The sequence below is a fragment of the Plecotus auritus genome, assembly GCF_963455305.1.
Source record: "Plecotus auritus genome assembly, chromosome: 9".
In the NCBI taxonomy this organism is placed as follows: domain Eukaryota; kingdom Metazoa; phylum Chordata; class Mammalia; order Chiroptera; family Vespertilionidae; genus Plecotus; species Plecotus auritus.
Window position 1 is genome coordinate 56,470,549 of NC_137783.1, and position 236,242 is coordinate 56,706,790.

General features: G+C 50.1%; 3 protein-coding genes across 11 annotated transcripts; 2 read left to right on the forward strand and 1 right to left on the reverse strand.

Moving 5' to 3' along the window:
- Nucleotides 1-3,903: 3,903 nt before the first annotated feature.
- On the forward strand, nt 3,904-57,595 carry RET (ret proto-oncogene). The gene is given in 21 exon segments (XM_080688728.1): nt 3,904-4,116; nt 28,262-28,525; nt 30,089-30,376; nt 32,603-32,844; nt 33,993-34,188; nt 35,645-35,844; nt 37,523-37,781; nt 38,499-38,624; nt 39,509-39,619; nt 40,166-40,285; nt 41,088-41,344; nt 43,831-43,978; nt 46,095-46,202; nt 47,187-47,401; nt 47,482-47,604; nt 51,622-51,692; nt 53,297-53,434; nt 54,551-54,650; nt 55,875-56,022; nt 57,314-57,427; nt 57,430-57,595. Coding segments are annotated over 21 exon segments (3,336 nt in total). The 5' UTR covers nt 3,904-4,046; the 3' UTR covers nt 57,468-57,595.
- A 20,454-nt stretch (nt 57,596-78,049) lies between these two features.
- CSGALNACT2 (chondroitin sulfate N-acetylgalactosaminyltransferase 2) lies at nt 78,050-122,577 on the forward strand. 4 transcript variants are annotated; one of them, XM_080641078.1, is made up of 8 exons: nt 78,050-78,216; nt 94,979-95,914; nt 98,239-98,455; nt 99,789-99,890; nt 103,299-103,477; nt 105,083-105,177; nt 108,658-108,739; nt 114,234-116,471. In XM_080641078.1, the coding sequence occupies exons 2-8, from the start codon at nt 95,254-95,256 to the stop codon at nt 114,524-114,526; spliced, it is 1,629 nt and encodes a 542-aa protein (XP_080497204.1). In that variant the 5' UTR covers nt 78,050-78,216; nt 94,979-95,253; the 3' UTR covers nt 114,527-116,471. The 4 variants fall into 4 exon arrangements, 3 of the variants coding, with proteins under 3 accessions (XP_080497204.1, XP_080497202.1, XP_080497203.1); XM_080641076.1 differs by lacking the exon at nt 114,234-116,471 and adding an exon at nt 122,408-122,577 and having other exon boundaries at nt 78,053-78,216; XM_080641077.1 differs by lacking the exon at nt 114,234-116,471 and adding an exon at nt 121,062-121,210 and having other exon boundaries at nt 78,053-78,216.
- A 4,178-nt stretch (nt 122,578-126,755) lies between these two features.
- RASGEF1A (RasGEF domain family member 1A) lies at nt 126,756-221,617 on the reverse strand. Of its 6 annotated transcripts, none has more exons than XM_080641071.1 (13): nt 221,336-221,617; nt 137,193-137,393; nt 135,399-135,521; nt 133,686-133,823; nt 133,094-133,315; nt 132,387-132,461; nt 131,915-132,007; nt 131,336-131,438; nt 131,176-131,255; nt 130,006-130,197; nt 129,071-129,194; nt 128,535-128,607; nt 126,756-128,290 (listed from the first exon to the last, which is right to left on the reverse strand). In XM_080641071.1, exons 2-13 carry the CDS (start codon nt 137,385-137,387, stop codon nt 128,266-128,268), a joined length of 1,443 nt encoding a protein of 480 aa, XP_080497197.1. In that variant the 5' UTR covers nt 137,388-137,393; nt 221,336-221,617; the 3' UTR covers nt 126,756-128,265. The 6 variants fall into 6 exon arrangements, with proteins under 6 accessions (XP_080497197.1, XP_080497199.1, XP_080497201.1 ...); XM_080641073.1 differs by lacking the exon at nt 221,336-221,617 and adding an exon at nt 221,019-221,196; XM_080641075.1 differs by lacking the exon at nt 221,336-221,617 and adding an exon at nt 220,755-220,772.
- Between the last annotated feature and the right edge of the window lie 14,625 nt (nt 221,618-236,242).

Sequence of the window (236,242 nt, forward strand, 5' to 3'; positions counted from 1 at the left end):
GGAAGGCACTAAGAACGGCCTGCACCTCAACACCCACTGGGTAGCAATGCAGTGGTAAGTCCTATCATTACTTCTGCTTGCAGAGGGGAAACTGAGGTACCCAGCAGTTGGCTACAGCACTCACAGTCATCCTCAGAGTCCATGCTGCCAGCCTCTACATCACAGTGCCTGCCAGAGGGACCGGGACCCCCTCCCACACCCACTCTGACCACATCTGGCCCCAGTGGGGCCTGAGACCTCGGTCAGCAGTCCCTGGAATTCTGTCTGGCCTCCAGTGCTCCTGGGACTGGGCTGTGCTCCTGCCTTTGTTTCCCCACCCTTGTAAAGCCCTCAGGACCAGGGCTTCCTGTCCCTGTACTCAGCCTCCACTCCTAAGAGTAGTCCTTCCCCTGAGTTCCCACAGCCACATGGATCCACAGTCCCAAAGCATCCTGCCCTGCCTCCTACCCCCACCAAAGCCTGCACCAGATGGGATGCCTGTCCACTGCCCTTGACCTCCACCCTCCCTTCCCTGAGCTGTGTTTTGGAGCCAGACCCAAGGAGGCTCCAGGTAGGCCTCATCTGCAGGAGTCATGTGTGAGCCACCCACCCACAGAGTGCCTTATCCTGTGTTGGGGGCAGGACCTCATAAACACTATTTGAGTCACTCCTCCCAGCCACCCTGAGCTGGGCACACTATTTCAGCCCCCATTTTAAAGATGGCAAAACCGAGGCACAGAGAAATAAAGTGACTTGAGCAATGACACGTGACTGTAAGTAGCAAAATTCAAACTCAGGTCTGACTCACTCCAAAGCAGAATCCTGTATCAGAACCTCTTGTGGAACTATTTTTTGGGGATATGGATTTTTATGGAGGTAGGGCCCAGGAATCTGTAGATAAAAGCTGCCCTGGGGGGCTGTGAGCAGGGGTGGGGAGCACTGATGACACTGATTCCCCCTCCGAGAGCGCTTCAATACCTGTGGGAGCCCATGCCCTTCAATAGTGTGGCCAGGGCAAGGAGGCTAGAGCCAAGTTCTAAGCCTGGGCAAGATGATGGTGTGATTTATTGGGCACTTACTGTGTGCCCAACCCTGAGCTCCATGCTCACACATGCTCCCTCTTTTTATCCTCACGCCTTCTAAGAGGGGGGTGTTTACAGTTGGAAACTGAGACACAGGGGACATGACTGGGGGAAGCCAGGACAGGGAACAGGAACCTCCTGGAGACTCTCCGGGGGCCCTGGGACAAAGTGGGGAAAGGGAGAGATTTCTTGGGGAATCAGACTAGCATCTTTGGATTCTGCCCCTGCTGGACTTCTGGCCTTGCCCTGTGGGACCTCAGGCAGGCAGCACTCCCTCCCTCTGCTGGGGAGGAAGCGCCTCCCTGCTGCTCTGAAGTTCTGGTCCTGAGCCAATGCACAGTCCCCGGTGGCACTGAGTCACTCCCCACCTGCAGTGTGAGGCCAGCAAGCTCAGGGATTCACCCCTGCCCTCTACTGGGTGCCCCTCCAGTCAGGTCCCTGGGCATGCTTGAGGGGGAAGGTATGCAACCATGTTCATGTGTGTGGCACACATGAGGCCCCACCAGACACTGATTTATGAAGGCAATGCCCTCACCATAGCGTCAGGTGTCGTCCACTCAAGACCCCCAAGGGTGGAGGTACAGAGAGGGTGGAAGAGGGGAGGGGGCCCAGGCAAGAGCATGGCCTCAGATGGGACACACAGAGCCAAGCAGATACCCAGCCTGTCCAGGGTCAGGCAAGCCCGGCCAAGGTGCTCCGTAGAAGGTTTGGGGGGAGGGGCTGGCTGGAAGAATAGGCCAAGCCACGCCTCTTCCCTCTGCATTCTCCTGCCACAGGAGCCTGTTTGTAGCAAAGAAGTCCCCTTCAGTCCCTCCTTTCCCACTCAGGTCCCGTCCCTGGACATAGCACTGAGTGCGCAGCCTTGGTAGCCATTAGCACCAGAGGTAGGGCCTGTCTACACCCAAGGGAGCCCCTGTGGCCAATTTCAGCCCCATAAACCTGAGTGTCTGGGGCCCTGGGCATGTGTGGCAGGCAACACAAGTTCTGATGGCTGCAGGGTAGCTCTCCTGAGCTGGCAACACTGCGCACTGGCCTCCTGCCAGCAGGCCCACTCCGGACATCCTGGCTGGCAGAGCCCCCGGCCAGCCTGCCTTGGCAGCTCCTCCTCCCGCCTGGGAGGGTGACTTCACTTTGACTTCATATCTGCAGAGTGATGTGCAGATCTCTTATTTGTAGAGCGCCTGGGAAGGCACATGGGCATTTCTTTAAATTGTCAGCTGAACCCAAGGCGACAGGCAAAGCCACACCGTGGGAACACGCTTTGCCAAAAAGGCAAGGGTGTTATCAGCTTGACCTTCATTTCAGCCCAGGTGTTGGGTAGTGAGTTTTGATATGTAAATCCAGTCAAGCACCAGGAATGCTCCGGCCTACTCAAGAACGCAAATAATCTCCTTTGTCTTAACTTTTGGTGTAACTTCCTGGTATTTGGGGGTATAAAATAAACACGCTGTATCGGCTCTGGGTCACTGTCTCTCCAACAGAAGAGGGCAGCGGTCCACCTGGCCCCAGCTTTTCTTTCTGTCTCTGTGTCTTGTTTCTTTCTCTTATTTCTCAATCCCAGCTCCTCTACTCAGGAACTGGACCCGCTCTCTAGCCGCGCTGGATGCGGAAAAGAGAGAAAATAGTTACACTTATTCAGCCCTGAGCTCAGCCAGGCGAGAGGGTGGGGCTCTGTGCACAGCGGAGAGAAAAGACACTGAAGTAGGGCCGCCCAAACTTAAGTACCTTGGACCCACCCACCCCAAGGCTCCCATTCCTCTGGCCCAGATGGAGGCCAGACCACAAAGGCAGCTGGGGTGGAGGAAAACAGTGGGCTTTTCCCACAGAGGCACAGAACTCACCTCCAACCTCACCCCAGGAGCCCCATCCATGTTAAGGGCCCCAAATGTTCCCTTTAGGATTATATGTCTTTGTGGGCATCATTTCTTTGGGCGAACTAAATTATTTGGGGCCCCAGTTCCTCCCAGCTACTCACTCTCCTACCCAGTCAGTCCCACATACAGAGTTCTGTTGAGGGGCGGGTCTAGCCTCCAAGCACCCCACTAGGCCACTAGCACCAGGTGTCTTTGAAAGGTGTGCCCAGGGCCAGTTCCTGCTCCCTTTGGTAGGACCAGTCCTGAAGAGGGGGTATCACAAACTGTCCCTAGGACACCCCTACCCTCTCCTTCACCAAAAACGTGGGTATTATAAGCTATACTCCAGGCTGGCTCCTGGAGAGCTCAGAAGGTGCAAAAAGCGCTCCGGCTCCCCTACCCTTGCCCTGGCCCTTCCCCTCAGCCCCTCAGCTCGCCTGGTGCTCCCAAGGAGGCCGAGTTCCTCCTTCCCCGCTCGCCCCCCCCCCCCCCCACACACACACGCCCCCGTCTCAACAGAAATGGCGGAGGATGCGCTCCGCGCCAAGAGCCTGGAGGCGGGGCACCCGCGTAGTCCCCGCGTCCGCTCTGGCGCATCTCAGCAGGCCTCCCAGACCCCACATCCCGGCGCAGCTTCCCTGCCCTGTGTGGTTGCTGGGGGAGGGCGAAGCGCTGGGACCCTGAGCTGGGGCACGGGCTGTGCTTGCAGAGGGGCGCGGGCTGGGCTGCAGGTGGCAGACCCGCACTCCGCGCCCCGCACCTCGCTCCTGCTCCTGGCCAGCCCAACCCACGCCTGCACCCGGCGTCCAGCGCTGGACCCCTACTGGCTCCTCGCCTGGTTCGCACTAGGCGTAGTCCACCCGGTACTCCCGAGTCCCACCCCTCCCCGCACCCGGCAGGCCTTGGCCCCGCCCCGCCCCGCCCCTGCCGGCACCTCCTTCGTAGCCCGCGCTAGCTTCGCCTGAGTCCGGCGACCAGAGCCCCGCGCACAGCACGGGAGATCGCCCCGAGTCGCTCCCGACTCTCCGTGTCCAGGAGGAATGGGACGGCCCGGCTGAGCGCCGCCCCTTGCCCCCGACACCCCCTGGCCGAGCCACCGACCCTCTTGCCGTGGTCCCAGCGCTCACGGGCGATGGCGAAAGCAACAGCCGGCACCGCGGGGCTGCGATGGCTGCTGCTGCTGCTGCCGCTGCTCAGCGAAGGTGAGTCCTGCAGGCGGCCGATGGCCGCGGCGGCAGGGGCGAAGTTGACGCCGCGCGGAACGGCGGAGTGGACGCGTTCAAAAGCGCCCTTCTGCGTGCGGCGCGCATTTTCGGGCCGGAGGAGCCCGGCGGGGAGCGAGGTGGTGCAGTGGGCAGGGCCCCTCGGCCCGGAGCTGGGCGGGTCTCGGGGGAGTGGGACGCGGGCCAAGCCGGGCGGCCGGGGTTGGTGCCCCGGGTCCGTGCCGCAGCCGCGCGTCTCAGCCTGGTGATGCTCGGAGCGAAGCGGACGGATCTAGTTGCAGTTTCGGCTCAGGTCGGGGAGGACGGGAGGGGTAGCCCCAGAAAGCCAGCCACCTGCTCACGGAGTTCAGTTTCTGCAGAAGATCGCGTCCTGGTGCGCATTCCGAGCTCCCCGGGTACATTCCGCCTCCCACTCTGATCCCTGGCCCGCCCCGGGGTGCGGAGAACGTCTGCTCTTTGACAAGAGGTTGCTTTTCCCTCGTGCGTTTTTTGCCTCCCAAGTCTTTAAAAACCTAAAAGCCTGGCGTTTCTTGGCAGGCTGCCCTCGATGGCCGGCTCAGACCGGCCCAGCGCAGGGGGCAGAGGCCTGCCATGGTGTCGAGCCCCACAGGGGCACCTGAAGGTACTGCCTGTGGGTCCATATGACGGCTCTGGGCCAGCCTTTTCCAAGGGCTTTTGACCATCTTAGAGTGGGCAAAAAGGCTGGCCACTGCCCCCACCCCACACCCTAACAGGATAAACCCCAAGGCTGTAGAATCTTACCCTCCTTGGCCACCATGTATTTTACTTTCCCTCAGCAGTGCCTGACTGATCTGCTCCGGCAGTACCCCTGTATGCACGCCGTTTCCCTCTGAGAGGGAAGGCGCTCTGGCCACCTTCCCCGCTACTTACAAGAGCTTTCTCTGTGGTCTTTGGAAACAGAAGAGGGGGTGGCACCCTAATGCTAGGCCCGGGTCCACACAAACTCTGGGTTCACAGGCTTGCTCAAGGCTTAGTTTGTGTGACTGGGTCCCAGTCTCAAGGAGCAGATATGAAGCCAGAAGGATACCTGGAGTGAGACTCCCTTTCTTTGCCCTGGGAAAGTGGGGCAAATCCTGTTTCCAGTATAGGGCCCCTGGGGTCCCAGGTCACAGAGAAAGACAGGCAGGAGGCTGTAAACACAGGCAGTGCAGAAGTGAAGGGGAAGAGTGTAGGAAAGACCTCTCCTAACTCTTAGGCTGCAACTTTGTGATTGTGGGCTGTGGTCTAAAGCAGTGCGCAGGGCAGCCTCAGCGGCCAGCAAAGGGTTGCCTGCCGGAGGCTTCCCCAGTGCCCTTCCACTGCCTTTTGCTTAACCAGCGCGTCCAGGGAGGCTGCAGGTGGCTGAACTGTGGGGTCCGGGCTGCGAGGGTTGGCCTGTGGCACTTGGCAGGAACAGGTAGCTTGTCTACACCCCTGGGCCATGGAGTTGGGTGGCCAAGACAGGCTCTCCAATCCAGGGAAAGTGAGCCGCCCACCCTTCCCTTGGGATGACCAAGAAACCACGATTGGTGGCACTATGAGTGGAGAAGTGGCCCCGCAGCACCCTGGAGAAGACATCTGGGGCCTCTGGAGAGGCCTGTGGGTGCCCTTTGGAGCGGTAGAGCCTGACTCTCAGCGAGCTGCTCCCAGCTGCCACTCCTGTGCCTGCCGCCGCAGAGACCCACCCAGGCTGGGAGCAGCTGAGCCTCGCGCGCCCTCTTGTGGGTGCGGTGCTCCAGTGGCCTGGACTGTTGCCGGGAGGATGAGCTGCGTAGCAGATGAAGCCCATCCCCCTGCTGGCCAGACACTCCCAGAGACTGAGACTGGAAGCGCCCTCTGTGCTGGGGGACTGGCAGGAGTGGCTTTCGAAGGCGATCCAGATAAAGAGGCAGTGGCTAAGACCAGAGCACAGGAAACGGAGCAGTGTTGCCTCAGGCTGGCAGGGGTGGGCTGGAGGACCCAGAGGGCCCAGAGCAAGGTCATGGAACACAGGACAACCCCCCTGTTCACCACTTCCCCACCCCCCACCCCCGACCCTTGCCTCCACGCCACATGTGCACACTTTCATCATTTGTAACCACACACACATTCAGAAAAAGGTGCCCACCCACACAGAGCAGGGCAGACTCCCTACTCACACCCTTGCACCCATGCTCACACTCACACTCAGTCATCACCAAGATACACTCCTGCCCCTTCTCAAGGATGTGTGTTTGACCCCTGTGGACACACACTCCCACAGCATGGCCTGGCCTTTCACACTCCACCCTCACCCAGGGAACCCAGACCCTCTCCCTGCCACTCGCACACACTGGGGTTCTGCATGTGCACACAGGGACATACCCTTCACCCCCACACCCATCTGCCCCCAGTATCCTGGAACCAGAGCTAAGGAACCTCCATCCAAAAGTTGTTCTTAGAAGAGTTTCTGGCCTTTTGCTGCTCAGCGCAGGTGCAGCCACCCTGTTACGTAGCTGAGGAATCAGAATCCCAGCTTCTGGGGCTCCCCCTACATGTCTCAGGCTGACCCCATATCCAGCACCATCTTCCTGACCTGCAGCTCCTCCTGGGACTTACATCTCTCATCTTCCTGCCTGGCTTCTTGGGTCCCGTCACCTCTTGCTACAAGGAAGGACCTCCCCTCTCTGCCTGGGGACCTCCAGACCTTTGACTCCCAGGCACCAAAGGGAAGACTTTCCATGACTCGGCAGGCCCCTCTCCAGGCTGCTGGGCCTGCCCCTCTGCAGTGGGGCCTGGGCAGGCGCTCCTGCCTGGACCAGCAGGTACCAGAGCAGCCCCTTGGCCAGAAAGGCTGCTCCATCTCATCTTCATTTCTCTTATCGGCCCCGCTCCCCTCTGTGGCCAGGGACTAGTGGAAAATGGCTCCTGCTCTGCCAGGCTCACCTGTCCTCTTCCTCCTCCACCCTGCTAAGGCTCTCTGGTCTCTTGGAGCTGCCTGTGCCCCACACTGGCTGCCCTAGTCCCAGCTTACCCAAGGACAAGGGGTGGAGCCAGCTGGTGGGCTCCTAAGGGTGGGGCCTGAGCACAGCACAGACAGGGACGTGTATTGAGCCTGTTGCTAAATTGCCTTTATTCTGCAGAATTGCTGTAGCGATGGCTAAGGAAATCACTGTTTTTCTGGTGATGTGAAGAAAATGGGATGCATCACCTAATGGGAAGCTAATGGCCTTTTAGCCAGGGAAGGAGAGAACTAATTAAAATTTGTGGTATCTGTTAAAACAGAGCCTGAGGTGCCAAGGTGAAGGGAGGGCTCTGACGCTGCCACCTCCCCTGAGGCCTTCCCCCTCTGCAAGCTGAGAGGACCCCCTGGTCTTCTGGCCTTACCTGAATAAGGCCGGTGCCAGCAGCAGCCACACCCCGCAGGGGCTCACAGCCTGTTGGTCTATGCTGAGTACTGCTTGTCTGTCTGCTAGCTCACTGTATCCTCCCCAAACCCTGAGGGAGGTGCCTTGTTTTCCCATTGCACAGGTGAGGAAACTGAGGCGCCCAGAGCCTGTGAACTTGAGCCCAAGGAGAGGACTTACTGACTCCCCAGCCCCGGTCCTCTGGCTTTCAGCAAGCCCCTTCTCTAGGCCAGCGGTGGTGGGGACCAGAGGTAGGGCCGAGGAGGTGTTCTGGGAGGGAAGGTGGCCCTGCGCCTGCTCCCCCACCAGTGACTCACCTGTCGGGCCTCCGGGGCTCCGGGGACAGTCTGGCCCAGGTATGGGAGTGAAGGGTAGCCCTGTGTGAAGTTGCCTGAAACGGGCCCCTCTGGGTCTTGGCTGGTTTCTCAGGTGGGACTGCTGCCGTAGTTGATGCCTGGGAGTCCGGCGGGCCTGGGGACTGCCACCAGGTATGGTTCTGTAATCGCGGCCCCAGGGGAGGGGACGAATGTGCTCTGGTGCGGCAGGAAGAGGTCTCTGTGCTGGTGGCACCAGCCTGGAGTGTGTCCCCTGCACACACCCTCTGCCTGAGGACCCCGCACCTGGCAGAAGCTGCTGTGCTGAGGAGAGAGGGTGGGGGCGGTGCTGGGCTTGGGGGGGCCTGGGTGCAGCCGGGCACTCTTCCCCAGGGCCCTTCTCCCCGGGGCGCCAGGCCAGGCTGGGAGAAGAAAGTGCCCGACCTGCACCCAGAAAAAATGGCAGAGTTGGAGAAGTGCCCCCCAAAGTAGCACTTCTGTCCTGTGGAAGTGGCTCCATTTTTACTGGGGAGCACCTTCGCCCTCCCCCTGGGTTTGGAGGACACTTCCTGGGGTGGGGTCTGTGCAGGTTCCTGACCTTGGCTGCCACTCATCTCAGCCCCCACCCCATGCTGTCATCATCATTTTCCTGAGTGACTCGGTTGTAACAATTACAGTAACAGGTCACACGCACTCCTCGGGGGACACTTCCCAAGGGATACACAGCGGGGGATATCAGAGGGCCCTTTCACCTCATAGCTGTTACCTGCAGGGAGAGACGGGCAGTAAAGGAAGGTGTGTGTGTGTGTGTGTGTGTGTGTGTGTGTGTGTGTGTGTGTGTGTGATTTCAGATAGAGGTGAGGCAGGAGGCTGGCTGAGGGGGAGGAGGAGAGGTCAGTTACACTCAGAGAGGTCAGGCCCAGGGTGTCCCTCTGTGGGCCTGGGGAGAGTGCTCCTGGGGGACTTCAGGAGTGAGAAGGCTTAGGCCTCCCCAGCCCACCTGCCTCTCCCTTCCCTGCCCAAGTGGCAGAGAGTGGCAGCCTAGGACCGTGCTGGGGGTTTAGGGGAGGCTGTGACTAGAGGACCTGCAGCTCCAGGACACTTGGGAACCCCTGTGGACTGAGCCCTCCTCCTGCCCTCCTTCCCCACCTGGTTCTCCTACCATCCGCCGTCCCTGAGCTCTGGGGCCAGACAAGACCTTGGCTTCCATAGAGCTCTGGCCTCACAGCTGTGTATTAGAGGGAGCCTCTAGGACCCCTCTCTGCCCCCCGGCTGGAGGCTGTGAAGCCAGTGGACCTCTGAGCATCCACCATGAGAACACTGGCAAGGCAGAAGGGGGCCAGAGGCAGCAGCAAGGTGCCACTGCTCCCTTAGCCCCTGCCCTGCGGGAGCCGATGCCCCTAGAAAATGTGGCTAAGGAGTAGATGATGCCAGTGGGACGTTGAGGGGGGCAGTCCAGGCACACCTGGGCCCTCAAGGAAAGCAGGTGGCCAGGCTCGAGCAAACACCTCTGTTTGCTTTTGCCTTGTGGGTGGCTCCACCAAGTACAGCAGACAGGGCCCCGCCACAGCCAGGTGCCCTGACGGGCCGGCCGATGCCTGCTCTCCCTAACATCAGCAGTGTTCGCTCCACACCTGCTTAGGGAAGGCGCCTGTGTCCCTGCAGGCCCCTGTCCTGGGGGCCCCAGTCTCCCTCCCAGATTCAGGTGCTGGCAGCTGCATCCCATCGCAGTCAAGGGCCTTTGCCCCTCTGTGGCACGGGTGCAGACGTCTGGGTTCTGCAGAGCCCAGGGCTCCAAAGGGACCGTGTGGCCCTGGAGGAGGAGGTAGTGGGGCGAAGTGACCTGGGCTCTGCTTGGAGAAAGGGCTCTACTGCTAAAGCACTCAGCCCCTGGCATGGCAGTGGTCATTCAAACTGGTCCTAGTCCACCCTACCCACACGTACCTGTGTGACTGCCAGGAAGTTCTCATGACTCTCTCTCTTCCAGAAAGGGAAAGAGAAAAAAAGTTAATTTCCTAACACTTAACTAATAGCTGAAAAATGCTGGGAAAGATATGTGCTCTATGTGCCAGGATCTGGGAGTGGGGGTGGGGCTGGGGACTGATCTGGGGGTACACACAGTGATGGTGGGCCTCTGAGCAGAAGGAGGGAGTTTATGAGTTTCTTCAACTTTTCTGGCCCATGACACAGGCAAAGATGTGAGCCCGGCTGGTCCTAGGCGCCGGCTTCTCTGCCTGCTCCCCATCCTGCCTCCGGCACTGGCTTCCCATGCTCTCCTTTCTGGAGAGGAGAAAGGGTGGGGTCAGGAGCAGGGCTCTGCGGTAGAGTGGGTGCAGTGCCTGCCTGGGAGCAGGGCGAGCATGCACCAGTGCCGCTGGGAGGGGTTGAGCCTTGTCAGGTGGGCAGCCTGCAGGTGGTCCTTGCTGGACCACAGACATGGCTCCACAGAGTCTTGAAAAGCCTTGATCAGGATCCACTGGGACTTTCTTCGCTTCCCTAGCCTCTCCCCACCTGTATCTGCAAGGGCAGGTGGAACTGTACTTGGTAACAGAGATACCCCCTGTACTCCCCCCTGCCCCCCGCTGTCTCACTGACTCAACAGTCTGTGTGTCTCCTACTCCTGACACTCATCAGCCACTCCACACCCGGGGGTACACGGTGAGGGGCACAGAGCTCTAAGCAACCAAGCCTTGTGGGGCCCACGGCAAGCTGCCCACGTTCCACGGGCTGGAATCCTGCCACTCCCTCCCGAGACACTTGGGACTTGTGCCCCTGCACATCTGCTCTTCCAGGCCCACCCTCCTGGGCCACACAGCAGGCACCTGTATTGGGCCGAGCAGCAGGGGAGGGCAGGGGGAGGGGTAGGGGGAGGGTGGAAAATAACTTACAATTCTTTGGAGGCGAGAGTCACATAGCATAAAAGGAACCGTTTTAAAAGGAGCAATGCAGTGGCGTTTGGCACAGTGTTGCATAGGCATCACCTCTAGTGCTTCCAAAAGGAAACCATATCCATTAGGGAGCGCTGCCTCTTCCTCCAGCCCAGCCCCGGTAGCCGCCACTCTGCGTTCTGACTCTACGGGAATGTCCATTCTGGACATTTCTCATAAATGGGCCTTCATTGACCTTGATGTTTCTGAGGTGCATCCACGTTGCCGCTCACATTAGTATCCCATTACTTTTTAAGGGTCATGCTCCATTGCACGTATAGCCACATTTATTTATCCTTTCATCTGTCGATGGGCATTGGGGTTGTGTCCCCCTTTTGGCCATTGTGGATAATGATGCGTGAACATCCATCTGTCTGAGTCCCTGCTTCCAGGTCTCTTAAGTGTAAACCTGGGAGTGGAACTGCTAGTTCATAGTGTGATTCTGAGTTCTATTTTTTGAGGAACTGCCAAACTCTTTTCCACAACAGTCAACCCATTTTACATTCCCACCAACAATGTGTGAGGATTCCAGTTCCACTGCATCCTCACCAACACTTATTCTCTCTTTTGTTTGTTTGTTTTAATGATAATCATCCTAGTGCGTACAAAGTGGTATCTCATAGTTTTGATTTGCATTTTCCTAATGATTAGTCATGCAGAGCATCTTTTCACTTGCTTCTTGGCCATTTATATCTTCTTTGGAGAAATATCTATTCAGGTCTTTTGCCACGAATTTAATTGGGTGATTTGTCTTTTTGTTTTTGGGTTTACTTTGCTTTATCAAATCTCCAAGTATTTCTGAGAAGCAGTTTCGTCCAGTGGCGTTCCTATCAGTGTCTGAGGCCCAGGTTCCTTTGGGGGAGGATATGAGTTTATCTGATGTCCTCCTGTGGGGGCTGAGTCACCATGACCCACTGGGACCCTGAAGACATTCTCAGAAGACCTGGACCCTAAAGCCACATTGAGATCAGACGTCCCAGAAGCAATGTGTACAGCTTGTGTTGGACCCTGATGCCTAGAGACTGCCCTGTGAAGGACAGGGAGAGGGCAGGGGGCTGGGAACCAGTGACCATCCTGGCCTGGCTGAACCAGGTCCAGGGCTGCCTTGTCTGGCTAAACCTTAATCCAGACTCTAAAATAACCAGGCAGATGGGTTGCCACTGTGTGATAGCAGCTGCCAGTCTTTTGGAGGAATTTTGGGGGACAGTGGTGCTTTATGGAAGCAGTGCCCCCACCTTGCACAACTGCAAGAGCCCAGCATGGAGGCCTCGACCAAGGAATAGCAGGAAGCCTTCACAGGCCGGGCAGATCCGATCCCACAGTCGGGAGGGAGAAAGGAGAACTGGCTTCTGCCAGCAGGTGCCCTGCATCTGGGCCGCCCCAGTAGCGCTTCCAGGGAGGAGTTCACAGCCGGGAACAGACCAGAAAGGCCCAGTGCCCATCATGGGCCAGCTCCGCCCTTTTCTTTCTGATTCCTCATGTCACCTGAAGTCTCTCCTTCAGATTTAGGTTCATGGCTTCTTGCCTTGTCAAGATGGCCTAGGAGGACATGTGTGGTTCTAATCCTATTCCAGCCCCACATCCCTCGCCCCACAGGGGCCACCTAGGCCAAAGCCCACCCCCAAGTTCCATCCTGCCCCCATCCTGCTGGTCAGGATGCTCAGCACAGACATCTCAGACTCAGCGAGCCAGCATGTGATCTGAAAGGAGCCTCAGCATCAGGTGCAAGCCTCCCATTTATCAGATGGGGAAACTGAGGCCCAGATGGAGGTGTGAGCTGTCACATGTGGGGGAAGCATCGTTTAAGGACTTGGTTTCTATAAACCACACAATCCCTCCAGCCCTGGAGCTGGCTTCCTTTTTTTTCCCCCGTTAATCCTCATCTGAGGTATTTTTCTTTTTTTCCAGAGAGAGTGGAAGGAAGGGAGGGTGGGGGAGAGAGAGACACACACATCGATCGGTTGCCTCCTGCGCATTCCTCAACCAGGGCCGGGGTTGAAACCTGCAGCCCAAGTACATGCCCTTGACTGGGAATCAAACCTGAGCCTTCCGTGCTCTAACCATGGAGAACACCAGCCAGGGCAGAGGTTCCTGTTTTACTCTTGAAGTTGAGGTCTGGTGCCCCAAGGGGCTTGATGACAGTGTCCAGATGAGGTGGCCTGTGCCCCAGCAATGGACTGCTGGTTGTGCATTAGGGCCTGAGGACTCGCTGACTTCCCTGGTCCCAGGTCCACGCTCTGCCAGTACCTGCCTCTCTCAGAGGCTTCCCCAGCTCTCTCACCTCCACACTCCAGCAGAGCAGACCCTCAGGCCTTCTTTGGGGCCCCCCACATCCCCAGGGAGAGCCCAGCTTCTGCTTCAGAGACTGTGGTGGCTGCATCTGGGGTCTGACCTGCAACCCACCTGGCTGCACTCCTAGTGCTCATTCTCGCAGCAGGAGTGGAGAAAGGAGAGGACAGAGGCCCAAAGCCGCGGGAGGGGCTGGAAGAGGGAGGCTCCTGCGGGAGCACCATGACCTCCCCAGCCTGCCCTCAGTGTGTGCTGCGGGCAGGATGGCAGGAGATGGCTTTCTTTGAGGGGGCGACTCTCAGACATGGCAAGGAGGCACGTTCAGACTGCAGCATGGCCTTCCAGCTCCCCCGTGAACTGCAGTGGTCCCAGTGAGGCCCAGCTCTGCTTAACAGGCTGGTGAGGGCTCATGGAGACATCGTAGTCCCAGTCACCCCATGTGGGTGACCCTGAGTGGGTGCTGCTCTCCCAAGGGCTGCCCTGACCAACCCCCTCACCCCCACAAGAAGGTACGAACATGAGTCATCATCCATAGGCAGAAGCAGACTCTACTGGATCCACCTTCTCAATTGTTTGGTGGTACTAGGACCCGATAGGGCCAGAGGACACAACCCCTCATGGCTCACTTCCGTGCCCAACAGGGATGGGTGTGGCAGGTCTCTAGCATCAGTGGGCCCCTGGCAGGTGCTCCCTGTGCACACAGCAACCATTACTATGTTTGTCCCTGTTGGGTGGGCACAGCCTGAGCAAACTCCTGCCCCATCACCCCTTCCTGGGCCTTCGCCCTATTTCACAGAAATGTTAAAGAGCAAATTATGCCGGGAAACTTTTAGGGGCACCTGCTTTTTAGAAGGGGGTGAGGGAGGTCACGGATGGCTATTTATGATACCATTTCCTGCCTGGTCTGCAGGCAGGTTGCCGGAAGCCAGTTCCAGCATGTCATAATTGCAAGAGTTTCATCAAAAGGTTGATGGAACTTGGGGATTCAACAAGGGCTGAGTCACATATGTTATCACCTATTGGGAGTGGCTAAAGGCAGTTCCCCAAACCTGAAAAGGATGCATTAAATTGATGGTTTGCTGCCAGACAGCTCAGGGCATCTTAATCTACATGTTATTGCCTCCTACTGGCCAAACACCTGAACAGCTGTAGGCTATTCCCCAATCTGGCAATGCTTCTGTAAACCCTACCCTTTGAAGTGTATATCTCCACCTTGCCTTAGGACAATTTGTGTTAATAAAAAGCAAGGTGTCCTGAGATAAAGAGAACTTAGTTTCTTTAGCTAGACTCCTCTGACCCCCAATGCCTTTCAAAATTATCTTTCATCTCTGGACTCTTACTTAAGTTACACACAGCCTTTCTCCAGATTGTTGAACCCTTCTTAATGCCGGAACAAGAACCCCGGCAGCAGGTGGCGTGGGTTCCCAGGTCATGGTGCCCTGGCTTCTGTACAGATGTGTGCGTGTCTGTCGCTGAGCCCGAGAGCCCTGTGGTTTTGCACACTGGCCTGTGGGGACCCTGGGCTTAGGCCTGGCTCACGGTCTGTGTGGCCTTGTACAAGGTACTTAGCCTCTCTCCGCTTTGGTTTCCCTCTAGAAGACAAGGGTCATGTGGTCCCTCCCTCTGGCAGCTGTGTTGGTTAAGTGCATGTGGGGCCCTTTGAATGGGCCCTCTCAGGAGAAATGCTCTGTAGAAGTCTCGGGGGTTAATATTGAACACCGGTGAGAAGGGTGCGGGAATAGGGGGCAAACATGGGCAGTCCAGGGCTGCTGTGCCCAGTCTGCTGGGGCTGTGGGGCACTAGCGCCCTGGAGCCAAAGGGGCCTGGTGACCACACATGGTCATCGGCAGGCCACTTGAGTGGCCAGTCTTTTTCCGGGCAGGCCTTGCCCTGAGCAAGAGATTAATTGTAGCCTAATTGTTAGTTTCCTTTGCATAGAAGCGGAAGGAACTGCTGTGGAGGCTGGTGATTAACTCGGCAGCTGGGAAATCACATTTGGGCAGGAGCGTCCGTCATCTCAGGGAGGCCACTGCAGCTGGTCTGGGCGGGGGCGGGAGTGGAGGTGGCAGCTGCAGGTGCATGCGGGGTGCAGCCTGGGTCTTAGTCCCAGGAAGGGGAAGGCTAGGGCCTGTGGGCAGAGGATGAGTCTGGGTAGTTGGCTCCCGTGCTGCTGGCCTGCAGCCAAACCTTAGCCAAGCCCGGCCCCTCCCCCACCTTGGGCAGAGGGCTACATGGATGACATGGGGGGTTTCTGGAAAGCAGGCCCTGTTTGCAGTTCTGCCATGAGTGTGAGAGGTGAAGGCCGGGCTTGTTGCCCGTTGTTGAATGGGGATAGTGAAGTCCCTAACCTGCATGGAAAGCTCCGGCAAGGTGTGAGAGGAAGAACTTTGCACAAGTATGGGAGGGCCCCTGTGCGCGCAGGGACCGCGGGGCCTTGAGGCAAGGGCTGGCCTCAGGTCTCTCCTCCTCCACCAACTGCTCCTCCAGATTGCCAGCCACCCTGCCCAGCCATGGCCCAGGAGGATAGGTGTCTGGGAAGCCACTGCACCCCACATTGGGCCCCTGCCCTTCCGCACCTTGGACCACACCATGGGGGTTCAGGCTAGAGGGATGATGGTGGGAAGGACCTTGAGCACTGTGCTACAAGCCCCCAACCAGGCAGGCGGGCAGGAGCCCCCGGCTCTGTGCTGGTCGTGGGGCCGGGAGAGCCGGCACCTAGTGTGCCAGGATGGCTTTTGCTCCTTCCCATGTGCTGGGCCCATCAAGCTTGCCTTTGCTGTATGCCCAGCCCAACCCAGGAAGGCCACTCAGCCTTGTGGCCACGGTGGCACAGGCTGCCCACTGGAGGCTGCTGGCAGCATTTGGGGCAGAAGGAATGTAAGCCTGGGACTGAGACAGCATTAGTGGTGACTAGTGTGCCCGATGGGCACCAGGGAAGTAGCTGCTCCAGGCGTTTATTTAGTGCCCAGAGTACGCTCTGTTGGGCATATTCCTGCAGAGGCCAGAGGTGTGTTTTTTTTTCTCAATGGTTTTCCAAACAGAGGCTTAAATTCGGAGCAGCAGGATTGGGACAAGCTATCAGATTTCCTCAGGGAGGCATTGGCTGGTGAGTGAATACAGCTGAGCTAAGTCAGGGAACCGTGAGCAGAGGCCGCTGGCTCTCAAGAGTGAGGTGGCTGGGCCATCAAGACACTAGAGCCTGCCCAAGCCTTCCCTCACACCTGCTCTGTGCCAGGCATCAGGCACGGTTCTGGGTATACAGCAGTGAGCCAGACAGGCATAGTGTTGACCCTGTAGGTCGTTACAGCCCAGCTATTCTCCCACTTCTATGCACCAAACCCGGAAAAACTGCTTTCATTTGGAAGCCTCAGGATGGCTGGCAAAGTGATAGTGGTGGTGATGAAGTAGTCACGGGGAGGGTTGAAGGTGATGGTGGTGCTGGTGGTGATGAAGTAGTCACGGGGAGGGTTGAAGGTGATGGTGGTGCTGGTGGTGATGAAGTAGTCACGGGGAGGGTTGAAGGTGATGGTGGTAGTGGTGATAAAGTAGTGATGAGTTGTGAAAGTGATGATGGGTGTGAAGTGATGGTGATGGTGGTGATGATGGTGGTTATGGTGAGGGTGGGGTTATGGTAGTGGTGATGGTGTGGGTGGTGGTGATGGGAGTTGGGGAATGGTGGTGATGATGGTGGAGACGGTGTAGCTGCACATGGGGAAGCCTGAGCGGGACGTCAGCACTGCCTACTCAGTGCCACAGCAGGGCTGGCCTGCGGGGCCCTGCTCTGTGCTCACAGGCACGGCTGCTAAGGAAGAAGCCTTTTATCCCCCATTCGCCCTGAGCAGAGGCCTACCTCGCTGCTCCCACCACTACCGTGGGGTCTGGCCAGGTCCATGAGCTCTCTGATCTCAGCTTCCTCACCCAAAATTGGGCTGATAAGAGCAGCCCCTGGGGATGGTGATGGTGCAGTGAAGTGGAGCAGGCACTGCACTAGGACTGGGGCCTGGTATGGGGGAGCGGCAGCCTCTGCTCCCGTTAGATGGGGGAATTGTTCAGAGAGTTGAGGGAGCAAAGGCCAGCATGGTCAGGGGTATGGGGAAAGGGCTGAGCTGGACACGGGCTCATCCAGGAGAGAGGATAGGGAGGACCAGGCACCCGGGAGCCGTGCGCAGGGCTGGACAGACCGAGCGCAAGGCCCAAGCCAGAGTCTAACTGCGGGAGCAGCAGGCGTGGCTGCAGGCATTGGGCCGGACACGGGAGGCCCAGCGAAGGGGTCAGAATGACACCTGGGAAAAGGTGTGTGTGGTGGCTGCCCAGGGCAGGCGGGAGGCCGGGAGGCCACTGAACCCCTTGGGACAGGGAAGGCAGCAAGAAGCTGGAGAGTTCAATGTGAAGCCTGGCAGGATGCAATGAGTGGTCACCCAGGACTCCTGGGGTTGGCACCTTGGCGCACATAGGGAGGAGGCCTGGCCACACAGGCAGAGGGAAGTAGTCTACATCAACCTGGACTGGCCTGGGTCTGCGCTCTGCCTTCTCTGGGGATCAAGCGACTTTGGAATGGCGGCCACACCAGGACCACTATGGCTTCAGGCCCTGTGACCTCCGTGGGCCCGTTTTCCCATAAAAAAAGGAAAGTTATGTTTTATGACTGTTGGTTTAAAGACAAATATAATCCATGCCACTTTCTTATATCTTCTTATTATATCTCTTTCTTCTGATCTTAAAGTAAATTAAAACTAAAATATTTGTGGGCCCCAGGCACTGCCCGCTGGGCAGCAGCAACTGCAGTGTCGCTGCCTATCTGGAATGGAGGACCCCTGGCACCCTGGCACCGAGGGTTGGCCCACGTGGCCAGGCCTGTGTGTGTCCTCACCATGGGATGGTGAGCTTCTCTCTACTGGGCGCTGTGTTCCTGTGAGTGACAGGCAGTGAGGCAGGAACCTCAGCAGAAAGCAGAAGTACCAGGTACTTACCTGGGCTATGGCAGGCAGCCAAGGCAGCCCTGGATGCCAGATGGGGCCAGGAACTTGCTGGTTCTGATTGGCCCTGGTTCTGGCTAAAGATAGAGCTTTGGCACACTTTAAAACTGAGATGCCCATATCTGACAACAAAAGCACAGGCAGCAAAAGTAGATAAATTATACTACATCAACAATAGAATATTATTCAACCTTAAAAAGGAAGGAAATTATGATACATGCTACAACATGGGTGAATCTTGAGGACATTATGGTAGGTGAAATTAAGCGAGTGACAAAAAGCCAAATATTACATGATTCCATTCATGAGGCACCTAGAGTCATCAGATTCAGAGACAGAAAATCACATGGTGGCTACCAGGGGCTGGAGGGAATGGGGAGTGTGGGGTTACTGTTTAGTGGGTACAGAGTTTCAGTTTTACAAGATGAAAAGAGTTCTGGCGATGAATGGTGGTGACGAACTGTGCACTTAATGCAGCTGAACTGTGCACTTAATTATTAAGATGATAAGTTTGTCCTGGCTTGGTTTCTCAGTGGTTAGAGAACGTTGGCCCTGCAGACCAAAGGGTCTCAGGTTCGATTCCTGGTCAAGGGCATGTGCCTCAGTTGCAGGTTCAATCACCAGCCCAGGTCGGGGTGCAAGCCGTAGGCAACCAATTGATGTGTCTACACATTGATATTTCTTTCTCTCTCTCTATTTGTCTGTCTCTCTTTTCCTCTCTCTGTCTCTCTCTCTTCCTCTCCCTCTACCCTCCCCCCCACCTCTGTCCCTTCCACTCTCTAAAAATCAGTGGAGGGGGGGAGGATTTTTTTAAAAAAAGAATAAAAAAATATGGTAAATTTGATGTTATGTGTATTTTACCACGATTAATTTAATTTTTTAAATCAACCCCCTGCAGCCCACCACCCCAGGCCTTCACCACCGAACTGTCTGCGTCCAAGTGTTAGGCACTTATGCATACAAGGTCTTTGGTCGATTACCTCCCACCCACCCACCCTCCCCTGCCTTCCCTCTGAGATTCCACACTCTGTCCCATGCTTCCATGTCTCTGGATCCACTCCATTCATCAGTTTATTTTGTTACTTAGATTCCACATATGAGTGAGATCATGTGATTCTTGTCTTTCTCTGACTGAGTTATTTCACTTAGCATGATACTCTTCAGGTCCCTCCATGCTGTCTCAAAGGGTAAGATATTCTTTTTTTTTTTTTTAAATATATTTTATTGATTTTTTACAGAGAGGAAGGAAGAGGGGTAGATAGTTAGAAACATCGATGAGAGAGAAACATCGATCAGCTGCCTCTTGCACACCTCCTACTGGGGATGTGCCCGCAACCAAGGTACATGCCCTTGACCGGAATCGAACCCGGGACCCTTCAGTCCGCAGGCCGACGCTCTATCCACTGAGCCAAACCGGTTTTGGCAAGATATTCTTTTTTTTACAGCTGCGTAGTATTCCATGACATAAATGTACCACAGCTTTTTTGTCCACTCATCTACTGATGGGCACTTGGGCTGTTTCCAGATCTTAGCTATTGTAAATTGTGCTGCTATGAACATAGGGGTGCATAAATTTTTTCTGATTGGTGTTTTGGGTTTCTTAGGATACCCTGATTAATTTTAAAAACCAAGATTCCTTTTAAATACCCCTCCAAATTTGTTATTTGCCACAGAGCCTCCCCTTTTTTCCTAAAAGCATAATACATTACAATCCCTTGCAAAAGCAGCCTCCAGCTGGGACAAAGCATAGTGATTGTGGGGTGTGTGAAGCAAGTGAGCCTGCCTGTGCACGAACACATGTGTACATGTGTGAGCACACATGTTCTGGCTGACATCTACCTGCTGGCAGGGTTGCTCTATCACCACTTGTTATGCCCAGATTTCGTGATTCCCAAAGACCACGAGGGAGCCGAGTCCGCTGCAAAAGCAAAGAGCCTTTTAATCGAGCTAGCTCGAGCTCAGTCCCACACACACACCCACCGGCGCAGCGGTGAGGTGGAGAGAGAGAGAGTCAGCCCCCAAACGCGCTGATTTATAGGGGGCCTGGGAGAGGTAGGAGGGGTGAGGTAGTGTGGCCTCCGCTGATTGGTCGGGATCAGGTTGCACATGGGGGCAGGGCGCGGCTTACCTTCCCCTTGCATTTCTATTGGCTAATTCAAAAGTGTGGATTGGGCTCTTGGAGAGGTTCTAGGGCGGGAACCTGACTCCACGAGGTGGAAGATATGGAACAAAGGGAACATGGAGTCGGTCTCTCCCCGCCCTTTCACACTTATTAACGTGCTTCCTGAGCTGGGGTCAGTGGTTTTGTTCTCAGCCTGATGGCGGTTTGCTTAGCACCAGCTGCTGACCTCCCCAGGGCAGCCAGTGCACGAGAGGGCATTATGCCCATATGAGTCTCATGAGCAGAAGGGGCATCCATCCACATGGCTCTGTGTGCCTCATCCTGCTACTGACGGTCCACCCATCAGACCAACCCAGGGCCTCTTAGCTGCGTATGATCTCCCCCACCTCCCTGGTGCCGCCCCCTTCCATCCCAAATTCTCACCATTTCTCAAAAGTGCAGCCACTTCCCACCCTGTTCATGAAACCATTTATTGGTTACTTTGTTCTTCATTGACTCATTCACTGATTCATTCATCAGTGACTTGGCCAATGTGGCTGGAAGGTGTGGGCACCTGAGAGAGTAGGGAGGGGTGAATTGGGGTGGAGTAGATGGACCCCCAGCCCCGATGAGAAGCTGTGTCTTACTCTGCAACAGTGGACAGTTCATGCTGCGCTGCAGACGGGGCAGCATGATTCAGCTGAGCCTGGCTGCTCGTTGGCAATTGGCCTGTGAGGTCAGGAGTGGCTGACGGAGGCTGGGTGTGCATTGTGGTGTCATCAGGTGAGGGAGCGTTGCAGCTTGCCTAGGGTGTGGCAGAGGGCAATCTGTGGGCTGGTCTAAGAGGTGGAAGAAGAAAGGGCTCAGGTTGACTCTGAGTTGTTTGGCCTAAATGGGGCAGAAGGAGAGGGGCCTTGACTGGGGTGGGAAGAGTAGGAGGAGCAGGGGAGGGCGTCCTCTAAGCCAGACAGGACAGGGCAGTGGAACGGTTGATGGAGGGACACATTTGGCACTTGGGGTCGAGGTGTCCGGGCTGGTGAACTGGTAGGCGCTGCAGTGTCTGCAATGGAAGCAATTAGAACTGAGGACTGGCTGCCGTTTGCTAGAGGAGAATTTGGAGAAAGAAGAGGCGCTTCCGTCACCTAGAAGAGGAGACGAGCATGGGAGGTGAGGACGCTGGCTCGTCGTGGAGAACTCCAGGCAGGAGGTCCTAAAGCACCTGGAGAGGAGAGATGCAGGGAGTTACAATTAGGATGAGTGTGGAGTTCGCAGCAGCAACAGAAACAAAAAGACATGGGAGTCAGCCTTCACAGGACCGGCAACTCTGCCCAGCTGAAGTGCCTTCCAAGATTGCGGTAAAAGTATTTTTAATTTTCCAAGTACAGTTGACATACAATATTATCTGAGTTTCAGGTAGACACTCCCCACCCCATTCTCTTGCTCACTTAGTGCAGACGCACTGAGCCCTGCCAGGCCTTGATAAGTTTTAGCGATCACCCCTGTAAGTCTAGAGTCGGTAAAAGGCAAGAGGCAAGACCCAGTTCCATGTTTGCTGTGAGTGCGATGGAGTGGATGGGAGGGTGGTGTTGGGGCAGCAGTTTAGCTTAGTGTCCAATAAGGCTGGCCATGGGTTCATGGTGTTTGCTGTTGGGTCTACTTTCAGGGTAAATGTTATATAAAATGTATTCCTTCTGTGTATCCAATATTCAACTAGAATAAAGAGAATAGTGAATGGGATATAGGAGAAGGGACCGTGGGTGGACCAGCCAAATCCTGAGAGGCTGATGGTGCCAAGTACTTGTGCCTGGGTCCTGGCTTGAGGCTGGAGGGAACCCCTCCACAGGGACAGCTGGCCTGCAGGGCGCGGGGCCACCTGGGGAGGAGCCCATGCTACCTGCCTGCATTCCCAGTGAAGATGTCATGGAACAACCCTGCTTGGGATGTTGATACCTGGTGTTGCTAGGTAGTTTTATTTCCTTGCAGCAAGTACACAAAGGAGACCGGGAATTCACATCCAAGCTCTGTCTCCCTCAAGGGAGGCTTAGCCATTGCTTATCCATACCATTTGGTTAATTACATGTTAATTTCTTCTTTGAAATTGGCTACACTTACCTGGTTGGGTTCCTGGCAAGCTCATCCTGTTTACAACTGTATCTGCAAAATACTATGCTACATTGTAACATTTAGCAAGAAAAGATTTTACAAGAATGCCTGGACCTTGAGACCTATCCAACAAAGATGATAGATAGCATTAGGAAATTGCCTTTTAAAGAGACGGCTGGGCCTGAATAAAACTGTTACCTGCACCATCAGACCTCAGCGAGGGCAGGAGTGTGCTGCCTGGTGAACGGGCCTGCGGGAAGGGCCTGCCCTGCACACATACATATGACCACACACACTTCTGACCACAACATTTCACAATTTCTCTTTCGTAAGAGCCCCAAATCTGGCTTTCATGTTGCCATTTTTAGTTGTTTGGGGCTCTATGGGTCTCCGTGGCAGGGTGACTGACCATGGTGAGTGTGACTCACCGATGCTCAGAACAGCCTGAAGGGCAGGCCCAGAGGTGGGATGACAGACCAAGGGCATCTGGCCAGGAGGTGCCTGCATGGTCAGATGGCAGTACACCCACCACCGAAGGTGGCGAGGAGGTCAGAGGAACCTCAGGTGAGCTGTGTGGCCCCTAATGGCCAGGACTGGCCAGGACCATGGAGAGCCGAGAAAGGTGAGCCCATAGTCAGGGCCTGGCAGGGCTCCGTGTGTCTGCACTGAGAATGGGGTGGGGAAAGTGTGCACCAATGTGAGAGAATGTGTGTGTGAGAATATGCAACCTGTGCGTGTTGTGTGTGTGAGTGTGTGTGTGTGTAGAGACAGAGAGGTGTAACAGTGTGGGTCCAGTCAGGAAATAGCACCCACATAGCAGTTAAAACTGGAGAAGTTCACATAAGCATTATTATTAAGCTGTGATGAGAGAACAACAGTGAGGCATCTGGGAGCTCTGTGGGCACCCTCAGGCTCACAGAGGGAGGGTACCCAGGGAAGAAGCCCCCAACCCCAGGCTGGGGTCAGCCCACTGCACCTGGAGAAGTTGGTGGGGCAACCAGGGCCAGGGCTGGTCTGCAGTCGTGAGGCCGGCAGGTGGGAACCCTGGAGGGCCCAGGGGAATGGAAGCTGTGGACAGTCACGCAGAAGTGCGTGTGTCCAGGAGCTTCAGGAAGGTGAGTGCCGGGCTCAGGCGTGGGCTGCGCAGGTGCCTTGGGACTGCATGCGGCCGGGGCAGAGCACAGAAACAGGAGGGAGACACTTGTGTGCCTACAGTGGTCTCCGCTGATGAGGCTCGGCATCGTGCTCGCTGCAGAGGGCGTACTCAGAGAGTCCCGGGTAGACATGAGAATATATGTGCATGTATGTGGGCAGTGTGGGCGTGCCTGTGTGCACTTGTGTGCTCTTGTGAAGGGTTGAATAAACCAGAGGGAGGAGAGGACTTGGGCCTGTTCCATCTGCATCAAATATGAATAAATTAAACATCCCAACCAAGTATGGAGCATTGAAACCTGCCTTGCCAGGCTGCAAAAAGGTAAAGGCAGAAGCAAAACCTGGGTGGGTGACTAGAGCCTTCCATGCCTGCTTGGCAGACTCTGGGGGGTTTGCTTGTAAAGAAAACCCTTCTGGGAGTTAGACTGAAGCATCCATCTTATATAAAAACTGCTGTTTGAAATTTTAACCCTGCTATTTGGCTGCTGTAAATGCTTGCTTGTTTAAATAATCCTATCTAATAAAAGAGTAATATGCAAATTAACCATCACTCCGCTATACCCACAAGCCACGCCTACCAGCCAATCAGGGGCGGATATGCAAATAAACCCAACCAAGATGGCTACGGCCACAGAGAGCAGGAGGGAGTCTTGGGTTTCCCCGGCAATGGAGGAAGCCAAGCTTTCCGCCTACCCTTGCCGGCCTAGGCCTCCACTCAAGGCTACAAAGTTTCAATGATAGAAGATACATAAAACCAAACAGAAATGGCGGCAGCCACGGAGCTGGAAAGATCAGGAGGCTAGGGTTGCCCTCGGTGATGGAGGAAGCCAAGCTTTCCGCACACCCTGGCCAGCCCAGGCCTCCGTTTAAGGCTACAAAGTTTCAATTATAGAAGATACATAAATCCCAAAAGAAATGGCTGCCGCCACGGAGCAAGCAGAAGGCTTAGCTCCACTCCAGGCTATAAAGTTTCAATTGTAGAAGATAAATAAACCCCAGATACCAGGGCCTCCACTTGGGTCGCCAGGGGGCATGGCTGGCCTGCAAACCACCACAGGCTCCTCGCCCAGGCCGCTTCATGCCCCAAGGCAACCCCCACCCTGATCCAGGACACCCTTCAGGGCAAACCAGCTGGCCCCCACCTGTGCACCAGGCCTCTATCCTATCTAAATAAAAGAGTAAGATGCAGATTGACCATCATTCCAACACACAAGATGGCTGCCCCCATGTGGTCAAAGATCCTGCCCCCATGTGGACACAAGATGGCCACCACAAGATTGCCAGCAAGGGAGGGCAGTTGTGGGCGATCAGGCCAGCAGGGGAGGGCAGTTGGGAGGGACCAGGCCTGCAGGGGAGGGCAGTTAGGGGTGACCAGGCCTGCAGGGGAGGGCAGTTAGGGGCAAACAGGCTGGCAGGGGAGTGGTTAGGGGGTGATCAGGCTGGCAGGCAGAAGCAGTTAGGGGCAATCAGGAAGGCAGGCAGGCGAGCAGTTGGGAGCCAGCAGTCCTGGATTGTGAGAGGGATGTCCGACTGCCCGTTTAGGCCCGATCCCACCTTAAATGGGCAGTCAGACATCCCTCAAGGGGTCCCAGATTGGAGAGGGTGCAGGCTGGGCTGAGGGACCCCCCCCACACACACACGAATTTCGTGCACCGGGCCTCTAGTTAGGAAAATAAGACTACTCCCACTTCGGAGAGGCCATTAAACCTTCCCCAGATGAAATTATTAGTGCTGGCGCCAGGCCAGGCCTTTGGTTGAGGTCTCAAGGCCCCAGCACATAGGGGCTCTTTAAGAACTTGCAAAGGGGGCCGGAAACACCTCACATTTGGGAGACAAAGAAGGTAAAAACATATAAATAGGGAAAGTTCCTCCATGTTGGGGCCCAGAATTTGAGAGACATTTTCCTCTGGACCCGCACGTAATAAATGTAACTCCATCTCTCTAAGTGTTGCTTGGTTCTTCTCCGGTTTTCTGTAACCGGACGGCACTTCACCCCATTGAACGTTAGTTCTGCGTCTTTTCCGCCAGGCTGGGACAGGATCGAAACAGAAGGGGTCTGGGGTCTGTGGGCCTCTGTCTCTGTTCCCACATCCTGCACACCTGTGTGCACAAACAGTGTAATACACGTGTGCAGGCACACACACAGGCCTTGAAGTTTCCTGGGGTCACTTTGGCAGCTGTGCAGGACCTGCCTGTCCCGTGTGAGAAGAGCCAGCTCCTCATCCCTCAGCATGGTGCCTGGGCCCAGAGGCAGCTGAGGAAGCAGAGCCACAAGGTGCACGGGAGGGTGGCGCTGGCCAAGCCTGTCGGCAAAAACGTTAAACTAGGTGTGGGAGGATTCTGTCACCATGTGGCCTCAGAGGTGGAAGGTGTGGGAGGATTCTGTCACCATGTGGCCTCAGAGGTGGAAGGCATGGGTGGAAAAGGCTTTGCAAGTCCTGCTATTGGCCTGCCCAGAGTTACCGAGGCAGGTGCTGGGCAGCCCTCTCCGGCAGAAAGGTGCCCGCCGTGGGGCGTCAGCCAGACTGGCCCTCGGCCTCCAGCAATCTCAGCATCTGCCTTTATCCCAACTCCTACCACCACTTTGTTAGCTGTTGTGCTGAACCCCAAGATGTTGAACCTCCAGCGGTTTGACTTTGGTGACACTCCTCCCCTCCCAGGATCAGTGTTCGTAGCTGTGAAATGGGGTAGTAAAGGGATCTGCACACCGGGGTTTTGAATCTGAAGTGAGAGGTTTACACAATGTGTACCTGTGCAAAGGTGAGGCCTGTTTGCACCTACATTGCTGCTCCTCTCTCCAGCATGTCCTCCTCTGGTTCAGTTGGAGAAACTGAGGCTCAGAAGAGGCCAGCATTCTGCAGGCCATGGAAATGGACACCAGTGGTCCATCCCAGGCCCTCATCCACCCACTGAGATTGGGTGCAACCTTTGTGGGGCCCAGTACAAAATGGACATGTGGACCCCTTGTGCACATCTTGTAAAGAAAGCCCTTCTGGGAGTAGAATTTCAAGACAGTGACAACAGAGCATTAAACCAAGTGTGGGCCCTTTGCGACTGCTCAGGCTGCACCCCCTTGAGGTTGGCCCTGCACCCACATCCTCTCTCTCCCGCCCTGGAGCATATGTGTTTCCATCTAAAAGTGTTTGTGACAAGGAGGAGCATTAAGGCAGCATGCCCTGCTCCAGGCGCCACCTGGAAGGCATTTTAAATGCATTTAGGTCTGTTTCTGCTCACAGTCATTGCCTGGCCCACAAACCCCTTTTGGCAGCAACAGCCTGGGCCCCACACGGATTCTGCAGGGCAGGGCTCCATGGCCAGGAGCAGACAGGGCCCACTCTCCCCTGCAGATGTGGTCTGTGTTGGGGCTGGATCAGCTTGGGGGTAGGGGCTCCCAGGAGCTCAGCTCGTCCCACGCCCCAGCCCCTGAACCACTGGAAATGTGGGCTCAAGGACCGCCCTCCCCAAAGGAGGACCCCACACTGGATCTGCTCCTACATACCTGGCAGGTGGACCTCTGGGCAGAGCATCTGCCATCTGCCCCCCACAAGACCCGACTTCATGGCCCTCTTCACGGGCTGGCTCCAAAGGCAGCGGGCTCTCACCCAGTGACTAGGGCCAGGGCGTGTGTCGCAGCAGAACAAGCTGGCAGCAGCTTTGTTGCCTCTCATCACGTACACCTGGTCGCCAGCCGCCACAGTGCTCCCAAGGACGCCACCTTGGTGGGGGTGTCGGGCCTCTGGGGGACCCAGGCTGCCCAGGCCTGTGTGCTGTCTTGTGGACCCGCACCTGCCCTCCCCGCACCTGAGCCGGGTTCCCTGTAACCCTGGGAGCTGGGATCTCAGGCGCATGCCCCTCCGCTGGCCGGGGCCAGCATCTCCCTTCCTCATGGCATTCCCAGTTCTACCCACAGCCCCTCAGTGACCCCTCTCTGAGGGGCGTTCAGGCAGCGTTAACATAGGTGGAAATGCACACACCTTGGCTGTACATTGTTGACTAGTGGATGTGCCCACGTGACCCCACCCCATCAGAATATGGAACCTCTGTGTTCCCCTGAACCTTCTCTCCTGTCCTTCCCAGTCTGCTGCCCACCCCCCCGCCGCCCCCAACAGGTAGCCAGTCAGATTTCCATCACCTAAAAGCAGTCTAGGTCGTGCCATATGTATTCGTTTGTGCCTGACTCTTCCACGTGGCCTGATGTCTGAGACGGCCCCAAGTCATCGTGTGCGTCGCTCGCCCACCCCTTTGGATTGCTGCCTAGGATGCCACGCTGTGTAAACACTGGCTGATCTGTTCACCCTTGAAGGGCATGGGGCTGCTTCTGGTTCAGAGCTGTGCATAACCCTGCCATTTGTGAGCAAGTTTTCATTCCTCTTGGACAAATGGAGTGGAATTTCTGGGTCATATGGTAGGAGAGTGTTTAACTTTAGATAAAAATGTGTTTCTTTCTTATAAAGCACTTTCTTCATTTCTGGCTACTCTTGCCTGCCCAGCCCGTGTGGCGGCGTCTTCTACACGGGAAACTCCGGCTCCAGGTGACCTGTTCAGAAGTCTGGGGGAAGCCCCATCCACGTGGGTCACGTGCTTATCAAGCAAGGGTGATGGAGAATGGTTTTGCAGCTGCTGTAGATTGCCTTTTCCTCCTTTTTCTGTTTGAAAGCAGGACATTTTCAGCTAGTGTTTAACTATACAAATAATTGTGTGTCGGGTGTTCTTGGAATTGCAGATGAGAAAGTCCTACTCAGTTCAGAGTTTTAAATGAGTGAATTTTTTTTGTCCATGAGAATCTTTTATCCAAGTGTGAAATGAAGCCGCTGGGAATGCCAGTGTGCCTAGGAGGCCTGCTCCTGGCTCCATCACCACCCTCCCCCTCCCTCACTCTATTCCCTGCTCCCTGCAGCCCCGCTGGGACTCTACTTCTCCAGGGACGCTTACTGGGAGAAGCTGTACGTGGACCAGCCGGCCGGAACGCCCTTGCTCTACGTCCACGCCCTGCGGGACGCCCCCGATGAGGTGCCCAGCTTCCGCCTCAGCCAGCACCTCTACGGCGCCTACCGCAAACGGCTGCACGAGAACGACTGGATTCGCATCCAGGAGGACACGGGCCTTCTCTACCTTCACTGGAGCCTGAACCACAGCTCCTGGGAGAAGCTCAGCATACGCAGTAAGGCTGCCCCACCCGCCTTCTCCCCCACGCCCATGGCACGCCCACGCTGAGGCTCAGAGGGGGACTCTGCTGTGTGAGAGGGAAGGAGACTGACCTGACTCTGTGCCCAGCCTGGGGAGGGAGCCAGGACAAGTTTTAGGGCAGCTGATGGCCCTGGGCCTTGTGCTGCTTCCAGGACTTGGAAGGACCTGTGTGAAGGATGTGGTGTTCTCTCCACACTGGACCCAGATGCCTTTACCGGTTAACAAGGATTTGGAGCTATGAGAGAGGGGTTACAAAGGGCTGGAAAACCCCAAGGTTTCTATTTAGCAAATGATCTGGAACTTGCTGGAGAAGCAGCACTTTGCACAGAAAGCCTGTCTCACCATCAGCAGCAAGCTGGTCTTGGCACCTGCTGGGGACTTGGGTCGGGTGGAGCAGATGGAAGATCTGGCCAGGCCCTCAGAGCAGGGGTCAGATCCCGGTGGAAGCCATGCGTGACCCTGGTACAGGCAAGGGAAGGGGTGTGAAGCAGAGTTGTGCTTTGTGCCACAAAACGGTGATTGCGCACCCAGTAGGTCCCCGCTGGACCCTCATACCAGCCCTGAGCTGCCATGCACGGGTGACAGGCAGGCAGCCTGTGAATACCTGTGGGTATCACTGCCCAGCAGGGTAGAATGACTGCACTGATTTGCCAAGTAAAATCAGGGTCCCCGAGTAAAGAGGGCACCCCAGACGGTTGCTGGGTTGCTGGAGGAGGTGGTATCTGAGACGGGTCTTGTTTATGCACACAGTTGCCGTCATCTTCATCCCAAGGCCCCTGGGGGGACTTGCGGAGCAGGGCTTGGGTGGAGGCCAGAGTGGAAGTTGCTACGGGCGCCGTCTCATCGGCGGCCTCTTCAGGAGAGCAGCCCCGCGCACTGCTGGGGCCAGCAGGGGCGAACACACACGCTCATTTCAACAGCGAACATTTGTACAGAGAATTAGTAACCATGGCGGGGGATTGGCAAAAAAACACAGGCTAATGAGAGGCAAAGAGGAGTCATGAGTATGGAGACATGAGGGGCAGCCACTGCCCGCGGCCGAGAGAAGGGGTTCAGGAGGAGTTCCCCACCCAGCTGAGGTCCAGACCTCATCGGAAGGGGAGTCAGTGTGGTGCCTCCATCATGGAATTTGCTGGAGATCCCACCTCTAGGTGCAAGGTACTCTGTCCACAGCGTGTGTCTCTACAGGGGCTCCTTGATGAAGCTGCCTGGGGAGGGTGTGGAGGCCCCGGGGAGCCCTCCACCTGGGGCTAGACCCAGCCAGGGCACCCCTCTGAGGGCAGTGTTTGAACTGATACCTGAATGACAGGAAGGGTTGGCCCATGATGAATCTCTAGGCAGAGGAAGTAGACAGACCCCAGTTCCAGGCAGTGGGGGGCCAGCAGGAGGTGATAGCCAGGTCAGAGCTCAGCAGGGCCCATTGACCACAGTGAGGACTGGACTTTCCACCCCACTTGAACTCCTGCCCTCCCCTTTCTGCTCCATACCACCTGGCAGGTGTGGCTGACACCCCTGGGCCTGACCTCTCTCTCTGCAGATGGCGGCTTCCCCCAGCTCACCGTCTACCTCCAGGTCTTCCTGTTGCCAACACCCCTGCGTGAGGGCGAATGCCAGTGGCCAGGCTGTGCCCGCATCTACTTTTCCTTCATCAACTCCTCCTTCCCAGCATGTGGCTCCCTCCAACCTCGGGAGCTCTGCTTCCCCGACAGAGAGCCCTCCTTTCGAATTCGGGAGAACCGGCCTCCGGGCACCTTTCACCAGTTTCGCCAGCTGCCAGTGCAGTTCCTCTGCCCCAACATCAGCATGGCCTACAGACTCCTGGGAGGTGAGTGCGGGCCTCACGGGCCATTCCTCGGTGCCTGCTGTGTGCCAGGCGCAGGGACATGAGCCACCACACCGTCCATTCATCTCGTATTCCAGAAGGTCTGTTGTGTGCCTGCAGTGGGCCAGGCACCGTGCTCAGGGCTAAGGAGGTGACAAACCAGCAGAAGCCCAGCCTGCCTGGGGCTTCCATTCCTGTGGAGGATGGAGAGCACATGTGTACTGAAATCAGGCAGCCTCTGATAGGGGCTAGGTGGGAGCGAAAGCCAGGAGAATGGAGTGGTGGAGCTGCTATCTTCAGCTGGGTGGCCAGGGACGGAGGCACTGGAGCTATGGCGAGAGTGCCACGGTGGGGGGGAAGTAAAGGGGGGGGGGCTCCATCGAGGGGCGTGCTGTGCGTGACGGGAGGTCAGGATTGCATGAGGGCAGAGAAGTTTCTGGGGAGTGGCCTGGGCTGCCCACTGAGGGACTGGGGAGTCGTGGAAGGCTTTTGAGGGGGGCATTGACAGGACCTAACTTACCTTTAAAGGGTTAGTTTGGCTGCTGTGTTAGGGATGATGGGGGGTGGGCGGTTTAGGATGGAAGCATGGAGCCAGTTAGGAGGCTCCAGAAGAAGCCCTGAGCACGAGGATGAGGATAGGCGGAGGGTTAGCCCGGGCCGCAGCAGGCTCTGCCAGGCTGTGCAGGAAGGTCCAGCAGGACTTCCCGATGAGCTGCATGTGGGTGTTGAGGGAAGAAGAGCCCACACAAGGCTGCAGGATTCTGCCTGAGCAGCTGTGAGGGTGGGCGGTGTGGGGGAGGCAGGGGTGTGATCCCTGTGCAGGTAAGCGAGGCGGCTGTGTGGACACGTGAGAAACCATTTTAAAGACAAGGAATAGGGACTCAAAAAGGACACGGAGGCTGGACTGCTAGTATGTGGAACCTGGATTCACACCAGGTTTATCACACACGGTACTGATGTTAGAGAAATCTCGGTAAAGTAAAAGCCGTCACTCACACTGCCCGTCCTTTCATCTGTCCTGGGGCAGTCTTTGCAAGACTGTCTCCAAGCATATGGTTTAGCACGCTGCTCCTTCTGGCTAAGAATTACATAATTAAATTTTGTTGAGCATGTTTTTTGTAACCATATCAGTAGAGGGAAACAGTATATGACACGCATTTCCCACATGTGTAATCCACATGTTACTTTGTGGCTCTGATGTGAGAGACTTGTGATTTCCCACCAAGTGGCGGTGACGTCACCCTCCGTGCTGACCCCCCAGCCCTCAGCATTCCCCGTCTCTGGGTTTTCCTGGAGGATGAAATTCTAGGACAGACTTGGGTTGAAAAGTGTGTTGTCATTACTGGTCCTCCCCTCGCTGGGTTTCGGGAGGATGCAGGAGTCACTAAATGCACAGCAGTGCCTGGCGAGCAGTGTTAGTCTCATCCACTCATCCTCTGGTGGGGAAACTAGGCACACAGCGACCAGCCTCGAGCCAGACAGCCAGGGGCTGTAGAGCAGGACGTGAACGCGGCAGTGAAAATAGCGTGTGTTAACAGCAAGTCACTCACTAGTTGACCCCTGTGTTTGTTTTCTAGTGGTGGGATTGTGCCTTGACTTCTCACATTCTCTAAAATGAGCACATATTACTTCCATCATTTAAAAAAACTAACATTTTTGCCGAAACCGGTTTGGCTCAGTGGATAGAGCGTCGGCCTGTGGACTGAAGGGTCCTGGGTTCGATTCCGGTCAAGGGCATGTACCTTGGTTGCAGGCACATCCCCAGTGGGGGGTGTGCAGGAGGCAGCTGATCGATGTTTCTCTCTCATCGATGTTTCTAGCTCTCTATCCCTCTCCCTTCCTCTCTGTAAAATATCAATAAAATATATATTTTTTAAAAAAACTAACATTTTCTTCAAAAAGCAGCAAATGCTGGCAGCTGGATCTCTGGGCCTGCAGCCTGGCTGAGCTGATGCCACCCACAGCCCAGGCCACGTGGGCAAAGGGGTGCAGGGCCCTCCCTAGGTGGTGAGGATGGGACCTGAGGCCGGCCTTCTGGTCCTCATCCTCCATCAGCACCGTTTCCGGCTGCAGCCACAGGAAAGCTCACAAGCACACAGTCCTGCAGACGGTGTCCCTGCTGAGCCACAGAGCCTCTCCCCTGCACGGCTCCTGCTGGGCCCTCAGAAAGCAGCGCAGCCCATTCCCAGCCCGGGGTCACACTGGGGGTTCCTGGTCTGCTTTGCGCAGGTGAGAACCTGCCCTTCCGCTGCGCCTCCGACAGCCTAGAGGTGAGCACACGGCGGGCCCTGGACCGCGAGCACCAAGAGAAGTATGAGCTGGTGGCCGCCTGCACAGTGCGCATGGGCGCACGCCAGGAGGAGGTGATGGTGCCCTTCCCCGTGACTGTGTACGACGAGGACGACTCAGCGCCCTGCTTTCTGGACGGTGTTGACACCGCCAGCGCCGTCGTGGAGTTCAAGCGGAAGAAGGTGTGTCCCCATGCTTGTGCGTTGTCTGTCGGCCCATCTGTTTAGTGTCTGTTTCTCCATCCAGCCATCAGCCTGACCATCCCTCTAGTTTTCCGTTGGTCAGTTGTCAGGGCATTCTGCCTGCCTCCAGGGCAACCTGGCCAGCTTCCAGCTGGCCCCTGACGGGGGTGGCCAGGGCCCTGGGGACCCAGCCTGTGTCCCAGCAGGCGAATGAGGCTAAGGGCCTGCATCTAGGGGCACACTTGTGCTCCCAGGAGGGGAGAGGACAGCAGCTGGCTGGAGGGCACTCCCTTCCACCAGCACTCAGTCTTCACGGGGTGGGCTGGGACACTTTGAGGCTCCTGGAGGGTCGCCAGAGGTGGAGAAAGGCAGGACTGGGGAGGGGGGCGCCTCTAGGGGGCTGCCCCGCCCATCCTAGCCCCAACCCTCTCTGGTGCACAGGTGGAGCGCAACTGCCACCTGCTGGGCTTCAGCCTGTCCTGCAGCCAACCAGCCAGCAAAGGCAATGGGAGGGTGGGCAGGTGGTGTGTGGTCTGCCTGCCTCTCTGGGCACCGCAGGACTGGGCTTGGTGAGTGTGCTGGTGAGGAAAGCACATCTTGTGAGGAAATGTCCCCTGACTCTGGCAGGGCTGCCTTGGGGTGACAGTAGGGAATTCCATTAGCAAAGATGTCCTGTGACTTTGCTTAGAGCCATCCTTACAGCCCTCTCCAACCCGGTGTCCAGATGCTTGGAGGAGAGCATTCAGGTGTACACCTGGGCGTGGATCCGGCCCTGCTGTGTGTCACTGTGTGACACTGAGCTAACCCCTCCTCCCTGTGGGGCATGGCTAGCTCAGGAGCGAGGAGTATTCGCCGTGCTCTGCGGGGACCTGGCTGGGGCGTGTCAGCAGAGCACCCGGGCGTCCGTTCTCACCCATCTTTACAGGAAGTCTGTAGATTCCTAACACACCTGTTTCGCAGGTGAGGTGAAGCACCGTGGCTCAGGAAGGGTGACTGGGGCAGGTGGGCAAGTGGCCCTGTGGGAACTTGAACCCAGGTCAGTCTGTCCTAGAGCCAGCTCTTTGCATACCTAGTCCACCTGCAGGGTGCATGCCCTCCCTGCGTTTCAGGCTGCAGGAGATCTGACTGGCATCTCCTGTTTTCTGCAGGGCACTGTGGTGGCCACACTGCATGTCTTTGATCCGGATGTGGTGCCAGCATCCGGGGAGCTCCTGAGGCGGTACACGGGCACACTGCTCCCAGGAGATGCCTGGGCCCTCCAGACCTTCCGTGTGGAGCACTCACCCAATGAGACATTGGTCCAGGCCGACGGTGGCTTCATTCGGGCAACAGTACATGACTACAGTAAGAGGGCAGGGTGCGGCCTGGCGGGCCCCAGGAAACTGGCAGCCCCTGTTGCTGGTCAGGAAAACCCCCTGCACACACCGACGCCGAGCCTGGCCCTCTGAGCCCCAGACAACCCTCCGCCCAGCCCCCGTCTCTGCCGGGCTCGCCGCATCCACCGTGGTGGGTTTTTACAAGGTGCCCTCTCTTCCTGAGCTGCCCCACGGCTGCCCCAGCAGGCCCCCGTCACACCTCTTCATGCTGACCTTGCCCGGGCTCACTGCCCACTGCAAGCACACGTCATTGCCTGAGTCCTTCCTCCAACCCTGGCACCTACTTTGCTGCCCTTCAGGTGGCCGAGTGCCCGGGGATACTGCCCCCTCCACCCTTCTCAGCCAGCAGCTCTCTACTGGCCGAGATTGGTTGGCGCACAGTGCAGTTGGCGCTCAGTAACCTGGAAGGGACCTCAGGGCTGGGCCCGGGTGCTGGCAGCACTCACCCACACATGGGGCGTTTTCATGAGCTGCCTGGCCTCCCTGCCACCTTCCCAGCCCTCCTGCCCGTTTCCTGGGCTCACCTTCCAAGCACCCCACTGTACCTGGGTCCTTGTTTGGGGATCTGCTTCTGGGGGACCTGGGGACACTGGTGCCTTTACCCCTTTCTGCCTGGCCTGATCACGTTTCTTTCACATCCTCTCCTCCCCTACCAAGCCATTGAAGGCTCCCTGCCTTGTGCAGGGAAAACCTCACCCACGCGCTCTGGACTCTGTGTGCCAGAGCCCCACTTCTATCCTTCGGTCTCCACGAAGCTGATGCCACAGCCTTGGCCATGGCAGGTGCAGAGGTGTACTGGCTCCTAGGCCTGGGGGCGTGGGAGTCCGGCCCCACTGGAGGCTGCTGCTGTCGAGAGTTCTCAGGGGAAGGGGACAGGAGGGCCAGGCAGCCTGCCCAGGACCTCAGTGGTGCCAGTCTTGACCTCTTGTGTGCCCACACATCACACACACAGTCCCAACACACACACATACACACCTCATGCACATGCCTCATACACACACACCGCACACATACATACCACACACATAACCCACACACATACTCCATAATACACACTCTACACACACACCCCACACAGTACACACACATACTCCATACACACACACCCCACACATACATATCTTCACACACATACATACTCGATACATACCCGATACATACCCTGCACACACATACACATACACACACACACAGTACGTACAATACTTTCCAGCTCAGTACAACAACTAACATTTAAATAGGGATTCTAACCTATTGCCAGCTGCCAGGTCTGTTACCTGCCCACCGTGTGTGTGTGTGTGTGTGTGTGTGAGAGAGAGAGAGAGAAGGTACGTGTTTTCAACCGTGTGCATGTATGGGCAGCGTAGGCACCTGGGAGGAGGCGTGCAATGCCTGGGCCGTCATCACCGTGCCCCCTCCCGCAGGGCTGGTCCTCAACCGCAGCCTCCCCATCTCAGAGAGCCGCACCCTGCAGCTGGCTGTGCTGGTCAACGACTCCAACTTCCAGGGCCCTGGGGAGGGCACCCTCCTCCTCCACTTCAATGTGTCGGTGCTGCCGGTCAGCCTGCGCCTGCCCAGCGCCTACTCCTTCACTGTGAGCAGGCGGGCCCGCCCCTTTGCCCAGGTGAGCCTTCAGCCCACTGCCAACCTGGTGGAATGTGGAGGGGTGGGGACTCCCTCAGGGTGGGGCACTCCTCGGGGTGGGTGCTCTGTCTAGCACAGTGGTCGGAAAACCGCGACTCACAAGCCGCCGTTTGCCGCTCTGTTGACTGAGTTTGCCGACCACTGGACTAGACTAAATGTTACTGTGTAGTTGGAAGCTGTGAGGATTAGGCAATTGTGACATATTGTGTGCAAAGAGGTAAAGGGTAGTGTATGACCGTGGTCGGCAAACTCATTAGTCAACAGAGCGGCAAACCACGGCTCACGAGCTGCATGTGGCTCGCGAGCTGCGGTTTGCCGACCGCTGGTCTAGCAGATTGCAAGCCAGGCTGGGGTGGGTGAGACCCCTCCCTGGGCTAATAAGTACATGGAGTGGCCCAGGAGGAGCCACGGGACGGGGGGGGGGGGGGGGGGGGGGAGGCCAGAGCCTCTCTCTTCTCCATTATCTTTAAGTTTTGTTCTCTCCCTTGTTGGTATCTATAAGACAGCTTTGTACGAGGGTAGGAGCAATGCCAAGCAGGTATGTGTATGCTGACTTGGAGAGACGTTCCTGGGGGTTGTTAAGTGAAAAAGTGGTTTGCAGAAATGTTGGTCACGTAGCTCCACATGTCCAAAAGCCTGTCTTCATGGATGGGCTTTATTACCGGGGCCTTCCACTGGGCCCGGGGTGGGGAGTGGGGGAGGGGGCGCAGCCACTTCCCTCCTGTAAGCACATTTGCACTTGCAGTAGGCACAGAACGATGAGAAGTGGAAACAATTAGAGTCGTCAGTATTCCTGAAAGAAGACAATCAAACAGTGCTTAGCATGTTGGTACAGTTCTTTCTAGAAAGTTCGTGTGAGCACTTTTTACGTTTACTTGAAATTGCAGCAACATTGATTTCACATACTGCCCCCTCCTGGGGAGCAGCTGGGGTGTCATGGTTAGGGCCATCTATCGCTGTCCTGGTGGTCGTTCCTGGGTTTGGCTCCCAGGCCCCCTTCACTTCCAGCAGCCACCTGTGCCCCGCACAGGAAGGAGAAGGCGCCCCCCCTCCCTTCAACATGTCCAAGCTCCCTGACTTGCCACCACCTGGGCCTTTCATAGAGGGGCGTCGAGGATGGTAGGAGGTGATGAGGCAGCCCCTCTTTCCCAGGGTTTCAGCCAAGCCCAGGATGGCCCCTGGTCCTGTGTGAGACCAGCAACCACACTGCTTGACTGTGTGGCCGGGTGCAGTGCTCTGACCAGGCAGGTGGGCCATCCTGGCCACATGCAATGAGGACAGGAACTGGTGGTCCCCAGGGCAAAACGCCTGGCCGGGGCAGCGAGGGTGGTGCATAGGAAGGAGCCGTCGGCCTTTGTGTCTGAATGATGGGCAGTGAGAAAAGAACCAGCACCTCAGCTCTTGCCTGGAGGGCCAGCGCTAACCCAGACTTCAGTGCCCGGCTCCTGGAAGCAGGGGTGGGTGGTGGTGTGATGGCCTGGGGAGAGCAGGGCCAGGCAGGTGCACGGGGACGTGGAGGATGGGGAGTTCAGGGGCTGCTGCCATTCCCAGATGAGCAGGGGACTGTTCCAAGACTCAGACTGCCAGGGAGTCCCTCCAGCCACCACAATGAGCCTGTCCAGCCACCCAGCCACGGCACTCCCTTTGCCCGCGCCTAGGTTGGGAAAGTCTCTGTGGAGAACGGCCAGGAGTTCACGGGCATCCACCTGCGGTATGAGCTACAGCTCTCCAGTGCCAACTGCAGCGCCCTGGGAGTGGTCACCTCGGCCGAGGACACCTCGGGGACCCTGTTTGTGAATGACACGGAGGCCCTGCGGCAGCCAGAGTGTACCCAGCTCCAGTACACGGTGGTGGCCACTGACCAGCCAACCGGCAGGCAGGCCCAGGGCCCACTGCTCGTCACCATGGAGGGGACATGTGAGTTCCGGGCCCTGTGCAGGGTGAGGATGGGTGGGACGTGGTACTGCCGCGGGCTTCCCCCACAGAAAGGGCCTGCTTCTTGCTCCCTCCCGCGGATGGGTGGCTTCCCTGAGCCTGAGTCTCCTTCCCGATAAAATGAGAATAACAGTGCATGCCGCACAGCAGAGCTGGAGGGATGAAGGATGACGGGGAGTGTGAAACCGCTCCGCCCAGAGACACTGCGTAGCAATCAGAACTGCTCCCCATCACCCTGTCAGTGCATCCGCACGTGCACTTACTATGGGGCTGCCAGATAAAAGTTGAATTTTAGGTTAAAAACAACAACTTCTTGGTGTATGTCCCATGCAACCTCTGCAGAGTCTCTCAGAAGACAAGTTTTTAGGTGTGTCAACGCAATGTTAGGGACGTACTTACACAAAGCAGGTATTCAGTGTTCATCTGAAACTTAGGATTTAACCTTGTGTCCTTGGCCACGTCTGGCCACCTCAACATCCTTCCTCCATACTCTCCCAGCCCAGTAGCTGTGCCCCCTTTGGCTGTGGTGCCCCCATTTCCCAACAGCCCCATCACTCCCCTGCACCTGGTGCTGGGTTACTCCCTCCCCTCTGGACTCAACCCCTGGGGGAAGCTCAGCCAGTGCTGCCCTGTCCGTGGGTGCTGGCTGGACACTGGGCCCAGGCTGGCCCCCTGTGACCTGCTTCCTTCCACCCCCAGACATGGCTGAGGAGCCAGGCTGCCCCCTGTCCTGCGCCGTCAGCAAGAGGCGGTCCGAGTGTGAGGAGTGTGGTGGCCTGGGCTCTCTGACAGGCAGGTGCGAGTGGAGACAGGGAGACGGCAAAGGTAGGCCCCACACAGAGCCAGGGGCCTGCGGCCAGGCAGCCAACAGGGGTGGTGATGGCTGAGTGGAAATGGGGTCTGTGTGGATCCTTCTCATGCCTCTTCTCTTCCCCAGAGCCTTATCCCCATTCATGGCTCCTGATGCCAGGAGATGGGCATGAGTTCAGGGTGTGGGTGGCATGAAGACATTCAGGCTGGTTATTGCCAAGGGAACAAAGATGGTTGGGGCTGGACTCCCTTTGGACTTGGGAGGGTCTGGGCCAAAGCTGGGATGTGTAGGGGACAGAAAGGCTCTACCTGGGAGGTCCCAGGCCAGGCAGTGGATCCCCAGGCAGGGAGGGCCTACGCTGTGGAGAGCAGCCAACTCCAAGCTGCACCCACCGCTACAAGGACCCCTCTGGCAGTGCAGCCTTGAGGGGGGCCTCACCTTGTCTGGCTTCTGGTCCCCTGGGCGTGAGGCTGACACAGCCCTGGGGTGGCCCAGCCCTTCCATCCCTCACCAACTACCTGTCCTTATCCATTCAGCACCCCCAGGCACTTCTTAGGGATGCCCCTGCTGGTGGGGCTGCATGGGTGGGGTTTTTAATCCTCACCAAAGGACATGTTTTTGATGATTTTAGAGAGGAAGGAGAGAGAGAGAAACATTGATCAGTTGTCTTCCATACCCATCCCGACTGGGGATAGAACCCACAACCATGTACGGGATGGTGCTCCAACTGACTGAGCACCCGGCCAGGGCAGCCAGCGGATTTCACTGCTTAGGCCTTGGAGGGGCTGGGCTGTCCCTAGTGGCCCTGGGGTGCCGCCCGCCCTCCTGGCTCTGAATCTGAAAGGCTGACCAGGGCTGCGCTCCCTCAGGGCAGTGACCCGCCCACTGTGTGTTACAGGGATCTCCAGGAACTTCTCCACCTGCTCCCCCAGCATCAAAACCTGCCCTGATAGCCACTGTGATGCTGTGGAGAGCAGCAACCCCAACATCTGCCCCCAGGACTGCCTCCGTAAGCAACCCGCTGGGCCTGCCCAGTCAGCCTCAGCCAGGACGGGCCCTGGGGAGGTGGGGGAGCGCGTGGGAGGCCTGGACTCCCACCTGCACTTCAGCCTGACCAGCCACGTTCCTGGGTTTTATGTGCCCATCTTTGTCTGACATTTTATTTGAATGAAGGGCTCTGCCCCCCTCAAAACAAAAATTGGAGCTAGGTGCCCTGACCCAGTGTCACCCTGGCTAACTCACAGCGGTGCAGCTTTCCTGCCCCCCAATCTGCTGGTCACCCCTGCTGCCCCTTCTCCACTTCGGAAAAGCAGCCCTGTGTGGACCTTGGCAAGGTCCCTGGGCAGCCCCCCACCTGTGGTGACCAGGGAACTGGCTTGGGGACAGGTCATGCTGAGGCTCCTGTCCAGATGACCTGGACTTCTGAGCTCACTCCCCGACACCCCCCCCCCCCCTCCTCCACATCAGGCAGGCAGGGAGGGACCTCCCACACTCCTCTGGGTGGTCCTGGCTGGTCAGGCCACCCAGGAGGCTGAGTGGCTTCCCTTGTCACCAGGGGGCAGCATCATTGGCGGGCATGAGCCAGGGGAGCGCTGGGGGATTAAAGCCGGTTTTGGGACCTGCAACTGCTTCCCTGAGGAGAGGAAGTGCTTCTGTGAGCCGGAGGACAACCAGGGTGAGTGGGGCGGACACATGGGGGGCAGGGCTCCCTGTACCTCCCCACAAGCCAGGGAGTAAAGTGCAGGGAGGCAGTCACCCCGGAGACCCTCTTCCTTCCCCCTGGGCCTCTGTTCCCCATCTTTGCAGGCAGGGAGCTAGGTCAGGGCCTCCATATCGTGCCTTATAGCCCTAAATTACACGACAGGGTTGGGCTGGAAAATTCCTTCTCCCACCAAATAACTCCGTGGCTGCTCAGATTGTCCCCGTGCAGGGCCTTGGCTGGGCCCGGCGCTGGCCAGCTGGGGCGCCTCTGTCCCAGCCAGAGCCTCCGGTGCTTCCTCCGGGACAGCAGGTGTGGTGGGCAGCACGGTTTACTGAGCACATGGGCTCGGGGACACGTTTCTGTTTCTGGCATTTGAGTAGTTATTGAAAGGCCCCAGGTCCTGAGCCACTCTCTTGCCCTCACTTTTTTATTAAAAAAACACAAAGACATTGGGAACACAGGACGTTACCTCCCACAGCCCTCCAGGCCAGCTGACTGCAGTGCAGCACCCCCTCCCTCACCCCCACTCCCATCCTGATGCGGTGTGCGCTGCCTCTGCTGTGTGGCCTCGAGCAGGCTGCGTACACACTCTGTGCCTCTCTCCCTCCTGGCGTGTTGGTGGGTATTCTTGTCCCCGCGCCAGCAGCACTGGCCAGCCGCTCACAGTTTGTCTCAGCAGCCACAGTTATCCAGGTTGGAGGGCTGTGCCGTGCCGGCTCCCCTTGGGATTTGGGGGGCCCTCCGAGTGTATTCCTCACGGCCGCCCCGCCCGCAGACCCGCTGTGCGACGAGCTGTGCCGCACGGTGATCGCGGCAGCCGTGCTCTTCTCCTTCATCGTCTCCGTGCTGCTGTCCACCTTCTGCATCCACCGCTACCACAAGAACGCCCACAAGGCACCCATCGCCTCGGCCGAGATGACTGTCCACCGGCCGGCCCAGGCCTTCCCGGTCAGCTACTCCTCATCCAGCGCCCGGCGGCCCTCGCTGGACTCCATGGAGAACCAGGTCTCCGTGGACGCCTTCAAGATCCCGGTGAGGTTCCATGTGGGGCTCCCGGAGGCCCTGTAGGTGGCACTGGCCTCTGGGGGCTACGGCGGGGAGGGCTGCCTTGGAGTTGGGGGGGGTGTTGTCCTGCAACCACAGGCAGCTCTTGCGTGAGTTTCCAGCAGCCCCTGCCTCCACTGAAATGACTTCCAGGGAGGGCGGGGCAGGGAGCAAGGAGGCAGTTTAGTGAGTGAGACTGATGGGTGCTGATTCAGACGGGCTGAGGTGTGGCCCCAAGCATACAGTAAGGGCAGTCTGCTACACCTGCCGATGCCCAAGGATTTGGGGGCCCCGCAGGGTAGTGTGGACCCCTGGGGGTGGGGGTTGAACAAAGGAGGTCTATGGTCTGCCTTCATTTCCACGGAATGCTCTGTTGAGGAGTCTGTAGGGTGGGTGCAGAAGTGGGAGACCGGGCATGAGGCGCTGTCCCCATGCAGGTGAGAGATGGTGGCAGCAGCAGGGAGGGGAGCCCCTCTGTGGCGTGGGGGGCCACCTGTGCTGGAGCCAGCCCCTCAGCTCTGCCACCAGCCAGCTGACAGAGTGCCAGCCAGAGCCAGTAGGCGTCCAAGTCCCCTTCTCAGTGGGAGAAGCCGGATCTATGGTCACCGTGTGCTCCTCAGGGTCCCTACTGGCCAGGCCTCCCCTCAGCCTGCCGTGCCCCTTCGCATTCTGGCTGGGAACTGCCTGAGGAGCTGGGAGCCAGGTCTGGGGGATCTGAGGTCAGTGCTGAGTGGAGGGTGCGTGGGAACAGAAGTCCCACCTCGAGGCTGGGAAGGGGGAGCTCGGTGTATGGACCTTTAATCAGGAAGCTCAGCATCCAGGGGCCATATGGTCCTGGCCATCACAGCCAGGACGGGGAGGTGGCTGGGTTTGCAGGAGGAGCCACCAAGGGGGTGCTTGCCCCTTAGTGAGGGTCTGGACCAGAGAGCCTGTTCCCAGCAGCAGCAGCCACTGCAGCCTTCCTCCCAGCCTTCCTACTTCCAGTCACGCAGCAGGTGGGGGGCTGCAGCCCCGCCCCGCAGTGTCTCAGCTTCCACAGAGGCCTCTGGGATGAGCCATATGATTCCTTTATCTACCCTGGGAGTTTGCAGTGAGGCCCCTGGGAGAGGGGAGCTGATGGTGCTCGTGCTGGTGGACCCGCCCACCTCGGCCCACGTCACCTGCTGCCCAGAATGCAGAGTGACCAGAGCCTGGCCTGAGACCTAAGGGCCACACTGCCCAGCTCTGAGGCCTCAAACATGCCACTCAACCGCTCACCTCAGTTTGCTGATAAAGAAACTAGGGAGAATGACATTTAATATTTTTAAGAAGATGAAACTGGTGATAGCTGTGCGTGCTCAGTGTGGTCTCTGTAGTAACTGCAATTTCCAGGCAGTGTGAGGTGAGGACTCCGGGCAGCGATGACAGTGTTGTTCACTCTGACCCTGACTGTGGGTTCCTAGGGAACCTGAGACAACACCAGGACGCCCGGGAGCCGGCTGGAAGGTGCCCTGGCCATGGTGCTGAGAGGAGGCTGCCTCTGCACCCAAAATCAAAAAGCCTGGGTCTGGTCGTTGCAGGGGCAGCGAGTTTTCAGGGGTGTCATCTCTGTAGGCTGGGTGAGCCCGGTATGGCACATGGTGAGCAGCCCCCAGAAGCCACGTCCACGCCCAGCTGCAGGGAGACTTGGGAGGGGAGGTTCCAGGCTGGCGTGGGCATCCCCAGTCAGAATCCCAGTTCACAGGCCAGGCGAGGTGTCTGAGAAGACATCCTGGAGAGGTCTTGAGTATGTGAGCAAGGTGTGTATGAGGGGGAACATGACAGGCAGGTGTGTGCAGGTTCAGAGCGATGGCCAGCTCCGGGAGAGGAGCAGCCTCCTCCACAGGCTGCCGGGAGGTTCCCCAGGAGCACAGTGGTACCCAGCCAGGGGCTGCCACGCAGGGAAGTTGCCCTGGACACTTCCACCCGTAGTGACTTGAGCCACGGGGGGTTCCTGGCATCTGGAGAGGGCACGCCAGGACCTGGGCTCAGCCCAGTCAGGGCCTGGTGGGCCTGGTGTCCAAAGCGGAAGCAGCTGAGAGGATTGGGCCTGGCTCCCAGGGAAGAGGCCTTGTTCCCACATGAGCACCTGTCGTGCTCAGTGAGCCCTGAACACCTCATTAGAGAGACGAGGACACTGCCCAGGGTGACCCCAAGCATGTACAGTGAACTGGGACCGGTAAAGGTACAGGCATCCAAAGAGTCCAGGCCAGTCTGTGGCAACACCTGCCTTGCCCTGGTGGAGGCCTGTCATGGAATGGCACCTCTGGGCCCAGCTGTGGGGTCCTGCCCATAGGGACATGGGTGACTCCCCTGCTGGTCCAGATCACAGTCAGCTCTCTGCACACTGGAGCTCATCCACCGGGACTTGTCCATGGATCTTGCCTTATTCTTCTTCTCTTACCCTCACCATCTTCCTCCCCTCACTTCTCCCCATTCCTTCCACCCCAATGCAGGAGGACCCCAAGTGGGAATTCCCGCGGAAGAATTTAGTTCTTGGAAAAACTCTGGGAGAAGGCGAATTTGGAAAAGTGGTCGAGGCAACAGCCTTCCGGCTGAAAGGCAAAGCTGGGTACACAACTGTAGCCGTGAAGATGCTGAAAGGTACCTGTCCAGGCAGCACACACAGGTGGCTCTGCCATGCACACTTGTGGGAGCCCCAGGGGTAGATGAAACCACCCGACAGCCAGCTGGCACCATGCTGGCACTTCTTCAGGAGCCTCCAGGGTTGTTCTTTTTTTTTAAAAAAAATATGTTTTATTGATTTCAGAGAGGAAGGAAAAGGGAGAGAGAGAGAGAGAAACATCAATGATGAGAGAGAATCATTGATCGGCTGCCTCCTGCACACCTCCTATTGGGGATTGAGCCCAAAACTCAGGCATGTGCCCTTGACCGAAATTGAACCTGGGACCCTTCAGTATGCAGGCCGACACTCTATGCACTGAGCTAAACCAGCTAGGGCCAGGGGTGTTCTTGAGTGGCTGCAGTCTGGGGACCCCATCCATCATAGATAACCTGTGTCAGGTGGTTCCTGAAGAAGCAGGGTGAGGACTTTCCTCCCTTGGAAGGTTCTAGAGTGGTGTAGCTTCTACACCAGTGGTTCCCAGCATGAGGCACATACCCCACAGAGGGGCAATTTGGTTTTTAAGGGGGGAAATTCAAGAATGAGTTATTAACAGTGAATTTTTTGCATTTCTTATGGTTCTAGGGTCCTCTTATACAGTATATAAATATATTGTGACATATTTATGCATTTCAGTTCTCTATTATGTTTTGAAACTTTACTATTTTTTCATATCACTTCATATTATTATTATTTTTTTAACAATTTCTTAGTGACTTCTTCCTCAGTATTTCAACTGTCCTTTCGTTCTTTTATTTTTCTCTTTCATGGATGTCATGTTCTTTGGAAGCTTGTTTAGACCAAGTTAATGGCCTTTTAGACTTCCTCCACGTGAATAGGAGTTCACTTTTGGAGTAGTAAGAATTATATGTCACTGGGGGGCATCGGGATTTTAGAGATGCTTAGGTGGAGCATGGCCAAAAAAAAGGTTGGGAACCACTATTCTATACCAACGTTGGGTAAAGACCTGAGTTTTAAAACTATTTTAAAGCCCTTTGTTGAACTGCTAGCTCTTCCCGCGTCACTCTGCCCCATTCATTGCTCTCAGCTAAGTGTCTGCTGGGGCCCTGGTGGAAAGGCCACATGAGAGGACTGGACACCCCAGTCTGGCCATGAGTGACCACTTGTGCCACAGGCTTGGCTCTGAGCGGGCACACACCCAACCACACAAACTTATGTTTCTCCAGAGACTGGGCAGAGGGCCCTCTGCCATGGCTGGGCACTGGGTGGACTGACAAGGTCCCAGCGGCAGTGTGGTGGGTGAGACCTGGCTGGTACACAGTCGGGCCACACATGCAGTGCTTCCGGATGCTTCCCCAGGCCTTCAGACTATGTCGCCCCTTACCTGAGAAATCCCACACCCCAAGCAGGCACAGTGAGGCCTGCCCAGGGCCTGCCATGTGTGGTACAGGGGTTCCTGATTCCTGATGCCCCATCTCCTCTCGCTTCCAGACAAGTCTTTGGCCACGGCAGTGGCATGGCACAGTTGGGCAGTGGGCCATGGGGCGCTGACCCAGGGGGACGGTTTAGCACAGCTTCTGACTCAAAATACCTATGGGACCCCAAACCCAGCCCTGCCCACTCTCAGGATGCATGCCCTCCTCCTGGCAGGAGAATTCTGTAAAATCTGTGGCCTTTACCTTCCTCCAGGGTTTTGCCCCGATGTCAAGTGCTTGGTCATCAGGTGTTTGGGGACCTCAGGGGGTCCCCTTTCCTTCCCAGAGGATTAATGAGGGGGTCTCTGTGCACAGCTATCTTTGAAAGATGGCGATTGCAAGGAAGTAACTCCACTTAACGCCCAGCCCAGAGGCTGGGAGGCTGTCCATGGAGAGATCCTACTACAGGACGTTGCCTCCGGGGGTTCTTATTCCCTGGAGGCAGAGGAGGCCACTGTGGACCATCCTACTGGTGGGGGGGGAGGGGGCGGTGGGGCGAGGGCAAAGAGTAGCTCCAGGCTGTGGAAGTAGGGGGAGGGGATCTGAGGAGGTGGCAGGTCTCTGCAGACGCCTGCTGTGGGCCCATGTGACCCTGCCTGGTCACAGACGGGGCTTCCAGAAAGGATGGGTTTGCAGCCCTCTCCGTTTACATGTGTTTCAGAGAACGCCTCCCCAAATGAGCTGCGGGACCTCCTGTCAGAATTCAACCTCCTGAAGCAGGTCAACCACCCCAACGTCATCAAGCTGTATGGGGCCTGCAGCCAGGACGGTGAGGCCAGCCACAGGACAGCAGCTGCAGGGCCCAGGCCCAGCTCTGGGCCGCAACGCTCTTCTTCCTCCCCTCCCCCTCCTCTTCTCTGGCCCCTGTTCTCTGTCCTAGAGCCCCCTGTGTCAGTGAGAGGGCTGGGAGGGGCTGCCCCAGGAGTACTTGCATGAGGCCAGAGCCCTAGGCCTGCTGGGCTGCCCAGAGGTCTCTGGTAGCATTCTGGTTGTTGGCACCCTGCTCCAGGCAGAGCCCCCGAGTGAGGCACTCCAGAAGTGGATAGTGCCTCCTAGGCACCTACTGAGGACTAGGCATGCTGTGATCTCCAGGTGACCCCAGCACTTCATGACAAAGGCATTGTCACCTAAAGACACCAGAGACCAATCGCCAGGGGCCTCTCACTGTTTGTGCGCGCACATGTGTGCATGTGTGTGTTGGGGGTGTGAGGGGACGGGAGCCAACAGGGAGAGGGCAGCAGGGATGCTGGTCAGTGCCAGCAGAATTCAGGCCTGGGAGCTGCTGAGAGCAGGCAGGAGCAGAAAGCAGGTGGGCCATGTGTGATTAGACCCTGCCTCCGTCAGTCACTCCCAGACCATGCTGTGCCAGGACCAGGGATGCGGAAAGGCTGACACCCTAGCAGCGAGGGTATGCACCCCCAGGAAGCACTGAGTACAAGAGCCACCGACTTGGGCACCCTGGGATAAGATCATGCTCAACCACCCAGGCAGCGGCTTCAGCGTGGGCCTCACAGAGGGAGAGCAAGTGATGTGACAATGAGCTGGGACTTAAGTCCTGGAGCTGCCTGGAACCCAGGCTCTTACCACCCAGAGCAGGGCTGTGTCCCTCTGCCTACTTGCTGGTAGGGGGCAGAGCTCCCCTGAGGGGTCCTGCATGTCCTCCTTCCCATGCTGTGTGGGGCGCCCAGGGCTAGCTTGACTTTTGTCTGCCAGGGCCTGGTAGGCAGCCAGCCCACAGCCCCCTCTCCCCCAGGGCCGCTTCTCCTCATCGTGGAATATGCCAAGTACGGCTCCCTTCGGGGCTTCCTGCGAGAGAGCCGCAAGGTGGGGCCCGGCTACGTTGGCAGCAGAGGCAGCCGCAATTCCAGCTACCTGGACAACCCGGACGAGCGGGCCCTGACCATGGGTGACCTCATCTCCTTCGCCTGGCAGATCTCACGGGGGATGCGATACCTGGCCGAGATGAAGGTGTGTGCTGCCCCAGCCTACACCCCCACTGCCTTGGTGGGCCTGGGTTTTAGGGGGTCCCTGCTATGTCTTCCTTGCAGCTCGTCCATCGGGACTTAGCAGCCAGAAACGTCCTTGTAGCCGAGGGGCGGAAGATGAAGATTTCGGATTTTGGTCTGTCCCGGGATGTATATGAAGAGGATTCCTATGTGAAGAGGAGCAAGGTACCAGGTCTTGGGTGGGTGCTGGCCTGAGACCCCAGGCATGGTGGGGATAGCAGTCAGGGTGCCCACAGGGTAAAGAGGATAAAGCGGATTTTTAGAGTATAAACTTCTAGCCCTCATCCCCAAATCCTTCCCTGATCTTGGGTCTCCAGAGACCCAGTGCAGAACCGATCCTGGAGTCTGTTCCTCTCTTCTGGAGGGCCACACCCGCACCTGCCCTTCGGGGCTGGCTGCCGAGAGCTGGGTGCTGAAGCTTCTCTTGCTCTCCATCACTGTCCCTTTCAAAGGCCTCCCGATGCTGTGGAAATAGCCATCCTCTGCACCAGGGGTCCTCAAACTACGGCCCGCGGGCCACATGTGGCCCGCCAAGGACATTTATCCGGCCCACCGAGTGCCGCTTAGCAGCTGACTCGTCCCGGGCCCACAGTGCACATAGGAATTTGTTCATAGTTTTTTTTTTAAACTATAGTCCGGCCCTCCAACGGTCTGAGGGACAGTGAACTGGCCCCCTGTTTAAAAAGTTTGAGGACCCCTGCTCTGCACTGTCTCCCTCCCTTGTGCGGAATGAAGGCCCTGTTTCCGTCCTGTGTAACTCAGCTCTTTGGCAGAGGAGAGTGGTGTGGCCATTCGTTGTAGAAAGGCATGAAGCATGTCACAGGTGGAGGTTCTGGGACGGGAGCCTGGGTAAGTTGGGAGGCGCAAGGGGGGGGCCCTAGAGAGGGTCCAGAGACAGCATAGGGTCGTCCTCGAAGCAGCCAAAAAGTTCAACTCAGGCTCCCAAGAGCACAGGCTGCAGGCCGTGTTGTTACAAACATGTGCCCTGGAAACAGACTTCATCAGGGACATGAATCCTAAAGAATGCTTTAAAGAAAAAGGGGTTACAGTAAATGCTGCGTTGAAATCCACTGCGCATCCTCCAAATCTCTGAAGTAGGTGGTCGGGGGCCCCTCTGGGGAAATCTGGTTCCTGGCATGGGGTGGCTTCCTGCGGCATTGGTCTTGTGCCTCTTCATTGTGTTGCCCGCTTAGCCCTCTCCTGTAGCCTCCCTCCAGCCGACCAGACGGGCTCAGCTCACAGGCCATTCAGGAGTCACAGCTGACCCGACGTGCAGAACAGATACGCTCAAAAAAGAGTAACACAGAGAGCAGCCGCACATGGCGTCACCTTATGAGGGTGGAGGCCCCTGTGGTCACAGGCTGTGAGGACGGTGTTTCGTTTTTGCTGGGGTTTCCGTTGTGACAGCACATCTCAGCACTGCCAAAGGGGAAGTGGAGAGGGGCTATCCCCACCCTGTGGAGGGATGTGGACAGAGCCTTCCTGTTGTTGCCCTGATCCTCCAAGAAGGCCCTGTGCCACCAAGCAGAGAAGCATGAGGGGTTCAAACACAGGGCTCTGAGAGCATAGGCTGCAGGCAGCGTTGTTACAAGCACGTGCCCCAGAAACAGTCCCACGTCGTCAAGGGCGTGCATCCTATAGGTGCTTTAAAGAAAAAGGAGGTACAGTAAATGCTGCATTAAAATCCACCACACATTTTAAAATGGATTTCTGCCTCAAGACTTACCTACTGGAAAGCTCTTCATCAAGTGGCATTGGGGTCACTTCTGGTCAAGATGGCAAAGCAGGTACATTCGGCTCGCCCCCTCCCACTACCACATCTACACTACAACGAGTTACAGAACAACCACCCTTCAGAACCACCTGAAGACTAGCTGATGAACAGAACTACAACCAAGGGTGTAAAGAAGTAGCCATGTTGAGAGTGGTAGTAGGGGTGGAGACACGAAAAGGGCTGGTCCCACAGCCCTGTGTGGCAGTTAAGAATTGGGAGGGATATCTCGGCTGCAGAGGGGCCCCCTGAGGAGTGAGGGTCCCAGCCCTGCACCAGGCTCTCCAGCCCGGATCATTAGTGCCAGGAAGAGCAGTCCCCACAACAGCTGGCTCTGAAAATCAGCGGGGATTCTGTCCAGGTGAGAGGGAGAGCTGCTGTAGACCCAGGTGTCCTCTTAAAGGGCCAGAGCACAGACTCACTTGCTCACAAACACTCTCCCTGAGCTCCAGCAAAGGGACAGCAGCTCAAAAAATGCCAGGGACAACCAGGGAGGAACTGAATTATCTGGCTTCGGGCAAAGGCTGGAGGGGCAGCTCTCCCCTGGAGCAAAGTGCCTGCAGGCGCCATTGTTGCTTAGCTGAGCCCTCCTCCAATCCAGCCTGCAAGTGCAGCTGGGCACAAAGTCTGAGTCTCCATTAACCACTCCACCTGATGATTCCCTTACTCCCTGCCAGGCCGAACCTCTTTCAGAGGCTAATCCACAAGCTGTTAGCCTGGGCTCACTCTGGAATTTCCTAAAATCTCTTGAAGGCCCACAAACCCCAAACAAGAAGCGTCTGGCCTTGGTGTGCTGTTGGTTAAGCGGCCCCAAGCCTGGCAGTGGTGGTAACCAGCCTTGGTTCACAGCATAACCCAGGTGCTTTCAAGCCCAAACAGGCAGCTACCAACCAAAAGTTACTTTGTAGCTCCTCCCAGGGGGTCCAGGCCAGATACAGGCAACAGCTGACCTTGGCCTGCACTGGAGCCCCTTCCAAGAGACTCCAAAACCAACACACCTGGTGGCTGGCTTCAGACCACTCCAGAACCCCCAGTTAGCACTACAAACATCACACCCAAAAGGTGGACTTGGCAGGTATCTTAGCCCCACTGCAGTAAATCTCACTCCTGGGGTCCGCCCTCACACAACCGCTTGTCCACTATAGTCATGGCCAGTCTTCACGGCCAGTCAACATGAGAGTCAGTTCCAGCACTGACATGCCGGCAGCGGTCAAGACTCAACTACAACAGGAGGGCACACAACCCACAGAAGGGACTCCCTGAGAGCGTCCGGCTCAGGTAAACCGGGGGACTGTGCCACTGGGCCTCACAGGACACCTGCTACGTAAGACCACTCTGCCAAGACTGGGAGACGTAGCAGACCCACCTAAAACATAGAAACAAGCACAGGAGACAGCCAAAATGAGGAGACAACGCAACACGTCCCAAATGAAAGAACAAAACTCCAGAACCAAAACTCGCGCTCTATCAGAGGCAGAGTTCAAAACACGGGACATAGGGATGCTCAATGAGCTTGGGGGGGGGGGGGGGAATAGATGATCACAGAACTTCCAACAAAGAGATAGGAAACAAAAAAGGAGATAGAAATCATAAAAAGAATTGGTCAGAAATAGAGAATGCAATAACTGAAATTAATGCACTAGATTGAATCAACAGCGGATTAGCTGAAGCAGAGGATCGAGTCAGTCATTTAGAAAACAAGTCAGTCACTGGGTCCGGAAAGCACCCAATCAGAGCACCAAAAAAAATAAAAAAGAAAGAACCCCCCAAAATGAGGATAGTTCAAGGGATTTGTTAGGTCTGACCGACCCCAGCACCTCTGCAGTGAGGGGTACTCTTCCAGAGGATGCTGAAAGAGCCCTGGCATAAAATAAGAGGCAAAAACCAGCCTCGAGGCCCATAAGCAGATTTCTTCCTTGGAGCTGCCCAGAAGAGCAGTTAGTGTGTGGTTTTGCATCAGAACTCCCAAGGTAGAAGTGCTGGTTTCCTAAAGTCACTCATCCTCAGAAGTCAGGGCAGATCTTGCTGGATGGTGTTCTTTGCCCACCAGCAGGACAGCACCACCTGGGGCACCCCAGAGCTCCCCAGATGTGGCCGTGGGGAGCCTAGCTTGGGCTTGGTATCCATTCCTTGGGTTTTTCTCAGCACGAATGTGGTGCTTGACAAGCAAGCCTGTGTATCTGTGGGCAAGCCAGCTGACTCCCTCTGGCATCTCAGCTGTGCCCAGGAGGGCCAGGCTGGATCCCAGACCCTCTGAAGCTGTGTGCCAGTTCTGTACCTGGGAGCATTCTGGTGTCATTACTCAGCATCCCCCAGAGCTGGAAGCGCCTGAGACAGGGCCACGCCCTCCTGCACACTCCCCTCCTCCATTTCCCAGCAACATTAATGCCCTTCTTTCACTCCCTCTTTAGGGCCGGATTCCAGTAAAATGGATGGCAATTGAGTCCCTATTTGATCATATCTACACCACCCAGAGTGATGTGTAAGTGTGGGTGTGCCTTCCTGGGTTACATGTCAGGGGGACTATGCCACCTGTCTGGGCAGCTAGCTGGGAACGACGCTGGCCCTGAGTGCTTGTCAGCTTGTGCTGAGCATCAGCAGTGACTCCCCAGCCTGAGGGAGCTTCATGTCTTCATTTAGCCCAGTGGTTCTCAACCTTTCTAACGCCGCAATCCTTTAATACAGTTCCTCATGTGGTGACCCCAACCATAAAATTATTTTAGTTGCTACTTCATAACTGTAATTTTGCTACTGTTAATGAATTGTAATGTAAATATCTGTGTTTTCCGATGGTCTTAGGCTCTACAGCAGTGGTTCTCAACCTGTGGGTCGCGACAGGTTGAGAACCGCTAGCAGGGTCGCCTAAGACCATCGGAAAACACAGATATTTACATTACAATTCATTAACAGTAGCAAAATTACAGTTATGAAGTAGCAACTAAAATAATTTTATGGTTGGGGTCACCACAACATGAGGAACTGTGTTAAAGGGTCGCGGCATTAGAAAGGTTGAGAACCACTGATTTAGCCAGTGCCCAGGGCCCAGGCAGTAGTTTTGAAAGCCGCAGTAACGTCCATGAGAGCAGTGAGCAGTGGCTGCAAATCCCCCTGGTCTCCCCCTTCTCCCCTCCCTCCTGTGGGCGTCTTAGTGACACACAGGCCCAGCCCAGCAGTTCCCTCCTGTGGGCCTGAGCAGGACTGGTTGCCACCACAGGGAGGAATGGCCTCGAGTGAGTTCAGTGTGCCCCAAACTGCTCAAAGGCAAGAACCAAACTCAGTCTTTCAGTCAAATTATAGATGTGATAGTTTTCTCAAAGACACAGCAGACATTTTGTCTAAGTGCTCTGCCACTAAGACGTGCGCATCTTGAACAGTGTGGGCTGTGAAAGGGCTGTTCTTGCAGTTTTAAACAACTGCTTTCTGATTTGGGAAGTTGACTCTAAGACAATTAGGAAATTCAAAGTAAAGCATCATGAAGAGACTGAGTCACGAGGACCCCACCAGCCGAGTAACCACTGGCTCACAGGCGTGGCCTCCTCATGGTCTCTGAGGTGTGCAGGTGTTTGCTTCCCATCCTTGTGAGTGGGCTCATGTGATAATGCTGTTGGGTGATCCGGTTCTGTTCCCACTTTACAGTAAATTCCCCCTCACAGTTAAGTATTTTCTTATAGCAGTGTTTTTTTCTAAGACTTTATTAAAATTCCAAGCACACAGAGAAGGTGGAGGAAGTGTGCCGGGAACCTGGGCCTGTGGCCTGGGTTAAGCCTGCATTTTGCTGCACTTGCTGGGCGGCTCTGGGCCACCTCTGATGCCTCAGTGATCCATTGCCTGGGCCTGCCCAGTGCCCCCTGTAGGTGTGGGGGCTGAGCTGGGAAGCCTCGCAGCAGTGGGGGCAGGGCAGGCTATCCCCACTCCATCCTGCATGCATTGGTGCGCTGGGGCCCAGGCTGAGACCTGCTCTCTGCAGGTGGCAGTGGAGGCTCTGGGCTGGTGGGCCAGCAGCTGCTGGGCCGACAGATATCTGACCTTCCCAGAGGGCAGGGCAGGCGTGGCACAGCCACTCACTGGTTGTCTTGCTTCCTGTAGGTGGTCCTTTGGTGTCCTGCTGTGGGAGATTGTGACCCTGGGGGGCAACCCATACCCTGGGATTCCTCCTGAGCGGCTCTTCAACCTTCTGAAGACAGGCTACCGGATGGAGAGGCCTGACAACTGCAGCGAGGAAATGTGAGCAGGCTTTGCTTCAGTCCCGCCTCCCTCATACAGACATGGGGTTTGGGAGGGGCAGGGCACATGCACTCTTCCCTCCTCTCCTAGCAGCCCTGGGTGCCAGTCTGCAGTGAGCTGGGGGGTGGGTAGTGACAAGCAGAGCATGACAGGGCAGAAGGCACAGAACCCCCCTCAGGCATGGCAGCAGATGCTGAGGATCCAACTCCACTGGGGGCTGGGTGGGCTTCCTGGAGGGACCTACAAGGATGAGGGGGAGCAGAGCCCAGAGAGGGGTATGGGAAGGATGAGATCAGACTAAGAGCAGCTGAGCTCAAGGCCAGACACCTGTGCCTGCAGGTCACTTGGGAGAGGGGCAGGTAGCTCAGACTGGCCCATGGGGCACATATTGGGGAGTGCCCAAGGGGAGGTGCAAAGGTAGGAAAGGGGTAGGCCAGCAGTGCCCAGACATCAGCCCAGGGGCCAGCCTTCATGCACGAGGTCCTCAGGTGACTCTCACAGCGCGGGTGGAGAGCACATGAGAAAGGAGTTGTCTGCATGCAGACACAGGCTGGTATGTTTACTCCACAAAGTCCGCGTGCACGTGCCACGTGCCCAGCCCGGGGCTAAAAGAGTGAGTGGCACCACCTCCCTCCAGCCGGGCTGGCAGCCAGCAGGCCCAGCACTCCACACACAGCAGCCCTGGAGATCTTGCAGCTGTGCGGGGTGCCACAGAAGTGAGGAGGTGGTAAAGGTATAAGAGGTGTGAATGGCTGATTGGCGGAACTTTCTGTGTGTCTCCACACCTAGTTCAACCTTCAGAAGAGTTTGAAGGACTGGCATTGCCCACTCAGCCACCATAGTGGGCACGGTTAGCTAGCTACCAGTGTCTTTGAAAGGGACTTGAAAACAAATCTCCCTCAAGGGTCAGGAAGCTTACAGTGCTGGGCACCCTGAGCCCCGATGACCCCTCACCCTGGCCCAGCTCAGAGAAGTGTGTCAATAATGCAGAAACTGCTTGGGGGCTCAGGAACAAAGCCCCCCCCGCCCCCCGACCCCTGGTACTGTGCTGGGTGTGGTGGCTGTGACAAGGGGGTCCTGGCTGGGTCATAGCCACCTGTCTGCTCTTCCCACCAGGTACAGCCTGATGCTGCAGTGCTGGAAGCAAGAGCCAGACAAGAGACCAGTGTTTGCCGACATCAGCAAAGACCTGGAGAAGATGATGGTTAAGAGAAGAGTGAGTACTTAGAGCAGATCCCTAGTGTGGGCCACCAATAGGCTGGACGTGGCAGTGGAGGTGGAGGGGTTGGGGGAGGGGTTCCAGCCCAACCCAGGTCCACGGAGGTCCCTGTGCAGGGGCAGAGTGAGGCTATGCAGGGGAGATGGCCATGCTGACCATGGAGGGCACCAGGCCCCTTGGGCTTCTTTTCAAATCATGAAGACCCCAACATTTTTAGCTTGACACCTGGAAGAGCTCTCAAAAGACAGGTGTATGAGAGAATCATTCCAAAGCCAAACAAAATCACAGGAAAAAGTTGACATGAGTGTCCTCAATGCAGATGTTCTGAGGGGCCCAGCTGAGGGACGGACTAGGGAGTAGGACACCACCCCCTCTAAAGGACCCCTTGTTGCAGCCGCATGTGACCTGTAGGAAAACGAATTCCAGTGTGTCAGGTCTTCTGAGTTTTGAGGGATATTTATGCTACGTTTCCCAGTTTTTAATGTTAGCAACTCATTTACATTTTCAAAAGCTCAGTGTAGGCCAAACAAAACAGATCTGAGAGGCCACATTCAGCCGAGTGCCTTCAGTTTAAACTCTGTAGGAAAATGAGAAAGTCAACAAAGTTTCAGCTAATATTTATGGAGCAGTTGCTGTGCACTCTGTTCTGTCTTAGATCATGGAAATGCAAGGAAACAAACAGCACACACCCTGCCCTCGTGGTGTTTACATCCGCGTTTCATCCTCACGTGTACACATTTACCAACGGTTGTAATTTCTTCAAACAGGAAAAGCAAGATGCATGGTCTAGGGCTGTAGGCCATTTGTAGTGAAACCTAACATCAGCGTATCACTTGAGCAAAGCCTCCAATCCCGTTAACGCAGAGTCCCCCTAAACAAGTGACAGCTGATGCCAGGGTCAGCCTTCCTGGGACAGTGCTGAGAAGCAGGAAGGAAAATGCTGGGGCTGTTCTCCACACATTTCACCAGCGCAGTGCTGCATGCGGCCTAGATAGGACCAGAACAATAACGGAGGACATTTCTGCCTCCAAGGAGGTGACTTTCTGGTAGGGAGCAGTGAGGACTATGGAACAGGGCCAGGTGATGCAGGTGCTGGGGGACCTCAGAGCTGGCAATCTGGTGAGGAGCTCGGGTCTCTTGGAGAAGCCAGTAGACTGCCCAGGAGCATGTCCCTCGTGGCACATGTGGGGGGAGTGGTGACCAGCCATCTCTCTGTTCCAGGACTACTTGGATCTGGCTGCGTCCACCCCATCCGACTCCCTGCTTTACGATGATGGCCTCTCGGAAGAGGAGATGCCCCTGGTGGACTGTAATAATGCTCCCCTCCCTCGAACCCTCCCCTCCACGTGGATTGAAAACAAACTCTATGGTAGAATTTCACATGCATTTACTAGATTCTAGCGACTTTGTTCCTCTCTGCACTATCCTTACTCTCTGGAATGCTTTTTTAAGAGTCTTTCTGGTCTGAATGAAACCAAAGTCCACTCTGAACCTTTTTATTTGTAATGTCTGATTTTGCATCCGTTTACATTCAGGCATTTTTGCAACTATGTTTTTTTAAAGGATGTGAAAATAAGTGTAATTACTATACTGCCCAGCAATTTAAGATGATAAAGAAAGAGAGCAGGGCAGAACACTCAGGGGACGTTGAGACTATGATGAATAAGTCATTTCTGGGGTGGGTATCAAGTCGTAGTACTTGCAATTTAACTACTGGAACACACTTACCCAAACTTGGGGGGAGGAGGGGCATCTGATTTAGAAAGGAGGAGCCAGCAGCACGCGCCTGCACTGAGCGCAGCCAGTGGCCCCAGACCCTATCTGGGTGGGCAGGGTGCCCAGCCACAGGCCAGCACCGGGGAGGTCACACGCAGGCAGCTGTTTTCACATCCTTTGCATTACACACTGTCATGACGGTTGTCACTTATGAAGTCAGTGCTGAAAGCTAGAGCAGGTGCTTCTTGGAAGAACGTAGTCTGTGGTGCTGTGGTCTCGCAATGGACAGTAAATATGGTTCTTGCCAAAACTCCTTCTTTTGTCTTCAATTAAATACTTGAAATTTTTCTGTTTTCTAACCTCATCATTGATTTTTATTTTTATTTTTTTGAAATCTTCGTGTTTCGAGCATTTTTCAGCTGAGCGTGTTCCCTCTGCATGCCTCCTGGGTCACTCGATTCCTCGCTGGCTTTGGGTCTAGTGCTCGTGCCTCTGTCCTGGCGCCGCTGTGGGCTCCCCTGTGTGCACTCTTGATCTGGAAGAACCTCTCCTCCAGGGTAGACTTGGGGGGAAGACAGGCTTCTTTACACCGAGAACCTTTTATGGAAGCTGCCCGTTGCAGTAAGCCACTGGGTTCAGTGACGAGCTGATGCTTCATGCTGCCTTAGAAAACGAGTTAAAGAGGTCCACAAATATATGTCAGATCTGAGAGTCTGAAACTTACAGAAGTCAAAACTGGTCATTTCTGGTCAGTTACCAAGAGAGCTCGGGATAGTTCCCCGGAGTCCATGCTTTGCAAACCTGGAGCAGGAGCCCATTTGTATAATGGGCACAGAAACCAGAGTTTGATTGGAACCTCAAAGGGAGTTTTGCCAAGCCCTTACTGTCTGCACATGAAGTGTGGGTTCTTCAGTGCAGAGCAAATGATCTGTTTTCATTTTTAGGCATGTCAGACCCGAACTGGCCTGAGGAGAGTCCCGTACCACTCACGAGAGCCGATGGCACTAGCACTGGGTGTCCACGCTATGCCAATGATAGTGTATATGCTAACTGGATGGTTTCACCCTCAGCGGCACAATTAACGGACTCGTTTCATAGTTAACATTTCTTTGTGAAAGGTAATGGACTCACAAGGAGAGGACACTTGCCGAGATGATCCACCGGCCCCTCACTGTGCCCTTTCCGCTGGCTGGCGGTTTTTCCCTCCCAGCAGACGCCATGCACTGGATGGGAGTCTGGTCCCGTGTGTAGGTCCCTCCTCCTCCTCCTCCTCCTCCTCCGCAGCCCTCGGCAGCGCCAGTGCCGGTCTGTGTTCATCAGGGATCACCGTGTTCTGTGCTCACACGTTTGGGTTCCTCACTCACTACCTGATCTGTTTGATTCTCCTGGTTGCCACCCAACAAGGCAACGAGATGTAAACATGAAGCACACGCCCCCCCACCCCAAACCCCCCACAAAGGCAGCAGGGACAAAACTGGCCCAAAGGATCTGACGGTGTGGAGAATGGGAGCCTGGCAAGGCCGAGTGTTGGTGTCAAAACCTGCCGGGGCTGGCGTGGGAGAAGGGGTCTTGGCACAGCCCTGGGCTCAGGATTTGGGATCCTGAGATTTTTCTTTTTTAATTAAAAGAAAACCTTTTCTTAGGAAGATATTTGATTTTTTTTTATCATGATTAAAATGATTCTTAGATTAGCACAATGGAGAGATTTGATGCCATATTTGCTGTGTAGACAGGCGGTGTCGGGAGAGAGCTCACAGACACATTTGCCCCATCACTGAGTGGCCACTTCCTGGTCTAGAACAGTACGAAGGAAGTGGGTGCTTGTGGAGTGGCCTTCAGTCCAGGCAGAGATGTGGCAACTGGGAGCCCACCCCAGCCTTCTGTCCACTGCATGCCCAGCACCAGAAAGCAGTGGCTCATCTCACACCTCAGGAGTGGGCGGAGCTGGTGCTCAGCGTACAAGGGACTGTTCAGCTAGTTATGTTAGAAGTAGCATTGACAATGACCAAGGACTGCCTCACCTCTGATTTCAGTTCTGATGTGGAAAAGACAGTGTTCTGGCTCTCATAGAGCTTGTGTGGAAAAGTACGTGTATCCACGCTTCCTGTGTGTGGACTTGACGCTGCTATAGCAAGACATTTTTGTTTCTTAGATTCTGACCATGACTCATAAGCTTGTCATTCTTCTCTGCCTGTTTGTGGTCACAGACACTGCGCTCCTCCCAGCTTCGGGGGAGGGGGAGCTTTTGGAAAGTCCTGGTGGCTCTTCTGTTTGCCTCAGCACCGTAACTTCCCAGGGGAGGATCGGTTACCAAACACTGCCTGGCCTTCGGATGGAATGCACCAGGGAAGGACTTAGCTGTAGGTTTATTATAAGACTGTGTTTTACAGGCATTACATAAAAGCAGTAACATTAACAGCATTTTTGTGGCCAAGAAGGCTCGTCTGAGTATGTGCTGGAGCCTCATGGTGTGTGCGCACTCGGTAAACCCCCGGAAAAAGAGCTGGAAAAACACTTACTAGAGACGCAAGGCGGCTGTAGCTGGAGCCGTTTTTCAGATACCCTATTAGTTCTTTTACCAATATCTCGTTGGAAGTTTCTGGTTTCAGACATGCTAAACGCTAGTCTTGTTAAATAAGGGTAAACTTTCAAATTATTAAAAACGCCTACTCAGTAAGTGAGTTGCTGTAGCACAGCAGTTCTCAACCTGTGGGTCACGACCCCTTTACAGGGGTCGCCTAAAACATCCTGCATATCAGATATTTACATTACAATTCATAACAGTAGCAAAATCACAGTTATGAAGTAGCAACGAAAATAATTTTGTGGTTGGGGGTCACCACAACATGAGGAGCTGTACTAAAGGGTCGTGGCATTAGGAAGGTTGAGAACCACTGCTGTAGCAGGTTTGTTAGCAGGGTGAGGACTCCGAGTCCAAGTGGCTGACCCAGTGGTGGGGAATTAACCCTTGACTGATAACCTAACTGTCTAGTCCTGAGTTATAAAAGTACTCATGCCTACTAGTCCTCTCAGAATTTTCATGCATATATGCAGAAGTTATGAAGTATTTAAGTGTTGCTGAGTATTAAGTAGCAATCTGTCAGTTCTGAAAATTTGTAAAATCTATTTATGAAAGGTTATTAAAACCATACCATGTTCATTTGTTTTTGTAAATCAAGGTGACTAAGAAAATAATTTTAGTTATGTAAATAAAATCATATATCATAAAATGTGTAAACTTCTTTTCTCTATTTAACTTTCTAACTGGAAACATCAAGTTTTTTATGTTGAAGTTTCAGTGCAAGGATTAAAATGTCACAAGGGAATCTGTTGGGGTAGCCACTGGGGAACTAACAGTGGTGGAAGGTCAGGAGGCTCTTGGTGGTCGTATGGACTTGTCTTGCACAATATGTAGGTGAACAGGCACATTGACAGTAACTTGAAAATTTAGCCAGTCCCGCTATTCAAAGAATCCCTGCCTTCAGGTTTCCTTCCCAAGAATAGAGCAGCAGCCAAGGCCAAGTTCAGGTGTTTATGGTTCCCTGGCAGTGTGCTTGCCGCTTGTTTTTTGAAGCTGGAGTTGGACAGTTATGGGGGAGAGGATGTAAAATGCAGTCATGACTGAAAGCCTATTGGGAGTTGGAGGGAAATTATGAAGCACTATGAAGTTTAAGATACCGAGTGCTTCTGTTTCCATCCTCCCGTTAGACTGTGCAGAAATTCTGTGAGCTCCTCCTCAAAGTTCCTGGCAAGGAGCATGTGGGTCAGTCGGCAAACACGAGTTGCTGCCACCATAAATCTGATGTGGGGTTGCCGAGGGCCTGTGTCATTTCCTCGGTCAGGCGTACGCACACATGTGCACACACAGGCTGCCCACGCCCCGGGCACTGCAGCTGCTGGCCCCAGTGCCTGAGTCTGCTCTGTTTCCTCCAATTGACTACAGGGACTGGAAATAAACTTAATTTCTAGGCTCAAGTTATTTGCTACAGCCTTTACCTCTGAATGTTTAGAAACCCATGACGAGGAAAGTGAATACTAACATACTAAACGCCCCTTTACATGTCCATAGGAGTTTGTGTCTGGTTTTTCTTTTCATTTGTCTATGGTTTATTTTTCTTAAAAGGCACATTCTCCGCCAGCCTCCACAACAATCCCTTCCCACCACAAGGCCAGCTTATTTGGGTGCAAATGTTGTTGAATACAGTGTCTAAGAAAAGGACTTGGACAAATAGTTTACATATAAAAGAAAATTTGCAGGAAAAGCACAATTTCTTGTAGTATAAACCCCCTCCCCACACACACATACACACACAGTAAATGGCTTTCTCTCCTTACTCCAACATATTCACACAAAGGGTATTTAGTTGGTGGTGTTTAGGGTGGTTCTGGGAAATAGCTAAGAAATCCTGTGAAATTCTATGGCCCTGGGAGATGTAGTGAGAGTGGATCTGAAGGTGCAGCATGGGGTGCATCGCAGCATAAAGGCACGTGTGGAGTTTACCCTCTGCTCATGGGCCATTACATGCAGAAATGCCCCTCCACTGATCCTGCCTGCCCTGTCCTCATTCCTTCTCCAATGCAGCGGCCTTGATGGCCTGTTAGAACTGTGTCGAGTCCTCCACCTCTTCAGGAAGCTAGGACTCCCACGAAGGATTATCTTATCTAAGATGATACAAAACCAGAACCTGCAGGTAAGTTTGCGACTGGAAGCACGCTACCCTGTCCTGCAGCTGAGGCTGGAGGCTGTTTTATTCCTCCAACTTTCACTCCTCAGGTTCATGGGGCACACTGTGAACACCCAAAAGAAAGCACGGTTAATCTTTGCGACTCAGGTTTCGATTGCCGTGTCAAGTGACAAGATACCTTTGCAGATGTTTCTGATGTGTTAAAACACAGGACCTGGCCAACCAAGATCTCTCAGCAGGAGCCCAGGCAAGACAGCACCACATGGAGGCCATCTGGCTGCAGGCTGCAGGGACGTCGATCAGGGGAAGCTGGGCCAGGCAGCGTGGAGGGAGCAATGACCTGAGACTACTCCCACCACTGTGACTTCAAGACTTCTGTCCCACACCAGGGAAGACCATAATCCTGCATCCCTTCCAATGACACTGAACAATTCAAGTTCAAAATGTGGGCAGGCAAGGTAAGGAAAGTGCATTCTAAAACTGAAAATACAAAAAGAAAAGAAAAAAAAGTTTATTTTTTGAGAAGGAAGTCATTTTGATGCTTCAATACAGACAATATTTGCCATGCACCACACTGTCAAGTTCTTGAATAAAAATGCATAGTCCATTTTAAATGTCAATGTTTTAATTGATCTTTGTTAATTTGTAAATAGCACCAAAGTAAACCGTATTTTTTTGGCTGCTCTAGTTTCTCACCTGCCCCCACCCCCAGTACCTTTCTGCACTTGTCATTTCCCCACTGAGGAAAGTCATTCCAGTGGGTTGAGAGGGGTCTAGCCCAGGAGAAGGAAGAGCTACCTGAGGCAAGGGACTTGCAGGGAGCCCATACAGTGCCTGCCTCTTGGTGGCTCTTCCCACCAAGGTCATTTGACTGGCTCCATATTGTGCCTTTCTTCTGAGAGTTTTAAATACCTTTAAATTTTTCCTGAAGGCTCTGTGGCCACAGGGTTTGGGAGACTTCATGAATGTCTGGGGGTCAGGGGACGATTATAGGAAATGATTTTTTTAAAATATATTTTATTGATTTTTCACAGAGGAAGAGAGAGGGATAGAAAGTTAGAAACATCGATGAGAGAGAGACATCAATCAGCTGCCTCCTGCACGCCCCCTATGGGGATGTGCCCGCAACCCAGGTACATGCCCTTGACCGGAATCGAACCTGGGACCCTTCAGTCCGCAGGCCGACGCTCTATCCACTGAGCCAAACCGGTTAGGGCAGAAATGATTTTTAAGACTAGGAATAATACAGAGGAGGGGAAGATTTGGGTCTCTCTCAAGACAGTCATTAAAAGAAGTATTGTGGGAGAAAATTGTATTTTTAAAGAGAGGCCAAATGATCTATAATCCTTAGATTTGTAGAAATAAAGACCACCCAAGTGAGAACAAGCAGAAGCTACTTATTCTGAACTTGCTATAGCAGGGGACTCCACTCTGATTTTGGCAGACACTCAAGGCAGGCAGAGGAGTCTGAGAGTCCATAGTGGGAACAAAAGGAGGTGGGGAGGCCTCAGGTGTGCTGTCATCAGAAGTGGTTGGCATGGCAAAGCGGGAGGCTTTCACTAGAAGCAGGGCATGTTATGTGACTCACCTGGGGAACATATTTGGCTTTCTTAGGCTGGTTTTGAGTTGGAAATGGGAGCACAAAGTAGAGAAGCTAGCAGTCATTGACCAAGTCTTGATTATTCTGGGCTGATTACTGCAAAGGCTGTGGGTTAGAGTTCTTTGGTTATATGTGGTCTGGCCATTGTCTGTTTGCGTATTCTGTCTCTCAGGTCCCAAATTTGGTCTTTTTTTTTTTCTTTTTTGCTTGTAGGTTGGAAATTTCAAGGAAGTCCAATGGGGAGAAAACAATGACATCTGTAATACTTTCAACAATGAACTTAAAAAAGAAAAATTAAAGGAAGTGAAAAATCCAGATCTTCACCACTTTAAGATTGATCTTTCAGTCATCTTCATGATCAACAACATCATGAAGTCTTCTTGATCTTTCTGTTATATCATCACGGTGATCATCTGACAAGAAAGTGACTGTGCAGAAGCATTTCAGACCCTGGATAGAATGCCATAAACCATCATGATCACTATGACAACAACAAGAACAATCAATAATCCCTGTAAGGTGCTTTGAACCAAGAACTCCAACCCAAGCCAAGAACAAGTCCTATATAGGCCAAGAAGATCCACTTTAGAGAGCCAAGTAGCTTTTGCCTTAAGGCATCATATCTCCTGTTCCATCTTCCTGGTTTCAAGGATCCAAGTATTGTATTAGGAACAGCACAGACCATGACTAACCCACAAGAAATCTAGAGCAATGTCCATCATTGTCATGCCAAACAGTTGGGCTTAATCTGTGTTCCATCTAGGGAAGAGATGGTACCACTAATGACGTTTGTCAGAGTTAGTGATAAGTTTCTTATAATTCTACTAGAGACCCGGTGCATGACATTCATGCACTTGAGGGGTCCCCCTCAGCCCGGCCTGCGCCCTCTCGCAGTCCAGGACCCCCCAGGCGATGTCCACCTGCTGGCTTAGGCCTGGGGAGCAGGCCTAAACTGGCAGGGGGACATCCCCTGAGGGGTCCTTAGTGCTACAGCAGAGGCGGGCAAGGCTCCCGCCACCACCACTGCACTCACCAGCCATGAGCCTGGCTTCTGGCTTGCTGCTTCTTAGTGCTGCCTCAGAGGTGGGAGAAGCTCCCGCCACCGCCACTGTGCTCACCAGCCGTAAGCCCAGCCTCTGGCTGAGCGGCGCTCCCCCTGTGGGAGTGCCCTGACCACCAGGAGGCAGCTCCTGCTTTGAGCATCTGCCCCCTGGTGGTCAGTGCACGTCATAGCGACTGGTCATTCCACTGTTCGGTCGATTTGCATATTGGCCTTTTATTATATAGGATATGTATAACTCCCACCAATGAAAATCTGCTAAACAATGAGCAAGTAATTCCCCCAGGAAGAGTACTGAATAATTAAGGGTGACTTCCTTTTGGAGCTCATGTCTGAATCAGAATTTTCAGCCTTGATGATTTATAGAATTAGGACTTCTGTGTACAGACAAGTTTTGAAATACTATTTCTACATGCATGAGATGTTAGTCTGAAGCAAACAGAACCAGGCATCCTAACCACAAAAGATATATGTGACAGGGACACATGGAGATCTAGGGGGAAAATCTGTTCATGACAGAAGGCCAGAGCCAGGCCTTACATCAGCTGGTTACATGTTTGTATCCTATAGTGGTATCTTATAGGAAGCAAGTATTTGGCTCATCACCCTCTGAAGGTTGTTGAATTTAAATTTATGGTGTGATTGGTAGACTCTAACAATTGGTTTTTTTCTAGGAAAGCAGGATACTAGCAAAGTCACAGGTTAACTTGTTTAAAGTAATTTGTTCATGATACTGAAATTGATCTTCAATGAGATTGGAATTTCCCAGAGGTTTTTATAGTGGAGGTTTGGTGATTGGTAAGATTTAAGGCAGTGCGTACTGTTTGGGATAATCTAACAACGCCATTAGGATTAGAGTTAGTATATTCTGACCTAACAATTACATAAAGAGGAGAAATGAGAGGAAAAGGCCAATTATTGGTAAATGACAACCTGGGGTCTATAGGAAATAAGAATGGTTACATGCAAACGTAAAAAAACAAAACAGAAATTAGACAGGGACCTTGGGTAGAAGTTGTCCACAAACCTAGGTCATGTGTTCATTCTATAAGTCTTGAGTTAGCTGTCTGCTTCTGAAGATTGGTTGCTTTTAGAAGATCTCCGAGAATCCTCAGTTTGAAGTCGCTTGTTGGAGTAGCCTTCCAATTGTGCGGAATTCCAGATTTCTTCATTAGTTGTAAACATGAATCCAGGGATAGATGCCATAAAGTTTCGTTTTTGTGACTCATTCAAATCTAAAACATATTCAAATCCCACGGAGGGTGAAAACTAGATAATATCCACCTGAAGGTGTTCAAAGGGCCCTTGAGACTCTGGTTCCTGACCATGTCCCACTTTTATAGTTCTTCTTGGATTGTGTTGTTGACTGGTGACACATGACCCAAAAATAATCTCTGGTCTCTTCCAGTGTTGATTTAAGTTAGTAATCAATTTATACTCTATGAGTAGTTTGGGGGAGAAATTTAGCTAAATATCTATTTGAACTCCTCTGATGCTACCAAGCAACTATCTTGGGAGCACCACAGATTATGTAAATGAAGAGCACAGTCCGATTCTTCCCACTCTTCCTTTTCAGAATCAGGGACTAAACAGTGGTATTTTATAATGGCCTCTTTCAGTCCCTGCAGAGAGTTATCCTTGGAGGGTTTGGATTTGGTCATGACCTTGGTTAAGACCTTGTTTGTCAGGATAATCTGCTAGAACATTTCCTTTTAGCTTCAACATTATCTCTTTTTGCAGCCAACTCTCTAGGACAGTGGTCAGCAAACTGCGGCTCGCGAGCCGCGGTTTGCCGCTCTGTTGACTAATGAGTTTTGCCGACCACTGTGTATGGCATTACCCTTACCCAGAAGTTTTGACTTCAGGTTAAAGACATTAGTACATTATTAAAATGTTTTTTAAGTGTTTTTCCCTAAGGCAGTGGTCGGCAAACTGATTAGTAACAGTTGTTATTGGCCTATTCAGATTTTCTGATTCTTCCTAATTCAGATTTAGGAGATTTTTTCTAGGAATTTTTCCATTTCATCCATGTTGTCCAGCTTACAATCCTTGGTGTTTCTGTGATGTCAGTGGTTCTCTGCTTTCATTTCTGATTTTATTTATTTGGGTTCTCTCTCTTTGTTTCTTCATGAGTCTGGTTCATCAAACTTGTTTATCCTTTCAAAGAACCAGCTCTTGGTTTCACTGCTTTTTTTTTTTGGTCTCTATGTCATTTATTTCTGCTCTAATCTTTATTATTTCCTTCCTTCTACTTACTCTGGGTTTTTGTTGGTGGTGATTTATTTCTAATTCTTTGAGTTGTAGGGTAGTTTATTATTTTTTTAATTTATTTATTTTTTAATTGTTTGAAGTATTACAAATAGTAGTACATATGTCTCTTTTTTTTCCCCATTGACCTCCCCCCAGCCTCCCCTTCCCCCCAGTACATGCCTTTACCTGCCCCCCCCCCAGTGTCTTTTATCCATTGGTTATGCTTATATGCATGCGTACAAGTCCTTCAGTTGATCTCTTACAGCCCCCCCACACACACACACCAAAACCTCCTCTGCCTTCCCGCTATAGTTTGACAGTCTGTTCAATGCTTCTTTGCCTCTGTGTCTATTTTTCCCCATTTCTTTCCTTTAAAAAATCTTGCCTCTGCAGACTAGAAATAAACGTATAATAACAAAAAATGTTTGAGTCCCAATTTCAATGTCCAACAGTTCTGAGTCCCCATTTCAGTGTCAAACAGTTCCTTAAGTGTACATGTCAGCAATGATATCTGGATGGTGGGCACATGGTGGCAATGCAGGTCCAACCCTCTCTGGTTTGGTCCTAGACAAGCTGCTGCGTCGCACAGCTTCTGACTGCTAGCGTGGCAAGGCATCGTCAACGTCTCCCATCTCTGGACTGTTTCTCCTCTTGTCTTCGTGGTTGGAGCAGACCTGTCAATTCCTCTCTGTTGCAGGAATCCACATGGTCTTGGAGTTGTTTTCTGAAAATATACAAACATATTCTCGACCAAAAGTTAATAAAGGAATCTTTTCTATATAATTGTTTTGGGATCCTTTTTATTTTTGCCCAAACGATTTTCCTTTGTCTTATTTAGACACCATGTGTGTTTTTCATGGGTGTCTTGCTGTTAGCATTACAAATGAAAATTAATTTTATAAAGTAAAAATTTTCTAGATGTAATTTACTTACAGGATATTTTTCCTTACATGATATTACCCTACTATCCCCCCTTTTTTTGATTAATGGGGGCTTCTGTAAATTTTATAATGCAGTCTTGATAACTTTAAATTTTAATTTTTTGCACAAAAATATGACTGCTTTAGTTTCATTGCATGTTCAGGAATTTTACCATGAGATGAACTACCAATAGAAATTTTAGTTAACACTTTAGGAACAGCTTTTTGTCCAGTACAATTAAATTTTCTTGAATATTCACTTACTTGAATTAGCCTATTTAATTTAATCTGAAAACTTGATTATTTTACTGTCAAATTTAATACTCTACCAACAATCTTAGTTTACCCTGTAAATATTAGTGGAAAGGATTATTTGCATTCTTGAGTAGGCCCTGAGCATTCCTGGTGCTAGGCTGGATTTAGATATAGGGTGGCTGCTGTCAGCCAAGTCTCTGTTACCTGGGTCCCAATCTGAGCTGGGCCAAGTCACACTGTCTGTCACCTGTGTCCTGATCTGAGCTGGGCGTGGGAAGCAAAGCAGCCATAGGAGCAGGAGACCTCCCTCAGACGGGGCGAGGGTTCAGGCCCCTGCAAGGTTGGGGGGGTGAGGGTCTGTGCCCCACCTCTAATGATCCCCAAGTTCTCTCCTGATGGCCCCTCTGTGACTGTGCCTGTCTTAGGTTGTTCCTTCCCTGAGGAATCTTACCCGTCTCTGGCTAACCAGTCATCCTCCGGGGCCAAGCAGGGTGATGTGAGGTTCAGTTCTGTCTCCGTGGTAGCCTATGCCCCCGTGGCCTCCACGCCCAGCACCTGCCTTGGGATCCCCTGGCCTGCTGGCAGGACCCCAGAACTGATCACATATCTCGGGGAACTCAGGTTTCTTCTCCAGGGAGGGCCCAGTTCACACAATTGGGTGAGAGACAGATCCATGGTACCAGCCACCACGAGGTTTCAAGCTCAGCATGAAAAGAAAGCTCAGGCAACAGCTGAGGGCAATTGGATTGTGAGAAGAGGGTCCCTCTTGGCATAAAAGGCAAGAGGGGCCAATATAGAATGCTCAAGTGCCTTCCCAGAGCCTTAATTCCTTCTGCAAGAGATTAAATCCTTTCATGTCCTTTTTTTTTTTAGAGCTATGAGCTTCCTCTCAGGACTGCATTTGCTGTGTCCCAGAGATTTTTGGTTGCTGTGTGTTCATTTTCATTAGTTTCCAGTAAGTTTTTTCTTTCTTTCTTGATCTCATTGGTAACCCATTCATTGTTTAATAACATGCTATTTAGCCTCCATATGTTTGAATGTTTTGGGGTGCTTTTACTGTAGTTGATTTCTAATTTCATTCCACCGTGATCTTTGAAGATGCTTGGTGTAATTTTAATATTCTTGAACTTGTAGAGACTTGTGTTGTGTCCTAATATGAGGTCTATCTTTGTGAACTTGAAAAGAATGTGTATTCTGCAGCTTTGGGGTGAAATGTTCCTTAAATGTCAATTAAATCCATCTGATCCAGTGTTTCCTTTAGAGTCACTGCTTCTTTGTTAATTTTTTGTCTGGAAGTTCTAGCCAGTGAAATCAGTGGTGTGTTAAAATCCCCTATTCTAGCTGTATTGCTGTCAATCACTGCCTTAAAGTCTTGTAGAAGGTGTTGTGTTTTTCCCTTTATTGATTAAGGTGTTACAAATGTGTCCTTATCCCCCTATTGCCCCACCAATCCCCCCAATTCTGCCCTCACCCTCACCCCCTGTTGCTGTAGAAGGTTTTTTATATATTTAGGTACTCCCATATTAGGTGCATATATGTTTACCAGGGTTATAGCCTCTTGTTGGATCAATCCATTGATCTTAGTTGTCTCTTGTGATATCCTTTATTTTGAAGTCTATTTTGTCAGATATGAGTATTGCTACCCCAGCTTTTTTTTTTCTTTTCCATCCATTTACTCTCATCCAGTGTGAGTCTTGCTCTGAGGTGGGTCTCTTTTAGACAGCATATAGTTGGGTCATATTTTTGTATCCATTCGGCTACCCTTCATCTTTTGATTGGAGCATTTAACACATTTACATTTAATGTTATTATTGATCAGTACTTACTTATTGCCATTTAAATTCTGTATGCCTAGGTTTCTCTCTCTATTTCTTCTTCTCATTATAGCAGTCCCTTTAGCATTTCTTGTAATGCTGGCTTGGTGGTAATGAACTTATTTAGCTTTTTTTTGTTTGGGAAGCTCTTTATTTCACCATCTATTTTGAATGATAGCCTTGCTGGATATGGTCATTTTGGTTTCAGATTCTTGCTTTCCATTATCTTGAGTACTTCATGCCATTAACTTCTTGCCTGTAGAGTTTCTGGTGAGAAGTCAAATGATAGCCTTATGGAAGCTCCTTTGTAGGTAACAGTTTGCTTTTCCCTTGCTACCTTTAAGATTTTCTCTTTGTCTTTAATTTTTGGCCTTTTAATTATGATGCGTCTTGATGTGGGCCTATTTGGGTTCTTCTTGCTTGGGTTCCTCTGTGCCTCCTGAACTTGTGTGACTTTTTCCTTCATCAGGTTAGGGAAGTTTTCTGCCATTATTTCTTCAAACATGTTCTCTATCCCTTTCTCCCTTTCTGTCTCTTCTGGCATACCTACTATACAAATATTGTTACGTTTCATGTTGTCCCATAACTCCCTTATGCTGTCCTCCTGTTTTTTAATTGTTTTTTCTTTTTGGTTCTCTCAGTGATTTTTTTCTACCCTGTCTTCTAATTTACTAATCTGATCCTCAGCTTTCCCTAATCTGCTGTGAAAAGATATATGCACTCCTATGTTCATTGAAGCATTATTTACAATAGCCAAAATATGAAAACCACCTATGTGCCCAATAATAGATGACTGGATATACTTGGCCATAAAAAAGGAATGAGCTTTGGCCGGTATTACTCAGTGATTAGAGCGTGGGCCCTTGCACCAAAGAGTCAGAGTTTCAATTCCTCTGACCTGGGTTGCAGGTTTGATTCCCAGTCCCCATTGGGTGCTTTTGGAAGGCAACAAATCATTGTGTCTCTCTCACATCGATGTTTCTCTCTCTAGAGGTGTGTCTCTCTCTCTCTCTCTCTCTCTCTCTCTCTCTCTCTGTGTGTGTGTGTGTGTGTGTGTGTGTGTGTGTGTCTTTCCCCCTCCCTCCCTTCCACTCTAAAAAAATCAGTGGAAAAAATACCCTGGGTAAGGATTAACAAAACAAAAGAAAAAAGAATGAAATCTTACCATTTGTGACAACATGGTTAGACCCTAAAGGGTATTATGCTAAATGAAATGTCAGACAGAGAAAGACAAATGCCATGTAATTTCACTTAAGTGGAACCTAAAGAACAAAATAAAGGAACAAGCAAAACAGAAACAGACATATATACAGAGAACAGACTGATGGTTACCAGATGGGAGGAGGATTGGGGGACTGGGTCAAAAAGGTAAAGGGATTAAGAAGTACCAATTTATTGTTACAAGATAGTCAAGGGAGTGTAAAGTATAGCATAGGGAGTACAGTCAATAATATTGTAATAACTACATATAGTGCCAGATGGGTACTAGAATTAACAGAGGGTTCACTAAGCAAATTATATAATGTCTAACCACTAAGCTGCACACTTAAAACTAATATGAAATAATATTGAATGTCAACTGTATTCAAAAATTTGAAAAAAATTATACAATTAATAAAGAGGTGGCACAATCACAGAAAAAATTGGCACCCATTGTCTGCAATATCTAGTTAAACCTCAAATTCCTCTCCAGTGTAGCTTTGTGAGGGGTCTACAATAGATTTGGATAGTTTTTAGTCTATCAGAAGACAGTGTTTTTCCCCTTTAGAAGAGTCATGCCCTAAAAAAAAAAAAAAAAAAAAAAAAAAAAGGACTGTGTTAGGGCAAAATTATAATTTATCTTTTGAAACTTTATGTCCAGATTCTGCTAAGGGTGAGAATAAATGGAATCCTTTTCCTCTCAGCAAGCAGATCTACAAATTGTGTCAGAACTGGATCATAAGGGAAATTGTGATTATTTAAGTCTTTACTAAAGACCTTGGGAAAATATCAGGGACTTTCAATCAACCCCAAGGGCCTGACTGTCCAGGAGGACTTCTGTCCTCCATGATGAAAACCAAAAGCTACCGACAGTCATTCAGCCTTAAAAAAGAGTGACATTCTGACATATGCTACAACATGGAAGAACCTTGAAAACATGCTGAGTGAAATAAGCCAGACACACAAGGTCAAATACTATATGAGTTCACTTATATAAGTATGTAAAGTAGTAAATTCATAGAGACAAAAGTTGAATGGTGGTTGCCAGGGCCTGGGGGAAGGGAAAGTGTGAAGTTAGTTTTTAACGGGTACCAACTTGCGGTTGGGATGATGGCAGTTTTCTGAAGATGGATATTGGTGTTGGTTGCACAACAGTGTGAATGTATTTAATGCAGCTGAACTGGAAATTAAAAATGGTTAAAGTTATCAATGTTATGTTATGTGTATTTTACCACACACATACACACACTGCCTTGTTCTATAAGCACACTTGAAAAAGTTGAACAAAGATTCACTATAGCAAGTGCCTTCAGCAGTGGCTTTCAGGATGGTATCTGAGTTTAAGGAAATGAGGAATAACAGTTTTGTCGGTGGCCTTTTAGTGTTAAACAAATGGATGTCCCTGTCCATTTGGTTTCTTTACTGCCAGGATGGGTGTGTTACAAGGGTTAGGGCAGTACGTGACAAGACTTTTGGATCTGAGGCTTATACAGTGGGTGTGATCCCTTCCTTTACTTCTGGCTTCAAGGGATATTGGGGAAGTTTGGGTAATGGTAGGTAGGCTCCTTCTGAATTTCAACAGGTTCTGCTCCAATTATTTCTCCCGTATCAGTGTCAGGTACAGTGTCAAATACTTATCTAGGATGTGCATAGAATATAATGGAGAAAACAAAGATAGATTCAGAGCAGAATCAACTTGCTTGTGAATAGAAAAATCCTTTGGAATCTCACAAATAGTCCCAAATACTCTGGTGTTCATTTAAAATTGCAAAGTATGTTTCTCCTTATTAAATTTGCAAGAGGCTGTCACAGAGCAAGAAGGAATGTTTTGCAATCGAGGGTTCCAGGCTTATAGTTAAGGGCAGGAAAATAGAGAATATCTGTGGGTTAGCTGAAATGCTTGCCACCTGTGTCTGTTTTATGTTTACTCCAAAAAGGAGGCTGAGCAAAGATGGCAGGGTTTAATGCAGAAAGAGGAGTACTTGTATCTACCAGAAATGGGTGAGGTTGCCATATATAGTGGGTAGAACTGTGTCCTCACAAAAGATATGTTCCAGTCCTCGCCCTCAAAACCTGTGAGTTTGACCTTATTTGGAAATAGGGCCTTTGTAGGTGCAATCAAGTTAAGATGAGGTCATATTGGATTAGGTTGGTATTCTCAGCAGAAGAGGGAAATCTGGACATAGAAAACACAGGGGAGAATACCATGGGAAGATGGGGGTCGAGATGGGAGTGATGCATCTACAAGCCGAGAACACCAAGGATTGCTGGCAACCACCAGAAGCTAGAAGAGGTGAGGAAGGATACCCCAGAGCCTTTGGAGAGAGGGTGGCCCTGCTGACTCCTTGATGTTGGACTTTAAGCCTCAAGAACTGTGAGAAAACACATTTCTGTAGTCTTTATGCCACCTAGTTGGTGGTAATTTGTTCCGGCAGCCCTAGGAAACTAACACACTATCTACATTTCTAGTTAATTCAACTTGAGTATTTAAGGGTATGGCCGGATAGCAGGTACTTTTTCTTCCTTGGAGCACCCTCATAAATCTGAATTAAGGAGTTTTTCTTTTTTTTTTTATTTATTTTATTTTATTTTTTAAGGAGTTTTTCTTTGTCTCATAAGATGAGACCATCTTTTTTTCAGTGTCCTTTTTTCAAGTGTCCTTGTCAGTAGGTGGTTTGTTGGGGAGTAAGCCACCTCACTGCTCACCTGCAGGGCCACAGATTTATTTTGTGTCCTGTCTTGTTTTTGTTAAAACCCTTTTAAAATGTCTGCCAGGTAGCCAAAACCGGTTTGGCTCAGTGGATAGAGCGTCAGCCTGCGGACTGAAGGGTCCCAGGTTCGATTCCAGTCAAGAGCATGTACCTTGGTTGCGGGCTTGTCCCCAGTGGGGGGTGTGCAGGAGGCAGCTGATTGATGTTTCTCTCTCATCGATGTTTCTAACTCTCTATCCCTCTCCCTTCCTCTCTGTAAAAAATCAATAAAATATATTTTAAAAAAATAATAAAATAAAATAAATAAAATAAAATAAAATGTCTGCCAGGTATTGTAGTTCTAGTCAACGCACTATTTCCCATTCTAAGTTCTGTTTCTGAATGTGGTCTGCAGTTTCAGGTGTAACTTCATTAATAAAATGAGGTGAAAGGGCAACTTTTTAAACTCCCAAATATTGTTGCAGTTGTGGACCCTGAGAAAGAAGATACCTACTAAGAAGGGCTCCTGGTGGCTAACTGGTCTCCAATTTTAACAAAGAGAGCCTAGAAGCCACTTCTATATAGAGGTCTTTCACGCAAGCTGCACTTCACAGAGAGGCCTGCACTGAACAGCCTGCCTGCACTGTGCTTCTGCCAGCTGAGCCAACCCTTATAAAGGAGTTCCTGGAATCCTATTTCAACCAATAGGACTGAGGCTTTCCCCATCCAATCAGAGCTGCATAGCTATATCTCTCCCGCCCCACCCCACCCCCACTCCCACCCCATCAACATCTTTACAGACCAATCAGAGAAGCTCTATTCTGACCAATTAGGGAAGTGTCTTTTGGACTAATCAAACTGAGGACAGACCAATCTGCATGAGGACAGACCAATCAGGGAGCAAGGACTGGGGACTTCTGTCTATATAAGCCAGATTTGGCTCTGGGAGTACACTTTCCCTCTCCAGGGAAGACTGACAACTGTATTTCCCTGGTTGAGCTGAAACACCAAAGGTGTCTTATCAGAGCAGAGCAGAGCTGTCCAGCCAGAGAGAGGCCTGATCCCAAGACTGCCTTGGCCCCAGGGCTGCCTCACAGCTGTGCTGTTTTCACAGCAGTGCTTGCTGTATAACAATTGAGATGTTTTGCACTGAATAGTTTCCTTCCTCACTGCACCCCAAATTGGGGATTATTGTTGGCACTGAATTGGCTGCAAGAACACAATGCAGTTTCTAGTCTATCCCAAAGTCTCCTGTAGATTCCTCTTTTCTCTGTTTGCATTGTGGTTCATCTGCTTTTATTGGAGATGTTTTAGGGATGGCTTTTAGGAGAACCTTTTTGTGTAACTGCTTTATTGTGGAAAGGATTCTGTAGATCCCTTTCCAGGTGAGTCCATCCAACTTTTCCATTTAGCACCTGAGGTTTTAATCAATCTATGTACAAGTGGATATAGGTCAGAGAACACTGGGTCACATAACATTCCACAATGTTCTATATAATTCTATGAATAATTGCTGTTCTTGTCTGGGTTTGAGGAAATCCTTAATTATAGCTCTTAATTCCGTTTGGATCCAAGGTTTAAATTCTACAGTTGCCTCCTTACCTAGTTCATAAGAGGAATGGACATTCAGAGACCAATGGAATTTGCAGTCTTAGACAGTTGTTGGGGAAAGGTAAGGGGTGTAGACAAGGAAAGAGGAGGGAGGAGTGGATAGAGGTGTGGTAGGAAAGAGATCAGAAGGATGAGGGGGAGAGGGAGAGCTGGATGTATAGGAAGGCAGGAGGACGAGCCAAGAGCATTTTCCTAGGAGCATGAGTTTCTTGTTGCTTAAGTATGTCAGATTGCTCATTAGCTGGCCAAAGAATCTTTTAGTGATACAATTTTTGAATCAGAATATTTTTTAGAATCCTTAAAATATCATTCAAAAATGCTGCCATTGGGTCTGGGAAATCTTATTCCCTTTCTTTTCTAATATATCTCTCAAATCAACAACCTGTTCAAATTAAATGTTCCTTAGAGTGTCTACTGAAGGCCAAAAATGCTTGGTGAAGTTATGCCATTTAGAGAAATAGGCACAAAAATTGAAATTGTAAAGAGAGTACATATAAGAAGCAGGAGTTTTTCCTGGAGGAGGCGAGGATATAGCTTTAGACAATACCATGAGAACTGGCAACTGAGTAGGAATAGAGTGCTTATTCACCTCTCGGGACACAAAATCCAGATGGAAGAACCTCATCCAGTTTCACCGGTGACTCCACAGCAAAGTTTGTCCTAGTGGATGCTGGTCTGGTGAGAATCCCAAACTCACAGGTCTGTGAGGCCAGCTTCAGCAACAGTGTTCATGCCTGTGGTCTACCCTATGATTCTCCTTCTTATAACAAACAACGCTTTTAGACAGCACACAAAACAGTAACAAAAAAGACAGCAAAATGAAATGAATGGCCTGGTTCCATCAAAGATGCCAAGCAAATGGGAATCGGTAACAAAACATGAGTACCACGCTGAGAATAAATAGCCAAGGAATTCAATGCAAAGAGAGTGAGGTCAGACTCAATGCCAACTTACCATGGCCTCGAGGACTTGATAAGTTAAGGACAGCAAGGCACAAGGAGGTCTGTGTGTATACTGCACCTGATGGAAGGTTCAGTTGGAGGCAACAAGTAGTGCAGACCCTGTCTTGGTGGAGTCACCAGGAAAACTATGAAAAGGAAGGAAGATCACTGAAATGAAAACGGGTTTGCTATAGCAATGGAGTCAGCCCCCATCACTTGCTTTAGCAGAGACACAAAGGCAGGCCAGGGGAGTGGGAAAGCTTTCTAGTTATTTTGTTAAGCCTCAGATTAAAGGAAATGTTAGTGTGTGTTTTTATGTGTGTATGTGTGTGTTTTAGAAAAACTACATTCTTCTGATATTAATCATACCATAATAGTACTTTAGTATTTTCCCCAAGGGAACTACTAATTTATAAGCCCCAGTATATCATTCATTATCTGCCATGAAATTTGAATTATGCATTATCTTCTCTCCAAATTCAAATTACATTGTATTTGATTTGGCAGTCAAAATAACAATAAGCTAACAATTTAAATCCATTGATGGAACCTCAATTATTTTGAAAACAACTTTAATGGAGGATTCAATAACAATTTAAAAGAAATGACAACCAACACGAACCCTGCTGTTTCAATTTCATGCCAGGCTCTGTGCTGGGAGAGCCTCTGAAGCTCCCTCTCCAAGTTTCTGTTCTCTCCACTGTAAACTGAGGACTATAAACTACTCCACTGAGATGCCAGGAGACTCACACAAGGCTGATCTCGGTACTGAAAAATAACCAGAAACCAGACAGCTTAATTATGACAGGTGGTCAATTTAATCAGGCATGCTGTGTGCTTGAGTAGCTAGCTGGTCAAGTGGCAAAGATTCTAGACAAGGGAGGGATTCTTGCATATTCTTATTTTAATCAATTCATATGTATCAGACACATACTATGTGCAAAGAAAGTACTAGGAGATAAAAAATACATGGCTCTTCTCTTCAGGAGCTCACAGACCCAGGGGACCCATGTCTAGAGGAATTTTTTACTCTTGGGCCAGGTTGGCGGGAAGGGTTGCTAGGAACAAATCCTCTCCTGGAATGCCACTCCTACTGGAGGCACCCCACAGTCACCTTAGCCTCCTGCTCTAACTTAAGGCACTTGATGACAGTGAGCTCCCACGGCCTGCAGCCTGCTAGCACAGCACCGAACACTTCAAGTACAAAACTGTGTTTCATCCTCACAACAACCTTAGGAAGCACATGCTATTGTTTTGTCCCCACGTGACTGCTGAGGAAACAGGCTTAGAGAGCCTAAGCCCAGAGAGCCTACCAAGATAACTTGGTAAGAAAAGCAGAGCGTAAACACCAATCAGAAAGGATATGTGCACCCCTATGTTCATAGCAGCACAATTCACCATAGCTAAGATTTGGAAACAGCCTAAGTGCCCATCAGCCAATGAGTGGATTAAAAAACTGGTACATCTACACAATGGAATACTATGCTGCAGTAAAACAACAACAAAAACAAAATAAAACAAGGAATTCTTACCATTTGCAACAGCATGGATAGAACTGGAGAGCATTATGCTAAGCGAAATAAGCCAGTCAGAGAAAGAAATATCACATGATCTCACTCATTTGTGGAATATAATGAACAACATAAACTGATGAACAAAAACAGATCCAGAAACAGAGAAGCATTGATCAGACCGTCAAACCTCAGAGGAAAGGTACGGGAGGGTGGAGGTAAGGGGGAGAGATCAACCAAAGGACTTGTATGCATGCATATAAGCCTAACCCATGGACACAGACAACAGGGGTGAGGGCATGAGTGGGGGAGTAGGGGGTGGGGGCCAATGGGGCAATAAGGACACATACATAATACCTTAATCAATAAAGAAAAAAATATTTAAAAAAGAAAAAGCAAAGCACAGTGGTGGGAGGCAGACCCCAGAGCCATTCTCAGCGCAGCCTGTCAACCCAGACACAGGCAGGAGGGTGTTGATGCCCGGCATCCCCTCGCCTGCTCAGGGCAGGAAACGTGCCATTGGGATGTCCCTGGAACAAGCAGTGGGATGGAGGGCCTTTCTTTTTCCTTCACTAAACTCATACAATGTAAGGCCAAAAGCCATTTCCCAGAATGTTTCCCTCATTTTACTTGTAAGGAAACCCGGGTTCAAAGAAGTGGAGGGAGGAGCCTAAAGGTCACTGGCAGCCCCGGGCTTCCTCCCTGGGGAACAGCCCAGCTCCCCAGAACATCCAGACACCTCTGGCGACTTGTCAGTCCTTAGCTCAGTGCCCACGCAGGCAGGCACTCACCGCCCACTCGGGCTCCCCAGCAGGACTCCCCGCCGGCCGGCTCTCCGCTCCGGGCGAATCCCTCCCTCCTGCAAAGCCAGCAGTTGGGACTGATCTGATACTCCTTTCCCTGCCGACGGTTGCTGGGCGAGAGCAGTTTCCTGCTTCGGGCACTCTGTTCGCCTCCACAAATCATTTTTGGGTTTACACAGGCACACACACAACACACAAATTTTTAACAGATAATCGATTAATCTATACTGTATGCCAGTTATCGAGCTTTGTTTGCAGGCACTGGGCAACGACGGGGGACAGAGTCACCGCGGGCGTGGGCGGGGCTTCCGGGCGTGGGCGGGGCGGCGGGAGGGCGCGCGCCGCGCGGGGGCGGGTTTCCTCGCGCTGCCGGAAGTGGCGGTGCGGGCGCCGCGGCGCGGCCCCTGGCGGGCAGAACACCGCCAGGCTGCTGCAAGGAGGAGCAGGAGGAGGAGGAGGAGGAAGAGGAGGAGAAGGCAGCGTCTCAGTGCGGGGCTGGTGAACGCGGTGAGTACCCGGTACCTTCTACCCCGCCGGCCTGGCCCGCCTGCGGCTCCGCCGGGCGCGGCTCGGGGCTGCGAGTCTGTCCGGGTCGGGTCACCCGGGGCCGCCTCGCGGACGAGCCCTCCGAAGTCTTTTCTGGTGTCAGGAAGAGCCGAGGATTCTCGAGCAGTTGGTTTTCTTTTGAGAACGCTGCTGCCAGCGCTGATTTGCGGGTTTATTTTTATCCCTCCTTTTGCTCCGGCTCCCTCCCGGCCGGCCGCCTACCGGCACCGGCTTCTCTTAGGGGTGCACACACTCGGGTGGGAACGAGGGGCCGAGGCTGCTCGGGAGGGGACCTCCGGCGTCAGTTCATCTTGAAAATTGCACTATTCTGGAGCAACTTGCTGAGGAATCATTTGTAAACGCAATCGTGATTCTGTTATTCGTGGTGATGTTCTTGGCAGAATGAAAATTTGACTATAAAGCAAGCTTTTGTCCTTCAGCCTGGTCTGGAGGCTTGGGTGCGACGTCTGACAGTTACCGCCGCGGAAGGCTCCGGGGTTGGGTTTTAACTTCTGGGGAATTAATGTTGCCTTTGCGTGCTTTCGAACATAGAGTGGGAAACCCAGTATTTTATGACTGAGAAGGTAATGCTCATTTTGTGTTATCACTTTGATACTGTTCGTTTAAAATTATCCTGTGGCTGAAACAACGTGAAAAGGGATGTTGGATTTCCAGCATTTATGGCTCAGAGAATTTTGACACACATAAGCACAGTTTTAGTTCCAACCAGTTTGGAAATTACATTTTTCTTATCTTCTTTTTATTGAGGTGCAAAACACAAATGAAGTCATCAAACGCATAAATCTTAATTGTACAGCTCAATGAATTTTTATGTTTATGAACTTGTATAGCCACCAGCTTGGTGAAGTGATACCTACATTTACATAGAACATTTCTATCACTCCAGGAATTTCCCTCTGCTTCTTCCAAGTCAATAATGCCCTTACCCCCTAATCAGCATTTGGATTTCTGTCTTCATATATTAGTTTTGTCTACTTTGGGTTTCATATTAATGGAATTGTACAGTATATGACTGTGAGATTCACTCCTGATGTTTCATGTAACATTGGTTCATTTTTTTTCTTTTTTGCTGTGCAATACTTGTTTGTGTGATTATATGATTACTCTTCTGTTGATGTTATATTTGTGTTTCCAGTATTTGTATATTATGTGTTTTGAAGACTACTGTGGACATTCTTGTACATGTCTTGGTGAACATCTGTATGTGTTTCTGTCAGCTGTGAAATGTCTGAATCATAAGATAGGCAGAAAATTACCTTTAACATGAAGCCTTTTCAAGAAGGTAGAATTTCTTATTTTAACTTCGATAATAAAGATTGGTAAAAGGCATAACTATTATGATTTCAAAACTTAAGTGACTCATCATATTATTATTTTATTTAATCCTTGGGTTGCATATCTGTGATGATCTTCTCCCAGACTGTTACCACTTCTTTAACTGTTGGGGAAGTCTGTTAGAGCTGGTGATGATCTGTCCCTGAAGCTTGTTGTATAACACTTAGGTAAGAACTATGTTACTCAAGTCAGTGGTTGTTAGGGGAAATGAAACACCAGAAAGATATGACTAAAAATGGATTGAAGAATCATGGGATTGCACATCAAAGAACTTATTACACTGTTATTGTCATCCTACACAAGTATGGGTAGAATATATATAATTGAATTATAGGGTTAGTTACAAATGTGAATTTACTACAAGAGTACAGTGATTTCTAGGGTCCTAAGATACATTGATACATTTATCATGGGAACCAACAACAAAAATCATTAAGCATCTGTGGGAAATTGGTAACATGGAAGAGATGCCCCAGACTGAACAAATACAAGAACTAGTCCTGAAACAATGGAGTCAATGTAAGAAACAGAAGAAACTTTAAAAGAAATATTCGTGTGCTAGATTTAGAAGGATATTATGCCACTTGAACATATACAAGCTGCCCTGAAAGTAAGCAATCAGTTCTTGAATATTAAAACATAGAAAATAGGAAAAAATAGCCATAACATCGAAAAGAGATCTAGAAGAGCCATTTTACATCTCATAAGAGTTCCAGGAGGTAAAAGAAATTTGAAGAGGAGAAATAACCACAAAGAAAATAGAGATCATGAGAGTAGGAGTATCCAGGCAGAGTCTTGGACAGCCGAAGCCAAGCAGAAAGACACTATCACTTAGGAGACAAAGTACTGGCAAATATAAATCAACCTTTCCCTCTCTAGTCTCCATTTCTTCATCTGTGCAGTGGGGGAAGTATACCTTTTCAGAAAGCTTTTGGAAAGGTGTGGCACAAATTGAGGGTTTCTGGCTGTTTTAACAGCTTCTTTCCCCCAACCTCTTCCCCTTGCAACTCACAATAAATGCCAGATTTCCCATTCCTACTTTATAATAGAACTAGAGGCCCGGTGCATGGGGGGGTGGGGGTGGGGAGACAGGGGACATTCCTCTCACAATCCAGGACCACTGGCTCCTAACTGCTCACCTGCCTGCTTGGTCGCCCCTTACTGCCCCCCCCCCCCCCCCCGCCAGCCTGGTCACCCCCAACTGCCCCCACCCCCGCCAGCCTGGTCGCCCCTAACTTCCCCCCACCTGCCGGCCTCATCGCCCCTTACTGCCCCCCCTGCCGGCCTGGTCGCCTCACACAGCCTGCTGCTTGGTCGTTTGGTCGCCCCTCACTGACCCCCCCTCTGCCGGCCTGGTCGCCCCACACAGCCTGTCCGGTTGTCCGTTCAGTTGCAATGGTCGCTTAGGCTTTTATATATATAAATGGAACCAAAATATTGTCAAAGGGAACAAAGGAAGAAAACAAGAAAATTTCTCTGAGTAGAAATATTTATGAATAGAAAAGACTGATACATTCTGATGAAATTTATGAACTTCATGGATAAATATACAATCTCATAAGCTTCCAAAGAGAAGCATATGGTTTCCTATAAAGGGATGGAATCAGACTTGCAATTAGACTTTTAATCTGGACATGGAATGTTAGATGACAGTGGTGCAGTTATCTAAAATGTGCTCATGGGACATATTTTGAACTCTGAATCTTATCCCTAACTAAACTATCATTCAGAGTGGAAGCAAAATAAGTCATTTTCATCCAGACCCCAGGAATGCCCCAGGATGTTTACATCAAATAAAAAATAATCTAAGAAAAACAGAGGTGGAGTTCAAGAAATAGTGATCAAAGGAAACAGTAAAACGTATTTCTCAACTCTAAGGTATTGACAACCATAGCTAAGAAGTGTAATGCAATGCTAAGGAAGGATTCATAAAACAGAGTAGGTATAATAAGTCTATAATTCGGAACAAACATTCAACCTGATTTTTTTTAAAGTTGTTTGGGAAGGTGGGAAATAGGTAAAGGCATTTTGGAAGGCTTATCCTGAGCAAGGGAGAAGCTATAGATACTTGACTAATTACATGTTAGAATAAACTCTTTAAGGAAATATAACTCAGCAGTTCCATCTCCAGGTATTCATCCTATAGATGGAATAATATGTGTGGAGAGTCGTGTATATATAAGGCTATTTATACTGAAATGTGTAATCATGGCAATAGATTTGGAAGGATACACAAAAACTGGAAAGAGGAGAACTGTGCCTCTAGGAAAGAAGGGAGAGGTTTCATTGTATGCCTTATATCATGTGTAGCCTTTTAATCACATGTATTTATCTAGGGGAACTATAAAAAATTGGGGGAAGTGTAAAAAATGTAAGACTTTAGAGCACGGGTTGCCAAACCTAGCTGGCCACTTATTTTATTATGACTTGTTACCTAAGAGTGGTTTTTACATTTTAAGTGCTTGGAGAAAAAAAAAAGAGGAAGAATACTTTGTGACATGAAAATTATATGAAGTGCAAGTTTCAGTGTCCATTGGACCATAACTATGCTCATTCATTTACACATCATCTATGGATGCTTTTGTGCTACAAGACGGAGGTAACTGAATATGATGTTTACTGTCTAACTCTACCTAAAATGTTTGCTAACCCCCCAGAAACTGGACCTCTGTATATACAGGAATTTTGCTTATGATAAATAATATGTCCATTTAGTGTTTGACACACAATAGATATTCAAAATATTTGTTGAATGAAGTGCTGGCTTATGATAATCATACTTTTATTTCTAAATACTTACAATTGATTCATGGACATGTTAAATAACCTATGTATCATTTTTAATATTCATAAATTACTCAAGAAATAAAATGTAATTCCCTCCTTCACAAATATTTATGCCTCATAATGTTTTAGTTTGTTTTGTTTTTATTTTCTGACAGTGTTCATCTTTTCCAAGTAATTTTGTGACTTTGTTTTTGTTGTGTAAAAAGTAAACTCAAAACTATAAATTTAGTTTTTTTAAACTTTAATAATAATTATTCTATACAGAAAGTTTAAGAAGATTATACAGAATAGAATTTTAAAAATAAGTAGATTCAAATGGATTATTTATATTTTGCAGAAGGCCGTTGGTTACTCTTATATCAGAAGTTAGTTTGGTACACTGCAGTATATGTTATCCTGGAAATTATGTATGAAATAAGTATTAGTAGGACCATAAAATTATGGAATCAGAGAGAGACACATCAATTGGTTGCCTCCCACACATGCCCCAACCCTGGGGCCAGGCCGGGATCAAGCCCTTGACCAGGAATCAAGCCCAAGACCCTTCAGTCCTCTGACCACCTAGTCAGACCAGCCAGGGCACTACACATATTTAAAGCATGCAATTTGATAATTTGAATATGTGTATGCATCTGTGAAATCATCACCAAATAAAAAATGATGGACATTATCAATCACTACCAAAAGTTTCTTTGTGCCCTTTTGTAATTCCTTCTTGGTACCACCTCTTAAGCCTTACCACATCCCTACTCCATGACTCTCCCCCAATTCCAGGCAACCACTGACTCAATCTCCTTTCTCTCACTATAAGTTACCTTACATTTTTTAGAATTTTATGTAATTGGATTCATACAATATGTATTCGTTTGTTGTCTAGCTTCTATCACTCAGAGTAATTATTGAGTTTCACCTATGTCGAAGCATGTATCAGTAGTTTATTCCTTTTTATTGCTGAACAGTGATAAAGTTGCTCTGAACATTTGTGTACGACTCTTTATGTGGACATATGCTTTCATTTATCTTTCATAAATATCTAGGAATGGAGTGGCTTGGTCATATGGCAGGTTTATGTTTAACTTGTTAAGAAACTGTGAAAACATCTTACATTCCTGCCAGCAGTTTATGAAAAACTTCTAGTTCCTCCACATTGTCACCAACACATCAGTCTTTAATTTTAGCCATTCTAAAATTAGCCATTTTGAGTAGTGGTATCTCATTGTGGTTTAAATTTGCATTTTCCTAATGACTAATAATGTTGAGTATTTTTTGTCTTTACTTATTTGAAGTTTTTGTTCACATCTTTTGTCAATTTTAAATTGAATTGTGTTTGTTTTGTTATCATTGTATTTTAATAGTTTTTACAATATATTTGGAATAAAAGTTCTTTATGAAATAAATGCTTTGCACATATTTTCTATAGGTCTGTAACTTGTCTTTTCATACTTTATAAAAAAATTACACTTGACATTCAGGATTATATTAGTTTCAGGGGCACAGCATAGTGATTAGATATTTATATAACTTAGGAAGTGTTCCCCCTAATAAGTATAGTACCCACCTGGCACCCTACATAGCTATTACAATATTATTGACTATATTCTTTATGCTATACTTTATATCCTCATGCTTATTTTACAACTGCCATTTTGTACTTCTTAATCCTTTCACCTTTTTCACCCAGTCCCCAAACCTAAGTGTTCATCAGTAGATGATCAGATAAAGAAAAAGCGGTACATATATAGAATGGAATATTACTCGGCCATAAAATGAATGAAACCTTACCATTTGTGACAATATGGATAGACCTAAAGGGTATTATGCTAAGCGAAATATGTCAAACAGAGAAAGACAGATACCATATTAGTTCACTTATTTGTGGAATCTAAAAAACAAACAGTAGAGTAGATAAAGCTGAGAATCAAATCAGCGATTGGGAATATAAGGAAGCAAAATACACCCAATCAGAACAGCAAAAAGAGAAAAGAATCCAAATAAATAAAAATAGTGTAAGGAGTCTCTGGTATGACTTCAACCAATATTTGCATCGTGGAGGTGCCAGAAGGGGAAGAGAGAGCAAGAAATTAAAATATATTTGAAAAAATGACAGAAAACTTCCCTAACTTGGTGAAGGAAATAGACATACAAGTTCAGGAAGCTCAGAGTCCCAAACAAGATGAACCCAAAGAGGCCCACATTAAGACACATCATAATTAAAATGGCAAAGGTTAAACACAAAGAGAGAATGAGAAAAGCAGTAAATTACCTACAAGCTAGCTCCCATAAGACAGTCAGCTGATTTATCAACAGAAACTTTGCAAGCCAAAAGGGAGTGACAAGCCCTGGCCGGTTTGGCCAGTGCAGTGGTCGGCAAACTCATTAGTCAACAGAGCCAAATATCAACAGTACAATGATTGAAATTTCTTTTGAGAGCCAAATTTTTTAAACTTCTTCTAACGCCACTTCTTCAAAATAGACTCGCCCAGGCCGTGGTATTTTGTGGAAGAGCCACACTCAAGGGGCCAAAGAGCCGCATGTGTCTCGCGAGCCACAGTTTGCCGATCGCTGGCCCAGTGGATAGAGCATCGGCATGCGGACTAAAGGGTCCCGGGTTCAGTTCCTGTCAAGGGCATGTACCTTGCTTGTGGGCACATCCCCAGTAGGAGGTGTGCAGGAGGCAGCTGATCGATGTTTCTCTCTCATTGATGTTTCTAACTCTCTATCCCTCTCCCTTCCTCTCTGTAAAAAATCAATAAAATATATTTTTTTAAAAATTTAAAAAAAGGGAGTGACAAGAAATATTCAAAGTGATGAAAAGCAAGGACCTATAATGCAAAGGCATCAATTAAAATGAAAGAGCAGATAAAGAGCTTCCCAGACAAGAAGAAGCTAAATGAGTCCATCACCATCAAACCAGTATTATATGAAATGTTAAAGGGTCTTCTTTACAAAGAAAAAGGAAAAAAAAAGAGAAAAACTATGAACAATAAAACAGCAATAAATACATGTCTATCAACAATTGAATCTAAAAACCAAACTAAATAACAAGCAGAACAGAAACTCATAGATACAGAGAATTTTTTGATGGATGCCAGATAGGAGGGGGGTTGGGAGATGGCTAAAAAAGGTGAAGGGATTAAGAAGTACAAATTGGTTGTTATGGAATAGTCATGGGGATGTAAAGTACAGCATAGGGAATATAGTTGGTAATATTCTAATAACTGTGTATCGTGTGAGATTTATCAGGATGATCATTTAGTAAGTTATTTTTAATCACTGGGGTGTACACCTAAAACTAATACAATAATATGAATCAATTGTAATTGAAAATTAAAAATGATGCCCTGACCGGTTTGGCTCAGTGGATAGAGCGTCGGCCTGCGGACTGAAGGGTCCTGGGTTCGATTCCGGTTAAGGGCATGTACCTGGGTTGCGGGCACATCCCCAGTAGGAGGTGTGCAGGAGGCAGCTGATCGATGTTTCTCTCTCATCGATGTTTCTAACTATCTATCCTCTCCCTTTCCTCTCTGTAAGAAATCAATAAAATATTTTAAAAAAAAAGAAAATTAAAAATGATTTTTTTAAAAAAGATTTGTTAGGACCAGAGCCATGTTTAGTCTAGAGATAAGATCCTTTTGAGTACTCTACCCATTCCCTTATGAATTTGGGTGGTTTTCCAGTCTGTCTGGTGGGTACGTGCACTATTCCTGGCCCTATATGAATGCTGAGTTCTATGTCCTCTAATTTTTTGTGTGGTTCTTTCCTTCACATCAGTTTCTTCACATGCCTGCACTTATCAGTGCTCTGCTGAATTCACAAATACTGTCCTCTTCAGATCTCTGGAGTTCTCTCTCTCTGCAGATCTCACCTCTCAGATTATATCCTTTAAACCTAATTGCCTTGGTCTGCCCAGACTGTCAGCTCCATCTCATCAACTTAAGGAGTCTGTTGGGCTCTGTTTAGGTTTTGCTACCTGTGCTCTGGCCTGAAGACTAAGGCAGTAAGTTGGGCAACTGTTTCTTGTTTCTCCAGGGATCACTTTCTTTTATTACCAGTATTCAGTATCTTGAAACTATTATTTCATATTTGGAGGTTTGTTTGTTTGTTTGTTTTTGGTTATTTCAAGTGTGAGAGTAAATCTGGTCCCTGTTACTCCATCTGGGCTATAAGAGAAAGTCTCTTTAGTCTGTTTTAGAGAGTAAGAATTGATGGCTTCTAAAGTTTTTTGCAACTCTGAGATCTTTGATTTTGTATTCCATATCTTTAACAGCTTATTTTTTTTTATCTCCACAGTATATCCCATTCTCTCCTCAGAACACTTAACTATCTGCAGTTTATGCTTAGAAGTTTGCTTGGGATTAAATCTGTGCTATGAGTGATTTATGATACCAACACATTGCATAGAATGATGGCAATCAAGATATAACAGCAACATGTATAAATTCAGTTCTGTAGAGATCATATATATGTATAATTGCAACACAAAACTTACTGCTGTATGTAATATATACTGATATTTCCTGTTCTGTTTCAATGAAAAATAAACCTTTGGTATGACGCGTTAATGGGTTATATCTCACAGTTTAAAATACATTGTCTATATAAGGAAAAAAAACTAGGAGGTATCATATTGAAAAAAGGTAGATGTGCTTAGTTTACATTAGTTCTGTTACCAAGTTTCACTTCAAAACAGTTTGAGTATAGTATACTTAAATATGTATAACTTTATTAATTTATATAAGATTGTTTCCATATTTTTAGTTTTAGTCTTTTCCATAATGGGCTAGTAATAACTTATAAATATTTAAAAGAGATACCACAAAATTTTATTTTTTAATTAATGAAATTTGAGTGGTGTCTTATGCTAAGAATTAGGGTTTTAAGGCATGGTCAAGTCATAGAACTAATAATAGCCTTGCATCCTTATTTTTTGTTTGTTTGTTTATAAATAGTGGAAGGGATGGGTAGAGACAGCAAGAGTGAAACATTGAAGTGAGAGAGACAGATCAATTAGTTGCCTCCTCTATGCTCCGGACCAGGGCCTGGGATGGAGCCTGCAACCCAGGAATCAAACCTGGGACCCTTCAGTCCGTGGGCCGATGCTCTACCACTCAGCCAAACCAGCTAGGGCTGCAGTTTCTTTTATGCACTTGAGAAATTAAAGACAGGACTTAACCAAAGATTGGAGAGAGCAAGGTGGGGATTGGATTATAGGTTAGTTAACAAGATTCTGTGCTCTCTTGAGGATTAATACACCTTTCAAAGGATATTACTTCTTCTGGTATTTCAAAGATGTGTTAACCTAGATGCACAAGAGCAATGGATAGGGCTAGCTTAAAACCTTTCACTAAAGAAGTTCCAAACCTGGGGCATGACTAACCCACTATAACCTGCCCAGGTAGGAATTTATGATCAGGTCACTATGTAAGGTTACTTTCTATAGGAGCCCCCCCCCCTTTTTTTTTTTTCATTCACAGTTTCCCCTTTTGGTAATAAATCAACATGATGAATGCATTGATGACTGACTTTTTGGTCAGATAATGTGTTCTCACAGTGCTAGAAAGGCTCACTCCTAGGAAGTCTCCGTATTGACTTCATCTTGTGAACCACTGGGGATGGGGCAATACTGGAACCATATGATCTGACCTGAGGCCAAATTTTCCCCAAAAAAGGAAAGGGCAGGTAAATGGAAGACAGGTCTTATGGCCTTCCTTAGGAAAAAAACACTCTAGATCATTTCTGTCTTATGACTATCATGATCCAAGTTTTGCCTTCTGTCTCATTTTTCTGTATTTGACATCTAATATAACAATTACATAAATCATAAAAAGAGTGTTAACAGTTATCTTATACATGTTCAGTAATCATAAACAGTTGGACTATGTAGAAAAACCCAAAGAACAAATAACTTATGACAGTCAAAATGGATTCTGAGTTCAGTATCAGTCCATAGGTATACAGGTTTGTCAATGTCTTGGGATAGCTGTCTACTTCTGATGTCAGCAGTTTCTCACCCTAGAGGGCTTTGATGACAGTGGTAAATGGAAATGAGTATCAGAGATGGGGGTGGATGTCCATTTGCATTTAGGTGCCTGATAAGGCCCCTTCTAATGGAGTTGGAGAGTAGCTTTTATTTGATGTCCTTTTCAATAATCAAAATTTTAAAGTCTTTGTCTCCTGGGAGTTCACTGTGAAAGGTCGCAGTTACCAACTTGGCATTGTCTTGAAGTGACTCTATCAAACCTTGGCGATAGTGTAACGTCTGCTTTCAGTAATGTCAGCCCATAAGTTTCTTCATCTAAGTTCAGCTTAAATGCATTGTGATGCATGAAGGAATGCAAAAACTGGAAAATGGGGAGCCAGGGAGCAGGGAAAAACCAAGCAGCTATGTTGGGTTTTCCATAGCCCTAACTCTTCATATTTTTCCCTCTGTTTTCCCTTGCAATTTAACATAAAAGACAAGTCATTTGACATATTCCAGGGGCCCTTCTGGAACACTGCAAGTTATTTCTGTCTATATTGAGACTTTTAACCCTTAAAACCTCAATTTCTAATGAAAACATCAATTTCTAATGGAAAGCATTCTTTAACTGGACATTTTATAATCTCTGAAAACGTTTTCAATAGACATAAAAGTCATTTATTAACAATGACTTACTTTTGTAAAACCCAGGCAAAATAAAGACATTATGTTTTATTTGAAGCAGTAAACTTAAGCAAGTTTTTATTTACTAAGGATTAACCTTAGATCATGTATACTTGAAAAGCATTTGAGTTAGTTTCTATATTTCTGAGAATTTTAGAATACCCAATTCTCGGAAGTGGTTGGCTTTAAATTAATTTTAACAATACCATCCAGAGGTAGAAAATTACCTCACATTTATAACATACATATATGTAGATACATACAGACAGACACAAAGAGAGAACAGTTGGATCTAAATTCTGTTTAGGAGGCATTTACAATTCATATTTGTCCTTGACAAGTCAAGTTCCAAATGACCTTCTCCCTTTTAAAATAAGGACAGCCATTGATTGATTGATTTAGTAAAATGCATTTTTATTGATTTCAGAGAAGAAGGGGAGAGGGAAAGAGAGATTGAAACACCAATGATGAGAGAGGATCATTGATCAGCTGTAAGGACAGCCATTTTTAATACCACAAAAAAATTGTGTTGACACCTAAACAACATCATAGGTGATCTATTTATTTATATCCTCTTTTTGAAGATTCAAGAGACGAATTAAATATGATTTTTATTCATTCTGCCTAATTTTATAGCCAGCTTTTCCTAATTGTGCATGAAAAAAAATCGTTTAGAAGTATCAGAGGATCCTCATTTTGGCCATCTTAGTTATAAATGGGAGGCTGACATGGTGGGCCTTATTGACCTGGGTGGCATGATTTCCCAAGTTAATTTTGAGATCTGTAGAGTGTGAACAAAGTTCTAGGGAAAACCAACCCTTACATGCACTTCTCTAGACGAGCTAATTGCAGTGGATATCTTTATAGGACTGCTTTATACCCTAGAGAAATTTTTTTTCTCTGGAAACCCCACAAAGATTCTTCGTCACCTAAGAATACTCAAACAAGGGCCAGCAAGAGCTTATCAAATGCAGCAAGAATAGCGATGCCTTCCAAGACAGGGCCCCTCTCTCAGGTCCCACTCTTTCAGGGTGAACCCATTTCAAGGCTCTCTGTCCTTCCAGGGCTCCTGCATGCTTCTCTGGGATTGGCTGCACTACCTCACTGGCACCTTCTCTGCCTCTCTGGATTCGGGGGTCTGAAGCAACTGTTATTGGGTTGGGGAGCAAGTGTCCTTTCTCAGAGCTAAAGAGAGCTCAGTCTCTCATTTAATTAGCAGAGATTTTGTTCATACTCTCAGTAAGCAATCCAATCAAAACGCTGAAATTACTAGTAAAAGCAGCAACCCACTTTTTCTCCCCTCTCACCAAGTTATCTCAACCATTATCCACCTCAAGGATTTTCTAAAAATAGTTCAAATAAAGCCATAGCCTGCTACTTAAAGCAAAGAGGCCCAGGATTCACCCAAGTTCACTTGATACAAAGTGGAGAGTCTGTGGGGTACAACGAGCCCTTGCTTTACCTAGTACCGGTCCAGGGCCACAGGATGGTCCTGGGTGGGCTTCTTCGGAATCCTGTCACACTATGCCAAGTAAACGCCAATGTAAGAAATGTCCAAACCTGTAGAGGATTTTTATAAGAGTTTATTTGAGCCAAACTGACAGCATATGCCAGGGAGTAAGATCTCATACACTCCCTAGATAATTTCTTAATACCAAAATTTTTTCTATCTGTTTCCTACATCATTTACAATTAAACAAAATTTACAATCTATAAAGTAGATGCTGTCATAGTAAAGCTCAGCCCACTTATAAATACATTTTATGTGGAAATCTTATAAATATACGTATATATAATTGTAACAAAACTATATGTGACATATACTGCTATTTCAGTGGTGAATTAAATTTTTCAAGCTACTTCATTATCATTTGGTTAACTAAAGCAATAAATGGCTAAGGGTACCCATTGTTTGTGGTCTATTAACCATAAGAAGTTTGAATCTATCCTACATTTTATACATAGAGGCCCGGTGCATGAAATTCATGCACTTGGGGTGGGGGGTCCCTCAGCCCAGCCTGCAACCTCTTGCAGTTCGGGAGCCCTCCGTCAGTGGGACATACTTAGCGTTGCGAGGCTCCCGCCACTGCTGCTGTGCTCGCCAGCCATGAGCCCAGCTTCTGGCTGAGTGGTGCTCCCCGTCTGGGAGCGCATTGACCACCAGGGGGCAGCTCCTGCTTTAAGCGTCTGCCCCCTGGGGGTCAGTGCACATCATAGCGACCAGTCTTTCCGCTGTTCAGTCAATTTGCATATTAGCCTTTTATTATAAAGGACTAGAGGCCCAGTGCATGAAAACTCACTCAGCCCAGCCTGCCCCCTCTCACAGTCTGGGAGCACTCGGGGCGGGAGGCAACCCGGCGATCAGGGGAAGGCGATGCCCCCATCACACCTCTGCTGCTGCCACTGCCGGCAGCACAAGCCTTGGGCGGCCCTGGGAGGCTGGGCAGCTGTCATCCAAGGCTTGCCTGCGTCTCGGGCCAGCCCTGAGCAGCTGTGCAGCCACCATCTGAGACTTGCCTGTGCCTCAGGCCCACCCTGGGCAGCTGGGCAGCCACCATCCGAGGCTTACCTGTGCCTCAGGCGTCAGCTGGGCAGCCACCATCCAAGGCTTGCCTGTGCCTCGGGCTGGCCTTGGGAGGCTGGGGGACTGAAGGGACTGGGGGACTCCGGAGGCAGGTGTGTAGCATGGCCAGGTCTGCTGAGGGGACTGGGCACCGCCATCTTGTGGCTGTGGGCACCGCCATCTTTGAGGGCGTGACGTTCAATTAGCATATTCCCTCCTTATTGGCTGTGGGCACCATCTTTGTAAGGGCGTGATGGTCAATTAGCATATTCCCTCTTTATTAGATAGGATGTTCCACAAAAAAACACGCAATGCAGCATCTTTCACAAAAAGCATCCAGGCTTTCCTAATCAGTAAGAAAGTGACTAGGACTCATGTTCCTGGTGATCTTCTTCCATAGGTCCTGCTGCACTGGTAGAGAACATCTCTTAAAAGCCTATTGTACTATTACATATCCTTCTTGACAAACACTTCATTAGAATAGAAGTTCTGTCTGGGGCAGAGGTCTCCCCTGTCTCCTGACTGCTAAGTTTAACCATATATACTTCTAGAGTTAAGAATCCTTTGTTCAGAAAGAAACAGGGGGAGAGTTCACACAACTGGTTGTGGTATAGATGGTACCATGTAATTTTGTAAATTTATAAAAGGTTTTTTTTTCCCCTGCAAAAAAAAACAAAACAACACATTAAAATGTTCATGTTTTTTCTTTATATAGACTCTTTCCAGAAGTGTAGGAAATCTGTTGCTCTGAAAGAATTATATGATCTAATGCTCAAATAATCTATTGGAGGATTTTGGATGTAAAAATGTTTTTTAATGTGTTTTTCAGATGTCTGTGACCTTTTGAAATTGTTTTTCCCTCCACTTAATTTTAAGGCTCTTGGATTGACTGATTTGAATCATAGAAATTAATGAAGTAAAATTCTTGAATTGAATAAACCAAAAGAACCTAAGTCTCCCTAGCAAGCCATTATTAATATAACAAAAAAAAACAATTTCTGGAAACTCAGTACCCAAATTGTGATATGTAATAGGTGGGGAACGGTGTGTTGATTGAAATATTATGTTAATATAGAGCTACATGCAATATAATCTATAATAATAAAAGCGTTATATGCTAATTAGACTGGACAGCTGAACGACCTTCCAGACGTCCTTCCGGAAGAGGCTACGGCGGCGGGGGCCAAGGCAGAGTCTGTTAGGGTTGATCAGGCAGGCAGGCAGACGTGGTTAGGGGTGATGAGGCAGGCAGGCAAGCAGTTAGGGGCAATGAGGCAGGCAGGCAGAGGCAGTTAGGGGCTATCAGGCAGGCAGGCGAGTGGTTAGGGGTGATCAGGAAGGCAGGCAGAGTGGTTAGGGGCGATCAGACAGGCAGGCAGGCGAGTGGTTAGGGGTGATCAGGCAGGCAGGCGAGCAGTTAGGGGCATCAGGCAGGCAGGCAGAGTGGTTAGGGGCGGTCAGGCAGGCAGGCAGAGTGTTAGGGGTGATCAGGCAGATAGGCAGAGTGGTTAGGGGTGATCAGGCAGTCAGGCGAGCAGTTAGAAGCATCAGGCAGGCAGGCAGAGTAGTTAAGGACAATCAGGCAGGCAGAGGCGGTTAGGGGTGATCAAGCAGGCAGGCGAGCAGTTAGGGGTGATCAGGCAGGCAGGCAGGAGAGCAGTTAGGAGCCAGCGATCCCAGATTTCACCTAAACCAGCAGTTGGACATCCTCTGAGGGGTCCCGGATTGCAAGAGGGTGCAGGCTGGGCTAAGGGACCCCACCCCCACCCCCACCCCCACCCCCGTGCACGAATTTTGTGCACCAGGCCTCTAGTGTCCAAATAGAGAACAGTAGAATCTATTAACACAAACTATGCTAAACTTAATTTTAATGTTTCTTTAATTCATTACTCTGGTTGGGAGTATTACATGTCATATTTTTGTGTTTTATAAAATACTAGAGGCCTGGTGCATGAAATTCGTGCACGGCGGGGGGGGGGGGTGTCTCTCAGCCCAGCCCTCTCCAATCTGGGAGCCCTCGAGGGATGTCTGACTGCCGGTTTAGGCCCGAGCAGTTAGGGCCTAAACGGGCAGTCAGATATCCGTCTCACAATCCAGGACTGCTAGCTCCCAACTGCTCGCCTGCTTGCCTTCCTGATTGCCCCTTAACTGCTTCTGCCTGCCAGCCTGATCACCCCCTAACCACTCCCCTGCCAGCCTGATTGATGCCTAACTGCTCCCCTGCCAGCCTGTTTGCCCCTAACTGCCTTCTCCTGCAGGGCCTGGTCACCCCTAACTGCCCTCCCCTGCAGGCCTGGGTCCCCCCCAACTGCCCTTCCCTGCAGACCCAGTCACCCCCAACTTCCCTCCTCTGCCAGCTGGGTCACCCCTAACTGCCCTCCCCAGCAGGCTTGATTGCCCCCAACTGCCCTCCCTTGCAGGCCTGGTCCCTCCCAACTGCCCTCCCCTGCTGGCCATCTTGTGGTGGCCATCTGTGTCCACATGGGGGCAGGATCTTTGACCTCATGGGGGCAGCCATCTTGTGTGTTGGAGTGATGGTCAATCTGCATATTACTCTTTCATTAGAAAGGATAGAGGCCTGGTGCATGGGTGGGGGCTGGCTGATTTGCTCTGAAGGGTGTCCCGGGTGGGGGTTCCCTTGGGGTGTGTGGTGGCCTGGGCGAGGGGCTTGTGGTGGTTTGCAGGCCGGCCACGCCCCCCCCCCAGCAACCCAAGCAGAGGCCCTGGGATCTGGGATTTATTTATCTTCTACAATTGAAACTTTGTAGCCTGGAGTGGAGCCAAGCCTTCTGCTCACTCCGTGGCTGCAGCCATTTCTGTTGGGATTTATTTATCTTCTATAATTGAAACTTTGTAGCCTTAAGTGGAGGCCAAAGCAGGCCAGGGCTGCAGAAGCTTGGCTTCCTCTATCGCCGTGGGCAACCCTAGCCTCCTGCTCTCTCCAGCTTCATGGCTGCCGCCATTTCTGTTGGGATTTATCTTTTATAATTGAAACTTTGTAGCATTGAGTGGAGGCCTGGGCCGGCAAGGGCAGGTGGAAAGCTTGGCTTCCTCCATTGCCAGGGAAACCCAAGCCTCTCTCCTGCTCTCTGCGGCTGCAGCCATCTTGGTTGGGTTTATTTGCATATTCCCTCCTGATTGGTTGGTGGGCGTGGCTTGTGGGTGTAGTGGAGTGATGGTTCATTTGCATATTGCTATTTTATTATATAGTATTTTTCTTAATAATTTCTTCCACAATTTACTAATATTCTAAATTGTATTGATACCTCTCATGGTGTTCAACATATAGTTGTCACATAAATTTACTGAGGCTGCCAACAATTGATATACTTAAGGAAACAAAATTCTGATTGATTCTGATCTGTTTCTTTCAGAAAGGTCACCACCCATATAATGGAATTTTATCTGATTCTGTAGATCAGATTTCTTCATTCTGGATATCGCGGTAACAATATAGGAAGTATGCATAACTTCTCATTTCTACAAGTAGGCTTGAGTGCTAAAGGAAGAAATTTTTTAAGCTACAGAAGAATTCATTTTGGTACCTTTTATGGAATCCTGATTTTGTTTTGAATTTTTTGATAACCTTTTACTAAAGGTATGAACACTCAAAGAACTTACCTCATTGGGCAAGTCTACATTAATAAGAATGCCTAGAAGAGGATTGATTCTTCAGACCCGGACCCACTGGTTGCTGTTCGGTCTTGCTTTACTCTGCAGTTTGGTACTGTTTTTATATCTTCTGGAATGTGCCCCACAGACTGATGGAAATGCATCTCTTCCCGGGGTCATTGGAGAAAATTATGGTAAAGAGTATTATCAAGCCCTACTACAGGAGCAAGAAGAACATTATCAAACCAGGGCAACCAGTCTGAAACGCCAAATTGCCCAACTAAAACAAGAATTACAAGAAATGAGTGAGAAGATGAGATCATTACAAGAAAGAAAGAATGTAGGGGCTAATGGCATAGGCTATCAAGGCCACAAAGAACAAGCACCTAGTGATCTTTTAGAGTTTCTTCATTCCCAGATTGACAAAGCTGAAGTTAGCATAGGAGCCAAACTACCTAGTGAGTATGGGGTCATTCCCTTTGAAAGTTTTACCTTAATGAAAGTATTCCAATTGGAAATGGGTCTTACTCGCCATCCTGAGGAAAAGCCAGTTAGAAAAGACAAGAGAGATGAATTGGTGGAAGTTATTGAAGCTGGCTTGGAGGTCATTAATAATCCTGATGAAGATGATGAACAGGAAGATGAGGATGGTACCCTTGGAGAGAAACTGATATTTAATGAGAATGACTTCATAGAAGGTAATGTGAAAAATAGTTATGTTAGTATGACAAAATGCTATTATTGTATGCTGGTAAATCAGTCATTTTCCACAGTATTAAAACATTTAAGTGTTTACCCACTGCATTCCACCAAGAGTTTGAAGTGGCTTTTTGAAAAAAATTATCATATGATTGTAATAAAGTAGAGAATAAGAACCAGGGAAATAGAATAAATCTAAGCTTATACAGAAGACTACTGCCCACGCTGAAAACTCTTAGGGCTGTTTCTGTATTAACATGTGTATGTATTTGCATTCCTCTCTTATCTGGTCTTGTTCCTTCCTTATATTTTTTTAAGAATGTATGAACTAACGCTCAAGATTTAAAAACCATTTGATAAAGTAATGAAAAAAACTAATTTTGTAGATTAGTGGTTATTCTCTATTTTGGAGGGAGGAGAGAAGATATGTGACAACATCAAGGAGGCATACATGGATTTAAAATGCATGTTTGGGATTTGGAAAAGTATTTTCCTAATATAAACTGCAGAAAGGGCATGGGATTTTTATATATCAAGATGGGACATGACTCAAAAGTTGAGGAACACAGCTATGAATTTGAGATATTTGTTGATTGATATAAACAGGAATAATTACAGATCCCTGCTCATCTCCATCTTAATAATCTGTGCTGGATATTTAATTACAGGCTTAAAACCATTTTAGATATAAATCTTTCTCTTTGCTTGACTCTAAACAGTGTAGTGATTTTGACCCTGAATCAGCATAGATGTCACATGCTATACTGTAATGTAATACCTTGAGACCTTTGGAGGCCATCAGAGAGCATTATACTTTTCTGGCATTTCAATTGTCTTCTCCCTGTTGCCACCTCTTTTTTCTGCTGTCACTTCCTGCCATTTTCAGTGGGTTGCTTCTCTCAAAATTCTTCCAGTTTTTCTGCAAGCTCAGCTTTTTGGCTTTTCCCTTTATGTTTGTAGTTTATAGCAGAATTGAAAGCTGCTGAGAAAGATAACTACGTAACGTGTAAAATGTCTTCACATTTGCCTGAAAAGAAAGGAACCAATGCCAGTTTTATATTCTGCTTATAACTTTCCTTGAATTCTGTCACTTACAAGATTTTTCTCTGTGTGGAGTATATTTTGTCCCTCGTTTTTCCTCCACTGTGATACTCCCCTCACCAAAAAATAATTACTGACAACTGAGCAATTCCTATTCCTCTTTCCAGACTTCAGCTTAGAAGACACTTCTGGGAAGTCATCTCCAACCTGCAACTCTAAGATAACAGTGCTTCCTGTGTGTGCTTGTAACTTCTGCCTGTGTCCCCTCTCATAGTTATTGTCTTATGGTATTGCTTATTTCCTGATTTGTGGTTCCTGCTTGACTGTAAGCCTCAGGAAGAGTGGGAACGGTCTATCTCCATTTTATTCCCAGACATTGACAGTGACTCACACATCTGTAGGTCTAATCTTTCTCCTCAGTGTCACACTTAAAAATCAGCCCAGTAGACTTCTATGTTTTTCTCCCAAAGGCATCTCAAGTCACCATGTTTAAATCTATACTAATGTTTTCTTTGTCAGACTTCACTGTATTTGGGGTGTGTGTATATGTGTGTGCACACGTGTGTATCACTATATTATTATTTCTTATTACTTCTTTATTTTTCTGTCTCCGTCACTAAACTGACCCTTACTCAAAACTGGGACCATGTAGCCCTCTTTATACCACCAGTGAATGACACAAAGGCATTCATTTTATTTTTGTTGAGTTGAACCAAGCAATAGAAATTTGAACTCTCAGGTCTAGAATTTAATATTGCTAGAAGTAATTTCTTTCTTTTCAGATGGTCAGTAGGCTTTACTATTTAAAAATTCATATGTAAAAAGGAATAATTGTCATGTTAAGCATATGTTATAGATTGAATAATAATATACAGAGCCGTGAACTTTTTTTAACCTCTCCTTTTATAAAGAAACTAGAGGCCCAGTGCACAAAATTCATGCACGGGTAGGGTCCCTAGTGGCTGCCGGCTGCCGGCCAGGGCCTCCCTTCCCTGGCTGCTGGCAGCCAGGGGTTCCGTGCCATCCCCTGGTGGTCAGTGCACATCATAGCGAGCAATTAAACTTCCGGTCAGTCGAACTCCCGAGGGGACACTTTGCATATTAGGCTTTTATATATATATAGATAGTTGTGGGGATAAATAGTGGGATAAATATTTTCACAAACAGATAAAAACCCTACAGATCTGGTTTCATATTTTTGATCTTTGAGTAAAATCAATATTCACATTGAATGTATAAACTTTGACATGGAGACATCTTTGTCTCTCACTCTTTCCTTTAGGTTATTACCGCACCGAGAGAGATAAGGGCACACAGTATGAACTCTTTTTTAAGAAAGCAGACCTTATGGAATATAGACATGTGACCCTCTTCCGCCCTTTTGGACCTCTCATAAAAGTGAAGAGCGAAATGATTGACATTACTAGATCAGTTATTAACATAATCGTGCCACTTGCTGAAAGAACTGAAGCATTTGTGCAGTTTATGCAGAACTTCAGGTAACTCTCAGGGCTTAATGATTTGGCTTAGTGTGCCTGAAAAAAAAAATTACCCTTCACTTATTTATCTTTACTGAGTATGATTACTTAGAATTACAGGATAATTTATAGGCTTTGGGGAACTTTTTTATATTCTCTTTTTTTTAAAAGCATATATAGCTTATTGTGTTTTTGACAATTTGAACTGTGAAGTAAATTGAGGGTGACAACTATGAGAAACTGAATTTGATGACCCTTATAAATGTGTGTGAATTCATGTTAGGACAAGTTGAATTTTTAAAAATAACTATTGAAGCATAATTTCCATACAATAAAATCCACATATTTTAGGTATATGGGTTTCACGACTTTTGACAAATGTATACTCATGTAGCTAGCTCCCTAATCAAGATATAGAACATTGCTATCTCCTCAGAAAATTCCCTTAAGGACAATTTGAATTTTAAAATTAAAATAAAATTTAAAAATACAAACATTTAACTAAAAATGGGAGAAAGTTATTCCATGTTGGGAAGCAGAGACTGACAATTTTCAAAAGAATTTTTTGCCACTTAATTTGGATATTTTAAAATGCTGAAGTGTTCAAAGATAACCACCTATCAGAATAACTATCCAGAGAGTTTTGCTTTTTTATTCTAACAATTGCCATGTTTTAAATACTGTAATATGCTAGTTTTGATGCTTTGTATACCCAGTCATATTGAAATTGATGGATTTAAAAGTTAACACTCTTGTGTAGCAGAATATCTAGAAGTCATGTTTCCAAATAAGTCTTGCATGTTTGAAATAGCTTACTTGAGATCTGATTTCCTAAATCTTTTTTCATTGCCTTTCTTGGAATTGCCTTCAGAAGCTGCATTATTCTTTACAGTAAATCTCATTCATGGCAAATATTCCTTGATGATAGGTGTAACTTCTGGTACTAGCCAGTCTGAAGACAAAATAATTCTCAAATCAAAACATGAATATTTATTTATTTGTCTCTGAACTGATTGGACTTACTTCTTTGACTAGCTTGTATTTTGCTTCTGAAGGCAATACCAAAGCAAAAGTTCCCAAAATGTTTTGAAAATTGGCAATGTTGTTGGACTGCTTCCATGGCCTTTCCAGGATTGCACTCATTTAAGACATATCCATTGTTATTCATTTGCTATGATGCCTTTAATAATTCAACAATATTGCCACTTTTATATTTACTTACAACTTCATGTGATTTTCTTTTAAATTAGTAATGCCTCATTCATTTTCTTGTTAAAGCTTCATGTGATTGCTTTCTGAATGAGCAGGGCTTCATATATTTTCTTGAATGAACTTTATTTTTCAATTCTGTTAGGGATGTATGTATTCATCAGGACAAGAGGATTCATCTCACAGTGGTGTATTTTGGTAAAGAAGGACTGTCTAAAGTCAAGTCCATCCTAGAGTCTGTCACAAGGTGGGTGAGCTATGTCCACTTAGAAGTCCTTGATATATAACATTAGAAGAGGGAAAATGTTAGATATTTAATGAGTTAATTTGGAATAGTTGCTGTTTAAAAGTTGGCTGAGCATGTGAGTGGTGCTGATAAGTTCCTCGTTTCACCTCTAGGTTCACTCATGCAACTCTAAATGACCCATCTTCACTTAACTTCCTAGCAGACGGCCTGGCATGATCAGGGAGCTCTTGCTCTGCAGCCCACTCACGTTCTATATGTTTGCCTCCATTTATTACTTCTTTATTTCCTCCTGTTGAACTCTTTCCCTTTTTCTAAATCTAATCCCTTCGCTTTGATATCATCTCTTGAGCTTGTCTCTTGTTACCTGTCTTTCCATTTCCCCAAGTTCCTTCTTCTCACCCTGTAAGCTCTCCCCTTATCCTTACAACACTTCCACTGGACTCTACAGTATCCAGTAGCTATTGTTAGGTTCCTGTCCTTTCAAAGCTAAACTTCACAGGACAGTAGTTCTCTAACCAAACAACTCATATAGTACCTGGCACATAGTAGGTGCTCAGAGGTTAGAAAGAATGAATTAGTAATTCCTTAATACTCCATTATTAATTCCGTAGCTCCTCAGCCTTTTCATCTCTAAGGACCTACTTGCCAAATTAAGCTTTTTCTCTGTCATCCTCTTTTTTTTTTTAATATATTTTATTGACTTTTTACAGAGAGGAAGGGAGAGGGAAAGAGAGTTAGAAACATCGATGGGAGAGAAACATCGATCAGCTGCCTCCTACACACCTCCTATCGGGAATGTGCCTGCAACCAAGGTACATGCCCTTGACCGGAACCAAACCTGGGACCTTTTAGTCCACAGGCCAATGCTCTATCCACTGAGCCAAATGGGTCAGGGCTCTGTCCATCCTCTTTTATCACTTTTTTACATTTGACACCCAATGAGTACTTTCTTCTTGAAATGTTCTTCTGCTCTTTGTAAAATGTAAATATTTTGTAAATGTTAATATTTTATAATGTAAGATATTAAGTTGATTTTCTTTTCTGACCACACCAATTCTGTATCCTTTACTTGCTTCTTTGCCTTTCTGCTAGTTGTGGGCTTTCCCTAGGAGTCCAGATTTAGTTGGCCATTCAACTAACTTTCACTGAGTCCCACCAGCTATGTTCAAGGTACCCTGCTTAGGAGCCTAACTGGGGTAGTAGAAATAGGACTGGGCATGGAAGAGGAAATTGTAGTCCCTATTTATAAGGGCTCTCTCATAGCATTGATGTGTAAAAACAAACATTGCCTTCTCCTCCTGATGGCACTCTTTCAGTTCAGACTAAGACCATTCTCATGATCCCCTGAGATGTTGATGTCTGAGAGCCCACATCTTTCACTCATTCTCTGCCTCTGATTAGTCATTTCCTCTTTAGGTCCTTTCTTGCTGCTGTCACCACCCAGCTTCCCTCCCCCCCCCCCCCCCCCCCCCCCGCTTCATTTCTTCCCTTCTTCTCTTCCCTCCTCACCATTTTCAGGTCACCTACTAAGTGCCAAGCACTCACACTGGTATTCCTTCAGCTGCATTAATCAAAACTCCTCTGTGGTAAATGATGGAAACCTGTCTTGAGCTTAAGGAAAATGAGTGTTATTGAAGACTCTTGAATAATTCGCAGAACTAAAGAGGTCATTACAACCAAATTTGGAGAAGAAAACCAAATCAGCTTTGATATTTTTAGGTACTGGAACCAGAGACTTGAAAATTATCAAAATTCTCTTGTCTTCTTGTCTGTTTTTCTTTGCATATTGACTTCATTCTCCTCTTGGAGATTGTCTTCTTCCACATGTGAGGTGTATGGCTGTTGGCAGCTCTGGGCTCCCTTCTTCTCAGCTTTGCCATCAGAGAGGAAAGAGCTTTCTCCCACATCCAGTTGAGAAAATCCCAGTGAGGAACCTTGCCCACTCTTGAGCCAATCATTATGGCCAGGTGGGGGTATTGTGATTAGCCCAGCTTGAGTCTGGACCCTGCTCCTAGGAAATTACGGTGATTGGGGTGCTCTATGATTACTTCCTCTACTTGCTGCTGGGAGTGTGAGGTGTTGATCAGCAGTTTCCCAAAAGTAGGGAGAGAATTATATCCACTAAGAAGGGGAGCATGGCCACTCAGAGCACTTGGAGTCCACTCCATACACTATTTGAGCCTTTGCTTCCATCTCTCCATTTCCCAGTCTATATTATTGTAAGAATATTCTTTCTGAAAGGTTCCTTTTTGATCCGGCCATACTCTAGTGCAGCAGTTCTCCAGTTTTAACATCAGAGTCACCTAGAAGGCTTATTAAGACACAGATGCTCAGCTCCCCCACTAGCATCTGATCCAGGAGTCTGGGGTGGGACCCAAGAATTTGCATTTCTAACAGGTGTGCAGGGGAAGCTGATGCTCCGTGTGCAGGGACTTCACAGTGAGAACCACTGCTCTGATGGCAAAACCCTGACTCTTCCTTGCCTTTAGGACACTGACCAAGACCTTTACCTTCTCATGGAAGGTACTCCTCAGTTTGACCCTTTTCTGATTTTCTCTCATAGTTCCCATTCTAGGGCCCCTCTTTGCCAATTTGATTTGTCTGATCCCTGTTCTTTAAAATGTTTTATACTTTCTTACCTCATTGCCTTTGAGAATAATTAATTGGAACAACCTTTACACTCGCCACTGAATTCAGGATTTTAACAAAGGCATAACTTAAATTCCAATTCTAACATCATCTCTACTCCAGGTAGAAGCAAACTTTGTTTCTCAGAACTGTTTATTCATTTATTCAGCAAACATTTACTGAACTCCTGCTCTATGAGGGACACTGTGTCCATAGTAATGAGCAAAACAGAATCCCTGCTCTCATGGAGTTTACATTCCAGTGGGGAGACACTCAAATATGTCTGGTGGGACTAAGAAAAGCAAAGCTGGGCAAGGGGATAGAGATGAAAGAGGAGGAGGTTGGAGGTACTTCATATATGGTATGAAGGGTAGCTCTCTAAGAGGACATTTGAGCAAAGATCTGAAGAACTCAATAGAAGAGCATTCTTTGTGTGTATCATTCATGTGGAATGTATTATTTATTACCAAACATTAAGGCTGTTTTTCCTTGTGTACATTTCTTATCTTCTCCAATAGGCTTTTAAGATTCTGAAGGGCAGTGGCCCCTCAACATTTATAAGCCTCACACCACCATCAAGTTGCCTCACATGTGGGCATTTAGTGAATATATATCCCTGATGATGATTATACACATGAAGCTGATGATTTCCTTTCCCTGTATGAATGTAGAACCAACATAATAATATTATCTGAAATGTAATTATAAGTTGTAATGAAGGAAGAGAGTTGTTAAACTTTAAGTGGGACTTATAATTTGTTATATGTGCTTTCCTCATAGTGAGTCTAATTTTCACAATTACACCTTGGTCTCATTGAATGAAGAATTTAATCGTGGACGAGGACTAAATGTGGGTGCCCGAGCTTGGGACAAGGGAGAGGTCTTGATGTTTTTCTGTGATGTTGATATATATTTCTCAGCCGAATTCCTTAACAGCTGCCGGTTAAATGCTGAGCCAGGTGCGTAAAATGATAGTAGATGAGCTGAGTGTAGAATTTAGAACAAGGTCAGCATGTCGCATATTTTGAATTAAGTTAATTATGTTTTATTAAAGTTATATTAGGTATAATTTAACAATATTAAGTCAAAAAGTGAAAATTTGTCCCTCTGAAGTTCATACCCCTTGTTCTCTTATGGCCAAATTCTAATGTCTACATTTGAATGCAAATAAACAAATGCAAAGAAATAAAAAGTCTTGAAATTGGCAAGGAGGAAGCAGCACCCATCAGAAAAAGAGCCAAGCCAACTGTGTGGAGATATGGGAGAGTCAAAAGCACTCCATGTCAGGTGATGGCACCAGTACACACACAGGCATTCACACATGCTTGGTCTTCAGATTATGCATTTGGCATGATTTACTATATTTTGCTTTATGTTATAGATATTTTTTAAATGTATGAGCAAATGGCATTTTTATAAATCAAATCTATAAGTGCTTTTTAAATCTTTTGAATGTAATTTAAATCTTGAAATGAAAAGGTTTTCTGTATTTTAAGAATCTCATAGTGGGTTTTTTCAATGTGAAACTATTTATATCATGCAGATTATTTCCGCCTTATTAATTAGTTTGGTAGGATGTCAGGAACTCTCTTAGAGCCTATTGAATAAGCAGGGGTTAGGTTTACTTTTGTTAACACCAGACAGCATGAAGTTCAAAATGTAAAAGTTGAAGGAGATACTTGCTCAATGTGAAAGAAATGTTTTTATATCCAGAAATAGATTTGCCTCTGGGAGACTGAGCTCCTCATCCCTAAGTGGGTTTTAAGGAAAGTGAGATTAGTGTCTGCTAGGATTCTTGTAATAAGAAGGCTACTACCTTACATACAGGGTCCTTGACAACTACTGAGCACTTTATATTATCTCGTCTGATTGAGGCCAGTCTTAGCAAGGGGGTCCCTGTAAGGGGAGATAGGAAAGTTAGCTTTTAAGGTTCCTTCAGTGCTGTCAAGCTGAATGATAATAACAAGAGTTTCTGCAGGGGCTATTACATCAGGTATTTTTTATTCTTACCTTTCCAACTTTTCCAAATCTTGTTCAAATATATCTGTAGTTCTATGTTTTCATTATTCTCTATATATCTATTCTCTGTACAGTATTCTTTGGATTTTCTGTTTCTATGGTTAATTTTGAAGGGTGAATTTAACATAGGTTTCTTGGTGACTGCCAAAGTTAACCTGTATATTCCTGCTAATTAGATGAAATAATGAGTAATAAATGGCTCACCTAATGAATAGCTAAGAGAATACCTTTGTGTATCTCTCCAAAGTTAAGGGAATAAATGTGTGGAGCACCCTTTAGTGTGTTTTTTTTTCCTCTGTTGTTTTTCAAGGTTATAGTTCCATAGCTTTGGAACTACTGATATGTTATAAAATCATCATCGTGTTTATCAAATCAGTAGGATGTTCAGTAGCCTGAATATTAATAAAATACAATATTGATATAATAAAATTGTCATACGGGATCAAAGAAAGACTTTAACAAAATATTAGTAGATATTATAATATAGATCAGTCCTTCATTTTATGACTTCCTTGTGTGATATAAATGTACATTTTAATTTATAGGTAAAAAGGTGTTTTACCCTGTGGTGTTCAGTCTTTACAACCCTGCCATTGTTTATGCCAATCAGAATGTGCCCCCTCCTGTGGAGCAGCAGCTGGTAAGACTATTGCTGTATTATGAAAGGCCCCAAAGGCCTTTAGGTTCCTTTATATTTGTTTCACAAGTAGAAAACTAAATTTCAATGAAAAGCTGTAGTTACGCCCTAACCGTTGGCTCAGTGGATAGAGCGTCAGCCTGCGGACTGAAGGGTCGCAAGGTTCGATTCCAGTCAAGGGCATGTACCTTGGTTGCGGGCAATACAAAAATTAATAAAATATATTTTTTAAAAGCTGTAGTTATTATAAACACATTTTCATAGTCTCTCTTTACTTCCCCCTAACCTCCATAAAATGCTTTCATATTTATTGTTTTAGAATTGTGTCAATCCAGAGGAAAAAAGAAAAGTTTGGGCCACAGAGAAAACTTCACATTTCAGAATGTGAAAATTGTACAGTTATTTTTGCCAATGTATTTATAGTAATACTAAAAATAAATTTCAATTTTAAAAACCTTTTTAACTAGAAATTTGGATAACTAAGAAGGAATAACAAACTATAGGAAATTACTAAGAAAGTCACGGCATGGGAATGTCACATGTCAGAACTTATAGTGGTACTTACATCAGCATAACAGTTATAGTTACACTAGAGGCCCGGTGCATGGGATTCGTGCACTGCTGGGGGGTGTGGCCTGCGGGGATAGGCCCACTGTGGGAGCGCCGCTCATCCTGGTCAGCCCAGCGGCACTCCCACTGTGGGAGCACACTGATCACCAGGGGGCAGCTCCTGCATTGAGCATCTGCCCCCTGGTGTTCAGTGCACGTCATAGCAACTGGTCAACTGGTCCTTCTGCCTTTTGGTTGCTGGGCTTTTATTATATAGGATAAGTTATTTTTAATTTTAAATAACTTATTATGTTAGAATAATTTAGATTTACAGAAAAGGTAGGAAGATAGTATAAAGTGTTCCTAGATTTCACCAAGTTTCCCCTAATTTTAACATTTTATGTAACCATGGTACATTTGTCAAAATTGAGAAATTAATACTGCTAAGTTACTGCTAACTACACTATAGAATTTATTAGGATTTCACCAGTTTTTCTACTAATCCCTTTCCTGTTCCAGGATCCAGTCCAGGATACTATATTGCATTTAGCCTAATTTTTTATTTACCATTAAGAAAAAATGGAAACAAATGAACTAAGAAATCAATTTAAGATGTTAAAAAATAGAATAACTCAGAGGGAAAAAAGATAAAGGCAGAAATTCATGAATCAAAAATAATAGTTTGACAAATATAGGAGGTTATTATGTGCAAAAAATTTTTTTAATCATAAAGTAGGTAAATTCAAGGTAAAAAGAAAAATGCAACATTGAAATTTATAAGAAAACATTGAGAAAAATAAATTTTATATGATACATTTTAAAATTCTAAATAAAAGGAAATATTTGAGAATTTATAAACCATTAATATGAGCTAAGTTTATTAGTATTTTATAAAAGCTGATACTAGTATTTGGAAAAACTCACTAAAGTTTTATTAGTGAGTTTTTTTAAATTTTCAAAGAACAGGTAATATTAATGCCATATGATCCACTTAACATTTTATGAGACCAGTATATCTTCATACCAATACCTGGCAAAGCATGTACACACACACACACACACACAGACACCTATATCTTATTACTTAGGAATATTGATACAAATGGGGTCAAAATGGAAAATCAAGCACCCATATCTGTCTTAGCTAGCATCCTAAGTCCTTTGTAAAAATGAATTAAGAAGAAAAAAGCATATTCGTATTGGAAAATTAGAGAATTACCATTAATAGTCTAAAGTTTGAGACATTTCTGTAAAATGGTAGTAGATATAGGATTCATGGAGGAGAGAACAATCTAGGACACGTTCAGGAAGACATGCTGGAATATGTATGCTTGCTTATCCAGGGGGTTGCTAAGTAGCAGGCATCTCAGAGATTGTCCTGCAGTCTGAGGCAGTATGTATAGTCCTTGAAGCCAGAAAGTTGGGGCAGGGTACTGAGAATATTGAGTTGTAGGGAGGATAGGGAGCCTCAGAATGCGAAGATGAGCTGCTGTTGATACATTGTACCCTAGACCATGTTCAGCCCCCCTCCTCCACTGTTATTGGAGAGAGGCCCCTGTAATCATAGCTAACAGCCATGGGTTTTGAACAATGATTTTTGTAACAAAAGTGAGTAGCACTTAACTAAGAGCAGCCAGACACTTGGGGAAAACCAGTAACATGAAAGAGGCAGGGACTTTGTCACCTCTTATTCACTGCTGTGTCCCAGCTCCCAGAACTATGTCCACAGATTAAACACATTGCATGTGCAGTAGAGTATGAGTAAAATAAAAGAGGTTTATCAGACTTCAACTTCTTTTGATTCTGGGGACTCGGTATCATCAAAGCCCTGAGTTTCTTTCTTTGCTTGGGCTTCAGAAGTGACAGCTTTATTTCAAAGCTGGTTTCTCTCATAGTGGAAAAGGACTGTAGCAGTTCCTAATGTTGCTATACCCTACACCTGGGATTGGCAAACTTCCTCTGTATAGAGCCACATAGAAAATATTTGGGGCTTTACAGGCCATACAGTCCCTGTTGCAATTATTCAACTCTACTATTGTACCATGAAAGCAGCCATAGGAAATTTGTAAACAGATGGGTATGACTGTATTCCAATAAAAGTATTTACAAAACCCAGTGGCAGGCCAGATTTAGCCTGGAGGCTGAAATTTGCTGACTTCCCTACCCATCCAAAAAAGAGCAAGTATGTTTTCTAGTAGCTTTCTCAAAAGGACAAGGAGGCTTTGTTTTCTAAAGTTCTCAACAACCCCCCCCCTTTTTTCTAATGTCTATTTATGAACCAATTCCTACAGTAAGTGGGGTGAGACTCTCATATTGGTATAGAGTCCTCATTGCCCAGTCTGAAGGTACAGGTGGAAGGAGTTTAGTTGAAACTTATGGTTGCATGGGGCCAAAACTCTACATAATCAGAAAGGGAATAGGGGAATGGATGCTGGGTAGGCACCAAATAAGGTCCACTCTGTAGAACTAATCACAGTGTATTACAGTATGTGCATCTGTTGTGCTCCTGGATTGAATGAAGGCCCTTGAGGTCAGGCACCACAGTTTGATTATTAGTAACCTCAGCTTGCACCTTGTACAGGGCTTGAATTCAAATGTTAAAAGTGGCCAGATCCTTGCTTATTGGGATTACTTACACAAGGTGTGGGGAAAGAGTTGGTTTATAGTTGTGAGTATGCAAAACAGACACCTATATTTATTATATTATTTATTTATTATATTATTTTCCATATAAACAACTGTAAACCTACTTTTCCCCCACTCTGTATATTTTTTGGTTTTATAAGTATTTAATAATATAAATACATGTTTTCATTATCAGTCATATAAATGACTGGAAAATTATTTGGAAAGCATTAATTTTTAATTGTTGATTAAAACTTTTCCTAGTCCTTAAGGGACTAATTTTATTTATTTATCTTTCTCTAACATAAGGTTCACAAAAAGGATTCTGGCTTTTGGCGAGATTTTGGCTTTGGAATGACTTGTCAGTACCGATCAGATTTCCTGACCATTGGTAAGTATACCTGACATTTAAGGATAGGACTTTATGAATTTACAGTACTACCTTATAGCAATTTCTAAAAAGTTTCAGATTTGAGTATTTTTTTATTAAATTATAAATGTCTGAGAATAGCTGAAAAGAGGAGTCTGAATATAGGAAAGGCAACATGAGTTTATAATTATTGTCTTTAAATAGCAAAAATGATACCCTGACTGGTTTGGCTCAGTGGATAGAGCGTCATCCTGGGGACTGAAGGGTCCCAGGTTCGATTCCAATCAAGGGCGCATGTACCTTGGTAGGGGACACAGCCCCAGTGGGGGGTGTGCAGGAGGCAGCTGATAGATGTTTCTCTCTCATCGATGTTTCTAACTCTCTATCCCTCTCCCTTCCTCTCTGTAAAATATCAATAAAATATATTTTTTAAAAAATAGCAAAAATGAGGTCATAAAGATAAAATAAAAGTGTAATATATTATTGTTTCTTTAAAACACTAGTTTTGATATCTGTGTGACTTGTTACCATATTTGCAGTTGATTTGAGTTTTCTAACAAAAGATCTGTTGTAATCATGGATTGTTACAGCAGAGTAATGTTGAGTTATCTAGTCCAAGGGCTTTTATATATATTTTTTTTTAAATATATTTTATTGATTTTTTACAGAGAAGAAGGGAGAGGACTAGAGAGTTAGAAACATCGATGAGAGAGAAACATCGATCAGCTGCCTCCTGCACACCCCCCACTGGGGATGTGCCCGCAACCAAGGTACATGCCCTTGACCGGAATTGAACCTGCGACCTTTCAGTCCGCAGGCTGATGCTCTATCCACTGAGCCAAACCGGTTTTGGCGCTTTTATATTTTTTATTGAGAAATGAAACCCCCTTTAATTGTCTATTGAACTGTTATGCAAAATTCTAGTATCTAAAACAAATGAAAAAACAGCTGCTCTCTCTGACTCTGGTTGAAGTTGGAATGGGGGACTAGGAGTTACTAGCTTAGTTCCCTAAGCCAGAAATGACCATGAAGAATTTGATTGAAGCTTCCTGCCCCACCCCGACTCCATTCTTACCCAGCAGAAAACATTGTCAGCGAGAGTTTTCAGAAAGCAGGGTGAGACTTCCAGTCATGATGGCAAAGTAGGTGAACACTGTTTGCCTGCTCCCACAATTACATCAAAACTAAACTAAATTACAGAACAACCACCCTTGGGAACCACCTGAAGACTAGGTAAACAGAACTCCTATATATAAGGATATAAAGAGAAGCCATGTCGGGACTGTTAACTGGACAGAGTTGTATAACAGGCTAGTTCACACGCACATGTGAATTAGGAGGGATATTTTGTCCATAGAGGTCCCCCCTGATCCCAGCCCCACACCAGTCTCTGCAGCCCAGACCACCAGTGCTAGGGGCAGCAGCTTAAGAAACACCAACGACAAACAGGGAGGAACTGAATTGTCAGGCTTTGGGGTGAGCACTGAAGGGGCAGGTCTGTCCAAGACAAGTGCTGGCAGGCACCATTTTCCTTTGTTGAGCCCTTCCCCCACCTAGCCTGTGGGTGCAGGCAGGTGACAAATCTGAGTCTACATGAAACTAGATAACACAATTCCCACCACCCTGCTGATGCCCTGAGACCCTGCCCCACCCAACCTGTGCACTGGCCTGAACATCTTTCAGCAGCTGTTCCTCACAAGCAATGGGCTGCAACCCATGCTGTGAATTCCCTTAAATCTCTGAAAAATCCACATACCCCAAACAATCATCAGTTGGCTGCAGCATGCCCTGTACTTCTTGCTAAGTGACCCTCAGCCTGGCACTAACAGCAGCCTGCCTTGATTCAAGGCATAACCACACCCAGGTGCCTCCAAGCCCAGAGCAGGCAGCTACCAAGAACTGATCACTTTGTACCTCCTACCAAGTGGCCTCAGGTAGGGTATAGGCAGAGGCTGACCTGGGCCTGCACTGGAGCCCCTCCCAAGAGTTCCCAGGACCAACAGAGCCAAATGCCATCTTGTGTGGAGACCACACTAGAGTACCAAGCAATTAGCTCCAAAAAGACACACCAAAAGGGTGGGCTCCAAAGAAACCAGAGTCCCACTACAGCAAATCCCATTTTGAGGGGTCAACTGCCACTCAACAGCTCATCCTCTGTAATCATAGCCAATCCTCACAGCCAGTCAGCTAGAGAGTCAGTTCTACCTACTGAAGTGCCAACAGCAATCAAGACTCAACTACAATGGATGAGAACACACAGCCCACACAAAGGACAGCCCTGGAGCACCTGGCTAAGGTGACTAGGGAGACAGTGCCACTGGGCCCCACAAGAAACCTATTACATAAGGCCAACCTGCCAAGACTTGGAGATGTAGCAGATCTACTTAAAATGTACAAACACAGAGAGGCAGCCAAATTGACATGTCCCCAATGAAAGAACTGGACAAAAGTTCAGAAAAAGAACTAAGCAAAAAGGAGGAAAGCAATCTACCAGATATGAAGGTGAAAACACTATAAGGATGCTCAATGAACTTAGAGGAAGAATAGATGAACAAGTAAGACCTTACACAAAGGGACAGAAATCATAAAAAATGAATAAGTCAGCAGCCTAAGTGGAAGTTACACTTATCTCCTCCCTTACCAAACTGGAATTACAATAAAAATATGGAACAGTCAACCTGAATAACCAACTGAAGACTGGCTGAACAGAATTCTTATGCTCACAGGTTTACAGAAGAAGTCACGTAGAGACTGGCAGGAGGGGCAGAGGCACAAAAAGGGCTGGCACCACTTCCACTGGTGGTAGCTGAGATTCCTGAGGGATAGCTCAGCTGCAAAGGTTCCCCCTTAGGAGTTTGTGTCTCAACCCCACACTGGTTCCCCAGTCCAGACCACCATGTGTTATGTGGAAGAAGCACCCACATAACCTCTGGCTGTGAAAATCCGCAGGGATTCTGACCACCGGGGCAAGACGGAAGTCTGCTAGAGACCCAGGCACCCTCTTAAAAGGTCAGCACACAAGATCTCATTCACAGCCACTCACCCTGGGCTCTGGCAGAAGGAAGGCAGAGCTGATGAGAATCCTGTGAGGATAGACTGGGTTTTGTGGCTCCAGGGAGAGAGCTGTAGAGACAGCTGCCAGGGTCCCTGTGCTTAGTTCCTTTTACACACTGCAGATGCCATCTTTCTTATGTGGAGCTCACCTTTCTATATGACACCAGCCTGGGGGAATGCAATCGTCCCACCAGCTCACACTCTGCAGAGGAATCGGCTGCCTGGTCCTAGGTGTATAGGTCTGGGCAGACTCAGGGCATGTCAATGACTGAGTTGTGTGGGCAAAGGCCATTTTCCCACCGTCCTGGTAGCTGACTAGCACCTCCCACTAAGGGGAGATCCACCAGCCCCACCCTTTGGATTTTTGGTGATCCTGCACTGCCAATCTTGAACTCTCTGGGTGGTCCAGGCAGAATCTGAAACAGGCTGAGTTGTATGACTATAGGCCAGGGCTATGTTTCCCTCACACATCTGACCATTGCAGAGCCCTCCCTTCACACAGCCAAATCTTGGTCTGTTTGGGCATGATAAACTCTGCTGGCCTCATCCTATGACTCCCTGACACCCCACCCTACCACAAAGGTCTGCCAGCACTGGCAAGTGACAGGTAGCCTTGTTGTACTCTGGGACTTTTGCTGAGTGGCCACAGACTCAGCACTGACATGGAGGTTGAACCTTTATTGAGCTGGTGGACACCACTCGCCCTTGCCTGGTGACTCACTGAAAACCTAGCCCACACAATCAAGTACCACCAGAGGCTCTTTCAGAAACTAGCCTAACAGGCAGCCAACAGGGGAAGCAGGCAGAGGCAGATGCATTGGGCCTTGTGCTGACCTGCCCTCAGGCTTCGTGCTGGTGGAAGCTATCCTTGGTGTACAGTTTGGTTCTCATGCAGAGGCAGCCACAAAATAGATCACTTTGTAACTTCAAACAGGTTGCCCAGGGCCAGTCACAAACAGCGTCTGATATTGATCTGCACCGGACTCCCAGGAGTCCCCAGAACCAACACACCCAGTTGAGAGCTTCACACAACATCAGAGCAGGATCCAGTTAGCTTCAGAAGTGGCACATCCAAAGGGAGATCTCAACAGGCTTCAGAACCTACTGAATCAACTGCTGCTGTGTGTGGTCAACACCGCACAGAAACAAATACAAAGAGGCAGCAAGATGAGGAGACAAATAGCATGCCCCAAATGAAAGAACCATAAAAAGAACCAGTCAGAAAGTAGAATACAATATCTGAAATGAAGAATACACTAGAGCCCTAGCTGGTTTGGCCCAGTGGATAGAGCGTCGGCCTGTGGACTGAAAGGTCCTGGGTTTGATTCCGGTCAGGTGCACATGCCCGGGTTGCGGGCTCAATCCCCAGTGGGGGGCATGCAAGAGACAGCCGTTCAATGATTCTCATCATTGATGTTTCTATCTTTCTCTCCCTCTCCCTTCCTCTCTGAAGTCAATAAAAATAAATAAAAAGTATTTTTTTAAAAAGAATACACTAGAAGGAATAAACAATAGGTTAAATGAAGCAGAGAATTGAATTAATGATATGGAAGACAAGGTAACAGAAAACACCCAATCATAGTAGTAAAAAGAAAAAAAATTTTAAATTAGGATAGTTTAAGGGACCTTTGGAACAACATGAAGTGTAACAACATCCACATCATAGAGGTACCAGAAGGAGAGGAGCCAGAGGCATTGAGAATCTATTTGAAGAAATATTCTTCGTGCTTCTTTAAAACGTTTTTTGTTTAGCTCAAACTAGTCTCAACTTTAACTCCCATTTCCTGTGTCCCCTCTAGTTAGCCCTCTGCCCCATTATTCCATCAGAATTGTTCTGCGTGAGGTTATAAGTGATATTTATGGTTCATTTTTTGTTCTTAACTGAGCAGCTGCATATACTTGACCATTTCTTCCTCAAGACACTCTCTTCACTTGACCACTGTGATATTTTCTCCCTCCTCTGGGGCCATTTCTTAGTCTCTTATCTTTCTCTGCCTATTTAACTTCTAGATGTTGGCAATCTATTTAGACCTAGGCTCTGCTTTCCTGTAAACCAATCAGTCATTTCATCCATTCCTTGTGGCTTTAAATCATTTGTGTACTCATTCTCAGACTTATATCTCCAGCTTAGCCATTTCTTCTATTTTCCCCTCTGGTAAGTTTTATGTGACCCAGAAAAACTTGCATTTCAAAGGATAGAAAGAAAATGTGATAAAAATATTAATGGTGGTGAGGTTATGGGTGATTTATATTTCCTTCTCTTTTACTTGACTTTCTAAAGATTTTCTATAGATCTTTGAAGTTTACAAAGCAATCTCAAATATGTATTTAATTTAATTTAATTTCGACACTCTCAACAACAGTCCTTGAGCTCCTAGATGTCATCTGATAACTAGACTTCCTAAGTTGAACTGTTCTGGCTGCCAGGCAGTTACTTAGAGTGTTAATTTTGATCCTACAGGTGGATTTGACATGGAAGTTAAAGGTTGGGGTGGAGAAGATGTTCATCTTTATCGAAAATACTTACATGGTGACCTGATTGTGATTCGGACCCCGGTTCCAGGTCTCTTCCACCTGTGGCATGAGAAACGCTGTGCTGACGAGTTGACCCCCGAGCAGTACCGCATGTGCATTCAGTCCAAAGCCATGAATGAAGCCTCTCACTCACACATGGGAATGCTGGTCTTTAGGGAAGAGATAGAGACACATCTTCGCAAGCAGGCATACAGGACAAATAGCGAAGCTGTTGGTTAACGTAACCATCGACACATTAGTCTGAACCACAAACCAGCACTATTTATTTAGCCTTAATTCCAGTGCCAGATGCAGTGCCTCTTTCAAAGAATACATGCTTATCTTCTGTGCTCTTTCCGACATTACTTTATCTTAGCAGTATAACTTAATATGAGAAGAAAAAGCAACTGTTTCAATGCAAAGCCTGTTTTGTGAGAATATTGCACTATGGAATCATTGATAAATCAAAATTTGGTGTTTGGTCCCAAAGTAGTTTTGAGTTAATTTGTACTCCGCATCCATATTCTGATGTTTCCTGGTTGCATCTGGGCTAAGTGATGGAATGTGTTGTGATGATGGTCAGTAAGGAGATCCTGTTCCCGCAGAGGTGGAGAGTTACGGATGGAGTGTCTGGACAAGGGTTCTTCGCTGACCACTGAGTCAACTTGCTTGGTTTTTATTTTTATTTTTTTATTGACGAGAGAGAGAGAGAGAAGCATCAATCGGTTGTCTGCCATATGCGCCCTGACTGGGGATTGAACCTGCAACCTAGGTATGTGCCCCAACCAGGAATCAAACCCGCAACCTTTGGTTGGTATAGGGGACATTGTTCCAACCAACTGGGCCACCCAGCCAGGGCTGTGGTTTTTAAAAGGAGATCTTTGGTCAGTTGCTTGAAGAATCCTTTTTCAATGAAGTAGAGGACAATTACATGACACATCTGAAATCCCCAATCAGGAGGAGACAGAAGTAAAAACCCCTTAACTTCATCTTGCTTAGTCCCCTCAATGTCTGTTTTTAAACAAATGGGTAATAGTGGGAAATACTTAGAATCCATGACTTGATTAAAATATAAAGTGTTACTACTTTGTCATCATTTTTGGGATTAGAAATCAAGTTGCTGTAGACTGTTTTGAACAAACTGAAATCAACATGGAGACGTCTTGACAGACACTTCCTGTGTTGGAGTACAGGACACTAGTGGTGTCTGGGAGCATCATGTACATGAGCCTGGGCACTATCAGGGCCGTTAGTGGTGGGTGGTTCAAAATAGATGAGCATAGCATGGTGCTGTGTGTTTTTGTCTTGTCTCATTTAGCATGGGTTCATATGTATTTACTGTCCTTTTGTCCTAACAAGTTAATGTATGCTGCATATGCATTTGCATTATTATAATACTTTGAGAGTTTCACTGAAGAGAGAAAAAAACAATGAGGTATGCCATAAGATCACACTGATTTGAGAAAAGGGGAAACAGTATGAAATCTGAATTACAGAATTTTTTAAGAGATATGTATTACTTGCAGTTAGAGTGATGTTTTGAGGTATAAATTATATTAATGAGACAAGATGAATAAGAAATTATATTCAGATAGGACTATACTATGTTATTTATCACACATGGATCTTTTACCATAGGGTCAATTGCTAGATCCAGAAATTGGAGATATGGTGAAAAGCGTGCATAGATTTTTGAATCTTTGGTTTTTAAAAAGGGACCTATGCTGTATTCTTTCCATTTGTATATAAACCTCTGAAAATCATAGAAGAAAAATCATTTCTCTTTTGGCTCAGTAAATCATACCATCTGAAATATTATAAATTCTAAATTTCTTGGTGCTACATGAATTCAATTTTACAATAACTCTTACTAATTATTCTTATAAGTTTTAAGTTGGGGTAGCACTTAGGCTTGTTTTATTTTTGAAGATAGGTAAAATGTCCTGTGCACAATTATTCAGGCTGTTGTCTCCTTTTTATACAAGTATTTATTATGAAGACCGGTGAAAAGTGAGGGAACCTAATTATTTGCAAAGGTAAGTTTCAGCTAGTTTTTTGACATAAGCAAATGATTTTATCTTTTGTGTTTTTTTTAAACTAGCTTTTAATTTAAAGATGGAAGCTAAACAATGAAAACAGTACTATGTTTTTGAAATTAATCGGTACCAATAAAGTATTTTTTATCAAAAATTAAATGAAAATGTGATAAGTTTTCTTTTTGTTGTGAAATATCGTAAGTATAGAAATGTGTAAAGCATGTAATTATGTACTTAAAGGATATAGAACATTACCAGTGAAAGGTCTTCTGTGTGCCCCTTCTAATCACTTCCTGATTTTTGTGATAATTTTTCTTCTTTTTTTTTTTTTTTTGTTAATCTTCACCAAGGATATTTTTTCAATTGATTTTTAGAGAGTGGAAGGAGGGGAGAGACAAGAGAGAAACATCGATGTGAGAGAGTCACATAAGTTGGTTGCCTCCCACACGCACCCCAACCTGGGCCAGTGGGCCAGTGGGTCAGGGATTGAACCTACAACCCAGGTACGTGCCCTTGATAAGGAATCGAACACGTGACCCCTTGGGTGTGTGGGCTGATGCTCTAACCACTGAGCTCACCGGCCAGGGCCACGTGTTTTTCTTCTTAGTTTTCCCAGCTGTGTATGTATCTCTACCCAATGAACTGTTTAGTTTTGCAAATCCTCACCTGAGGATATGTGTACTGATTTTAGAGAGTGAGGGAGAGAGAGAAATACATCAGTGTGAGAGAGAAACATCAATGTGAGGAAGAAACATCAATTGGTTGTCTCCATATGCGCCCCAACTGGGGATTGAACTCACAGTGTAGGTATGTACTCCCACCAGGAATCGAACCACAACCCTTTTAGTGAAAGGACAATGCTCCAAACAACTGAGCCAACCAGCCAGGGCAGTAGTTTTGCCTGTTTTTGAATTTATACACATACTACAGGCCTGGGTGGGGGAGGGTCCCTCAGCCCGACCTGCGCCCTCTCACAGTCCAGGACCCCTCAGGGAATGTCTGACTGCCAGATGTCCCTGTGGGATTGGGCCTAAACCAGCAGCTGGACATCCCTCTCGTAATCCAGGACCGCTGGCTCCTAACCACTCACCTGCCTGCCTGCCTGATCGCCCCCAACTGCCCCTCCCTTCCAGCCTGATCACCCCTAACTTCCCCCCCGCCTGCTGGCCTGATCACCCCCAACCGTCCCACCCTGCTGGCCAGCTCTCCCCCAACTGCCCCCCCACGCCGGCCTGATTGCCCCTAACCTGCCTCTGCCTCCACCCCGCCACCATGACTTTGTCGGGAAGGTCTCCCAGTCTAATTAGCATATTTCCCTTTTATTAGTATAGATTATTTCATTATCTATTTTTAACTTTCATTCAATATTATGTTTTTGAGGTTCACCCATGTTAATCTCAAAATTATTTTTATTACTGAATAGTATGCCACTATATGAATACAGTCATAATTGGTCAGTAACAGGCCGTTGTTTATGACTGTGGTCCCATAGGATTATAATGGAGCACACCATTGCGTTTTAAACCAACTGTTCCCGCCCTAACCAGTTTGGCTCAGTGGATAGAGCGTCGGCCTGCGGACTGGAGAGTCCCAGGTTCGATTCTGGTCAGGGGCATGTACCTTGGTTGCGGGCACATCCCCAGTAGGGGGTGTGCAGGAGGCAGCTGATCAATGTTTCTCTCATTGATGTTTCTAACTCTCTATCCCTCTCCCTTTCTCTCTGTAAAAGATCAATAAAATATATTTAAAAAATAATTCCTTTAAACCAACTGTTCCCAAATGTTTCTTGAAATCGCACTATATGCTTAGTTAGCACCATTCTAGACACAGAGTGCAACGGTGAACAAGAATAGTGGAGTTTGTGTTGTAGTTCTGGAGAGAGAAGTTGTAGCACAATGCAGTAGTCATGTGTTTGTGGTGATACTGGTGGAAGCAAACCTGTGCTGACAGTCATACAATACAGTACAGCATATATACTTGATAATAAATGAGTATGTTACTGGTTTATGCATTCACTATACTTGTTACCATTATTTTAGAGTGCACCCCCATTTACAGAAAGTCTGCTGTGAAACGTGCAGTATTAGGCTCACGTCTCATGTTTACCGCTTCTCTTGATTGCACCATTTTCTCTTGTGCTTGAGGGAATCTCATGGTGTAGTGTAGCCTAAGTGTACAGGGTTTGTGAAGTCTCCAGCAGTGGGCAGTCATGACCTGGCCTTGGCACTCACCGTCACTCGCTGACTTCCCCAGAGCAGCACCCAGGCCCGCCAGCTCCGTTCATGGTATGCCCTACACAGGTGTTCCACTTTATCTTTCATACTGTATCTTTACTGTACCTTTTCTATATTTAGATACGTTTGGATACACAAATACTTACCATTCTGTTATAATTGCCTCCAGTATTCAGTAGAGTAACATGCTGTGCAGGCTGTAGCCCAGGAGCAATAAGCTATACCATAGAGCCTAGGTGTGCAGTAGGCTGTACCATCTAGGTTTGCTAAGTGCATTCTACGATCGCACAAGGATGAAATTGCCTAATGATACATTCTCAGAATGTGTCCCGGCATTAAGTGGCATGTAACTGTATACTACACTATTAATTCCACTGTTTATAGATATTTGAGTTGTCTAGTTTTTCGTTGCTTGCTTTTGCTCTCACAAGCAGTGTTTTTTGTTTATTTTTTTATTGTTTTCAGAGAGGAAGGGAGAGGGAGAGAGAGATAGAAACATCAATGATGAGAATCATTGATCAGCTGCTTCCTGCACGCTGGGAATTGAGCCCGCAACCCAGGCATGTGCCCTTGGCCGAAATCGAACCTGGGACCCTTCAGTCCTCAGGCTGATGCTCTATCCACTGAGCCAAACCAGCTAGGGCAGCAGTGTTTTTATAAATACTATTTTACAGGTCTCTTTCGGTGTGCGAGAACTTCTCCAGGAAGGATGATGCTAGGTCATTCACTGTGTGCACATTTAGCTTACTTTCCCAAGTACATTGACCACAGCCCACACTGTGCGAGAGTTCACTTCACACTCTTGCCAATGCTTAATTTTGTCAGGCTTATTAATTCTTCTAATCTAGCGGGTTTAGACATGAATTATAATTTGCATTTCCAGTCTTTTTGTCCTTTTTTAACAGTTCATAGGAATTTTTCACATATTCCAGATACCAATTCTGTTGGTTACATGTTTGCAACTATCTTCTCCCAGGATGTGGTTTGTCTTTTTCCATTCTTGATGGTACTTTTTGATGAATAAAAATGAACTTTACTGTGAATAATCTTCTTCCTTTATGTATTCTACTTTTTATTAGATGTATGCCCTCAAAGGGAAGGATGTTTTAAAGCTATGTTCCTTCTGCTGCTGCTTCCTCCTCCCCCTCCCCCTCCCCCTCCCCCTCCCCCTCCCTCTCCCCTTCTCCCTTCTCCTCCCCTCCCTGATGCCACAGCTGCTGCAGCCTCCTCCTCCTCCTCCTCCTCCTCCTCCTCCTCTTTTTTACCAAGGAAGTTGGACTTTATGATGCACTTTAGGGGGTTTATATTGTTCTCCACTCCTCAGCTTTCCTAGGGCAATCCTCCAGGCCTCTTGCCTCATTCCTCACTCAGACCTCCCCTGGGGGGTAGAATGGGAAAGAAGCAAAACCCATCTGATTCTATCATCTGCTGCTTAATCTAAGCCCAGAAGAAATATGAACCAAAATGTATTTTATTTCATTTTAATTCAATTTATTAGACCAGCATTGATTAATAAGATTATATAGGTTTCAGTGTACACTTCTATGATACATGACCTGTATATTGCATTGTGCACACCACCCAAAGTCAAATCATCTTCTGTCACCATATATTTGGCCCCCTTTATGAGCCCCCCACCACCCTCTTCCCTCTGGTAACCACCATACTGTTGTCTGTATGAGTTTAAGTTTTATATCCCATATATGAGTGAAATCATTTGGTTCATAGCTTTTTCTGACTGACTTACTCACTTAGCATAATATCCTCAAGATCCATCCATGATGTTATAAATGGCATTATTTCATCCTCTCTTACAGCTGAGTAGTATCCATTGTATGTATGTACCACATCCAATCATCTATCCAAAGACACTTCGGTTGTTTCCATATCTTATCCACTGTGAATAGTGCTGCAGTAGACATAGGGATGCATATATCTTTGCTAATAAATATTATCTTCTGAATACCTCAAATGTGGCTTTGCTTTTCCCAGTTAGATCTTTAACCTAAGTAGAAGAGATTTTTGTGAATTTGTGTAAGGTAATGATTGCATTTTACTTCTTTCCAACATCACCTTACTGTAAGGTCCATATTTTACCCACTGACCTGCAAAACCACTCTCATCCATCAGCTGCTGTACATTCACAGGTCTGATGTGGGCTCTCATCTGTTCAATTAGGCTATCACCATGCCATTCATCACAGTCTAACTTCTGTAACCTAATACAGGTCATTACCTCTGAGACCTTGCCCTGTTCTTAAAGATTGTCTATTCAAAGCCTTGGTACTTTCATATAAGTTTTAGGATAAGCTTATTAATTTTCACAAAGACTTTTATTAATTTTATTGAAATCTCATTGAATCTATAAGGTCACTGGGGAAAATTCACATCTTTATGCTATAGTCTTCCAATCCTTGAATGTGAATCATCTGTTTAGGTCTTTATTGTCTTCAATTAAGTTTTATACTTTTATTTTTTTAAAATATATTTTATTGATTTTTTACAGAGAGGAAGGAAGAGTGATAGTCAGAAACATCGATGAGAGAGAAACATCGACCAGCTGCCTCCGGCACACCTCCTACCGGGGATGTGCCTGCAACCAAGTTACATGCCCCTGACCGGAATCGAACCCGGGACCCTTCAGTCAGCAGGCTGACGCTCTATCCACTGAGCCAAACCGGTTTTGGCAAGTTTTATACTTTTAATATAGTGGACTTAAACAAGTATTATTTTTAAATTTTTCCTAGATGTTTTGCATTTTTGATGCCACTGTAACTATCTTTTATTTTTATTGTTTATTGCTGGTGTCTAGAGAAAAATTTGATTTTTATGTTCAGCAACTTTGCTAAAAACACTTAATTCTAAAATGTATTTGTAGTTTCTTTTGCATTTTTTTGCCTTATATAATCATATATGAGTGGTAAACCTTTTGTTTCTATCTTCAATTTTTATATCTGTTTTTTGTCTTACTGTGCTAAATAGGATTTGTCACGCAGTGCTGACTGGAAGTGATAATAGTGAACGTCCTGCCCATGTTTCCAAAGCCCCGGGGAACATGCTGTGTTTCATCACTAAGTATATTCACGGGAGGTGTTTTGTAAATACCCTTTTATAAAGTTAGCAGAGTTACCTCCTATCACTGCTTGGCGAGTTTTTATCATGTGGGAGAGCATTGGTCAAATACTTTTACTTTATTAAGATGATCATGATTTCATTTCTATCTTTAATATGTTAAATTGGTAAAATGAATTCATCAGTTTTCTGAAGTAGACTTGCATTTGTGGGGTCATGATGTGTTATCTTTATTACACACTAGAGGCCCGGTGCACTAATTTATGCACGGGTCTGGCTGGTGATCGGGGCTGATCGGGGGTCCAGCTGGCCGGGGGGAGGGGCTGCGAGAGGTTGGCTAGCCGCCAGGGGCAGGAACCGCGGAAGGTTGGCTGTGGGAGCACACTGACCTCCAGGGGGCAGCTCCTGCATTGAGCCTCTGCCCCCTGGTGGTTAGTGTGCATCATAGCAACCAGTTGGCCGGTCATTCGGTCGTTCAGTCGCTTAAGCTTTTATATATATATAGATTGCTGGATACAATTTGCATGCACACAGACACTTGCACACACACACACACCATGTGCATATCTGTGTATTTATGTGTGCGTGAGTATGTGTATTTCAGGTGTTTTTCATCTATGTTCATAGGTAAGAACACCTCAGACCTTCCTTTCTCATCCCTGTTGACCTTTTCTATTAAAATATGCTAGCTTATGAAATAAGTTTCAAGTGTCCCTTCTTATTCTGTACCTGGAAAAGTTTCATAAGACTGTAATTACTTCTTTCTTGAATATTTTCCAGAACTCCCTGAATGCCACCTGGGCATGGACTTGACAGAGGACCTCAGGCCGTGCCCCCTGCCCCAGCGATGGGCCGGGAGACCTCAGGCCTTGACCCCCACCCCGGCACCAGGCTGAGGGACCTGAGGCTGCACCCCCCCCCCACCTGGCACCACACCAGGGGCCTGAGGCTACGCCCCCCTGCCTGGAGGGGCTTGATGGGGGTGGGGCCAGCCAGGTCTGGGTCTCACCCAATGGGGGCGGGGGGGGGGGGGGCCCAGCCGGGTCTGGGTCTCGCACGATTTTGAGACTCACATGGGTGGGCGGGGACTTGACTCTAGGTCCCGCAGCACGCCCCAGACTCTGACAGGAGGGAGATTTTCATATATATTTTACTAATTTTCTTTCATCTCTGACACTTCTATTATAGAGAAAGCAATATTAAATTTTAATAGCAATATTAAAATATTTCCTCTAATTCCCTTTTAATGTGCACAATTTTTGTGCACTGGGCCACTAGTCTGTTAATCAAAAGTTCTTAATTTTAACAATGTTTAAATTATCAATTTTCTTTCTTTTATGGCTAGTGATTTAGGTGTCCAATTTAAAAAAAAAAAACACAAAAACTTGCATACTCCAAAGTAAAGAAATGTTTATATTTTCTTTTAGACATTTTATTGTATTGCTTTTCATATTTGGATCTATGATTTATCTGGAAATAATTTTTGTGTATAGTATGCAGTAGGGGTCAAATTCATTCTTTAGAATTTTTTTAGTAAAGATCTGCTAAGAGCAAACTTCATTTTCCTTTGTAAATATATTTATCTTATTTTCAAACTTTTTTGAAGGATATAGAATTCTAGATTGGAAAATTTTGTTTTAACACATTGATGTTTACTTCATTGTCTTCTGGTTTCAACTATTTCTGTTGTAAAGTGAGCTATGATACTCCTTTGTAGGTAATCAAACTTCTTTTTCCTTTTTATCTCTGTTCTGTGTCACTGTGACATATCTGTGTGCAGTTTTGTGTGTTTTTTTCTGATCCTGCTTGAGATTCTCTGGGCTCCTTAGATTGTTGCCTTTTATCAATTCTGAAAGATTCTCAGCTGTTATGTTTCCATTGTCTCTGCCTCCTTCTCCCTCTCCTGTAACCCTGATGACATATGTTGAACTTGTTGTATCCTCTGTCTCTTAACCAATTTCACTTTTCCCAGTCTGTCTGTGTTACATTCTGTAATTTCTTAAGAATTGTGACCAAATGGATCTGGGAAAGAACTTCAATTTGACCTGGCCGGCGTGGCTCAGTGGTTAAGCGTCGACCTATGAACCAGGAGGTCATGGTTTGATTCCCGGTCGGGGCAAGTGCCTGGGTTGCAGGCCCAACCTCCAGTGAGGGATGTGCAGGAGGCAGCTGATCAATGATTCTCTCATCATTGATGTTTCTCTCACTCCCTCTCTCTTACTCTCTGAAATCAATAAAAATATATTTATTTTAAAAAACACTTCTGTTTGGTTCTTCTAGAAATGAAAATTAATTTTTAAATCCAAAGAGTGGGTTTAACAGATTAGATACAGCTCAGGAGAGACACTGTTTCAAACTAGAATACAGGTCAGAATGTTCACTTCCACTGCATCACTTAGGGGCAGAGCCATTTCAGGCCCACATTAACCAAATTCTCAACTTAAAGTTTTCGGACCAGTGTGATTTGTGTTGCAAAACGTAGTAAAATTTACTGACTTGTGGTTACAAACTATTGGGGGTAAAATTGTCCTCTTCATTCATACTGAGGTTCAAAATAGGCCATTTTTTTTACTTTGGTAGGGTTGGGGGTGGAGGAGTATTTTAGTTCAACTTCACTCTTATGCAGAGGGTGCCAGCTTTACGCCCGGGGCCTCCTATTTGACCCTTCTGAAGTAGGCCCTTTTTTCTCTATCCTCAAGGTAAAAGCCGGTTTAGAGTGTCCCTAACCCTCTGGGTTCCTGCCTCCACTTGGACTTTTTAAATTTCGCAAAACATCCATTGATTTCCACAGGCCGGCACTTAGTCTTCCACGTTTGCAGACAAGGACGGCTGCATAACTCTCTTACATCCTTGACAACGTAATTTCCTCCCCACGCTGCTGTTGATCTGTACCCGAGAGTCCTGGTTAGGTTGGGGGGATCTTTGTGGGGTGTTTGGCAGCTCTTCACCTTCCTCTCAGTATCATGACTTCCCTTTTGGGAGTTAAGATAGAAATGGCGTTGGCATAATCTGAGGTTACCACCCTGTGAGTGGAAAGTAGGTTTTTCATTTAGAAGGTAGTTTAACTCCCCAGTTTGTGCAAATGTTTATACACGGGTTAAATTTAACACGCAAGTGACTCTTTGGTAGCTCTAGAGTGTTTGTATTGGCCAGGGCTCCCGCTGTTCTTTGGGAAGGGCACTTGCAATCCTTTGCTTCACTTTTCCCAGAAGCGTCTGCTCTCTGCAGGAGGCGCGGCTTTCAGTGCCAGCAGAGGTGCCACTGCGAGCCCCCAGCTGCCACCACTGCTGCTCAGGAGCCAGGTGCGTACTTTCTGCCGTATAACATTACAACAGCCCCATGAGGTGGAATGTTGTAATTCCATTTTCATCATGAGAAGATGGAGGCGTAAAAATGTAAAAAGCTTGTCCAAGAGTACTCTGCTGGGAACTGGGAACTGGAACTCAAATTTTCTTATACTTAGCCTGTCTCGGCTCCCTAAGGAATCAGACATCCATTTTACTTACAGGGGTAGTAGGTGTATATTTCACAAATAATTTTAGTTTTGTCACAGAAGTCTCCTTGGCCTTAGTGGAGATCCTTAGCTTATCTTCCAGTCACATCTGATCTGTAACACAGATTTGTGCCTGGAACGTGTGTGAAGTGAGGGGTGATATTCAGTCATCATATGACGTTGTTAGCAACTGCACACTAGGTTGGCCTCTAGCCACACAAGGGGCTCCCACACAGCAGGAGCCAAGGCGCGTGCAGGAGGCAGACACCAGCAGGGTAATGTGGAGGAGGGCAGGGCCTGGAGGAGCAGAGCGTGCCCCTCCAGGAAGACATAAGGAGGCTCCAAGCACGTGAATGTGTGAGAACAGGATGGTGCTGTCAGGACGGTGTAGGTGTGCGGCCGGTTTGAGCATGCTGTGACTGAGTTCCTGGGAGAGGGGTTGTGAGGGTGAGCAGGAGCCAATTCCTGCAGAACCCCCTCCCCCACCCCACCCCCCACCCCCACTGCCTGGATGCCCAGGTGTGCAGTGGGGCCCTGAGCATTAATTCTAAGCAAGTTCCCAGGCTGTGGGTGACGGGGAGAGCGCCAGCCAGCCAAGCGAGCCACTGTCCACTCCCAGACAAACTCCGCGTTCAAGACGCAGACCCAAAATGTGCTGCTCTTCTCAGATGAGATGGGTATCAACTTGCAAAATTAACTTTATCAAGAAATCAGGATGCCACTGAATTTAAAGACCTAAAAAGTGATGCCCTTTACCCCAAGTTCACATCCTCACAGGTGTTCTTGTTTGCTTCACAAGCCCCTGAGCACCTATTGTATGCTGACCATGGGCCCTGGGGAAGGAGGCAGCCTTCTGTCCAGTACAGTGGCCACCAGCTATTGAAACATACACCAGCTGCATGTCAGTGCTCAGGGCTGTGTCACTCACAGCTGCTGTAAGGACACATAGACACGGGAATTCCGTCCCAGCATAAGGGGCTGTTGGGCAGCGCTAGTCTAGTGCGCATGACAGACCCTGCACACATTGAAATGGGCTGAGTTAGCTCTAAGGAGCAGGAAGGTTTGGTGAGCTCTGACCATGAACCTCGTGGGGCCCGGGCACTGTAAACGGGTGGCAGTGGGACAGGCCAGAGAAAAGCACGTGGGAGCTCGGCTTCCCTCCTAGTCTCCTTGTCCTTCAGTTCCACAGGCCCTCACGTGCCCCTAACCCCCTTTTCTTCGTGCTCTGGAGGGCGACTCATGACAACACCAAGAGCCCCGCCTAGACTGCGTTCTGCAAACTGCTCTTCAGGGAGCGGCCTCAGGTGCCCGGCTTCCCCTGCCCCGGAAGAGACCACAGTGCCCACGACTCTGAATGTTGGATTAGTCCTGCCATGGGGGAGCCCTGACAATCTCATTTAAGTCGGGTTTCCCAAACTTCACATGGCCGTGTCGTACAGCAGCTGCTGACACCTGGGATCTTACTTGGAGGACCGCCAGACTGGAACATGCCACCTATGAAAGTGTTGTTTCGCACTTTTTACCTGGAAAGCCCTTTGTCAGGATGCAGTGTGGATGAGAGCGGCCTGCTCCCATAGGAAAGGCCGCGGGGCCCTGGCAGACCCGGCCGGCCCCGGCTGCAGAGAACAGGCACATGAGGGGAGCAACATGTTCTTTTATTGATGCAAGTATGTCCAGTCACACCAACAGCTGACATGCTGTGTTACAGTACAGCTTGATGCTCACAGTTCATCTCAAAATACCAACACATCACAGTCAGGAGATGGACCCAACTGGGCAGATGAAGTGGCAACACAGACAGGTGAGGTGAGCACAGAACTGGGCCCCGCGACGTGGAGGTGACGGGAAACTCCCTACACGTGGACAGAAAATGCTCTAACGCGTATTCCAAATATATACTCTCAGGTTTAAGCCTTTATCTCAAATACATAAACAAAGCAATATGTACTATCAATATACAATATGTACTATCTAGGACATCTGGAAAGTGCAAAAACACTGTGACAATACAGTGTAAATATTCTCGCTCCACCCAGTTACAGGTGGCGGCAGCAGCGACCACAGAGCCACCCCTTCCTGAGGCCTGGCCCGCGCCTCCAGGTGTCCTGGGAGCGGGGGGAGTAGCAGCTGGCAGGCCTCCCGCTGGAGGCTCCCGCAGAGCCAGGCATACAGAGAGACCAGGGTGAGGAGCTCCACACCACACACAAGGGAAAGCCGCGCGAGGGCGACGCAGTCCGTGTGGATGGCCCGCCTCCCGTGCTCAGGGAGCAGGGCGGCCACCGTCCCATGGCCAGGACGTCGGACGTCCACGTGGAGTGTGCTCCTTGCGTCTGGGAGTGGAAACGACCTCCCAGTGCTGGGCAGTGCGTGTCCACTTACACCGAGGAGACTGACAATTCCAACTCCCTCGCCTGTCATTATTTTAATTTTCTATTTTCCTAAAATGTAGTTGAAGAAAGTTTGGCCAGACATGTTCCAACAGAAAAGTATGCCTCCAGGTGTCCCCCTGCCCCTCCCAGCCCCAGAAATCCCTGATAAAGGAAAAGGAAAATGTAAACTTTGGAAAGCCCGCACTCAAAGGTTTGCTTCCAGAAGTATGCAAATGAGACCTCCTGGCCTCCCAAGGCCTTGTGGGAACCTGGAAGCTCGTGGCCCAGGCTTTGCGGGCCCAGGCTTTGCGGGCAGGCGCCGCCGGCCATGGGCGCAGCGGCCTGAGCAGAGCGGGCCGCCCTCTGGGACCCTCTAAGGCACCAGCCCTAACATCCGAGACACTGGCTGGAAGGGCATCCACGCAGGCAGGGCTCACATGGGTTTTGGTTGGGTTTTTTAAATATTTTCTCATAAGGTGAATATAATCAAAAGTAGAAAATAAAAATCTACGCTTCATTAGGCCAAGATGTTATCATGGATGCCATCTCCCATGATACTCCTTCCCCACCCCTCCCTGAACCAGGGCGCTGCCCTGTTATTTAAAAGAAACAAAAACACGTTGCGCCAAAGGTTGATGCATGAAATAATTGCCATTTTTTCCATAAAAGTTATATACAAAATGGGCCCCAACCAGTGAGGCCGCCCCATCTCCACCCAGGTCAAGGTTAAAGCTCGGTTCTCGTGCGCGTCCTCGGTCGCAGGCCGCACCCACGCTTCAGGCTCTGTTGAGGAGAGTGGTCCTAGGGGGGACGGCACAGGGTCAGCGGCTGGCAGGCCCTTCCCCGGTGGATTCCAGGGCCCGGCCATTAGGGGAAGAGGCAGGACATTCAAACCCAGGTCCTCAGCCTCCTTCCACTGGCAGCTGCCTAGACCCCTTCCTCCCGCGCGGGGAGGTGCCCTCGGCTGCCTTTCAGAAGGCAGGTCTGTGATGCCTGTCCCGTCCTCTCCCCGCCTTGCCTGGGGCGGCCCCTTCAGTTCTCCTACCTCAGGGTCTTCCAGCTGTCCTTCTCCATGTGGTTCTCGGGCCCCTCGCTTTCGAAGGAGGCGATGAAGAGTGCTGAGAGACAGAGGGCCCCTCAGACGCATGTCCACATGCAGTCAGCCCACCCACTGTCCCCGCTGTCCCCTCTCCAGCCCTCATGGCAGGGGTGCAGGTGGGCCAAGAAGGGACTCCTGGACCAAGGGGCAGTGGCCTCGGCCGGGGCTCATCCACAGATCTCTGCCGTGTGAGGCCCCAGGCCCCACGAGGCCCCGCACTCCCAGCTACCTGCTCGAGGGCTCTGCTTGGTGCCTGGTTCTGAGCACTGGCCCAAACCCGCTTGGCTCTCAGGTGGCCTCCAGAGCCTGGTCTCCTTAGTCCTTATCCTTCATCTGTCCTCTGCCCACACCCACCCTCACAAACTCACCATGGCGGGCTTCCCCTGTGTGGTGTGGGATAATGATCAGCCCCCCATCGAGAGCCGACAAGGGGGAGTTGGGGCCAGGTGCTATGGGGCTGCCGCCATGCGGGGCGGCCTCACCTTCCTCGCTGTAGATGGGCGCTGTAAGCAGGTAATTCTGAATCTTCTTGTCCTTTTCAAAGGGACACTCTACCCGTGTCCATGTCATGAACTCGTGGATCTGTCTGGAGATCTCCCAAAATTTCTGAAGGGGCAGAGGACAACGGCGTTCCCCTGTCACCTTGATGAGGGCCGTGTGCTGCTCCCTGCCTAGCCCCAGCACGGTGAGGCGGGGGCTCTGCACAGCTGACTGTGTGGCCACGGAGCACGCTGTGCAGCGTCAGAGCCAGCAGGCGTCCCAGAGCACACACCGTCCTGCCCTCCACCTGGGCCATCAGGCTGGCGGCAGGGTCTGCACCTCCCCTGCCCAGGGACCCCAACCCCTGACCCCTAGCTGAGGCAGGCAGCCAGCCAGACCAGCACAGCACCACCAATCTGAACACATCATGATGTCACTCTTTGGGGCCCGTGTGGGAATCCATAACCCCCTCCTACCCTGACCTGCGTGAGGTGAGCACTGGACACCCAGCTCTCCTTACACCTCCCTAAGCACCTTTGTCCTACCCTCCTGCCCTTAGCCAGACAGGCCTCTGCTTCCATCTGGAGTTCTGCTGCCTCCTCCTTCCTGCTCGAGTCCCTCTTACCTAAAGCCATCCTGATTCTCCCTGGTGGGATCAGTGTTGGGACCAGTGTCCCGGGCGAATGGAGGCTCCTGTGGCTCCAGGCCCTATAACCAGGTCATCCACCCAGAAGGGTGGGGCCACCGTCACACCTCGAGTCACATAGTGTGACCCACCTTGGAGCTGCCAGTCCTAAAGGCCCTCTGCCTCAGGGCCATGCCTTGCTGCTCTCCTGCACAGGTGGATCCTGCCTGCCCTGGGCGTGGCCGGGAGGTCCACCCTGCTCTGTGCTGGACAGCCGCCCCTCCCTCTGGACCACAGTGGGGCTGAGCTTACCTTGAAGTTAATGTGCCCATTGGGCAGGTGGTTGGTGTGGATCTTGTGCAGGAAGTAGATGTCCTTAACGAAAAGGTTGAACACAGGAATCACAATCTTCTCTCGGCTGCTGTTGGCCATCTGGGACCTCTGTGTGGCCCCCTGGAGGGCCGTGCGATAGTTGCAGAAGTTGCTGGAAGGATCCATGTGGTGCTGTGTGCAGGGGGGAGGGAGGATGAATGTGGTGGGCAGTGCTTCCCCCGCCCCCTTTACAGAGCAGAGAGTCCACTGATGAGGAAGGCACTTCCCCTCTGGGCAACTCGGACTGTCACCCAGAAAAGGCTTCCCTTCCAAGAGGGGGCCCAGAGGTGCCAGCTGAGCGCAGGGCTGTCTGGTCTGGGTCTGGGCGTCACGGGAGAGCTGCAGAGAAGCTGCATAGCCCCCACGCGGCTTCCCTGCCCTGCTGGGCCTGCTCTCTCCTCCTTCCTTTCAAAACCCTCCCTTGCCCCCCTGCTTAGATCGACAACTCCCAACACCCACCAGCTCTATAGACACACATTTGCAAAAAAACAGACTCCGTGATCAAATACATCTGTGGCAGGCTGTGCATGAACTCACCCGTCAGGCCCGGGCCATCCAGAGGGTCTAGTGCAGCCGTGGGCAAACTTCGGCCCGCGGGCCGGATCCGGCCGTTCGGCTGTTCTATCCGGCCCGCGGAGCCGAAAGAGCGGAGGGTTCTCTTGCTCTCCCCTCCGCTCCTTTACTTTGAATTTATATTAGTTCACACAAACACTCCATCCATGCTTTTGTTCCGGCCCTCCGGTCCAGTTTAAGAACCCATTGTGGCCCTCGAGTCAAAAAGTTTGCCCACCCCTGGTCTAGTGCCTCGGAAAGCTGGGCCAGGAAAAGGCCCGTGTCTGCCGAGTTAGCATCGACCACTGCAGGGCTCGGGGGCCCATGTTTGTCAAATTCTTTAGCAACTACTCCCCGGAAGCAGCTTTAGGCGATGCCAGATCTGACTGAGTCAGGGCCGAGGACAGCTGCAGCGACCCGGTCCCCAGCGTGGCCAGGTTGGGCAGGCTGGACAGCCCAGCCCCCGCCTGCACTGCGGGCCGCAGGCCCTGAGCAAAGGGTAGAGTGTGATGGAGGCCCACCTCCTCATGCCCACACAGGATGAGGCTGGGTGCCTACCTCCAAGACATCGAACTTGGCCGTCTTAACTTTGGACCATGTTTTCTTCAGCCGAGCCACAGGACTGAGGTTCATGCCAGCTGCAGAGAAAAGCAGGAAGGGTCAGGCTGGGCAGACGGGTCAGAGAGGAGCTGGGTGGGCAGCCTGGCCGGACACTCACAGATGATGGCCATCATGGAGTTGAAGTTCCCAATGTTGAAGCACTCCCGGGCCACATCGATGAAGAACTCCAGCATGCGGGTCCGCTGCTTCTTCTTCACCACCTGCGGGCAGCCAGCAGCCTCAGCGTGGGCCCCATGAGGGGCCATGCCCTCCACCACCAGTCCCTGAGGGCCTCTGGTTGGAGCTGCCCCAGGGCCCACAGAGTTGTCAGACCCTGTCAGACCCAGGACCAGGGGAGGGGGGCTGCAGAGGCAGGAAACACAGCTGTGGTGTGTCCAATGCGAGGCAGAGGGCAGCAGGATGGCGAGAGGACTGAGGGGCCCCGGATGAGCTCAAAGACTGTGCTGGGCACAGGGTGCACTCCATGGATGGGTCTCCGTCACAATTTAAGGCATCACCGTTGGACGTGTGGGGGCAGGGGGGCAGCAGCTCCAAGGCCCTGGCAGTGGAGGCTCCTTATCTCCACTTGCAAAGTTTCAACGTCTGAGGGGCTGGAGCACCTGAGGGTGTCTCGGGCAGCCCTGTGGGGGTGGGGAAGAGACGGCCACCCTGCCCGTGGCTGCTGTGCAGTGCGTACCCGGCACACCTCGGTGGCCACCAGCATGCTGAGGCAGTTGAACCAGTTGTCGTAGGCCTCCAGGCTGTAGGTCTTGGTCAGGTCCCCTCGGCACTGGGGAGGACACAGCAGGTCACAGGAAGCCCAAGGACGCTGCTGGCGGTGCTGCCAGCCCTGCCCCAAGACGGAGGGGCCCGGACCTTGTCCAGAGGAGGAAACTGCAAGTGACATTGAGTGGGGGCAACTGGCTCCACAATGCCCAGGGCTCGCCTTGGAGGCCAGGCTGGGTGCCCCTGCCCCTGGGAATACCGGGCCCCCTCCCAGCATGCATCTCCCTGTGTGGCCTCCACTGACCCCCTGGAGCAGGTGCCAGGAAGCCAGACAGCATCCATGGGTCAGACACCCCAGCAGTAATCAGGCGTGCTATGTGGGGTCTCCGCCCACCCTGCACGGGATGGAGGTCCAGGTCCACCCGCAGGCTACAGCCCCTCACCCTGTGCTTGTCCCGAGAGTCCATGTGGCTGACGATCTGCATCAGGTCCTGGGGGTGAATGCTGCTGACCCTCTCCTGGGGCAGGCGGGAGAGAGCACAGGAGTGATCAGCCTCTGGCCTGGAGGCCCCACACTCGGAGTGCAGGACATGTTCGGAGCAGCAGTCAGAACTAGTCTGCAGGCGTGTGCAAGGGCCCCTCCTTGATCCGAGCACCCCGCCAATGGGCAATCTCTGCCCAGGCCCCTCCAAAAGCACCCCAGGGGTCTGGAAGGCCCTCCTCTGGAGCGGAGGGAGCAGGGCTGCAAGGAGTGGGTGGAAGCCTCAGGTCCGTGGCTGCCATGTACAGGGACCTGCCCAGCCCAGGCACAGGCAGGATGAGGTGACAGTACAAGAACTGGCTCTCCTCCTCGAAGCCCCTCACCTCCATCCTGGGGCCACTTTAGTCCTGGCCACCCTCCCCCTCCCCTTAACACAGGGCTGCTGTGCCCCTAGGGCCTGGATGCCAGGCACAGAGAAACCTGCTGCTAGGTGGACACGTCAGCCAGAGGCAGTGATCGGGGCCGGGAAGCAGGCCTCCCCTGACACCCGGCCTGCCCAGCAGGGAAGCCCTGTGGTGCTGATACTGAGAAAGCGATGGGGGCTCTCGTGGCTCTGGGCAAGCAGGAGTCTGCGCACCCAGCCCGCCTGAGCGGCACATGCGCACTGACCAGCTCAATGTGAGTCAGCTGCTGGGCCAGCATCAGGGGGTCACAGCACACGCCCAGGATGTCCTTCTGAGAGGCCGGGGGCTTGGCCTTGAGGATGGGCCCTTTATCCACAGCCGGCGATCGGAGCTTCTCCCGCAGCTCCTGCAGTTGGCTCCGGGCGGCCAGGGACAGCAGCAGGCTCTGCGTCAGCTGGGTAATGGCCTTCTTCACTGTGCCATTCTCCTGCAGGGCAGGGAGCATGGAGGTGCCAGCACGGGTTGGCGGCAAGACCACCACCTCTCAGGAGGGACCCACCTCATCTCCAGGGACATACCCAACGATGAGCCCACATGCCCGACCCAAACCTGCCCTGAGCCCCTAGGCCTGACGGAGTGGGCACAGTGTGGGCTCCTCTGAGGCCCTCTGGACAGGTAGCTTAGTGGGCTGTGCTGTGAAGAAGGGATCTGAGGGCCAGAGCAGGGCCAGAGCTGTCCCTAAAGGAACCTTCACCCCTTGCGCGAGCGTGCGTACACACATACACACACACACACACACACACACACACACACACACACACACACGGAGCTCCACCTGAGCCGAGGGAGGCCCTCACCTCATCACACTGCATGACCCGGTGGGTGATGGCCTTCAGTTCAGCCATGGCCTTCTCGTCCTGGAAGTCACAGGGGAAGGCCTCTGTCCACTCCTTTAGCAGCTGCACAATCTTCGCTGAGAAGGACTTCAGCATGGCCTGGGGGTAGGCACAGGTGAGACCTGACCCACCAGAGTGAGTGACAAGACAAGTGGTATACCAACCCCAGGACCACTGGGCTAGGGGGGATGGCCCCCAACAGGGCCACCTGCAGTTTTGTCATACCTGGTTTGTTGCATATTCGCCTTGGGGACCCTGAGAAAGAAGATACCTACCCAGAAGGGCTCCTGGCAGCTAACTGGGCCCACATTTTTAAAAAACAGCCAAGCAGCTGTTTCTAAACAGGGATCTCTCATGCAAGCCACACTTCAGGGAGAAGCCTACACTGAACTGCCCATCTGCACTGTGTTCCTGCCATTGGAGCCAAGCCTTATAAAGGAGTTCCTGGAATCCTATTTCAACCAATAGGACTGACACTTTCCCCATCCAATCAGACCTGTGCAGCTATATCTCCATTAGCACCAGTCAGAGCTGCTCCATTCTGGCCAATCGGGGCAGTGCTTTTTGGACCAATCAAACTGTGAGGATTTGGAGTTCTCATTTGCATAAGGACAAACCAATGAGGGACTAGGGGCAGGGACCTCTCTATATATAAGTCTGCTCCCCTGTTGCTTGGGGGCCTACCTTCCCTTTCCACTGAAGATTGCGTCTCCCTGGCTGGAGCTGAAACGTCAGTGACTGGCCAGAGCACCCAGAGCTGCCTCCCAGTGTGCTGCTTCGTACCTGAGCTATGACACTGTTTGGAGCTGGCCCACACTGTGCTATTATCACAGCCATGCTGTTTCATCATTGAGTTGCTTGCACTGAATTAAGTTTCCTTCTTCGCCACACCCCAAATTAGAGATTCTTGTTGGCATTGAATTGGTGCCATCGACCATCAATGGACACCCTTAAAGTAATTCTCTTTTTCACTTAAGTGAACTCATTTTCAAAAACCCCAAACTTCAGCCAGTGTCTGTCCCCATCATGCCCCACAGCACCCGGGACAGCCCCTCTGAAGAGGAGACTCAGAAGGCCCAGCTTCACAGGCCTCTGCCACAACCCTGCAGAGCCGGCCTCGGGGAAGAAGGTGGAGGGAGGGTCATCGGTCCCTGGCCAGGCCAGCTCTGTGCAGCCCCAGGACGCCCTGCCAGCTCTCTGACAGCTTGCCTGCCACCCCTCTGCACAGGACCGTGGGCTTCTAAAACCTTACCCTAAGACCCAGGGCCTCAGAGCTGCGGTTTCTTGACCATCCTGACTGCCCACAGCTTGGCTCTGTCAGAAGGGACAACAGTGGCAAATGGCCCTGTTTGAGTCACTGAGAACTCCTATGAGCCTGAGAGTGCTGCACCTAACCCCCAGAGGAGGCAGGGACCCAGGCCCCTCTGGCTTCTTTTGCACCAACTGGAGCCAGGCCTGCATTGGGGGGTACTGGCCCTGATCAGGAGAGGGGGTGTGCATGCCCACCACAGCAGTATGCCAGCACCCTGGGAGGTGAGCATGGCCCAGGACACCAGGGAGGGCCAAGCCAGGCTCAGCCAGATGCTGCCAGCTGCGCTCAGCATGCTTCTCTTGGAGCAGGCGTAGGGGGCAGCCAGGGTCACCGACAGGTGCATCAGGTCAGCATGCCTTTACCTTCTCAGACCCGGCCTCCAGCTGTTGCCTCTGCTCCAGGTAGATCTGCCCCACACGGGCCAGCAGGTCATGAGGGGGCATGAAGACCCGGGAGCTCAAGAGAAACGTGAAGATGTATGTTCTCTAAAGAAGAAGAAAAGGAAAGGAAAGGGAGAGAGGGCGAAGTGTGGGTCAAGCCCGGTGGGGCCCCATGCCTGCTGTTCCCCTCGGCCCTGCTGGCTCCAAGCCCAGCATCACCAGGCAGCGGCGTGGGTCTGCGTGGTTTACTTCACCGTGGATGCCCCGTGGATGCAAAGCACAGATCAACCCCACTTTGCAGCGGCTCAAGGCCTCCCCAGTGAGCTCAGCTCCCAGCATCTCACTCCACAGGGCTTCTCCTCACCCTCCGTCCTACCCCAAGATGGGCGCTAACCTAGCCTTGGATGTTGGCAGGACTCTCCAGGCCTGGGTGAGCCTGCTGCCCAGCCCACTGTGCTCCCTGGCCTGGCTCCAAGCCTGCTTCTTCTCCAGATCCTCACTGGCCTGCCCTGTGGGCCCGGCTGGGGCGGCGCGGGCGGGGGCGGGGGCTGTACCTGTGTCAGGGACTGTTGCCAGGCCCTGTGCAGTCACTAACCAGCAGTGGGCTTGTGCCCAGCTGCCACGCCAAGGCCCTGTTCCACCCCATGCACCCTTACCACCGGGCTCTGCAGTGCAGGCTCAGAGAGTTCCTCAGCATCTGGCTGAACGGTGGTGACAGGGAGCCACCCCAACAGGCCCTGAGAGGGGGTTGTAGATAGAATGAAGAGGGTTGTGGATGGAAATAAGAGTTTTGTGGATGGAAGAGTAGACAGCACCCCAGCAGGGAGGTGGTATCCGGACTTGGTGGGTAGGCCAGAACTCCCCAGAAGCTTAGTAGTCTCCAGCACCATCAGATAAAAGCTGGAGGGCATTGCGGGGGGGGAGGGGGATTCCTCCCCCACTTTCTTTTTTTAAATCTATTTTTATTGATTTCAGAGAGGAAGGGAGAGGGAGAGAGAGATAGAAACATCAATGATGAGAGAAAAATCATTGATCGGCTGCCTCTGGTATGCCCCACACTGGGGATCGAGCCCACAACCCGGGCATGTGCCCTGACCGGGAATTGAACCTGACCTCCTGGTTCATAGGTCGACACTCAACCACTGAGCCACACCAGCCGGGCTCCTCCCCCACTTCCCATAGGCTATGTCTGACTCACCAAGGCCAGAAAGCCCAGCTCTGTCCTGGGGACGAAGTGGGCACCGGAAGGGCCAGCACAGCTTGGCTCTCAAAGGGAGCAGGCAGGCCCGCAGCTCTCAGAGGCAGAGGGACCCACACATGACAGGGGAATTCTTTCTCTCTGGCCCAGCCATGCCCATCTCATGTTGAGGTGAAGAGGGCAGATCTGGCCGGTAGGTGGATGCTGGCCCTGCAGTGCGGGTGCTGGCGGGTCCAAATGCTGGCAGTCGGGCAGGGCTGTCCCCTCTTGACTTTGGACTATGGCGGTTCGTGCACAAAGCAAACTTCCCAGCTCAGGGACGGGGCACGTGCAGGGTGAGGCCTCATAGGACTCCCCAGCACCTGGCTGGCCCTTAGACTCCTCTTCCTCCCCCGGGCCCTGCACAGAACCTGTCACTTGCTGGCACCACCAGGGCCATCTTCCACCTTTCTGGAGGCCACAGGGAAGCCCCTCCCTCTAGCCCGCCACACCCCTCCCCTGATACTCCCTCCCTGTCCAGGAGCAGCTTCCCCTGCAGCCCAGGTCACCTCCCCGCCGCCCGCCTGCCAGACACTCACATCAGGGTAATAGTCCACTGTGGGGACCAGGTGCTCCATCAAGGCCTCCAGGGACCCGGAGATGAGGCGGCCATCCTGGAAGATGAGGTCCCCGGAGCTGCTGGCCCCACCTCCTCGCTCCCCCATGCCAGGCGGCACCTGTCCACTACAGCTGGGCCCAAGTACGCTGGAGCAGATGATGGACGTCTGGGGCATAGCTTCCTGCGAGAGAAGAACAGGCCCTAAGGCGTCAAAGGAGCCTCCTCCAGGTCCCCTCCTGGCCCTCACGGGAAGGAGGGTGCCATTGGACAGCTCGAGCCCTGGCCGGTGTGGCTCAGTTTGTTGAGCACCATCCTGTGCACTGAGAGGTTGCGCGCTCGATCCCTGGTCAGGGTAGGTGCAGGAGGCAGCCAATCTATGTGTCCCTCTCACAGCGATGTTCATTCTTTCTCTCTCCCTCACTTTCTAAGAATTTTAAGTCTTTTATTTTAAAAAATCACAGACATCAGCTCAAGCGGATGGGTCTGCAGCCGCTAGGTGTCTTCAGCACCTGTTCCATGCACACCAGGCCTCATTCCAGGTGACAGGACGCACAGCCATGCCCCCTGGGATTAGATCCCACTGGCAGAAAAAAGCTATGCCCATGCCCGGAGGAGAACTTGAGGTGGGGGTAGGTCAGGCTGCCTCAAGCAGGAGGCCTTGGCACACACTGATGGCATCAGCTGTGCAGCTCTCTGGGCTAAAAAAGGAACATTCAAAGCATAGAGATAGCAGGTGCCAAGGTCCTGAGGCCAATGTGTGAAGAGGGGATAAGCAGGTAGAATGGTCTGAAGAGGGACCAGCCGGACCATGCACACCCCCAGGGCCAGAGTGCAGCATGCTGTTTCTCTGATAAGGCAGGAGGTGTGGGAGCTCTGAGCACAGGAGTGGCCCGACTCAGGGTGAAGGTCACTTTGGCTGCCATGTGGAGACCCAGCAAATGAGGAACCTAAAAACTGGTTGGTGGAGAGATTGCTCAGCACAGGTGGTGCTGAGACAGGTTAGTAAGCCCGGACAAGTGTAATAGGGAAACTGAAACAGATACTTAACCAGCCCACCAGTTTACAGCCACCTAGTCAATCCCAAAATCCTATCTTCCCTAAGCAAGGACACTTACCCTTTCCGCCCCAACCAGAGGGTAAAGAGCTTAAACCACCCTATTCAGAGGGACAGAGCAGAAATCCAATTAGTGCCACTTGCCAACCACACCCATGGACGGACAAAGTCAGGGGAATCAATCTCATTTGGGCTCATCAGCTTAAAGTTGGTTAATATTCTACTGAGATCCTCCCCTAAATGCCCTAAATGCCTAGCCTTGATTCTTTTATTATTTTTATTTTTTAAAATATATTTTCATTGATTTCAAGGAGAAAGGTAGAGAAAGATAGAAACATCAATGATGAGAGAGAATCATTGATCAGCTGCCTCCTGCATGCCCCCTACTGGGAATTGAGCCTGCAACCCAGGCACGTGCCCTTGACTGTAATCGAACCGGGGACCCTTCAGTTCACAGGCCGACGCTCTATCCACTGAGCCAAACCAGCTAGGGCAATGCCCATCCTTTAAAACCCTCCAGAGGAAGGACCCAGCAGGGCTCTCCCTTACCCTCCCTCCTTTCCCCCAGCGTGTTACCTCTGCCTTTCTCCCTCCTAAGCTCCAAGGGCCCTTCTACTACCTCTGCAACTTTCTAAATAAACTCTCTTAGAATGAGTTCTCGGCTCTGAAAGCTTTTCTTTGCCAAACTCAAGAACTGAGGTCCAACGTCGCTGCCAACACCACCAGTAACAGCAGAGGAGGAGGGGCCGACTTCGGATACTGCAGAATGGCCTCTGGCCCAGCGACTAACCAGCATGGGGAAAGCACGAGCGTGGGGGTGAGGAAAGACCTGGAGCATGCTTTGGGGCATGTTGGATTTGACATGCCTATCACACATAGACGCTGGGCAGCAGTCAGGGGACTGGTGCTCCCATGCTGGGGCTGCCCCCGTGGCCTGGCCATGTGTGATGGAGCAAAGGGTCCCACCTTCCGCCACTGCCCCTAGGGCTCTCAGGAGGCCTGGGAGAGTCAAGCCCTTGGTCTGCCACGTCCTCACTGCCTAAGGCAGCAGCCGCACCGGGAAGTGGCTCTCTGGGGATTTGCCAGCCCGAGGCCTTGAAAGCTAGTTCTCCCTCATGCTGCGGGTGTGGCCTGACCCCTCCCTGCCACACACACACACACACACACCCTTGCTCAGACAGCCCCACCCTGGGAGGGCAGGCAGGCTGAGGTCGAGTGGAGGAGCTGGGCCTTCCTGCCTTGGTGGTGCCACGGTCAGGCTATGCCCTGTCTGGTCACTGGCAAGCAGGTGCCACTGCCCCAGTGCCTGCCTCCCCAGGCAGCCACGTGCCCTCCCTCTCCCGGGGCAGGGCTCTCTTGGCCTTCTGTGCTGACCTTGCCAATGATGCCACTGTCCCTCACCCTGGCCTGCTCTCTGATCCAATGGGATGAGCTCTGAGCCATTCTGGCCTCAGCTTCTCTTCTGTGCAGAGCAAACTGTAGTCGCCATTATTTTACTGCCATGAGGGCACAAACAGAACAAACTCCCTCCCAAAGCACATCAACTGAGCCTCCTGGCCAGACACCTGGAGGCACCTTCGAATCCTCTGGAAACCCTTTGCAAGGGCCCACCCTGGGGCCAGCCTGCAGGGGTACAGTCTGGAGCTCTGAGTCAACACAACTCAGGTCAGAAGCTCTTTGTGGGACCTCAGACAAAAACTTTACCTTCTGAGCATTTGCAACTGCCCTACATCATGCACACAGACACAGCACACACAGCGCACACACATACAAAGCACACAGTGCACACATATGCACAGTGTACAGCAATGCACACACACAGTGTGCGCAAACATACACGGTATGCACAGCACACACAGAGCATGCACACACAGTACATACACAGCATACACACAGCGAGCACCCAGTCAGACACTGCTGCGAGCACCCAACAACACTCATCGCTACACCTGCACATCTCTTCACACGCACTTGCACTTGGCCCCCTGGGCAAGGGTGACCTCCTTTCCCCGGTGCTTTTCCTGCCTCTTGTACCGTAAGGCCCCACCAGGTCCTGGGAGGCCTGACACCGCCAATGGCCTCCCACAGCTGAAGTCACACAGTACCCGGGAGAGGATACAAATAATGGTGACTTTAGAAACCCGCCCATCACTGCAGGGTCCCTGTGCAAGCTGTCACACCCACAGCTGTTCGGGGCAGCCCTGCCACCTCCCTGGGGTGCCCCACGCCAGGGTCTGCTCTCACAGGGAGCTCTCAGTCCTGCGTTCCAGCCCTCAAGGGCTAGGGTTCCTGCCCAGGAACAGGATGGCAGGGAGAGGGAGAGGACAGAAAGAGGCTCAGGGTGGCCAGGAGGGACAGGGGCCTCGTCCTTCAGGAGCCACATGGGAGGGGTCACGGCCCTGACCAGTGGACTTTCCAAAGCCTCTGAGGGCAGCTACCTGCTCCCACCAGCCCTGCTCCAGGGCACATGCCGGGGAGAGAGGCAGGGCTCAGGAGCATTCACCCCCAGCACCCGGGTGTCTGCAGAGCATGCCTCTTGGCCCAGACAGGCTGAAGGAGAAACACTGGAAGGTGGCACCCGTGGTAACTGCCGGCTCAGGCACAGCCAGCTCTGCCCCAGCTGAGGGTGGGATGGCAGTGGGAAGGGGACAGTCTCCTGCTCAGTAGACAGGGACAGTGTCAGGCCTCCACTCACCCGTGAAAAAGAGGAGCTCTGGGGCAAGTTCCCAGGGCACAGCCAGAATTTTAGGACCCCTTCCAGATCCTACCGTCCACAGTCTGGAAATTTCTAAGAAACACGGAAGCAGAGCCAAGCTTTCTTTCGTCTGTTTGTCCTCAGGAGTTGGAACCACTGTGAGCTGAGCATTACACATCTCACCTCACCCGATGCAACCCCTCTACCCTGGGGGCATGCAGACCCCCATTTCTCAGATGATGACTGGCACGCATCTGCCCAGGCCTGCCCGCCTCACAGCCCGGCTCTTTCTCGGAACTGTCACTTCCCCTCATCACTGTCCTTGGCCTGCACGGCTCTCTAAGCATCAGGCAGAAGCCCGCACCTGTGCACATGGGAAAATGCTTGTTCCTGGGGCATTCTGCATGATTCCAGGAACCAAGAAGCTCCCAGCTTCCTGGACACCAGACAGAAATGGCCCTCCGAGCCCTGGCCGGTGTGCTCAGGGTTAGAGGATAAGCCCTCACACGGAAGGGTTGTGGGTTTGATTCCCGGTCAAGGGCACATACTGGTTGCAGGTTCATTCCCCAGCCCTGATCAGTCGATGTGTTCTCTTGCATCAATGTTTCTCTCTCCGTCCTCCTCTCTTCCACTTTCTCTCAAAAAAAAAAAAATCAATGGAAAAAATATCCCTGGGTGAGGATTAATCAAAAATACATAAATACATAAAGGGCCCTCGGGGCCCATCCTGCATGAGACCCCAGGAATCTTCCCAAAGGTGGAGGAGTGGCCAGGAGCCCTGCCCCAGCCAGGCTGTGCACAGGGTGCTCCTCTCTGAGGCAGCACACACACGCTCTCACACACACACACACACACACACACACACGCTCACACACGCGCACGCTCACACACACACACACACACACACACACGCTCTCACACACACACACACACGCTCACACACACACACACACGCACACACACACACGCTCACACACACACGCTCACACACACACACACACGCTCACACGCTCACACACACACACACACACACACACTCTCACACACACACACACGCGCGCTCTCTCACACACACACACACACGCTCACACACACACACGCACACACACACACACACACGCTCACACACACACGCTCACACACACACACGCTCACACACACACACACACACGCTCACACGCTCACACACACACACACGCACACACACACACACACACGCTCACACACACACGCTCACACACACACACGCTCACACACACACACACGCACACGCACACACACGCTCACACACACACACGCTCACACACACACACACACACACACACACACACACACGCTCACACACGCGCACGCGCAGGAGCTTCTATTTTTTAACCTGCTCAACAAAACAGAGTATTTTTAGCTCAGCAAGCTGTGAGGCATCACAATTAGCAACTGAGAATTACACACATTGCCAGTCTCCCTTCTGTTATCTGGGAGACACCGAGATGGTGCCCGGGAGGGAGCAGGTGCCAGGCCTGTGTCCCCACCCTGGGGGCCACTTAATCAAGAGGCCAGACTTTGGCAGAGATTTTGCAATGGGTGCTTCGGTGGAGCTGTCTCGAGTTTCATCCTGGTTCCAAAAACACTCCCGCTTTGATGGGAGCAGGGCAGGAGCCACACGCAGTCAGAAGATGCTGCTGGGGAGAGAACCGTGCTGGCTGGTTGGACCAGGCCAGCGGCAGGGGATCCCAGCTCTGCCAGGGACCCTGGCCTCCTGTCCCATCTGCAAAGTGAACTCCATCACCTTCTAAAGGCTGACTGATTCTCTGAAGTCCTGTGCACTGGGGTCTGGCAGGAGGTGGGGCGCTCCACAGAGCCCTACTCCTTGTCCATTCGTCCACTCACTCACTCATCCATGCTAACAGGCCTGCCTGGACACTGGAGATGCAGCAATGGAGGACAGGGGCCTCAGTCCTGCGGAGCCCACAGGAGCAGGCTGTGGCTGGCTTGCTTGAGGACCGCAGGAGAAGGCCCTGAGTTTATGGGTTAGCAGCGGTCGGTGCTCTCAAGAGGAAGAAGACCCTGCCTTCCTGAGGAGGGGAGGTCTGAGCCTGAAGGAGACTGCTGGGAAAGGAAGAGCCTGCGAGAGAGGACGGGCTGGTGCCTTCCATCTCATTTGCTTTCTGGAAAGTCTCCCTGAAGCACTTCCCACTTGCTCACTCACTCCAAAACCAATATCTCCTAATTGCCTGTGTCATTCTTGCTAAAGGTGGATCTGTGCCAGGTTGCCCCTAACCCACCACAGCCCCTGGAGTCAGGTCACATGGAGTCTCCTCCCACAGCTCTAGGAGGCGGGGGGAGGGGGCGCCCTCCCTGCCCTCCTCCAGCACAGCCCATCCCAGGCCTGCATGGCCTCCAGGGGGGCCCCTCCGGCAGGATCTGGCAGGTGACCCCTTTGAGGGGCAGTCTAGGAAGCGGGATTAGCAGAGGGGGCCCTCACTTTACATAGCAGGGAACTCTAAGCAGGAAGTTTCAAGTCAAAGCAATTTGTAACTGAAATGCTTATTTAAGTGTATGGCCCCAACCCCAGGATTCTTTGAGCAAATTCAAAACCTTTGGGTAAACTTTAGGGGGTCTCCTGCAGGAGTGAGGATTTGGGCCTACCCTGAAGTCACACCACCTGAAGCGGGGGCGTGGGGGAAGGCTACCCCTGCCTGGCTAAAGTCATCGGGATGCTGAAGGTGGCCTCCACGCCCAGAACCTGTGACTAAATTGTAACTAAGAATCTGCCTACGTGGGGAGTGGGGTGGGAGCTGAGTGTTCACTGATGAGTCTAGGGGCCCGTGGCAACCATCTCGAAGAGGGAGAGGTGACGGTGCTGGGAGGCTTCCTGGTCTGGACAGAGCCGTAGAGTCACACTGGGGACAGACGGCAGTGCACTGTGCCTGTCTTTTCTGCGCTGTGAGCGCAGGCCTATGTCTTGGGCTTCCCCCTTCTGGCCACACATGGCAAGAATCAGGCTTCCCACCCCACGCAGGCCAGGCCAGGTGGCAGAGGCAGAGGCAGCAGCACCACCTTATTCCCCCATCCTCTCACTTAGTCTTCCGTCCTCCGATCCTGGTGTCCCCAGCTGGGCTCACAGACCAGAAAATGCGGCAAAAGCTGCAGACCAGCAGTGGACGGTTGCTTCACCATGGCCTCTGTGGTCCCACCTGTGGTGCCGGGTGCTGGGGGAGGGGGCAGATAGAGGCAGCAGGCGCTGGACCCTCTGGCGGGAGGAGCACAGGGCTGCCCACCCCCAGCTCAACCGCCTGCCCTCTCAAGTCCTCCTTCCTCTCCCCTCTTCTCTAATTCTCTGCTCATGAAAGCTCCTTGTCCCTCCCTCCTCACTGCACACCCCTCCCCTTCCCACTCTGGGACCTGAAGTTTCTTGGAACTATTAGAATGGCGGTTCCCGCTGGCCTCTATCCCCACCTGGGGCAAAGTGGCACTCGCCCAGTGACCTGCCAGTGCCAGGCCCTCTGGGAGTATCTGCACAGAGCACAGGCGAGCAACACCTACTTGAGAGTCTCCTTGCTTAGCTCACCCTCATTTCCAGAGATTCCAGTGGGTGCAAGAGGTTCTGGAAGCCAGGACCCTGCAAGGCAGGCCTTGCATCTGCCCCAGGTGGCCCCGGGTCTGTCTGCCCTCCAGCTCAGGTGGTTGGATCCCAGAACCTGGGGACCCACTTCCTGCAGCTCTGCTGCCCATCTTCCTCTGCATCCTCCATCCACAGGGCGGGAAGGGCCCAACCTCAACAACCCCCAACAACTGAGGGGTCCAAGCAGGAAGCTCCCCACTGGGGGCTGTCCTTCCCCCTCCAAGTTCTTCCTAACTTTGAGCTGAAATGTGTCCCCCTAAGCTCCAGAAAGCCCTGGCTACTCAGGGTCTGGCTGCAAGCATGAGCTGGGGGCCCAGCAGCCTGGGAGGAAGGCCTGGGCACCCCGTGAGCAGGAGCCAGCACCCTCCTCTGCACCTCCAGCACCTATTTCACAGGTGGCAGTGAGCAAGGCATGAGGCCACCGTGCTCAGGGCATGCTTAGGACCTGCTGGTTTGGGCAACATCAGAACCATTGGACACTGATGGGCACTTGTCCTCAAGGTTACCTACTGCTTTCTTAGACACAGATTATGGGGGTCGGTGCTGCTGTTCTCCCTGGTCCCTAAGCCCCTCTTGCCACCCATGCCCAGCACAGCCATATGCCCCTCCATAGACAAGGAAAAGTTGCCTCCGGCTTCCAGCAGGCAGCTCATGGCCTGGTTGCACTGTTCTGTCCTGACACGTGGGGCCCAGAGTAGCCCTGGCCTAGGGGGGCTGCTTGGTGTGGGGAGTGGCAGAGGTGACCCGCCTCTGACAGGCCTCTTCAGTTCTCACCCTCCTCCCACTCAACCCTTTGGACTTTCCACCAGGGAAGTCCTTGGGAGGACACGCTGGCCCCATCCCTGCAGCTCCCCCCTCGGCATCCTTCCAGCCCAGTGGGCACTGGGGCCAGAGGGCGCGGGGGATGTTTTCATATAAACCAAGCTTCAAGAACTCACATTCACAGATGCCATGAGGGTGGCCAGGCTCACCCTCCCGTGCCCTCTGGGCTATAAGCCAGACTCCAGCCAGTAGGCCGCTGCCATGGGAACTGGAGCTAGCCAGCACCTCCTCTACAGAGGCCCGCCCAGGGCCGGGGACAGATGCTGGTAAGTCAGGCTTTGTTGCAGATGCATGATTCATATTTTTCTTCTGAATTCCTCCCCATTCCCAAATACTATCTGCATTGACTGAAGGAATTTCGCCCTCTCCTCTTCGCACTCCTAAATACAAATTCTGCCGAGTCTGGGTTTTCGTCTTCTTTTTTCCTCCTCCTTTTCTTCTTTTTTGTCCACTCAGCTTCTTATGCAGCTGCCCAGGGGACAAAATGTCATTGTCCACAATAACCATCCCATTATTGAGATGGAGCAGCGAGGAGGAGAGGGAGGGTTTCAGAGAATCCCTGCCTTATCCCACGAGCCACTGGCTTCCCACTCAGGTTTGGCGGGGGAAGGGGGGCTTAAGACGGGGGGAGGGGAGAGCCTGGGGCCTCCTCTCCCCCTTCACCTCTGGCCTCTTTCCCTCTTGAGCCAATGCCATCAGTTGCCAAGGGAGCCCCCCCCCCCCCGCCCCTCCGGGCTCCGCATGCGGGTGGGTGACTCCAGCTCCTGGAGGCTGAGCGGGGCGCAGGCTAGGACAAGCGCGTGCAAACAGAGGAAATCTTAGGAGCCAGGCCCGTCATTTCTGCTGTCCCTCCAGGTGCCTCTGAGGCAGAGGTAGGGCTGGTGCAGACCCCACCGCAATGGAAAGTGCTCCTCTTGGACCCCTTCCAGGCCGGGGCGGAGGGGTGGGGGGGGCGGGGGGAGACCCGCGTAAGACTCTGGCCAAGCAGGTGCTCCCACCGGGAAAGGAGGAGGACCCAGGTTCCGGGAGGGAGCAGCTCAGCAGCTCCCCTTCCCAAGCAGCATGGCCCTGAGCGAGCAAGACAATGAAAAGCTGTCAGAGCTGAGGGTCCTGGAGGACTGGGAGGCGGGCCCCTCTGGATGACAGGTGGGAGGCAGGCCTCCACCTCCTAAGCCTACCTGGGATGCTGGGATACAAAGAGAAAGAACACAGTTCTCTTATTTTTAAATGACATCCAGTTAGGGTGATACTTTAAACACAATACTTTTCCTTAAAAAACAAACAAAAATCCACTTCCTTCCCTTGAATTTCATCCTCCTGTCCCTGGGACCTCACTGTGCTTCAGGAGCAGAGGTCTCTGTGCCACCCGAGGGGTGTAGGGAGGCGACACCCAGCTCCCCGCTGGGCCCAGAGCCAAGGCCTCATCCAGAAGCCACAGTCTTTCAGAAACAGGACCAGGAACCTGTCCTGACCCTCCAACAGAAACCCCTCCCACCCCTGTGCCACTCCCTGTACAAAGGCAGCTTCCCTGCTCCATGCCCTGTGTCCCCTGGCCCTGGAGGCTTACAGCCAGGCGGCTGGAACCTGCTCAGCCCCCAGAAGTCCCACGGCACAGCCACCTCCAGCCCCACCCCCCAGGGCAGCGCACTTCCCCACACCTCACAGTTCCATCTTTCTTGTTTCAGGAAGGGCCCCTCAGGGCCCCTCAGAACAAGTCCCAAAGGGCTGAAGCCATCCACCTCGGTTTTAAAGCTCCAAAGCGGGGCAGCTGAGGTCTGAACCCTGGTGAGTGTGATCATCATGATCTGATCCGAACCCGAGGCCATCTGCGCAGACTCAGGAGAACGACGGAGAGAAGCAGGTGAAGGCCAGTGGGGGCTGCCAGGGCCCCTGCAAGATGGATGAGGCCTGGCCAGGGTCAGAGGGCCCGCCGTGCAGTGCCCCTGAGGGGCCCTTCCTGAAACAGCCCAGTTCTCTCACTGCCAATGAGTGACATTCACAGAGGACTGCCCACCTACTGGCCACCCTACACATCCCCACAGTGCCCTCCAAGGCGCTGCTGCCTACAGATTAGGGGCAGCCCTGGAGGCTAGGACAGCCTGAGGCCACACGGTGGCTGTGCCCAGGAAATGGGCCCAGTGCCCAGCACCACTCAGAGAGCTCCTCCTCATGGGCCAGACAGGAGCCAGGACAACCAGAACTTTCTACTCTTCCTGACACTGGTAGACACCCAAGGACAGTGTTGGGAAGGAATGGAAATACTGCAGTGCATCCTCTCAAGGGGGGTTGGGGGGGTGGAACCATGAAGAGACAAACGCAGGAAACACCACGCCCTACACACAGGATGGCACATCCTGCATCAGAGGGCCCATCGCAGCGTTTACACATCACAGCACCAGTGAAGCCCAGCAGGGTCCCAGACAGAAACCTACAGGGCAGCGTGATATGGACACGCCGCTGAGCATCATAAGCAAACGGTGAACCAAAAGTGCTCACCCACTTCACAAAATCTTCCCTAAATCATGTTTGGGTTCAAAACAATCAAACTCCAATCACAGACACATCAGAAAAAGAACCCTTGTAAGGCAACTCCTTATGCAATTTGATATGGCTAAAGCTGTACCCAGAGAAAAATTCATAGAATTCAGTAGATCTTAAAGAAACACGAACAAAGAAAACAAATGAATTAAACTCTTGATTCAAGAAGTTGAAAAGAGTTTCTAAACAAAACAGACATCAGCAAACTGGAGGAAGGAATTACTAAAAGATAAATTAGTGGATTTAATGAAAGAAAGAGAGTAGAACTTGCTGATTACACTCAGAAACTGATTTTCTTTGAAAACACACATTAAAAAAATCAACCTCTGGCAATTCTAATCAACAAAACGATGGAAGAAAGGAAGGAGAATGGCGGTGAGGGAAGGAGGGAGGGAGCTGGGAGGGAGAGAAAATGCAAAAATACAGCTATTGGGAATGAAGATATGGAGAAGAAACTTAAAAAAATACACTATGTAGATTTGCGCTAAAAGACTGAAAGCAGTTTGAACTGGGATAGTATCTAGAAAATATAAGTAACCAAAATACACTAAAAATGTTTAGAGTGCAGAAAGACCAATAACCATAGTACAAATTAAGTAAGCTGAAAGCCAACTAAACCTCAGAGAAAAGTAAAAGCAAGCCATAGCTGATACAGTTTCTAAAATGAATTACTTCAGGCCTTGGAGAGTACAATGATTTTATATTATATTTAAACTAGTTCAACTACACGATTCATGTTGAAAACCTTTCCTGTTCATTGTATGACGCTAACATAATTATGATTTATAAACGTGACAAATATGCCCCCTAATAGAAAATTACATGGGTCCTAAGGAAAGCCTAGGAAGAAATACAGTCAATAATCCTGCGAGAGCTATGCTTGGTGCAGGGGGAGCCATATTGAGGGGAACACTATGTAAAGTATATGATTGTCTAACCACTAAGCGGTTCACCCAGAACCAATACATAACAATAAAAAAGGAAAGCACATATGAATTTCTACCTATGAATATAGATGAAAAATACCCTGAGCATCAAATCAGTGGCATGCACCCGAGCACTTTCAAGCACAGTCGAGCCTGACCCCAGGGATTCAGTCCAGGAACACGGGATGATTTCGCTCAGAAGAGCTAATACGTCAACACATTAACAAGCCCACAGACACAGAAATGTGATGGTTTTGCTGAGTACAGGAAAGCTTTTGATGAAACCGAATACAAATATCCATTCTTGGTGTACACTCTTGGCGATTAATGTATGAATGGAGCATACTGTTCATGAAGAAGAATATTTACTTGAAATTTAAGGCCAAATTCAGACTTAACAGTAGGACACTCGAGGCCCTCTCATTAAAATAAAAGCAAGCCAAGGCAACTGTCATTATTTAATGTTGCTTTGTACCTTTTAGAAAACACAGAAAATAAATAAAAAATACGTTAGAAATGGAGAGGTAGACTGTATCTTATGTGCTATAATGGGATTAATTTCTTGGGTTTTCCAGGAATCCAAACTGAAAATCTGTTCCAGCTAATGAGAGTTCAATTATCAATTGCCTAACATACATTTTTTTTAAAAATAAATTGCTTGCCTACCTGTCTCCCTGGGTACAGGGGTCCCCATCCCCAGAGACATTCCCACTGAGTCCACGGGGAGCAGAAACTGTAATGCTCACTCCAGTGGCCTGAGGGAGGGGCATGTGTGAGCAGGTGCCTGCATGTTGCTGGCCCTGGGTCGCCCTGGCTCTGTGGGTCTCTCAGCCATTGGCCAGGGACACGTTCTCCCCAATGGGCCTGCTCTGTCACCCAGGGCTGCCACCCGGCCTGTAGCCCTCCTTCCTGGCCCATGACACTGCACCATGCCGCCCGCTGGGCTAGGCCCTGCAGGTTTCCAGCCTCCTTTAGGAACTTGTTCTCCCTCTTCTAAGGACGATGCTCCTAGCCTGGTGCCCCAAGGGCGAGCAGGCTCTGGGGTCAGCCAGTCTCAGAAAGCATGTGGGCTCCCCCTGCTCCTGGTGCTGCTGCAAGCTCTGACCCCTGACCTCCTGGCTGAACTCAGGCAAGCTGGGGCCCCTGGGCACCTTAGTTTCCCTGTGTGTAAAACAAGGAGGCAGAACTAGGCAGAAACAGGCCACACGCTGTTTCCTGACTACGGGCTTGTTCTTTCCTTTCTTCCCTCACTTATTCAGTGAACAAACATCCATGAGGCCCTGCTGACCTGTGCCTCACACTTGGAAATAGAACCCAGGGATCTCAGTGTCTGCCAGGCGAGACAAATGTAACACCACAGTGCAGTGTGAGCAACTTGTGATTGGGGTCTTTGCTGGGTGCTGAGGAGGAACAAGGGCGGGAGAACTAATGCTAAAAACAGAAAGCAGGAAGGGCTGCCTGGAGGAGGTGATTATTTTTTATTTTTTTATGAGGTGATTTTTTAGATGGGCTTCTAAGGATGACCAGGAGTTTTCCAGTGGGTTAAGCGAAGGAAAAGCAGGGCAACATCACAGGTCTCCGGGCTGACACCCCAGTCCCGACAGACCTAGCCCTCCTCTGGTCACTCCTAGCAGCTACCCTGAAGGGTGAAGTCCAAGGAGCCCAGAGGTGTGGAGGGTGCAGGCAGCTTCCACAGGTGCCCCAGCTCCATCCTGCGCCAAAGTCAAACCCTGACCATCCCAAAGCCAATGCGTGGTTCTCTCCCCAAAGGGGCCTCCCAGGCTGCTCAGCCCTGGAAGATCGTGGTCCCTGGCTTGATGGGTATGTGACCTGCAGGTGGTGCTGTCCCCTGACTCCCACACCTCAGCCAGCCCCAAGGCACACAGCAGCCCAGTCATACCAGACGAGCGGCTCACTCAGCTCACCTTCCCTCTCCAGGTGAAGCTCACTGAAGGGCCTCCCCATCTCCTTGCAGGAAGCAAGATGGGAGCGGGGTGCTTGGACAGGCCGGGCCCAGGGCCAGGCTGTCCTTAGCCAGCAGGTACAGGTGTAGGCAGTGTGGCCAGGAAGTGGCAGGGGGCGCACAGGGCGGAACAAACTCAGGCTCCAAATTAGCACTCCAGGCCAGACCTCTCCCGAACGTGGGACCCTCCCGGGGGTGATGTCACCTGGCTGGAGGGTGGGTAATCTTCCCCATGTTGCCCTCCAGGACCCTCCACCCTGTATGTCACACACAGAAGCCCTACCTGGGGCTCCAGAAACATCCTGGATGCCTGCTCCCCAACTCTGTCCACTGCCTCCCACCCACCCCCCTGCTCCACCTGCATCCTTTATCACTTCTGCTGAGGGCCATGCTCTCCTTCCAGCGGTGGTGCCTCCTCTCCACCCGCAGCACCGCACCCCTGCAATCCATGAGGCCTGTGCATCACCTCCTCTCCTCCACTGCTACCTCCCTGCCTGGCGCCTCTGAGCCCCTGCACCTGCGCTGGCCCCAGTGTCCACGCCTGCTCTGCTCCTGACACCGCCTCCAGTCTGACCCCTGGACACACAGGTGGCTTCCTCTTCAAAGCCCCGCCTGGTCTTTTCCTGCTGCGCCCCTCTCTCCCACTGCCGCACATCAGGTCTCCCCTTGGTCAGGTCTCCATGCACAGGCAGCACACGCCGAGGCCGTCCTTGTCCACCCTCCCCAAGGTGCAAACAGCTCCCCGCACTGGCCAGGACTCTGAGCAGGATTGTCATCGCTGGTCCCAGTGAGGCCCTCCTCTCGTGCCCTGGCTGCATGTCAGCTCCGAGCGAAGGGGGATTGGAACAGAGGGCGCACCTGGTCACACTGCGGGGTGCATCTGAAAGGCAGGGCCTCCGTAAACAGCCATGGACAGGCAACACTCATGCTCGGGACTAACCTCAGGGCAGGGTCTTGGCCTCCTGCCAGCAGAGAGGAAGCTGCCCCGCAATTGGAACTCCACTCTCCTGAAACCCACAGGCATTTGTGGCCCCCACGAATCCTGCCCGACACACGCCTCTCCTCTCTCCCACACACACCCCTTATATAAACACACAAAAGTTTCACATGCTCTCACTCTCGCCCACGTGCCCGCTTCATCACAGACCTCCCCTCCCTGCACCTCCTCCAGGGCTAGCAGGCGGTTCTGGACCCCTGGAGTCTACGGCAGGACACAAGGAAATCTTGGTTTCCACCAGCCTGACTGTGCCAGTTCCCAGGCAGCCATCCTGTTTGCACCTGCTCCCAGGACTGCTGTTTCCTGCCTCCCCTGGCCCTGTTCACCCACAGGAGTCCCTGCCAGGCTTGCCGGTGCCCTCAGCCACAGCCCATCAGGAAGGGCACGGCAGCCGGGCCATCCCACCGTCCGGAGCCCTGGGCGACGCCCACCTGGCAGCAGGTGCCCCAGGAGATGACGCAGAAGTGGGGTGGGGGGGGGAGCTGCCTCTGGGCCAGACTAGAGGTGTTCCGGAGGGGACGGTCGGGTCGCACTCCTTCCACAATGACAGAACCCCTTCCCCAGGTGTGCGGCGCAGAAACCGCTCACGCCGGGTCCTGCTGCAATCGGGGTCGCCCTGGCGCTTCCCCGCGGCGCCGCCTCTAGGACCCGCCACCTGCCTGTCACGCACCGCAGCCCTACCTGGGACTCCAGAAACATCCTGGCTGCCTGCTCCCCGCGCGATCCACTCCCCACCCTCCTCCTTGCTCCTCCCTCCTCCCTCCTCCCTCCTGCTCGCAGCCTCCGGCGGGGCGGGGCGGGGCGGGGTCAGAGGTGGGCGGGGGTGGGGGTACCGCGGGGACCAGCCGGGCCAGAGCCGGGGAAACCCTGAGCGGGAAAGGCGAAGCCAGGCTGGGAAGCGGGCGAAGGCTGGGGCAGGAGCGGGCCAGGGCGGGGTTGGGATGAGGCCGGCAGCTTGGAAGGCCGCGGGGGAGGCGCCGGGATGGGGCGGGCGAGCGAAATGCACGGGGCGGGGGGGGGGGGGGGGCGCGCCAGCGTTCGGCGGCGGCGGATCGGTGCTGGGCGTGCCAGGCTGTGCGCCCCCGCAAGGGCGCTGTGGGCCCGGCTCCGCGCGGGACGGGAGCGGTCGTGTGGGTGAGACCCCGCTCTCATAGAGCCCTACACCCCCATTTCCTTTCTCGAGCATCTCCCCTCTCCCTGCCTCACCTGACCTCGCCTTCTCGGAGATCTCCACTACCGAGCTGCAGAGGTGCTGGACCAGCGCTCGGCTTGGATGCGTCCCCTGACGGGGCGCTCACTCCGCACAGCTCTGGCCTGGAGCGTCACAGGGAACTCTGCCCTTCCATTTCCTTGAGTGAACACGGGGACACCAGCTGCTTTGGTGGGAGGACCAATCTGAGACACGCGTGGGGCGGCGCTGGCACATGACACTGAGGCGCACTCCACCCCAGGAGCCCCAGCGCTCTGGAGGAATCCTGTCAGGTGACAGGTCTCCCCTCCACCGTGTTCCTTCGTGCCCCCCAACCCAGGTGCGCCGAGTTTGTATGAGAAAGATTGACAGGCCGAAGAGCGCCCTCTCTGGGAGATCTGGAGCTGGGAGCCCAGAGGCTGGGTGGGAGAGGAAGCAGGAGTGAGATTCGGGGGACCCATCACTAGAGAGGAGCAGGGACATGCTTTTTTCTTCATGGAGGAGCAGGGGATGCCCAGAGAGGAGCTGAGCCAAGCCCCTGGGAGCTCAGGAGCAGGCCCTGGGGCGGGGCGCTGAGGTGGGGACCCCTGTCAGTGTCCAGGCGGTTCCCAGGATGCCCACCCTTTGCCGGGAGCTGTAGGAGACAGCTGTCTCCTCCCAGCTACCCCTTCTTGTTTGCCGGCCGCCTCACCAGTCACGAGATTAAGTTTTGAAAACACAAATTTAAAAATAATTGACTGCCGATTCCCAGTTCCTCCATGGCTGTGGGCCCGGAACAAGGCCCGTTTCTGGACCTCACCCTCTGTCCGTCCCCATACAATGGAGAAGGGGGACAGCCTCACTCCCGAGTTATTTGCCTCGAAGAATGAGGGGCCGTGCTGCGTCCACGGCCTGCCCCACCCCAAGAGGGTGCAGGAGGTTGGAGCAGCTGGCTTCTCTTGAGCTCTGTCCCAGCCCCACTTTCTCTACTAGGCCTGGAACTCAGCTCTCACTGCTTCAGCGCCTGCAGTCCTAACCATGGGTGGGCAGTGGGGGCAGAGAGGGGGCACCAGGCAGAAATGGCCACAGCTGCCCTGAGTGGCTCAGTTGGAGCATCATCCTATACACCAAACAGGTTGTGGGTTTGATCCCCAGTTGGGGCACAGATAGGAGGCAACCAATCGATGTTTCTCTCTCACATCAATCTTTCTCTTTCTTCCTCCCTTCCCCCCTCTCTCTCAAATCAATAAAAAACACATCCTCAGGTGAGGATTAAATAATAATAAATGGCCAGGGCTCCAGGCTGCTAGCACATCAGCCCCCTAAACTTCCACACGCCCTGCTCCCCTCTGCCTCTGCTGCTCATGTCAGGCCACCTGGAGGGTGCAAAGCTCCAGTGGCCTCTGCAAGGGACTTGTGGCACCATCAAGCCAGACAGGGCATGTGGGTCCTGGACCTGCATGGCTGGCTACAGAGCACCAAAGCAGGTGAGCCCTGGGTCTTGCCCTGGAGACGCCTGCTGGCCACCTGTCCCCGCCATCCTCAGCCCTGCCCCACAGCCTTGCAGGACATCTGGTCCCTAAGGTGTCCATAGTATTGTCTCAGGGAGTCCATGTGAGCAGTTAAAACCCCTGCTGCCACCTACACCCTGAGAAAGCCTTCCCCTCTGCCTCTCTGTTACACAGCCAGAGGAGGTGGCCGAGCTGGCGTGCAGCTGCAGGTGCCTTCCTGTACGTCACCGAGTGGTTTCCCAGGTACGCTTACCCACAGAACTCGTCTGCTTCCCCAAAGGCTTCCCCAGGAGGAAGGAGGACCCCTGCCCACTGTCTCTGCCAGGAGCATCCTCGCAAACACGATGGCCCTCTCCTTCGCTCACAGGGGTGAGCCCGGTGGCGTTTCTGTGTACGCCTGGACTACATCTACATCCTTCCTGGAGCCCAGGGGTGGGCAAACTTTTTGACTCGAGGGCCACAATGGGTTCTTAAACTGGACCGGAGGGCCGGAACAAAAGCATGGATGGAGTGTTTGTGTGAACTAATATAAATTCAAAGTAAACATCATTACATAAAAGGGTACGGTCTTTTTTTTTATTTATTTCAATAGTTTTATTCATTTCAAACATTTTAACAAGAAGAATGTAAACACTAATTATTATAATTTGAAACTTCAAAAAATGGAGGAATCATAGCACAATAACATACCTTATATTGAAGATGGCAAGCAAAATAAAATTGCCTAACAAAGGAAAGGTACAAAAGCCTTTCAAATTAAACTTAAATATAATAAAATAATTTAAAACTAAAACAAATAGAAAAGAACAAAATGTGTAAACAGTAAATTAAACATTTTCTTTAGTGCAACTTCCAAATTATGCCCGGGACGTAGATGTAGATGGCAATGTAGACTGGGTTGAAAGGTTTTTGGTCTTTAAAACATCAACTTCAGTGGGAACAGTGTTGTTGGTCTCCTTTTTAGCTAATGCTCTGATACTGTGCTCTCCAGGGGCGTGTCTCCCTACATCACCACGATAACGTGTCTACGCATTCCCAGGGTGATGTTGGGGGACGCGTCCGCGGGCATTACAAGGAGCCTCTGGAAGATTGAGAGGTTGTTCCTTCTACTGAATGGACGGATATAAATCCGCCCACTCAGAAGAAGGAGCTGCGGCCGTGTTTCCCGACGTTGCCATGTTAACACTGCTGCTGGTGAAGGAGCGGAGGGGAGAGCAAGAGAACCCTCTGCTCTCTCAGCTCTGCGGGCCAGATAGAACAGCCGAATGGGCCGGATCCGGCCCACGGGCCGTAGTTTGCCCACGCCTGCTGGAGCCCAAGGCGGTGGGAGACAGGAGTGCCAGTGCTCCCCCTGCTGGCCGTTCCCCTGCTTGAAGCTGTGGGAGGGGCTGGGCGCAGGGAGCAAGGTCCTGCAGGGAGGGCTGAGGGCTCACACAGGACCCCATTACCTTAGTCTCTTCTGGGGAGAGTCCGAGCTCCATGAGGCAGAGCCTTCGTTTTGTTCATTGCTGTTTCCCAGTGACTGACATGTTTGCACACGGGGCAGTGACACCTATGTGTTGAATAAATGTGTGTGTGTGTGTGTGTGTGTGTGTGCACGCGCGCGCGCAGATGTAGCAATACTTGCATATATCTAGTATAGGACTTAAATCCAGAATATAAAGAGCTCAAACAAATCAAAAGTCAGAAGACCTGACTGTTTAAAAATAGGCAAAAGACTTGAGAATATATGTCAAAAAAAGGATATGCAAGAAGATAAACATAAGAAAAAATATTCAATTTCATTAGTTATTGGGAAGGGAAATTAAAACCACAGTGTGACACTGCCATACACCCACCAGAGTGGCTGAAATGAAAAGGCAGAAAATGCCAAGTGCTGACAAGGGTGTGGCCCAATGGGAATGCCCAGCCACTGGTGGGGGTGTGACCTGGGACAGCTGCAGGGAAGAGGGTCCCACAGTGCGTATGAAAGCTGAGCATATGCAGGCCCAGAATTCCTTCCTGGGTGGAGACCCACCAGAAACGCTTATGCACTCACACAGCAGCCACATCCTGAGCACGGAGAGCAGCACTCTCACCATGGCGCCAGGCGGGAGCCAGCAGGCGGCCCTGACAGCAGGCCTGGGTGTCTGCTCAGGGAGCGTCCACAGCAATAAGGATGCACAGAGACAACCTCCGCAAGGCTGCCCCACCCCATCATGTGGACACAAGAAACAGGCACGCACATCCGTCAGGCTCCCCGCATGGCCAGGTCAGAGGGCTGGGGTGGGGCTGCGGGGCTGGATGCCCATGACCCACATGTTCACCCAGGAAAATCACTGAGCTGCACACTGAAGACTCATGCACTTCTCTGTATGTCTGTTAACACTTCAGAACAATTATGTTTCAAAAATAGTTGAGAGAGAAAACAAACAAACAAGAGCTGGTGTGCCAGACACTGCCGGCAAAGCTGTCTGCACCCTTCCCCGTCTGCGGGGCCCACCTCAGAGCAGCTGACTCAGGGAAGGAGCATCTGGGGGACACTGGGGCCTTGGCCTCTCTCTCCTCATGCCCCAAAGACCAAGGCAAAGGCGCCTCTGGTGAAGACGCTGCTCCCGCCTTCAGAAAGGTGCAACAGTAAGGTTTGGGTGTGACCCAAGGCAGGGTGACGGGCCTGGCAGAACAGAGGAAGTGGGAAGCTGGGTGCCCCACCGGAGGTGTGGACAGGATCAGACAAAGACCCTATGAGACTAAGACCTCCGGGGCTTGGGTTTCTGGATGGGGGCTGCCAAGGGGCGGCCGGGCTGGCAGCAGCTGGATGCAAGTTTGTACTGTGCCCCTGGGACCATGCAGGAGCAGGCACTGAGGGCGAGCGCTAACCACCCACTCACCTCACTCCCCAGGCAGGCAGAGCTTGGGTTCCCACCCTGAGTATGAGGGATGGACCAGCAAGTGCCAGCAGGGCTGCCTGAGGCCACGCTCCAGCCCTTTCCACACCCCGCCCGATGTCTCAGAGGGGCCATGCTCCAGCTCCTGCTCACGAAGAAGTGAATTCATTTCTCACAACAGAACTTCCTTTGCACAGCACCCCCTCGTCAGGCCTGTTCTGGAGTGAGGCTGCAGAAGCCCAGACCAGCCTCCCTGGCAAGTGCCAGCAACTCCCCAAGGTCAGACTCCCCGCAGACAGGGCCTGCACGGCCCACCTGCTGGCTGCACCCCTAACGTTTCATTCCTCTGGCACTGAGGTTGGCCCGGCGAAGGTCCGCCTGACATTGAGGGGCCCGGTTCCGGTTCTGTGATCGGCACAGTTGGGAGCACATCCCTTTTGCCAAGAGGTATGGCCTCCAGACTTACAAGCCCTGCTGCAGGCAACTGCCCCCAGAGTGGGCACAGGAAGGTCAGGCTGAATGGAGACTTCTGGCTCCTGTGGGTCCCAGGGCTGAGGGCACAGAGATCCGGAGGCTGGGCCCTCCAGCAGGCACCTTCCTTGGGCTGGGCAGTCCTCTGACCTTGGGGACAGCAGGGCGCTCAGTCCAAGAGAGCGTGTGCTTGTGTCTGTCATGGTGAGGTAGGGAGTGCCTCTAGCCTGTGATGTCATCCGCGTCCATGAGCCTCAGTCCCCACCCAAACACAGCACTCATGACGTGCTTTCTCACAGATGGTGTTAAGGCCAAAAGCTGGGTGGGTGCTGCTTCTCATGCAGAGGGGTATGAGGGTGTCCCCGGAGGGCTACGTGGGCTGAGGGAAGGAGGCAGGGCATGTAGGTGGCACGCTGACCGCCTGGAGAGAGACAGGGTGTCTGATGAACACCAACCAAACCAGGGACCACCTGGGGAAGGCTCAAAGACAGGGAGAGCGGCATTCGGTCCAGCACGCCCCTTTCTCCGTTGTATGGGGACAGAGGCTGAGGTCCAGGAACGTGCCTTGTCCCCGGGCCCACAGCCACGGAGGAACTGGGAATCTGGCTGTCACATCCAAAGGGCAGAGGAAGGCTGAGGCAGGATGGCCAGACCACTGTCCTTGCGCTCCCTCATGGGGGTCACCCCGGCCCAGCCTGCTTTTACCTTCGCACCTGCCCCATCGCTGTTGGTCACCATGACAAGCGCTGGCAGGGTGCCCTGTAGAGAAACTGCTATCTGGGTTTGCACCAACCCATAAACCAACACACTTTGGACACCACCTCGCACACCTCCTAGGTGAGGAGACGGGCCCAGAACACCCGGCAAGGTGGTGCAAACAGGGGACTGGCCCTGCCCGGCTCCAGGGGAGCGGCTTCTAGGATCAGCACTGAGCACTGGGCTCCCCCGGGCTTCTCAGAGCCTCAGCCAAGCAGGGCGGGAGGGGCTTCTCATCCTTGCAGTGCCTTGGTGGGAACTAGAAAAGGGCACCCTTCGCCCGGGCGGCACGTGCTTTGCAAGCAGAAATCAGTGGCTCCCAGGCCACTGGCCCCACGACCGGGCACCCTCGCATTGCACGTGGCAGCCGTGTTCTACAGCAATCGCTGGGCAGAGCATTTCTCAAAGGTGTGTGACCACAGAGCATTCTCTCTCGAGTGTTCCAGGAGACCCTGCAGGGTTAAGGAAGGGCCTTCTAATGTGCCCCCCACCCCTGCGGGCTGGCCATACTGGTCCATCTGCCAGCCCATGCCATGCCCCTGAGTGTCTGAAGCACGAGCCCTGCCTCATGTTTGTCCCCATCTCCCCGAGCCCAGCCTCACAGGCAGGGCTGCCCGGAGGAGGCCCTGGCCAGGCAGGAAGCTGGAGCGAGGCTGCCTGGCTCCCAGGTGCTGCAGACACAAACCCGCCACCTCTTCCCAGTCACTGAGCGTCGGGACCTCCAGGGCACAGATGTGCTCTGCTGGGGTCTATGTTAAGGCACCCCAGGGTTCAGAATGTCCTCTCGCACGGGCTCCCAGGGACCTGAGCGCGCACACCAGCCTCCTGCAGACAGAGGCCCCTCCAGGAGCGGCTCTGCCAGCTCTGCAAGCCGGGGTCCACCCAGGACTCAGCTGCACTGTGGAACTGCAAGACATGGGGGGAGGGGGCGGGGGAGAGAAAACCAAGATGGCGGCATAGGTAAACACCTAAACTGCTGCCTCGCACAACAATTTCAAAACTACAACTAAAAGACAAAATGTCTATCACCCAGAACCATGGGAAAGCTGGCTGAGTGGAAGTTCTACAACTAGTAGGAAAGAGAAAAGAGCATTGAGATGTGCACAAGCGCTGAAAAGCTGAGGTACGGAGGCGCGCGAATCGGGCTGGTGGCGGGCGCCTGGGTGCACTACTTTTTTCAACCCGAAGGGAGACAAGCTCCCGATTACTCCCGATTACTCCGAACTCCAGTTTCTGGGGAGACGCTAGGGACCCAAACTCCTATGGGGAGAAGCTGGACTGTCTGCCATCAGGTCGGAAAGTGAGGGTGACTTTCTTGCAGAGGTGCGCCCAGCAATCATTGTTTACTGTGCTGGGGCGCGGGACATGGGGACTTGGAAACGCGGAAACGCAGAGATGGCTGACAGGCAGCCATGGCTGTTTGCCATGCCCTAGCCTTTTGACTCCCTAAGACCCCGCCCCACACAATCTACAAACCCACCCAAGCTTCACACAGCGGCTTTTGCATATAAATGGCCTGCTCTATAGCAGCTTAACCTAACAAAGTGCAGCTCTGGTCAGACAGCTCCAAAACCTCCAAACCCCAAGCGAAGAGGAAAAAACTGTAGTTCTTGCTGTAGCTCCTGCTGGGTGGCCTCAGACAGTAGCTGACCTGCACCCCATTGGAGATCCAGAAGCCAGTGTACCTAGTGGTCAGTGTGAGATGACACCAGATTTCAACTACTCACGTCCATAAGTGACACATTCAAGAGGCAGACTCAGTGAGCACCAAAGCCCCACTGAAACAAGTCCTGCCCCATAAGTGTGTCTCCAGCGCAGCAGTTCTTCCATTATAGACACAGCGGGTCCTCACAGCCAATTGGCCTGGAGGTCAATTCCTCCCCGTGATACCAACAACAATCAAGACTTAACTACAAGGCTGTACACACAGTCCACAAAGGGGAGCACCAAGAGTGTCCACCTCAGGTAACTGGGAGGCCGACCCACTGGGCCATATAGGACACCTAGCACACAAAGCCACCCTACCAACTCAGGGAAGCAGCGAAAATGCGGAGACAAAGAAACAGATCACAAATGAAAGAAATGGAGGAAAACAAACAACTGGATATAGAGTTCAAAACCACGGTTATAAGGTTTTTCAAGAATTTCCTAGAAAAGGCTGATAAATTTAACGAGACCCTCGTTAGAAGATATGAAAAAGGACCAACTAGAAATTAAACATACACTGACTGAAATAAAAATATTATACAGAGACCTAACAGCAGACTAGAGGACCGCAAGAATCAAGTCAAAGAGTTGAAATACAAAGAAGCAAAAAACACTCAACTGGGAAAGCAAAAAGAAAAAAGAATCCAAAAATTTGAAGATAGTGTAAGAAGCCTCTAGGACAACTTCAAGCGTACCAACATCCGAATTATGGGGGTGCCAGAAGAAGAGAGAGAGCAAGATACTGAAAACTTATTTGAAGAAATAATGACCGAAAACTTCCCCCACCTGGTGAAAGAAATAGACTTACAAGTCCAGGAAGCACAGAGAACCCCAAACAAAAGAAATAATGACTGAAAACTTCCCCCACTTGGTGAAAGAAATAGATTTACAAGTCCAGGAAGTGCACAGAACCCCAAACAAAAGGAATCCAAAGAGGACCACACGAAGACACATCATAATTAAAATGCCAAGAGCAAAAGACAAAGAGAGAATATTAAAAGCAGCAAGAGAAAAACAGTTAATTACCTACAAGGGAGCACCCATACGATTGTCAGCTGATTTCACAACAGAAACTATGCAGGCCAGAAGGGAGTGGCAAGAAATATTCAAAGTGATGAATAGCAAGAACCTACAACCAAAATTAGTCTACCCAGCAAAGTTATCATTCAGAATTGAAGGGCAGATAAAGAGCTTCACAGATAAGAAAAAGCTAAAGGAATTCATCACCACCAAACCAGTATTATATGAAATGCTGAAAGGTATTCTTTAAGAAGAGGAAGAAGAAAAAGGTAAAGATTAAAATTATGAACAACAAATACATATCTATCAACAAGTGAATCTAAAAATCAAGTGAATTAAAAATCTGATGAACAGAATAAACTGGTGAATATAATAGAATCAGGGGCATAGAATGGGAGTGGACTGACAATTCTCAGGGGGAGAGGGGTTTTGGGGGTGTAGGAAGAGACTGGACAAAAATCATACACCTATGGATGAGGACAGTGGGGGGGAGGTAAGGGCAGAGGGTGGGGTGGGGACCGGGTGGAGGGGAGCTGTGGGGGGAAAAAGGAGAAACAATTGTAATAATCTGAACAATAAAGATTTATTAAATTTAGAAAAATAAAATAAAATTTCATGAAGTCAAAAAAAAAAAAAAAAAAAAGACACAGGGGGAACGTGGGGCCTGGAGGCTCCCAAACCGGACCAAATCCCCAGAAGTAGCTAAGGCCACGTCCTGGCCTGGGCCTCAGAGGGCGCGTAGGGGCTCGGATGTTCGGGAAGACAGTGTGAGGACTTGGATTAGAACGCAGGGCCAGGACTGAGGGACAGACTGTGCAAAGGCACGGGGGGACAGTGAGAAGCCATTCAGGGAGAGGACATGGGGTCAGGGGTCAGGCCCAAGGCAGAGGACCTAGTGAGGCTCAGGCCATCTGCAGGGCCTCCGGGTTGGCACTGAGGCGGGGAGGTTAGGAGGAGGCTGCCGGTCACCCCGCAGGCAGGGGCCAGGGCAGGTAACTTCCCTGAGATGAAGGGGTCCTGATGTGTACCCACAAAGAGCCCAACCAAAGTGACCATGAGGCAGAGAAGGCTGGGACCCTTCCCCACCACAGCTCCCAACACCCACACCCTCACCCCAGCAAAGGACGGACTGCCTGGGAACCAGCAGCACAAAGTGGGATCAGGGCCAGGAGTGAAGGTCCTTGTGGCAGAGCCTCCACCTCGGCGCCTGGGGGGAGGGGGAGGGACACACACATGAGGAAGCAGGAAGGCCCATCAACAAGAGGCGAATCGCTGAATTCATAGCCACAGAAAGCCTGGTCGTTGATTTTCACCTGTGAAATCTGCAAAAATCACGCCAAAGGTAATATAGGGTGCTAGCGTGGGTGCTGGGGACAGACGGGTCACTGCAGGAGAGAAATGGTGACAGGGATTGGTTCCACCGGTGACCTCCGGGAGAAAAGCCGCTCCTTGGCAGTAGGCCTGGTTTAGAGCACAGCACATGTATGTGTATCTCTTGTGTGCACATATATGTGTATCTCTTGTGTGCACGAATTTGCACGTGTGCTTTGTGTACAAGTGTGTGCCTGTACTGTGCAAGCCTGTGTGTGTGTGTGTGTGTGTGTGTGTGTGTATGTGAGCGCCTATAACACAGATGAGCACATACACACTGCAAGTTAATCAGGGTGTGGGGCCCACTGGCCTCTCCTCTCAGGCCCTCTTTTGCTCCCCTTCTCTTCATTTATCCTTATTAAGTGTTTCCCAAATTTCCTCCAGTAAACATGAGGAGTTCTGTCATTGGCATAACACAATGCAGGTTCTTTTCCTAAAACCAGGACTTGAGGCTTCGGGGCTCCCGAGGATGCCTGGTGGAAGCAGGGCTGCACCGGCAGTGGCCCCCCAAGGTCCTCCACAGGCCAGGGTGGAGCCAAGGCAGGGAGGGCGCCCAGGGCAGATGCGGTGAGGGCATGAGGATCAGAGAAGCCTGGGGACCTCCTGGTTGGATGTCAGCCTCAGGCAGCATGGCCGCTTGGGAGCAGCACCCTCCAGACACCTGGGTCCTTGAAGGGTTGTCCCTCAGCTCTGTCATAAAAGCCTAGATGATTCCCCAAGCAATCTCATGTCCTTCACTTCTCCTCCTCTCCTTACACTCCACAAGCTCCTCCCTCCCCACAAGCTCCACCCTCCAGCTGGCACACCAGAAGGCTCGGCCTGTTGCCTGGCAGGGACACTGTGGGAGCTGCTTGGGGGCAGGCAAGTGGGCCCCCGACACAGCCCGATAGGTGCTCTCCTCTCTACACAGGCTGGTTTTTCTTGTCTTGGGACGTGTCCACTTGATTTTTACCTCCATGACTTATGTTATTACCCACCCTCCAAATTGTCCTTCTCGTTCCCCTTCTGCCCCAATGCCTTTCACCTCCTCCAGGAAGTCTCCCTGTCCCTGGGAGCAACCTCAAGGGCCTCACCTTGGACTGCCAGCCCACGCACAACATGCACCTTACGCCCTAGTCTTTCTCCCACCACCTCTCAAGGAGGGCTAGTGGCTCCCCACAGGGCCTCTCTGGGAGAATCAGAGCTCCTGTTTAGGCTCCTTGAGTCAAATGTTCTGTGTTAGATTAGTGATATCTGACCAGGTGAGGGTGTGGAGGAAGGAATCACTAGGGCCCTGGAACTGCATTCCTCATTTGTGGGTTCTTCAACAATTGGCTGGTAATTTGCATTCCTAACTAGTCACTTTAAAAAAATCTTTTTTTTTTTTTTATGTTGAGAGAAAGAGAGAAAGGAAGAAGGAAAGAGAGAAATGTCAATGTGATAGCAAAACAATTATTGGCTGCCTCCTGCACGCCCCCTACCGGGGATCAAGCCCACAACCTGCGCAAGTGCCCTGATGGGAATCGAACCAGCAAACCTTTAGTGCACAGGGCGATGCCCAGCCAACTGAGCCACACTGGCCCGGGCGGATGAGCATTTACTAAGTGTTAAGTTCTCAGAGACACAGTACAGTCCCTGCTCTGCTTTCAGGGTTTATCTTAGGGCCATGGGGTGCAGGACGGTCAACAAGTAAACAAATGAACAAAATTATAGCTGGTGATGAGAAAGGCTACGGCACAGAGTGCGTGGGTCGGAGGAGACCTCCCTGGAAGGTGAGCCTGGAGCAGAGACTGCCATGCGGGGTTGCCAGCCTGTGAAGGCACCAGGAGGACACGCCAGGCAGGGAGCCCAGCAAGTGTGAATGCCCCACGGCTCGAAGGAGGTTGGTGCATTCAAGGCACAGAGACACCAATGCGGGTGGCGGCAGCGAAAGACGGCTGGACACTCCTGGCTGTCCTGGGCATCCTCCAGAAGCTCAGCAGAGTGGCTGCGTGGGAGGTGGGATAGGGGGGTGCATGCTACCTGAGAGGTTTTCACCTGCTGCAGCATGCCTTGAGGATTCTGACAGCCTCCGCAGCACTCACAGGGCAGCTGGGCTGACAGCCTTAACCTCCTTGGGGCTAAACCTGCAGAAGCTGTTTCCCAACTGGCTGGAAGCACTTCACTGGTTCAGATTAGGTCGAGAGCTGTCCACCAACAGCCTCGGGGCTGCACCCACCCTGCAGCCTCCCGACACAGCCTCTCTGAGGCCAAGCCCAGCATCTGCCCTCCTCCAAGGCTCATGCCCTGCAGTAGAGGGCTGACTTTGCAGATCAAAGCTTTATTTCCACTTTAAAGGGGGAAACAAGGCTGAGGCCATTTAGTTAGGATGTGAATTGGGGTTAGGAACCCTCACTTCTTCCCAGTCTCTCAAAATCCACAGCTGCAGGTGGGTTTGGGAATGTGTATCTTGGGAATATGTATTCCCTTTTACTCTTGAAATCAAGGGAAAGAACATTCCCAGAAGATGTCCCAAGACTGATGGGGCAGAAATAGGATGTTGGAGCACCAGCTAGTATTATAAGAAATAGTAATCATGCTCTGTTAATCGTGATTGTTTTATTCTGATTAAAGAAGGCACATTCTCACCTGGCTGGCAGCCGCACTTGGGACCCGAGAGCTCACCTGGAAATGCAGCCCCCTCCCCCTTTGGAGCTGCCTATTATCATTGAAAGATTAACTTTGCTGAAGAAACCAGAGCCAGAAGCCAGAATCGCCAGCCCTTTGAAACCACCAGCCCTCTGCTTACCTGTTAACCGCCCATTTGGCATAACCTTTGGCTTCTTCCCCAGGTAATCTTTGGCCTTTTACCCAATATAAGCAGCCGGCTTATGGTCGGGTGCAGAGCAGACTTTTGTGGATGACCTGGGGCTCTCCCATGCTGCCGGCAGTATTGGAATAAACACTCATATATGATTCAACCCTGTCTCTGCTTAATTGGTTCACGTAGTGACAGGCAGCACGGACCCACTGATTGTCTGGTTACAAGACCCTCATGGCGACTGCCTCTCTCCTCTGGAGCCCAACCTAGGGCTTGCCTGTCCCTGGACCCTTCCGTGCACCCAGAGGGGCCAGCCTCTGGGCTGCTGGCGTGTTCTTGGGCAGAGTCCAAATGCCTGCAGTATGAAGTGCAAGCGTGGCTTGTGTAGATTTTGGTTATCTCGATATCCCAAAAATCCTTCGTGGAGAATAAACAGATGCCAGAATCCATGGCTAATTCCTCCCGGCACATGATGACGGGGCACAGGACCAGCCCAGCGACACGGGCTGCTGCGTGGCCCTGGGATCTGAGTTCAGGCAGTGAACTAGCCCTGCTGGACTGGAGGCATAAGGCTTGTTGGGGAGCCCTGGGCAAGCCCTGCCCCTCTGTGTGCCTCAGTTTCCCCATCTGGACTGGTAATTCCTTAAGGGCCCTGCAGCTGGCCACCTCGGATAATACAGAATAAAGTCCTGAGGCTGCTGGGCAGAGAGGTGGGACCAGCAGGTCCATTAACCTGGCAGGGGTAGCTGAGCTGCTTGGGGGCCGCCCCCTCCCACCGCTCTCCTCTCGGAGCTGGAGCCCCCCAGGGAACAGCACACCCCTCCAGTGTCTGTGGTCTCCATGTGTGGGGACTCAGCTGTGCTGTTGTTGCTGCTCCCCATCTCCTCTGCCTCAGGAATTAGGGCCATGTGACTCCAGTCTGGGCAGAACATGCCTGGGGCCCACACTGGGTGGGGGGCCTGGTCTCACATGTCTCTGCATCCCCTGCCTCTGGCTCCAAAGGGTCAGTACTCATGGGTCCCAGGCAAACCCCTCTGTCCTGCCTGCTAGGGGTGCACAGTACCCCGTCCACAGTACCCTCCCCTGCACCTGCTGGCCCCTGAGTATCCACTGCTCTCTCCCCCCCCCTCCCCCATTAGGATGGCTCGTCGGGGCCCTGCAAGGAGAGGACACGTGCCTCTGGTGCCTCTCTGTCCTCATTTCCCTGCCTGGGCAGGGGCTCGGCCAGGTGGAGACTGAGGTCACTGACCTCTGCTCTGCCAGAAAGGAGGCAGGGCCGTCCTGAATTTCAGTCCCAGAGACGTGAGTCCCTGGGAGACCCTGGGCCATGTCCTTCCTGCTCTGTGGGGAAGGCCCAGAGGCTGGAGGCAGCCGGACAGCTGTCAAGAGCTGTGCCCATCACAAACATGTCTAGGTCAGGCTGGCCTTTGTCTGCTCCAGGATCAGGGAAGACTCCCGGGGACCTGCACCCAACTAGAAATGCCTGGGTCAGTGACCACGCCCCCCTCCTTCCCACAAGGTCGCCTGCTGCTGCCCGCAGTTCTCAGAGGAGACCCAGCTGGAGAACACACATTTGCGATCCCTGGTGAGTGTGTTCATGTGTGTCAGGGGTAGGGGTAGGGGGTGCTCAGGACCAGCTGACTTGGGTGCGGTTGGGAGTGAAGGTGGTCACACTTGCCTGGATTAGGAGGCGGCGGTCAGGGCTCTCCTCCTCCTGGGCTGTTCCTCACTGGCATCACCCCGCGGGCGTCCCCAGTGGCCCCTTCACACACACAGCCCCAGCCACCAAGACATTACTCTGAACACAAAAGCCCTGTGATCGCTTGGGCAATGGCACACTGAGACCCACCCCTTGTGCACCCTGGGCATGAGCTCGGCCCAGCATAGCCCCGGGCCTGGTGGGAAGCAGGAGCCAAGAGCAGAGGCGTGCCAGGGCCTGGGCAGGTGCCTCTGAGCCCCTTCAGGGACGGGCCCCCGGTGCTTGCGCTCCCCTATTTACTTCACTGGCCTCAGCTCTTTGGGAGAGTCAATTATGTTTTGACGGTTTACTTATATGTTATCCTGGGACTGGGGAGAGTAGGTCCCTCCCCGGACTTCCTCGTCCACTGTCCCATCTCCATACATACATGCAGTCCTACAAAGGTCCTGCAACCTGAAGAGGCACCCGGGTGCCTGGGGATCCCTGGGGATCCCATGAGCGCCTCCCTAGCCCTCTCTGTCTTAGCTGTGATGGACAGGGCGACCCTGACAGTCACTTGGACATCTGAGCTGGGAGAGGCACTGGAGAGTGTCAGAGGGAGGCTGACAGGTGTGAGCAGGGGATGGGCCTCGGGAGCCGTGCCCTCCTCCCCTGCACCTGCTGGCCCCTGAGCATCTGAGCAGACGGAGCCTGTCTTGAGCTGGAGAGAGAAAATGATGCTCTAGGCTCTGGAAAGGGACTCGATGCCCCTGGACACGAGGCGACTCGTGTGTGCGGGAGCCCATGTGGGTCTGTGCACCAGCCTATTCCTAGAACAGCACAAACGTCCCAAGAAGGTTTTTCCCAGAACCCTAGGCTCAGAAGGAAGCTGCCACACCCACTCCCCTCACCAGGCAGCTGCGGTCCTCTGGCAACTGCCCCCAGTTCCTGGCCATCACTGAGTGGTGACCCGGGGCCAAGGCTGGACAGGCCTGTCCTGAGGATACCAGGTGAAGTCACACCGGTAAGACAAGAGCATGTGCCCTGTCCCCTCTAGGGCCCCACCTCTGTCCCAGGGACCCCTGGGGGCGGGCACGGCCTGTAGAGGAGTGCTCTTCATTCTTCTCCCTAGAACCCAGGAAGAGAAGGCGACCAGACCTACCTGCGCAGGACACACTTACTTGCCTAGTTGGCTTGCTTATTCTGCCCATTCTAAAACAGAAATGCACTATCATGCTCATGAGAAAATACTCCACCATACAAAAGATCAAACAAGGAAAAGCACGTCCCCTCCCACCCCAGGCTCCAGCCCCCCCCCCCCCCCCCAGACTTCCACTACTAACAGTTTCCTGTGTGCAACCTTCCAGAATGTCTCTGTGTTCATGAAATCATTGACATGCGATACAGGGTTCGTCTTCTGAGCTAAAGGGCTCGCGCTCCACAGTGTTTTCAATTTGCTCTTTTCTCTGGGCAGCCCCTCACATTCTGCACCAGCTGCAGGGCACTCTGCTGGTGGCTGGGCTGCCCCATGCACCGTAAGTCCCCTAGCAACAGGCACTCAGCTGTGATCCAGTGACCACAAAGATTCCTCAACCATCGTTCCTGACCAAAGGTCTTTAGCCAAATGTGTGACCATATATGAAGAATAAACTCCTGAAATTAAACTTGTTGGATCAAAGATTATGTGCATTTTCCATTTAAAGAGATATCACAGACCTGCTCTCAAAAGAGCATGGCCAATGGCAGTGAGATGGCAGAGTAATCACCTCCGAAAACTCTCTCTTGTCCCATAAAAGCAACAAGAAAACTAGCAAATCTGATCAGAATCAACTTCTTTTTTTAGAACTTCAGCAACTAATCAAGGGCTTGGATAGATTAGGGAGTATTTATTGACACACAAAAAGTAGCTGAATCTCAGTAAGAATCATAAGCTTTGTGGGGCGTTAACTTGCCCTAGTCCCACCCCCAACTCCTTGAAAACCCCCACACTCGTCATGAAAAGCCTGGAAGCCTCTGTGGTGAGCTGAAACTCTTCCGAGGTCTCATTCCCAGAAAACTGTCATTATTTCCGCTAGTTTCCTAAAAGATCCCATTGGCACGAATCTCTGTATTTGACCTGATTCAGAGCTCACCTAGTACAAAAAGCCTGTTCTCCGGGATTGATTGTCGGAGCAATCACAGGCATGTAACTTCTCAGCTGCCTGAGGCAGTAGATAACAGCTGGAGCAAGCAATAATTAAAAAGCTTAAGAGAAAAGGCTTAGGAATGAGATGTCCACAGGAGCTCTAAAAGCTTGCAGTGGATTCCTGGAATCCACAAGACCACATTCATCGCTTGCCCAGGCTTGCGCACATGCTCACAGAAGCACTGAGGAGATCCTGAGCCCTCACCCTGGCCGACTTCGAGGCTCTGTGCAAACAGGAAATGAAGGCCAAGGCAGAGTTCTCATCCACCCGGCTGAGGGTGAGGTGTGCCCCACCATGCACACAGAGCTCTGGGCAGAGACTGGGAGACTTTCTGGTTCCAGGCATTGAAAGAAACCTCTAAGTTGTCTTCGTCAAATGACAACTAACATAATGAAACAGAAACTACAGTGGCTACACACCACCAAATACAGACTTTGCAGAATTAATTCAGAAAAGTCACTAAACAAACAACAATGACTTCAAAAAACATCAATGACAACAAACCCTGAAGAGGAGGGAGAATCTGACTTCCAGAGTTGCCACATTAAGTTATTTTAAATGTCCAGTTTTAACAACAACAACAAAATTAAAAGGCATAAAAAACAAGATATAACCCACAAGCAAAAAAGCAATCAGAACTGCCCCTAGGAAGTACATTCAACTTATTAAACAAAAACTTTAAATCAGCTACTTTAAATATATTCAAAGAAATTAAGTAAGGCAACTTATGGAATGAGTGAAAATATCTGCAAAGCACACATTTGATAGGGTTCTAAACCATATAAGGAACTTATATAACTCAACAGCAAAAACCCAAATAATCCAATTTAAAAATGGGCAAAGTATTAGCAGATGAGTGGATTAAAAACCTGTGGTACATCTACACAATGGAATACTATGCTGTGGTATAAAAGAAGGAATTCTTACCATTTGCAACAGCATGGATGGACCTGGAGAGCATTATGCTAAGCAAAATAAGCCAGTCAGAGAAAGATAAATATCACATGATCTCACTCATTTATGGAATATAATGAACAACATAAACTGATGAACAAAAACAGATCCAGAGACAGAGAAGCATCGATCAGACCATCAAACCACAGTGGGAAGGGAAGGGAGGGTGGTGGTAAGGGGGAGAGATCAACCAAAGTACTTGTATGCATGCATATAAGCCTAACCAATTGATACAGACAACAGGGGGGTGAGGGCATGAGTGGGGTGAGGGGCAATGGAGGGATAAGGACACATATGTAATACCTTAATAAATAAAGAAATTTTTTAAAAATGGGCAAAGGACCTGAATAGACATTTTTTCTAAAGAAGATAGTCAAATGGCCATCAGATAAATGAAAAGGAGCTTAACATCTCTAATTGTTATGGAAATGCAAATCAAAACCACAATGAAATACTACCTACCTCAAATCTGTTAAGATGGCTATCCTCAAAAAGGCAAGAGCTACCAAATGTGGTTGAGGATTGATGATGTGGAGAAAAAGGAACCTTTGTGCATGTTTCCTGGGACTGTAATTGGTACAGACACTATGGAAAACAGTATGGAGTTTTCTCAACAAATTAAAAATAGATCCAGCAATACCCTCCTAGGTATAAATCCAGCAATCCCAATCCAAAAGAAACAAATCGGGGGAGAAACCAAGATGGCGGCATAGGAAAACACCTAAAATGCTGCCTCGCACAACAATTTCAAAAATACAACTAAAAGAAAGAACGGACTCCATCCAGAACCACAGGAAAGCTGGCTGAGTGAAAATTCTACAACTAGAAGGAAAGAGAAAAGCTCACAGAGAATTGGAGGTACAGCAAGGGTCTTTGTGCGCGCAGAGAGGAAGGGCGGCTGAGAGCCTGGCTGACTTTCTCTGGCGGAAGGGGGAAGGAAGCCCCCGACCGCACTGAACCCCAGTTCTGACTGCACTGAACCCCAGTTCCGGGCGAGCCCCTGGGGACCCATGCTCTTACGGGGGGAGTCTGGACTCTCGGGCGGAGACTCGGGAGCCGGGAAAGGCAGAAGTCTGAAGGCGCAGCGTGCCAGTGCGCACAAAGGCTACGGAGGTTGCCACAGGCTTTCCCTAGTGGAAGGGAGTTGGAGGCTCCTGACCGCACTGGGCCCCAGTTCTGACTGCACTGAACCCCGGTTCCAGGCGAGCCCCTGGGGACCCACGCTCTTGTGGGGGGAGTCTGGACTCTCGGACGGAAACTCGGGAGCCGGGGAAGGCAGAGGTCTGCGCGTGCGCGCAAGGGCAAGGCTGCCGGGAAGCCAAGACTGTCTGCTTCACCCTGAGACTCCACCCCATCCAAGCCGAGCACAGAGGCTATTGCAATTTGGCAAGTCTAATCCTATAAGGCTGTCTCCAGCACCGAACTTCTCCCAGCATAGACGCAACTGATCCTTACAGCCAACTGGCCTGGAGGTCAATTCCTCCCAGTGATACCAACAACAATCAAGACTTAACTACAACAAGGCTGTACACACAGTCCACAAAGGGGTGCACCAAGAGTGTCCACCTCAGGTTAACTGGAGAGGCCGACCCACTGGGCCATATAGGAAACCTAGCACACAAATTTACCCTACCAACTCAGGGAAGCAATGAAAATGCAGCGTCAAAGAAACAGATCACAAACGAAAGAAATGGAGGAAAACAAACGACTGGATATAGAATTCAAAACCACGGTTATAAGGCTTTTCAAGAATATCCTAGAAAAGGCCGATAAATATAACGAGACCCTCGAAGATATGAAAAAGGACCAACTAGAAATTAAACATACACTGACTGAAATAAAAAATATTATACAGAGACCCAACAACAGACTAGAGGAACACAAGAATCAAGTCAAAGAATTGAAATACAAAGAAGCAAAAAACACTCAACCGAAAAAGCAAAAAGCAAAAAAAAAAAATCCAAAAAGTTGAAGATAGTGTAAGAAGACTCTGGGACAACTTCAAGCGTACCAACATCAGAATTATGGGGGTGCCAGAAGGAGAGAGCAAGATACTGAAAACCTATTTGAAGAAATAATGACTGAAAACTTCCCCCACCTGGTGAAAGAAATAGACTTACAAGTCCAGGAAGCACACAGAACCCCAAACAAAAGGAACCCAAAGAGGACCACACCAAGACACATCATAATTAAAATGCCAAGAGCAAAAGACAAAGAGAGAATATTAAAAGCAGCAAGAGAAAAACAGTTAATTACCTACAAGGGAGCACCCATACGACTGTCAGCTGATTTCTCAACAGAAACTATGCAGGCCAGACGGGAGTGGCAAGAAATTTTCAATGCGCCGAAATCGGTTTGGCTCAGTGGATAGAGCGTCGGCCTGTGGACTGAAGGGTCCCGGGTTCGATTCCGGTCAAGGGCATGTACCTTGGTTGCGGGCACATCCCCAGTGGGGGGTGTGCGGGAGGCAGCTGATCGATGTTTCTCTCTCATCGATGTTTCTAGCTCTCTATCCCTCTCCCTTCCTCTCTGTAAAATATCAATAAAATATATTTTAAAAAAAAAAAGAAATTTTCAATGTGATGAATAGCAAGAACCTACAACCAAGATTACTCTACCCAGCAAAGCTATCATTCAGAATTGAAGGGCAGATAAAGAGCTTCACAGATAAGAAAAAGCTAAAGGAGTTCATCACCACCAAACCAGTATTATATGAAATGCTGAAAGGTATTCTTAAAGAACAGGAAGAAGAAAAAAGTAAAGATAAAAATTATGAACAACACAAATACATATCTATCAACAAGTGAACCTAAAAATCAAGTGAATTAAAAACCTGAGGAACAGAATAATCTGGTGAATATAATAGAATCAGGGGCATAGAAAGGGAGTGGACTGATAATTCTCAGGGGAAAGGGGTATGGGGGTTTCATGAAGAGACTGGACAAAAATCATACACCTATGGATGAGGACAGTGGGGGGGAGGTAAGGGCAGAAGGTGGGGTGGGAACTGGGTGGAGGGGAGCTATGGGGGGGGAAAGGAGGAACAATTGTAATAATCTGAATAAAGATTTATTAAAATTAAAAAAAAAAAAAGAAACAAATCACTATACTGAAGAGATTTCTGCACCCCATGTTCACTGCAGCATTATTTACAATAGCCAAGAGATGGAAACAACTTAAATGACCATCAACAGATGAATGGATAGGGAAAATGGGATAATGTCCTAAGAAACCCAAAGCACCAGTCAGAAAGAATGTAGGCACCCCTATGTTCATAGCAGCACAATTTACAATAGCTAAGATCTGGAAACAGCCCAAGTGCCCATCAGCAGATGAGTGGATAAAAGAGATGTAGTACATTTACACCATGGAATACTATGCAGCAGTAAAAAAGAAGAATCTCTTACCCTTTAAGACAGCATGGAGGGACCTGGAGAATATCATGCTAAGTGAAATAACTCAGTCAGAGAAAGGTAAGTATCACATGATTGCACTCATATGTGGAATCTAAGGAACAAAATAAACTGATGAACAGAGTGGATCCAGAGTCATGGGAGCATGGAACAGAGTGTGGAATCTCAGAGGAAAGATGGGGGAGAGTGGATGGATGAGAAGTAATCAACCAAAAACCTTGCATGCATAAACCATGGACACAGACAATAGGGTGTTGAAGGCCTGGGGCGGGGAGGGAGGGTGGAGGTGCTGGAGGGGATCAATGGGGGAAAATAGGGGACATATGTAATACTTTCAACAATAACAAATTATTTAAAATAATAATAAAAAAATAAATATGTGCTGATGAGTACACAATGTATAAAGATGTAAATTTTATGACAATAAGAGCACAAAGGAGAGAGGAGATAATAGAACTGAAGAGGAGCAAAGTTTTTGTGTGCTACTGAAATTAAGTTGGTATTAATCTGAACTATATTGTTATAAATTAAGATGTTAATGGTAATCTGCCAAGCAACAACTAAGAAAATAATTCAAAAATATATATAAAATAAAGGCAAGGGAGTTTAAATGGTACTAAAAATATCTACTCAACATAAAAGAAGGCAATGATGAAGGAATAGAAGAACAAAAATGATATAACATATGAAAAACAAATAGCAAACCCTATCTTATCAGTAATTTACATATTAGTCAAATGCAAATGGATGAAACACTTCAATTAAAGTCAGAGGTTGGCAAACAGATTTAAAAACATCATCCAGCCGAAACCGGTTTGGCTCAGTGGATAGAGCGTCGGCCTGCGGACTGAAAGGTCCCGGGTTCGATTCCGGTCAAGGGCACGTACCTTGGTTGCGGGCACATCCCCAGTAGGAGGTGTGCAGGAGGCAGCTGATTGATGTTTCTCTCTCATCGATGTTTCTAACTCTCTATCCCTCTCCCTTCCTCTCTGTAAAATATCAATAAAATATATTTAAAAAATAAAAATAAAAATAAATAAATAAAAACATCATCCATCTACACACTTTCTACAAGGGACATACTTTAGATTCAAAGTCAAATAGGTTGAAAGTGAAAGAATTGAAGATATTCCATGTAAACAGTAACCAAAACACATAAAATGGCTCTATAAAACAAAACAGAATTTAATATCAACAAAATGAATTTAATCAGATAAAATAGACTTTAAGAAAACATTATTACTTGAGACAAAGGACATTTTATAATGATAAAAGGGCCAATCGGTCAAGAGGCTGCAACCTAGTAACAGAGCCCCAAAATTTAAGAAGCAAAATCTGATAGAATTGTGTCTAAAATAGACAATTCAACAAAAATAGTTGGAGAGAAACCAAGATGGCGGCATAGATAAACACCTGAAATTGCTACCTTGCAAAACCACTTCAAAACTACAACTAAAAGACATCATCCAGAACCACAGGAAGGCTGGCTGAGTGGAAATTCTATAACTAGAAGGAAAGAGAAAAGCACACTGAAACTCACAGGAGGTGCGGAAGTAAAGTGCAGAGGTACAGAGGCACGTGAGCAGAAAGGGCTGGCATCTGAGTACGTGGTTGTATTTTTCAATTGGGAGGGAGACACAAGCTCCCAACTGCTCTGAACTCCAGTTCCAGGTGAGACTCTGGGGACCCAGACTCATACGGGGAGAAACTGGACTGTCTGGCATTGGGCAGAACTCAAGGGCAGCTTTCTCTCAAAGGTGCTTGCAGCAATTACCGCAGGACACTGAGACCCGGGGCCTCTTAGGGCAGGGCTGAGGATCAGCCATAGCTGTTTGCTCCGCCCTGTTGATTGCATGAGACCCCGCCCCACCCAAGCTGTGCGCAGAGGCTTTTGCATATGAATGGCCTGGCCCTTTGCAATCTAAAATTACATAACAAACTGCAGCTATGTCAGAGAGACCCAGAACATCCAAAAGAAGGTCCAAGGCCCTAGAGCAGCTTGCATTGCTTCACAGCTGGGCCTCATCTGGGAACCTCCAAAACCCAAACAAAGAAGAGGAATCTGCAGATCTCTCTGTAGCTCCTACTGGGTGGCCTCAGGCAGAGCACCTCTTTAGAGATCCAAGAGCCAGTGTACCCAGTGGTCAGAGTGGGAACATCCAGATTACAGCTCCTCAGATCCATAAGAGACACACTCAGGGGGCAGACTCAGTGAGCACCAAAGCCCCACTGAAGCAAGTCTTGCCCCATAAGGGTGTCTCCAGCACAGAAGTTCTTCCATCGTAGACACAGCTGATCCTCACAGCCAATTGGCCTGGAGGTCAATTCCTCCCAGTGATACCAACAACAATCAAGGCTTAACTACAATAAGACTGTGCACACAGCCCACAAAGGGGTGCACCAAAAAGGGGTGCACCAAGAGTGTCCACCTCAGGTAACTGGGGAGGCTGAGCCACTGGGGCCTATAGGACACCTAGCACACAAAGCCACTCTATCAACACAGGAAAGCAGCTAAAATGCGGAGACAAAGAAACAGGTTACAAATGACAGAAATGGAGGAAAGCAAACTACTGAATATAGAGTTCAAAACCACTGTTATAAGGTTTTTCAAGAATTTTCTAGAAAAGGCCAATAAATTTAGTGAGACCCTCAAGGATATGAAAAAGGACCAACTAGAAATTAAACATACACTGACTGGAATAAAAAATATTATACAGAGATCTAACAGCAGACTAGAGGATCACAAGAATCAAGTCAAAGATTTGAAGTACAAAGAAGTAAAAAACAGCCAACCAGAAAAGCAAAAAGAAAAAAGAATCCAAAAATATGAAAATAGCAGGGGTCCTCAAACTTTTTAAACAGGGTGCCAGTTCACTGTCCCTCAAACCGTTGAAGGGCCGGACTATAGTTTAAAAAAACAACTATGAACAAATTCCTATGCACACTGTGGGCCCGGGATGAGTCGGCTGCTAAGCAGGACAGGCAGCAGCACCCGGCGGGCCGGATAAATGTCCTTGGAGGGCCGCATGTGGCCCGCGGGCCGTAGTTTGAGGACCCCTGGGTAAGGAGCCTCTGGGGCAACTTCAAGTGTACCAACATCCAAATTATGGGAGTGCCAGAAGAAGAGAGAGAGCAAGATACTGAAAACCTATTTGAAGAAATAATGACTGAAAACTTCCCCCACCTGGTGAAAGAAATAGACTTACAAGTCCAGGAAACGCACAGAACCCCAAACAAAAAGAATCCAATTAGTACCACATCAAGACACATCATAATTAAAATGCCAAGAGCAAAAGACAAAGAGAGAATATTAAAAGCAGCAAGAGAAAAACAGTTAGTTGCCTACAAGAGAGTACCCATACAATTGTCAGCTGATTTCTCAACAGAAACTATGCAGGCCAGAAGGGAGTGGCAAGAAATATTCAAAGTGATGAATAGCAAGAACCTACAACCAAGATTACTCTACCCAGCAAAGCTATCATTCAGAATTGAAGGGCAGATAAAGAGCTTCACAGATAAGAAAAAGCTAAAGGAGTTCATCACCACCAAACCAGTATTATATGAAATGCTGAAAGGTATTCTTTAAGAAGAGGAAGAAGAAGAAAAAAGGTAAAGATAAAAATTATGAACAAATACATATCTATCAACAAGTGAATCTAAAAATCAAATGAATAAAAAATCTGATGAACAGAATAAACTGGTGAATATAATAGAATCAGGGGCATAGAAAGGGAGTGGACTGACAATTCTCAGGGGGGAAGGGGATTGGGGGGTGTGGGAAGAGACTGGACAAAAAATCGTACACCTATGGATGAGGACAGTGGGTGGGGGGGTAAGGGCAGAGGGTGGGGTGGGAACCGGGTGGAGGGGAGCTATGTGGGGAAAAAGAGGAATAATTGTAATAATCTGAACAATAAAGATTTATTTTTAAAAAAATAAAATAAGCCCTAGCTGGTCTGGCTCAATGGATAGAGCGTCAGCCTGCAGACTGAAGGGTCCCCGGTTCGATACTGGCCAAGGGCACATGTCTGGGTTGCGGGCTCAGTCCCCGGTAGGGGGCATGCAGGAGGCAGCCAATCAATGATTCTCTCTCATCATTGATGTTTCTATCTCTCCCTCTCCCTTTCTCTCTAAAATCAATAAAATATATTTTAAAAATAAAATAAAATAAAACTAAAAAAAAAAATAGTTGGAGACTTCAACACCCCACTTTCAATAATGGATAAAACAACTATAACAGTAAGGATATAGAAGATTTGATCAATACTATAAACCAGCTATACCTAAAAGACATGTATAGGACACTTAACAACAGCAGAACATATTTTCTCCTCGAGTGCACATGAAACATTCTCCAAGATAAACCATGTGCTGTCATAAAGCAAGTCTTAATAAATTTAAAATAGCCGAAACCGGTTTGGCTCAGTGGATAGAGCGTCAGCCTGCGGACTGAAGGGTCCCAGGTTCGATTCCGGTCAAGGGCATGTACCTTGGTTGCGGGCACATCCCCAGTAGGGGGTGTGCAGGAGGCGGCTGATCGATGTTTCTCTCTCATCGATGTTTCTAACTCTCTATCCCTCTCCCTTCCTCTCTGTAAAAAATCAATAAAATATATTTTAAAAAATAAAATAAATAAATTTAAAATAGCTGAAATCATACAAAGTATGTCTTGTGACCACAATGGAATAGCAGAAGTCAATAACAGAAAGAAATCTTGGAAATTCACAAATACAGGGGTGGGCATAACTCTGTGTTTTCTGTACTTACACCTGTAAACCTACTTTTATTCTACCCTGTATGTGAAAATTATACAACAGCTCCTAAATAACCACAGGAAAAAGAAGAAAATCACAAGGGGAATTTTAAAGTGCTAACTATAAATGAAAATGAATGTGCAATATACCAAAACTTATGGAATCCAGCTAAAACAGTGCTTAGATGAAAACTTCTAGCTGTAAACATCTGCATTTTTAAAAAAATCTCAACTTCTATCCACTACTGCACTGGATGTTCTAACCAGGGCAACTAGGCAATATATAAGATATAAATGTCATCCACATTGTAAGGAAGAAGTAAAGCAATCTCTATTTACAGATGACATAATCTTGTATATAGAAAATTCTAATCAACACACACATAAAAACTTTTAGAACTAATAAGTAAGTTCAGCAAGATTGCAGAATACAAGATCAACACACAAAAGTCCATTGTAATCCTATATACTGGTGATGAACAATCTGAAAATAAAATTAAGAAAACAATTCTATTCATGATAGCATGAAAAAGAATTAAAATTCTGCTCTAGCTGGTTTGGCTCAGTGGATAGAGCGTCAGCTTGCAGACTGAAGGGTCCCAGGTTCGATTCCAGTCAAGGGCATGTACCTTGGTTGCAGGCACAGTCCCAATAAGGGGTGTGCAGGAGGCAGCTGATTGATGCTTCTCTCTCATTGATATTTCTAACTCTCTATCCCTCTCCCTTCCTGTCTGTAAAAATCAATAAAATGTATTTTTTTAAAAAAGAATTAAAATTCTTAGGAATAGATTTAACAAAAGAAGTGCAAGACTTGTACACTGAAAACTACAAAACAAACTTGGAAGAGATTAATTTAGTCTTAAATAAAGACATCCCATGTTCATAGATTGGAAGACAATATTGTTAACATGGCAATACTCCCCAAATTGATCTTCAGATTCAATATGATCCCTATAAAAATTCTAGGTGCTTTTTTTTTTTTTTTTGGCAACAATTTAGAAGTTGTTAAAATTCACATGGAAATACAAAGGACTGGAGAAACCAAGATGGCGGCATAGGTAAACACCTAAACTGCTGCCTCGCACAACAATATCAAAACTACAACTAAAAGACAAAATGGACACCATCCAGAACCACAAGAAAGCTGGCTGAGTAGAAATTCTACAACTAGAAGAAAAGAGGAAAGCACATTGAGACTCAGAGGAGCTGCAAAAGGCTGAGGTACGGACACTCGCACGCGGAGAGGATGGGCGGCTGTGTGCACAGGCGGCTGAGTGCGCGGATGGCTTTCTAAAACGGGAGGGAGAAGGAAGCTCCCGACTGCACTGAACTCCAGTTCCGGGCAAGTTTCTGGGAACCCCGACTCATTCAAGGAGAAACTGGACTGTCTGGCAGTGGGCGAAACTTCAGGGCGGCTTTCTCTCAGAGGTGCTTGCAGCGATTACCACGGGACACTGAGACACAGGGGCTTCATAGGGCACGGCTGACAGGAAATCAAGGCTGTCTGCTCTGCCCTGAGACTCTGCCCCATCCAAGCTGAGCACAGAGGCTTTTGCAATTTTGCAAGTCTCATCTCATAAGAGTGTCTCCAGCACAGAAGTTCTCCCAGTGTAGACACAGCGGATCCTCACAGCCAATTGGCCTGGAGATCAATTCCTCCAGTGATACCAACAACAATCAAGACTTAACAACAACAAGGCTGAGCACACAGTCCACAAAGGGGTGCACCAAGAGTGTCCACCTCAGGTAACTGGGGAGGCTGAGCCACTGGGGCCTATAGGACACCTACCACACAAAGCTACTCTACCAACTCAGGGAAGCAGCCAAAATGCGGAGACAAAGAAACAGATCACAAATGAAAGAAATGGAGGAAAACAAATGACTGGATATAGAGTTCAAAACCATGGTTATAAGGTTTTTTCAAGAATTTCCTAGAAAAGGCCGATAAATTTAGTGAGACCCTCGAGGATATGAAAAAGGACCAACTAGAAATTAAACATACACTGACTGAAATAAAAAATATTATACAGAGACCTAATAGCAGACTAGAGGACCACAAGAATCAAGTCAAAGATTTGAAATACAAAGAAGCAAAAAACACTCAGCCGGAAAAGCAAAAAGAAAAAAAAAAAAATCCAAAAATTTGAAGATAATGTAAGGAGCCTCTGGGACAACTTTAAGTGTACCAACATCCGAATTATTGGGGTGCCAGAAGAAGAGAGAGAGCAAAATATTGAAAACCTATTAGAAGAAATAATGACAGAAAACTTTCCCTACCTGGTGAAAAAAAATAGACTTACAAGTTCAGGAAGCGCACAGAACCCCGTACAAGAGGAATCCAAAGTGGACCACACCAAGACACATCATAATTAAAATGCCAAGGGCAAAAGACAAAGAGAGAATATTGAAAGCAGCAAGAGAAAAACAGTTAATTACCTACAAGGGAGCACCCATATGACTGTCAGCTGATTTCTCAACAGAAACTATGCAGGCCAGATGGGAGTGGCAAGAAATATTCAAAGTGATGAATAGCAAGAACCTACAACTAAGATTACTCTATCCAGCAAAGCTATCATTCAAAGTTAAAGGGCAGAGGGAGGGAATAATGGCGGCGGAATAGACAGACGTGTTCCGAGCCTTGTCCCAGAGCAGAAAGAAAGAACAGCTGAGGGTCGCGCAAGGAGTGTTTGTTGGCTGGCTGGGAGACAGCTGAATTCCAGAAGGAGGTGGGGGACTGCTGAACAGGGTTCCCCTGACCTGGCAGCACGAACTGCGGCTGGGTCCCCTCCCGGAGCTGCGGGCTTGGACGCGGAGTCTGCGCCATCTTGATCCGGAAAGTGGAGTTTATCTGAAGCCTGAGAATCCACAACGGCGGCACCCCAGGAACAGCTGCGAGCCCCAGAACAACGCTCCCCAACTGGCGCAAGCACACGGGTTCAGAGAAGCTCTACACTCCACCACGGAAAGGTCAGATTTCGCCTGGGATAAGGTGAGGTCTCTGGTCCCGGCGGGAGAGAGGAACGCGCGTTTTGCGGGAGCTGGAGGACCAGGGAAGTCTGTGCCTAGAAAAATCCGTGGCTGTAGGGGCTGGCGTGATCTGTGACTGTGGAAAGGGGTCCTCAGAGCTGCTAAGAGAAGGGCACTCTAAAAAGCAACCCATTTTGATCTGAAGTGCAGGGACACCCTAAGAATTTCAGGCAGTCCAGACTTACGCGCAGCCCGTGCGCTCCCTGGGTGCCCGGGCTTACTCGCAGTCCCGGAATTCGCACACTTGGGCTTTTTCCTCTTCAAATCCTTGCATCTGATTACTAAGCCCAATACATAGGATCACCCAGTTGGGGACACCCTGGGAGACTGCAGGGGAAGGTTGTTTTTCTGGAACCTGGGGATCGGAGCGGGGAGTGACCATCAGAGAGCCAGCTCTGAGGCAGCCCACTCCCACAGGCCCGTGGCGAGTGCCACAGGGAAAGAAGGCTCTAACACTGCCTAGAGAGACCATAGATAGACCCGGAAGTCAATCCAGAAACACTGCCACCCAGGGGCTGAATCACAAATTGACTCTTGTGTAATCAAAAATAAAGGAATACGAGAAATTAAGACACACCGCCTGCTTAAAATCAGGACTGGCTTACAACACCGAAGAGCAGTGGATCGCAGGGAACTGCAATACTGTCTGGACTGAGAAACAGGCGTGCCAAACAGAAAAACAGAGGAAGTGAATGACCTTCACTACTCCACATTTTATTTTTACCTTTTATTTTTTTTATTTTTTTTATTTTTTTTAAATTTTCATTTTTTGCATCTTTTAATCAAGAAACTTTTTTTTCTTTTTTCATCACTTGATTTTACCTTTTTAATGATTACATTTTTATTTTCAATCCGTATTATTACTACTGCTATTTTATCTTTTTTTTTTTTTTTTTAAAGTGTCATTTTATTTTCTCTTCATTTTATTTTGGGATTAGGGTTATACATTCTATTTTTTATCTTTCCTTTAGCATCGTTTTACTCTATCTCAACTCTACCTTTAGGCCATCACTCTCTTCCTAACCTCCCCCTTTTCAGTGTCCTGTTTGTCTTACCCTTTTACTGCTTTAGATTTTCCCTATTCTTTCTGTTTACCCCTTGTTAAAATTTCACCCTACTTACATATCTAATCTCCAATCCCCTGCTCCAAGTCCACATACACCTTTCCCTTCGCTGTCTGAGTTATCCATAAACTTGTCCTTATCTCTGTCCTTTTGTTGTTGTTTGCTTGAATGTAGATTATATCCAATTTTTATGCTTTTTTTGTGAGATTGTTTTGCTTATTCTTCTTTTATTTATTTTTTTGTTTGTTTTGTGCTTCAGCTTTCCCTTGCCTCACTCCATATTAGTTGGTGTTGTAGTTTGTACTAATCCCCAGGCACTTGTTGCTGGCATTTGCTGGGATTAGTGATTGTTCTATTGGAGTTTTATCCCCAATATATATAGTCTGTTCCCCTTTCTCTCTTAGTCAATTTCTTGTCTCTCTTACTTTTTTTTTTTCTTTCTCTTTACTTTCCCTTTTCCCAATTTCATTTTCACACTCCTTTTTTCTTTTTTTTTTCTTTCTTTCTTTTTTCCTCTTCTTCTTTCTCTTCTATCACCTAATTTGCCTTTCTCTGGTGGTCACCTTTATTGGAGGTTATTAATATCGTGAATACATTCCTGTTCAGTGCCTTGTGAGTTGTACCTGGTAGTGCTGTATTTTGTGCCTTTAAATCAACCCAGGAGAGAGAGAACTACATAACCAGACACCCAGAGAAGAGAGACCATGGGGAGACAAAGAAGCAGCCCGCATATGAAAGAAAAGCAGGCATCACCAGAAAAGGAAGTAAACGAAATGGAGGCAAGCAACCTTCCAGAAAAAGAATTCAGAGAAATGGTCATAAGGTGGCTGAAAAGGATGGAAGACAAATTCGACAATATGAGCAAGAACCAAGAGGAAATGAAGAAGAACCAAGAAGAAATGAAAAATGACATCGCTGCTGTAAAGAACTCAATAGAAAGCATCAAGAGTAGACTAGAAGAAGCAGAGGACCGCATCAGTGAGCTAGAAGACAAGATGGAAAAAAATACCCAAGAAAAGCAACTTCTAGAAAAAAAAAATTAAAAGGCAGGAGGAGAGTCTAAGGGAACTTTGGGACAACACGAAGCAAAACAACATCCGCATAATAGGGGTTCCAGAAGGAAAGGAAGCTGAGCAAGGAATAGAAAACCTCTTTGAAGAAATAATGACAGAAAATTTCCCAGATATAGGGAAGAAAAAACCCACACAAATCCAAGAAGCTCACAGAGTCCCAAGCAAAATGAACCCCAAAAGACCGACGCCAAGGCACATTATAATTAAATTGGCAAACACCAACGACAAAGTAAGAATCTTAAAAGCAGCAAGAGAGAGACAGAAAGTTACATACAAAGGAACCCCCATCAGACTAGCAACTGATTTCTCAACAGAAACTCATCAGGCCAGAAGGGAATGGAATGAAATATACAAAGTCATGCAAAGGAAGGGGCTGAATCCAAGAATACTGTACCCAGCAAGGCTGTCAATCAAAATTGAAGGTGAAATCAGGAGCTTCACAGACAAAAAAGGACTAAGGGAATTTATTACCACCAAACCAGCAATGCAAGAAATGCTAAAGGGTCTACTGTAAAAAAAAAAAAAGAAAGAAAGAAAGAAAGAAAGAAAGAAAGAAAGAAAGAAAGAAAGAAACAGGAAGCGAAGAAGTAACACAGGGGTAAAGAATAGGAATGGCGACAAATAAGTACCTATCAATAATAACTTTAAATGTAAATGGATTAAATGCCCCAATCAAAAGACATAGGGTAACAGATTGGATAAGAAAACACGACCCATATATCTGCTGTCTACAAGAAACCCACCTCAGAAAAAAAGACGCACACAGACTGAGGGTGAAGGGATGGAAAAAGGTTTTCCAGGCAAATGGAACTGAAAAAAAAGCTGGGGTAGCAATACTTATTTCTGACAAATTAGATCTCAAACTGAAGGACATAACAAGAGATAAGGAAGGCCATTTCATAATACTAAAGGGAGCAATCCAACAAGAAGAAATAACTCTGGTAAACATATATGCACCCAATACAGGAGCACCCAAATACATAAAAAAACTCCTGGAAGATATCAAGGGAGACATTGACAGCAATATAATCATAGTAGGAGACTTTAATACCCCACTATCACCATTGGACAAATCCTCTAAACAAAACATCAGCAAAGAAACATCAATCCTAAATGACTCACTAGACCAGATGGAATTAATTGACATCTTCAGAACATTTCACCCCAAAGCCACAGAATATACATTCTTCTCAAGCGCACATGGGTCATTTTCAAAGATAGACCATATGTTGGGACATAGGCAAAGTCTCTTCAAATTCAAGAAGATAGAAATCATATCAAGCATCTTCTCAGACCACAGTGGCATAAAACTGGAAATCAACTACAATAAAAACAACCCAAAGAAATCAAACACATGGAGACTAAACAGCATGCTATTAAACCATGACTGGGTTACCAGAGAGATCAAAGAAGAAATAAAAAACATCATGACAACAAATGACAATGAAAACACTACAATCCAAAATCTATGGGACACAGCGAAAGCAGTCTTGAGAGGGAAGTTCATAGCTCTACAAGCCTACTGCAAAAAACAAGAAACAGGGGTAATAAATTACCTAACCCAACAACTCAAAGAGTTAGAAAAAGAGCAACAAGAAAAGCCCAGTGTAAGCAGAAGGAAGGAAATAATAAAGATCAGAGCACAGATAAACGACATAGAGACCAAAGAAACAATACAAAAGATCAACAAAACCAAGAGCTGGTTCTTTGAAAGGATAAACAAGATTGATGAACCTCTAGCCAGGCTCACCAAGAAGCAAAGGGAGAGGACCCAAATAAACAAGATCAGAAATGAAAGAGGTGAAATAACAACAGATCCCGCCGAAATACAAAGGATTGTTAAAAAATACTACGAACAACTCTATTCCAACAAACTGGACAACCTGGAGGAAATGGACATATTCCTAGAAAAATATAACCTTCCAAAACTCAATCAGGAAGAATCTAAACAGCTCAACATGCCAGTAACTATGGAAGAAATTGAAGCAGTCATCAAAGAGCTTCCGGCAAACAAAAGCCCGGGGCCAGACGGCTTCACAGGAGAGTTCTACCAAACATTCAAGGAAGAACTAAAACCTATCCTCCTCAGACTATTCCAAAAAATTCAAGAGGAAGGAACACTTCCAAGCTCCTTCTATGAAGCCAGCATCACCCTAATACCAAAACCAGATAAAGACAACACAATGAAAGAGAATTACAGGCCAATATCCCTCATGAATGTAGATGCCAAAATCCTCAACAAAATTCTAGCAAATAGGATCCAGCAGTACATCAGAAAGATCATACACCATGACCAAGTAGGGTTTATCCCAGGAATGCAAGGATGGTTCAATATCCGCAAATCAATAAATGTGATACATCACATAAACAAATTGAGAGATAAAAATCACATAGTCATATCAATTGATGCAGAAAAAGCATTTGACAAAATCCAACACCCTTTCTTGATAAAAACTCTCAACAAGGTGGGAATAGAAGGATCATACCTCAACATCATAAAAGCTATATATGATAAACCCACAGCTAACATCATACTCAATGGGCAAAAACTAAAACCATTTCCCCTAAGAACAGGAACAAGACAGGGATGCCCACTCTCACCACTCCTGTTTGACATAGTACTGGAAGTATTAGCCACTGCAATTAGACAAGAAGAAGAAATAAAAGGCATCCAAATTGGAAAAGAAGAAGTAAAGCTGTCCTTATTTGCAGATGACATGATATTGTACATAAAAAACCCGAAAGACTCCATCAAAAAACTAACAGACTTAATAAATGAATTCGGCAATGTAGCAGGATACAAAATTAACACCAAGAAATCTATGGCATTTCTATACACCAACAATGAACTTACAGAAAGAGAGACTAAAAAAGCAATCCCATTTTCCATCGCACCAAAAAAATTAAGATACTTAGGAATAAACCTAACCAAGGAGGTAAAAGACCTATATGCGGAAAACTACAGGACACTGAAAAAAGAGATAGAGGAAGATGTAAACAGATGGAAGAACATACCATGTTCATGGATTGGTAGAATCAACATCATCAAAATGTCCATACTACCCAAAGCAATCTATAGATTCAATGCACTCCCCATTAAAATACCAACGGCGTATTTCACAGACCTAGAAAGAACTCTCCAAAAATTCATCTGGAATAAAAAAAGACCCCGAATAGCCACAGCAATCCTGAGAAAGAAGAATAAAGTAGGAGGGATCTCAATACCAGATTTCAAGCTGTATTACAAAGCCACTGTCATCAAAACAGCCTGGTACTGGCACAAGAACAGACATATAGATCAATGGAACAGAATAGAGAATCCAGATATCGACTCAAACCAATATGCGCATTTAATATTTGACAAAGGAGGCATGAGCATACAATGGAGTCAAGACAGTCTCTTTAATAAATGGTGTTGGGAAAATTGGACAGATACATGCAAAAAAATGAAACTAGATCACCAACTTACACCATACACAAAAATAAACTCAAAATGGGTACAGGACTTAAATATAAGACGGGAAACCATAAAAATACTAGAGGAATCCACAGGCAGCAAAATCTCAGACATATGCCAAAAGAACTTTTTCAGTGATACTGCCCCTAGGGCAATGGAAGCCAAACAGAAAATAAACAAATGGGACTACATCAAAATAAAAAGCTTTTGCACAGCAAAAGAAACCATCAACAAAACAACAAGAAACCCCACTGTATGGGAGAACATATTTGCAAATGGTATCACTGATAAAGGTTTAATTTCCAACATCTACAGGCAGCTTATACAACTTAATAAAAGGAAGATAAATGATCCAATAAAAAAATGGGCAACGGACCTAAATAGAAGCTTTTCGAAAGAAGACAGAAGGAAGGCCAAGAGACACATGAAAACATGCTCAAAGTCACTAATTATCCGAGAGATGCAAATCAAAACAACAATGCGATACCATCTCACACCTGTCAGAATGGCTATCATCAACAAATCAACAAACGACAAGTGTTGGCGAGGATGCGGAGAAAAAGGAACCCTCGTGCACTGCTGGTGGGAATGCAGACTGGTGCAGCCACTGTGGAGAACAGTATGGAGTTTCCTCAAAAAACTGAAAATGGAACTCCCATTTGACCCAGTAATCCCACTCCTAGGAATATATCCTAAGAAACCAGAAACACCAATCAGAAAGGATATATGCACCCCTATGTTCATAGCAGCACAATTTACAATAGCTAAGATTTGGAAACAGCCTAGGTGCCCATCAGCAGATGACTGGATCAGAAAACTATGGTACATCTACACAATGGAATACTATGCTGCCGTAAAAAAGAAGGAATTACTACCATTTGTAGGCACTTGGATGGAATTAGAGAACATTATGCTAAGTGAAATAAGCCAGTCAATGAAAGAAAAATACCACATGATCCCACTCATTTGGGGATAATGAAAAACATTATAAACTGATGAACAAAAAGATAGTTACAGAGGCAGTAAAGCATCAAACAGACTGTCAAATTACAGTGGTAAGGTTAGGGAGAGGTGGAGGAAATAAGAGATCAACTGAAGGACTTATATGCATGTATATAAGAGTAACCAACGGATGCAAAACATTGGGGGGTGAGGGCATGTATGGGAGTGGGGTGGGGGTGGGGGGCAATGGTAAGATATGTACACATATAATACCTTAATAAAAATTTGAAAAAAAAAAAAAACAAAGTTAAAGGGCAGATAAAGAGCTTCACAGATAAGAAAAAGCTAAAGGAGTTCATCACCACCAAACCAGGATTACATGAAATGCTGAAAGGTATTCTTTAAGAAGAGGAAGAAGAAGAAAAAGGTAAAGATAAAAATTATGAACAACAAAATGACATCAAATACATACCAGCAACAAGTGAATTTAAAATCAAGTGAATAAAAAATCTGAAGAACAGAATGGACTGGTGAATATAATAGAATCAGGGACATAGAAAGGGAGTGGACTGACAATTCTCAGGGGGAAGGGCGTGTGAGGGGTGCGGGAAGAGATTGTACAAAAATCTTACACCTATGGATGAAGACAGTGGGGGTGGTAAGGGCATGGGGTGGGGTGGGGAATCAGGTGGAGGGGAGCTATGGGGGAAAAAAAAGAGGAACACCGGTAATAATCTGAACAATAAAGATTTATTTTTTAAAATGTTAAAAAAAATTGAAGATAGTGTAAGAAGCCTCTGGAACAACCTCAAGTGTACCAACATCAGAATTATGGGAGTGCCAGAAGAAGAGAGAGAGCAAGATACTGAAAACCTATTTGAAGAAATAATGACCAAAAACTTCCCCCACCTGGTGAAAGAAATAGACTTACAAGTCCAGGAAGTGCACAGAACCCCAAAAAAAGATATATATATAAATATATATAAAAATATATATTTATAGATATATATAAAATCTATATATATAAAAGAAATCCAAAGAGGACCACACGAAGATACATCATAATTAAAATGCCAAGAGCAAAAGACAAAGAGAGAATATTAAAAGCAGCAAGAGAAAAACAGTTAATTACCTACAAGGGAGCACCCATACGATTGTCAGCTGATTTCTCAACAGAAACTATGCAGGCCAGAAGGGAGTGGCAAGAAATATTCAAAGTGATGAATAGCAAGAACCTACAACCAAGATTACTCTACCCAGCAAAGCTATCATTCAGAATTGAAGGGCAGATAAAGAGCTTCACAGATAAGAAAAAGCTAAAGAAGTTCATCACCACCAAACCAGTATTATATGAAATGCTGAAAGGTATTCTTTAAGAAGAGGAAGAAGAAGAAAAAGGTAAAGATAAAAATTATGAACAACAAATACATGTCTATCAACAAGTGAATCTAAAAATCAAGTGAATAAAAGATCTGATGAACAGAATAAACTGGTGAATATAATAGAATCAGGGGCATAGAAAGGGAGTGGACTGACAATTCTCAGGGGGACAGGGGTGTGGGAGGTGCAGGAAGATACTGGACAAAAAGTGTACACCTATGGATGAGGACAGTGGGGGGGGGAGGTAAGGGCAGAGGGTGGGTTGGGAACCAGGTGTAGGGGAGCTATGGGGGGGGGGAAGAGGAACAATTGTAATAATGTGAACAATAAAGATTTATTAAATTTAAAAAAAAAGAAATACAAAGGACCTAGCAATCCTCTTTTTAAAAAAAAGTTGGAGGCCCTCGCTGGTTTGGCTCAATAAATAGAGCATCAGCCTGCAGACTGAAGGGTCCTGGGGTTGATTCCAGTCAAGGGCACATGCCAGGGTTGCGGACTTGATCCCCAGTGTGGGGCGTGCAGGAGTCAGCCAATCGATGATTCTCTCTCATCATTGATGCTTCTCTCTCTCTCTCCCTCTCCCTTCCTCTCTGAAATCCATAAAAATCTATATATATAAAAGGCTAATATGCAAATTGTGCAGTTGCTGTCACAATGTTTGTCCAGGCCAGTGTCAGTTAAGGTGCTATGATGTGCAGTGGCCACCAGGGGACATGTGCGCAGGTGAGCAGGCTGGGGGTGGGGGGTGTGGATCGGGACCCCTGCCATCAGCCCAGCCAGGGCTGGAGGGAGGCTGGGGACCGGTGCAGCCGCGGGTGCGGAGCTGTGGGACACCCCCCCTCCAGGTGCACGAATTCATGCACTGGGTCCCTAATATATATATATATATATATATATATATATATATATATATATATGTATATTTTTAAGTTGGAGGACACACTTTCTCCATTTCAAAACTTGCTACAAAGCTACAGTAACCAAATCTGTATGGTAGTGGTACAAGGATAGACATATAGACCACAGGAATAGCATTGAGAGTCCAAAAACAAACACGTATATCTATAAAAATTGATTTCAGCAAGGGTGGCAAGGTAATTCATGAGAGAAAGCATAATCTTTTCAACAAATGATACTAGTGGATAGCCATATGCAAAAGAATAAAGTTGAAACCCTACCTCACACCATGTACAAAAATTAACTCCAAATGGACCTAAGACCAAGCAAAAATCATAAACTCTTAGAAGAAGACACAGGTGTGTATCTTTGTGACCTTGGATTAGGCAATGGTTTCTTAAATATGATACGCAAAGTACAAGCAACCAAATAGAAAAGAGATGAACCAGACATCACAATTTAAAACTTTTGTGCTTCAGAGGACATTATAAAGATATTGGAAGGCGACCTCCAAAATGGGAGAAAATATTTGTATACCATATATATGATAAGGATGAAATATTCAGAATATATAAAGAACTCTTACAATTCAATAATAAAATGCAAATTAAAATTGTGCAAAGAATTAGAATAGACATTTCTCTAAAGAAACATGCACATGACAACATAAAAAGTTGCTCAACACTATTAAAGTGGGGTTTCTTACATTAGGGAAATGCAAATCAAATCCTCATGAAATACCACTTTACCCCTATAAGATGACTATAATAAAAAAGGTGAATAAGAACAACTATCAATGAAGCTGTTGCGGAATTGGAACTCTAGTATGATGCTGGTGACAATGTAAAACTGTGTAGTTGCTTTGGAAAACAGTCTGGCAGTTCCTTCAGATTTTAAACATAGAGTTGCCAAAGAACTGCCAGCAATTACAGTCCTAGATCTATAGCCAAGATATTTGAAAGCTCACGCCCACATAAAAACTTGTAAGCAAATGTTCATAGCAGGATTATTTGTATTAGCCACGAAGTGGAAACAACCCAATGTCCATCAACTAATGAAGAGATAAACATATAGTATATCCATAGAGTGAAAGATTACATGGCAATAAAAAGGGAATGATGTTCGTGTTTCATGTATGAAGCTTGAGAATTTCATTCTAAGCAAAAGATACCAGACACATGAAATGTCCAAAATAGGCAAATCCACAGAGTCATGAACTGGATAGTGGTCACCCCGGGCTTGCAGGTGGGGAAGGAGAACTAACTGCTAATGGGTGTGGGGTTTCTTTTGTGGGTAGGTAAGTAATGATGATGGTTGTATAACCCTGTGAATATACTAAAAACACTGAATTCGTCACTTTAAATGGGTGGATTTTGTTATGTAATTTATATATTTCAATTTTAAAAAGAAAAAAGAGATGGTCCAAGTTACATTCCTAGGCCAGCACCCCCATTCCCCTCACGTTCACGACAAAGTGATAATGACCTCATTGCAGACTTACTTTGTATTTCTTTAATTATGAGCAAGACTGAGGTGGAGAAAAAAAAAAGAGGCATTTTTTTCCCTTGAATTGCCTGTTTGGGATCTGCCCCTATATTCAACTGGTTGTGGATGTTTTTCTTACTCGTTCGCTGATTACATACGGGGCACATGCTAGGTACTAGCCCACTCTAGGTACTAGCGATAGTCATGAATGCAACAGACAAGTCCCAGCTCTCAGGAGGCTTACACGATGGCGGGAAGACACAAACACTGCACAAGGAGCCAGGCTCCAGCTGGCAGCAAGTGCTGTGAAGAGAGCTAAAGGGGCGTTGCTGGTTACACAGGCCGTCAGGGAAGGCCTCTCTGTACGATGACTTCCCAGCCAAGACCTGAGTGACGTTTCCCTGGAGATCCAAGGGAACGTCAAGTACAAAGGCCCTGGGGCAGAATCATATGTGGCCTGCAGAGAAAAGGCCTGTCCAAGGCCAATGTTGCTGGGGTGGAGTGACGGTGGTAAGAGGTGAGAGCACCCCTGCTGGGCCGTGCAGGCCAGGGTAAGGGCTTGCATTCATTTCCTAGGGTTACAGTACACATTACCACAAACGGTCTGGGGAGCTAGACGTCTGAAATCAAGGTGCCAGCAGGGCCATGTTCCCTCTGAGGTTCTAAGAAGAACCCTTCCTTGCCTCTCCCTAGCTTTTGGTGGTTGCCGGCGTTCCTTGGCTTATAGATGCCTCGTGTCAGTCTCTGCCTTCATGGTCATATGACCTTCTTCCCTCCATGTTTCTATTGTCTGCTTCTCTTTACAAGGACACCAGTCACCGGATTTAAAGCCTACCCTAATCCATTATGGTCTCTGCAAACACCTATTTCCAAATCAGGTTACATCACAGGTTCCAGATGGACATGCATTTGGGGGACACTATTCACCCCCGTTCAGGCTCCTCTTGAGGCCCCGGAGTCCACATGTGTCTGCAGCGTGCCCTGCCTCTTTCATACCTCCGCACACTCTCTTTACTTCCCACTGGAGGATCTGTGTGCAGAATTACACCATCTGATCAAACCACTCTGGTTGGTTTATGGAGACCAGACAAGGGGGCAAGTTGGAAGCAGGAAACCCGTTAGAAGCTCCTGCAAAAACCCACGTGCCCAGGAAGGTAGGCTGGACTTCGGAAGCAGCAGTGCAGGAGCGAGATCGGACGGAATCTGGACTTTATTGAGACAGAAACAGAGGATTTGCTCATTGCTCAGATGTGGGTTTGGGAGAAAGAGAAATGAAGGTGCTGTTGCAACTCTAGGCCTAAGGAAAGGAAGCAAAACCTGTGCATTTATAAGAGCACTTTTATAGGAAGCAATCCTCTGACTTCTAGTTTAGATGGTGAACTGAACACATGCATTTGCTTTTTACACTTCCCAACCTCTGTGAGAGAGACGAGCACAGAGGAAAGCTGTGGGCGAGGGTGGCCACCAGCGGCCGAGGTGACTCACACTTCTGGAAAACAGAAGGCAGATGGCTACAGGTGGATGGGTGCAGCCCAGAGGAGCCTGACCGAGCAGGAAACCCCGCCACGCAGGGGAGAAGCAGGCTTAGAGACAAGGCCACGTGGAGGTCCGGCCCAGGAGGGCTCACCTGTCCTAATACTGGACAAGTGCAGGTCACTACTGGGCTGGGAGGCCGCAGACACCCCATCATGAGCTGCCCTCTAAGCCAGCCTCCTGTGTGGAGCCGGGTGCCCGAGATGGAGCCCCCTGCGTCCTGGCCTAGGGAGAGGGGTGGCGCAGCTTGCAGCAAAGTGCTGACTACCCCACCTCACTGCACCAGGTCTGCCTGGGAATCCGAGGGAGCGCTCACCGGGCCCCCAGGTTCCTCCTTAACATGGGCAGAAGGCATGAACAGGCAGGAGAGAAGCACGGACAGCAAGAAAGAAATTGCCAAGGGAAGAACCAGCCCCAGAGAAACAGACACTTGAAGCAACAAAGGAAGTCTTTTTTAATTGATTCATTGGAGTGACATTGGTTAATAAAACCATCCGGGTTTCAGGTGCACAATTCTATCATACATCATCATCTGTATATTGTACTGTGTGCTTACCACCCAAGCGAAGTCTCCCTCCACCACCATTTATCCCCTTTTTCCTCTCCCACCTCCCTTCACCCCTGCTTCCCTCTGGCAATCACCATCTGTTGTCTATACCCATGAGTTAACAAAAGAAATCCTCCTATCTAATAAAAGAGTAATATGCAAATTAACCATCTCTCCGCTACACCCACAAGCCACGCCCACAAGCCAATCAGGAGCAAATATGCAAATAAACCCAACCAAGATGGCTACGGCCACAGAGAGCAGGAGGGAGGCTTGGGTTTCCCTGGCGATGGAGGAAGCCAAGCTTTCGGCCTGCCCTTGCCCGCCTAGGCTTCCACTCAAGGCAACAAAGTTTCATGATAGAAGATACATAAACCCAAACAGAAATGGCAGCAGCCATGGAGCTGGAAAGAGCAGGAGGCTAGGGTTGCCCCCGGTGATGGAGGAAGCCAAGCTTTCCGCACACCCTGGCCAGCCCAGGCCTCTGCTTAAGGCTACAAAGTTTCAATGATAGAAGATACATAAATCCCCCCAAAAATGGCTGCCACCACGGAGCAAGCAGAAGGCTTGGCTCTGCTCCAGGCTACAAAGTTTCAATTGTAGAAGATAAATAAACCCCAGATACCAGAGCCTCCGCTTGGGTCACCAGGGGGTGTGGCCTGCCTGCAAACCACCACAGGCCCCTCGCCCAGGCTGCCCCACACCCCAAGGGAACCCCCACCCTGATCCAGGACACCCTTCAGGGCAAATCAGCTGGCCCCCACCTGTGCACCAGGCCTCTATCCTATCTAATAAAAGAGTAATATGCAGATTGACCATCACTCCAACACACAAGATGGCTGCCCCCATGTGGTCAAAGATCCTGCCCCCATGTGGACACAAGATGGCCACCACAAGATGGCCAACAAGGGAGGGCAGTTGTGGGCAATCAGGCCAGCAGGGGAGGGCAGTTGGGAGGGACCAGGCCTGCAAGGGAGGGCAGTTGGTGGCGATCAAGCCTGCAGGGGAGAGCAGTTAGGGGTGACCAAGCTGGCAGAGGAGGGAAGTTGGGGGTGACCAGGCCTGCAGGGAAAGGCAGTTGGGAGGGACCCAGGCCTGCAGGGGAGAGCAGTTGTGGGGGGACCAGGCCTGCAGGGGAGGGCAGTTAGGGGTGACCAGGCCTGCAGGGGAGGGCAGTTGGGGGGGACCCAAACCTGCAGGGGAGAGCAGTTGGGGGGGGACCAGGCCTGCAGGGGAGGGCAGTTAGGGGCAAACAGGCTGGCAGAGGAGCAGTTAGGCATCAATCAGGCTGGCAGGGGAGTGGTTAGGGGGTGATCAGGCTGGCAGGCAGAAGCAGTTAGGGGCAATCAGGAAGGCAGGCAGGCGAGCAGTTGGGAGCCAGCAGTCCTGGATTGTGAGAGGGATGTCCGACTGCCCATTGGGCCCAATCCCGGTGGGCAGTCGGACATCCCTCGAGGGGTCCCAGATTGGAGAGGGTGCAGGCTGGGCTGAGGGACACCCCCTCCCCCATGCACGAATTATGTGCACCAGGCCTCTAGTCTTAAGAGAAGAGAGAGAGAGAAAGAGAGAGAGAGAGGACTTGAGAGTTGCATCCATTTAATGAGCAGGACACTGCAGCCGAGGGCCTGGCAGAGCTGCGGAGACCCCTCCCTGACATTCAGTCCCTTCCTTTTCCTCCCAGGCAGTTTAGCCTGCTCTGTGCTTCCCACATCTGACCATGTCTGTCTGTCCATCCCCACAGGAACGCCCTAGTCCAAGTAGCCAACCCTTTCTCCCCAGGGAATGGCGTTGACCTCCCGGTGGCCAGGTTTACTGCCACCCCCTCAGCCCCTCTCCCCTGCTAACCACTCTATAGATGGGGCCTGTGTGTGGCTTCCACCTGCCCCTTCTTAAAAACCTCAATGGCTTCCCACTGCTTCAAGCAGAGGAAACCTGGCGACTTGGCTGTAAAGGCCCAGGCTCACTGGATGGGATTCCCCATTGCTGTTGAGTGGCTCTGCTCCCTCCCCCCCAGGGCCCCCCAGGGGCTGCTCCCTCTGCTCAGAATGCTCCTCCTGCAGGCCTCCCTGGCCCCCATTCCTTGCCAGGACACACAGACCTGCAGCCTTCCCTCCGTGGCACTTCCCAGCTCACAGCTATGCTATTCTGGGACCATCCACACTTTGCCTCTAATTTGGAAGAGGTGCTCACAGCAACTGGCTCAGCCCAGTTCGCTTGCAGACAGCTGTGTGCTGTGCTCCTTAAAGTCTGGCCTGAGTCTGGCCCCCAGGGTAGGCTCTGCCTTCCTTCAGACGGTTACAGATTTTTGAGTAAGATAGAAGGCGCAGTCATAATGTACTCTTGCCTTAGCTGGGTTGGCTTAGTGGCTAGAGTGTTGGCCTGCAAACTGAAGGGTCCCGGGTTCGATTCCAGTCAAGGGCACATACTTCGGTTGCAGGTTGGATCCCCAGTAGGGGGCGTGTAGGAGGCAGCCAATCACTGATTCTCTCAGCATTGTTTGTTTCTCCCTCTCCCTTCCTCTCTGAAATCAATAAAAATATATTTTTAAAAAATAATAATTTACTCTCAGTCCCCAGGAATCTGTGCTCAACATTCTCAAGAAGCATCTCTGCCCCCAAGAACTGTGGCCCCGGGTCTTGGCCAGGGTTCTTAGGAGGGAGGGTGGGAATGGATGGGGTAGGAGACTGTATCCTGGACCGGAGGACAGAGGACCAGCCAGTAGTCAGGTGGTGCTAATTGAAGCATTGGCTCCAGGGTCTGATAGTTCCTTAATCAGTGAAAGTGCTGCTACAAATGCTTCCATTTGTGGGTTTAAAGTTTATTTTTAAAGCAAGATTATTCCGTGTTCTCCTCAGGCAAAGCCCCCTGAAGACGGCCACACAGCTGCACAGAACGACCTGCAGCCTGGTGAGGTCCCAGATCTGCGCCCCCACTGGGGGAGCTGGCACAGCCTTTGATCTCTCCGACCCTCAGTGTCTTCTTCTAGAAAACGCAGTGGGTAATGTCCACCCGGGAGGGCGGGTGCAGCTCAGTCCAGCACCTCCTCCTGGAGCTGCACACACACAGGTGAGGCAGAGGTCTCGGGCCTGGCGGAGGATGACTGCAAAGGAGGGGGGTCCCCGCCACAGGGAGCTCCGAGCAGCTGGGACTGTTCCGCCTGGGGTGGTGCAGAGACAGCTCCCAGCTCAGCATGCACCTGTCGCCATCACAAGGAGACGTCATCCCAGCATACCAACGACAGCCCAGAGTCTGCCTGTTGTCCGGTAATTCAGTCTCAAAGTGTCCCCCACCCCCACCCAGCAAGACTGCTACGAAGCAGCTTCCTGGGCTCCACCCTGGTCTGACTACACCTGAGTCCCAGGGCTGTGGCCCAGAAATCTGTACTAAAGTGCAGCCAGCCTGGAGAACCCCTCAGAAGGCGAGCCAGCTGCCGCAGGGGGCCCTTCACTCTCAGCCCTCACCTGGCCCCTAGATCATGCCCAAACCATCAAAGGCCTCTGATGGGCATATGGCTCAGCTCTTTTCCCACCTGCCACCAGGCCCAGGCAGTCCCTGCAGGGCAGGGGAGAGAGGGCCAGAGGCTGGGATGGCTAGCCTGCTGGGACAGGGTGGAGGACTGGCAGGAACCTGGAGCAGGCAGAGGTTCTCGCACCCGCTGCACACTGGGAAGGCGGTGGGGAGGGGCCCCTGCCCCAAGGAGCAGAGTAAGAGTGGGCAGTGCCTGGGTGTCACACACAGCAGTGCAGGCTGGATTGCAAACCCCATGTTCCGGGGCACCTCCCCGGCCGCGGGGCATGGAAGGTAGTGGTCACCCCTCGGATGGACCAGGCCTTGAGGGAAGGGCTGGTTGGAAACCCAGACATCCAGCAGGGAGGGCTGTGAGGAGAGGCTGCTCTGGGGTTGGGGCCTGGCCTCCCTGTCCTTCGATCCCACTTCTGAGACTTGCTTTCCCTTCCCACCCCCCAGTCCAGACATGCAGCGAGGATCCGCCAGAGCAGCGCCCGCGGTACCCTGAGAGGCCCACCCACCGTAGCCCCCTCCTGTCCCCAGGGTGGGGAGCAGCCCCGTGCTGCCTGCCTGCACCTCCCAGGCGCACCCCGCCCCACCATCCTGTGATTCGGGGCTTCACCAGGAACTCCCCAGGAAGCACAAATGCAGGAGCAGGAACAGACCACACGTGAATGGAAAGGAAAAGCAGTTGGTTTCCTGTTCCTCACTGGCAACAGGGCAGGAGGCGCAGGTGTACACACACCTGGACAGGCAGTTGTGAAAACTGAGATGTCAACCCAGGGCTCGCGGCCGTGCCATCTCACCTCCACACACGGCCGGGGACAGCGCAGCCCCATCCACTGTGTGCCCCGAGCAGACGAAGCTGGAGGGCCCCGAGTGGAGGGACTGTCCGGGACTGGGTTTCTGCCTTAGCGCTCACTTAACCTCAGGGGCACTGCCGTTCGGCCCCCAGCCTCCGTCCGCTCCCCCGGATGGACCATAGGTGAGCACAGGGTGGTGCTGGACAAGGATGGAACCGGCTCTGGCCCAGCACTGCCTGATCCAATCACATGCATCCATAAAATTGGGAGCCTTCCCACTGTGGTCAGAGAAAAAGGTGTGACTACAGAGCAGGGCAGAAAGATGGACTGGACACCCCCCTGCTGGTGTGGGAGCCACATGTGAGGCCTTGAGGGGCCCTAGGAGCTGAGGGCCGCCCTGTCGACAGCCAGCAGGGAGCAGAGCCTCAGTCCCTGGCGCCTGGATGGCAGGAAACGTTCCTCCCCTTGAGGCCCAGGAGGAAGGCCAGCACCATGACCTCAGCCTGCTGAGCCGCACTGGCCTCTGACCCACAGAACCGTCTGATGATAAATGTGTTATTGCAGCCGCCATGTGTGTAGCATTTTGTTAGGGCAGCTGCCTGCACAACAGGTCCCTGGGACCATGGCAACCAGCTCTGCTTCAGAGCAACAGGGGTCTTATACACCGCATGGCTCAGTGCCACAAGCCTGTGGGGCATAGCCCTGGAGGCCACCCATGCCAGTAGTCAACCTGTGGCCTCACACACAAACACAGCTGACAGCTCCGCCTCTGTTCCTCCATGCCAGGAGCTGGCCTGGACCTGGCACCTTCTCCTCCTCCCTGTGGGGCTGCTGTGAAAAGTGAGGACAACAGACAGGACCTGGAATGTGTCCACATGGGTTGGTACCTGGCCAACGTGCTCCCTCCAGAAATGCCCCCATGACCCCAGCTGTCCGAGGAAGCGGAGCTAAACGGAAACACCCAACATGGCAAGCCCAGGAGTTGGAGGGGCTGCAGAGAGGGCAGCGGTACAGAGGGAGGTCCCCAACCGTGACAGTGGCCCCGAGAGGGGTCCTGGATGCGCCCTCTGGAGCTGCCATGGTGACTGCTGAGGCCACACTTCCTTGGGCTGCTCCCATGGAGGGCACTGGTGCGGCCCCAGCCCCATGCCCCTCCCGCCCAGGGCAGAATGCCTCAGCAGGCGCCTTTCGTTTGGGCTCTGTAGGCCTAGCCCGGACTTCCTCAGGCTGCATCTGGGATCTGCCCTCTTCCTGTCCGCTCCTTCCGCTGCTCTTCTCCATCTCAGGGCTCACAGCGGTTCCCCAGCTCCCTCTCTCTCGTTCGTCTGGTCTAGTCTGGCTTCTGCTTCTCAAGGGCCTGGAACTGACACCTTCACGCCCATGTCACACCATTGCCATACCACACCGAGCCTTCTGGGCCTGGGCAGCAAGACTGGATGGGGGGCTGGGAGGTCCAGCAGGTGGCCCTGTTTAGCGGGCAGCCGGCGTTGCCCCTCCACACAGCTGTGTTTAACAAGCAGAGTGCTTTTTGCTAAAGCAAGTCTGGAACCATTACTGTAGCTCAAGATCACTATGGGGTGACCTTCAAGCAGCGGTTCTCCCTGGTGGCCCCAAACTCGTAGCTAAAGGGAGGGACCAAAGGAGGCAGCTTCTTCATGCCATATTAGCAATGCACGAGAGCCACTTGGCGTGTCCGCTTGGGGGTCCATGCACGGGAGACCGCTGGTGTGGCTGGTAGCGCTGTCGCATCCAGAGGCTCCTGCACCCCAGCAGCCTGGACACAGAGCCAGTAGGGAAAGTTGGGGACTTTCCTCCTGGGCACAGGCTGCCAAATTCCCAGACATCTGGAGAGGAAGCCAAGAGGTCACTGGGGTTCCAGCAACTCCTGGGAAGTCCCGGCAGATGGAAGCCCTGCCAGCCCAGCCCTCTGGCGTGGCTGAGGTGGAAATGACACAGAGGGAAGTGCCTGGGCTGCGGGAAACCCTCCCAGTGTCACTGACCGGCCACGCCTCCCAGCAGCCCGCACCTGCCTGCACCACCTGCTCGCTTTGGCTCATTTTGATGTCCTCGCTGCCCCAGTTCGCTACCTGCTCAGTTTCGCATCTTCCTGCCCCTGCCTACTGCCACCACCTTTCCTTGCTTGTCACCCTGGGTCTGGGACCTTCCACCCCCACCACCACCACCACACACACACACACACACACACACACACACACACACACACACACAGGGATGTCCTGGACAGTAGTGTGGGCTGAAGGAGGATGCTGACTCTAATGCCAACGCAGTGCCTGGCTGCACCTTTGTGCAGTTTGTCCCAAGGCTAGGGAGTGTCTGGGGGACCCATCCTCCTCGTCTTCTCTTAACTGTAAGCTCCTGGGGGCAGGGGTTGCTCCTCACGGAGCCCCTGAGTCCTGCCATCCCACTCGTGGGTGCTCAGTGTGCCCTTGAGGAGTGAATTAAAACATCACAGCTTTGACATTTACTTGTCACAGTCACTCCTGTGAGGAGTGCTTCTGGCCCATTTTACAGGAGTGCAAGTTGAGGACTGAGATGTAAAACAGTCTGTTCAAGATCAAAGTTGAAACCAACACCCAGACTCTTACCTCACAGGCAACTGGAGCCCGGTGCTAGGAGTGGGGGTTGGGGTTAGCTTCTAGCTCAGCACCCTTTCTCCTCTGCACCTCCTGGCCCGCCCCTTAACCTCTCCAGGCTCCTCGTCTGTGAAATGGGATGGAACAGCCTGCCTCGCGGTGTTATGAAGAAACCGGATGCATGAGTGCAGATGGGGTGCCGCCATGCCCCACATAGAGCAAGCCTAGGCATCAGCATCCGTCCTCTACCCAAACCCCAAGCACCTGACCCTGGGGCATATCCGGGCTGCCCTCGATAAGCCCTGTGCCCACAGCCCGTGTTGGCACCTGGGAGGGCCAGCCTGCCCGCTTGTGCTGGGCTGAGGGAGGAGCAGGGGCTGCAGCGGCTGCCTGTCCCTCTTCCTCTGGCTCAGGGAAAAGCCCCAAAGGTCACTGCTGGCCTGAGCTTCAGCTTCCTCCCATTAGCCTGTGCCCAGCACTCTATTCCCCAGGGGAGGGGCGGGGTGAAGGCAAGTGGCCCAGCTGTGGGGGAGAAGGGGAAGGTCAGGGGGTATGGTACAGGGTGTGGTGACCTGCAGGAGGATGGGACACGGCTGGATGAGACACAGCTGTGGGGGTGGGGGGCAGGCAATGCAGGACAGAGGCTGCGCCCAGCTCTAGTCAGGGCAGCCACAGGGCAGGGCTAGTCTGGGTCAGGGTGCATTAAGGACCATGCAGGCCTTGGCCCAAAGATGCAGGGCTTTGCTTCAGCACCAGGTCCTGGACCTGAAATAGCCCAGGGCACAGGCTTCCAAGGATCAGGCCACTGGGGCGGGAGGGGAGGCCTTCACGTTCAGTGGGTAAGCAAAGACCCAAAGGGGTGGGGCTGAGGGTGGGCAGGGGCCAGGAAGGAGGATGGCATCTGTGGTACAGTTGAAACCGTTAGAGAGACACTGTGGGTAATAAGAGAAGGGGTGGAAGGGAAAAAGCGTGGTGGGCAGAAGGCTAGGTCTCCCTGGACAGGGAGCCCTGCTCTGTGGGTGAATGAATGGATGGCTCCCTGGACAGTGAGCCCTGCTCTGTGGATGAATAAATGAATGGCTCCCTGGACAGTGAGCCCTGCTCTGTGGTGAATTGTCTCCCTGGACAGTGAGCCCTGCTCTGTGGGTGAATGAATGGATGGTCTCCCTGGACAGTGAGCCCTGCTCTGTGGATGAATGAATGAATGGTCTCCCTGGACAGTGAGCCCTGCTCTGTGGATGAATGAATGAATGGTCTCTCTGGACAGTGAGCCCTGCTCTGTGGGTGAATGAATGGATGGTCTCCCTGGATGGTGAGCACTGCTCTGTGGGTGAATGGATGGTCTCCCTGGACGGTGAGCACTGCTCTGTGGGTGAATGAATGGATGGTCTCCCTGGATGGTGAGCACTGCTCTGTGGGTGAATGGATGGTCTCCCTGGACGGTGAGCACTGCTCTGTGGGTGAATGAATGGATGGTCTCCCTGGATGGTGAGCACTGCTCTGTGGGTGAATGGATGGTCTCCCTGGACGGTGAGCACTGCTCTGTGGGTGAATGAATGGATGGTTCACTGGAAAGTGAGCACTGCTTTGTGGGTGAATGAATGGATGGTTCACTGGTTGGTGAGCACTGCTTTGTGGGTGAATGAATGGATGGTTCACTGGACAGTGAGCACTGCTTTGTGGGTGAATGGATGGTCTCCCTGGACGGTGAGCACTGCTCTGTGGGTGAATGGATGGTCTCCCTGGACGGTGAGCACTGCTCTGTGGGTGAATGAATGGATGGTTCACTGGAAAGTGAGCACTGCTTTGTGGGTGAATGAATGGATGGTTCACTGGATGGTGAGCACTGCTTTGTGGGTGAATGAATGGATGGTTCACTGGACAGTGAGCACTGCTTTGTGGGTGAATGGATGGTCTCCCTGGATGGTGAGCACTGCTCTGTGGGTGAATGAATGGATGGTCTCCCTGGATGGTGAGCACTGCTCTGTGGGTGAATGGATGGTCTCCCTGGACGGTGAGCACTGCTCTGTGGGTGAATGGATGGATGGTTCACTGGACGGTGAGCACTGCTCTGTGGGTGAATGGATGGATGGTCTCCCTGGACGGTGAGCCCTGCTCTGTGGGTGAATGGATGGATGGTCTCCCTGGACGGTGAGCACTGCTCTGTGGATGAATGAATGGATGGCTCCCTGGACGGTGAGCCCTGCTCTGTGGGTGAATGAATGGATGGTCTCCCTGGACGGTGAGCACTGCTCTGTGGGTGAATGAATGGATGGTCTCCCTGGACGGTGAGCACTGCTCTGTGGATGAATGGATGGATGGTCTCCCTGGACAGTGAGCACTGCTCTGTGGGTGAATGGATGGATGGTCTCTCTGGATGGTGAGCACTGCTCTGTGGGTGAATGAATGGATGGTCTCCCTGGACAGTGAGCACTGCTCTGTGGGTGAATGAATGGATGGTCTCCCTGGACGGTGAGCACTGCTCTGTGGATGAATGGATGGATGGTCTCCCTGGACAGTGAGCACTGCTCTGTGGGTGAATGGATGGATGGTCTCTCTGGACAGTGAGCACTGCTCTGTGGGTGCAGTTTTGCAGCTTCAGATGTGCCCTCTGCCACCTGGGACTTGCCGCATGCTACGAAGGGTCAGGGGCTCCGGTCCCACTCACCCCCTCCAGGGGCTAAGCCTCTGCCCACATCCACCCAGGACCCACTTACATGGCCCTTACACGTCATGAAGGGGCCCTGTGGTGTGTGCCCTGGGCCCGGTGAGGAAAGGGAAGGAGCTGCAGCCTGGGCCCTGTGAGCAGACAGAGCCTTCGGACCTGAAGTTTCCCAGGTGACCTCCCTGGACCTCCTGGGAAGCTGTCTACTCCCCACAAAGACCCACACAGACACCTGCCAGGTCTGAGGCCGCCTCACATCCAGGGAGACCCAAGTGGGAGTGGGGGCGACCGGCTGTGGTCTCCATGGCCACACCACTGAGCCTGCCTTTCCTGCTAAGGCACGTCCAGCACCCTGTTCCCAGGCTGCCTGGCCAGCAGGCACACCAGAAGGACCGTGCAGAGGTGGGTGAGCCTCTCCACCACCACTCCCAGAGCTGCCTCCATAGCTGCCCTGCCAGGGCCCCTCCTCCCAGGAGGCTGTGGAGATTCTGTTCACTCCGTTCCCTTCCCAAAGCCTCAGAAACCACACAAACATACAACCGTCTGTTATCCCCCGGTAAAAACATCAACTTAACTTGCTATTTAACGATAACTATTTCTCCCTGTATGTCTGGGTGGAGGTCCCGGGTCATGCACTGGCTCCTGCAGCCCGAGGCTTGTGCTCTGCCTGATGGTCCAGTGTCCGGGTCCTAGTTCTGACCCCAGTGCTGCACGGCTTGTCAGCTTTCTCAGCCTCTCTGGGCCCACTCTGCTACTGTGGACTGAAGAGCAGCCTCAACTCAGGCTCTGTGAGAATGAAAAGCTCTCGTGGAAAGCTCCTCCGAATTGCTCACCTCTCATCCCACCCAAGTCGGGATCCTTTGTCAAACAGTCCATTCAAAGGCCTCCCAGTGCAGTGGCCTCCCAGTGCAGTGGCCTCCCAGTGCAGTGGCCTCCCAGTGCAGCCTCCTCCGATGCAGTGGTCTTGTTTTGCCCCAGGCAGGGAGATGCCAGCAAGACAGTCAGCCCCGGAGTGTCCCAGCCCCTGAACGCCAATGATGGGGAGTCTAACGGGTCGATGCTCTGAGTAACTGGGCTCAGTGGCACCCGAGTGATTGTCTGAGCAAGTGTGTGGGGTGACAGGTGTGGTCTGGAAGTGAGCTCCCCCATGTCCTGGCCCTGGGCCAGCCACAGCCCCCCCTAGAGGGTATTAGGGAAAGGCAGGGCCCACAGCCCCTGAGGGATCAACCCAAGGGTGCAGTCACGTGTCTGCGGGGGAGATTTCCACCCCGTAATTCTGTGACTGATGCTGAGAGTTGCTGAAAGCCACTGGGCCGCTCTCCAGGGACCAAAGCAAATACAATGAAAAGAAGAGCTCCTGTTCTACGTTGAACTCAAAGGTCCCTGCACTGCGGCCCCACTGGGGGCCAGATACTTGGTGAGCATCGGGGTCCCAACTCAGTCCACTCTCTGCATGACCTGGCAGAGCAGCATCTGGGAGTACCTTGCACTCAGGAAGGTACTGCTGCTGTGGACTGAAGAGCAGCCTCAACTCAGGCTCTGTGAGAATGAAAAGCTCTCGTGGAAAGCTCCTCCGAAGTGCTCACCTCTCATCCCACCCAAGTCGGGATCCTTTGTCAAATAGTCCATTCAAAGGCCTCCCAGTGCAGTGGCCTCCCAGTGCAGTGGCCTCCCAGTGCAGTGGCCTCCCAGTGCAGCCTCCTCCGATGCAGTGGTCTTGTTTTGCCCCAGGCAGGGAGATGCCAGCAAGACAGTCAGCCCCGGAGTGTCCCAGCCCCTGAACGCCAATGATGGGGGAGCTCACTTCCAGACCACACTTGGTGAGCATCGGGGTCCCAACTCAGTCCACTCTCTGCATGACCTGGCTGCTCTTCAGTCCCCAGGCCCACACTTGGTGAGCATCGGGGTCCCAACTCAGTCCACTCTCTGCATGACCTGGCAGAGCAGCATCTGGGAGTACCTTGCACTCAGGAAGGCTCAGTGGGCTCAGCAATGCAGGCTGGGGTCTGGGAAGGTTCCAGAACCAAAAGAACGGGTCTTATTCTTGTCCAGGCCTGAGACCCTGGGCCGGGCTGTTTGGTTCTGAGGAGTGGTTCTCAGACTTTATCACTCAACAGATCTCCTGGAGGGCTTATGAAGATGCACTGTGGCCCCCTTCCCAGAGTTCTCACTCAGCAGGTCTGTGGTGTGGCCTGGGAACCTGCATTTTTTTCTTTCTTTTCTTTTCTAATTTCAGAGAGGAAGGGAGAGGGAGAGAACGATAGAAACATCAATGATGAAAGAGAATCATTGATCAGCTGCCTCCTGCACACCCCCTACTGGGGATGGAGCCTGCAACCCAGGCATGTGCCCTGACTGGGAATCGAACCATGATCTACTGGTTCATAGGTCGACACTCAACCATCGGGCCACGCCGGCCGGGCGGAACCTGCCTTTCTAACAAGGCCCAGGGGTGTGATGCTGCAGGTCCTGGGATCCCACTGTGAGGGTCACTGATGTAAAGTCCCAGCTGGGTAGGGCCGGGAAGCAGCAGAAGGAAGATGCTGCACACAGAGCCCTGAGCCTCTGCTGCCCAGCCAGAGGCTGCCTCTGCCTCGGGGTCAGGCCAGGAGGCTGGGGGGGGTGGGGGGGTAGAGCAGGGCTAGGAAGCAGGGGGCTCAAGACCATGCTTCTGGGAGGAGCACCCGCAGCCCCACACACCCTCTGACAGGAGGTCCTGGGAGCCTCAAGAAACTCACTTCTCCTGCCTGGGCCCTGCCTGTCACTCTGCTGCTCTTAGCACTTCACCTAAGGGGACACTCCTGGGCCCCCACCAAGCAGAGCCCCAGTCATTGGTCTTACACCTTCGGACCCCCCACCAGTGTAGACTCGGATATGGATGTGCAGCCCGCCAGGCAGAGGCTTGTCTGACCACCTTTGTGGCCTCAGCACATTGCTGTGAGGCAGGTAGCACCTGCCAGTTCACATGTCTAACAGACACAGCGGGTGCCTGGGGGCGGGTGCCTGGGGGGCGGGGTGGAGCGGGGCAGGGCGGGAGAGGAGACTGCCTGAATGCTGGGAACTCTTCCTTCATGCACCACTACACCCTCGCTGCCGGTGCCCCCACGCTGAGCCACACACTTCACTGGAGCAGAAGGGGCAGGTCAAGGTGGAGTGTGCTTTCTACACCTACTGGGTTCTTCTGGCCAGTGAGTCAGAGACCCCATGCTTACTGCCCATGACCCACCCCAGCATCAACCCCCCACAAGGGGCTTATCAGACCTTGCAGGAGGCACAGCAGGACAGGGCAGAGCTCAGATCCCCTAAAGTCAGCATGGATGGGGCGGGTGCTGAGCTGGGGCCCAGAGCCCAGGGACCTGCCAGATACACCCTCCCTTATTGCCCTGCCCCCACAGGCCTTCGCCTAGGTCAGACCAGCTTCATCACACATCTCCACCTCCTCAGGCCCTTCCCTGTGAATCCCCAGCTCCTGCTTGGACCCCAGGTGTGCCCTGCATCCCCAGTGCTCTGGGCCCAGCATCTCCTACCGCTGTGAACTCGGCCATCTCATGGAAGTGCCACTTGTCTGATGCCCTGACGTTCTCCGCCATGACGTTCTCCCTTGGTGTCCATTGGTCGTGGGCCTGTTGGGGTCTGCACTTCCCCTCCTGCCCTCTCTCCTAATGTGAGCACAGATGGCTCACATCCATAGCATCATGAATGGAAAGGGGAAGACAGCTGGGGTGCACATCTTCCCACATCTCAGGCAGGTCTTGCTCCATGCATACTCTTCACTCCCCTCCAAATGTGCAGGCATTTCTGCTACATCAGCACCAGATGTCCTGGGGGAGAGCCTGCACTGCTGGAAGGCCATTCCTCGGCATATCAGGACGGATGGCAAGGCCAGGTCGGACCGGCCACCCCCGTGGGTGCAATGTCATAACCAGGGACTGGTCAACCACAGTGACAACCACAGCAAACACCAGCACGGTTAACAAGGCCGCAGCGTCCCAGCAGACAAAGGAACGACAGTCAATACAGAGCTGTGCCCGGAACAATGGTAACGACCACCTGATGGAAAGGAGGGTGGCTGGAGGCGCCATGAGTTGGCAAAGGAAAGAATTAAGCACGCATCTCGCTTTGTTTAATAAGATGATTTCAGGAAAACCAAACAGCCCAGTTGATGAGGGAACGTTCCTCATGGAAGGGTTCCACAGACTCCACTGGAAGAAATGACATTGGGAAGAAAGCCCTGGTGCCATCCTGGACTCCCACAGAGGTTACCAAAGTCTGCAACCGTCAGAAGGATGAATGAATGATGCCAGGATGAGGGTCTACCCCGCCCGCAAGCTCACAACCACCACAGGCAAATCTGACTTGGTATTCTCGCCACACCAAGAACAGGGCAGCACCACGAAGCATTCTTGCCACAATAACATAAATCCCGAAAAATGAAGTTGTTGAGCAAAACCCCAATTCAGAAGGAAAGGGCGCGGAGGAACTAGCTCAGTGACATCGTGAGGGAGCAAACTCAAAAGTCGCAAAAACAGGACCTTCTACGGGCAACTCACCAAGGGTCTTCACCAACCGATGGCTTTAAAAAGTCAATGGGTTGCCCAACCGGTTTGGCTCAGTGGATAGAGCGTCAGCCTGTGGACTGAAGGGTCCCAGGTTTGATTCCGGTCAAGGGCATGTACCTTGGTTGCCAGCACATCCCCAGTAGGGGGTGTGCAGGAGGTAGCTGATCGATGTTTCTCTCTCATCGATGTTTCTAACTCTCTATCCCTCTCCCTTCCTCTCTGTAAAAAATCAATAAAATATATTTTAAAAAATAAATAAATAAATAAAAAGGCAATGGGCTAGGGAGGGGCTGCTTTAGATTCAAGAGGTGTTTTGTATATTTTTTAATCCTCACCCAAGGATATTTTTTTTCCACTGATTTTCAGAGAGAGGGAAAGACAGAGAGAAACACCATTGTGAGAGAAATACATCGAATGGTTGCCTCCTACCCGAGCCCTGATCAGGGCCCGGGCCGGGGAGGAGCCTGCAACCTAGGTACGTGCCCTTAGCTGGAATCGAACCCAGACTCTTCGGTCCGCAGGCCGATGCTCTATCCACTGAGCCAAATTGGCTAGGGCAAGATTAAAGAGGTTTAAGGAAAATAAAAACCAGGTGCCCATATGGGTTTAATTTGGTTACCAATTATACAAACCAACTGAATAAAGGCATTTTCAAGATAAGGAAAACGGAATATGTACTGGGTGTTAGGTGATAGCAAGAAATGGCTGCTAATTTTGTAAAGTGTGATCATGATCGTGTGGTTCTGTTTGAACATGGCCCTGACTGTTTTAGAGGTCCACGCTGGAGGACACAGGCCCACCACACTGGGGGCATGGATTTTGTTTCAATACTTTAGCCAAAAAGAAAAAGAACAGGAGCAAAGGAAAAGAAAAGAAAGATGAAGGGAGGGAAGGATGGAGGGTGAAAGAAAAATTATTACATGAAGCAAGATGGTAAAATCTTAACTCCTGAATATGGACACGTGTGGGTTTGAAAATTTTCATAATAACAATTAAATTTAAACCATGGTATCAGCACATGAATATACAGACAGAGCAACACAGCAAACAAGAAAATCTAGAAATAGCCTCAAACACATATGGCGGCTTAGTCCATGATAAAAGTAATAATTCAAATCGGTGAGGAAAAGGCAATTATTTAATGACTGGTGTTGGACAAATGGGTGGCCATCTGGAAAAAAATTAAGTTGGAGTCCTACCAGATGGATCAAATATTCACATTTGACAAATGAAACCATAAACCTTTGAGATAAATGAGAGAATTTCTTTATAGTTTCTGAGTAGAAAAGCCCCTAAAATTACTGGTAGACAATCATTTTCGACCTACAGAAACAGTAATTTCACAAGGTTCAAACCTAATATGTATTTTGAAATATGTTTAAAAAATCATAGTTCTGGCTACATACATTTTTAAAATTCTTCATGCAAAAAGCACAACAAAATGAACATACAGTAAACTAGGGGAAAGATATGCAACTCATACTCCAAAAGTTCAGTTTCCTTAATGTATGTAGAGTCCTCCTATGAATCAATAAAAAAAAAGTGCCATAAACCCCAACAGAATCAGTGTTAGTAATACAAACACCAGCTCACGGAAAAGAAAATACAGGTGGATCTTATGGAAATACACCCGATCTCATTCTTAGAAAGAGAAATGCTAATAAAATTCCAACGAGATACCATCTCTCACCCATCAATTTGGCAAAGACAAGGGGGTGGAGAAACAGGCGCTCACATACTTCCACAGCAGGAGATCCGTGACTATGGCTCTGGAGGGGAGTTTGGCAAAGTCTAACAAAATGACAAGCGCACCTCCATTTCACCCTGCGATTCTCTTCTACCAATGTGCTCACACTTGTCCAAAATGTTCCATGTGCAAGCATGCTCCCTGAAGCACTGCTGAGAAAAAGAGAGTGCACATGTCTGAACGGCCGCCTCTCAGTGTCTGGATGAACGGGTTATGAAACACCCATCCGTGGGAGACCAGGCAGGTGTTAAAAACAGCAAGGCCGCTCCATGTGCACTGAGATGTGCATAGCCCATGACTAACACACTGCACATGTGCATGGACCTGAACTGTCCGGAGAGTACTCAGATAACCATGGGGCCTGCAGGGAGGAGCCGGGAGCTGCGGGGATGGAAGGAGATGTGGGCCCTGTCCTTTTTGAATACATTAAAATAAATGCAGTGCCAGGATTTACATTAAGGAGAGGGCAGGGGAGAAGGAAAGGGAGAAGGAAGAGAAAAAAATTTCAGGTGCAGCCCTGGCCAGTTTTGCTCAGTGGTTGGAGTGTTGGCCCACAGACCTACGGGGCACAGGTTTGATTCCTGGTCAAGGGCACAAACCTTGGTTGTAGGTTCCCCAGCCCCTGTAGGGGTGCCTACAGGAGGCAACCACATGATGTGTCTCTCTCACTTTGATGTTTCTCCCTCTCTCTCTTTCCCCCTCTCCTCTAGAAATCCACTCTCTCTAGAAATCATCTACACTAATAAAAGCCTAGGTGGTCCTCATGCCCTCACGCACGACGTCGTCACAAGATGGCCACCACAAGATGGCCACGCGCACAGCGGAAGCAGGGCCTGGCGGCCACTCCGCGCAATGAGGCCTGGGGGTCCCGCAGCTCCATGTGGCTTGGAGGAAGCTGGTTCCAGCATCTCCACCACATCACGCAGAGGAGGTGGGTCCCGGCTCAGGAGGTGGGTCAGGGCAGGGGAGGGCAGTTGGGGGTGATCAGGTTGGCAGGCAGAAGCGGTTAAGGGCAATCAGGCAGGCAGGTAGGCAAGCAGTTAGGAGCCAGTGGTCCCAGATTGTGATAGAGATGTTCCAGATTGGAGAGGATGCAGGCTGGGCTGAGGGACACGCCCTACGCCCCCATGCACAAATTTCGTGCACCGGGCCTCTAAGTTAGAAATAATATCCTTGGGTGAAGGTCCAGTGGGTCACCCAGAGTGGCCTCCCCAGAGTCCCTGTCCAAATGGCCATGAAGAGACCATACCTCTCTCTCCGCTTCCCAGGGCACCTCAAGCTCAATGCTAGTCCTTCTATCTCAGCCCCTTCTCCCAAGCGGCAGCCCCAGGCCCTCCCCTGGAGGAGGTGCAGGGCTCTCACGTTGGAGCTGAGGACATAGCTGGGGTGGTAGGGCCCTTTCTCGAAGCCAACACACATGGCCATGGATGAGCTGTGAGGCGCTATAAGACCCCAGCCAAGCCACAGCCACTGGCTCATCCCTGCAACACATCATCCGTGGCCCAAGTCCCGGCTCTCTTGGCGTTCCAGCCACACCAGCATTGTCCATCTCGGGACACGGGACTTGCTATGCCCCCTGCGGGCAGACCCCTGCCTCCAGGTGTCACCTGGTCTCCTGCTTCCTCCTTCCTTCAGGGCCTTGCTCACGCTCTGCCTCCCCGGGGGAAGGGGAGGCTGCCCTAACCACTGCTCTACACTGAAGCCCACACCCCTCCTCCTGCCCCATTGCTCTGGGCCTGGCGCGCAGGTCCTCACCTGCACCTCAGGAAATTCGATGATCAGACATCTCCCAGGTGCTTCTGGTTCTTCAGTGGCTGAGCCTGAGTCCCTCTCAGGGGAGGGGTGAGCAACACCTCAGAGGGTGGGTCTCACATGCTCCAGAGGCCAGAGTGATGGACTAAGGGACAGGCCTCAGCCATCGGCCTCAGGCAGGGATCTTAGGCCCTCGGAACCTTGGCACTATCCGGGTGACAATTTTCACAGCCACCTTGGACAGGCTTGTGTCTGATCGCCCCTCCACATCTTTCTTGCCCTGTGAGCGCCTGGGGGCCACCCCTCCTCCAGGCCTCAGCCCCCATCTCTGTCCTATTGGCCAGCACTGTCCTATGAAGGGACAGTCTTCTGCCCAGACCTCCCCCGCCTCCCATGCCCAGCAGTGAGTGACAGAGCGCTGGACAATGACAGCTTCCAGAGCCCATGCACCCCCACCACCACCACGACCTCCTACCTCCACCCCCCCATGCATCAGGCTGTTTGTCGTTGTTATTCCTCCAGCAACACGTCCATCTGTGCCAGGGTTCCTCTTCACTGGGTTTCCTCGGGGGATGTTGGGCCTCACACTGGCCATCCCTACTGGCCTGGGGAAGGGCGTGCCCCTCGGGACTGACACACCCGTAGGGCCACAGTCTGCTCTCCTCCCACTGCCCAGGGCCAGGCAGCCAGCGCTTCCGACCATGACACACAGAGAAGCCTAGTGAGGTGGCGGGCTGGAGCCAGGACCTGGGGCCTCTGATGTCTGAGCTGTGAGGCCCAGCGGTTCCAGCGGCCACAGTGGGAGGACACGTACCACCCGACGGGAGAGCCACATCTAGCACGGGCGAGCGCAGGGTTGCTGGGGCGGGGGGCGGGGGGGGGTAGGCCGATGTGCACACATGCGTGGAGCACCTTGTAGAGGCCTGCCTGCCTCTGAGCCACACAGGGCCCGGGGCTCTGGAAACACTGCTCTAGCCAGCCTGTCCTTGAAAGATGGGAAACTGAGGCACAGCTCAGTTTACTTAAACTTAGCGTCATCCGAATAGGTGGGTATGGGGGTGTTTAACCCTGAGGTGGGAGGTTCATGCATGGGGTGCAATGCTGGCTCTGACCAACGAGCCTGCCCTGTCAGGAGGCCAAGGCGAAAGGCAGGGGCAGGGTGAAGATGCCCTCCTGGTGGGTAGCAGGAGGGTGAGGTCAGGGCCCTCCATGGACCCTTCCTGAGAGGAAGGAGCGCCATGGGGAGCACAGAGGAAGAAAAGTCCCAAGTGTGTGACTGGGACAGCAAGGAGAATGGGGTAAAGGGGGATGAGGGGCTGCGCAGGGAGCCTCGGAGGGGCCCGGCAGGGGTGGGGGTGCTGCTGGGCCGGTGCTCTCATGAGCCAGACTCACAGGCCCCTTTGTGCCACAATCACACTGCCCCTCGCGGTCTGCCCGCCGGGCTCAGCCTCTCCACGCCTCTCTCCAGGTCAGTCCATGTGGCACCACCTGAGCTGCAAAGAGCCAGGGACAGCTCATGGGCCCAGCTGCAGGCTGCCCAAGGGGATCCCGGAGTCACTGTCACTGGGCACGGCACTTGGTGATGAGACAGTGGCTGTGGCCGGAGTGCAGGCCCCAGGCCCCAGGCCAGGGCTCTTCCAACTCCACGGCCCTCACCGGCCTGGGGACGGGCACCTCGGGCCAGCCCTGTCTCAGCTCTCCCATCCCTGGCCTGCCTAGCTTCCTGCCATTGAGCCCAGGGATGACAACCATGACTGTCAGTCAGTCCTTCCCTGGACAAACTGACAGAGTCCCTCCATGGACCGCCCAGCACTCGGTCCTGGAGCCCCGGGGAGCAGCATGGAGCAGATGGCACAGATGGGCCGGGAAGATGGCGCATCACAGCAAAGTAGCCAGTGCTGCGTGCACCAGGCCCCAGGAGGGGAGGGCAGAAGCCAGGAACTGGGAGACAGAGGAAAAAGCAGGTAACGTCTTGCCTGAGGATGGTGACAGTGCAACCTGGCCATGCTGCTGGGGCCCACCCAGATTCCTAGGCCCTCCTGCTGGCCTGGGGCAGATACCCCCCCACCCCCACTCCCAGGGCTGCGAGCATGCTACACAGCTCACACCCTCAACCGTCTCCAGAGGACTGGAGGGGTCAGCTATGGGCAGCTGACGAGCACAGAGGACCAGAGCCCAGCTCCCTGCCTCACTGACACAAGCTGGTGGTCCAGACTCCACTGCCGAGTCCCCATGGGGTTAGGCTGAGGTGAGACTTTCAACCCTCCTCCCTTTCCTACCTGCTTGCTCTCCCCTGTCCGGTGTCCCTTGAGAGCACACCCTCTACACCTCTGGCATCAGAATCCCCATCTCGGCTCTGTGCCTGAGGAACCTGGCCTACGCCAGGCCCTTCAAAGGCACGGATGAGCTGAGGGACGTCAGCAAAGCACTCAGGAGAGACGCTGACACACAGGACATGGTAGTACTGACACTTCAAGTCCCTGGTGCTTGTAGAGTTCCCTGAACTCGCATTTGCATCCAATGACCACAGAAGGTGGAGGAGCTCCCTGCTGGGAGCCTGAAATCTGAGGTGCAAATGTGAGCTCAGGGAAGCACGAGGGACTGGGGAGTCACAGTCAAAGGCAGGAAAGGCAGCGGTGAGAGCCAGCTCAGGTCCTGGACATGGGGAGGCTCTGGCAACAAGAAGGGCACCGGGAGGTCAAGGGAGGCACCAAAGCAGCACATTCCCACTCTCCAAAGTGCTCCTCGGCAGAGAGGGAAATCCTACCCCTGCCCTTCCCGTCACACCCAGAGGCTCCTCAGCAACATTGGCGTAATGATGCCACATGAAGAAAGGTGTTTGGGGCATTAAGTGAGGTCAGGTCTTAGGGAAACATGCAGCAGAACCTTTGGGGCAGAGGGATGTTCAGGGCCCCTGGCCTGGTGCTTGTGTGTGAATGTACACAAACACACACACGCGCGCACACACACACACACACACACACACGCACACACGCCCAGCACACCAATATCCTGAGCTGGACAAGGTGGTCCAAGGGCTCTGGCCACCACACTGCTGCCCTCTTTCCTCGCCCCTCTGCAGCCTCGCACCCTTCCTGGCAGCAGTCCTTTGATGGGCACCCCTGCTCTTTGCCTCCTCTAACAGTATCCCCAGTCTCCTCACTGAACAACAGCTCTGCAGGCCCAAACTCTGGACATGCCTGGCTGTGCCCCGGGGCCTTGTCCTGGTGGCCACCCTGGCCAGAGACCGTGCTTTCAAAGCCCTGGTCTCTGCAAGACCACAGGCAGGGCAGCTTCCCAGACCTGACCTGCTGACTGCAAGGAGAAGCTGGGGACTCCACACCCCCCGGGGGACCCCTGTGGTCCTCAGGAGGCCTGACCACCGCTCCCTGCTTCTAGCCCCTTTCCAAGGCGCCTGCTCCCCGGCCCCTTTCCCATCTCCAGGCCAAGGAGGAGGCACCTGCACACGAACTTCTCAAGAACTGGGCTGTCCAGACAGACACCCGGCGACACACTTGCAGTGCCACGACGGCTGTGCCACCAGCATCCCACATTACGTTTTCATGATTGGATTCCATTGCCATCTAATACCCACGATGATTTATTCTTTGATCTAGTGAATATTTATACGTGCTTTAAACTCCAAATATGAGACGCTTTAAACTGCGTTTTTGTATTGATTTCTATCATTAGCATGGCCTGAATCACCATGTTTCTCTGATAAACCTTCGGGTGTTTTCACAGCTCGTCTGCAGGCAGTTTTCGGGAAAGTCCCCTCACTGACTGCAGTGTTCTGCTCCTGCGCCTGGGCTCATTAGCCGCTGGGGGCGGGGCACGTGTGGTGGGCGGTTCCCTCCAGGCCCCGCCCCATGCGCGATGCCCACTTGTGACAGCGGTTCTAGCTGCCCTGGCCCTCCCCAGAGGAGCAGCTTGCACCCTGGACAACCCTGCTCACTGTCAACCCTCCCTCCTGAGTCCTTCAGAACCCCACTTTGCTGGCCCAGCAGTGACCCAGGGCTCCAGTACCCAAAAGAGAGACCTTCAGCCACACTCACCTTGCTGGGGGTGAGCTGGGCTCCCAGGCCAGAGGAGGGAGGCCACAGGCCTGGGAGGCCCCTTCCTGGAGTGGGGCCCAGCAGGAAAGGCCCTGGCCTTGGATGGGCAGTGCATGTGGGCCACAGGCTCTCCCCAAGGCCAGCCTGATGTTCTCCTGCGAATGGCCTCAGCCTCCCACAGGGCCCACCCGCTACAACAATGAAGTGACTCACTGGCGCAGCCTGCTCTACCATTGCCTCCTGAGAGAGCCATGAGGTAGAGAGAGCACCACAAGCTTCTCCTCTAGGAGCCTCCAACCCCATCCAACCCGATCCATCCAGCCCTAATCCTCTCATCTCGCCTGGTCCACACACCCAGCCTCCACCCTTCTTCCCTGTCCCTCAGCTGAGGGCGGAAACCTGAGTCCTGGCCCCCAGGGCCCACCCTCTGCAGTCAGCGGGGCGGGGGGGGGGGGGGGGGGGGCAGGGAGGCAGCCAAGATCAGGGCCTCAGAGGAGGCGATCCCTGAGAGGGCTCCTTCAGAGTGCATAGCAGGGAGGGGCTCGCACAGAACCGTCCTGGGGAAGTTTCAGGCAGAAGTATGGGCCTCTGAGCTGGGTTTCTACAGTGACAAGGTGGGGCTCCTCACCTAGGAAGTGCTCGGTGCCAGGGCTGGGCACATCCCCCACACCCAGGGCCTTCCCTGGTGGCCGCTGTGTCTGGGATCTAGGCCATACCCAGATGGAACTGAGGCACCGAGACAGGCACATTGGGGGTCTGGATACCAGAGTCTCAGCCTCACGGGCAAACTGGGTCAGCAGAGGGGCCCATCCAGTGAGCAGCCATAGCGGGGGGCGGGGGGGGGGGGGCAAACAGACTCAGCTAATAAACCCGTCAGAATGCACGTCCTCTCCCAGCCCCCTCAGCTTCTGGGTGAGCCAGCCTCCTCCACGCAAGCTACTCTTTGTTAACAGAGTTGCCATGGCAACTGATCCAGGAGAACTCTCTTCAAGGTAGCATCTGAGGGTGACACTTGGATAGATGGAAGTGGTGGTGACAACAGGCAGGAGCCTGGCCTCCCAGCCCACCCCCATTACTCCTTCCTGAGCAGGTCTAGGTCACCAGAGACCTCCCCCTTCTAGGCCCAAAGCTTCTATGTCTGCTCCCCTCTCCTCTCCCTGAATGGTGATAGAAACGTGGCCTAGGCTAGGCACATCCCTCATCCCTCACCTCCTCACCCCCTGCTCCCCACAGGCTCCCAGGCACAAATCTGTGCCCCTCTGCCCACCACACACAACTGCTCACAGACTTTGCTGAGTCTACCAGTGCAGCCACCACTTCTGAGCTTGGGGTCCAATTGGGGCCAAGCTGGTGTAGACATGACTCCAAGGGGTCACAGACCGATAACTGTGCAGGGGCAGCACACAGCAGAGGGCCGGGGCACCTGGCACAGCATGCCCATGCAGAGAGGCACCCCCAGGAAGGCTGGGAGCCAACCAGGTGGGCAAAGAGGCACCTGCATGGAGCAGGAGGTCTGAGCATCTTTACAATGAGAAGATTAAAAAGGTCACCTGACTGCTGTGAAAAGGGATAGCAGGGGAGGAGGCTTCTGCAGTTGTCTAGGCCAGGGGAGGGCAGCCCGACCTGGGGAGGTGGCAGTGGGCAGGGACAGGTAGAGGGGGAGGAAGACAGGTCTGGGATGGCAGGCTAACCTGGCTGATGACTCAGTCCATACAAGGGGGTCTGGCAGAGGCACAAGGGAGACCCCAGCTGCCCCACCTGCTCAGATGGGGAGCAGAGGGCAGAAGAGGTTCAGGGAACCGTGACAGCTGACAGGCTGCCTGTGGTCACCTGGAGGCATCCAGCAGGCACCAGCTTGAATGCTGACAGAGCCCAGAGCTCAGGAGGGGCTGGTACGAGTTGGAAAGGGATAAGCACCAAGGAGGGAACAGAAGCGGTGGCTGGGAGGAGAGGATACATTTCCTGAGGAATGGCAACTGCACCCCGGAAATGGAGGCCAGAGGCCATGGAGGCCCAGGGGTGAGCCTGCAGGGCCCAGGCAATGCCTGCCTGGGAGTAGGGGCAGTGAGTGCCTGCAGATGTCCACAGGCCTCTGAAGACCAGTTCCCTGGAGCGAAGGGGATGCGCCAGATTGGAGTGGGAAGTGAGGGTGTGGAGTGAGCTGCAAACTCTGCCTGTGCTGGGGAGGACAGCAGGGTGGAAAGAGCTGGAGAGGGAGACAGAGAGAAGGGGTGGTTGTTGTGTTTAAGCTGCAGAAGCTGCATGCAAGTAATTCCACCCGCCAACTAGGGCAGCAGCACCTCACCTAGAAGGAGGTGACACAACAGCTGGACAAACGAAGGAAGTGCCCCCCGAGTGCCCAACACTGTGCCCAGTAGGCTGGCTCCCTGACTCAGGGGAATTGCCCACAGGAGAAATGGGTGCTCTCCTCTGAAGAGTCAGAGAGACTCCCAGAGGGCCAGCCTCGGGCCCCTCCTCCCTGAGCTGGTGCTTGCCCACTGCTCCCTGAACCCACCTGCACCGCAGACCTCCACAGCCCGCTCAGAAGGGACAGGGCGGGATGTGAGCTCCTGCCTCCGCTCTGGGCAGCACAGGCTCAGCCTGGCCCTGGCCCAGTGCAGGTGCTCATGGCGGGAGGGGAAGAGGCTTTCTCCTTGCTGTCCACATCCCAGCATCACTGCACGGACCCTGGGAGCCTCCCTGCCAATAAGGGAGGTAGAGACGCTCCCCAGAGCAGGACCGCTGGCACCTGTGTGGTTCTCAGGAAATGTAGACCTTGCAGATGAGAGCATCACACTGCCTGCCCTCTGCCCTCAGCAGGGACAGCCAGGGGACAGGAGCATTAGACCTCGCCCACCCTCGCCCTGGCAGGCATCAGGGTGAATGCTGACACCTTCACACTCTTGGTGACATGTCTCACAAGCCTCAGGCCCAACCCAGGAAACCCATTCCCAAGGCCCTCCCTGCCCCCGGAGCCCGATCTTCCACGCTGGCCCTGGCCCTCCCGCGCTCTGAGCAGGCCAGAACCGTGTGGGGTTCTCCCTTCCACAGTTCCTACGCCACTGCCACGCTGACCTCTGCTGGCCTTCCCAAATCTGGCTCCAGGTTTGTTAGACTGGCACTTCCTGGTGTCCCCAGCACAGGGACTTTCTGAATGGACCCTTGGAGACCAGCCCCCTCTGGGCCAGGCCAGGGCATCTTTTGCATTCACTCCCTGATACATACACATGTATACACAGCCCTCTGTGCTGGAGAAGAGGTGAGAAGGTCATGCCCTCTGAAAAGGGAGAAGAATGCCCTCCTCAGACCCCTCAGGTCAGAGGGCCCAGACATGTGACCATGGACATCAGAGACCTCCCCCTTGGCAGTTTCCCTGCTGGTGCCACCACAGTCTCCATGATGACGGCCTCCCTCCCTCCCCCCTCAGACTGCCTGGAAATCACGTTGCTAAGTAAACACTCATCAGATGGAGGTGGGCACCGGAGGGCAAAGGAACAAGCGGCAGCCTGGAGTGGGTAGGAGGCACTGGAGGCAGATCTCAGCGCTGAGAAAACCAGCCCTAGCGACCAGGGCTGCAGCAGATGGCCTCGGGAGGGAAGGGGAGGGAGGAAGAGTCCCAGCAGGGGCCCAGTAGGATGGGCCAGGACTGGGAGCCAAACTGAGTCACGACCACCTGGACAGGCCCGCTCTGCATCTCAGTTCCTTCCACCAAGGCCCTGGGGCCCACCCCCCGTGGGGAGGCCAGGGGCCCCCTTCTGGGGGAGAGTCACGCAGAATGTGCATCCTACACCAGCCACACACACACACCAGGGCAATGGTTGAGCCTTAAAGGCCCAGCTGCTGGCCCTGCACCTTCACTTGACCTATTTGACAAATTTGGCTTCTGTGGCACATGTGGCTTGAGAACGGGGTTCTGTGGCTCAAAACCAACAGTCAACTAAAGCCACTACAGTCCTGCTCATCCCACTCATTATTCCACAGGGGACAGGGTGTCAGGGGATCTCAGGTGAGTGCACAGAGTAGTGGGTCTGCCCCTCACCTGTCTGGGGGGCCACTTGCTAGAGACACTCTCCCCCCTCAGCCTGGGCCCACCAGCCCCCGGCCTTGCTCAGGCCTGCCCGGCACAAATGCTGGTGGGCCCGCATTTCGCATTTCTCCCGCCTCCTCCTCTGCCTGCAGTTGCTAAGTTACGCCAAAAAAATCCCTCTGCTCCGTGTGAACTGTTCCATTTCCACGATTTTCCAGGTGGAAGGAAGCCATCAGGCTGACAGTTCGAGAAAAACAAACTTGGTGGCTGGCTCTCAGGCACCCGGGCATAGGTGGGGACACCTGCTTGTGCTCCCAGACCCAGCGGCCATTTGCAAGAGTGCACAGCTGCCCTGGGAGTGTCACACCGGCACGCGGGTCCGAACTGCTCCCTCCTTCTCAGGAGCCTGCGGGTTCTGCTGCCACCCCTGCCCAGGCTGCTGGGTCACCATAACCCACGCCTCTAGGAACAGAAAAGCCAAAGCCCTCCTCTTCCTCCCACTCAGGACCCCGCCTCCTGTCCTGGGCTGGGGTCCTGAAGTTCCACTGCAAACTGTCCCCATGTGTCAGGAAGGGGAGCTCCCTAAGTCACTGAAACCATGGGGTCATTCTACAGATGGGGAACCTGAGTCTCGGAGAGGCCTGCAGATGTCAAGCCCTGTGGCCTCCGGACTCCCTAGTTCTCTGCTTGTGACAGGAGCTGCCGCTGCTCCCTGGGCCTTTCCAGGCAGGGAAGAGCCTGCCCTGAGGCTGGGCCAGGCATAACTGTCAGTCGGTCCGGTGGGAGACCCTGAGGGGCAGACCAGGCCGCTGCCTCTGTGCGGTTCTCCTGCCTGCCAACCTGACTCCCTGTCCTGGGCTCCTGGGGCAGGTGGCCATCTGGGCCCTTCCCTCACTCGGGAGGGTAGGAGAAGAATGACAACTCGGGAGAAGGGTGGGCCAGATGGGACTCTAAGCAGGGAAGCAGGGAGCCCCAAACACCAGCACACCTCAGCCCCCTGCCGCTCCCAGAAGGCAGGCAGCATCCCGCCCCCACCCACCCCCCCCCCGGTGGTGTCCACCAGCTTCAGCCCCCACAAGCAGCCAGAGATGCAGGGGGAAAGGGCCTGCTGAGTGTCGCTCCCTTGTCAGCAGTGAGCCCCCTCCCCATTCACACAGGCAACCAGAACGAGCTGTACCTGCTCCCTGCAAGGCCTGGGGCAAAGAAATCACGGTCCTTCAAATGACCCTGCCCACGGTGAGAGTGGGCGGTCTCGCCCTGGTCCAGGCCATCTCCCCTCCAATGCTGAGCTCACCCCCAATTCCTCGTCCAACAGCAAGGGAGTGAAATGCCATCGCGGGGCCCAGAAGGCAGACAAGCAAATGGAAACTTGCAACTACGCAGCGCCGAGCTCCACCGATTCCCCAGCCCCCTCTACCATGCGGGGCCCGGGACAGCGGACCTGCCAGGGGGTGCCCACGCCCGCCTGCCGCGTGCGCTCCCGCCACGCCCAGGCCGAGACCGCCGGTGCCCTGCAGGGTCGCGGACTGGGGATCCCGGCTCAGTCCAGCCGCGGTGAGTTCTCGGCATTCCGTGCTGGGCTACAGCCCACCCTCCACCACGCGCGTCCCCAAAACCGCGCCGGCAGCCCACGCCCTGGCCCCACGACGGCCGCGCCAGGCAGAACCCTGGGCCCACGCACGCCCCGCCTGCCCGTGCCCGCGACCGGAGGGGACGGCCCGCCGGCGGAGAGACTGAGGAGGGGCGGCCGCTACCTACCTGGGTCCGGGCCAGCGTAGCTCCCGCGCAACCCTCGCGCCGCAATCGGGCCCGGAGCAGCGCGCGGCCGGCGCCGGCGGCTCATGCTCCGCGCCCGGGCACCCGCCCACCCGCCGCCGCCTCCGCGCTGCGCCAGCTGCGGGCAGATCAGCTCCCTCCGCAGCTGGCGCGGAGGAGCGAGAGCGAGCGAGCACGGCGGGGGTCGCGGAGCCGGCACAGACCCGGCGAGAAGCAGGGGTGGGTGGAGGTGCTATCGCTCCGGGCGCTAGCGGGCGCCTGGGGAGGGAGGGCGCCGGGCAAAGGCGTGGAGAGGGAAGTGCGGGACCGAGGTGCCCCGAGAGGTGGAGGGTTGGCCAGGAAGCTGGGCGGGGTCGGGTGTGGGGGTCGAAGAGGGAGGGCGCAGGGAGAGAATGCGCCAGGCTTTCGTGTTTAAAACTATAAGGTAACGAGCAGCCTAAATTTTTATCCTGGTTCCTTTGACCACCCTAACCACCCTGTAAGCTTGTGCTGGGTTTGTACCCCCTGTACAGATGAGAAAACTGATGGTCAGGGAAGAGAAGTGACCCTGCAGGATCTCAGAGCTGGTAAGTGTCAGAGCAAGGGTCCAAAATCACCGTGAGCCCTAGCCAGTTTGGCTCAGTGGATAGAGCGCCGGCCTGCAGACTGAAAGGTCCCACCCAGGTCAAGGGCACGTGCGGGGGTTGTGGGCTGGATCCCCAGTAGGTGGCGTGCAGGAGGCAGCCGATCAATGATTCTTTCTCATCATTGATATTTTAATCTTTCTCTCCCTTTCCCTTCCTCTCTGAAATCAATAAAAATATATATTTTTTAAAAAAATTGTGCTTGATTGATTTTTCAGTGAGAATATTGGTAACCAACCACACCTTGATTTTCACTGTGGGAGGGTTTTAGGTTACTGACTCTTATTCTTTTTTTTTTTTTTTAATATATTTTATTGATTTTTACAGAGAGTAAGGGAGAGGGATAGAGAGTTAGAAACATAGATCAGCTGCCTCCTGCACACCCCCTACTGGGGATGTGCCCGCAACCAAGGTACATGCCCTTGACCGGAATCGAACCTGGGACCCTTCGGTCCGCAGGCAGGCGCTCTAGCCACTGAGCAAACCGGTTAGGGCCTGACTCTTATTCTTTAATAGATACATGACCGTGCAGATATTCACTTGTTCCCATGTCACTTTTGGTAAATTGTGTGTTTTTTAAGTTTCCTTGTCTACATTTTCTGATTTACTGAGAAGTTGCTCATGACATCCTCGCGTCATCCCTCAGATGTCTGTAGAATCTGTAGCAATGTCCTGCTTTTCATTCTGATATTGAGAATCTTTGTGTTTTCTTTTTCTTTTCTTCATCAGTCGTGTTAGAGTTTTGTCAATTTTATAATTTCTACTTTTGGGGGATATTAATTATCCTCTTTTTTCCAGTTTCTTAAATTGGAAGCTATGCTCATTGGTTTTCAACCTTCTTTTCCACTATATACATTTAAAGCTATACATTTCCTTTTAAGCACTATTTTACTGTCTCAGATTTTAAGTGCACTTTTCTCATTTAGCTCAAGATATTTTTAAATTTCCATTTGACTACCCTTTTGGCCCATGGGTTATATGGAAGGTTGTTCCTTTGTTTCCAAATATTAGGGGATTTTCTAGTTACTGTCCTGTTATTGATTCTAATTTAATTATACAACAGGCAGAGGATAGACTCCGACTGATTTCCACACTTTGAAGTCTGCTCATACATTCTTGATAGCCCAGGATATGTTCTGTTTGGGTAAATGTTCTGCATGCCCTGAAAAGAGTGAACACTCTGTATATATCACTTAGGTCAGAGGGAGCAGTGAAAGGCCCGTTGCAATAGTCAGATGGTGAATGACACTGGCTTAGACCAGGATAGTCATGCTCGTGGTGATGAGAAGTGCTTGCAGCTGGACAGGTACTGCAGCTGGAGCCAAAAGTGCTTGGGTCAGAGAGCAGGGAGGAGCGCACCATCGTTTTGCCCCCAGCACAACTATGCGCCTTCCCATGTTAAGGAGCGCCTCCAGCGGCACCTGCCCAGCAGGACATGGTGGTGTTCTCTGTGCTCCTTGATTTGGGCTGGCTTTGGGGTGGAGGGGGTTCTGCAGGTAACAATTCAGCCACCCCCTGTACCTGTCACACTCGGACATGGCTGGGCCTCCAATGCCCCGCCCCCTTTAATAAGGAAACCTCGGTTTCCTTATTGCATTTCCAATATGAGGTTGCTACAGGCACATCACAATCTTCAGTGGTGAAATCTTGTGTTACTATGGTTCCCATTACTTTTCATTCAGAAGTGGAATAAAATTGTATTTCAAATACCTTTTTAAAAAATAAGCAATAAAAGCCTTTCCATCACATTGGGTGCACCAGCTGACAGCACTGTCCTCCCTTCCTGTCAAACCAGGTCACCCAGGATGTCAGCTTTCTCCCTCCTGCCTTCACTCGCCTCCCCTTTTAGCCTCGTTTCCGAATAACAGGTTTTCAGTTGTTCCCTTGCCAATACCCTAGATTGCCTTGCTCCTCTTACCTTTGTGTCCCCCACCTGGCAAAACTCCAGTGTCAGACAAACCCAACTCTGCCTTCTCCAGATATCCCTGCGGGTGCTGCTGGAGGCGGCCACACAGCCCTGCTGTCCGTCTGTGCTCCCACAATAAACTCATCAGCGGAACCGAGAGCTCAGCACCACTCAGCCATTCTCCAGGGGTTCTCTTGCTCCTTTCCTTTTCTTTCTTTCTTTTTTAAAATATATTTTTATTGATTTCAGAGAGGAAGGGAAACGGGGAGAGAGATAGAAACATCAATGATGAGAGAGAATCATTGAGCAGCTGCCTCCTGCACACCCCACACTGGGGATGGAGCCCACAACTCGGGCATGTGCCCTGACAGGGAATCGAACTGTGACTTCCTGGTTCATAGGTCAACACTCAGCCACCAAGCCACACCAGCTGGGCTCTTGCTCCTTTTCTGAAACTGCGAAATAAGTCACAGATACGGAAAAGTGTATGAAGTATGTGTACAGTTCCAAGAATAATCACAATGAGAATCCACCTGGAAGCAGGACGTAGGTTAAGAAGTAGGGCATTGCTGGCATGTGAGAAGCCCCCCTTTGTGTTCTTCTCCCAGGGCTTGCCCCTCGTACCCTCTCCCTACCACCTGCCTCCCAGAGGTAACCATTATCCTGATGATACCAAACTCAGGGTCGTTGGCTGCCTGTTGCTTGAAAGCCAATAATCAAGAGACAGGAGCTGAGGGGAGGAAAATTCCGTTTATTCAAAAGCCAGAGCTTGTCCTCAGAAGGACCATCTTAACATCTGTCGATTTAATTAAACGTCCAAACCTGTAAGAATTTTATGAGTTTATTCAAGCCAAACCAACAACAATTTCCAGGAAGCAAAATCGCAAAGGATTGAGAAAATGCTCCAGAAAATGGCAATTTTGCACCTTCTTTTATACATCAGACTCAAAGGAGAAGATGGAAGGGGTTACATGAAATGTACTGGTGATAGATTAGGTAGGCGGGAGACAGCAAAGTGAGAGGAATTTCTGGGATTGGACAAAAAGTAAAACGAATAGACACACACTTCTTTTACATTTGTGGGTATAGAATAGTTAGCAGTCAACAATTAACACAATAACAGTAACAATGAGGGGATCTGTGGTCTCTGCTCAGGTGCAGTTAGGGGTCTGGAAAAAGGGCATTCCAAATGTATGTTATCATAGATGCATAGGTAACAGACAGGCTTGATTAGGTAAAGATTGGCCTTTGTCAGGGAAGACAGTGGCGTGGGACATGACTACCTGCCATGACTCGCTTTTAGCTAGACAATGTTCATTTCAACCATCTTATGTGGCTGCTTTAGTCCTCTGAGTTTGTAAGGCCTCCCTTGAGTTTGTCAGGTTTCCTAAGTAGCCCCTTTTCTGTCCATACATTTCAGTGCAGGCCGGTGGTGGGGAGAGGGTGTTTGTTTGTTTGTTTGTTTGTTTGTTTGTTTGTTTGTTAATGTGCCTCTTGTTACCTTAATGAGGTGACTTTTTATTTATTGATTGATTTCAGAGAGGAAGGGAGAGGGAGAGAGAGATAGAAACATCAATGATGAGAGAATCATTGCTCGGCTGCCTCCTGCACACCCCCTACTGGGGATCGAACCCACAACCCGGGCATGTGTCCTTGACCAGAATCGAACCTGGGACCCTTCAGTCTGCAGGCCTATGCTCTATCCACTGAACCAAACTGTCTAGGGCCAGGCAGGGGTTTTATGAGCGGGGCAGGGGAAAGCAAAACAAAGGAAACCAGCCGGGTTGTGGCTCTCATTTGAGGGTGCTGGGTGCTATGTGTGAGTCAGCACAGTCTGCTCTGCTAACCATCTTGTCGGTCAAAGGCGAGCAAATCTCCTGGGGCTAAAATGCCCGAAGGCTGGAGTCCGCTTACTTTGAGGTTAGCTCCTAGAATGTTTTAAGCAAACAGGCTGTTTATCTGTAGCTACCTGTGAATTTACAAGTCATCATTTACAGAAACAATGTTAAAAGAATGATGGGGTTGGTTACATTAATATTTATTTCCATGCCTCCATTTTAAACTTCCATTCCTAACTATATGCCTGTTTGCGAACTTTGTGAATGGAATTTAAGGGGACCAAAGTTTTGCTACCCAAAAACTACCTCTTGGGATATTGATTTTAAGCTGGTTATTAGGAAACAAAAGACTCAGCTCAGCCAGTATGCTCAGTGGTGGAGCGCCAACCTATGAACCAGGAGGTCTGATTCCCTGTCAGGGCTCATGTCTGGGTTGCAGGCTCAATCCCCAGTAGAGGGTGTGCAGGAGGTAGCTGATCAATGATTCTCTCTCATCATTGATGTTTCTCTTTCTCTCCCTCTCCCTTCCTCTCTGAAATCAATAAAAATATAGTTTAAAAAAAAACAAAAACAGAAGGAACTTTGACCCTCCACTTTTACTGCCTAAGAGATTCAGATGGAAAAATCTGCTTCAGCCCTAACTGTTTTGGCTCAGTGGATAGAGCGTCGGCCTGCGGACTCAAGGGTCCCAGGTTCAATTCCGATCAAGGGCATGTACCTTGGTTGCAGGCACATCCCCATTAGGGGAAGTGCAGGAAGCAGCTGACTGATGTTTCTCTTTCATCGATGTTTCTAACTCTCTCTCCCTCTCCCTTCCTCTCTTTAAAAAAAAAAAATCAATAAAATATATATATATATTTTTAAATCTGCTTCAGAAGGATCCTTTGTAATCACCTTAGCATTTGAAAGGAAGACACCAGTAAGGACCTGTTAACAAGATCATCACCTATGGCCGGCCCTTTGTTTCTAAGATGCCTAGCAAAAACCTGTAAATTGCCTATTTTCACTTTTTAAATCTAAAATCCTGTTCCCCCCACCTTTCTCCTTTTTCCAAAATGTCATATAAAAATTTTTAAAAAATAAAAAGAAGAAAAAAATCAAAATGTCATATATACCCAATTTTGCCTCACTTTCTCTGGAATTTTGGGGCTTCTGTGAATTCCCTGTGTGCATGTATTAAAATTTGATTTTCTCTTGTTACTCTGCTCTATGTTGTTTGAATTATTAGCCCAGCTAGAAGAAAGTAGGGGATGAAAGTAAAAGTATTATTTTAGCCCCCACAGAATCATATTCTATATTTTCTACTGTCACTTGCTTGTATCATCAATATTGTGGTTGCGAGATTCACCCATGTGGATGGATATAGTTTATTCATGTTGACTGTTGTTGGTATTATTATATGTTTACTTGGTCTACCATTAGTAGACATTTGGGGAGCTAACATTATTCATTTATTCACTGAAGGAATATTTTTTGAGCACCTACTATTTGCCAGGCACTGGGATGGAACAGTGATCAAAACAGGTAAAATTCCCTTCCATATGGGTATTCAATAAGCAGAAAAATTAGATCATGGAGAATGAAGATGGCAGTGTAGGTAAACACCAGTACTTGCAGCCTCCCACAACTACATCAAAATTACAACTAAAGTACAGAACAACCATCATTCAAAACTGCCTGAAATCTGGCTGAATGGACGTCCTACATCTAGAGGAGTAAAGAAAAAAGCACATTGAGACTGGTAAAAGGGGCAGAGGCATGGAACAGGCTGGTCTGACACCCATGTGTGCCATTTTTTAATTGGAAGAGATATCTCTGCTACAGAGGCTGCCTGTGAGGAGCAAGGGGTCCAGCCCCACACCAAACCCCAAAGACATGGATTCAGTGCTGGGAAGAGAAGTCACTGTAACTTTAGGCTATAAAAACCAGCAGGGATAGTGGCTGAGTGACACGGAAGGAGGCTGCTGGAGACTCAGGCAGTTCCTCTTAAAGGGCCAGCACACGGCCTTACTCAAACTTGATCCCTCTGGGCTGCAGCACTGAGGCAGCATCTTGAAAAGAACCTGGGACATTCAAGGAATTGGATTGTTTGGCACCAGGGCAAGAATTCGGGGGCAGCTTTCTCCCGGACAAGGGTGCTCACAGGGGTCATTTTTCCTATGCTGTGACCTCCCCATCATAGAGCTGACTGACAGCCATATCTGAGTTTCCATCAGCTTAGCTCTCATGATGCTCTCGTGATTCCCTAAGACCCCACCCCATCCCATTTGCAGTCCCACCCAAGCAGTTTGCAGCAGCTTTTCCATATGAATGGCCTGTCCTGGCTCAGGCTTCAGACAATGCTAAAATCTCTCAAACAAACAGAAGCTGGCATCAGTGTGCCCTAAACCTATCAATAAGAAGCCTAAAACCCAGCACTAGCACCAGCCTGCCTTGCTTCTCAGCTTGGCCTCTCTGGGGCACTTCCAAATCTAATACAAGTAGCAGCCATCTGCAGATGCTCTATAGCTCCTGCCTGGTGGCTGACTTTGCACCTCCCAGAAGGCCCCAGAACAGTGCACCAGCTGGACAGCTTCAGACCACACCAGATTACAACTCTACACATCCACAAGTGACATAATCAAGGGGAAGACTCAGTGAGCACCAAAGCCCCACTGAAGCAAGTCCTGCTCCATAGGAGTGTCTCCTGCACAGCAGCTTTTCCAGTGTAGTTGCAGCTGGTCCTCACAGCCAATTGGCCCAGAAGTCCATTCCTCCCAGTGATACTAACAGCAATCAAGGCTCAACTACAACAAGACTGTGCACCCAGCCCACACAGGGGCACACATTGAATGCCCAGCTCAGGTGACTGGGGAGGCTGAGCCATTGGGCCCTACAGGACACCTACTACACAAGGCCACTCTACCAGGAGACATAGCAGCTCTACCCAATACATAGAAACAAACACAGGGAGGCAGCCAAAATGCAGAAACAAAGAAACATGTCACAAATGAAAAAAAAAAAAAAAAAAAAAAACACACAGAAGAAATCTCCAGAAAAAGAACCAAATGAAATGTAAGCAAACTAACTACTAGATACAGAGTTCAAAAAAATGGTTATAAAGTTGCTCAAGGATCTTAATGAGAGCTGCAAGGAACTTAATGAGATTTTCAGGGATCTTAGTGAGAAGTTAAAGAATTTTAGTGAGAACATCAAAGACATGAAAAAGGAACAGTTAGAAATTAAGCATACACGAACTGAAATAAATAATAATTCATAAGGATTCAACAGTAGAGTTGAGGATTCTAAGAATCAAATCAACAATTTGGAATATGTAGTAGAAAAAACACCCAATCAGAAGAGCAAAAAGAAAAATGAATCCAAAAATATTAAAATAGTATAAGGAGCCTCTGGGACATTTTCAAGCATACCAACAGTCACATAATGGGGATGCCAGAAGGTGAAGAGACAGAGCAAGATATTGAAAACCTAGTTGAAGAAATAGTGACAGAAAACTTCCCTATCTGGTGAAAGAAATAGACTTACAAGTCCAGGAGGCCAAGAGAGTCCCAAACAAGAGGAACCCAAAGAGGCCCACATCAAGATATGTCATAATTTAAATAACAAGGATTAAAGACAAAGAGAGAATCTTAAAGACAGCAAGAGAAAAGCAGTTAGTTACCTACAAAGGAGTGCTCATATGACTGTCAGCTGATTTCTCAATAGAAACTTTGCAGGGATTGGCAGGAAATATTCAAGGTGATGAATAGCAAGGACCTACAACCAAGATTACTCTACCCAGCAAAGCTATCATTTAGAATGGAAGGTTGAATAATGAGCTTCACAGACGAAAACAAACTAAAGGAGTTCATCACCACCAAATCAGTATTACATGAATGTTGAAGGGTATTCTTTAAGAAGAGGAAGAAGAAAGAGAAGAGGAAGAAAAAATATAAACAATAAAATGGCAATAAATATGTATCTATCAACAATTAAATCTAAAAATCAAAATAAACAAAAAAAATCTAATGAACAAAATAAACTGATGAATAAAATAGAACTAGTGGCATGGAAACATGGAAAAGACTGATGAATCTCAGAGGAAAGGGGGGTGGGTGGCAGGAAGAGATTAAACAAAAATCTTATATACACATATGCATGACTTACGGATACAGACAATAGCATGGTGAAGGCCTGGAGTGGGGCAGGACCTAGGAAGAGGGGGGTAATCGGGGGGAGGGGATTGGGGGAAAGGAGGACATCTGTAATACTCTCAACAATAAATAGTTTTTTTTAAAAGATAGTGACTCAGAGTACCCATCTCTATAATACCCACCCACCAAAAAGAAAGAAGAAAGAAAGAAAGAAAGAAAGAAAGAAGAAAGAAAGAAAGAAAGAAAGAAAGAAAGAAAGAAAGAAAGAAAGAAAAGAAAGAAGAAAGAAAGAAAGAAAGAAAGAAAGAAAGAAAGAAAGAAAGAAAGAAAGGAAAGAAAGAAAGAAAGAAAGAAAGAAAGAAAGAAAGAAAGAAAGAAAGAAAGAAAGAAAATTGACCAATTATATTGTGTGTTAAAAGATGAAAATACTAATTAGGAACGAAAGCAGAGAAAGAGATGAAAAGTATCAGAGTGGGATGATGCATTCTATGGTATTTCCCACTGAGTTGACATCTAAGCCAAGACTGGAAGGAGGTGGAGATGGTGCCATGTACCACCTGAGCAAGGTGTTCTATCAGAAGAAGGAGTCCGTGCAGCAAACTCAAGGCAGGACTAATACAGAAGGGTCTGTGCAGCTTTAACTACCCAAGAGGTACTAACTACCCAGAGTTAGGACAAAGTTTATTAGTTAAGAACACAGTCCCCACAAGATTCCTCTTACTTCAGACACCAACCACAAGCTGAGGGGTCCCAGGCCACCCAAACTACTGACCAATGGTTAAAAATGTGGAGGTTAGAGAGAAACCAAGATGGCGGCATAGGTAAACACCTAAACTGCTGCCTCGCACAACAATTTCAAAACTACAACTAAAAGACAGAACGGACACCATCCAGAACCGCAGGAAAGCTGACTGAGTGAAAATTCTACAACTAGAAGGAAGGAGAAAAGCTCACAGAGAATTGGAGGTACGGCAAAGGGTCTTTGTGCGCGCAGAGAGGAAGGGCGGCGGAGTGCCTGGCTGGCTTTCTCTGGCGGAAGGGGGAAGGGAGCCCCCGACCGCATTGAACCCCAGTTCTGACTGCACTGAACACCTATTCCGGGCGAGCCCCTGGGGACCCACGCTCTTGTGGGGGGAGTCTGGACTCTCGGGCGGAGACTCGGGAGCCGGGGAAGGCGGAAGACTGAAAGTCCGCTCGCGCCAGTGCGCACAAAGGCTGCGGGAGGCTGCCACAGGCTTTCCCTAGCGGAAGGGAGTGAGAGGCTCCTGACGGCACCGAACACCAGTTCTGACTGAAGTGAGCCCCAGTTCTGACTGCAGTGAACCCCAGTTCCAGGCGAGCCCCTGGAGACCCACGCTCTTGTGGGGGGAGTCTGGACTCTCGGGCGGAGACTCGGGAGCCGGGGAAGGCGGAAGACTGAAAGTCCGCTCGCGCCAGTGCGCACAAAGGCTGCGGAGGCTGCCACAGGCTTTCCCTAGCAGAAGGGAGTCAGAGGCTCCTGACGGCACTGAACACCAGTTCTGACTGAAGTGAGCCCCAGTTCTGACAGCAGTGAACCCCAGTTCCAGGCGAGCCCCCGGAGACCCACACTCTTGTGGGGGGAGTCTGGACTCTCGGGCGGAGAATCGGGAGCCGGGAAGGCAGAGGACTGAAGGCACACACGTGCTAGCAAGGGCAAGGCTGATGGGAAGCCAAGACTGAGACTCCACCCCATCCAAGCTGAGCACAGAGGCTATTGCAATTTGGCAAGTCTAATCCTATAAGGCTGTCTCCAGCACCGGACTTCTCCCAGCATAGACACAGCTGATCCTTACAGCCAACTGGCCTGGAGGTCAATTCTTCCCAGTGATACCAACAACAATAAAGACTTAATTACAACAAGGCTGTACACACAGTCCACAAAGGGGTGCACCAAGAGTGTCCACCTCAGGTTAACTGGGGAGGCAGACCCACTGGGCCAAATTGGAAACCTAGCACACAAATCTACAAACTCAGGGAAGCAGTGAAAATGCGGTGTCTAAGAATCAGATCACAAACGAAAGAAATGGAGGAAAACAAACGACTGGATATAGAATTCAAAACCACGGTTATAAGGCTTTTTAAGAATATCCTAGAAAAGGCCGATAAATATAACGAGACCCTCGAAGAGATGAAAAAGGACCAACTAGAAATTAAACATACACTGACTGAAATAAAAAATATTATACAGAGACCCAAAAACAGACAAGAGGAACACAAAAATCAAGTCAAAGAATTGAAATACAAAGAAGCAAAAAACACTCAACCGAAAAAGCAAAAAGCAAAAAAAAAAATCCAAAAAGTTGAAGATAATGTAAGAAGACTCTGGGACAACTTCAAGCGTACCAACATCAGAATTATGGGGGTGCCAGAAGAAGAGAGAGAGCAAAATACTGAAAACCTATTTGAAGAAATAATGACCGAAAACTTCCCCCACCTGGTGAAAGAAATAGACTTACAAGTCCAGGAAGCCCACAGAACCCCAAACAAAAGGAATCCAAAGAGGACTACACCAAGACACATCATAATTAAAATGCCAAGAGCAAAAGACAAAGAGAGAATATTAAAAGCAGCAAGAGAAAAACAGTTAGTTACCTACAGGGGAGCACCCATACGACTGTCAGCTGACTTTTCAACGGAAACTATGCAGGCCAGACGGGAGTGGCAAGAAATTTTCAATGTGATGAATAGCAAGAACCTACAACCAAGATTACTCTACCCAGCAAAGCTATCATTCAGAATTGAAGGGCAGATAAAGAGTTTCACAGACAAGAAAAAGCTAAAGGAGTTCATCACCACCAAACCAGTATTATATGAAATGCTGAAAGGTATTCTTAAAGAAGAGGAAGAAGAAAAAAGGAAAGATAAAAATTATGAACAACAAATACATATCTATCAACAAGTGAACCTAAAAATCAAGTGAATTAAAAACCTGAGGAACAGAATAATCTGGTGAATACAATAGAATCAGGGGCATAGAAAGGGAGTGGACTGATAATTCTCAGGGGGAAAGGGGTATGGGGGGGTTCATAAAGAGACTGGACAAAAATCATACACCTATGGATGAGGACAGTGGGGGGTAGGTAAGGGCAGAAGGTGGGGTGGGAAATGGCTGGAGGGGAACTATGGGGGAAAAAAAGGAGAAATAATTGTAATAATCTGAATAAAGATTTATTTAAAAAAAAAAAAAAAAAAAAAAAAATGTGGAGGTTTCCATTACCCACTCAAGTTTGATAATTCGTTAGAACAACTCACAGAACTTAGGTAAGCATTGTACTCATCATTATAGTCTTACAATGGGTTAATTTGCATACTTGCTCCTGATTGGCTGGTGGGCATGGCTTGTGGGCGTAGGGGAGGTACGATTCAAATCAGAACCAGCCAAAAGGTCTCATAGGATAAGATCCAGGAGAGCCCCAAACAAGAAGCTTACATGTCCTCTCCTCAGAGTCAGGCTGTGTCACCCTCCCAGCTCAGTGTATTGTTAACCAGGGAAGTTCACCTGAGCTTCTGTCCAGAGTTTTATTTCTGTTTCTAGGGTTTTATTATGTAGATATGATTGAATCATCCATGTCTATATGGTTCAATCTTCAGCCCCTTTCCCCTCCTCAAAGTTGGACAATTGTCACCTGACTCAAAGCATCAACCCTCTAGTCACATGGTTGGTCTTTCTGGTGTAACTAGCCTATTATATATCACTAGTGGCCTGGTGCACGAAATTCGTGCATGGGGGGGGGGGCGCGGGAGGGTGTTCCTCAGCCCGGCCTGCACCCTCTCCAATCTGGGACCCCTCAAAGGATGTCCTACTGCCAGTTTACAGGGATCAGGCCTAAACCGGCAGTCAGACATCCCTCTCACAATCTGGGACTGCTGGCTCCAGCCACTCACCTGCCTGCCTGCCTGCCTGATTGCCCCTAACCACTTTGCCTGCTGGCCTGCTTGCCCCCAAATGCCCCCCCACCAGCCTGCTCACCCCCAACTGCCCCCCCGTGCCAGCCTGCTCACCCCCAACTGCCCCCCTGCTGGCCTGCTCACTCCAAACTGCCCCCCCCGCTGTCCTGATCACCTCCAACTGACCCCCACTGACAGCCTGCTCACCCCCAACTGGCCCCCCTGCTGGTCTGCTTACCCCCAACGGCCCTGCCCCCGACTAGCCTGATCACCCACAACTGTCTTCCCATCCTGGCCTGATCACCACCCCCGCCCATGACCCAAGCTCCCAGCCCCTCCTTTTTTTCTTTTTTTTTTTTCAGCGCCTGCTTGAGCGGAGGCTAGGGCCGACTGGAAGCAAGTATCTGGGATTTATTTATCTTCTATAATTGAAACTTTGTAGCCTTGAGCAGAGGCCAGGGCCAGCCAGGGCGGGCGGGAAGCTTGGCTTCCTCCATTGCCAGGGCAACCCACGCCTCCTGCTCACTTCAGCTCCGTGGCCGCCGCCATCTTTGTTGGGTTAATTTGCATACTTGCTCCTGATTGGCTGGTGGGCATGGCGGATGTACAGTCAATTTGCATGTTTCTCTTTTATTATTGTAGATGTGTGTTAGAAGAAGAGTACGCATGAACAAGAATAAAAAGAAGATGCAATCAGAGAGATAATAGAACTAGATTCCTTTGACTATTTTATTACCTGTGTTCTGGCGCCTACATGCAAAAGTTCTCTCAGATCTAGGCTGGAAGTGCACCTGCTGGGTCATAGGAAGTGCCCATGTTCAGCTCTACCAGGAAATATCCAGTTGTTTTCTAAAGTAATTATACCAACATATATTCCTAATAGCAGTGTTCTAATTCGTGGTAGGTAGAATAATGTCCCCTCAAAGAGTCCATGTCCTACCTAATCTCGAAATTCAGTGAATATGCTTCCTTACATCAATAAAAGGGACTTTGCAGATGTGATTAGTTAAGGATCTTGACATAAGGAGGTGGGTTTTTTTTGTTGTTGTTGGGGTGGGGGGGACTGTAATCTAATCACTAGGGCTTTTAAAAGAGGGAGACAGGAGGGTCAGAGTCCTAGAAGGTGTGTGGGAAAACAAACTTTTCTTTACCCTCCAGGTTCTTCTGGCTTGTTTAGTAATGAAATAGACCTGAGACAGATTAGTAAGAGAAAATAACCAAATTTAATGTATACATATGCATCCCACATACATGAGAGAGTCAGACATCTCACATGCAGGAGGTACAGAGATAGAAATGGAACATGTGTATGTAAGACATCTTAAGCCAGGGATGGTAGGTAAGGTGCATGGGGGCTTCAAAAGGTCATTGTAGGATGGAAGAAAGAGCAGACCATTAGTAAACAGAAGTTTGCTCTGCCCTATAGATAGGTCAAAAAAGTTATCTCTGTTCATCTCTTATGGGCAAAGCCTCTAATTCAATTTATTCTAGGTAGTTAAGGGATGGGGGCAGAAGTTTCTCTTGAGCCTGTGGATAAAGTTGCCTTTAGCTAAAAACAATCTGCCTTCCATACAGGCATGTACTGAGGTGACTTGTTCTGGACCCAGGAAATCTCACATTCCAGAAGTTGGGTTGGTAGGTGGTTCTATATTTTATTAATCTGTCCAGTATTCAAAATAAGTTTGGTTCAGTTAAACAATTGTGCCCCATTTCAGGAGGCGATGGTGCGGGTGGGATCCCAAAGTTAAGCCTATGGTACAAGCACTCAGGTATTTTATGAGGCATCTCTATGAAAACAAAAGAAAAACAAAAGTTAATCATTGGAGCAGACTGTAATTTCAGTTTCTGAGTTCTGAATGCAGGCAGTCAAGATTTTCAGATATCTGCCATCCTCAGGTGGAGTGGAGACAGGCAGTGATAACAGTCTGATAGAGTCTCCTGGTCAGCAGTTTGATGGTCTCTGGTGATTTTCTGTAATAGGCACAAAGATTGTTCACAGATGAGCTGTTCTCTGAAATCTATGTCAAGTTGCCCAACTTCATCTTGAATTGCCTTGGAAAAGGACAGTTTTGGTTCTCAATTATTCCAAGTCAAAGATGAGAAAATAAAAGTGTTAGTTTGGAGCAGTGGTCAGCAAACTCATTAGTCAACAGAGCGGCAAACCGTGGCTCGCGAGCCACGGTTTGCCGACCACTGGTTTGGAGGATTGCAGACAAATATTTAAGAAAACTAGAAAAATTTAAGATCCAATCCAGTTTATAGGTAGAAAAAACAAAAATCTCAAAGGCCAATTAATAGCACTAGGATCTAATATCCACAAAGGTATATTACAGTTTTTATTGAAACAAATTTTCTCTCTAAAATTACACCCATCTTGCCCTAGCTGGTTTGGCTCAGTGCATAGAGTGTCGGCCTGTGGACGGAAGGATTCTGGGTTCGATTCCAGTCAAGGGCATATGCCTGGGTTGTGGGCTCTATCC

Excerpts from the sequence above, each read along its gene's own strand:
- RASGEF1A (XM_080641070.1), bottom strand. Across the intron at positions 135,522-137,192 it reads CAGTGGACTATTACCCTGAT|AGAACATACATCTTCACGTT; the intron begins GTGAGTGTCTGG and ends CTTCTTCTTTAG. Across the intron at positions 129,195-130,005 it reads ATGGGCACATTAACTTCAAG|AAATTTTGGGAGATCTCCAG; the intron begins GTAAGCTCAGCC and ends CTGCCCCTTCAG.
- CSGALNACT2 (XM_080641078.1), top strand. The coding sequence starts at position 95,254 with ATGCCTAGAAGAGGATTGATTCTTCAGACCCGGACCCACTGGTTGCTG. Across the intron at positions 98,456-99,788 it reads CAGTTTATGCAGAACTTCAG|GGATGTATGTATTCATCAGG; the intron begins GTAACTCTCAGG and ends CAATTCTGTTAG. Across the intron at positions 108,740-114,233 it reads ATCAGATTTCCTGACCATTG|GTGGATTTGACATGGAAGTT; the intron begins GTAAGTATACCT and ends TTGATCCTACAG.